This window comes from Martes martes (genome assembly GCF_963455335.1).
Source record: "Martes martes genome assembly, chromosome: 4".
Lineage (NCBI taxonomy): Eukaryota > Metazoa > Chordata > Mammalia > Carnivora > Mustelidae > Martes > Martes martes.
In genome coordinates, this window is record NC_137891.1 from 158,099,147 (window position 1) to 158,386,083 (window position 286,937).

The following is a 286,937-nucleotide window of genomic DNA, read 5'->3' on the forward strand; positions in this document are numbered from 1 at the left end:
TTGTCTTTCTGTGACATTTCTTGGCATAGTACCCCCTGGATCCATCCATGTTGCTGTGAATGGCAAGATTTCATTCTCTTTGATGGCTGAGTAATATTCTATTGTACACACAACTGACCCTGAACAACATGGACTTGCACTGTATGGGTCCACTTACTCCAGATTTTTTTTTCAATAAACGCTGTATAGTGGTGTAAATGTATTTTCTCCTCCTTATGACCTTCCTACTAACATTTTCTTTTCTCTAGCTTATTTTGGTGTAAGAACACAGTATATAGTACATACGCAAAATATGTGTTAGTTGACCGCTTATAAGCAGTCATTTTATTGTTTTTAATATTTTAAAATTGTTTTATTTTGTTTTAATATGTCATTTATTATTAGTGGTACGGCTTCCGGTCAACAGTAGGCTCTTAGTAATTAAGTCTGGGGAGAGTCAAAAGTTATATGCAGGTTTTTGACTACCTAGGGGATTAGTTGCCCTTAACTCATCCATTGTTCAAGGTCAGCCATATATATCACATCTTTATCCATTCATCTTAGTTTTTTTTTTTAATGCATCTGTCAGATGAATTGTTTGTTCATGCATGCATTCATTTATTCATCTATTCATAAAACTATTTTTGATCATTTATCCATTTACATGGTTCGTTGATCATTCATTCATTCTCATTCATTTGTTTAAAGATTTTATTTTTAAGTAATCTCTGCACCCAACGTGGGGCTCGAACTCATCGCCCCGAGATCAAGAGTTGCATGCTCTACCGACTGGGCCAGCCAGGCGCCCCTGATCATTCCTTCATTCTTAAGACAGTTTATTAGTTCCTACAGCTCCTTAGTCATTAATTCATATGAAGGACTCCTTTTGCTCTTGCTCATTTTGATATATTTCTTCCTTTATATTTACCTAATAATTCATTTATTCACATGGTTATTAGGTTCAGTTATTTAATTATGTTTTTATTCATATGCTTATTATATCAACCATCCACTAATTCTATTCATCCATTCACTTACTCTTTCATTCATTCACCCATCCATCCATTCGGTTAGGGGACCATTCATGCATTGTCACTCTCGCTCTGTGCCTGGTGAAGAAGGTGGCCCAGATGAGAGTGGGCTGATGGTCCCAGCAGAGGAAGACAGGTAAGCAGCCTGGGACCTGGGACCTGGGGGAGCGATTTGCCGCCGGGGCCTCAGAAGAGTTAGGAGGGCCTAGTGTCCAACCCCTGGAGAGCTGGAAAGGGGGGTGGCACCCTGAGGCCCAGCTGTCCTGGCAGCTAGTGGTGGGGACAAGGACATGGAGGCTGCTTCTCTCTGGCTTCTATGAGAGGGCACCCCTGGAGTGTGCTAAGCCCTGTCCCTATCAGCCCCAGTCTCCTCACCTTCCTGGCTTCCAGCATCCGGCCTAGCTGCAGTGCAATCTGGGCAAAGGGGGGTCGCTCGTATGGACGGTCCCGCCAGCACTGACGCATCAGCTCATACCTGCAGATGGGGCGTGGCTGAGAGGAGAGGTCGGGGCCAACCGGGCTGAGGGGGTCCCGGGGCTCCAGGCTGAGGACACTCACACTTCATCGTCACAGTTACGAGGCTGTTCCATGCGGTAGCCCTGAGGTAGCTTCTCATAGAGCTCAGCACAGGTCATGCCGCAGTAAGGCGTGCCCCCTGCAGGAGGTGACAGAGCTCTCTCAGCCCCGGGAATGGGAGGTGGGGGGGTCAGGAGAGGGCTGGGGTCTGGGGGTCTGGAACTCACCAAGGCTAACGATCTCCCAGAGGAGGACCCCAAAGGACCAACTGGAATGAGAAGGATGTGCTTAGTTCCTGTCTAGGCCCAGGGGCCAGCTGTTTAATGGTTGCCTGCCCCACGGTGCGCCCCTCTCAGCCCCTGCTTGGGGGCCACTCTGCAGGTGTCCGCCTTGGCCAGCTGCTGTCTCTGCTCCACTGAAATTCCTTCAGAGCTGCTCCCAGACTCAACGTCCGCACAGCTAACATTCTAATCACACACTCCGGGCCACGCATGAAATCAGCTAACATAGACACTCATGCGTTTAACCCTCACACTGGCCTTATGATGTAGGTGCTACCACTATGCCCATTCTACAGATGGAAACACTGAGGTACTGGCAGATTAGCTAGCTTGCCCAAGGTCACATGGCTCGTAAGTGTTGGAACTGGACTTAAGACCTGACAACTTGACTCCAGACCATTGTTCTTAACTACCTCTTATACTGTAGCAACCTCTAGGCAGGTGAGACCAGGATGGGAGTTCTAGTGGGGGGTGGGCATCTAGGCGGGTTTGGGGGCAGAAGCAGGAAGTAGCTGGGTAGTGGTCAGAGAGGTGGTCCCTGTGGTGGACAGTGAACAAGGCAGGCCAGGCCAAAGGGCCAGGGACCAATGGGCAGAGCCAGAGCTGGATGGCTGGGCAGGCCAGATTCCCTGGAAAGAGGAGCAGAAGGGAGGCCAATATGGTCATCTGGGTGTGAGGGGGTCTTGGTGGTCATGCTCTGGACAGGTTCCTGGTGGGGATGACTCTGCCTTTCAGAACAAAGGTGAGAACTTTCCTCGAGTGGTCTCTCCCTCCACCTAGGCATGTCCTCCCATGTTCCCGAACCTCCCCAGTGTATCTCCCCGTGTTAGATGAACCCAGATCTAAAGTCCTCTAACACAATCCTAACACTGAAAAACCTTCCAAGACAATGTCTCCTTCCAGCTAGACCCCACCTTCCCACTAAGATGCTGGGCATCGCCAAAGTATACCCAAGATGCGCTTGTCTCATACCTGTGTCATGTGTGGAACAGACCCAAATTGTGCTTCTACTACCTGAGACGTGTCTAAGACGTGTCTAGGTTTATGTCTGTATGTGTCTTTGGGGGACCAATCCCTCCTGCCCCTTCTGAGCCCCACACTCACACATCGCTCTTGGTGGTATAGACGCTGTAGTTCAGAGACTCGATGGCCATCCAGCGCACAGGGAGACGCCCCTAGGGGAGAGTGGCTTTGAGGGGCTGGGTGAGGAGGAGGGGCCTGTGTCAGGGGTCCTGGAGGCCAGGCACGGAACCTGAGTGCAGAGACTGAGACGTACCATGGTTTTCTTCACATAAACCTCCTCCCCCCGAGAAAGGCCAAAGTCGGCGATCTTGGAGGCCAGGTTCTCTCCCACCAGCACATTGCGGGCTGCGAGGTCCCTGTGGATGAACTGCAGGTGTGGTCAGAGGTCAGGGAAGACTGCGGACGGGCAACCCCAAGACTCCTGGGCCCATGAGGGATCTGACCTCAGAGCTGGTCTTTGTGGGACCCCCCTCCCTGTAACAGCCCCTTACCCTCCTTCCCAGCCAACCAGGTCTTGTCCTGCCTCAGAAGAGTCATGCTGCTGGCTGCCCCTTCCTTCCTGGGATCCAGCCATGGCCAAGCTCGGGCTGGGTGTCTCTTTCTGGGACAAGGATGGGCTTGTCCCTGGTACCCACACTGCGTCTTCGCTTCTTCCATCCTCCCATCCTCCCATCCTCCTTTTCTTCCCCCTCTTCGATGCAAGTGGGGAAGGCCCTCCTCTTGCTTGAAGTGACCTTTCCCTGGAGTCCTGAGTACCCCCCGACAAGACCTTCCACCTTCCCCGGAAACCTCTCTCCACCAGCCCTTCCCTCTGCACAGGTTTTTACTTGTCTGCTTCAAGGACACCCAAAACTTCACCAACTTTAAAATGTCTCTCCTCAGTCTCATGTTTTCCTCCTGCCACTGTCCTCTGCTTCCTTCCATTCAAGCGAGATGTCCTCAGACTTGGGCTCAGGCCTCCACTCCCTGCCTTGCCCTCCACACTGTCCTGGTGGGTCTCTCCCTCAGGGCCTCCTCACAGGGTCCACTCCCTTGCCATGAGACTCTCCACCACTTTGTGAGGTGATGGCTCCCACATCTTTGTCTCTGGCCTAGGCCCTTCTCCCAAGTTCTAGGCTGACATCTCTAATTGCCAGCTCAGCATCTCCACCAAGTTGTCCCTCGGCTGCTTCCAATGCAACGCCTCCCCCAGCCCTGCTTCTCCGCTTGCGCTCTCCTGAATTCACCCAGGCCAGCAGCTCGCGGTCTTGTCCTCCTGTCTTCTCTGCCCCGCCTGCTGCAGGGGGTCTCAGCGGCACGCCTTCCTCCCCACACTCCCGCTCACCTGTTTCTCGCTCAGGTACTGCATGCCGTTGGCGGCGTCACTGGCAAAACGTAGCAGCTGCCGGGAGCTGAGGGTGGAGGCTGTGCCGTGTTCTCTGGCGAAGGCTGGGTCTGTCTCCAGGACCCGGCTCTTCCGCAGAAAGTCTAGCAGGTTTCCATAGGGGGCATATTCGATAGCGATATACAGGTAACCTGGGAGGGAAGGAGCCAGGGACAGGGTGGGGGTTCCCAAGCTGGCAGCTGGCCAGCAGCTGGCCTCCAATGGTAGGAGAAGGGGGCAGGCTGCTGCTGTGTGTGTCGGGGTGGGGGGGATGGCTGTCGATGGGGCTTGGGAAGAAGAGACAGGTGAGGACCTGGGGGCTTACCTCGGTTCTCACAAGCCCCCAAGAGGTTGATGATATTGGGGTGATGTCCCAATTTACACAGAACTTCCAGTTCTCCCGCAAAGTCACGATGGTCATTTTCAGAGGCATACTCTGTGTAAAGAATCCAATATCACTTTAGTCAGAAATAGTTCTGGAGAAGAGTCATGGCTACTGAGGGCTGGGGACAGTTGCTGGAGGGGAGCCAGGTAGGGCCTGGGATCCATGGGACAAAGGTAGGGGGTGGGCCTGGGGTCAGGGGTCACTCCGGGGGGACCTTTTAACATCTTGATGGCCGCGTTCATCTTGAGCCCGTCCTTCTTGATCATGGCCCGGATGACCTGACCAAAGTTCCCCTCCCCGATGAGGTCCTCAAAGGTGATGTCTTCCCACTCCAGCACTGGGTAACTCAAGGGCTCAGGTTGTGGTTTGGGCCGCCGGGTTAGTGTCAAGGTGCCCGAGCTGAACTGCAGGATGGTTTCTTCGCCCTTCATAGGATGAGACAAGTGGGAAGGCAGTTGGCGCTGCAGATGTGGGGCCAGCAAGAAGTACAGACAGGCACTGAGGGATAGTTAGACAAATGGATAGAGACCCCCGCAGAGGACATTGTGGCGGTCAGTCAGGAACAGATATGCAGACAGAGGACACACACTGAGACAGAATCACAAGAGATGAAGCCATCCGCAGGCCACTGGCTGGACAGAGGTCCAAGAAGAGAGATGTGAGGCCACAACTGAGGATCTGGTATAGAGGACTCTGGAAGAACAAGGAGTGGGTAAGGCTGCTAGAAGCCACGAAGACAGGAGTCGATGGAAAGAAGGTATCTCCAACATTTCAAATGGGAAAGAATTGAAATGAGCTGTGATGGGAAGTGGCAAGCCTCCTGTTACTGTGCTGATCTCACGACCAGGCTTTTTGGTCATCAGCGATACTCTGGAGAGGATTCCAGCCTTGGGCCGCGGGGTAGAACATATTTATGGAGCACCTATCACATCACATGTGAAACCCCAAGCTGGTGCGAGTCAGCGGAGGGGTTTTCGCTACAGTAGGGGAAGCAGAGATGACGACTGTCTATGGCTCTAAAACCACCCAGGAGCCGAAGATAGAAAGACCACCGCAAAGAGGAACATCCACTTCCCCTAACCACATAGGGGCTGGGCCACCTGGGCCAGGAGGATGGCAGGAAAGGGAAACAGCTGGACAGGACCCAGGGCGCCACTGATGAGAGACCTGGAAGAGGGTTAACACAGACCTGGGGGTGGGGCTCCCTCAGTGAGGGGCTAAGGACACGGGGCTCATGGATTCACAGGAAACATGGACAGCGAAGGGCACCATACCTCAGGAGCATGCACAGCCGTGTGCTCAGGGAAGGGCACATGCACAGGGACACATGCGGGCACACACAGGGGTGCCCACCAGCAGACGCACATGTGCACTCCTGCGTGGTGCATGCGCACACCTTCATGCAGGCACACGAGGCAGGGGACGTCTGGGCCGGTATTAGGATTATGTCTGTGTTCAAGGCGATTTTCCCACCTCCTTCCCTCAACATCTGTCTCCATTACCCTACCCCCACCTCAGCCCTGGCGGCTTTCTGTGCACACTGACCTCAGAGGGAGCAGCCTGGAACAAAGAAGCCAATTGACTCTCTGAAGGGAGGCATGGCCTAGACAATGGCATTGGACACTAGGCTTTCTATCATAAGGATCAGCCCTTGAGAGAGAAGAGGGGTTTTTGTTTTGTTTGTTGTTGTTTTTGTTTCTTTGAAATGCCAAAGCGTGGCTGTAAACATCAAGAGCCCAGGTGCAGAGGGAGGGCTGGGGAAAGAGTATGGATCACCTGGGACAGCACTGGGGAGGATCTCACCCGAAGAGGGCAGGTGGGAGAGAGATGGGAGGTGGGGACAAAAGGAGGGGATGCTGGGTGCTGGGAGCGGAGCTGCCCCCTGCCCCACTGGCGGTAGGGGCACAGACTACTGACTACAGAGAACTCCAACAGGTTTTACAGCCAGGTATACAGCGAGGCCAAGGAGAGCGGAGGCCCTCCCCCACCCCTCACATAGGGACAGGGGAACCATGGGTCAGCACAGCTCTGGAGTGGCAGAAACAGCCATGACAGGTCTTGCAACAAAGGGTGTAAGGGCCGCAAAACACACTGCCCTCCAGAGGGTACAGGGAGCACCTCAGGGCTCTTAAGTCTCCCAGAGGAGGCCCTGGCCTTTGCAGAGATGAGGCCTGAGGAGGAACCCACAGGAGGAGTGGCCTGTGGCCAGGAAGCCACAGAAGGGTTGAGGACATCAACCACAGATGTGTACTGGCTCCCACGGCCGGGAGGGTATGCCAGGGCAGAGGCCACCATGAAGCTCAGGTGTCCCGCTGCCCGCCCCCACGCCCCACCTCCCGTGTTGTCCCCATGCTACCCAGGCTTCCAGCACCTCCAGTAAGAAGTGAGAGAACCCTGAATTAACCATGGTGAAATATGGACACACGGAGTTAGTTTGAACGGGGAATATTAAATATTTTGCCACTAACATAAACTGACTTATAAACTGAATTCAGTTCTATAAAAACAAGGAAAATTATATCTTGCATCCATGAGCATGGTTGAGTGAAGTCCTGCACCCACGACCTAAACCCGCACATGCGCGCGCGCGCGCACACACACACCGGGGTTGGGGGGGGGATAGGTACTGCGCATGAGCGGACAGACTCAGCTAGACGTGGGGTGCACGCATGCGCCTGGAGTGGGCACAGGGACTGACCGAACCCGACTGGTAGGTGAAGGTGCGTCGGCGGTGCAGGCAGCTTCTGCGGATGCACACGAGCGTCAGGAGGGCCGCCAGGATGGTGAGGCAGGTGGCTGACACAGAGCCCACTACGGCCAGTATCAGCTGCCGGTCCAGACCCTCTTCGGCTGCCTGGACCTCTTGGACCGGACCCTCACTCTGCAGCCCTGTACACAAGAGCGGGGCAGATGGCCGGGAGGGAGAGATCAGAGAGCCTAGTACCAGGAGGGACCAGGGGTGTCAGGCCTAAGGCCGATGGGTCACTGGGGTGACGGGGTTTTCCCAGCACTAGGACAACAGAAGCAGGGAAGGGTCAGGGGGGCCAGGATCAGGATGGGTGTGACTTGTTGGGAGGGACCTCGGATGTCCTGGCCCCAAAGCTGGAGATCCAGTGCCAGGAGAGGGCATGGAGACCTACCCCGGGCTGGGAGCCCCCGTGCTCTCTCACCATTGCCCAGGGTGGACTCCTCTGCCACACTGCTCCAGTCTCCGGGACCCTGGATACTGGCCCGCACACGGAAGAGGTAACGCGTACTAGCATTAAGGCCACGGACAATGGTGCTTGTCTCCTCGGGCCTGTCCACATCCATCCACAGCGGGTCTCCTGAGCCCCCAGCCACCTGCACCTCCACGATGTACTTGGATATAGGCCCAGCCGAAGCCTCTGGGCGCTGCCATGTCAGCTGGATCTCAGAATCTGAGAGGGCCTGGGCACGGAGGTGTCGGGGGGCTGGGGGCCCTGAGGAGATGGGGTTGGGGAGGCAGTGCTCAGACGGGAGCAGGGTATGTGGCTCCGGGGTGAGATCCACTCTAGCTGTGTTCCCTGCTCTGTGGACCCCCAAACGCGAGCCAACCCACCAACCTTTCCCATCCCCTTCTGGGCTCAGTTTCACTCCATATGCCTCCCTTCACCCCAAAACTTCTGCTTTCCTTTGTTCTCCTTATGGGCCAGGTCTTCCTGGCATCCCAGAGCCTCCCAGCATGCTAGGTCTTCCCTGTGCCCCATACCCTATCTTGGCCCAAATCCCATGTCCTCCTGGTACACCACATCCTCCCTAGGACCCTTGATCTCCACACCCTGTCTTTCCCTCATCCTGTATGCTCCTGGGCACCCACCTCTCCCTGGCCACCAATATCAGCTGTCTCTCATCCTCCCTTTGGTCATGTCTGTCTGACATCCTACTTCCCCCTTACGCCCACGTTTTCGACACATCCTGTGTTCTCTCTGTGCCCATACACTCTCCAGTAACCTCCTGTGTCCCATGTCCTCCCCCATCTGGAACCCATAACAACCTTTCTGGGTACAGCATACCGCTGGGGGGCAGGAGCACACGCGCTGGGGGCGAGGCAGGGCCCAGGAGGGTACAGTGGTAGAGTCGTACATCCAGCTGGTAGGGGGTGCCAGGCGTGAGTCCAGTCAGGAGGGCGGTGCGGGCCTGGGGGGACGAGACATTCTCCCGCCGCTCCTGTCCCCGTGTCCCATCCCACAGGCGCAGCAGGAAACCATCGCCCACCAGTGGCCCAGGCACCGAGGGTAAGGACCAGCTCACTCGCAACCGGTCAGGACCCTCCACGTGCCAGCCCTCCAGCCACGGCTGCAACGAGGGCTCTGGGGCCGGAGGTTGGGAGTCAGAACTGTTCAGGTGGTCCTTGGGGCTGTACAAGACAGTGATTTCCCCAGGGGACAGGGTGGGACAACCTCCAGTGGGAAAGGCAGGGGGCCCCTGGCGTGGGGACGAGACAGGACAACCCCTGAGTGCATAGGATGGTAACCCATGGGGGGACATGAAGGGGTGACTCTCGCCTCTCACCAGGACAGTCTGTGGTCATGAGGGTGGGAGGCCCCCAGGCCCCCTCCCCTCCTTCCCCTGGCCGGCTCAGTTGTACGCGGACGCTGTATCCTGTCTTCGGCCTCAGGTTCATTAAAGTCACATTCTCACTGGGGTCCACTGGGGGCAGCACACATCATTCAGCCCCCACCTCTTCCCGAAGCTGCCACCTCCCCCCTTTCATTCTGACCCAATATCCCTGTCCTGCCCCAGACCCCCTCCTGCCCCCAGCAGTGCCTCCCCCCACTCTGAGCCCCTGCTCACCCACAATGGCAGACCAGGCCATGGTGCTATCCTGGGGCCGGTAGTGCAGACGGACAGAGGTGATGGGTCCGTCCCCGGAGAAGGAGACCAGTGGAGAGACCACGAGCTGGCGGCTCTGCTTGGCCAGGAGCCGAGGAGCAGTCAGGGGCACTGGCGGCACTGCCAGGAGACCCCAAGTCAGGCAGGGTCCAGATAGCCTGCCCAGTCTTCCGAAAAATAAGAGGACTCTACTCTGGCCAGCAAAGAGCCCAAGTTCAACTGATGGGCAGAAGGGCCAGCATCCAGTCAGGACAGCGTTCTGCTGCCTGGGCAGTTTGGGGCACAAGGATCCGGCAGTGAGGACGCGAGAAAATCCCCAAAGATGCTAAGTGAGATTGGACGAACCTAGCTGGATTTGGGGGAGGCAGTGTGGAGCACACAGACGGGGCTGAGACCCCAGGCAGGGAGAGAGCCTGGTGTCAGCCTACTCTCTATTCTCCCCCCACCATTTGTCACTCTCTTTGTTGGAGGAAAAAAAAGAAAGCCAGCCAGTGATGAACTACGGGTTTTACAGTGGCTACTTCTCCCTTTCAGACAGCGCTCTGCCCGCCCGGGTGCTGAGGCTTGGAGACGTGTACCCGGCCTATGGTCAGGCCATCAGCAGGGGTTGTACGCGGGAGTTGTACAACCAGGATTTGGAAGACGCGTTTGGCCAGGCCTCCTAGAATCAGCCAATTCTACCCCAAACGGCTTTGGTTCCTGCCTGGCTTCCTCACTCCATGTTCATTGCCCCTGTTCTGGCCTGAGCTTTTCTGCCCAAATTATCACGTCCGCACTATGACTGTTCCTTTGCCTCTCCCAAACATTTATCAGACCGATTGTTCTAAGAATGATGGATGCATGAACCGGTGGCTGGAAACAAGGGAGGGCAGGAGGCCCGGGTGAAGAAGGCAGAGTTGGGAGCTGGGGGTGGGGGGCGGGGAGGAATGGTGGGGTCAGCAGGTCATGAGGAGGGGAGAGCAAGGGTGGGTATGGAGCGCTGGAGCCCCTGTGCCTCATGCTTACAGCAGGGCTTAGCTGTGCAGGGAGTGGCCAGAAATAAAACGGGCCCACACATCCGCTCGGACTTCAGAACCAGACCCCCAATGGAGGAGGTCCCACCAAATGGGTCTGGAGTTCTGGGGAGGGGTCTAGGTTGCAGATCATGTCCTGGAGTTGCCAGAGAAGAGCCAAAACCTTGGGAGAGGACATTTTGATAACAGTAACAATAGGGATGCCTGGGGGGCTCAGTCCGCTGAGCGTCTGACTCCAGGTTTCAGCATAGGTCATGATCTCAGGGTCCTGGGATTGAGCTATGCATTGGGCTCTGCGCTCAGCTCGGAGTCTGCTTCTCCCCCTCCCTCTGCCCCTCCCCCTGCTCACTTGTTTCCTCTCTCTTGAGTAAATACATTAAATATTTAAAAAAATAACAGGAACAATAAATGTCAGCATATACGGAACACACACGCTGCATCAGGCACCGGACTCAGTCCTCATATACATCATCTAAGCTCATTGCATTAAATGACTCATGACATTAAATAACATAACTTCAGTGCATTAAACGCATCATCTGACTTGCTTCACAGCAGCCCTCTCTGGTGAGTGCTGATATCCTCACTGTTTGGGGAGAGAAATAAGCTGGGAGGGGCTAAGCAGCTTGCTTAAGCCAGGAATTGGTGGTGAGGATTTGAACCCAAATCGCCTGGAATCGGAAGCCTGGGGAGAAGAGACAGGCTAGATGCAGAGCCCCGGCCCCCACTGATAGGTCCTGCTGGTGGGGCAACTGCAAGTTGGTGGGAGGGGTGGGGAGCAAGCAGGGAAGGAAGAGAAAGAGGAAGAGGGGAGACGTCTGGGCTTCTGTGGGGGAGGCCGGCCGTCAGGAGCAGAGGGCAAGAGGAGTCAAGGCTTACGGGGCTGGCAAAGGTGAAGGGACAAGGTCGTACCCGGCTCTGGGCCATCCTGGGCACTGGCAGCTCCCTCCCTACTCACCTCCCTACTCACCCTCCCTACTCACCACGGAGCTCCTCTGGGCTGCAGGCCACCCTCTGAGCTGAGGCGCCCCACGTGCTCCCCCGTCCTGGCCCTGGGAGCCCTGATGTGTGACCAGAGCAGGCGGCAGCATCCCAGAGGCAGAATTAAAGGCACGCCGTGTGCAGGGGTTGTGAGCAGGTAGAGAAGGCCAGCATGGCCAGATAGGAGACTGGGCAGGGCCAGAGGGTATGCTGTTTCTAAGGCATGGGATGTCCTTTCCAGATAGGACCGAGCTATGCTTCTGCCCTGACATGGGCCAGCCCAGACCTCTGGTGGATGACAAACCCTCTTCTTTGCTGGGTGCTGGGCTGGGAGTTCAGGTGCCCTTGCCCTTCCTGCTGCTATGTATGCCCAGTCTGAGCAGTACCAGCCCACTGAGCACCACTCTGCCCACTGTCCATCCTCCATAGCCCCAGGACATCACTGACCTTTGACATTGACCCTGAAACGTCGGCTGTCTTGGCCCCCAGATGTGGACACGCGGCACTCCCAGAGCCCACTGTCACCAAGTGCCAAGCGGGGTACCTCGAACTCAGCTGTGGTTCTGTCTGGCTCCACAATGGCCTTGGTGGACTGCGAGAGACAGGGAAAAGAGACAGACCATAGAGAACAAACACTCACGTGGCCGATATGGGGACTAATAAGGGGACAGAGGACCCCTGGTGGTTTCTCAACCATCAGACTGACTCCATATGAGCCATAGTCAGGCCAGTGGGTAGAGCCTATGGAAAACCCTGAGGGGCAGGGGTCTGAGGGACCACCTGTGAGGCCAGTGGGATGAGGGCGGGTGGGGGGCTGCTGACCAGGAGGACCGTGCCGTCGGGCTTCCGGAGCTCCATGCTGCCGCGCACTGGGAACGGGTTCCCCGCGGCTGCACAGTTGATTCGGGGTGTAGTCTCTAAGTTGAACTCCACTTCTGAGGCCACATCCAGGATCTGGGGGATCCGGTCTAGGGAGAGAGAGAGATACATCCTGGAGCCCCATGGGGCAGACACTGACCACCATGCTGCCCCTTGTCCCATATCATGCATCTCAGTGAAGGGGCCACCAATGGCTCAGTCGCTCAAGCCTGGAAGTTGCAGAGTCCCAGACAGCCCTTGTGCCCCATGGCTGATCGGCCACAGAGTCTATCTCCTGTGCCCCCAACCCGATGTCCTGTCTCGGCCAACGCAGTCCCCTCCCCAGCCTTATAGCCCCAACACTGGTTCAGGCCTCACTCATTTCTAGGCTCTGTTACAGACCCTCCAGGGTCTCCCACCTCCACTCTCCACCCAGCTGCGTGGTTCCTCTCTCAGACACAAATCCGACTGCCTTCTGCCTCTTCAACAATTCCCTCCTGCCTCCAGCACACCTGCTGGCCTGCTGTTCAAAGTCCCCAAGGTTTGACTCTTCTGACCACTCCCCCAGCCTCCCTACTCCACTCTCATGGTACCTGACCCTGTGTCCCTCAACCCCCGGGGCCTTTGCCAGTGCTCTTTCCCCAGCCATCTCGCGCTCATCCTTCATATGCCATCTCAGATCTTGCCTCTTCCGCGAAACCCTCCCTGAACCACTCGGACTGGCCAGGGGCCTCCTCTGGGCTCCCACTCACTCTGGGGTACTGCCCAGCCCTGCACAGGTGATGTGAGCTGGGCCGTGAGAACGCCTCCTGAACCCTGAGCTCCCCGGGCGTAGAGCTTGGAGTCAGGGAGATGTGTCTGGTGAAGCCTGACTTGTGTTAAGTGATCTCAGACACCCTTGTACCTGACTTCTCACAGTGCATTCCATGCCAGCCAGAGGGACAGACACAGCCGCTGAAGCGGTCACATGTACCACCGTTCCGACACTGGCACTGGAGGCGGCAATCCGCCCCAAAGTGGCCAGGGGCACAGGCTGTGGACAGAGGGGTTCTGGTTAGAGGGGCACAGGTCAGCGGCAGTGAGGGCAGAGCTGGGGCCTGGGTAATGCCAGGCTGGCTGAGCAGGGGGCTGTGGAGGTCCTGGTGTGGACAGCAGGGCCCAAGTGGAGGGTCCAGGTCCAGCCTGTGGCTGGCTGTCTGGGTCAGGGATTGCGGAGGGCAGGTCAGTCCATACCTTCCTGGCACTGGCTTCCTCTCCAGCCAGATCCACAAGAACAGCCATAGGGGTCCGGGAGGCAGAACGTGAGACCTCGGCAGCCCGATGTGCCCGGGCACTGCTCCTGGCAGCTCTGCCCAAAACGGCCCTCTCTGCAGGCTAGAAATAGGGTAGGTGGGTATAGGGCCCACTGCTGGGCCTCGGGGTTCAGGCCCCACTTGGCATTCTCACCACCCACCAAGCTCCATCCTCTTGGTTCAAGAGTCTTCCCCAGCCAGGCAGCCTCTCCTGCCTAGGTCCTAGCTCCCTGTCCTTACCCTGCTCACAGCGGGTGCCAGTGAATCCAGGGGGGCACACACACTCTCCATCCTGGTCATGGCAGACACCTCCGTGCAGGCAACCCGGGCACTCCTTGGTGCAGTCTGGTCCCCAGCTCCCTGCCCTACAGCCTGGAGGAACGTGCTTTCAGCAACCGACCCTCACCGACCTAAAACTCCTGCCGAGGACTCCGGCAGCCCTGGGGGCCCACAGGAAGTGCCCACAGGGCTCCCAGCCTCCCATCCCACCCCCCAGCTCTGCCCTCTGCTCCTAACCCCTCACGATGAGCCGGAAGAAGGCGCTGCCTAGGGGGCTGGTTTCCAGGTAGGTGGCACTGTAGATGCCACTCGCTGGTGGCTGCACGTTTGGGAGCGGCATCAGGAACCGTCCATCCTGGGCCTCATGCCAGTCCAGGGTGTAGAAGTAGGATCCTGGGGGCAGAAGTGGGTCAGGGTCCTCAGCACCAGGTGAGAGCTGGTGCCCAGGTCGTATCAGTGTGCGCCCCATACAGTGGCCAGAATGGGGGCAAGGCACCAGCCAGGGTCTGTCCCTAAGGCAGAAAGCTGGGATGCATCCTCTGTTCCACACCCCACCAACACTCAGGAAGTCACCAGGTCCTGCTCAGTCTAGCTCCTTCGCATCTCCTAAAGCACTCAGTTTTTTCTGTCCAGCTCACAGCCACCATCACCACGGTCCCCACCTCCCACAGTCTTCCAGGCAGTCTCCGCTGCCTCTGTTTCCCCTCCCTCCCTCCACCCCCCACTCATCAGTCCGCAGGATTTTCCCCAGCAGAAGCCTCCACAGTTCCCCTTCTTGGACTCCTTCAGTTACCCACTCCTTGGCATATCCCTGCTTAGCCCTCTGGCCCCATACCTCTCCACACCCTGCCCGATTCCTAACATTCCTGAGTTCTGGAAATGCTGGTTTCTCTTCTAGAAACACCACGGTATTTCAGCACTTCCTGCCTGTGCTCTCAGCCAATTCTCCTCCTGGAATGTCCTTTCCTCCTCTTTTGTGTGGCTAATTTCCATTCCTCCTCCCGGGCACAGTTCAGGGGCACAGTTCAGGGATTGTCTTCTTGGGAACTTCTTGGGGACTTCTCCCAGAAGCCTCTTCCTCCAGGACTTGCAGTCCCAAATACTAGGGTCCCTATCCGTGTCCCACCTCCTTTTGCCTCTTTGCTCAGGACTGGACGGTAGGGAGTACAGGTCTACGTGACCCTTCACACCTCTCATCAGTTCAGGGGGCCTGGCGCTCAGGAGACAAACCCCTTGGGGTGGGGGAAGGGTTCCTCCTTCCCTCAAGAACGCAGGGATGCAAGGGGCAACCAAAGGGCTGTGGGTCTGAGGGCTGAGGCAGGAATCTCTGGGGCCGCACAGAGTAAGGGTTCCCTCCCATGGAGTGGCCAGAGGGTCTGATAGGGCCAGGGTCGGGGCAGGCCTGGGCTGAGTTACCCGTTCTCTTCTTCCCCACGGAGACTGCTGCTCCCTGCCACGGGGGCTATGTGGCAGCACCTGCTACCTCCCAGGGGAGTGCCAAAGGTGAGGGTTCCGCACAGCGCTGATTTGAGGGTAACAGGGAAGGAGGAGGCCTGCCACAAGGCTGCTGGTCCTCTGGGTACAGTAGGACCACCGCACAGGGCCAGAGAAGACATGGGTGCAAGGGCTTCCTGTGGACCTGACACAGAGGCTGGCGCAGCGGGGAGGCAACAGGTGTATCAGAGTGAAGGCCCTGTGGGTGGCCAAAGCTGGGGGAGGCCGAGGGCAGGGAGGTGTTTGTTGAAGCGGCAGACCGTTGACCTGCCCGACCCGTCCGGAGGCCCCTCTCACCGTTGCTCTTCCAGATCACATCTGTCTGCTTCTCCTTGCGCACACGTGCCACAAGCACGGCCGTGTCGCCTTTGTTCACCGTGTGTGTGACCTTGTCCGGGAGCAGGTGCGCTGCGGGGGGGCGGGAGGGTGGGGGGTGGAGAGAGGGGTCAGAGGTGCACGGTGGCAGCAGCTGCAGCAGCGACAGCGGTTCCCGTTCTCTCCCGCCCCGCGGGCGGGACTCACCTCCGGGGCTGTTGTGCACGTAGAGGACGCGCGTGCGCCCCGCGCCGCCCACGCATGAGAAGACGCCCACGAGGTCGGAGGGCTGCGAGAAGCCGCGCAGCGTGACGCTGTGCGAGCCGTTGCGCAGCAGGTGCGGGGGCTGCCCGGGCCGCGGCGTGCGCACGATGCGGTCGTCCTTCTCCAGCAGCAGCGGGGGTCCCCAGGCTTCGGCGCCCGCGCCCGGCCAGGCCTCCCCGGACACGCAGGTCAGGAAGAAGCGCTGGGGCTCGGTGAGCCGCAGGTCGGCCAGCAGCGTCAGGTCCACCGCGGCGCCTGGAGCCGGGACGCCAGTCCTCCTTCCGACGGGGTCCCCAGCCCGCCCCGCACTCTCAGGCGTTTCCCTCCCCTCCCTTCCTGTCTCTTTCCCGGCCGCACACTGGCCCTTTCCCCCCAAGTCTCTTCGTCCTAAAAACAAAAACAAAGCCCTCTCTCTGGCCTCCTGGTGCCCCCCTTCTCCCGCCAGATGGCTTCCCTTTATAGCCTCGGAAAGAATGATGTATGCTCCCTGTCTCCGTTTCCTCACTGTTTAATACTCTGCCGGTCCCCTTGAGTCCCCACCTGTCTCAGACTGCTCTGCAAAGGGGAGCCGCTCTCCAGGAGAGCAAAATCGTCTTGGAGAAAGCCTTCCCTGCCGCTCCTTGCAACCAGGTGGTTGTGGGGCAGAAAAGGAGGGGAGTCCCTCCTTTTCTGTCCCTGCCCCTTAACTGGCAAGTAATTAGCTAGCTTTAATGCCATTTAGCTCATCAATTAATATTCTTCAAAAGCCTACCACGAGTACATTGAAGTTGGCATTTGCTGACCGCCCACCATATGCCTGAGCACCTGCTTTCCAGTGGATCATCACACCTCCCAGTGAAGTCGCTGTCTCTCCATTTACAGAGGAGGGAGAAAATAATTATTCTACAGGCTTCCTGGAGCAAGCTCATCTACTCCCCGGGCTTTATCATCATCTCTGAGTCAGCCTCTCAGCTTGGGTCTACATTTCTATCAGCTTTCCCCAGCCCTGCTCCTCTCTGGTGCTCCCTAACTCAACATATGGCACTAACCACCTGAGACACAAACTTTGGAGTCCTCTCATGTTCTTACTTTCATGATAATTAATGTTTATTGGAGGTCAATTATATGGCAAACACTTTAATTTTATCGCCCCAACAATCCTGAGTGGTGGGTGTTATTACTCTAGTTTTATAGCTGGTGGATGAAATCTCAGAGAAGTAACTTGCCCAAAGGCATATAATCAGCAAGTGGCAGAGCCAGGTTGTCTGACTCTAAACTCTATACCTCTAAGGGTGTTGCTGGCTGCTGCCATCAGTCACAAAATTCTGCGGTTTCCACATCCTCAAAGCCTCTTTACTGCACCCCCGTCTCCAGGCCCACCCTTGTTTAAACCCCATCTTTACTCACCTGGACCATCTCAACAGCTATACCCCTCCTTTCCCAGCTCATCCTCCAGAGTGGCCTTCTAAGACCTTGTGATTCTCTGTTCTACAACCTCCCATGGCTCCCCGTTGCCCTCGGGATACAGAGCATGCTCTGGAGCACTTCTTTGCTCATACTCTGCCTCTCCTGTTGAGTTTCCTCTAGGAACCTTTTCTCCCATGCCCTTCCTCACCTATGAGACTTGCATCGACTGTTCTAGCTGCCCAGAATGAAGGCTACTGTTCTTACTGAAGTCTTTCTGGACGCCTTTGTCATCTACTACCCCCAAGCAGAGTAGCTGATTCCTTCCTCCTCTGTGCTCCTCTGGAGCTACTTGTGTCTCCCTTTTATCCTTCACCCCATGTCCTGTGTCCCCAGCTACCACTCAGAGCTAGCCTTTGTGTTCTAATCCTCTTGGCCATCACTGAAGGAATCAGCTACCACTTACACAACAACTGGGCACTGGGCGCTCTGCGTAAATTACCTCCTTTAAACCCCATAACAGCCATAAGAGATCAGCATCATAGAATCTATTGCATAGACCTGGAGGCTGTCTGTTTTCAACCTGTGACCCATAGCACAGCTCCTAGAATATTGCTGGTGCCAGATAAATGTTTGTCAAATGAATAATTAAATGAAGCCAGCACACCGACTACATGAGCACCCCCTGAAAACTCCATAGGCTCCCATAGGCCCCGCTGTGCTTTACTGATCTTAAAATCCAACACAGTCAATGACTTTTCTACTCCCACTGCCAGGCTGCAGTGGTGTCTAGGGCCTGCCTGGCTTTTGGAGGCCTTGATCCCACTTTCTAGCTGATCGGGGTGTCCATAAGAGTGATGGCAGTGATCGTAAGGCTTCCTAGGAGGAAAATCAGGGCTTTGGGGACTAGGGGGTGGGAGTGGCTTGGGGGAGACTTACCGACATGAGAAGCCAGGAAGAGGATGGGGAACAGCAAAGGAGGCCCCAGCCAGACCATACTCTGGAGGCTGACCAGGTCAGCCAGGACAAGCTAGGCCTCTGGTCAGTTAGTCTGGCTCTAGATGCTGGGCTTGTACTGTTTAGTGCGTGTTGGTGCTGGGGAGGAAGAGGAAATGAGGTGGCTTGGGTGGGAGGGGTAGCCGTGGAGGGGTGGGGAGGACTATCCTGCTTCTGCTCACCGAACAGCCCCCCCCACCTCAGTCCGGCCCCCACAAAGACAAGGATGGGTGTGGCCTGGAAGGCCCTGGAATGGGGTCACTTGAGGTGGGGGAGAGTTGTAAGGGCAGACCCAGGCACCATGGGACAGGTTTTCCCCTCTCCTCTCCTCCCTTTGGTCCTCTGCCTTGCCAACAGGCAGGAGGCAGGAGGCAGGAAAGGGAGGAAGCCAGTGGCTTCCGCCTATTGAGGAGGGACGGGGCTTTGGGGCAGTGGGAGGGGGTAGGATATTGTTCTGGGGTCTCCCCTCCCCCCAGCACATACACGTAATTCCTTATGTATGTGTCCCAGGACAGTTACACGGGTGTCCTAGAGAGCAGTTCACGTACGTAACAAGTGGACAAAGGAACACAACTCACACTCAGGGCAAAAAAAAAAAAAAAAGAACTTTGATTCTGTCTTGCATATGTAGGGGTGGACAGGTTTTCCCTTCCAGGTTCTTTGGCTGGTCTAGTAATTGAAAGGAGACAGATTAACAGGAAAAAACAAAAGTTCAATAACACGCGTATCTCCTGGAGACATAGGAGTGAAGGGGTTCAGAACAAGTCTTCCTGCAATATGCCTCTTTGGCATGAAGATTATTTTGAGCTAAAAATATTCAAAAACCCAGCAGATTCAGGAAGAGCTTTTTACCTTCCTTTCAACTGCCTAAATTTATATTGGAAAGGGTGCCTGTACCAGGAAGAGAGCTATTAGCAGAGATTCCTTTTTACCTAAGAAACTTAACTGCATAACAGGCCAACCTTTTTTTTTTTAATTGGGTTATAATTAACACACAGTGTTATGTTAGTTTCAGATGCACAGCATAACGATTCAACAATTCTATACATTATTCAGTGCTCACCACGAGATGTGTAGACTATCCACCAAACAACTCTTATTATATCCTTGACTATAGTCCTTATGCTGTGCTTTTCATCTCATCTCTGTGACTTTTTAATTTTGTAGCTGGAGGTTTATACGTCCTAATCCCCACTATCTATCTTACCCATCCCCTCTGGCAAACACTAGTTTGTTCTCTGCATTTGAGTCTGGGTTTTGTTTGTTTTGTTTTTTAGGTTCCATATATTAGTGAAATTATTTGGTATATGTTTTTGTCCGACTTAGTTCAGTTAGCATAATGCCCTCTGGGTCCACCCATGTTGTTGCAAATGGCAAGGTCTCGTTTTTTATGGCTGAGTAACATTCCATTTTATCCACATTTTGCTTATCTATTCATATATTAATGAACACTTAGGTTGCTCCCATGCCTTGGGTGTTGTAAATAATGCTGCAGTAAAAATAGGGGCGTATATATCTTTTCAAATTAGTGTTTTCATTTTTTTGGTGGGATGGTAAGTACCCAATAGTCCAACTGTGCTTCTTTTGTACTGTTTCTCGTGGAGGCTGCACTAGTCTGCCTCTCCACCAACAGTGCACGAAGGTTCATTTTTCTCCACATCTTCACCAACACTTGTTATTTCCTTTTTTTTTTTTTTAAGTCTTTCTGACAAGTGTGAGGTGACGTCTCATTGTGGGTTTGATTTGCTTTTCCCAGATGATGAATGGTGTTGAGCATCTTTTCATGTGTCTGTTAGTCACCTGTATGTCTTCTTTGGAAAAATGTCTGTTCAGGTCCTCTGCCCATTTTAAAATCAGGTGTGTGTGTGTGTGTGTGTGTGTGTGTGTGTTGAGTTGTGTAAGTTCTTTATATCTTTTGGATATTAACCACTTATCAGATATATTATTTGCAAATATCATTTCCCATTCTGTTGGCTACCTTTTCATTTTGTTGTTGGTTTCCTTCACTGTGCACATAAAGGGGCAACCCTTGTTTTTTAAAACATCTCTTCTGCCTTCCTGCCAATGACCCACCTCCCTTTTGTAGCCCGCCCTTGCCTTAGTTCAGGATGTTACAAGCTTCGGCCACCTGACTGTTCTTTGGGTGTCATATTTTAAGGGCTCCCATAATATATGTAATTAAATTTGTCTTTCTCCTATTAATCTGGCTTATGTCAATTTAATGATTAGACTAGCTAAAGAACCTTAATAGGAAGAAAGGAAAATTTTCCCACCCCCATAAGAGAGACCCAGGAAAACTTGAGTAACTCCCTGAAATGGCCAAAGCCATCACTTTAAATACAGCTAGAGACAAAAGAGGGTGGGTGGGGGATGGCTGGGGAGTCCGTTCTGGGAGACTACTAGGAAAAGCACAGTAGATGCGGTTAAGATTGTGCGGATTGGAGTTTTTGCCCTCTGTCATAAGATAAGCATTTCTAGAGATTGAGTCATTCCCTCTTCCTGGTACAAGGGGGAGACACCCTTATAAATGGAGATTTTCCTTATCAGTGTAAAGGGTAACTTCTACGCAGTTTTCAGAACTTCCCCTGTGTCTACTGTTTCTTCAAAATAACCGGCTTAAAATAATCAATTGCCAAGGAGATATATTTCAAAGTGGTCTATTTGGCTTCCCTTCATATGGCTTTCTCGTTTTACAACTGGGAAAAGTGAGGCCTGCAGTGTTTGAGGGCACTTTGGGGTTGCGGCAATGCTGGGACTTGAACTTTTGACTTCGAGGCTCCTCAAGGGCACCTGTTAAGCAGACCCAAGGAATGTGCAGGGAGTGAGCCTCCTGCTTTTACAGTCTTTAGATTAAGCTGCAGCCGGAGACACCTCCTCATTGTCTGCCTGATGTCACAGAGCAAGGAAGAGCATGTGAGCAGGGGGAGGAGCAGAGGGAGAGCGAATCTCAGGCAGACTCCCCACTGAGCAGTGTTGGGGGATGGGGGGCTCCATCTCATGACCCCGAGATCATGACCCGAGCTGAAACCAAGAGTCGGACACTTAACTGACTGTGCCATCCAAGTGCCCTGATGTCATTATTTTTGCGGCAAACCCATGCCTATCCCTGGCACTGGGGGTGCACTCCTGAAGGGGGCTGACAATAACATAGGGGGAGCCCTAGCCCATTGGAAAAGCCTCCAAAACCCCATGGCTCTTGCCCCTTCTGTGTGTCCCCCCCACTTACCCCGTCTCTCACTGTCCTGGCATCCACTGCTCCATCTGGGACCACCACTGGCAGTTCCCAGAACAGAACATGGCCTACAGGTTGGAAACGCCTGCCAGGAGTCTGTCCTTCCAGGGGGCAGAGGGAGAAGTCTTGGCACCATCAGATGGCAGGGGCTCCTGGTGAGATCTGTGGTCCCTCTGGCATGGAATGGAGTGGTTGGGGTGGGGGTGAGACCTGGTGCCAGCTTAGGGAACCTTGTTTGGGAGTCCAAACCTTCCCTCTGGGGCTGGGACATCTTCCCAGAGTCCATTCCCAGACGAAGACTGGACTTTCCACCAGGCTCCAATTCACTGTCCTGGGGGAACTGGACCCCTGCAGCCTGATTTTGCTGAGGCTCTTCTGAAAATCCCTGAAAAATCTCAGGAGAGACTTGGACTGCTGGCGTAGCATGAAAACAGATCAGAGAACATTCCCTACATCCCATAGACCCACAGACACCCCATTCCTAGGAGTGAGGCTAGGAGGAGCTTTCTCTGGATGAGTCTCTGTGGGAATGGGTCATTGATGGCGGTAGTCTTCAGCCCGTCTTGGTGCCAGGGTCTTTGACTCTGGCGCAAGAGAGGTGCTGGGGACTGCCAGGGCGGTCTGTCTGGCAGGGTTGAAGGTCCTGCTCACTTTGGCAGAACACCTCCCTCGGTTCTGGGAAAACCTGGTGGGCCTGATGTCGTTTTGCAAATGTGTGGAGAACACTTGGGCAGCATCTGCTCTTCTGGAAAATGACACAGATACTAGCACAAACGTCTTCTCTGAATGGAGAAGTCTGAGCCTATGACACGGTGGCACGTGCCAAGACTCGAGGCCTATCTGCCCTCCCTGCTTTTTCAGCTGGGAAACACACCCAGCAGTAATGATCTGTAGATAAATACAGAGCAAATCCCGCAGAGCTGGTACACAGAGACTTGTATTATACAACAACCTCCTATAAGTATGAAAGTGTATTTTTATGTGCCTTGAGATTATGGGGCGAGTAATTCAGTGTATGTGCTGCCCAAGGGAGCACTGTCGCAAGTAATCTACGTCGCACGGGTTTACAAACAGCATGTCACAAATGAAACATCACCACACAGACACATTTTGAGTGAGTTGCACGTGGGTCTGCTAACACTTAAAACCACGATGCGAATCTTAGAGTCTCAGTCACTGGGAAAGTCAGAGGCTCAAAAGGATGCTCACGCAAGTAGACAGCTCCCCATGTTGTAAGGTCCATCCCTGAACCCCAAAACAAACTAAGTTCATAATGAAAGCGCTCAACCAAAGATGACTCCCCCCAACCCAAGAACGGGAATAGCAGCATGGCCAACTCCACACAAGGCTGATAATTCACAGCAGAGAAAGCCGCCCTCCTGCAAATAGTGGGCATTCCAGCTGCGGGCCTGTGGGCGTACCCGGGCGCGCGGTGCCAGCCAGTTGCCAGTGGTTTCAGGGCCGCCAGGCTTCCTGGTGGAATGCTGAAGCAGAGATTTTAGTGCCGCTGAGGCTGAGATTTTAATCGACGTGCCACTTTTAGTTTCCAAATGCCAAATTTGGGGACCTCTAATTGGAGTGTTACTGGTAAGAAGCCGTAGCTGGACCAAAAAGGTAGGGGTAGTTAACTATCTTTTGCCTGTAGCGACTGAAAAATCGACGTGTGTTTTTGGAACAATCAGGACCCACTGGGGCAGCCTCATGCTCCATGGTGGGCTATGGAGCTAAACGGGTCTGTGTTCTCTCCATGGTGTCATTCATTTCAAGTGACACTGAAAATCGTTGTGTATTTTTCCACAACTGGTCTAGATTTGGGGCTGTTTCCTTTGGAGAAGTAGTCTGTCTTGGTCTTTTCCGGCTGCCAAAACAAAATACCACTGACTGGGTGACTTACAAACAACACACATTGATTTCTCACCATTCAGGAGGCTAGAAGTTGGGAGAGCAGATGCCAGCATCCTCAAGGGGAGGGCTCTCTTCCAGGTTCCAGGCCCTCACTGGGCAGAAGTGAGAAGGGACCTCTCTTGGACCTTTTTAAAATTTTATTTATTTGAGAGAGAGTGTGAGCGCAAGAGTGAGATTGGGAGGGAGAGCACAAGGAGGGGGTGGGGCAGAGGGAGAAGGAAAAGCAGGCTCCCTGCAAAGCTCAGTCCCAGGAACCCAGGGATCATGACCTGAGCTGAAGGCAGATGCTTAACTGAGCCACCTAGGCGCCTCTCAGACCTTTTATTAATAAAAGTATCAATCCATTCATGAGGGCTCTGCCCCGTGACTCAATCATCTCTAAAACCCTATCTCCTAACATCACACTGAGCATGAGGGTTTCAGCATGCTTTCTGGGGGGACACAAACATTCAGATCATAGACAGCATAGTCCTTCTATAGGAACAGGTTAATGAAACCAAGATGGGGACAGGCCTACAGCTTTCCAGGAACATGTGCCCGCATGCTGATGTTTTCCACGCCCCTCTTGTGGTCCAGACCCTGTGCCATATGCTGAGGCTGCAGCCATAAGAAGGACAGACGTCAGGATTTAGAATGTTTAGCCTAAAAGGCAGCAGAGATCCTTTCGTGGCAGAAACCTGAAGACTTGAAGCTTCAGGGCATCTGTTGAAAGAATGGGAACCAACTTACCCTTTGGGGCAAGGCCCGTGTTCTACTGGGGTTCCTGTTAAGAGGCTCAGTGTGTGATTTAGTGACACATGGAGTGATGTCTGACCCACACTGAGGTTCCTTTGGAATGATGTTTCTTCTGTGGGGAGGGAGGGAGGTCTAGGTACCAGAATGGCAGCTGCAGAACCAGAGGATCTGATTTGGCCATAACAATGCACAAGCCTGAGTGTGGTACTTTCTTTCCTGCGTGTGCTGATAATGACTCAGTCTGAGAAAAATGTTAACAGCGACCGCAGCTTGACTGAAACGTTTCTGAATGCTTACTCTCACTTTTTGCCCTAATCTCTTTGTAAGAATGCTCTGACAAGTGCTGGGTCACCAGCCACCTTTTGAGTCACACTAGTCTAGTAGGGTAATGGAGCTGGGGGGATAGGTGACTGGGGTTAAAGGTGAAGTCTGAGTTTGTTTTATCATACCCCTTTCTGGGGTGTGATAGAGTCTATGGTGTGGCTGTGAGAGTGCCAAGGAAGTGAGGGCCACAGGAACAAGAATCTAACAGAGTCATTCATCAGGGTGTGTTCCTTTTCCCTTACTGTTCAGAACATGCCACATCTCTCCATAGAGTAGACATATGGAGACTCTGCACTGGACATTTCCAACATGGGCCTTTCTGATTTGTTACCATCACCATCTTGACTGTAACACAAGACTCTTAAATTATCTCAAGATGGAATTCTGTCTTTTCTCTACAGTGGTTCTAGGTTCTCTTGGGGTGTGATGGGAAGGACATATCTCCTCCAAAATGATGGGGGTTTAGTTGGCTGCGTTGGCTTGTTTGGCCAAATATGACCAACGAGTGTCCTGTTTGACCTCAAGGTGCTCAGAGGACTCCAGACCATGAGAGACCTGCTATTGGGCTTATTTGGGGCCAAGGACTACTCTTCTCCAAGATGGACCATCCTCCATCTTCCACGCTCTTCTGTGAATGGGAGGCTAGGGAGCAAGGAAAGAAAGGGAGCGGGGTTTGGCATAGGGACGCCCAGACCATGTTGGGTCATGGGCAGGAGGTTGGGTGGGAGCTTGCCAGGGTTCCACTTAGATTGTACTTCAGATAGTGGTGGTCCTGGGGAAAATATCCCTTTCCGTCATCCTAGGTTTGCATCAAGGGACTATCTGGCCTTTCCCCTTGACCCTGTGAAGAAGTCAGGGATGGGTTGGCAGTGCCTGACCGGGTTTCCTCCGTATCAGAATGATGGGCAATGCTGGCACAGTCTATGGCCATAGCCCATGGGCTCCTATGACTCTTGTTCTGCTGAGTTGGAGGAGCAGTGGTTTTTTTTTTTTTTTAATGGATTTTATTTTTTAGAACGATTTTAGAAATCATAGAAAAGTGGAGAAGATAGTATTGAGTTCCCATATATGCCACACCTGCTTTCCCCTATTAACATCTTACATTAGTATGATATATTTACCGTAAGTAGTAAGCCAGTGTCAATACATTAGTATTAATACATTAGTATTAGTACTAAGTCCATAGTCTATTTGGGTCTCCTCAGTTTCTTCCTATGTCTTTTTTCTGTTCCAGCATCCATTCACATCATCACATTCCATTTAGTTTCCATGTCTCCTTAGCCCCTTCCTTGGCCTGTCAGTTTCTCTAGCATGACAGTTTCTCCAACTTCCTGTTTTTGGTGAACTTGACAACTTTGAGCTGTACTGATCAAGTATTCTGTAGGATGTTCTGTTATAGGAATTTGTCGATAGATGTTTTTCTCATGATTAGGTGGGGTTACAGGTTTTGAGGAACAAGACCACAGAGGTTGAGTGCTATTCTCATCCCATCATATCACAGCTACAGACTATCAACATGTTTATCACTGTTGATATTGACCCTAGCTGAGGTGGTAACGGTTAGGTTTTTCCACTAAAACATCTAAAACGTCCACTAAAACTATTCTTTTCCTGCCTTTCTGCACTGTCCCTTCTGAGGTCCCTATGCATAGCCCTCACTTAGGAGGGCAGACTTGCACTCCCCCTCCTTGAAACTTACCATAAGTTATTCAGAATTCTTCTGAAATGGAGATATGTCCCTCTTGTCCTCCACTTATTTATCTAGTTAAGTATTTATTTATATCATGATGGACTCATGGGTTTTTCTTTCATGCTTTGGCTTATAATCCAATGCTACTTTATTTTATTGCTTGTTCTATCTTCGGTCATTGGGAGAGCTTTCAGTTGGCTCCTCCATTCCTTTGACATATCCCCACCAATGTAGGGTTTTGTCGTTGTTGCTGTCTATGTGTTTGTGCTTCAGTACTTCCTAACTTCCTGGCACAAATGAGATGCTCCAGGTTCATCTTGTATATTCCCTAGTCTAGTCCTAGAATCAGCCATTTCTGAGGCACTGTGCCTTCTTTTATTTGAGACTGTCATTAGAAAGCAGAAGCTGGGTGCCAGGTATGTTCACTGCAGCTGGGGTATCACTCCTAGGCCCTCTCAGCAGGCAGTGTAAGGAAATATATATGTTTATGCCAACTGGTGCCTAAGCATTTCTATATTTAACAATTTGTATTTATATTAAGCTAAACATGAATTCATAGGATGTCTCCAACTTTATTTTTTTTTAAAGATTTTATTTATTTATTTGACAGACAGAGATCACAAGTAGGCAGAGAGGCAGGCAGAGAGAGAGGAGGAAGCAGGCTCCCTGCTGAGCAGAGAGCCCGATGTGGGGCTCAATCCCAGGACCCTGAGATCATGAGCTGAAGGCAAAGGCTTTAACCCACTGAGCCACCCAGGCGCCCCGGATGTCTCCAACTTTAATCCATTACTACATGGGTCAAGGACAGTGCTTTTTACTTTAGAACCACCCTCTCCCTTGCCAAACCCAACATTCATCCCAATTGTTTGATTTTTTAAAAGCAAATTTTTCAGAAACAGATCACATCTGGTGGGGAGAGCTTGACCATAATTAGAACTAAATGTACTTTATGAAAATGATAAAAGGTTGACACATGATTTTCAGTGAATTCACCCCAAGTACCAGATTTCTAAAAAGGTTACTCAGAAGACCCCTGCTGGTAAGAGTAGTCAGGAAAACTCTGAAATAGAGGAGGGATGAAGGGTGTTCCCGTCCTATCAGATTGTCTTTCCCAAATTGGCCACAACAGCATCTCCAGTTCCACATGTTTTTCTTACAATGTGACCTTGACATTTGCCCCACTGGGAGGTGGGGTCATGTTTCCTCTTCTTGGCTTTGGAGGGGATTGAATCACTTGCAGTCAAACAAACGCAGAGGATGTGATGCTACGTGGGTGAGAAAGGTTAGGCAGCTTCTAGGTCCTGGAAGCACCTACACCATCACTCCGAGCCGCCATGTCAAGAGTCCCACCTCTCTGAAGCTGCCATGCTGTGCGGAAGCCCAAGGTAGTGCATGTCAAGAGAGCACATAAAGAAATCTTGAAGCTACATGATGACAAAGAGATGGCAGGCTAGCCCCTAGCTGCTCCAACTCTTCCCCTACAACATTTTCCCAATTGTACTTACTGTCTGATAACCCAATGAGCCAAAACCACCCAGCCAAGACTTTCTTGAATTCCTGACTAACAGAGACTGGGAGATGGAATACAAGGATTTTATTTGAAATGACTAAGTTTGGAGTTGGTTTACTTCACAGCAATATTTGCCAGACCATAAAACATATTACATGTAAAGTCTCAGTAATTAAAACAACATGGAACTGGCCTACACATAGACCAATGGAAGGGAAAATCCGGAAGTGGACCCAAATACATGCAGGAAATTAGCATAGATAAAAAGTAGTATTTCAAATCAGTAGGAAAATTTGGTCCTTTTAATAAATGGTGTTTCAACAAATGGTAGCTGTCTGTAAAAAAATGAAGTTGGATCTATACATCATATATCCAGATAAATGTCAGGGGTGCCTGGGTGGCTCAGTTGGTTAACTGTCTGGCTTCGGCTCAGGTCAGGATCCCAGGGTCCTGGGATGGAGCCCTGCATCTAGCTCCCTGCTCAGTGGAGAGCCTGCTTCTCCCTCTCCCTTTCTCTCTGCCCCTCCCCACCACTGGTGCTCTCTCTCTGTCAAATAAATAAATAAAATCTTAAACAAAACAAAACAAAACTCCAAATGAGTCCAAGATTTAAACATTAAAAATCAAGCTCACAAAAGAACTAGAAGAAAATGTGGGGGAATTCCCTTCTAACTTTGGATTGGGTAACCTTTCTAACAAGTCCTCAAAATCCACAAACTTGAAAAGAAAAGGTTAATCAAATTTATGTAAGAAAAACCTGAAAGGCAAAAATAAGAGACAAATGTCAAAAATATTTGTAACTCAGGGTGCCTGGTGGGTCAGTTGGTTAAGTGCCCGACTCTTGGTTTCAGCTCAGGTCATGATCTCAGGGTCCTGGGACTGAGCACCTGGTTGGGCTCCCTGTTCAGTGGGGAGTCTGCTTGTCTCCCTCTGTCTCTGCACCTCCCCACCTTCCCCTACTTTGCTCATTCTCTCTCTGAAACAAATCTTAAAAAAAAATTTGTAACTTATATTACAGATTAGAAATCAATAAAAACACATAAAATCCAATAGATACATGAGTAAAGACTATAAAAAAAGATACTATGTTAACACACAATTCCATGATTAAAAACAGTTTATAGGAAAGTAAATACAAATGGTCCTTTAAAATATGAAAATGTGCTTGGTCTTATTTACAGTAAGAATAATTCAATGTAAAACTCTTCCTGAGTACCATTTTCATCCATCAACTTGGCAGAAACACAATCTTGATGAGGCTGTGGGGAAAGAGGTATATTCACATATAATACATGTTGGTATAGCTCCCACGGAGTGCGATTTGGGAATATCTGTCAAAACCACAAACATGTTGACTCTCCCACTCACATTCTTGGGAAATCATCCTTGCAGCACTCTATGTAATGGCGAAAGACTGGGAAAGACCCAAGTGTCAGTCAACACGGACTGGTCAAATAAATTTTGAGGTAGCCACATGACGGAATATTCTGCGGCTGTAAAAATGGTTGAAGAAACTCTTTAAGCCTATATAAGTTTCTCCAAGACACACTAATTAGTGAAAAAAAAAATAAGATGCAGAACAGCGTGTGGAGTATGTTGGCTTTTGAGGAAGAAAGAAGAAAATATATATGTATATTCATAGTGCTCGTATTTGCATAGAGGAACTGGAAAGATGCACCAGAAGTTCATAAAAGTCAGTCCTTGTGGTGAGAGGAATAAGACAGTTGGGAGCAGGGGGCTGGGAGTGAGAACTGTGACTGTCTACCTTTTCTATTTTTCTGAACTCTGACCCATATTTGAGAATAAAATACAATGCATGTGACATAAAGGGAGTCCCAGTTCTTTAATTTATTTCCTTGATTTGAGAAAAGGCAAAAAGCATTCTGCGACGCACGAGACAATTCGCGAGTGTGAAGGTCTGGCTGTGGTTTCAAGTACCACTTAGAAGGGAGTGCTCAGCTGCTCACCAGTAAAATAAATAAAGCCTTATTTGCTTGACTGTTATTTTAGGAGAGTAAGGGCCCATTTCTTATGGTCATCCCCAATGGGTTGGGCCCACTGTTGTCCAAGTGACCCTCATGTTCAAGGGGGAAAGAAAGGCCCACCAGCCTCCCGTCCCCCACCAGGTCACTGAGACCACATACTGATTTATGCCCCTTCAGTGGTCATCCAGGGTGTTCCATGTGGCTTCTTAAACTGCTCTGAGGGTTTTAGAGTGCATGTAAATATGTGTGGAAAGATGCTACAGGTTCCTTTGAAAATGCCCATGAATTCAACTTAAATTTTTTTTTAAGATTTTATTTATTTATTTGACAGACAGAGATCACAAGTAGGCAGAGAGGTAGGCGGGGGCGGCGGGGGCGGCGGGGGGGTGGCAGGGGTGGGGAGGGAAGCAGGCTCCCTGCTGAGCAGAGAGCCCAATGCGGGGCTCGATCCCAGGACCCTGAGATCATGACCTGAGCCAAAGGCAGAGGCTTAACCCACTGAGCCACCCAGGTGCCCCTCGTCTTAACGTTTTATGTATACAAGTTCCCAGTCTTCTTGCAGAAATGGTGGTGGAATTGAGACCACTCTGCGTGAAACTCTTATGTGAATTATGCACAAAAGGTTACTGGTAAAATTTAGGGCTGGGTCCGTGGATGGTGAAGAACACGAATCTCTCCAAGTTGCCCCTCACAATTGACATGAAGGCCATAGGAATGGGTCAGATCAAGTCCCCTGCTAAGTCACAGAGACTCCTTCCAAGGAAACCTGCCAGGCGCGGGTGGGTTACCTGGTGTCCATGCAATTATTTTTCAAAATAAACAGAGTGAGAATTCCATCTTTGCTTCTTGGATTTCAGTAAGCTGTTATATATAAGCTGTGTAAAGTCAGTATGTGAAGCTGAATGCTGGACTTTGTTTTCCTCACTGATGCTAAGGAGATGGGTGGTCCCAATATTCCCCTCCCCATCACATTCCTGTCTTCTCCTGAAGCGTGCCCTTGTGCATTGGCTCCTAGAATATTTTGAAAAGTATTTAAGATATTTCTTTGTTTTGGGCAACCCCCAATGCTGGTGTCTTTATATATTCCACAAGTATTTCATCTCCCTCTCCTCTTGGTCACAATTGCTTTTTGAAAAACCAAGTAAAATGTTGCCTACGGAATGGACGAAGTTTTCTTTTGGCTGAAATAAGCGACACGTTCACCCAATTCCTAAGCCCCTCCCCCACCCCGTCTTTATCTGAAATTGACCTTAATTTTTTTTTAAAAGATTTTATTTATTTGACAGACAGAGATCACAAGTAGGCAGAGAAGCAGGCAGAGAAAGAGGAGGAAGCAGGCTCCCCGCGGAGCAGAGAGCCCGACGTGGGGCTCGATCCCAGGACCCTGAGACCACGACCCGAGCCGAAGGCAGAGGCCCAACCCACTGAGCCACCCAGGCGCCCCTGAAATTGACCTTAATTTTACCAGTAAATCACTCTTCGTGTTGATACACCAAGAAGGTTAAAAAAAAAAAGTAATTCTTCTAAGAATTTTTTAGGTCAGCTGTTTGTTAACAAGAGTCCCTTCACTTAACTTCCACAGCAACTAAAGTCATACTGTTGAGTCAAAACCCGTTTTTGCTCTTCTTCCAGGAAATAACTATATTTGACAGGAAGTCTGTCAGCAGATGCTTCTGGAACATCAGGCTGGGGCTGTGCCCCCGGAGGAGTTACGGGTGAGTGTGTGTGTTTTCACCCTGGGCTGAAAAGATGTGCCAGGTGTTTGTGACAAGCTGTGATGAGGACTGCAGATTACTTGGAATCCATTGTATTCTTTCTCCTTGTTGGAGAAAGAAAGCTCTGAAAACAAGCCCTTATTTAAAGGAAGCCCCAGTTCATCCGACAAGGCTTTGAATGAAGTCCCTTTCATGCAAACTGCTCGACAAAGGCCATTTGGCCCTGAGAAACCCTATGAGGCCAGAGGCTGGAATGAACACCCCATGGGGGGTTCAGACAGTTCCAAGCTCAGGACTTTCTTCAAACATAACAGGTGTTTATTAACCCTGGTCGGAATGAAAACGACCCAGTAACACAAGCAGGAGAGCCTGGCGTTGAATGAACGTCCATCACCATGACTAACAGTTGGCGAACCGTTATGGGTACTGGGAAAGGGTGCTGATGCCTTCTCCGGGCTCTCTGCCTTTGAAGTACGTATCATTATTATTTTCTGTATTTTACAGGTGAGGACATGCAAGCTTCTTACAGGCAGCTGGGTTACAGTCGCGTGGGGGCCCAATAAAGATGGGCAGGCATGACTTTTCAGGGTGTCTGGCCTTGGAGGCCCATGGGGACCTTGCTTCACCCCTGCCACCCTGAAATCCTAGAACCAACAGCACGCAACACAAATGATTCATTGTCCTTCTGCCTCAAACAATAGCAGGCCTCCTCAGAATACAAAGCACATTTGATGAGAGAAAGCGGCCACCAGAGGCCACAGCCACACATCGGGGCAGAATCCACAACCCCGCAGGGGCGGGGGGGGGGCGGGGTGGCAAAGGGGGTGCTTCCTATTTGTTTAATCTCACTTCAAAGATTGTTTGAGGAGAAGCGGTAATGACAGCACAAGTCCCTGAGCTCCCGTGACCCATTGCTGGTGACACAGCGATGACACGGAAATGTCTGAAGGCAGGGCCCCAACTCCCACTCTTCTTGAGACACTTTTCTCCTAGAGGCACCCTGGTGCTTTGCCAGCGCCATCCGCGCCGCCGCCCTGAGGAACGGATGCTAGTACAACGACACCAGGTTCCCTGCCCCCATGGGGGACATGCCTCCTTTCAGCCGTAAGTGGCACCTGCCACCAGAGGATTTCCACACGGGAATGGCCCCAACACACTCAGGGACTCACAGGTGGGCACCAGCTTTCCCCCTTTCCCCTTTCTTACCAGAGCCCCGTGAGAAAGCAAGAATGTGGGAGAGACGACTGCTCCCCTTGCATGGGACCTGGGGAGGCAGGGCTGGGTGGGGCAGCATGATGGGGTCACTCTGTCTAGCTGGTCTGCCCCTTGGCCACTTGCCTGGGCATGTCACCCCTCAGGAGAGGGTGGGGTCATCCCCTGCCAGGTCTGCTGAGCTCTGTCCTCCTGGTCCAGTTACTCCAGAGATAACTGATCATGGGGGGCTACAGACCGCTCTCTCGTATCCAATGTGGCAAGATGGAGCTGGCAGCTTGGGAAGAAGTTGTCCCAGGAACCCGGATGTTGGACTGATGTGGCAACCATCTGAGGTAATTATACTGGAATTTCAGGGTGGTGTGGTTGGGGCTGGAAGAAGCTTGGTAAGTACTTCCTTCAGGGCTTCGTGGAATTCTGTGTCCCTGGACAGGTTTGTCCTCCTTGAGGAAGGACTGGAAGCTTCCTTCTCCAATGTTCCCCTAGTCTCAGGTCTGGGTCTGAGAAGCTCCACTGGGATATATCCTTAGAGCTTACCTCAGTGAAGTGTAACTTTTAGGTGATGACGAGGTCAGAACTTCGAGCCCATTGCCCACTGGGGCCACTTTAGGGACGCTCCGAATGCTGGGGCATGTCCAGGAGGTCAGTGCTGGCAGACCAGGAGTGGGGACAGGCCACCCTCCAGTGGCTTGCAAGAAGAAGAGGTCCTCTACCTATTTCAAGGGCCCACCTGTTTACAACAGAACAGAGCTTCCTGCATACAGAGTGCGAAGGGTTAACACCAGTTCTTCACTTGGGAAGAGCAGGCGAGCCCCGAACTTCCAAGGATTCATCCTCATGATGAGGGTTTAGTGACACTTACTCCATGCAGACCCGTGAGCGTGTTTGTGACTGTGGTCACTCGCATCTTCCTGTTCACATCAGCTTCTCCAAAGGGGACCGCAACCAGCCCGAGGCTAAGACCCCCGGAATGGCCCCAGGGAAGGGCTGGGTCTGATGGGGAAGGGAGTGGGTGTAAGATGGGGAGCAGGACACCTTGTTCTTTGCTTCCTCAGCATCCATTCCCTGTTCTTCTATTAGCAGCACTCCCCATTTCCTTTGGGAGATACAATCCAATCTTTGAAGGGACTGTTGTCTGTCACTGCAAATGATTGTGAGGAACGGAACCCCCTTTGATGATAAATTTTACTCACAGAAGAGGGATCTAGCTGAGGTATAACTGGACAGGTGCTGGACTTAGAGTCAGAAGACCTGGGTTCGAATCCTATCTCTTCCATTTACTCATAGAGTAATTAGCAGGTTTTCTTCAGTCCTCTGATTAGCAGGCAGAATTAATGTACTTCAGGGCATAGTAAGACCATCACCAGTCCGTAGACCCCCATCTCAGGACCACCCCATGGTTCATATCGGAGGGCATGTCTGTATGAAGAACCGCATCCCCTGGATAACCTCTATTTCCGTTTGCCGCCATCTGCTGACCACCTCCTATTTTTTCAACCTACTCTCTCTGGCACAACCAGCAATGGCTCCTAAAATCTGTCCATCCTACCACTTTTTTGGGGGGCCCCTCACACCTCCTGCACCTGGCCCTCACTTCCTTCTGGCCCAGATGGCACAGGCCAGCATGGCAACGACTCTTGCCCACAGCTCAGTTCCCTTGCCCCTCTCTAGCTTTATCAGATTTGCTGGGCAAATTCGCAATCCTGACCCGACGATTCTCTCTCCCAAACCCCAGGATGAGGAATTCACATCTTCTAGAATCCCAGTACCAACATCCCCCTCCCCAACTCTTCACCATGAGCTGATGACATTGTTTCCTGTTTCTCTGGAAAAACAGAAGCCACCAGAAGAAATCTCCCTAAGGCTCCCTATCATTTCACCTGTACACTGCACTTTCGTCAGAGGGAGTCTCCCTGTTCCCGTCCAATGCCAACCCTCCACCTGCGGCACTTGACCCACGCCCCTTGATGCCTAAGGACTCACACGCCCATTGTCTCTCCTCTCTTTGTGTCATCAGTTTCCTCTCTCTCCTGGATTATTCCTAACAGCAGACACAGACAGTCTAAAAGCTCCTAACCTTAAAAAAAAAAAAAAAATCCTGCCTGGGTCCCACACCTTTCTCTAGAGTCTGCCTCACTTCTCTGTTCCTTTTACAGCAAAATTCCTTGGAGAGTTGCCTTCACTTCCTCTGTTCCCAGCTCGTGCATGGCTCATGTATCATACGCCATGTCCCATTGGGCATTTGTCCCCACCACACTGTGGAACTGCTCTTGTCAAGGCTGCCAGTGACCTCCACATGGCCAATTTCAAAGTCAATTCTCAGTCCGTAGCTGGGTTGACCTACTGTCAGCATCAGCCATAGCTCACTGAGCCCTCGCCCTTGAAACGCTTGCTTCTCTGGCCTCCCCGACACCTCTCTGGTGTGTCGGCCTCCTACCACGCTGGCCAGTCCTCGCCTCCTTTGCTGCTTCTCCTCCCCTCCCCAGCCTCTGCTCCTGGCAAGCTCAAAGGCTCGGCCCTCTTCTCTTTCCACGTTTCCTTTGGGGCATCTCATCTAGATAGCTGGCTTTAAAAATCGTCCACATTGTGCTGGTTCTCAAACTTACATGTCTAACTCTTCCCTTCCCGCTGCATTCAGGCTAGTTCCTGGTACTGCGTACTTAGGATGTTACCTGGATGTCTCATGGGCATCTCACGGCCAGCGTGTGCACAACTGAGGTCCTGACCGCCCTGCCAGGTCTTCCCCTTTCAGAGTCTTCGCATTTCAGTAAATGACGACTCCATCCCACCAGCTGCTCACTCAAAAGTCTGGAGTGATTCTTGGTTCCTTTTTTTGTTTCTTCAAACCCCACACCCCGTCAGAAAACCACATTGGCTTTACCTTCAGAATATATCTAGAGTCTGAGCATTTCTCCCCATTTCCACCTGACTACTCTGATGCCACATTCCTTCTCTCGTGGATGATAGCCACGGCCTCCCAACCGGTTTCCAGGCTTCTGCCCTGGCCTCCTCTAGTCCATCCTTCACACAGAGGGAAAGAAGGTCAGCCCCTCTCACTGACGGATGGAAGGATAAGGCCCCACATGAGTTGGCCCCACACAGCCCCTTCCACCCTCCCCACTGTGCTCCCTCCAGCTAGGCTCTTTTCTGTTGCTTGGATGAGCCAACATGTTCCCACCTGTTGGTCTTTGTTCTGGCTGTTCCCTCTTTCTGGAATGTTCTTCCCCTAGATACTGGCATGATTGCTATCCTACTCTTAGTCAGATCTCAACTCAAACATTCCTTCTTCTGTGAGTCCCATCTTTTTTTTTTTCACTATCTGATGTAGAGTAACAGCCACCTCTACAAGTCTCTATCACATGAAGCTATTTTCCTTTTCATAGCACTCAGTATCTGAACTAATCTTATCTATTTCTTGACTTGTGTATTGTCTGTCTTCCTAACCAAAAGGAAAGCTGTATGGTGGTGGGAACTCTGTCCCCAGTGCTAGCACTGAGCTTATCACATGGTTGCCAGGGCATGCCATGGTTGCCATGGAAGGTTGTAAGGGTTGTTCACTGCATCAGAGTTCCTGGCTGAGGAGCAGGTGCTGACATCCAGCCTGTTCTCTGCTTTCCATGCATTGGGGCCATCCAGCAGGTTGCCTTCTGCTGTTCTGCAATTTGTGTTGTATGGGCTGGTAGTGGCTCTGTGATGGGTATTCAATAAATATTCATTGAAGGTGCCTGGGTGGCTCAGTTGGTTAAGTGAGTCTTCAGCTCAGGTCATGATTCCAGAATCCTGGGATCGAGTCCCATATCGGGCTTCCCCTGCTCTGCAGGGAGCCTGCTTCTCCCTCTCCCTCCGCCTGCCACTCCCCCTGCTTGTGTTTTCTCTGTCAAGTAAATAAATAAAATCTTAAAAAATAATAATAATAAATAAATATTCATTGAATAAATTACTGATGGATGTGCAGACCTTTACTTGTTTTCTTCTATGGAACTTCATGCAAATTACCTTCTCACGGCCTTATTTTCGTCATCTGTTAAAGGGATAACTAACATCTATTTCACAGTATAGTTATGAAGTTTAAATGAAATTGTTCATAAAAAATCTGGCACAAATATGATTAGATTTGTATGAAATACCCAGAATAGGCAAATCCACAGAGACAAAAAGCAGATTAGTGGTTGCTGGAGGCTGGAGGGATGAGGAAATGGGGAGTGACTACTTAATGGGTTGGGGTACTCTTCTGGTGTGATGTAAGTGTTTTAGACTAGATAGAGGAATGCTTGTACAACGTTCCGAATGTACTAAATGCCACTGAACTGTGCCCTGAAAAATGGCTAAAATGGTGAATTTCTTACGTGAATCATGAGTTATGCTATATGAATACCTCAATTAAAAAAAGAACCAGCACAGCGCCTGGGAAAGGTAGGTTCCACGTGGGGACTGGTAGGTGTTCAGTGAATAGCTTTTGAATGCTATGATTCAATCCCTTTTGAATCCTATGATGATGCCCTTGATTCAAGGGCAAGATCCCAGACCTTCCTTGGTTCCTTACTGCCCATCTGGGATACTATTCACTTTCCTCTCATTCATTTATTTCAGAAGCATCTATTACTGCCATTTTAGATATTGGGGATGTGGAGAGGAATAAGACAGACATAGACCCTTCTCCCAGAGTTTACTGGCTCATAGAGGACTGTGCCAGATGAAGAGAGAATCACAATGCTGTGCAGTCAGGGCTAGCTGGGAGAAGGGCCAGTGTCTGTGGGGCACAGAGGAGTGGGGGAGGGACCCAGACAAGGGCATGTCAGGGAAGGCTCCTTTAGATAAAGAGGCACTGGAGCTGGGGCCTGAGCGATGAGTTGGTCTGGCAAGAATAATCAGCCAGGGGGCGCCTGGGTGGCTCAGGTCATGATCTCAGGGTCCTGGGATTGAGGCCGCATTGGGCTCTCTGCTCAGCATGGAGCCTGCTTCCCCCTTTCTCTCTCTGCCTGCCTCTCTGCCTACTTGTGATCTCTCTCTGTCAAATAAATAAATAAAATCTTTAAAAAAAAAAAAAGAGAATAATCAGCCAGGTGGGGGATGACGCGTCGGGGAGGGGCTGGAGGGCGGGGTTGGGGTCCCAGAAAGAGCCCAAGCAAAGCCTGGGAGGGAAGACCATTCGGGTCGGAGGAATAGAGAACAGTCTGGTGTGGCTGGCGCAGTGTGCCTAGGTAGGTGACAGACCAGGCAGGAGAGTTCTAGAAGGGGCCACTGGCAGCAGGAGTTCAACTCCAAACTAAGATATTCAAGGTCCTGCAGGAACTGACCGCCACTTGGTTGTCCCAGGGTCCCACGGACACGCCCTAGGGGCAGCCCTTGCTCTGGCTGTGCCCTGTGACTTCTTAGTTCTTACTCTTCCTCCTTTCAATATTTATCGAGAATCTGCCCAGTGTCAGGGGCCAGGAACCCTGCTGTCGGGATCAGGAAGGGCGGGGGATGGGGTGGGGGTGTGTGTGTGTGTGAAGGGGAGCACCAGGAAAGCTCCGGGGAGGGCGGCCTGGGCAAGAAAGTGGGGCTTGCAGGGAGAAGGCGGGACTAGTCTGCCAGGACCTAATGCTCGGGAAGGTGACTCCGAGCTTGGTCTTAAAGGACAAGAAGGCACTAGGTCTGGGATGAGGAGGAAGGCAAGAGGGAAAGGGTCCGAGCTGGCTCTGTGGGCTCCCAGGATCCTCAAGATCCAAATCCAGATGGTAAGGCTAGAAGCCTCTATCCTGGTCGACACCTAGGCACACAAGTAAACCCCAAGGGCACAGGTACATTTTCCATTGACCTCAACATTCCCCACCCCCTACCCCCCAGCCCCCCAGCTTCGGCTCACAACACATTTTTGCAGGCCATTCTGAGTGTCCTTGGTGCCTGTGGTTTGCCGGGGAAGAACTCCCTCCCTCTCCCCTCCAGTTCCGGGCCACCACCTTCCCGGGCCTGTAGAACTCCCCCTTCAATCTGGACTTTTTACGGGTCATGGGAAACACACTAGCTTATGGGGCCGTCGACCTGAGCAGTCGCTCTGCTGAGATGCCTGCCTGCTCCTTCTAGAGCCCGTAGGACGCCCTCTCTGGATCCCAGGCACACGCTGCCCCCTCCCCCGACTTCTCACCCGGCGCTGGGAGTGGGGGTGGGGCCTGCGCCAGAAGGTTCCCTGCAAAAGCTGAGCCAGAAGAGTAATTAAACCTCCGGATTGGAGGCTTCGCCTGCAGCCGGGCCCTCCGCCCTCACTTGAGGATTAGGCCCCGCCTGCCGGCCGCGTCCCCAGGTGAGTCAGGTGCAGCTCGGGCCCACCCACCTGTCCGCGTTCTGCCCGCCCCAGCCGGAAGCTTCCTCCTTGGACTCTGCACAGTTCCTACAGGTGGGGAGCAGAGGGGAAGACTTTGGGGGGCCTGGGAGGGGGATCCCACAGATCTCTGAGGGCTCCTGGGAGTTTTAAAAGGAGCCCCAAATCAGGGTGGAGTGTGTATGTCTGTGAGATCAGAGACTGTGTGTTTGTGGAAGGAAGAGATGTGACATGTGGGGGCAGGGTGACAGCCTGTGGGGGTGTGTGTGTCCTTGAGAAGGAGTCACAGGGTCAGGGCAGGCAGGAAAAGAGTAGGAGTGAAATTTTAGAGACATCCATTTGAATACAATTCATTTCCATTTAAAATCTGATTTCCTGAGGATCCAGTGGGGCCCAGAGTAGGCACCCAGTGAGTGAATGAGTGGTTGAGCCCTCCTTTCTGACGCCCCGCTTCACTCTCCAGCTCCCCCTTCCTCCTCTCCTACACGCCCTGAGCAGCTGAGCACCAGCTCTCCGCTAGCTGAGCACCAACTCTCCGCTAGCACCAGGCCACCCATGAACCAGACTGGTCCCTGGCCCCAGGCAGCTGCCCATCTAGTAACTGGCCACTTCTGCTGAGTAGTTGACTTCGTAGGCCAGGGAAGGGGTCCTCCAAGGGGGTCCTGGGACAGCCTCACAGGAGGGTGTGGTCTGATTTGGCTTGGAGGGATGGGATGGCTGGGCAACAAGAGGGAGGTGAGCTGTGTGTGTGTGTGTGTGTGTGTGTGTGTGTGTGTAGCATGGGGGAGGGAACTGTGGACAAGAGGGCTAGTTTGGCCCGAGGGCCATGTGCTGGATTCTGGGGCCTGGAAGAACAGGCTGAGAATCTACATGCAGCCCTGAGGGCCTGGGGGACGCTAGAAGGATGTTTAAGAGTTGGGGAGTGATGGGGTCAGATTTGGGCTTTAAGGCCCATGACTCCGGGGACTGGAGGTGGGGCAAGATGGATTAGGAGGCACCTGGGTGGCTCAGTGGGTTAAAAAGTCTCTGCCTTCGGCTCAGATCATGATCCCAGCGTCCTGGGATCGAGCCCCGCATCGGGCTCTCTGCTCAGCGGGGAGCCTGCTTCCCCCTCTGTCTCTCTGCCTGCCTCTCTGCCTACTTGTGATCTCTGCCTGTTGAATAAATAAATAAAATCTTAAAAAAAAAAAGATGGATGAGGAGGTCCTGTAGATGAAGGTGGCTTGGACTGGGGCAGTGGCGGTGGGGTGCAGGGGAGGGGCAGAGCCATTCCAGAGATACTGAGTTCCAGGAAGAACTGATGAGGCTTGGTGACAGGTTGGAGGAGAGGAGGGAGGGTTTCAGGAAGATATCAATATTAAATAACAAGGGAGGTACTCCCCTAAACTAGACACTTCTCTCCTAGGTGCTTTCCTAGCCTGGATATTCCTCCCCAGGTACTCCTCTGATAATCTGCAGCCCTAGCTGTTCCTCTGACAGGTACTTCCCTAAGCTAGGTGAAGTGAGTGAATGGGTGAGTGGTTGGCAGCCGTGCTCTTCCTCTAGATACTCCTCAGATTCAGGTGTTGCTCCCCCAGACATTCCTCTGACTCAGGTGCTCCTCCTGCTGGTGTTCCCAAGCCTAGGTGATCTTCCTCCAGATCCTCCCTTAATTCAGGTGCTCCTCCTCTTGTTCCTCCCTAGCCCTAGTGGTTCTTATCCTGATCATTTCGTGATCCAGGTGATCTGCATTTGGCTACTCCCTGAATACTGCCTCCCTTGGGGGCAAATGGAGGTCAATGGACGAGGGATGTGTCTGAAGAGCTGAGGGTTGAGGTTGGGTAGCAGGAGCTCCTAACTGAGGAGGAGTGGGGTCCCCTGCCTGGGCAGGGACTGGCACTCTCCTCCACATGTGGTCTCTACTTTGGTTCATCAGCTCTAAGCAATTGCCGTTGTCCAACCCCTGGGAGCCGAGCTGTCTCTGCACCCACTTCCCATCCTCAGCCTACCAAGCGGTATGGCAGACTGGACTCTGAGTCCTGGTTTCAGAGACCTGGGTTCAAGTCCTAGGACGTTGGCTGAGTTAGTTCACCCTTCTGGGCCTCAGACTCCTCATCTACAGAGAGGGGATCCTGTTTATACCCACATTACAGGGGTCTGTGAGCACGTTGTCCAGAGCTTGAATCAGACATAACATTGAGTAAGTTCCCGCATTGATTTTTTCTGAGGCTTGCAGAGCCGGACCCCGCAGCATTCCCTTACAGATAGCCAATTTCCAGGTGTGCGGCTCATTTCTCTTTTGTGCACAGCCGGTTGTGGCCAACTGTCCAGTGTCCAGAGATTGTGCAGTGCCCTCACGTGGCCGTGCGTCTGCCTGAGAACGTGCACCTGTGCTCCCCGGACACCCACTTATGTGTGTATGTTCTAGGACTCTGGCATCTGGGGCTGCCTGGCATCTGGGGGTTTCCTTGGAGCTCAAGCTTTTCTGGCAGAAGCCGAGGCTCACCGGTGTCTTCAGGCCCCTCCATGCATGAGACAAACCAAAGTGAGTGAGTGGGAAGGAGGCCAGGGAAGTGGGGAGAGGTTGGGGGAAGGACCCCGTCCCCACACCTTTCGGTTTCCCCAGGGAACCCATCTGGGGTCCCCATCCATAATGCTGTCCCTTCCTCTGCAGCCACTGTGGAGCCCTCAGAGCTCCCAACAGCATCGTCCATGTCCCCTGGAGTGGGCACTGGGGCCCGGGCATGGCCCGTGCTGGTAGGGGTTGTGCTGGGGGCTGTGGTCCTCTCTCTCCTCATCGCACTTGCTGCCAAATGCCACGTCTGCCGCAAATACCGTGCCAGCTACCAGCACCGCCCGCTGCCCAGGACAGGGAAGGGGGTCTGCCCGGAGGTGGCTGAAGAGGATGATGATGGCTTCATCGAGGACAATTACATTCAGCCCGGGGCTGGCGGGCTGGGAACCGAGGGTAGCAGGGACAACTTTTCCTTCTGAGTCCCAATCTCTGGACACCCCACCCCAACCCCGTGCCCATACCTGACAATGTAAGGATAATGGAGACTACACGGGGACCGTGAGGCTCAGGGACAGAGGTATCTAGGGCTTCAGGGCGAACCAGGGGTAGAGCAACCCTTCTTTCCCTTACACTGGCTACTAAAGTGACAAACCTTCTCTTGCTCTGTAACCCTCAATGGCTCCCTGCTGTTCTCAGGACAACCACAAGGGCCTGGCCTGGGAAATAAGGCCTCTTTCAACCTCTTGATTCCCTTTCTTGCCTTTCCCAACTTCACTCCCTACTAAACGAATTATTTGTTATTTCTGTTCTCCCACATGGTGTTTTTCCATGCGCTTTTTCCTCACATGCTCTCCCGGGCCTACACTGCCCTTCTGTTCTCTCAAATCCTCTGTGACAGAGGGCACCCGGAGGGGGACTCACTTGGTTGAGCGGCTGCCTCTTGATTTCGGCTCAGGTCATGATCTCAGGGTCCTGGGATTGAGCCCTGCATTGGGCTCCCTGCTGAGGATTCTCTTTCTCCGTCTGTCCCTCCCCCCTGCTTTCACAGTGCGTCTGTGCTCTCCCTCCCTCTCCCTCTCTCTCAAATAAATAAATAAATAAATATTATAAAGAAATCCTCTATGACAGTGATGAAAATCCCTGGCCAACAGAGACCCTCTGGCCCGTCTACCTGCCAGCATTTCTGGTGTGCTGGAATGATAACCGTTGAGTGGGTGAAAACCAGTGTGCCAAGTTTCCTACTGAATTTTTATCAATGAAGTGAGTAATCTACGTGGTTACATGTCATTTTTCACAGGTAGTAATAAATTGATTTTCATTTTAAATGAAAGTAAGAAAGAGTCACTGATTTTTATTTTCCTGAATTGGGGCTTGTGGGTAAAGGGTTCCTTGTCGGGGTACCTGGGTGGCTCAGTCGGTTAAGCGTCAGCTTTCAGTTCAGATCATGATCTCAGGGTCCTGGGATCGAGCCCCACACTGGGCTCTCTGCTCAGTCAGCAGTGAGTCTGCTTCTCCCTCTTCCTCTGTCTCTCTTGCTTTCTCTCAAACAGATAAAATCTTAAAAAAAAAAGAAAAAAGTGTTCCTTGTCACTCGTAGCTGGAAGACACTGCCCGCATATCCCCTCCTCCAGGAGGCCTCTCGTGAGCCCTCCCTCTCACGGCATCCTGTGAGTCCCTCTGCCCTTCTGTGGCCACAGTAGATTGTAATCTGTATGAGAGTTTGTACGTCCCTCTTACTGTGCCTGTCCCCCTGGCTAGACTGTGAACTCTCTGAAGCCACAGGCCGTGCCTCATTCTGTGTCCTCATTCTTGCGCACGGCAGAAGCTAAACAAATATTTTTCAAGTTTGTGTCATGATTGCAGGCTGAGGAGTGAGGAGATGAAAGGTGAGGGAGGGAGTCAGATGTGGGAGACTTTACCAAGAGTTGATCAAGAGGAGGAAGGCAGGTTCATCCTTGCTGGTGGGGAAACTGGGGCAAGGGAGGCAGTTGTGTGTGTGTGTGTGTGTGTGTGTGTGTGTGTGAGATTCAACAATTCAATATGTTACTTGGTGCTCATCATGACAAGTGTATTCTTAATCCCTATCCCCTAGATCCCCCACCCCCTTGCGCACCCCCCCCCCCGTAACCATCAGTTTGCTCTCTGTAGTAAAGAGTTGTTTCTTGGTTTCTCTTTTTTCCCCGTTTGTTCATTTGTTTCTTAAATTCCATGTATGAGTGAAATCCTATGCTGTTTGTCTTTCTCTGACTTATTTTGCTTAGCATTATACTCTCTAGATCTATCCTTGTCATTGCAAATGGCAAGATTTCATTCTTTTTTAGAGCTGAATAATATTCCGTGTGTGTGTGTGTGTGTGTGTGTGCGCGCGCGCGCGCGCGTGTGTGTGTACCACTTCTTCCTTATCCATTCATCTGTTGATGGACACTGGGGCTGCTTCCATAATTTGGCTATTGTAAATAACGCTGCAATAAACATAGGGGTGCATGTATCCTTTTGAATTCTTTGGGTAAATAAATACCTAGTAGTGTGAATCCTGGGTCGTAGGCTAGTTCTTTTTTAAGATTTTTCAGGAACCTCCATACTGTTTTCCAGAATGGCTGTACCAGTTTGCACTCCCACCAACGGTTCATGAGGGTTTCCCTTTCTCCCATCCTCCATATCCTCTTATTTTAGCCGTTCTGACCAGTGTGAGGGGACAGCTCATTGTGGCTTTGATTTGCATTTCCCTGTTTCCGAGTGATGTGGAGCATCTTTTCATGTGTCTGTTGGCCATCTGGATGTCTTCTTTGGAGAAACGTCCGTTCATGTCTTCTGTAAAACTAAAGGACAACTTGCTGAGTGGGAGACTTGCAAATGACATATCCGATAGAGGGTCTGTATCCAAAATGTATAAGGCACTTACGCAACTCAACACCAGAAAACCAAATAATCCCAGCAAGGATCGAATAAGGGAGCGAGTTAAGCTTCTTTTGGTTGCAAGCAATGGGAAGAGAATGAAAGGGACAGCTGACTCAGGAGGGCAGGGAGCAAGTGGCTCCAGGAGCCTGAGGACAGGAACGTACTCTTATTTGTGGACATTAATGAGACTCCATGCCTGGGACCCCCAAGTTCTTGATTCCAGGTTTCAAGTACTCAGGTGAGTACTTCAAGTCTCATCAGCCCAGCGTGGGTCAGGTATCCACACTGGTCCAACCAGCTCTGAACGGTGGCAGGCTCCGTTAGTGCAGGTGTGATTTTGGGAGCCTTCCTATTTGTTCCAGGTCATTCCCAGACAAGGGGAAGTCATCATGAATCCGATGGTCACCCCGCATACACCCATTGGAGGCAGCGCTGGCCTTTGAGGAAGGAGCCAGCACAGAAGGAAGGTGAGGGCAGGACTGATACAGGGAGGGGCTTGAGAAAAAGGTTGGTGAAGGAGGGCTGCAGGGCAGAGTCGAGGGGGGCCCTGGCCAGTGATGAAGCCGAAGGGTAGGCCAAATCATCTAGGGCTTTGGCACCAAGAGAGCTTGCATTTCTTTTTTTTTTTTTTTTAATATTTTATTTATTTATTCGACAGACAGAGATCACAAGTAGGCAGAGAGGCAGGCAGAGAGAGAGAGAATGGAGGAAGCAGGCTCCCTGCAGAGCAGAGAGCCCGATGCGGGACTCGATCCCAGGACCCTGAGATCATGACCTGAGCCAAAGGCAGAGGCTTAACCCACTGAGCCACCCAGGCGCCCCGAGCTTGCATTTCAATATGAGAGCAGCTGAGGCTCCTCTGTGGACAGTCAGGGAGTGATGTAATCGTGATAGAAAAGTCATTCTGGATGCCGGGCCAATGGGTCGGGAGGGAGAGACCCCGAGGGAGGTAAGACCTGCCTAAGGTGTGGTGGGGAACAGAGATTCCAGACACACAGGGAGGCAGGGTTGGCGGGCTTGCTGCTCCTGATGTGGGGAGTAGGAAGGAGGCAACGAAGTTGCCCTGATTTCTGGTCGGGTGGCTGGGTGCCTTGGGGAGGGGCCGGCTTTGAGGGAACAAGGATTCAATGCTTAATGGGCGATTTCCAAGGGGAGATGCCCGGGGACAGCTGGATTCACCTGGGAGAAGTCCGGCCTGCCGGTGTGGGTTTGGGACTACTCTGTGATGGGGTCACTGAGACCCAGGAGTGAATGAGATCAGGGACTGGGTGGAGGACCAACTAGGGAAACTGACATTCAAGGGCTTGTCAGCGGAGAAGGACGTGGCAGGGGAGCCCAGTGCATGTGTCCCCAGCCCTAGCTGTTGTTCCTGAGTCCAGAGACAGTCTGACCCTTGCAGGCCTGGAAAGTCCCCGTGTCTGGGACAGCAGCATAGGCTGCCCCAGCCTGAGACCTTGAGAAGGACCTTGAGTAGCCGAACTAGGGGGCTGAGGGCACACCCTGAACGAGGGAAGAGCTGCTGGAAATGCAGCTGGGCCTGTTCCCTACGCTTATGCCCCCTCAGTGCCTACCTGGAGGGGTTGTCCTGAGTTCTGGGCTAGAGAGTAGTAGCTCAGCTGTCCCCATGGTCACATACCCTTCAGAACCTGGGTCAGAACGTCCGAGGGATCCAAGGAAGGTAAGGGCTTGTTTTTCCTGAGCCCAGGACCCAGCAAGGGTTGGCAGGGAGAGCTTCCTCCCAGAACCTGCTGTAGGTATCATGCCTGGCTGAGCAGGTCCCTGGGGTTGTAGGAACCTTGGACCCTGTCCTGAGAGGCTTTCCTGGATTCCTCTGAGGAGTGGTTTCCACTGTGCTCTGCATGCTGGGCCCTGTGTACACAAAGAGGGAGCTTGATTTGGGTCCACGGGTTCAAAGGCCCAGGGATGCTAGTATCGTGGGAGGCCTGGGACTCAGCCAGACCTCTCTGTCCTCCCTCCTCTGGCTTCAGGCCCTCGCCCCAGCCTGCCTCTGCCCCCAGCCCTCTACACCCTGTCCTGTAGAATACAGCAAGTGTTAGCTGTACCTTTCTGGGTACCCTCAGAGCTGGCTCCCTACAGCGGGGGGCCAGTCTTCATCCTGAAGGGGAAGCTTGCCAAACCTCCTTCCTCCTCATTCACTCTGGGCTGGAGATTTGAATGTGTCTGTTTCCCAGGACTCAGGTCAGAAGATCTGGGGCACCTGGGTGACTCAGTTGGTTGGGCGTCTGACTCTTGACTTTGGCTCAGGTCATGATCTCCGGTTGTGAGACTGAGTCCCACATCAGGCTCTGTGCTCAGTGTGAAGCCTGCTTAGCATTCTTACCCCCACCCTGTACTCCTCCCCCTTACCTCCCCAAGTACGTGGGCATGCACACACACACACTCTCTCTCAAATAAATAAATAAAATTAAAAAATATTTATATATATAAGATTTTATTTATTCATTTGAGAGGAAGAGAGAGAGTGAGCACAAGCAGAGGGGGCTGCAGGCAGAGGGAGAGGGAGAAACAGACTTATCGCTGAGCAGGGAGCCTGACGAGGGCTCGATCCCAGGACCCTGGGATCATGACCTGAGCCGAAGGCAGATGCTTAACTGGCTGAGCCACCCAGATGCCCCATAAATAAAATATTAAGAAAAAAAAAAAAAGAAGAAAACCCAGTGAGGATAGGACAGTAAAGGACTTGAGTTAGAATCTTTGATACTGTAGAACATAGTAACGGTAGGAACAACCGCCCTGCTGGGCAGGACCCCCATTTTACAGACTGAGAAGCTGAGGCACAAACAAGTTAACTGCAGCTTGCCTGCTTCACTCAGCAGCAATGCTGTGATCTTACCCGAGAGTACCGATGAACAGATCTAGAGAGGGAGCCTCTGGGTTCTTGGACTTGCTCCCACTGTGCCGGGGCTGGCAACCCCCGTCCCGAGGGAATGGGAGCTGAGAAGTTTTAGGGCACAAGTGCCTGGTTTGGGAGGGCAGGCCGTGAGGGTAGAAGTGCTATGCCTCAAGCCAATCCCTGGGGTTGACTTCCATGCCTATGCCCCGAGGAGCCTCACGGGTCCTGGGGAACAGTCGAGAAGGTAGCCCCCATCTGAGTGCAGAAAGCTGAGCGTGAGGGGGCATGTGTTGGTCCCCTGAGGCCTGGAGGAAGCTGCTCTAGACACCTGAGTGTCCCCAGAAGCCTGCGGTCGCATGTGGGATGTAACTGGATATGATGTAAGAACCACCCGGATTGGAACAGATCAAAAGTTTCTGGAACATGTTCTTCCAGTATCAGGGCGTCCAGGTGACACAGCGGAGAACCTGGAATGTGACTCCTGAGCCCAGGAGGAAACTGTGGCAAGTGCCTCTCTCTCCCTCCCCTGTTGCCCAATGGGGACCTCTGTCTAAGCCCAGACCACTCCACTGTCTCCCCATCAGCCCCCTCTTAGCTTTGCTCTTTACCCGGTACCAGCTTGGATTTCAGGGTCCACTAGGTCAACCTTCCACTAACATCCTCACCTCACCTGCCCCGTTGTCTCCCCATTGCCCATTCCAGGTGGGGCTCTGCCCGAGGCCTGCATCTCAGGCCCCGTGCGCTGTTAAAAAAAAAAAAAAAAGCCCAGGGTCGACCCTGCCTGTGCCTCTGTTCGTGCCTGGTATCCGGCCTCCCGCGGGCTCCAGGCTTCCGGCCATCTTGCTGTTTCCTTGGCTAGATTCCCCTCTCCTCCTGAGCAGCTCCTTGACATGGCCTCAGCATCACAGAGAGAACAGTTGTTGGCCAGCGCCTCCCTCCTCTTCCTGCTCCAAACTTACCTGGTCTGCATTCTTTCTTCTCCCCTATCAAAGTGGCGTCGGAAGCCCAAGGCCTCCATCGAGGGCCCCGGAGCCACCCTCCCTGCCTCTCCACTCAGGGACATTAAGAACAGCCTCTTTGCTGCCTTCTGTCTTAAACTTCTGGTTCTGTCCACATTCTATCAACCCATCGCATCTCTCCCATCTTAAAAAGCTGCTCAGTCACAAAGACAGGTTGGTCCCACCCTCCGAATGTCCATCAGATGTGTTGTGTTTCACTCCGTCCCGACAGCCACCCTTTTGTCTGGGCCCCCATCATCTCCCATCTGGGGATGCCATTCACCCCGCAAAGGAGTCCCCTGTCCCTGTTTTTGCCCCTCCCAGTTAATTCCCTATGATGCGGGCAGAATGATTGTCCTAAACCACAATTCCGACCAGGCCATTCCTAGGCTTAAAATCCTTCACTGTTGTCCTCCTCACCATAAGCAATGGTGTCACCCACTATGGAGCTGCTGAAGCCTGGGACTGGCCAAGGGCTCCTCCCTGGGTGCCCCCTTGCCTCTTGGCCATGAATGCATGGGTTCGGGCCACACAAACTCTCCGTTTCCTTGAGGAAGCCAAGTTCTCTCATCTCTGGACCCTCCTCCTGCCCTTGCTTCTTTGTGGGATACCCTTTCTTCTCCACCTCTCTAGCTCGTCCCTCGGGGGCCAGCAGAAACGGCCCTTCTGGAACTGACTGGACATTTCTTCTGATTCGTTCTCTCCTAAAGCCAATTCCCGGCTCTACATCGCAGCCAGCCGGTCCCAGATCCCATTCTGGGCAGAGTACTTCCCCTCATTAAAAGCTTTCCATGCTTCTCATTGTCCCGAGGACAAAGTCCAAATTCCTCAGCTAGGCTGACACAGCCATTCCACAGACCAGAGGAAAGGTGGTGGAACTATTTGGTAGGAGCAAGGTGACGGCTTCCCGCCACGTGACTCATTTTCTCGTGACAGGGAGGCCAAGCCTGGGGGTGGGGGGGTGTTTGCTGGGGTGTGAAGGTCGTGGAGAGAACTTGGGGGCCACTGTGGAAGGAGGAGCTGACCAGGGAAGCTTGTGCAACTGATGAGTACAACCGGGGACCGCTTGAGATGGGTGGTGGTGACACCAGGTTGCCTGGCCCTGTGGATTTCTCTAATAACAGTTCACCATGAGGCAGACGGGAGCATTTATCCAAGGGCGGGGATTTGCTGGAAAGTGGGACCAAAGGTTGGGGGACTAAGGAGTTGAGGACTCTGTCAAGGAGTGGGTGAAATGATGGGTCATGGAATCTTAACCAGAAGGGAGACAAAGACAGGAGGGGCCAGTGGATGGCTGCTGGCAGTGTGGACTGAGATGGGAACCAGTGAGATGCTCTGAGCAAACAAGCTGGAGGTGGGAGGTTGTGGGAAGTCAGCCCTAGTGATTGCGGAAGTAGTAGCATTTCTGCCCTGCCTGTGCCTCCACCTAGCTCCCGCCCAGACCCGCGTTATAAGCTACTTATAGCTGCGTTTGGTGGTGTTACTTCCCCAGCCCGTTGGAACCGCCCTCGGGGGCAAAGGCCAGATTCTTCATCTGGCATCCCTCCCAGAGAGCTCAACAAAGGCCTTGCCCGTGGTGGCATGTTGCTGTATAACCCCTCCCCTCCCCTTTCTCTAGGACTGTGTTTCTGTTTTCCTTTAGTTTTTTGTTTTTGTTGTAGCATGTTATTTGTTTGTTTTTCTCAAAGAAACCGTCTGCCTCTTGTTTGGGTTTTTAAAAGAAATCTCTAGGCTCAACATGGGGCTCAAACTCATGACCCTAAGATCAAGAGTTGCCAGGGTCCACCAACTGAGCCAGCCATGTACCCTTCCTTTAGTTTTTTAAAAGAAACATCATCAAAGAGTCTAACCTTTACTCAGCTGAAAAAAAACAGGACTTCTGCCCATATTACAGGATGGAGAGGCAGTCTGTGGTCCTTCGATGGCCCTGGAGTTGATGAGAATGGGAGCCCCAGAAGAGGGAACATTTGGGGGCAGAAAGATTCCAGGCCAATAGTGGACAGTGGCCTAAGTTCCCAACCCGTCCCTGTTCTGGGTAGGTCTCTTCCTGATCCTCGCATACACATTGCCATCCAACCAAGCTGAGTCCTTCATCCATGCAGCAAAACTACTATGTGTCAGGCCCACCTTGGGAGCGAGGGACATACGGCTGAGTAACACCGCAATCCTGATTCAGGAGACAGGCACACAAGGAAAGAATTCTAGACTGGTGCCTACAGTTGTGGGTCCAGGCATAGAAAATGGGCAACTCATTAGTTTTGGGGGACAGGGCTGGGGAAGATGCCTAGAGAACTGGGTCTGAAGTGTATGAAGGCAAGGAGAAGAGAGACACGAAGTCTGGGAGAAGTGAGAGGACATGGGACGGTCATGACAGTTCCGTGCGGCTGGCTCCTGGGCTGCTTTGAGGTGCGAGAGCGGCCAGATCATGTTGGGGAGCCCGCACGTTAGTGTGCGTGCCATGGGGGATCAGGCAAGGACTTGAACGTTTTAGGACAGCCCTGGGTTGCCACCTGGAGCTTCCCAGGTATAGTCTGAAATTGGCCCTCACACGTAGAGGGCAGGAAGAGATGAGACACAGAGACAGGCCACTCTAGATCGGCGGCTGGCAGGTGTAATGGGTAAGGGAACTGACTTAGGAGGTTTTCTTGGGTGGCTGCAAGACAAGGAGATCTCTGGAGCTGCCCATCAGGTCTTGAAAGTTTATACAGAGGCCTTCAGTGGGTTCAGTCTCGTGTGCCATTCCGGTAGTCTCCAGCACACCACTGTCTCAAGGCTGTATTCCTGGGGCAGCTTCCAGGAGCTGGAAAGTCAAGTGGGACGCACATCTGAAGGACAGGAGAAGGGGTGGGGAACTTCCCACCGCCTGCGTCCACCTCATGGGTCAGCTGGCGGTCACATTCCCCTGACCCCATCACCTCCCCTAAAGTCACTGGCTCACGGGTGTGTGTTGGGGTTGGGAGGGAGATGAACTGAAGAAGAAAAGAACAAAAGCAGGGAGCCCCAAGGGGAGGCTGCAGAAATCAGGCATGGGTGGGGAGGGCGCTAGGAGTGAGCCCAGAGAGCCGGGCACCCCACGCACATGTGTTTGGGGAGTCCACAGGTGGTGATGTGGTCACTAGACGCCGGATAAGGAAGAAGCGAGGGTGCCGTCGGGGACCATGCTGCGCTTTCTAGCCTGGGTTCTGGGTGAAGGCCACAGCTCCCAGATGAGACGAGGAGCTGGTTCAGGATGAGGACGAAGGGGATTGGATGTTGAATATGTGGGGTCGGAGATGCCATAGTCCCTGGGCAGAGGTTCTGCTGCTCTGCTGGTCCCAGACGTGGCTTCTTGTTTCCGCTCACCTGGCTCCCTCCTCGGCAACACCCTTCCCTCATCCATCAGCTCAGCGTTTTCTCCAGGAGAGCCAGAGATCTTGGCCCCTGAAAGCAATTTTCTCCCTGTCAGAGCCCAGGTAGCTCTACACTTAGCGCCCCTTGGAGGCCTGTCCGGTGTCCCTGCCTCTCTTGACTCCCTGGCAGGGCTGCGGGGCACCTGACCTTGGACGTTAGAGGTGATCGTTGCCACCCAGGAAGTTCTGTGCCGTAGAAGGGCGATCCCTTCCAGGGCTGACCCCAAGCAGACAGTGACTCTTACAGCCCAGGGAGGTTTCCAACAACCCTTCTGTGCCTGGGGGGGGGGGGGGGCAGGTGGGGGGGTGGTGCAGAGGGAGGCCAGCCAGTGCAGCAAGTACACAGGCCAAGATATCCCAGTCCCAGAGGTGAGATAGGGAACTGTGGCCTCCAGGGGAGCCAGCTGATGAAACCCCAGTGCTTCAGGCTTTACCTCGAAACAGAACAGGAGCAAATATGAAGGACTCGGGGCACACTCCCCCCACCCCAGACCAGAAACCCACCACCTTCCCAAAGGGAAGCGCCTCCTCCCCCCAGCTCGCCCGCATGGTACCGATGAGGAGAAACCACACGCCTGACTGGGGACATGGCACCTTTGTCAGCTAGAAAGAGATACACAGGATTACCTGTAGAAGGGCAGTTGTTGGGGGGGGGGGTTGTTGGGGAGGAGGAAGGAAGCTCTCTAGGTGAGATGGCCAGGGACAGACAATCACCATGACAGTGGCCACCACTTTTATTGCACCTGCCACGTGCCTGGTCCTTCCACACACGATGGCATGTGGTCCTCACGATCCAGTTCACAGCACATGACTGTGACTCTCCAGAACCCGAGGCTCAGAGAGGTTCAGTCACTTGGCCCAGGCCCCCAGCTGGTGACTGGTAAATGGGGGGATTCCAGTCCAGTCCCGGCACTTCCTGGAGTCTGTGTCCTTTCACTTTGTCACCCGTTACTCTCCTCAGTGAACAGTTGCCGGGATGGTCTCTGGGCTAGGCAGGTAACAGTCACTCCCGGGAGCTCCCTGACAGGTGTTACAAGGCAGGGTTGCATCTGAGGGGTGTCGGGAATAAGGGCCAAGAGTCTTCAGGGATCCCAGAGAGAGGCAGGGTCACACACCCCCACTTCTCAGGAGACACCCCCATGACTTCCTGTGGTAGGGGGACACGTGGGCTCTTCAGTACAGGTCACGCAGCCCCACAGAGGGTCGGACAGTCCTGGGGAGACGGACAGACTCGCACACTCCCCGGCATGTGTCGGTGCAAGCACACACCCACCCACGCACACCGACAGCCTGGCGCAGCCCTGTGGCTGCTGGGGCAGGGGGCGGAAAAGGGAATTGGGGCTTGGTCAGATGAGGCTGGCGATGCTGGACGTGGTCTCATGACGCTGGCCAGCAGACAGCCGGCCTGAGATGCTGAAGGTGCTGCCGTGGCCGCCGTGGTCACCAGGGGTGGCGGGGGCGGCTGCGTGGAGGGGAGGACAGTGTCCGCTCAGGCCCACCTGGTACAGCAGCAAGCCCAGCAGCAGAAGTGAGCCCGCGGCAGCCAGGCCGATGCCCACTGACAGCATGGCAGCCAGCGGCCGGGCCGGGGCGGGGGCGGCAGCCAGCCCGGCCAGCGTCAGGCCGGTGACCAGCACCACCAGGCCGCTGAGCAGCACCACGAGCGCATCGGCCCCTCCGCCGCTCCGCAGCAGGGCCACGTGGTGGGGCTGGCGCAGACAGTTCATGTCCTGCACGGCCGAGCTCATCAGCTGCTTGACCAGCACCAGCAGGGCCAGCAGGCAGAGCACTGTGCCTGTCGCCAGCCGCCACTCGCCGGAGCGGCTGCTGGTGGAGGACAGCAGCGCCACGCCACCCGCCCCACAGCCCGCCACCAGAACCACAGCCACGGCGAAGCAGAGTGCCGAGCGCCGTGGCTGCTGGGACCACCACAGCTCTACCTGCTCTCCCAGCATGTCTGGGGGCAGCCCCCCCGGGCCCGGCGGGGCTGGAGCCTCTCCTTCAGACATGGCCGGGGGCGGGGGAGAGGGCAGAGGGCAGTGTTGGGGGTTAGAGGGTGTGGGTCATGGCCTAGAGCCCCCACCACCTGCTTGGCAGCTAGAGGCCCAGAGTCCTGTTCCTCTCCCCGTCCGGGGTGTGGTCACCATCACCTGCAGGGGGGATCACACCTGTTACCTCCCCAAACGACTCACCCTTTATGGTCTCTCCTGGGAGCCTTGGGGATGACCCCTGGGAATCCTCCCCAGTGTCCCCCGACAGCCCCCTCCCCAGCACTGCCACTCTGGAATGCTTCTCCAATGATCCCAGGAGAGTTCCCCCACATAACACATCCCCCACCCCCTCCAGGGAAGCCCCTGGCCCAGCCCCTGACCTCTCTGGCTCTCTCAGTTGCCTGTCCCATCCCGGCTGGCCGAAGGAGCTGGTGTCACAGTGGATGATAGGACCAAGAGCAGAGATAAAGCCTCATTCAGGATCTGCCTCACATGGCCTCAGCTGTCACCGCTGGCTCCTGGGGGCAGGGTTGTGGGGAGGGAGGGGGCTTATGACTTAACCCTTCTGGAACCAGCAGCCTGACCCTGAACCTTCTTTCTTGGGACTATAGCTACTTCTCTGTGGGTCAGGATCTAATCCCTAACTCTCCCCTTCCCCCACATCTCATCTGATTTCCTACCCACAGCTGCTGGTGCCCCGATCCCTCTCTCCCCCAAACCCGGATCTCCCTCCTAAGCTCCAGACCCACAAGCCAATCGTCACCTTCATGTTCCCTAGTTATCTCTGATGCAACACTTCCCGGCCCAAGCTCTGTCATCTTAGCCTAGACCTCCTCCTCCTCCTCTCATGTGCCTTACTTCCTTGTGAAGTGCACGTCCCAGGGAGGCCACCTGTAAACCTCTCTCCACAGGGTCCCTGCTTCCATCCCCATGCCTCCTGCCACATCATCCCCACCCAAGCCCCTCTTCCTGCCTCCTTTCTCCATTCTCCCTCTCACAACCCCCCCATGCCATCCTCCTCCTCCACCATTATTCTAAAGTGGAGCAAACGGTGGAGGGCTCTGTCCTTGAACCCCAGCTGCTGTCCTTACCAGCCATGGGACTCTGATGAGGGACCTGACAGTGGTTACTCGTTTAACATTTAACCTTCCTCTAGAGGCCAGCCAATATGATTCAAACTGGGCAAAATAAAGCAGCATGGTCCCTGCCTTCAAGGAAAGCCGGCTTACAGCAGGTGCGTATATGTGATTAAAGCCCCGAGTGGGGGAGTCAGAAGAGGAGCTCAGGGGAGGGTCAGAGAAGCCCCTCTTGGAGCCTCAGTCTCCCTATTGGAAAAGTGAGGACGATATATTTATCTTGAAGGATGGGGGCGAGTCATTTGACATCTCCGCTTCAAATGCATAGATGTCCAAAGAACTCTTTTTAAAATAAAAGAATACATGTTCTCCCCGCCAATTCAGGAGAGGACTCCTGCTTTATACATAGGATGCGGGTCGAGGGTCGTTCCAGGAAAATGATGAAGGTGGCCCGGGAGGGGTTAACACCCTCGATGATTGGTCCTTCCCCACCCCTCTGCAAGGGCAGCCGCACACACAGGGTAGGAGGAGCAGGTGCAGATGCCCTCAAGGGAGGTGGGGGAGGGGCCTTAGGAGGGGGCCAGACTGAATCCCAGCATTCCTCAGGGCTGTGACTTCACTGGTCTGAAGGTGCTAGCACAGGTGTGCTAGGACAGTGGGGCCGGGCTGGGGGTGGGGTGGAGGTTCTCAGGCAGAGCCAGGGGGGAGAAGGTGGGGGCGGTGGGGGTAGGGGATCATGGGGGACTCACAAGAAGCCTGGAAGTGCTGGATCCGATCAGAGCAGGCTGGGCCAGGCAGGTGAGGCATTCCAGCTCCGTTTCCGGGGAGGCGCTTCACCTGCCTAACCTGCGTCCAGGTAAGGCCTGGGGGTGTGTGTTGGGGGGGGGAGGGGGATCAACAGGTGTTTTCTAGGCAGGGCTTGAGCCGATTGGCTGACGTGGCACAGCTCCATCCGCCGGGCTGAGGCATTCCTGGGAAGGGAGGGGCTTCTGTCGCTGCTGTTAGGGCTCGAACACAATTCTCAGATCTGGGCAGTAGGAGGAATGTTGTCTATCTGCCCCAGAGTCCGGACCCTAACCCATTGCCCCGGCTTCAAGCCCAGCTCAGCTTTAGTTCTAGCCTAAGTCTAATTCCAACTCCAGGTGCACTTTCAAACCCTGATTAGATTTCCTAGCTCCGACTGCAACCCCTAATCCACATCTCAGCCCCAACCCCCAGCCCCATTTCCAAATCCAATTCCAGCCCCAGCTTCAGATCCCAACCCCAAATCTGGCTTGAAACCTCAGCTCCAACTCCTCACCCCAGCCGCAGGCTCCATATTCTGGAATTAGATCCTAGACTACAACCTTGACTCTTGTTCCTGAATTCAGCCCCCAAATCCCAGCCCCAGACTCGAATCCTGCCTCAGCCCCAAATCCCAACACCAGTTGATCCCCAAACCCAGGCCCAGTACCCTCATCCCTGGATTGGAGCCCGTACAAGCCCCTTGCTCTGTTTCCTTTAAAGCCCGAAGTGCCTAGGTTGGCCTCCTGGACGTGGCTCCTGCTGGGGGAGGTGGGACTTGAACCCAACCGAAGGGGAAAGGCTTTTCGGGTGTGAAAAAGGACCCCCCTTGCTTAAAACTCTTGCAGAATAAACCCTTCAGGGTATCCACCACACTCCTTTTCTGGGCTTGAGCAGCCCCTGCCGTCTACCCTAGGCCAGTCATTTGCCACTGGCCCCTGCCCTCCAGCCAGATGGCATGCCCCGCCATCTGGCTGGAGTTCTGTGTGCTCTGTCCACTGCTTTGCACTTCCAGTGGGTTTTTGAACTCAGAGTTCCCCTGCATAGGGTATTTGCCACCATCCAGCTTCAGTCTGGCCAACTCAAATTCTTCAACTGGGATGTCACCTCCTCCAGGAAGCCCTCTGGGACTTCCAGGTGGGTTTAGGTGCCTCTGGTGCACCCACAGTCCCTGTGCTTGCTCTGCAGCTGCTCTTACCTGAGCCTGTGCTGTAATTGCCTCTATTTACCTGCTTGTCATCCCCCATGACACGGGGGTCTTAGTGTCTGTTTCTGCTAACCACCTGACCATAGTAGGCAGCATTTTGCCTGGCATGTGGGAAGTAATGATAAATATTTGTCGAATGAATGAATGTGTGAAGTGATAGGGGCAGGCAGTGTACGAGATAAGGCTGGAAGGACAAGTTTGACAGGTTGCACCGGGACGGGACTCCTAGGCCATGGTGAGGCATTTGGACTCCTCTGAGGTGCCCTGGGGGATTCTGAAGTGTCCCAGAGATGTGGCCGGGGCCCTGCTTTTTCTTCTTTTTCAAATATTTATTTGACAGAGAGACACAACGAGAGAGGGAACACAAGCAGGGGGAGTGGGAGAGGGAGAAGCAGGCTTCTTGCTGAGCTGGGAGCCCGATGTGGGGCTTGATCCCAGGACCCTGGGATGAGCCCAAGGCAGATGCTTAACGGTTGAGCCACCCAGGAGCCTCCCTGCTTCTAATAATAGGGGAATCTGGCAGCACCCACCACACGTACTTTGGGTAGGTGAAGGGGGCCCGCTTGGAGGTGGTTGCAGACTGTCACCCATTTCCTGGGTTGGGCCTCTTGCAATGTCTCTTGCTCTCTCTCCTTCTGATATGTGTGAAATAGACAAGGAAAACAAAGTCCGGGTTTTCTTCCCATTATCAGCTCACAAAATAACCACGCTTGAGCTGTCTGTGCCTCTCTTAGCTTTGTTCTGTGCAGATGAGGGGGGAGCCAGTCGTAACTTGAGAGCAGTGCTAGCAAATAGAATTATAATGCGAGACACAGATGTGATTTAAAATCTTCTAGTAGGGGCTCCTGGGTGGTCAGTCGGTTAAGCGTCTGCCTTCCGCTCAGGTCATGATCCCAGGGTCTAGGGATCCCTGGGATCGAGACTCACATCGTCTGGAGGAGCCTGCTTCTCCCTCTCCCTCTGCAGCAACCCCTGCTTGTGTGCTCTCTCTCTCTCTCTCTCGGTCAAATAAATAAATAACAACTTAAAAAAAAAAATCTTCTAGTAGCCACATTAAAAAGGTTAAAAAAAAGGTGAAAATAACATATGATAATTTTTATTTAACTCCCCAATATTTTCATGTTCGTGAATGATTATGATTTCCATGTAGTGTATGATTACAAATGAGTAATAAGATACTTCAGTCCTTTATTCTGGAAATCTCCGTTCAGACTAGCTATGTTGCAAAGGCTCAGTTGCCACACGTGGCCCATGGTTCCCTGACTGGTTGCAGATCTAGATGATTCTTCCCCTCGAGGAAAAGTGCAGGCAAGCTGACTTGCTGTGGGGCGGTACCCCCTGCCCTGGGGCGAGTGGGGTGAGAGGGGTGAGGGGGCGGGGAGGGTCAGGGTTCCAGGATGTGTGTTCCTCGGGCTGAGAGGCTGATTTCTAACAATTATTTACCTTCCTGGTTTTAAGAAGTCAGCCCAGCCAGGCCCATGGTCCAGCTGTCCTGAACGGAGCTGGGGCAGGGCGACTCATGAGATTTTTTTTTTCCTTTCCACCACCGCCCCCCCCAACCTGAGCGGTTTGAAAAGAACTTGTTGGGCGGTGGCAATGCAGCCTAAAAGGTTCCTCAGCTTACACTGATCGCACGAGTCCTTGGTCTCTGTCTGGGTATTATCAAATAAGTCTGGAGTCCAAGTGGACAGGCAGGGTCCTTGCAGGGCTTTTGAACTGTGTTCCCAAAATAGAAGCTGCGGGGGTAGCTCAGATGGGTGTCAGTGAAAGCCAGGAGTAGGAGGTGGCAGTGGGCACAGAACACAAAATATGGATTCTTTTTTTTTTTTTTAAGATTTTATTTATTTAACTGATGGAGAGAGAGAGATGGCGAGAGAGGGATCACAAGCGGGGGGAGTGGGAGAGGGAGAAGCAGGCTTCCCGCTGAGCAGGGAGCCCGATGCGGGGCTCGATTCATGGACCCTAGAATCATGACCTGAGCCAAAGGCAGATGCTTAATGACCGAGCCATCTAGGCGCCCCCAAAATGTGGATTCTAACTGGTCGATTAGATGGCCATTGGACGGTGGGAGTTCTGAGAGGTCCACCTCTCAAAAGAGAGGCCCCGTGGCCCAGTCTCCCTGCTTCTGCTGCACTCCCTCCTCAACCTACTGTCACCCAGGAAGCTGGGCTGACCCTGTCCTCATGCAGAGCTGGTCTTGTCCTTACTATGCACGTGCCTCCAGTGGCCCACTTTCCTCAAACAGCTGAAGTCCTCTCCAATCTCCAAGGCCCTCTCTGATTTCATCATAGCTATCCCTCCCTCACTTGCTCTTGCTGGGAGGCTTTGCATGGGCTGTTCCCTCTGCCTGGAATGCTTTTCTCCCACGTGACTCCCTCCTGCACCTTTTGTCAGGTACATGTTCAAATATCACCTTCTCAGCAAGAAGCCCTTCCCGACACCCTATAATAACAACCTTCCCCACTTCCTACCCCCGCCCTATTTTATTTCCTTTATTCTCTTATGTTTCTCTGTAGCAATTATCACTGCCCAGCCGGCTATATATTTTTCTTATCTGTCTGGAATATTGTCTCTTTACTCCCCTAAAACGGAAGCTTCATGACGGAAGGGATTTGAGTCTGATTCATGATGTCTCCCCAGTTCCTAAAATAGGCTTGGCGTATAACAGGTGCACGGTGAATGCACTTTGAATGAATGGTGGAAAGCCTGTGGGTTTGGGAGCTAGATTGACCTTGAAGTGTCAAGCCCCAGCTCCAGCTGTGTAACCAGAGAAAAACTGCTTAAACTGTATGTGTTTCAGGCTCTCCATTTGTAAAATGGGGACAATAAGTACTTAATCTAAATTGTGTGTGTGTGTGTGTGTGTGTGTGTGATTAAATAATGTAATTATATTCTTAATTAATTCCAGCAAACATTTACCATTTCCTTTCTCTGTGTTCCCACCAGGTGCTGTGCCAGGTGCTGCAGACACTGTGCTGAGCAAAAGAGGTGCTGTTCCCGCCCGCCTAAAGGGCAGCCTGGAGGGCAAGGGGCATAAAGTGATTTGTAGCTGGGGTGACAATCCCCTCAGAGAGACATCTCTGGGAGTGTCTGCCCTGTGCATGATGACCGCCTTCCCCCCAGGGATGAACCCCAGCAATGAGGATCACATTTTGTGACCCATCCCCCTGGCTATAGCCTGGGGGCGAGCCCCAGACTCAAGCAAGGCCCCAAATAGTTCTCTTTTGGCATTTTGAAGTCAGACTAGAGATTCCGTTTCAGCTTTGGAGCGGGTACTAATGAGACGCCGAGGCACCATTTGCCAGCTGAGCTAGGGGTGGAAACTGGTCTGCAGAGACGGGTGAGGACAAGAGAGGGAGGGGTGGTTTCAGCCAGGCTCTGGTTCAAGTTTGTCTTGAGGCCTGGTTGTATCTCTGCCTGGAGATTCCTGAGACCATCCCCACTCTCACCCCCTTGCCCAGCCCGGTGATAAACTTCCCCTTTTGCCTTAAACTGGCTGGAGCTGGGTTTTGTTCCTTGGACCTAAAGAAGGGCTTCTATGTTCTAGGTTCTTCTGCTCCGAGCTAGACTCTCATGGTCCCAACTTGAATATACTTACTCCACCAGTACACAGAGGCGGCGCTAGGTGAGTCCCAGTCGTGAGTCCCAGTCTACGCGTGACACCCCTGACAAATCCCAGTACGTGACACACCCTAGATGAGAAGTAAATGCCAATTCTTGTACAGGATTGGTCATCGTTAGTGGTGGCGAGTGTTAGTTCTTCCTGCTGCCTGGCGCCCCGCGGGGTTATGTCCTTGTAAATTTGCTCTCTCATCCAGTTCAGCTCAAAGCCTAAGTAAGCCCTTGAACCTCCAGTGGTCTAGGGGAGCTTACCCTAGCAGAGCTCAGGAAGAATGAACCCCACGGCGGGGCCTGACATCCTTCTCTGTGACCTCTCACTCCACATCCAGAGCGATGATTGCAAGGGAGTCCTACCTGGACACGCACATATTCCCAGGGCACCAGCTGTCACACCATAAATGAATGAGTCCCTAGAGCTTAATAATGGACCGCGACCAGAGGAACGAGAGTGGTGTCTGTATGCCAAATGCCTGGCCACTTGGGTGACCAGTGGGGTCCTGCAGGAGGAGGGGACTGCCAGGCCCGCCCACTCTGTTAATCGGGGGGGTTCAACTGGCTGTAGGCCACTAGGAGGGAGGTTGTGAAGGGGGAGGTTGGCCAGTGGGTTGAGAAGCTCCCCATGGAGTCAGGATAGGCAAAATGGAGGGAGGTCTCCTCTGTGGGAAGCCCAGTCAGTGGCACCCAGCAGCTGGAAGTAGGAACAACAGAGGAAAACAGAGAGGTGAACTGCGTCACTAAGCCCTGACAGTGACTTTTTTTTTTTTTTTTTTGTCACACAAGTACCTTACCTCTGCTTCAAAGAGGACTATCTCAGAAAACACATTGCCAGCCACCAAGACTTCTCTGTTTCCGAGATCTTGGTGGATTTCAGCAACTGACTAGCTGATACCCTCTCCCCCCGCTTCCTACCCTTTAAATTCCCATTCTTATATTTTAAATAATGATCCCAGAAACCATAGGCCCCCACGCTTGACCTCAATAGGGCAGAACCCCAGGCCTGTGGAATGGCTGTCTCTCCTCCCTCCCTCTCCCTCCCCCTGACCCTGACCTTGCTGTGTGGCCCAGGTGTTATTTCCATGTCCCCTAAACGATAAGCCTTTCTTTCCTGATGGTGGTTGCTGCGGGGAGTCTGGAATCATAATCAGAACCACAAGAGCCAGTCTGGCCATGACATTGGTTATGGAGAGGTGGAGGTCGGCACGGAACAACAAAACTGTACCTCGGGCTCCAGATTTGCCTGCAAGAAGAGGTCCCCCCGCCCCCCTGGGCAGCTGAGCAAACACCCTGTCCCTTGCTGGCCCAAGTGCTAGGCACGGCTGGGACAGGGCTCTCCCTCTGCCTGAGCATCTGCCTCCACTTCCCTCCCAGCTGCTGGACTGCAGCCAGCCAGCAGCTTAGGTGAGCTGAGCTAGGGAGTCATCAGCTCCCTCTACTTCTGGTCTAGACTTCCCTGGCATCACACGCCTGTCACCTCTGCCACCTGGCCCAGTTTGTATGTGGGACTCCTCCAGGGCAGGCTTAAATGGCTGGAACTTGGAGGCTGCTGCAGCCCGGGCCCACAATCCTGGCCTTACCAGGACGAGCCTGGGCCAACGATTTCACCCTTCTCAGTCTGGTTTTCCTCACCTGGAAACTGTGGCCCATCTTGTAGGTGAAATGTGAGGTCTTGATTCTCAGGCATTTTTAGGTCGAAAGCCCTGTTGCTTGAATGTCACTGCGTCCTAGTTCCAGTGAGTTTCCTTCTGGCCGGCAGAAGAGCCACAGGTTTGCTCTGTGTGTCCCTTCTTCTCAAATCCTTCTCCCTCTCCCTGTGTTGGGCTAACTCCCTCGGTGCCGAAGTCAGAGGAATTCACATCTCTGCATCTCCACTGCCACCATCTGGGTCGCGGAAGCTGTCTTCATAGTCATGGTTGGCCACAGCATCCTCCCCACAGTCCCTAGCCTCCCCTGTTGGGTCCCTCCATCAATGCTCCACCCGGACACGCAAGGGAACTTTAAAAACAGACCCAGCCCTTGCACCCTTGGCACTGAGAGCCCAGTGGGAGAGGCAGCATCACACCATCAGATGGATGTGTTCTAGTGAAGGTTATAAAGGAAAACAATATGGCGCATGTAATCCAGATGGGGGAGGAAGGGATCGGGGACTGTCTTTCTGAGAAAGCAGCATTTCAACTACCATCTGAAGGAGGACGTTGACTGAGTGAGGCGTGAGGACAGAGCATTTCAGGCAGAGACAACAGTATGTGGAATGACCCGGAGGCAGGAAGAACTTGACCTTTTATAGCAACTGAAAGGAAACCAGTGTGGCAAGAGCCTGGGAATGGAGGGCAGGGACGGCTCAGGGGCTTTCTGCTGGCCCCTGGACAGTGTCATCTCTGGCCTTCAAGACCCCGCAGCATGGGGCTCTGCTGACCTCCCTGACCCCCATTTCAAGCCTGTTTCTTCTGCAAAGGTAAAGCCAAGAGACTAGTTCGGAGTGACGTCTGCTCTAGCCCACCTGCCGGGCACGATGATATCACGGTTTGTTGTCCCTGTGGTTAAGTCAGTCAGAGGGTGCCTGAATTTTCTCTTCCTTCCTGGGCACCTAGAGGGCAGAGGACATACTGGGTACACACTAGTCCGAGGGGGATGAGCTGGCGCCTGTGACAGGGTATAGGCAGCCACACCCTGGAGGCCCAGAGAGAGTAGAGGGGCAGCAGGAAGCTGGGCTCAAGTCCACTGTGTTGGTCTCCACAGTGACAGGCAGCCCTGTGCCTGGATAGGGATAAGCAGCGACGGCTTTGGACAAGCTGGAGCAGCCCCTGCAAGTCCTCAGGATCCCCTCTTTCCGTCGCCCCTCCCTGGCTCCCTGGGTAAACAGAGAGTTGGACATGGTTGCTGGCAATTATCTTTATTCTGCCCATGTTCCAAGTTCCCCGGGGCAGGACAAAGAGGTTGGTGTGGCCAGTGCCACAGGGACTGGAGGGACAGCACAAGGTTGACCTGAGGGCAGGGGCACAGGGGCATCTGCAGATGGCTCACCAGAGGGCATCAGTTGGTTTGGACCTCAGTGTCCACTTCTGACTGGACAAGGGAAGGAAGCCGAATTCCAGCAAGGGGGTGGAAGCCCGGCACCTGCTCTTGCTCTTGGATCTGGTCTCTGAGGCGCTGGATTTCTAGGCGTTGCATTTCAATGATTCTCCCGGTTTCTTCTTGCTCATTCAGTCTCATGGTGGGTGCGATTCCAGGCATGTCCTCGCTGGACACTGGAAGGCACAGAGCAGGACTGCTGTGGGCCTGTTACTGGACTGCTGTGAAGTCTTTGAAACCAGCTTATCCCTCTTCTTCCCTTCTGTCCCCTGATTTATTGAGCACCTAGTAATCCCAGATGCTAGGGGTAGAGACAGGCCCTCTCACTGTCTGGCAGAGATGGAGGAATGAAGAGACGGTTTCTCCAGAGTGAGAAAGCCTGTGTCCTGAGCCCCCCCCAGTCTGCCTGCCCCAGGCCCCTCCAGCGGGCTCTGCTCATCCCCCCACGCCCTACTCCCCAAGCAGGGTGGTGCTCTCCTGCTGACCTAGGTCGGCTTCCAAAGCCCCCAGTCCTCCTCCTCACATAAGGCCCCTGCTCCAGGAGGCAGACCCCTCTCTAACCCTCCTGGACTGGCAACTCACTCACGCCCCTTGAGGACTTTCTCCAGACTCCATCCTCCTGTCTCAGGAGCTGCCATCATCCCACGCAATGCCAGATCCACGACGATCCGTGGCTCCTCCCATTCCCTGGACCCCACAGGCTGAACTCTCACCACTCGTGTTCTTGGCCTCCATGCCATGTTGGCACCCGTTCTGTGGGTTCCCCTCCCTCAGCAGGCCTAAGACCCCACACCTTTAAATCTCTACCGTAGTAACCCATCCTCCCATTCCCACCTCACTCACTGCCTTCAAGATTTCTGTTCTTTGACTGAGCATAGATCTCTTCTTTCTGGACAGTTCCATTTTTTACCCACCAAATGGGTTCCTTTTAGATTCACTACTTTTTCTGTCCAGTTAGGCCCACTGTGGGTCTCTTCTGCCATCTTCTTGACAGCACCCTCGAGATTCTAGACGCCTTGTCCTCCTGCCCTGTGTGCTCCGCACAGCCTGAACCTGAGATCATCCAACCGCCCATTCACACCTGGCCTGTTGTGTGCTACCTATGAGATTCAAATTCTCAGTTTCCAGCCCCAGACGAACTTCCTGCCCGTAGTCAGCAAATTCTCATTGCCCTCTCCGGCTGTGCTTCTGAACTTTGACCTGTTCTCTAACTCCTCACCCTAACTCTTTAAAGAAAATTGTCATCAAATATAACATAAAATTTACCATCTCACCACTTTAAGTATAGAGTTTAGTAGCATTGAGTTCATTTACATTGTTGTATAGTCATTCTCCAGAACTCTCGCAAGAACTCTCGTGCCACTGTTCTGCTTTCTGTCTCTAAGAACACAAAGCTCTAGGAACTTCGACAAGTAGAATCACACGGTGTTTGTCTTTTTGTGCGTCTGGCTTATTTCACGTAGCCTGATGTCCTCAGGGTTCATCTGTGTTGCATCGTGTGTCAAAATCATTTCTCTTTCAGGCTGAAGAATATTTTATTGCATGTATATGTACTACGTTTTGTTTATCCCCTCATTCAATGATAGACGTTGGGTTGCTTCTGCCTTTCGGCCACTGTGAATAATGTTGCTATCAACATGGGGTTACAAATAACCTGATGTCAGTTCTTTTGGGTATATACCCAGAAGTGGTTTCTAGGTCATATGGTAATTCTATTTTCAATGTTTTGAGAAACTGCCATGTTGTGTGGCTGCGCCATTTTACGTGCCCACCAACAGTGCGCTAAGGTTCGCGTTTCTCCAGATCCTCACCAATACTTCTCCAGCAGCTATTCTAAAGCATGTGAGGTGACATCTCATCATGGTTTTTGTTTTGTTTTTTTTTTTGAAAGTTCAGGTTTTCTCTTCTTTTCTTTTTTTTTCAAAGATTTTACCATTTATTTAACAGAGAGAGGGAGAGAACACAAGCAGGGGGAGCAGTAGAAGGAGAAGGAGAAGCAGGCTCCCCACTGAGCAAGGAGCCCGACGTGGGACTCCATCCCAGGACTCTGGGTTCATGACCTGAGCCGAAGGCAGCCGCTTAACCACCTGAGCCACCCAGGCGTTCCTCATCGTGGTTTTGATTTCATTTCCCTGATGATGAGTGATGTTGAGCATCTTTTCATGTGCTTGTTGGCCATTTGTGCATCTTCTTTGGAGAAATGTCTATTGAGTCCTTTGCCCATTTTTCAACCTGGTTGTTTTGTTATTGCTGTTGAGTTGCAGGAGTTCGTTACATATTCTGGCCATAACTCCTTATCACATATGTGATTTGCAAATATTTTCTCCCATCCCAAGTGTGCCCTTTGACTCTGCTGATTGTGTGCATTGATACATGTGAGTTTAAATTTTTATGTAGTTATTTTTTCTTTTGGGGCTTGTGTTTTTGGTGTCACATCCAAGAAGTTATTGCCAAATCCGTCTTCTCCCCAACTCTTCACAGATGACATTGACATCTACTTCGCTGACAATCTGTGTCTCCAGCTCCCAGTCAAGCTCCTCTCAGCAGAAGAGTGGTCTCTTTCCTACCCACTGCCAACTCTTCCCTGTACCTCAGAAGTTCACTCTAGAAAAGAATCCATGTTGGAAGATAGTATTGCAAGGAGCAAGTTGTCAGCAATGCCCAGAGGCCAGCCTTGCCTTAGGCTTCTAACTGGTCTGAAGATGGAGCCAGCATTAAGAGTGCTTGACTCGTCCCATTCTTCCTTAGAGAAATCTAGACCATTCTTTTCTTACCTTTGCTCCTCAACTCTTTTTCTTTTTTGGCAATATCTAGGCTCTTGATCTTTTAGTATTTCTTCTTTTTCTAGCTCTTGACCCTTCCTCCTCCTGCTGCTATAGGTTGCCCCTGATAACCATCCTTTTGGTCAAGCTGTAGCCTGGCCCTGGGGAGAGCAGCACCCTTGGGGAGGTACAGCATACCCAAACCGACAAGCCCAAGCACCTGTGTCACTTGCCTCTGCCTAGTTTCAGTTTGCCTCTCCACCTGCTCCCTTAGCTACTTCCTCTTTCCTGGTTACCAGCGTAGTCTTTGGACTAAACTTTGTGCCCTCCCTGCTGGCTTTCATACTTAGTTATTGTCTCGTTGCCCAGAGAGATCCATCCTGTGTTTGTGAAGCCACAGTCGTGGAGATATGTACCAAACTGAGCCTGGAAATATTCCAGCACTTGGAATTTTCCTGACTCTGCCCTGCCACTGGCCATACCATCCTCTCTTTGTCCCAGTGCTTCACCAGGTGCTATAAGGATCTTGATGCAGATTGTAGCTTTAAGCTCCTCTAGGTTCTGCAATCATTGGGTGATGTCAGTGAACCTCAGAGGTTTGGCAGTGAGAGGTAATGGATAGGGAGTATCCTAATTGGCATGGGGGGAAATCAGACACTGCAGTGCTATAAGACAGCTCAGGGTTGACACAGCTGCTGGCTGGTGGCTGGCCTCCAGAAGCAGTTGTCTCCTGAAATATCCCTGGCCTGGGTGACATTGTCCATTAATGTTCCCAGGGGTGCAGCTCTGCCTCCTGAGAGCAGTTCATGTGGGCCCAATGTTTCCCCCTCTGTCTCCTTCCTTGGCCTGTGAGCTTCTTGAGGGCATGGGCTGGGCTTATCCTGTTTCTTCTCTTCACTCCCCAATTCTCTCTCATTCTTTGAGAATGACCTGCCTGCTCATCAGAGTTTGGTTCAGTCTTACAGAGTCCCCCTTTGATGGTCCTTCTTCATGTGCCATGGTGTGTAAACCCTCCTGTCCTTTTCCTCCATGGCTGGGCCAAGTCAGTGCTCTCCTCCTGGCCCCGTCCCCACCTTGCTCCTCATATCCCCCATGTCCTCTTAGTCCATGCTCTGCTCTGATCCTGCCATCTACCTAGAGCTGGGCAGTCTCCTCTCTGCACCCTGCCTGCAAGCTTCTTTTGGGAGATTAAGTTCTGATTTTAAATGATGGGAAATAAGAATGTGACTACTAATACATTTGCATTTATTTCTACTGTTTTATTTGCATTTATGTTGGTGTCACTTTTTTCCTTTTGTTTTTTGGCCTTTTCAAAATTTAGGGGGTTTTCCCCTTTACTGGTTTATAAGGTATATATACTCTTTCTTTTTTAATAGTTATCCTCAAAAGTTTAAGCAGCATATTTAACTTAGAGTCCAAAGCAAATCAATACCTTTAACCTTCTTGCAAAACAATACAAGACTTAGAATGCTTTAGCTTTGATCCCCCTGGTTAAATGCTCAGTATTTTAGTTGTGTCTTGGTATTGTGATCCACAATTTAGACATTGTTAGTATTGTTTTATACAGTTATCAGACTTCCCTCTGGAGTAATTTTTCTTCCTGACACATATTCTGTGACAGTTCCTTTCATGAGGTTTTGTTGGTGACAAATTCTGGTTTTGTTTGTAAAAAAATTTTTTTTCTTGTGTTTCACCAGTTACATAACTCCAGGGGACAGTTATTACCTCTTAGCACTTTGAAGACTCTATTTCAGAATTCCTACATGGTTTATACTGCTGCTCTTGGGAAGTCAGGTATCTGTTGAATTGTTACTCCTTTAAACGCAGTCTCTCTGTTCTCTGGCTGCTTTTAACATCTCTGTCTTTGGTTTTCTGCAGACTAGGTATAGATTTCTTTTTATTTATCCAGTTTGAGCGCCCCCGGGCTTCCTGGACCTCATGATGGCGTCTTCCAGCAATTCCGAAACACTTTCAGCTATTCTTTATCATAATGTCTCCTCTCCTCATTCTCTCTTTCTCAGACTTCAGTTAGACATGAGCTGGGTTATGCCATCCCATCTTCTTTGTTTCTTATTACACCTTTGTCCCTTTGGGCTACAGTCTGGGTAATTTCTTCATCCCTTCAGTTCACAAAGTCTCCTTTCAGATACCTCTAACCCATTGTTCAGTCTGTTCATTGAGTCTAACTTGCAACCTGTAGTTTTCATTTCTAGGAGTGTTTCTGGCTCTTTTCCCAAATCTACCTAGTCAATTTTGGGAAACTCTTATTTTGTCTTATTTCCAAGTTTCTATTTCTTTAAATATATTAAATATTCTTGTTTTAATAAACTATCCATGGTCTTTGTGGATTTTATTCTGTAGATTGATGTTTTTGTCATTTTTCACTCGTGGTGATTTATTTCCTCCTGTATTTAGTGATTTTTTGATTGTGAGTTCATGTTCCTTAGAACGTTATCTATAGGAATTCTTTGACAACCGGGTTTAAAATGTATTCTTCCTTAGCAAATTTGCCTTTGCTTCTGCTTGGGACCTGGACACACTGCCAGTGAAACTAAATCTTCAGCCAAGGTTGCTGAGCCACAAATTAAGTGTAAATTCTGGACTTAAACCTGCCAGAGTATGGACTTTTGGTTAGACGTTCTCAGGGAGAGATCTTTTCTCTTGTTTTTTCTTTCCTTTATCCAGAGCCAAGAATAACAGATACTTATCTCACCTATCTCCCTCTGTAAGGTAGGTTTCCTCCTCTAGTTAGCATATAGTTTTCCAATTTATTCTGTATTGATCTGACTCATTTCTTCCTTCTTCATTCCTTCCCTTCCTTCCTTTTCCTATCTACATATTCACCAACACTTATAGGGTTTTTTTTTTTTTTTTTTTTTGTTATTTGGTAATAGTGATCACAATGGGCATGAAGTAGTACCTCACTGTGGTTTCAATCTGCATATTTCTGTGGTGCCTGGGTGGCTCAGTTGGTTAAGCATCTGACTTGATTTCGGCTCCAGGTCATGATCACAGGGTCATGAGATCGAGCCCTGTTCTGGACTCCATGCTGGGCATAGAGCCTGCTTAAGATTCTCTCTCTCCCTCTGCTCCTCCCCTTCTGCTTGTGCACCTGTGTGCACATGCATGTGCATTCTCTCTCAAAACAAACAAAAACTGCATATTTCTAATGATTTCTGTTGAGTATCTTCTCATATGCTTATTGGACATTTGTGTATTTTCTTTGGATAAGTGTCTGTGAAAGTCTTCTGTTCATCAAAAAAATTATTTTGGTTGTTGGTGAGTTGTAGGAGTTTTTTATTTATTCCGGATCTCAGTCGCTTATCAGATATATGACTTGCAAATATTTTTCTCCCATTGTATGGATTGTTTTTTCACTCTTGCTGAAAGTGTTCTTTGATGCATGAAAGTTTTAAATTTTGATGTAGTCCAGTTTATTTTCCTTTTGTTGCCTGTGCTTTTGACGTCATATCTAAGAAATCATTGCCATATCCAAAGTCATAAAGCTTTTTTCCTATATTTCTTCTATGAGTTTTATAGTTTTAGCTCTGACATTTAGGTCCTTGGTCTATTTTGAGTTAATTTTTGTATATGATGTAAGGTGAGGGTCCAACTTCATTCTTTTATATGTGGGTATAGTTTACCCAGCACCATTTGCTGAAAATATTGTCCTTTCCCCATTGAGTGATATTGGCACCTATGTTGAAAATCATTTGACAGTATATGTGAAGGTTTATTTCGGGGCTCTCTACCCAGTTCCATCGGTCTGTATGTCGGTCTTTATGCCAGTACCACACTGTTTTGATTATTATAGCTCTGCAATAAGTTTTGAAATCAGGAAGTGTGTGAAATTAGAATGTGACACCTCTAATTTTGTTCTTTTTTTCCAAGATTGTTTTGGCTATTTGGGATATCTTGAGATTCCATGTGAATTTTGGAATAGATTTTCTATTTCTGTAAAAAAAAATAATTGAATTGAGATTTTTGACAGGGATTGTACTGTTAGTACAAACATAAGATGTTTTTCCATTTATTGATGTCTTAATTTTTTTCAACAATGTTTTATTGTTTTCAATGTATACTTTTTTTGCTGGCATAGTTAAGTTTTTTTGTTCTTTTTGATTTATTATAAATGCAATTATTTTCTTAATTCCATTTTTGCTCATTGTTAGTGTATAAAAATGCAACTGATTTTCTGTTGATTTTGTATCCTGCAATTAGGATTTTTGATTTTTGCATGAAACCTCCCCCATGCTCTTTAGAAGTTTGTAGGATTTTTCCTTTGTTCTCTGGTCTTTGGGAATTTCATTCATGATCCATCTATTTTTAGCCATTGTATTGGCTACAACGTAGATTGAACAGCTTCTTAAAGACTTTCCCTTGTTTTTAGCCCCACCTTCACCCCTACCTCCTGATATATGTGCTTCAGCTAATTCCTGAACCTTGAGGAGGTTCTGTAATGTACATTAGGTTTCTTCTAGATTCTCCACTTCTGGCCTAGGAGTCTCTGAAGTCAGTTACCACTTATCTTTCCGTTTTCCAGCTTTCAATATTTTGTATCTCTTTCTTTGTTTTCTTTGATCTGATGGTTTATTTATGTCATTTTAGTAGGTTTCTAATTAGCCATCTTTATTTGGAAGTTCTAATTATATGGTTTTAATAATTGAAAAACATGCAGGTGTGTCTATTAGACCTGTTAGTTCATTGTTTTGTGAATGAAAACTTAATATAAATGCTGCTAAAATTAAAATAGTGGTTTGGGGATGGCAACCTGTCCTGTTCAGATAAAGAATTCTTTTTTTTTTTTTTTTGAGATTTATTTGTTTATTTTACAGGGCAGTGGGGGGCAGAGGGAGAAAATCTCAGGCTGAGCCTGGAGACCAACACAGGGCTCTATCTCATGACTCTGAGATCATGATCTGAGCTGAATCAAGAGTTGGTTGCTTCACTGACTGAGCTACCCAGGCACCCCCAGATAAAAACTTTTTAAAAAACCAACTGAATTGGTCAATCTTACACCACTTGAGGATATATATTTTGAGCTAACTTGTCTTGGTGGCCCCATGTTCAAAATTAGAAGTCAGACTTAGGTTCTTCATGATCAAAGCAGATAGTTGGAATATCTGTCAACTGCTACAAATGAAATCTTCCTTGAGTAAAACTATAGCACACAAATGATCCGATGTCAGGTTTGTTTTAAAATAATCCATATTGATGGGAGAGGAAATAACTGGGGCTATGGATACTGATGAGGCAAGAGTGACAGGAACTGATACTCGTTGAAGTCAGGGAATAGATTCATGGGAACTCATTAGACTTTTCTTCCCTTTTTTAAATATGCCTGAGTGTTTCAACAATAGCAATAAGAAGAACTTGGCTATATCATACAGTATCCTGAGGAGGTCTCAGCTGATTATTTGCTAGGACACTTGGGCATATTTGAAACATTTTTTAAAGGGAGGTTTTGTGGTTGTTCACAGGCACATCTACACTTCCCCTGCATCTCCAAGAAGTCAGGTATCTCAATCTTTCTAACACTCACTGTGCTCTTTTAAAAATTTTTTTATTTTGTTTTTTTTTAAGATTTTATTTATTTATTTGACAGACACGTCACAAGCAGGCAGAGAGAGTGGGGGAAGCAGGCTCCCTGCTGAGCAGAGAGCCTGATGTGGGGCTCAATCCCAGGACCCTGAGACCATGACCTGAGCCAAAGGCAGGGGCTTAACCCACTGAGCCACCCAGGCATCCCACATACTGTGCTTTTGTGTCAGTTCTTTAGACCTAATGTTGTCACTACTTAGAGTTCCCTCTTGCATCAACTCCTTGACTCTAATGAAAAGGGTACAATTATACATATAATTGTATTGTGTTGTCACAATTATATGTATAATTTTGTAATAGTTTAAGAGTCCCAACAAATTACAGAGACTTCCTGTGTATACTTCAGTCACCTTCTCCCAATGATAACCTCTTAAGTGACCATAGCACATGAGACAACTGATACTGGAAAGACTCAATCCACAGCCAATGGCAGGTTTCCATTCATCGAGGCTTCTAAGCTCTATTCCTGAAAGTAAACCACCAGAAAACAATATACTCAAACCACACTGACTCAATTTTCCATGGAAATGCCTTATACTCCCTATCTTTATTGACTGTCCAGATAAGAAATGGATACCTGAAGAGTGTTTTTTAATAGTCTGAAGACATACAATTAAAGGCTGTCCACTGTGTTATTTAACAGCCCTTTCATAAGGATCCATGTGTTAAGTTTCTGACAAAATTTAGAGCCAGGGAAAGGTTTGTTTCCCTAGGAAAAAAACCTCCAAACTTTCCTTTTGCCATAAATGAGGACTACGTAAACTATCGTGTTTCTCTGTTTCTCTTTTTGCCTTGGCTGTCAAAAATTCAGAGGAACTGTAGGATATAATTGCAGTAACTAACTCATTTACTATTTCAATGTCATTCTTTCCCCTTTCCATTTGAATATTTCTAATCTTTCTTTTTGTCTTTATTTTAATTGCACGGGTCTACAATCCCTTATCCTCAATCCTAAAGTGCCAAAAGCTCTAAAAATGTAAAGTATTTTAAAATTTATGAAGTTCAGTGTGAATATTCATGTCTCACTACAGAAATACAAATGTGTTTGATTTCAGGACCCTGCCTCAGACTCCTCTAGGGATGTTATGTAATATGCAGTATATAGTACGCTCTTTCTAAAATCGGAAAGATTCTGAATTCTAAAACTATAGCTAACGCCAAGGATTTTGGTCCCGCGCATGTTTGCATGTGGCAAGTGCCTCATAGGTCTTTTGGATAGCAGGTGTACAGCATGGAGAGGTTCCCAGAAGACCACGGGGTAGATGTGACCTGATGCAGGAAGAATCAGGAAAGGCAGCCTTGGAAGCCAAAGGGAGACCTCCTTATGGCTGCCATTGGTTCCTTGATCCCAGTGCTCATCCCCTTTGGCCACTGGTGATATTACCTGTCTCTGGAACATCTTGTGGTCGAAGTTTCTTGGTCAGTTTCAGAGCTGCTTCAAGGTCATAGACTTGGGAGCGGGTGAACTTGAGCTCCCTGCGGAGCTCATTAATTTCCTTGATCAGGGAGACATTTTCCTGTAGAAAAGAAGAGAGAATGAGTATGGACGGATGAGTGATCAGTGGGCACAGGGCCTGCCTAGGGCTGAGGGCGTGTGAAACAGACAGGATTGGGCCTGGACACAGATTCCTCTACTGGGTACGAGTCCTTATCCTAGCTCATGGATCAGCCTCTTGAGGCACCAGCTGATTTGCCTTCCGGTGGACTCTGGCAACATAAGGTACAGATAGAGTGTACCAGTCCCAAGCATCCAGACCCTTTCCAGCATCAACAACAATGCTTTTCTAAGCACTCCTTATGAACTGAATGTGTTATGTACTACAATAATCCTATGAGGAAATTCTATTTTAATCACAATTTTATAGTAGAGGAAACTGAGGCACAGAGAGGTTATGTCACTTGTCCAGATTACATAATCAGCAAGTGGCAGAATGACTCTGACAGTCTGGCTCCAGAGCTCTGAGCTCTTAAGTACTGTGCTATATTTTATTCACTTTGCCCCATTTATTTGTTGAACCTACCTTTATATGGTATCTGGTATGGCCCTGGGATACAGACAGAAATGAGAAATGGTTTCTGCCCTCAGCAGCATATTGTTTAGTGAGGAGCACAGAAAATAAATGAATAATGAACATTTGCTATACCCATTGACAGTTCACTTCTCTTGTTTGTGTTTGACAAATACCCATCCTTCCATCCATCCATCCATCCATCCATCCATCCGATACTTACTTGAGTACTTACTATGGACCAGGCACTGTGCTAATCCTGAGGAATATAGAAAGTAAGACCTGGCCTCTGTCCTTGAATAGGTGAAGTTTTAGTGGGGGATCTGGGTGTATCTGAGCGTGGTGGTCACCTTGCTGTCATGGAGGGGTGGGGCACAAAGGAAAGGCACTTAGCCCTGCCTGAATGACCAGGGTGGATTCCTAGGAACTGATCCCTGGGCTGAGGCTGCAAGGAGTTACAAAGGAAAGGGAAAAAGGGGTGGGGGGTCACACACAACTGGAACAGCGAGAGAAAGACACAGAATTAAGACATGGCTGGTGTGAGCAGAACTTGCAGCTGTTCTATATTGCCGGACACAAAGTGCAGGGGAGGCCCATGGTGGGGGCTCTGCACCTGGAACCAAGCAGTCACTTCTGTCTTCCCTTCCCACACCTCAAATCTCTGCTTTCCTTCTCACACTCAGCCTGAGGGCACTGAGGGTGGCTCCGTGGAGGTGTCCCTGTCACCATGGGTCCAGAGAGGGACTGGTTAGCATATTCTGTGCTTGGCTTGTCCCCAGCACTGCTTCTCATGTGACAGTACAAAGGAATCACCTAAGGATCCTGTTCAATGTGGCTTCTGACTCCGTCAGCCTGGGGCTGGTCCTGGGATTCTGCATTTTGAACTGGCTCCTAAGAGATGCTGCCGCCAGCCTGAGGGCCAGACCTTCCATGGGGAGCAAAGTCCTCGAGGGTCAGAGTACCAAAAAAAGGGCAAATGCAGGCTGAATCCCCATAAAACAGACCTGTGCCAGGGACTACCACCACTCGGGACACTTCCCATAGTGGGAAGCATGGAGTCGGCCCAGAGAACAGGGTGACCCCAAGCACTATAGTCCATGAGACATGACAACCACTTCTCTGTTGGGAGGATATGCCCACAGAGCCCAAGCACCTGGAGACATCCTGACATGTTCTTTCCCTCCAGAGCCTCTTTATCTGAGCCTGTCAGATATACTTTCAGGTTTTTAGTATATCACTTAATATCAGCATTCATTAAAAAAATTCTCTTGGACGCCATGCCCAATTGCTGATCCCTTGTTTTCAGGCTGGGCTTTGTGCTTTTTTCCCTCCAAAGTCAGCAGATTTCTCTGGCTGATCTTTTACTCTTTTAAGCAACCCAGGCCTTAGTGATGAATCTCCCACATTTCCTTTCCAGATGCTCTCCAACTAAACTCGCTGCCAGTTTCCTCCCCTGGAACCTCTCCACTGCTGACTTTCTATTGTGATGTGCTCAATTAAATATGTATGTATTTGGTTCTAAGACCTTGGACTCTGCCTTGTGTGTAAGAGGCGCTCAATAAATATTTGTGGGATGGGTAGCAAATGAATAACGAATGCAGTAGATATCAAGCTGAAGTCGAGATTCTTCCTAACAAGGAAATTAAAAACTAGGGGGTAAAGGTTGGACCGGGGAGACCAGACAGAAGAGAGGTTTAGGGGAGATTCAGGGAACTGGGGCAAACCTGCTCTGGCTCAGGGGCTCGTTCCACTCCCCTCTTCATGGGCGTCACTTAGCATCCTTTCGCTTGCCTCCTTCAATAAAGTAACAATAACCAGAATGAAGATTAGAGACAGCTGAAGGTACCATCTGGCCTGCCTTCTCCAGCTGTATCTTAAGGTACTCCTTGCTCATCTCCGTCCTTTCTGTCACTAAGTCCTATCAATTTTGTGCCTCCCCTGGATCTTGTGTTCACCTTCCTCCTGTGATTCGTAGCCAGCTCTCAGCCTCTCTCCGCTCTACTACCGTGATGACTCCAGGCGGAGTACTTGCCCTAGTGTCTCCCCATCCCCCCACCCTCAAAAACCATGCTACCATGGTTGGGACTTCTGGCTCCCGGTACTTTCTGATGCGATTGCCTGTTTCTAACCCCACTGCCTGCTTCGGACACCTCCATGACACCTGCCACCTAAATGGGCCTCCAGATGTGACCCAGTCCCTATTAGAGTGTGATCAAGACCCATGACTTGGGACGCCTGGGTGGCTCAGTTGGTTGAGTGGCTGCCTTCGGCTCGGGTCGTGATCCCAGCGTCCTGGGATCGGGTCCCACATCGGGCTCCTTGCTCAGCGGGGAGCCTGCTTCTCCCTCTGCCTCTGCCTGCCTCTCTGTCTGCCTGTGCTCACTCTCTCTGGCAAATAAATAAATAAAATCTTTGAAAAGAAAAGAAAATATTTCCATAAAGACCCATGACTTGATGCGACCCAGTTCCTGGTTCTGTTTATTCATTTGTTCATTCATTCATTCATTCACTTACTCATGCATAAAAATCACCTAAGAACAAGTTCCTGGAAGCCTGCTGTGCACTGGTCATTGTGGCGACCACGGGAGGTCCAGCTTGGGTCCAGTGCTTAGAGATGCCATGGGAGTCTGAAGAGGGGCACTCACCCAGTGTGAGAAAGGCTCTCTGGGGAGGTGGGGGGCAGGGAAGAGTGTTTCAGGCTTGGAACCAAGGGGGTGAAGCAGGATTTGAGGCACTAAATGATGATGACGACAATAAGAGTAATCATAAATTCAGGCGCTGATTAGATCCCTGCAGCACATCAAACATTTTGTATAGAGTAACTCATTTAATCCCCACAACCACCTTATGACATAAGAAGTTATTATTAGACTCATTTCCATTTAAGCAAACTGAGGCCATGGGAGCACAGAGTGGTAGAGCTGGGATTTGAATCTAGCTGCATCGGCCTCTAGGACCATTGCCTCCCAGAGTCTACTTTCCACCCCTCACTGACGCCACCCCATTCTAACACCTCACATAGTATGTGGTTGGCCACGGAAGTCCCCTAAAAGTACAAGTTTGGCTCCTTAAACAGTTCGTTCTGGCGTGGTCTGTGTTCTCAGGAGTTCAGAGTCACACTGAGGTCAGCTGTATACGCTTTTGGGTAGCTGTGTGAGCTTAACATGTGGACGCGACAGGTTTGCTGAGTCTTCTGTTCTGGTCCCTCCTCAGTCAGCACCACCTTCAAAAGCCCCTCCAATCCTCCAGCTCCCCTCAACCCTCCCAGCTCCTCTGCTGCAGGAAAAAATGTGGCCTGGGGTCCATCAAGTGTCAGGTCTTTGGGTATGTATGACCTGCTGGGAGAATGCTAAAGTCCATTTCTATAGAAAACCTTCTAAACAAAAGGGCTATACTCAGCGGTCCAGGACTGCCTTTGGTGGAGGGGCGGGGACTGACCCAGACAGGGCCTTCAGCCCTGAAGGGAGAAGGAAGGGAATGCCTATAGCACCCCCTACCGGTCTTCCCTACGTTGACACCTTAAAGAATATGGCCGCGCAGGGCAGTGTGGGAAGTGCAGGCAGCAGGCCGGGAGCCCTCCGACCGTGGCGTCTCTCCAGAACCCACCACCGCTGGTGGGATCGCCGTCTGCCTAACTGCATGGACGAGGCATCTCTCTGCTCCTCTCTTAACCCTTCTCTCACATCCGACCTGACGTTTCATCATTTCTAAGCTGAATTGTATTTTGATGTCACAACTTAGCCCCTTCCAAGGACTTCTCCTCTCCCCTTAACAGGCAGCCATCTTCTCATGGGGGTTCCCGCCACCCGCCTTTCCCCCCCTGCCAACTGAGGTGATCGTTTCAACAGAAAACACCCCTCCCTGCTTCAACCTTGGGTGGCACCTGCTTCTAAGAGGAACATTATGCTTCTCGGTGTGGCCAGGAAAGCTCTGGCAAGGGACCCTAAGCTACTTGCTTTCCAGCGGGCTTTGTTCTCCTTGTCCCCGGAGTTCTGTGATGAAGGTCTCCTGGGCCCTCAAATACCCCAGACACCTCGCTCTTCTCTGCGGGCCCATTCCCAAGTGTTCTCTCTGCCCGGAAGGCTCTTCCTCCACTTGCTCCCTGACCACCTCTACTCCCCTTCAAGGCCCAGATCAAGGGCCTCTTCCGGGCCCTGAAGGCCGCCCCTCCGACAGGCCCATGGCACTGGATACACTGTCCTGAGCAGGGATTGTCAGTACCTGGTTTAAGTTTCCTACCAGGAACTGTGGAGTGTAGGCATGCTATCACATTCATCTCGGAATCTTCCACGGCCAGGCAAGGAGCTTGGCTTGCAAGAAGCCCTCAGAATTGTGTCCTGAATGAATAAATGTGTGTCCTAGTTGTTTGTATTCAAAGCGGCTCTTACCTTCCTCTCTGCAAGCATGCCAGAGAGCCAGTGCAGAGGCCCTGAGCTCCTGTCTCAACATGTAAATGAGACAGTGACCTCATTTTCTGGGGTTCTGCCCTGGCCTTCCTTGCTTTTTTGGACTTAAGTGCCAGGGCCTTGGCACCCAAGGACGCAGAGCAAGGCGGGGTGCCGGGGAGGGGGGGAGGGGGGAAGGGCTGGCCACCTGCTGGGGAGTCTGGGACATGTCTGGCCACACACACCCCCCATCACGTCCACAGTCCACAGGCAGCCCTGGTCCTTGCTGGGATGGCCTTCCAAGCTCTCCCATTGACTTCTGCCTTGGTTGCTGAGTAGGTCTTTCGGTGGGAGGACCAGAAGGGAGAGGGCATTTGGGAGCACCTGTCCTGTCCCAGCCAGGGTCTCGTGCTTTATGGTGGTTAATCGCATTCAGTTCCCACGGTAACTCGCTGTGGTGGCTACTTTCTTCCCCATCTTACATATAGAGAAAAAGTCCCCTGGAGAAGAGAAGGAATTTCCCCCAGTTCCCCCAGGAAGAGTGGCTGGGGCAGGATAACCCAGGTTTAGACAGACTCTCATTTCTGCTGCCCTGACACCTTGCCAGGTCCTAGCCTGTTCCCTCTCCTTCAGCTGAATAGCAAAGAAGGAAACCACTTTTATAACTGAAAACAGTGGCTTTAAAAGTTTTTCTTCCTTTTTCTCTCGCTTCCTTTCTTTTCTTCTTTTTCTTTCCCTCTCCCTCCCTCCTTTCCTTTCTTCCAAACCAAATCTGATACCTGAGCCTACTGTAAGCAAGGCGTCTCCCAGGTTAAGGGGTAGGGCCCCAGAACCCTGCCTCTCGGCCCAGCTCTGGCTCCCTGCTATTGTCTGAGGAAACATCTACGGATCCACTGAGTTCCACAGCACATAGATTTACAAAGCTGCTCAAGAAAGCACTGTTCCAGGGATTTCCCCTGGTTGACAGCTCCCTCTGCCAGCCATCAGGCAGGGGCAGGGCTGGGCAGGAGCCCTGCTTGTGTCTCCTTGCTCCCTCCACCCTCTCACCCTGCCCAGCAGACGTGGGCAGGAGCCCTCTGGGGTCCCAGGGAGCAAAAGAAGACCTGTGCCTGTCCTGAGTGGCCTCATGCTGATGCTTGTGCCGTCGGGCTAGCCTGTGGGCTTTCCGTTCCCTTTCCTTCGTCTCCTAGGACTGACATTTGCTTTAGCCAAATCTGCTTGGCATGGAGAGAGGCACCCCACCCCTGGAGGGCTCTTCAGGCCTGTGCACAGGTGAAGGCTCAGCAACGTCCCCAGCTGCCAACTGCTCCTATAATGGTCCGGGTCCCACTGCCCAGCCCACTGCATTCCAGAACCCAGTGGGGGCTCCGTGCCTGGGGGCCTTGAGATCTTAGCAGGGGCTCTGTGTCTCTGCTGCTGGTGCCTAAACAGTCCCACCCATGGAATGCACTCCTCTCTCTGGGCTTCGACCGCTTTGGTGGCCCAGGAGGAAGGCAGTGGTTTGATAGGGTGGGGTGCTTTGAGGCAGGGGCCCAGCTATTAGGATGGTGCGAGAGACCCGCCGCGCCTGGGTCTGGCCTGAATCGGGATGCGCTCTGCTCACCCAGGCAGGGACTGGCTGAGCTGGGAACTGGTTTGTTTCAACCCAACTGCAGTCCCTCCCCATCCTAGTATTTCAATTATGGCATTAAAGAAATATAAATATAAAAAGGTATGCGCCTTATAAATGTGATGTTCTCTTTTGATATTAAATCATGTTAATTGCCTCAGACGATACTGATACTCAGGCAGAAATCTGGCAGCAGAATCCTGCCTAGCAGTCCTGATAATGTGTGTAAGTGGAGGCGCGGCGGGAATGGGGTCAGCGCTTTCTGCACAGCCGGGTGAGGGATCCTGGGAGGTGGGTGTGGACAGCTCATTAAATCAGAGTAGGGCCAGCACTATCGTGGGTGTGGTTGGCTCTGGACCCGAGAGATAAGGGAAGGGACCTGAGGCACCAGAAAAGGCAGATGAAGCGGGTGGAGAAGGGGTGTGTGCTCAGAGGGAACCAGCTACCGGGGATCACGTGATTCAGGTAGCAGAATGAAAAGCAGCAAAACAAATTAAGGTGAAATAGGAGTGGGAAACCAGAGAAAAGAGCAGAGCGTGACTTGGGAGAGCTAAAATCCTATGGCTGGAGGACCAGAGTGGGGCTAGGAGACAGGGAGGCGGGACCCTGGAGGGCCTTGGATAAAGAAGGGCAGAAACAGGGAAGGATGCCTGTGGAGTAGGGCTGGGGGTGGAAAGGAATGGGCGCTGATGGGGCCAGGGTGGGCAAGGGAGCACCTAGAAAAACCTGGAGGGGGCTCTGGGCCTCGGCCTCAGCCAGGTCAAGCTTGGGGAAGGCAGAGGAGAGGAGTCAAAGAGAAAGCCGTGGAGAGAGCTAGTGGCCCCTGGCCATTTGATGAGCGGCCATACCTGCATGATGCGGACGTAATCTGTGCGGTGCAGCTCACTCTCCTTGACCACCTTCTTCTTGAGAGTGGCCAGGTTTCTCTCCAGGTGCTCCCGCTGACGGGCATACTCCTGCTGCAGGTCCGTGTTCAGCCCCGAGATCTCCACCTGGGGGGGGGGAGGGGCAGAAGGGCTTCTCAGGGAGGCAGGGTGGGGCCGGAGAGCAGGTGAGTGCGGGAAAGGGGAGCAGGGCTCACCATGTCCGCCCGCTGCACGTACTTCTCAAAGAGAGCTCGGACCTTCTCCTTCAGGAGCCGGGGTTCCTGGATGTACGCCACGCAGTTGTGAAGGTCTGTCTTAAACCTTCTGACCAGCGCCTCCAAGTCCCGCTCCTGCAACCATAGGCATGTACTTCCGGCACCCCCAGGGGCTCTCCAGGGGAAAGGCAGATGGCAGCAGGACAACGAGACACACCGCCTCTGGGGCTCATGGTTGGCTGCCAGGACACAGAGACCTAGCGGGGCCCACAGCCCAGAGGTGGAGAGAGGTACTAACACCCATGGGCACCTGCCCGAAGAGCTTCAGCTTTAAAAGTCCCCCCAGAAGATTCCTTCATTGGCTCTAGACTCCCTTCAGGACCACATGCCTTAAAAGATGAAAGGAAGCCCGAGTGGTCCCGCTACTCCTTTCTGAGCCAAGATGGATAGTATCGCTTCTCCCTTGCAGGTCTCTGGACCAGCGCTTCCCTGTCCCCTCTCTGAGTTCACCCAGGGAGCATCCTTCTGACGGGAGCGCTGTTGTGAGAGGGTAGCAAAAACATGACCAAACTGGGCAGATTGGTTGCATCTGCACCCTTGGGCCAGAGGCTCGCTCTTCCATCCTGCCTTCTCTGATACCCAGCCTCCCACTCCCCTGACCTGGAGGGTCTCTCCTGCCTCCTGTTCCTGTAGCCCTTTGTTCATCTATCATAACCTTTCACCTTGCATCAGGATTGCTATGCACACATCACAGATCACCTAGCCACCTGGTGGGATCTGCGTCCTTTCACGGTGGTGGCTCGCAGCTTCTATTCTGACCCAGTATAGAGTCAGTGCTTAATGTGGGGAATGGAAAAAGTCAGTGATGAACCAAACATGGGGGGCCCTGGGCTGGGGGATGGGGGTGCAGCCAAGTCCTGGCTCAGGAGCAGAAGACCTGGTTCCCAGTGCTGGCTCTGGGTACACTGCTTGGTTATGGGTGCCTTAACCTTCTAATCCCTCTGGCCTTATGTAATTACCTAAAGAGACCGGAATAAACAATTTCTGAAGCTCTCTTTGCTTCAGTATGTTTTTGTTTTGTTTGTGATAGTCAAAACCTTTTCCCACTGCCTACCGATGACCTCTCTGAGCATATTCCTTCCCAGGCCAAACAAGCCAATGCCGCAAGCGCCCTTATGATGCTTGGCTTCCCATCCCCTTGAGCACTTTACCCAAAGTCCTCCTAGTCTCAGATGGATGCAGTCACGTGCATTTGCATGGGCATGAAACCAGGCAGGGCTGTGAGCAAGGGGAGAGCGAGTTAAAATGGGAATGTATCTTAGCAATGGGCTGGCACTGTCTCTTGGAAGCCAGCTGCCCGCTGCAGACAGGTGCCAGATTCTAAAGCCCAGATCTGCCAGACTCCGAAATCCTCACACCTTCTGTCTCTCTCTGTGCATCTCCTGATCGGTGGCTCTTAGTTTCTGCCACAGTTCCGCGATGTTCAGCTCCAGCTGCGTGTTCTGCTTATGGAAACGCTCCAGTTCTGCTTCCATCTACAGAGAACAAGGGGGAAAAGTCAAGAATAAGAAAGGCTACCAGGGCATCTCTTTTCTAGCTCCCACCTATGTCCTCTGCAATGAAACCTTTCTTCTCCACTGCCCGCACCCCGACATTTTTGTTTTTTTTTTTTAGATAGAGAGAGAGACAGAGCAGGCACACACAGGACAGTGTTGGGGGGAGGGGAAGAGGGGGAGAGAGAGAGAGAGAGAGAGAGAGAATGAATCTCAAGTGGGCTCCATGCCTGGTGCAGAGCCTGATGAGGGACTGGATCCCAAGACCTTGAGATCAAGACCTTAGTTGAAATCTAGAGTCAGATGCTTAACTACCTGAACCACCCAGGCCCCCCAAAACCTTTCTTCTTAACTCCTTGCCATCCCCAAAGCCCCCGCCCCTTGGCGGATATATTGAGGCAGACCATGTATTTTTATAACCAGGCTCTGAATTTTTCTGTCTTCGTTTCCCCGTTCCTTCAGCCATGCTGATTACCTTCTTTTCTTGAATTCTCTATTGCTTGGTGGCTTTCAAATGCTGGAACCTGGAACCTGAGGCAGGGTTCTGCAGAGAAGCACTCTCCTTGCCTACTTTGTGAAATTGTGTGAGTGGATCCTGACCCTTTGGGGCCCCAAGCTATCAGAGTCGATCCCAAAGCAGAGAGTTGTAAGGGACCAGCAGGTAGGTATTCCCCAGTTGAAGGACCCTCCGCCTGTCATTCTGTTGAAAAGTACAACTGAGGAGAATGTCTCATCTTCGAATGAAAAGGAAGAAACCACTAATGAGCTTCTGCAAGATATTTTTTACTCATCACTGTGTTTGTATTAACCAGGGACATGAGAATAACAACTGGACCTTGTTTAGGATGAGACCAGGTGTATGCAAGCTCTCAGTTGATCTAATTTCTGCCAAAAGCAAAGGGGTGATGTTTGATTGATGTCCCAAATCTGGTGGACACCAGTATTCCTGTTAATAGAGAGGTTCGCTATTTTGGGGAGATGGGCTAGTTCACTGGGTCTTTTTTTTTTTTTTAATGGCTGGATGGAGTAGCTTGTCTAGTCTATCCCAGGCCCTTTGGTCAGATTTGAAAGCTCCTGACCATATTCTGGGGTACCAGGAAGCCTGAGTGAGCCACGTCCGTGTTCTGGACATGAAGGGGAAGCTTGTAGAACGTTCTCGTCGTGACTGGAAGCAGTCTGTATAGACAGAAGAGCCCTCTGACCCGGTGTCCGGAAGGAAGGCAGCACTCAGTAGACACGCGTCTGAATGAATGAGTGCATGGCAAACGTCCAAGGCAAAGGGGAGCTCCCGTGAGGGAGGAGAGGGGCACTTGAAGCAACCTGCCTTCTGGGAGAGGAGTGGAAAGATAAACGTGCAGGGTTGGCGGGGCTCTGCCAGTCCACCTGTGGAGGACACAGCTGGTGTGGGGTTGTGTGCAGCTCAAGAAAGGACGTGTCCACTGGAGAGCGCTGGCCAGTCATGCCAGGCCTGGGGAGACAGAACTGATGAAGAGGGAGTTTTCAAGAGGCTGCAGGTCTAGAGGGCTAGGAGGGCAGGTCCAGGGAGAAAGCACCCTCTGCATGAACAGGGAGGCTCAAACAGGTTTTGTGAGACAAATAGGTATGGGAGGTCAGAGTGGAGAAGGAGAACTCCAGGTAGAGAGGGAGGACCTGGGGCGTGCATCTCTGCAGGCTACAGGTGTTGGGGTGGGGGGTGGGGGTGAGGGGGCTGCAGGAGGGGTGCAGGTGAGGAGGGGGGATGGGGGCCGGAGAGGTCAGCTGAGCTGGGTCACATGGGCCCGATGCAGAAGTCCTACTGGAGAGAGCAAGACTGGAGCCAGGTGGACCAGTCTGGAGGCAACACGAGGGTGCCCAGACCAAGGGAACGGTGGCTGGAAAAGAGAACTGGGCTTCCCCAAGGTCATGTCGGTGTGCCTACAGCTGGCTGTGCCTCTTTCTCTATAGCCTTGAAGCCAACAACGACAGATTAGGTTAGAAAGGAAGTAATACAGGCAAAGCATCAAAACCTGCTGAGAACAGAAATAACCTATTTCATAGAGAAATTGTGAAATATGCTGAATTTGAATCGCTGGCTGGACAGCTAGGATACTAGCCAGTATGTGGGAACAAGCACCCTCTTCCTGGGGAGGAAATCCCATCTACTTTTCCATGTGTTACTCCTCACACTCAGTGATTCTCAGTTGGGGGGAGGGGGCAGGAAAGAGGCGTTTTACCACTTGGGGGACATCTGGCAACATTTGGAGACATTTTTGGTTGTCACATCTGGGGGTAGGGGAGGGTGGCCACTGGCATCTAGTAGATAGGCCCCAGGGATATTGCTAAGTGCCTTACAATGTGTGGGGCAGCTCCCCATAACAAAAGATTATCCCCATAACAAAAGATTATCCACCCTAAAACATGAAAATGCTGAGGTTTAGAAACCCCTACAGTAGCACTTGATGAGTGAACAAGAGTGTGAAGTACAACCACAAGGGTCTGGACACTCTCTCCCTAGGATCATCAAAGAGAAGCTGGAGAAGTCTCTGTGCCAGGAGAGACCCCCATCAAGGAAGTATTAGATTTTCATTCACAGAGGTCTCAGCTCCACAAACAAGCCTGAGTTGCTTACAGCTTCCTTCTTGTAGGAAGAGGAACTTCACGGGAGACACGCAGTGGATGGGCCCAAGAGGTCTGTGACCCCCCCAGAGGGAGGCCCCAAAATCAGAGTCCGCCCCCCCCCCCCAGGTGGAGGAATCGGGCCCAGACATCAGTCCTGGTGGCAGCTGGCACCAGGGGTCGGGGTAGGAGGGGCCCTGATGGTATCACAGGGTGTAGAGATACTCTGCTGGGAATCAATGCGTGGGTAGCCCAGTTACCAAAGGCAAAGTGAATAATCCTTCCAGTGAGCCGGGGTGGCAAGTAAGTGACCCCACTGTAAGTCTCCCCGAGAATGAGAAGGGGAAACGGGACAGTGATTTCGGGGGGCTGCAGTACGGTCACTTTCCAGGCAAGTGGGGCGTTCGCTCTTTTCCGGACTGCCAGGAGGCCCAGGTGAGGCAGCTCTGTGGTCAGCTAGGGACATCCTCCCCTTTCCCAGAGGCCAGGGAGAAAGTCACTGCCACGAGGACATACCCTCTCCGAACACTCTAGCCCTGGACTGATCCCACCACCCGACGTCTTCCCTGCAGACCCACCATAGCTCTTGGATCCAGTTCCACTGAGGCTATGGACAATCTGACACACTTGCATGCTTGCTCAGCACAATGCTCGAAAATGGGTGGGGAGCAGAACTGTCAGAGAGACTTTGGGCTGGCGCTGGAGAGGGGTAGCACCTGGATCACGCAGGGCCCCACTGGCGAGTATGGGTTCTATTCTAGGTGGAAGGGGACACCACTGGGGGTTTGCTGTGGCCTCTGTGTGGAGACCAGACTGGAGGCTGGAGTCAAGTCCAGATGAGAGACGACAGAGGCTTGGGCCCACGTGAGGCAGCAGAGAAGAAGGAGGCCTGGGTTGGAGCTGTCTTTGGTGACTGTTTGGAGACAGCAGTTAGGGGAAGGGAAGAATGGAGAAGAGTCTAGGCTTATACCTTAAGCACCTGGGGGGATTGTGGTACCATTTACTAAGAGGAAACAGGAGGAAGGCGAAGTCAGGAATTCAGGCTTTTTTTTTTTTTTTTAAAGATTTTATTTATTTAGTTGAGAGAGAGAGACACAGGGAGAGAGGGAACACAAGCATGGGGAGTGGGAAAGGGAGAAGCAGGCTTCCCACTGAGAAGGGAGCCTGATGTGGGGCTCCATCCCAGGACCCTGAGATCACCCGAGCCAAAGGCAGACACCTAACGACTGAACCACCCAGGCACCCCTCAGGGTCTTTTTTTTTTTTTTAAAGATTTATTTATTTAGGGGTGCCTGGGTGGCTCAGTGAGTTAAGTCTCTCTGCCTTCAGCTCAGGTCATGATCTCGGGGTCCTGGGACCAAGCCCTGCAGGCTCCCTGTTCAGCAGGGAGCCTGCTTCCTCCTTTCTCTCTCTGCCTGCCTACTTGTGATCTCTCTCTGTCTCTGTCAAATAAACAAAATCTTTAAGAAAAAAAAAGATTTATTTATTTATTTGGGGGGGGAGAGAAAGCGCGCGCGCACACACGAGTGGGGGAGGGGTAAGGGGGAGGGAGAGAGAGAGAAAGAGAGAGAGAAAAGAAAAGAATCCCCAGTAGATTCCCTGCTGAGCACAGAGCCTGCCCCTGAGATCATGACCCTGAGATCATGACCTCAGCCAAAATCAGGAATCAAGAGGTGGATGCTTAACCGACTGGGCCACCCAGGAGCCGCAGGAATTCGATTTGAGATCAACCGTGGACCCTACTGTCAGCTGCAATGTGTTTAAGAAGATGCTATGTCTGGGGCGGAGGGGCAGAAAGGGGACACTTGTCCCTCACTGGACTCTTGGGAGCCCTTGTCCTGTTGATCTTGCTTTTAATCTCTCCTCTCTACCTTCATCCTGTCTGCTTCCCAGAACACACACTCGCGGCTGCCACTCTCCTCTCAAGAGCCTTCATGACTTCCCGTTGCTCCTCAGACGAAGTCCAAACACAGCAGCGCACCCGCCCCCACCAACATTTCCTGATAGAAAAGATGTCGAAGGGGAGGGGTGCGCTTTCCCTGGCGACAGGCCGGTGGCTGAGTACGCACCGCCCCCTGGTGGCCGAAGGCCCCACAGAGCGAGCGCACTGCGGCTCCGGCAGGGCCCAGGCCCACCCCAGCCTCCGGCCACAAGCCAAATCCGAAAGCCTTTCACTTCTGCACCACTGACCTTCCAGCCGGGCCTTTTCTGGGGCTTCCCCTACAGTGTGGGGCCCACACCCTTGGGGAGGGGGCAGGGCTTGTGACGAGAGCTTTGTCCCCTTGCCCCCCGGCCAGTGTCAGGAAGAGTCGGGGAGGAGACAGTGGCCCACCGCCCAAGCGGCCAGAGTGTCCCAGATGGCTCTCACCTCCTGAATCTGTTCCTTCATCACCTTGATCTCATTCTCTCGCGGTTCTATTTGCTTCTTTAGCTCCTTGATTTTGTAGTCAAGTACAAACTTGAATTTCTCTAGTTCTTGGTTTTTCTTTTTCAGATCATAGATGCGCTTCTCCTGTGGGTGGGATGAGAGAGAAGCGAGAGAGAGAGCAGGAGAGAGAGAGAATATGGCACTTCCTTTAGGCAAAGGCCATCAGTCCTGTGCCCTGACTGAGGAGGCCACAGACCGCTCTCCCAGCCGGGGATACGAAGGCTGGCTTCTCTGCTAGGCTGCAGCCCTGACTCTGTGGCTTCTGTGCTAGGACTGCATTCATTCGTTCATTCATTCACTCATTCAAATACAGCTTGGAGAGGACTGTATTTTTCAGAATCTCTCGTCCCACATGCTCTTCTGTCTCCAATGGGACTGTACGCTTTTCTGTCAGGGGCTAAGATCTAATTCCGTTGTCTTGCATTTGGCTCAACCTATGGTTTGCTTGCAACCCAAAGAACACAGCTCGAGTGATGCTGTGTGGCTTCCCACCCTGGCTCAGAAAAGGCCAAGCAGCTCCCACCTGGTTCTCTGGGGACTTGTGCTCTGAGGGAGGTCATCTGCTCTGGAAAAAGTCCCACTACACCAAGCCCATCAGACTGAGGAGCACGATGGTACTCTGGTGGCCAGTCCCAGCTGAGCCCAGCCTCCAAGCGCCCCCCGGGCCAAGGTGCTGGACAGGTGCATGAAGAAGCCATGTTGGATACTGGTCTTCCAGCCCCCAGCTATTTGAGTCACCCCTGGTTGAGGCTCAGGAAGGTCCCTGCCACTGGGGACAAAGACAAGTCATTGTGTTGTAGCCTGTTCAAATGCCAGACCCACAGAACCGGAGAGTGTAATCAAACAGTGGCTGTTTGGCACCACCAGGTGTCGGGATAATTTGTTCCACAGCAATAGTAACTGCAAAGCAGATCTGTCTATCCATTGAACAGTTACTGAATGAGGACCTTGTGCTGAGATGTCAGAAATAGGACACCGTCCCTGTCCTTACGGGAGAAGGCACTGGCTGGGAAAGCAGATGTGTCAACAAGAGCAGCCCGGCCCTGTCATGGGTGTAAAAGAGGACGGCTCAGAAGGCGCAGTATATACAGAGGCCATCAAGAATAACCATGGTGCCGGAGGGGAGGCGGCGAGGGGACTGGGGGCGGGCCTGCTGGGTTAAAGGGGGTTCAGAAGGTGTCCAGGAGGCTAGAGTTGGTAAACTATGGTCCTTGGGTCAAGTCTGACCTGTTTCCAATAAAGTTTTATTGGAACGCGGCCAAGCCCACTCATTTATGTGTGGTCTGTGGCTGATTTTACAATACAGCGGCAGAATTGAGTAGTGTGACAGAGGCGACACAGTATGCAAAGATGAAATATTTACTACCTAGCCCTTTACAGAAAAATCCTGCTGCCCAAGCTGCAGGCAGTGGGGAGCTACGGCAGAATTTTAGGTGGCAGAGTGACACAGTTACAGAGGACGGTGGCAGGAGCCGGGGTAGGAGGTGGGAAGGAAGGCTGTTGAGCTGGATAGGAGACTGTTGCAATTCTAGGTCAGGAGGCCTTACCCTCTTTACTCCCCTTTGAGAATCTGAAGAGAGTTTTGGACCTTCCCTACCCCAAGGCCCAGACACATACACAAACACTCATGTGTAGAAATTTCATGCCGGCACCATCCCATTCCCCTTAACACACCCCCTGAGGGACTCCACTTCACAGGTGAGAAAACGAGGCTCAGAGACATTGCACAAGATCCTGTGGCCAGTAAATGACAAAACCTGTGCCGGAACCCAATTAACCAGGGCCGAAGCCCAGGGTCTCAACCACCAGAGAATTCTGCCTGCCTGAGGCAGGAATGGTGAGGGGGTGGGCAAGAGGGCCCACAGCCTGGATTTGCTGGGGAGGAGGAGCCAAAAGTTTGATAAGCCTCACAAAATGTGATGTGTCTGTCTTCTAAGTGTTTTGTAAGAAAGGCATCCTAAAAAGGGATATCAGCTTTTTGGGGCACCCAGTGGTTGTAGGCCAACCACAGGGAATGGGCAGCGGGGTGGGTGAGCTGCCCCCCATCCATGGGCACGATCACCCGAGGATGCCTGGAGCAGTAGAGAACAGGGGCCCTGCTGTCGGCTGACTTAAGTTCTTAGCCCAAGTCTGTTGCCTATAGACTATATGACCTTGGGCAAGATACCAACCGCCTGGAACTCAGTTTCCTGAGCTCTACAGTTGGGTCCCTCGTGGCCCCTGGGGTCGCTGGGAGAATAGTGTGTGCTGTGTTTACAGCAATCAGCCCAGTGCCAAGTGCACTACTGGTACTTTGCAGACCACTCATCCCCCATCAGGTTCCACAAACGTGTTTAAAGCATCCAGGGGCCCTCTCTCCTGAGCTCTGTCCTCATCCCCTGGGTCCATCCAGCTGGTGGTTAAGGGAGGACAGAGAGGAGCCTTCACCTTGTCTTGAATTGTCTCGTCTCTTTCCTGGATTTCCCGCTTGAGGCCCAGGATGTCCTTCTCCAGGGACTTGATGACCCCTTGTAGCTTCACTTGCTCCCCCTTCAGGACCTCAATGTCATTGGTTCTCTCCTCGATCTCCTTCTGTAGGCTGCTGAACTGCGGGTACAAGTGGCAACAACAGAGACCACCAAAGTCTTTGCACTCCCCTCTCTGCCTCCCAAATGCCTGTCTGCACACAGAGCTCCCCCTCACCAACGTGTGACCCGAACTCCCCACCCCCATGAGCTGAAAAACACGTCTAATGCTCAACATCCCTGGGCTTTTAGGAGTGAATTTTTGGAGATTTTGGACAGGTCAGGGATGTCTCGGGCCATACCATGCTACCGTACCGTAGCATTCTGTCTGGGAATATCCAGTCCTAGTCCCCTCTGCGAGGATGGACTGTTGGGGCAAGAAGCTCGGAGACCAGCTCCCCAGGTGGACCCAGAGTTTTCCATGACCACACCAACCTTGAAAGGTTGGGATCTGTGCCCCATCGAGGTCATAGATATTGTAATGGATGAGCCACCTTGGCCATGTCTAGGAAGGGAAGGCGACATTGTCCCTGGATTGATATGCCGTCGGATTTCTAACGGGAAAGAAAGTGAATTTGCTTTGAAGTTGGTTTCTCTAAGGCTAAACATTCTACAAGGATCTCTGAACTCTTTGCCCCGCCTTATAGACTAAGCATCAGTCCTTCTCCCACCCAGAGCTCCCCACACCGAGAACCTAAGGACACCTCTAGGACTTGAGGTCACCTCTAGAAGGTCTCATCCCCATTTCTACCAGAGGTTTAACTCTGAAAACTGACTCAATTCTACTTGACCATAAATGAAAGCTGGGGATGTTCATCAGTGTCAGGGCAAACGTCACTAACCCTGTGAAAAGGACAGAGAAGGGACAGCCCCGAGGAGGGGTGGGAAGGGTGTGCCTGCCTGGTGGGTTGGAGGTATTCTGGTCAATGCAGCCCAGGGGCCTGCCCAGAACAGTGTCATACCTTTTTCCTCATGATGCCCGTTTCTCCTTTGAGCCGCAGGTTTGATTCCTTCTCATCCCGAAGCTTTTTCTCATACTTGGTTTTGATATCTTGGATTTCTCGGTCTTCATCTTCTTCAATCTGTTTTTTGGTCTCTTCGAACTCCCGCAGCTGTTGCCTGACATCCTCCTGTGCCTGGGTCAGAGGAGGGAAAGTGTACGCTTGGGGAGAAGGGACACACGACCTTTTTGGGCTAACAGGGCCTGGGATGAGAGGAACACATGGGGCCTCTCACGGGGAATGGGAGGGCGCGTGTTATTATAGACACAGGAACAAAGGCCTTGGGTCCCCGGACCTTCCACTGTCTTCCCGTCTGTCCCGTCTTCTCTTCTCGACCTACCAGATGAGGCCGCCGCTTCCATCACTTCAACAACCACCTTCCCGACATCCTCACGCCCGCCCCACCGCTGGTCTTCACCCTGACACCCACGCTTCCTCCATTATTTCCTCAATGAATTTGTGACGGAACTTTATATTTGCGAAACAACTTGACTGCCTTTCCCATTAGATGGGAGCTCCTCAAGGGCAGAAACCCGCTCCGTCGTGCCCACCACTGCATTCCCAGAGTACAGCCCCCACGGGCACACAGTAGGTCCTTAATCACCACCTGAAGGAGTGCATCCTGAACTCTGCCCTCCAGCTCCTTAACCCAGTCCCGACCGTCCCCCAGCACTTTATGTTACATTGTCATTGCCTGTTTGTCAGGATCCTCCCCTGGCAAGGAAGCTCCTCGCTGGCTGGTGGGGTCACATCCCTCTGCTCCCCACCGGGGACCCCCTGCCCTGCTGCTGGTACACAGAGAGTGAAAACCTGGAGCCCAGATGCTGGAAAAGCTAACTCTGCCCACCTGGTGGAGTCTGCGAGGTGAGGTGACTGGAGTGAGGTGACGGGGGCGTCCTCCTCTTTGCTTACTGCCCCCAGGAGCTGCGAGTTCTAGAAGTCAGAGGCCACCGGTTTCCCCTCCCATGGCCCCTGGCATGCTCTGAGCTGTACCATCCCTGCAGTGAGTTCTTCGGGGACTCAGAGAGACAAGATGGTTTTAAGACTGGGCTCCAGAGGAAGGCTGCTCTCTTTCCCCATCACATGTCATCAGACTCTTGCTAGACAGAAGCCTGGCCCCGAGCTCTCCATCTGCAGCCCAGAGTTGCCCGCCAGCCACGGCTCTGGCTCTGGTGGGTATCGTTAAAAAGGAAAGTAAGCCAGCCAGGTTGTCGAGACCTGCCAGGTGGGAGCTCCCTAGGGAAGTTCTGAGTTGAAATCTTGGACTCAAAAGAAGAAACGGGTTGTCATCCCTGTGGGGGTCCTGGCAGGAAGGCCAGCCTCTCTCCCCTCAGGGCAGATTCATCCCCAGCCCAACCCCGCAGCCCCCAAAGGCAAAACTCAGATCAGTTTACTGGAGGTGGACTAACGTTTCTGGGGCTTCTAGGACGCCCCCCTCCCCCCATTCCTTGCAGGTTTTGAAAATCACTGATGGGTGAGACACAGTCCCTGCCCTTGAGAAGCCCCCCGGGGGGCGGGGGGAAGAGAAGTCAAGGCAGGATGCTACTGGATGGCCAGTAAGAACAAGGGGTTGGGGGGGCCCTGAGGATGCAGAGGAAGACTGCCTGGCCCCGTGGGAGGGGAGATGGGGGTAGTGAAGAACCCTGTAGGAGCTGGTTCTCCTCCCTCCGGAGTCTCTGCAGGGAGGGACCAGTGGCCGGGGCAAGAGGGATCATCCAGAGCAGAGGCTCAGAGGCTGTGTGGGGATCTTGGCTACTCCACGTGGTTGGGTGGGAGGGAGCTGGACGGCGGCAGTGAGGACCCGGCAGGAAACATTCCCAGCGCAATGTCAGAGCTCAGCCTGCTCTGTGAGGAGCCCTCCACCCCCCACCTCTCACCTCCTTTATCCCCCACAGCCTGCTCCCTTCCCCGCTCACTGAAGACTTTTGGGTGCCCACTCAGTTCTTGTGCTGGAACTGGGGGTGGTGACAGAGGGCCCTGTCATGTCCCAGGGTGCTTTGACCTTCGTCTCACCTCGGCCTCAGCCACCTACGCTCAGGTCCACCGCTGGAATGGGGTCATGTCTGCAGCCTGAAAACGCAGGCCCTGCTCTCGGCACTGGTGATCTCCCTGGGGGACCCCAGGTACCCGGCACAACTCTCCAGTTCACCATACCCCCCCCCCCACACACACAACCTTTCCGGATTCCTCCACTGTCTTCTAGGCTCTCTGGCCCGGACCTGCTGGCTGCTCACCAGAGGGCCTGTGTTGTCTTAAACCCCCAGCCGGGCAGCAGCGTGGCTCCCCGTCTTCCTCACTTCCATTCCTGCTCTCTGAGTCCTGCTGTGGATGAATGCCACCCGAATTCAGCCAGAATTCAGGTAAAAACCTCAGCTGCATGCTCAGCTACACACCTGCTAGTCCTCTTCTCCGTCACTCCCTCCCTCCTTCCCTTCAAAACTCCTTTCACACCTTCCTGACTCCCCTGCCCCCTCACTTACAGGGTGCCATCTGCTGCAATTTCACACGGAAAAGGCGGCCATCTGGCTCTTCTCCGTTTTCTCTCCATCTTGGGAAACTAGATATTTTGGCAAGCCAAGCTGCTTGAACATTCTCTGACTTGGCTCTGCCTGCGTGCCTTTCCCTCCCGCATTTCTCTGTCTCCTGTTCATTCTAGCTTACATGCCCCCCCCCGCCCCCCCGGGCCACCTTAGCTCCTGCAAGTCTCCTCTGACCCCTCCGGGAGGTCTTCATCCCCCTGCTCTCTCCTGGGTACACCTCTCCAAGGATCCTTCTGTGGGACTGACTCCTTCGCATGCCTGAAAAACAGGCCGGGGTCTTTATTTCTCTTGGTCACCCAGCACTCAAGCTGGTAAACCAGTAAGATACCATCTGGGTTTGTTAAATCAGTGAAGGAATGATTTCATCTTGAAAGACACAAGAAGTGGCTAAAGGGATTCAGGCAACCGCCTGTCCCATTGTTCAGAGCCCTTGTTCCTCTCTTTCTCCTATCGGCATATCCTAAAAATGTCTTGCTGGTCCTTAAGGCTTGAAGGTACAATTAGGATAGAACAGCAGATATGAACTTAGTCTGTCCACAGAATTTCAGTCCCTAAAGCTGAGCACCTCCCAGATCCTTAGGTCCCCTGGTCTAGAGGGCAAGAAATGGTAAAAGAGCAGAACCCAAGGTCAAATGCACGTGTGCTGAAAGGGGGGGACAGAAGGGAAAGGAGGCGAGGCCAGCCCTCCCACGGCTATCTGGGCTGGTCACAGGCCAGGCCTGCAGGATGCACCGTGAAAGGGAGGTGCAGGTCAGCTTCCGGTGAGTACCTCTTCTAGAAGGGTGGTCTTTTCCTGCAGTTTGGCCTCATAAAACTCAGTCAGCTCCTCTAGGGCCTGGCTCTTGGTCTCATCGTTATCCCGAAGCTGTTTTTCATACTCTTCCTGCATCCTCTGGGACTTGAGCTGCAATTCCTGGTACTTCTCATATTCTAGAAGCAACTTTTGGTTGTTGCAACATTCTGGAGGGAAGCAAGGATGGTTATTTCACGTGGGACAGGAGCACGACCTCAGGGTCCCCTGGGAGCCTCTGAGATCTCCCACCTGCTGCCATCAGCAGCTAAGGGCAGGCACCACCAAAGCCGTGATGCCAATGCCTGCCCAGCTGCCTCACCTGCCCACACCCCATCAGCTCGTTGGGCAACCAAACTCCGCTGCGGTGTTGGCTCGGCAGAAGGTTTCCAGGAAGGGGCAGAGGGCTGTTTGGGGACTCAGGGCCAAGAAGAATGTCTTGAATATGCAAAAGAGTTATCAGCACCACTGTTATACAGAAGAGTAAACTGAGGCTCAGTGAGGTTAGGTGACTCCCCAGAACACCCAATGTGTTTGGTGAGTCTGCGACCCATGGCAGCCTATCAGGCTCCAGACCTGCACTCTTCTGTATCTCCTGCAGGCATGCAGTAAGTGCTTAATACATGTTTAACGAATGAGCAAATACATGGGAGTAAAAACTACAGTGAGGTCCAGAGCATAAATGCAGCCTGTGGACAGATAAAGCCAGATTACCTGGGACTTCTCTGGGGTTCCGGGGGACTCTCAGACTTTTGTCCCCACCCGACCCATGGCCTCTACCTGGGGACTCACCCAGGTCCTGCAGCTCTCGGCTCTGTTTGTCTAGCAGGTCCTCAATGCGTTCCCGATGGGACACATCCTGTTTTTCTTTTTCTGTTCTTAAAACCTAAAACACAGAGTCCACTGTTCTCATTCCCACAGATCTGCTGAAAGCAGCCCTAAGGCAAGAACACATTTTATAAGCGTTCGCTCACAAACATTCCTCAAGCCCTTATTTTGCACCAAGCATTGTTCCATGAGCAACAAGCAAGCTATCACTTTTTATTTATATTATATTCTGCTCTGAAAGTTCTAGACTTTCTCTATTTATATCCTGTCTACTAAATGGGTCTTGTCAATGATGAGTTCAGTTTTGGACATGTAGCAGATGGATTTTGGGGTGGAAGAAAGTAAAGATTCATTTGAATTCTCTGTTGTCTGCACGTTGCTGTCAACTAAATTCTTGGATGTGCTAATGTGTCAGCTTCTAAGGGGTGTTTTCTTTAATAGGGCAGGAAAGCTCCTTGCAGGCAGAGGGGCCGCCCCCAGGAATACCTTTGTGCTTAGCTTATGGAGGGCCCCACAGCACTGTCTGTTGACTAAAGAAACAAAATGATAAAACTAACAGCCAGGGGCTTTTTTTTTTTTTTTTTTGGTCAAACTCTCTGACTCGTGGAGATAACATAAAAGAACAAATACCGTCTGAGCCAAAATTTGGGGGTTTTGGATGAAGGTCAAGACCAGTTTGTGGAGAATAAGGGAATTATTCTGGAGAGTTCTGGATCAAATCTTACTACAGGAGGACCATTTAGACTAATTTCGTTCAATCTACTGATGATCCTGAAATCAATATTCTGGTAGCTCTTCTCTTCCTATCCTCTGTTTTTCTTGTGACCTTATCATTCTGTTTTTAAGTAAGTTTCTCTTGATCATAAAGATAATATAGTCTCATTGTAGGGAATTTGCAAAAATACAGAAAAGCATAGAGAACAAAATTTAAATGATCCATAATCCCAACTTCCAGAGGAAATCCCGTTGCTAGCTGTTTTCTTACTAACTGATCTATGTGTATTTATTTTACTTGATTAATACCATTCACTATAGAGAGTTCTAAATTCTGCTTTGTTCCACCTGACACTTTGCTGGAAGCATTTCTGATGTTAGCAGCTCTGCTGAAAAACCACACATTATCATATGGTTCACCTTCCGAGCATAGCTTGGATAGCCTACACCAGTTCCATCTTGAGTAAATTGAAAACATCTTGTTATTTGTGGTTGTTGGCTGAGTCTCTCAAACACACCTGGTTTTTTGTTTTCAAGGACTCCATTTCCTGGAGGAACTTATCCGTTAGCTCCTTAATCTTCTCAGAGTAGTTCATGTCTTTCAGTCGAAGCTGATACTCGTTCTCCATTTTTAATTCTTCCACACGAGTCTTCAGCTCCAACATAATCTGAGCCTTTGGGGGAAGGACATCAGAATCAAGAACATTCACAGTGGGGGGGTGAATCAGAAGAGTTAACCTGGTGGCTTTGAGCTCTCTTGAGATCTGCAGCTCCGCCCAACCTCAAACTCATGAGTGAGTCTCCACTGCACCTTGTCATCTTTTCCCCGCAAGACACCTGGCTGAAAACTAGAAGACATAGGAGTTTCTTCCTCTGCCCTCACAACATCCATACGGTGAGCCCCACTGGCGCCAGGCACGACGCTAACAACTCTCTCATCTTTAGATACGCGTAAATGCCACCTGCTCGGTGAGGTCTACTGGGACCACACTAGTTAGTCTTGTGGCCCTTCCCTTCCCATCCCTGGCACTCATGACCCTGCTCCCTCTGCTCTACGTTTTACTATTTTCTTAGATCTAGGCACTTTCCAATGCAATTTAGGTATGATTTTGTTTATTGTCTTTTGTCTTCTTCCCCCATTAGAATTTAAGCTTGAGGAAGGCTCAGCTCTTTGCTGGCTTGGTATACTGATATACACAAGTGTGCCTAACACACAGTAGGTACCTAAAGAACATGTGTTGAACTAGGACTCCCGCCCCATGGAACGTACTACTGAGGAAGCCAAATAACATTACAAATTCCTATAGGTGCCCAGAGCTGGGTGGTTCCCCAGGCCTGTCAGTGTGCCCCTCTCAACGTCCATCATGACTCTTCTGGCCTCACTATCCTTACTTTAACTGAGGTCCTAACTCTTCCTGCCTTGCTGGTTCCTATGTCTAGTGACTTCTTCTTTCAATCTGTTGTATTCACTGATGCCAAAGTTTTCTAAAAATACTGTGAGACAGACACCTTTCATTTCTTGAAAAAGGTAACGCTAATGATAGAGAGGGTGAGAACACAGGTGTTTTCCTCTCGCTCATCCACGATCACGCCCACTCCCAGCCATGCATCTCTATCTCATCTTTTCTGGTCTACCCCACTCCCCCCACCCCCCACCACAGACAACTAAAGAAGAAGGAATGTGTTACGCACATTTCCACAATCCCTGCCAGTGGACAAGTGTGGACCTGGCACACAGGAGACTGATTGAGATGAGGGATGGAAACAAATTGCTTGGGCAAAGTTGGAGATGAGAGTGTGGATGTCTGGTCAGGGCACTGCAGGTGATGTGGGATGGGTGGGAGGCAGAGGGACAGGAGGCCTAGACTGGGTCAGACCATCAAGGTCCTTGCCAGCCATTATAAGCATTTAGGATTTTCTCCTACAGGGCCTCTGAATGTCCTGTCCAACCTGATTAAGCTGATTTGGTCTCAAAAAGGCCTCTCTGGTGGCAGTGTGTAGCTCGGGCTAGATTCAAACATGAAGGCAGAGGGATTAGGGGTGTGTGGCGGGGGGGGCGGGTACTGCACAGTCTAGTGGAATGAAGAGATTCAAGAGCAAGATTTTAGTGGCACCTGGGTGGCTCAGTCAGCTAAGTGGCTGCCTTTGGCTCAGGTCATGATCCCAGGGTCCTGGGATTGAGTCCCACATTGGGCTCCCTGCTCTTTGGGGAGCGTGCTTCTCCCTCTCCAACACCCCCTCCCCCCTGCCGCCACTTGTTCTCTCTCTCTCTCTCTCATTATCTCTCTCAGATAAATAAATAAAATCTTTAAAAAGAAGAGCAAGATTTTAGGGAATGTGGTGTCTGACTGGGTGTGGGGTGGAGGGGACAGGGCCGTGGATGAAGACCAGCTCCTTGGAAGAGCGCCCCCTGCAGGTTGCACTTGGACTCTCTTGCTTCACCGCTTTATCCTGGGTGCCTAGCCCAGGACCAGCAACATACCGCTAAAAGAATGTTTATCAGATGAGGCGGTCTCCCTGGGGTCTGCCTTGGACTGGTGGGATACATTTATTGATGGGAGTGCTGGCTTTGGGCTCACGCTCATCGCCCTTCCTCAGTCTGTTCTCCCCCTGGCTGCAGAGGCGGCTTTCTATGATGCAAATCTCATCAAGTCATTCCCTAACTTAGATCTCTCAGTGGGTCCTTAGGAACAATATCCAAAGTCTAAACCGTGGTGTAAAAGGCCCCCACAATCCCCTTCCAGCTCCAGCTCCACACACCCTCTCTTCTCTGGCCCCACCTAGCCAGGAGCGTCTTCCCCAGAGCACCTCTCTCATCCTTCTGCACACTCATTCCTTGGTGTGGAGGACCCTTTTCCATCTGTTCCTGAAGGCTCCATCCAAGGCTCACTTCCTCTGGCACCACCTGGCCTGGGTCAGGGTCCCTTCCGTTGTAAACCCAGAGCATCGTTCCTTCACAACACCTGTAACACACTTAATTTTCCTTTTTCATTTTACCCGTACCTCTTCCCAAGCTACAAGCTAAAGGCCCCTGCGTATCTTTCACTTCTGGCACCCCAGACCTTAGTACAGTGTCTGCTATGTAACAGACCCCTCTGTTGAGTACTGGGTGGATGGTTGGATGAATGAATGAATGAATGACAGAATGAGTAGGTAAATCATGTCCTGAGAGACAGTTACATAGAAAATCATAGAATATAAAGAGAAAAAGAGAGCTGGGAATTCTGGAAAATGTGACTTTTATTTTTAATTTTAATTTTTTAAACTTTAATTTAATTTAATTTAATTTTTTAAAAAGATTTTATTTATTTATTTGACAGAGAGAGACACAGCGAGAGAGGGAACACAAGCAGGGGGAGTGGGAGAGGGAGAAGCAGGCTTCCCATGGAACGGGGAGCCCGATGCGGGGCTCAATCCCAGGACCGTGGGGTCATGACCTGAGCTGAAGGCAGACGCTTAACGACTGAGCCACCCAGGTGCCCCTTAATTTTTATTTCTTAAAGAAGAGTTATTTATTTGAGAGAGAGAAAGAGTAAGCATACACGAGTGTGGGGGAGGGGCAGGGGGAGAGAACATCCAAGCAGACTCCCACTGAGTGTGCCCGACATGGGGCTCGATCTCACAACACGGAGATCATGACCTGAGCCCAAATCAAGAGTTGGATGCTTAACTGACCAAGCCACGCAGGCACCCCCAGAAATGTGAGAGAGAGTTGGGAGGGAGCTGGGAAGGACAGAGAGGCTCACAGGGAATAAGAGTGCAGTCTCGCAGATACAGAGAGAAAAGGGGCTCCAGGACTGAGCAGAACATACACTAGTCACTTCCGGCTTGGCAGCAGTTCGGCCAGGCCAAGCTGGGGGTTGGGTCGGGAGTCAGCCCAGACACCTCAGGCCTTTGGCACAGCCTAGAGTCTCCCAGTTGCTTTTTTCCTCTACTCTCTGGCAGGAATGGGGGAGAAAACAGAGAAGAAGGAAGAGGAGGAGACACACTTGCCTGCCTGCCGTAGGTCAGACCCTGACTCTCATAGGCTCTCTCTTATCCTTTCCTCCCACTTTGCCTTTCCTGCAGAAAGTTCCAGGGAGCTCTAGCAGTGATCTCTGGAAATGTCTGGGTCTTACCATCCTGTTTTGGGGCCATTTCTGCATGGTTGTTCTGATGGTTTTACTCATCTCTACTTGACTGAGTTTCCTGATCACAGGGCCCAGGCCTTTGTACACACGCATCCCCAGTACCTAGCAAACAGTAGGTATTCAATAAATGCCCTTGAGATTCTGGATGAACAGCAATGAATGCATAGCTCTGCCATTCTCTGCAAGCCTTGTGAGTTTCCCATCCCTTTGGTGTCTCCCTTAGGGAGCACGGTGCAGAGCCAGCTGTCCACTCAAAACTCTCAAAACACGTCTTCCCAGAGTGTTTAATGCATTCCCAGGAGGGAAGGGACTTTGGGGTAGTGATTAAGAGAGTAGGCTTGAGATTAAATATGGAGCAGAACGCTAATCCTACGACATGTCACTTAATTTCTCCAAAGTCACCTCTTGAAACATGGGGAGAATAGGATCTTTCTCACAGAGATGATGTAACATTTAAACAAGAAAACACTTGTAATTAGTACAGTGCCTGGTTCGTGGAAAATCTAAAAAAAAAATGCTGGTTATCATTACTTTTATTGTTTTATTATTAAGAAGCCTGGGTTTCAGGGCTGTTTTATAAATACTTCATTTTTTTTTTTAAATAAAGAAGGCTCCCCTAAGCAGTTATTAAGTTTCACAGATACAACTGGCACATTTAGCTTTTCAGTTCAATTCTGCAAATATTTACGACCCTCTTCCGCTTGTCTAGCAAGGGCTAGAAACTAATGGTCACACAAGAGAATGGCTTGTCATGGTTCCTGCTCTCCAAGAGTAGTAGGAGGAAAGTTAGTTCACAGGCTTACAGTAGAGGAGAGTAGGAGTCAGGATGGGCAGGATGGCATGCAGGGGTGAGGGTGGAAAGAGATCCAGCCACAGGGAGAAAAGAGGCATGGTGGTGCGGGCTGGAAATGCGCAGGGAGCAGGGAGCGTGGGACTCAGCGCAGAGCACTGGGTGCAGCCAAGTGTGCGGGGCCTTGAATGCTGATCCCAGAGGTTTGGACACAGACTGCTAAGGAACTTCCACATCCCTCTTCATTCAATCTGGTTCCTACCTTCTCTTCCATGTCTGTTTTCGTAACAAGCACCTCTTCGGCAAAGCCCACTTCCCTCTCGCGCTTGATTCCCCGACCATCCTTATCAAAGACCTTCCAGGTAAACAGGCAGCCATCCTCGGCAACGGTCAGCAGGAATTGGTCATCAAATGTGAGTGACATCTGAGGAGAAAAAGAGCTTAGAGAGGCAGCTTTCAGAGGCCACGGATGACCAGAACTGACCTGGTTATTTGCATGGTAACTGTTCAGGCAACCCTGAGTGGGCACAGCCTCACGGGCAGGAAGACTGGATCCTGGGTAAGAAGATGACACGGAGCTCTCACAAGCTTCTGCTAACAAGAGAGGAAGCAAGACTGTGTTTAGGTCCTCTGTGGATTTGGAATCTTAAGAGTTAACTGTTACCTGGATTATAAAAAGAACTCTCAAAACTCAACAGTAAAAAACCCAAACAATCCAACTAGAAGGTGGGCCAAAAATATGGGGACATTTTACCAAAGAGGGTATACAGATGGCAAAGAAGCACATGAAAAGATGTTCAACATTATTAGCCACTAGAGAAATGCATATTAAAACTAGGGGGAGTTAGGACTACACGCCTGTTAGAACAGCTGAAATAAAAAATAGTGACAACGCTAAATGCTGGCAATGATGTGGAGAAACTGGATCTTGCATGCATTGCTGGTGGGAGTGGAAGAAACTTGGCAGTTTCTTAAAAAATGAAACATAAACACATCCTATGATCCAGCAATCGTTCCTCCAGGCGTTTATCTCCGAGAAATGACGGTCCACCCAAAAGCTTGTATATGATGGGTCATAGTGGCTTTATTTGTAATAGCCCAAAACCAGGAAAAAATGAACTATCCTACAACAGGTTAAACGAATTATGGTGCATCTGGGCCATGGAATGCTACTCAGGAGTAAGAAGAAATGAAGTACTGATACATGAAATAACTCAATGGAGCTCGGGGGTATTGCACTGGGCGAGAAAAGCCACTGTCAAAAGGTCACATACTGTATGATCCCATTTATATAAAATCCTCAAAATGACAAACGATGGAAATGGAGAACCAATGAGTGTTTGCGCAGGACTGGGGAGGGGGGGCGGCTGAGGGGGGCAGGGGTCACTGGCAAGGACAGCACGAGGGGGCTCTCTGTGGCCACGGAGTACTTGTGTATCCTGACTGCAGTGCTGGAGACAGGAATCTAGGCACGTGATAAAATGACATGGAAACACGCACACATATTGTACCGATGTCACTTGTATGATACCATTCTTCTTCTGTCGTGTGATACTCTTCCACAATATCGCACCAATAGGTATGACAGATGCACTTACTTGGGGGAAACTGGGAGGGGGTGCCCAGGACCTCTATGGTCTCTTTAAATTTCCTGTGACTCCATAATTATCCCCAAATGAAAAGTGAAGGCCAAAGAATCAATGACGAAAAAGGCCTTCTCAACAATCAGCGAATGTGTTGAGAACCTTACAAATGGCAATGCTCTTCTACTCATCACCTCTGTCTAGCAGCTCAGCCTTTGGGATGATCAGAGATACCCACAGAACCCTGTGGAGCAGCATAGTGGTAGAGTTCATAAGATCATCAAATGCCCAGTTGTAAGAAAAGAATTAAGTAAGTTATGCCCATCATTTGACAGGATATTTGTGTAGTTACTAACATCATGTCTTTCGGGAACATTTAATTATATGAAAAAATGCTTATAATAGCATTAAGTAAAAAAAAAGGCTACAAAAGAGTATATACAGTATAGTCTCAATGTATTTAAAATGCACACAAAATGTAACAAAAGAGTAAGAGAAAATGTATCAAAATATTAATGATGATATTATTAAGAGGATTTTTCTTTTTTTAGAGAGAAAAAGAGCATGAACATGTGAGAGAGGGTGAGGGACGGGCAGAGGGAGAGAAAGAATCTCAAGCAGGCTCCACACCCAGCATGGAGCCCCTCGGGGGCCTGACATCATGACCTGAGCTGACATCCAGAGTCAGATGTCCAACCACCCGAGCCATGCAGGCGCCTTAGGAGGAATTTTATTTCTAAAATAAACATGCATTATTTTTATAATAGAAAAATAAATCCCTTATCCACAAAACTTCATATTTATGAAGAGAAGAGGGGGATTTTAAAATTTACTTTGAGTGCAAGACTCAAGCTCAGTACAAGAATGTTCCTGTTGATAATGAAAAATCCTTTCTTTAAGTCAATCAGAGAAAGATGATTATCATATGATCATATGATCATATGATTCCTGATATGAGGAATTTGAGAAACAGGACAGAGGATCATAGGGGAAGGGAGGGAAAAATGAAACAAGACGAAACTGGAGTAGACAAACCAAGAGACTCTTAATCTCAGGAAACAAACTGAGGGCTGCTGGAGTGGAGGGGGATGGGAAGGATGAGGTGGCTGGGTGATGGACATTGGGGAGGGTATGTGCTATGGTGAGCGCTGTGAATTGTGTAAGACTGATGATTCACAGACCTGTACCCCTGAAGCAAATAATACATTATGTGTTAATTTGAAAGAAATCTTTTCTTAATAAGGATATGGTCTCCAGGCAAGCCAGTATAGAGTTTGGGACAAATTTCAAAGCCTTAGGTGTTAGAGTTGTTGGAGGGACAATTTACAAATATGTGCTCATGGTATTGCCCCAGGGAAGGTCTTTTGTACCTTCAGGGAGTGGCAGGGGCTCATCTCCCAGGCTTTGGCTCTTTTTAAGTCCAAGGCACTTCCTTGGAGGAGGAAACCTGTGTGCCATGACCAACACTCAGCAGATGGGAGATCTGGGTGGCATGCCTACAGCATCTTTTAAATGTCTCATTATCAGGCATAACATTAAAGGGAGCAACCTTGTACATGAATCTTGAGGTATCTCTCTGATTATCTCTTAGAATATATTCCTGGGAGTAGTTTAAATAAAGAATATTAGTAGCCAATCAATGGTCACAGTGGTTAGATGAATAAAGAGGAGGAGAGGAATAAGGGGAGAAAAGCCACCAGGGAGGTGGAAGGGATGAAGAAGGTATGTGGAGGGCAGGATTGGATGGATCCAGCAAGGGCTAGTTCTGGGCATGGGCCCCTGAGCAGAGGGCCCCTTCTTACCTTGGTGATGGGACCTGCATGGGCCTGGTACTCGTTGAATTCTTTCTGCAGAGGCAGTGGGTACTTCATCGCGCGAATGGTCCCCACCGAGGTGCCCACAAACATCATCCGCCCGGAGTGCGAGATGACAATGGCCGTGTAGATGACGTCAATTGCTGAAATCTCTCGAAGGACCTGTGACACAGAGGGCTCTGCTCAGGGTGAGGGGCTGAGCCATACCCTCAGGGTGTCCCTCCCTCCTCACCTCCTCACTAGCACCATTTGATGACTTTCACATCATTCAATCCTCCCCAAAACTCTTTGAGGTAGTTACTGTAGCCCGAGCCCCAGGGCCAGCGAGTAATTTGCCTCGACTCACCCACCAATCGAGCCCATGGCAGTCAGGCCCTGGGACAATCTGGCCCCAGTGTCTCTGCTCTTGACTGCTGGGCCACCTTGCATCTCAAATTCAGAATGGGTTGTGGGTCCTACAGTTATTCAGCAATTATCAGTGTCCCTTACATAAAGGAAACCCTGCCAGCAGGGAACTCATTCAATTCTTCACTTGCTCATTCACTCACCTCCCCATCTAGCCAGCCAGCTGCCCATCCCCCCTCCCACCAAACACTTTTTGAATGTTTGCATGGATCACACAGCTAGTGGGGATCCCAAGAGGCGGGAACAGTGGGCCTGCCCTGCAGGGGCTTTGCTCTGGTTCAGCATTGGAAAAGCCACCACACAATTGGGACTAAGCTACTCAGGGGCACAATGGAGAGAACCCCTCCTCTCAGCTGTGTTCTAGTCATGGGGAAACCCATCTCAGGTCAGTTTGCTGCCGTGGTATCTGTGCACTTGCCCAGGCACCAGCACCGGGATGGGGACAAGCACTGGAGAGAAGCTGGAGAAACCAACAAAGGTCAGCTGTCGCTGGATGCCCAGAGAAGTACACAGCCACATTTGTACGAAGAAGTGTCCTTGCTGAGCTCCTCTCTCCTCCCTCAACTCTTTGGAGCCAAATGAGGTAGTTCCTAAAATTCAGAGTTTGAGGGTTTCAAACAAATAGGGTGGCAAGCTGAGGCGACAGCAGGAACTATAGTTCTGTTTCTACCCCAGGGTAAGCATGTAGTTTAGAGATGCTGCTGACCTGTGGGCTTGGATGGTGGAAGAGACCTTAATGGCCAGCCAGCAAAACAGAAGCAGAAAGGGGCCCCACAGTTTCACCCAGTCAGGTAGGGCGCTGGGCAGGAAATGCCAGGAGTAACAGTGACTGAGCTGACCCAAAAGGCATGAGGGGCTGGAAATTATAAGGAGAAGGGGCCCTGTTCTCATGAGCCCTCTTCCCATCACTCTTCCTGCAGCCCACACAGAGGCTATCTTCTGCAGACCAAGGCAGCAGCCAGGAGGGAGGGCCAGGCCGACTCACCGAAGAGTCTGCAATCTCCTTGAGGGTCTGGTCTGATCCAACCGCAAAGATAATTTTGGAATCAGGGGAGACAGTAACACAGTTGTAGCTGCAGGACTTCAGCACACATTCTGTCTCTCTCTTTCCAGAGGACAGATTCCATTCATATACAGCACCATCTGTGCCACAGGAAATCAGTTTGCTGTCATCCGCATTCCAAACAATTGAACGAACCTACAGGGATGAAGACAAACCCAGTTAAAAATCTGCATGCACGTGCACACGCACGCGAGCACACACACAGACACACACACACCTCCTTTGGGAAAGGAGGATGCATGCCTCACGTGTTCCACTAGACTGAGGTAGCATGTCCTTTCCTGGTGCATGCCCTTCAGCAAGCACAAAACTGACTTTATTTGGAACACAGCAGAAAGAAGTCCACCCTCTGGGCATTGTCTAAAATCATGGAGATATTGGTGGAGAGCAATTAAGAGAAGGCTGGTCAGTCCATGATATAAGCAAAATAGCAGAGCATAAGAATTATTTTATAGAACACGGGAAAGAGATGGACAGGAAGAGCCCTTCTGCAATCAGAGACAACTCTGGGGGTCAGGAGGGCTGTGTGCATGGGCTAAGCCACACCAGCTCAAAAGCTGTCAGAGCAGGATGTGGGGAAACCCGGAAAGCATCTTCTAAGCTGCATGGGGACACGTTAACACAGGGCAGAAGCCTCACTGGCACAAGGGGTTTAAACATAACATCTGACCTAACGCTAACTGAATAATAATCTCCTCTGGTCCACGGGCATCTCCCAGGAAACCAGGCTTAGAGATAAAAATCACACTTATTCCTGGAAGCCTGGAAGACTGTATGCATGTCTAAGGCTGCACTCTCTTGGGTACAATCACAAAGAGAACCTCCAGAATACCAGTCAGTCTCTGGCTGAACAAGGAACCAAAAATGTGAACTCCGTGTACTGTGACAGCAGCCTCCTGGCCACACAAATCCAACAGTAAAGGGTAAAAGGCTAACTGGCTCAGGAGGCTAAGCCCAGTCTGCGACTCATAAGAGGCTCAGGCCAACCCAGGGGCAGTCCCTAGGTAGCCAGAAGGAATGATAAAAGAAGAAAAAAATCTGAGCAGAGACATCAAGACCGCACACTGCAGGGGAAAGAAAGACTTCTCAGGGTTAGTTCAGCCAGGTCACTAAAAAAAGACACATCTTTCTAGGCTTTCCCTGTTGTCATATTTGTAACTCCCTTCTCCAGTAGTGAGAGACCTGCCCCCCATTATCTTCAGTATGTTTGCTTATTTTCTCAATCTCCTCCTAAGTAACCTACATCCTGACCCACTGGCCACTTCCTTTGGTATTTCCAGGACTCCTACCCTGTCAGGTACATCCTTGACCACTTCTTCAGCTCCCTCTCCACCTTTGAAATTGCATTCTGTTTGTTACTATTATGTAAAAATACACTTGAAAAAATATAGTGACATGATTTCCAACAGTATTCCTAGATTCACTAATTTTAATAGTTTATCTGAAAGTTCTTTGAGGTTCCTACATACTCAATCATGTCATCTGTGATGATTTATTTATTTCTTTCCAACCTTTACGCCTTTTATTTTGCTATGGCCTGAATATTTGTGTCTCTTACCTCCCATCCCACCTCCCCCATGGTTCATATCTTGAAATCCTAACCCCTGAAGGCAAAGGTATTAAGAGGTGTGGGACCTTTGTGAGGTGATTAGATCATTGAGGGTAGAGCTCTCATGAATGGGATTAGTGCACTTATGAAAGAGGCCCCAAAGGGCTAGGTCACCCCTTCCACCCTGTGAGGACATGAGAAATCTACAGCCAGGAAGAGAGCCCTCACCTACCCATGCTGGCACCTGGATTTTGGACTTCCCACCCTCCAAACTGTGAGAGAAAATTTCTGTTGTTTATGAGCTACCCAGTCTGTGCTATTTTGTTATAGCAGCCTCATGGACTAACACATATTTCCTTTTCTTGCCTTATTGCATTGGTTAGGACTCAGTACAAGGCTAACAGAAGGCATCGTGTTTTGTTCTCTATCTCAGAAGGAATGCTTTCATAATTTCATGATCAATTGGGCTGTTTGTTGTAGGTTTTCTTAAATATCTTGCATAAGACTTTTAAGGATTTTAAAAAAGATTTTATTTATTTATTTGACAGAGAGAGAAAGAGAGAGAGAGTGCACACAAGCAGGGGGAGCAGCCGAGGGAGAGGAAAAAGCAGGGTTCCTGCTGAGCAGGGAGTCCAATGCAGGGCTTGATCTCAGGACCCTGGAATCATGACCTGAACCAAAGGCAGACGTTTAACTGACTGAGCCACCCAGGTGCCCCTTGTATAAGATTTTTAATAAGTAAAATGAGACGTTCTATTATTTTTTAGTTTTTAAGTGCTGTTTTTTAAAATCATAAATGGATATTAAATGTTATCAATTTTATTGTATCTGGATTTATGGAGATAATAAGGATGAAAAATCATGTTTATGTTAATGTGGTATAGTATATTAATTGATTTCAAATTGTAAAACAACCTTGTATTGCTGGAATAAATCCAACTTGGTCATTCTGTATTATCCTTTTTATATGTTGATGGATTGGCTTGATAATATTTTGTTTAGGATGTTTTTATGTTCATGAAAAAGACTGGCTGATCATTTCCCTTTCTTGTGATGTCTTTGGCAGGTTTTGGTATTGTGATTATGTGGGCCTCATAAAACAATATTGGGAAGTATTTGCTCTTTTTTCTGTTCTTGATAAGAGTTTCTTCAAGATTAGTGTCATTTTTCATGAACAGATACTTCTCTAAAGAAGACATACAAATGGCTAACAGACACATGGAAAAAATGTTCATATATCATTAGCCATCAGGGAGATTCAAATCAAAACCATACCGAGATACCATCTTACACCAGTTAGAATGGCCAAAATTAACAAGACAGTAAACAACAAGTGTTGTTCCCACTGTTGGTGGGAATGCAATTTGGTGCAGCCACTTTGGAAAACAGTGTGGAGATTCCTTGAGAAATTAAGAACAGGGGCACCTGGGTGGCTCAGCGGGTTAAGCCTCTGCCTTCAGCTCAGGTCATGATCTCAGGGTCCTGGAATCAAGCCCCGCATTGGGCTCTCGGCTTGGCAGGGAGCCTGCTTCCCCTCTCTCTCTGCCTGCCTCTCTGCCTACTTGTGATCTCTCTGTGTCAAATAAATAAACAAAATCTTAAAAAAAAAAAAAAAAGAAATTAAGAACAGAGCCACCCTATGACCCTGCAATTGCACTACTGGGTATTTACCCCAAAGATACAAATGTAGTGAAAAGAAGGGCCCAATGTTCATAGCAGCAATGGCCACAGTTGCCAACTATGGAAAGAGCCAAGATGCCCTTTAACAGACAAATGGATAAAAAAGATATGGTCCATATATACAGTGGAATATTACTCTGCCATCAGAAAGGATGAATACCCAACTTTTGTACCAACATGGACGGGACCGGAGGAGATTATGCTGAGTGAAATAAGTCAAAAAGAGAGAGTCAATTATCATATGGTTTCACTTATTTGTGGAGTATAAGGAATAACATGGAGGACATTGGGAGAAGGAGAGGAAAGGGAGTTGGGGGAAATCAGAGCGGGAGACAAACCATGAGACACTGTGGACTCTGAGAAACAAACTGAGGGTTTTGGAGGGGAGGGAGATGGGGCGTTAGGTGAAGCTGGTGGGTATTAAGGAGGGAACTTATTGCATGGAGCACTGGGTGTGATGCATAAACAATGAATCTTAGAACACTGAAAAAATGAAATAAAGTTAAGAAAAAAAGATTAGTGGGGCGCCTGAGTGGCTCAGTGGGTTAAAGCCTCTGCCTTTGGCTCAGGTCATGATCCCAGAGTCCTGGGATCAAGCCCTGCATCGGGCTCTCTGCTCCGCAGGGAGCCTGCTTCCTCCCCTCTCTCTCTGCCTGTCTCTCTGCCTACTTGTGATCTCTGTCTGTCAAATAAATAAATAAAATCTTTAAAATAAAAAAAGGTTAGTGTCATTCTTTTCCTTACAAGTTGATATAATTCTCTAATGATATGCTCTGGGCCTAGTTTTCCTTATAAATTCTCTACAGACTCAGCTTTTTTTAGAACTTGTTGGTTTCATCTATATATTCAATTTACATAAAGTTGTTCATAATATCCTCTTTTGATCTTTTTTATTATACATAGGATTTGTAGTGATATCCCCTTTTCATTTCTCATATTGGTTATTTACCTTTCCTCTTTTTTTCGTCCCTTGATCAGTCATGTCAAGGGCTTGTCCATTTTGCATTTTCCAAATACTAAGTTTTGGTTGCACCTGGCTGGCTCAGTTGGTAGAGCATGCAACTCTTGATCTCAGGGTTGTGAGTTCAAGCCCCATATTGAGGGTAGAGATTACTTAAAAAAAAAAAAAAATCCAAAGCAGGTTTTGGGTTTGATGATCTTCTATTGTGTTTGTTTTTTATTTCATTAACTTTGGCTCTTAGCCTTATTATTTCTTTCCTTTTATATTCTTTGAATTTACTTGCTGTTCCTTTCCTAATTTCTTGAAGTGGATGATTATATCACTGATTTTTAATCTTTTTTTTATATTTCTAATATATACATTCAAGGTTATAAATTTTCCCTTAAGTATGGCTTTATTGCATCTTCCATCTGTATTTTTTTTTATATTGCAGATATAAGTCCAACATATATCCCTGGTTAGACACCAGTGTTATAAATATTTGCAAAGTTGTGAAACAAATGGCTGCTTTCTTGGACTGGTGAGGGAGGGCCTCCCATGGAGGAGCACATAGTTCTAGAAAGAGCATCAGAATTACCTGGTGTGATTTCATCTGCATCTCCATAGCCGCTTGAAGACCAATCACCCTGTTGAAACTGAGGAAGCTCAGTAACTCAATAATACTTGTGTTTTCATAGCACCTGCACCGATGCACCTGTGACTTGCTAAATTCAATGGTCAGTTTACAGGATTTCTCTCTAACCTTTATTTTTAAAAATTTTTAAAGATTTCTTTCTTTTTTTTTTGAGAAAGAAAGAGCACACGTGTGCATGTGCGCAAGCGGAGAAAGTGGCAGAGGGAGAGAATCTCAAGCAAACTCCCCTCTGAGCATGGAGCCCAACATGGGGCTTGATCTCACGACCCATGAGATCATGACCTAAGCCAAAACCAAGAGTCAGATGTTTAACCAACTGAGCCCCCCAGAGCCCCTCTCTGACCTTAAATGCCCCCGACTTCTATATCCTTTTGGGAATGAGTTCCTTAGCTTCTGTGATACAATTCCTTGATTCCCAGTTCTTCCGTGCCTTCCTTCACAGGCTTTCTTTACTTAACCAGTTCCTTAAATGTTGGTCAACTGTCTCCTATCCAAGATTCTTCTCAGATTCCACACAGGCCCTCGGTGATGTAATTCATGCCTCTGACTTCCACTACCCCCTAATCCCCTGAATCTTCATTTCCAGCCTTCTTTCCCGATCTCCACTCTCATGTGTCATACTTCTTGGACACATCAACATAACACGTACAAAATAGAACTGAATATCATGTTTCTCTCTGTCTCTACTACAAAAGCCACGGTTACTTCCTGACTCATCTTCTACCCTCACTTCTTAGCTGGTCTCCATCCCTCCAACTTCCCTCCCCTCTAATCCATCCTCAATACTGTTTGGAGAAGTTCATTTCTTTCTTTGTTCCTTTGCTTCTTTCTTTCTTTCTAAGATTTTACTTACTTATTTGAGATAGTGAGAGAGAAAGTGGCAGAGGGAGAAGGAGAAGCAGGCTCCCCGCTGAGCAGGGAGCCTGATGCGGGGCTGCATTCCAGGACCCAGGCATCACGACCTGAGCTGAAGGCAACTGAGCCGCCCAGGTGCCCCTGGAGAAGTACCTTTCTTATCCCACTACACTCTTTCTTAAACCCTTTCAGTAGCTTCTCATCGCCTACAGTCCAATTTCTTGGCATAGTACACAGACTATGATGCAGCCAACCTTTCCAGCTCCTTCTACCACTTCTGGAATGTGCTCAGTGTTCCAGCCGTGTATATCCCAAACCACTATCCTATTTTATACTCCCATTCCATCATCTTTAACAGGTCCTTCTGCATACAATGCCTTTCTTAAGTGCTTTTCCTTTCCAAATTCTTTCACTGACTTCTTCTTAGCCTTTCAACTTTTGGTCCCTCCCTTCTCTTCATACCCCACCTCCACTCTGTCTAAAAACTATTGGTTTTGTTTCCTAAATATCTTTTGAATCCACCTACTTCTCCCTATCTGTGCCACCTCCATCGTGGTCCAAAACAGTGTAGATATCTACAACATTCTCTTTACCATTTCCACCCTGTCCTTTTCAATATATTCTTCTCTCTGCAGCCAAAGTAATCTAAAATGCAAATCTGGTCATATTATTCCCTGCCCTGAATGTCTACAATGGTTTAAAGGAACAAGGAGGACAAACCCTTTTTATCATTTTTATCCTTAAAAGGCCTGGAAAGTTCCATGTACTTGGGGCCCTGCTAACCTCACCAATCTTGGCTCATTCCTGAGTTTCATCCTGATGTGTACATACCAGCCCCACAGACTTTTCAGTTCCTCTGACAGCCATGCAATCTCTCATCCCAGGGTCTTTGGATTCCTATCTGCAATGATGATCACCAGCTGTGCCTGGTTAATTCCTTCCTACTCACTTAGGACCCAGCCTTTGTAAACACCCCCAACTAAATTATGCCAACTCTTTCATTATTTACTCTCATAACATCCCATGTTTTTCTTTCACTGCATTTATTGTAATTAGTAATTAGCCTGTGCTTTTGTTTTATTGTCTCCTTCCCCCACGTAAACAGTGAAGTCCAGGAAGAAAGTGCTCATTTCTCTTTTGTTCACTCAGTGAGTACAATGCTTGACTCTGTGCCCCTCATTTCCCTGAACACTGCTCACTCACTCACCTTCCCTGTGTGTCCTTTCAGGTTTGAGACGTTCTCCAGGCTTGTGGTGGTAAAAATGTGAATCACATTTCCATTGACTGCAGCGAACAGGTGACCCCCATTGCTAAAGGAACACTACGAAGAGATAAAGCAAGACATCAAGAATGAAAGAAAGAAATGAGCAGTCCGGAGGTTACAGCTAAGAGCTCCTTTTCCTGAAGAGTTCTGGCTAAAACATTTGTGGAAGGCACAGCTAGGACTGAGGACGGGCTGACATCTTCGCTATTGCCGTAGCTCATACTGGCCAAGATTGCTGCCGCTGCCATGTGCACTGTCCGTGAAGCTGCTTGGATCGTAGCACACAGCACCCAATCCGTCTCTAGAAGTTTCAGAGTGGGGAAGCAATTCCCTCAGTCACTATCTGGTTTCTGCAGTCATCTCAGGGGCAAGTGTGATGGGCTGCTTCCTGCCTCTCCAGGTTAACGTGCATATTCCCTGGCCCCTCTCAGTCTCCAACCTCACCTTTCCAGCTGGGACTCTGAGTCTGAGATAACTTTGCTTTTTGATGTTTTTGTGTTCTTCTGCAATCACAGAGAGGATTAATCACACCTGGGATCTCACAAGGTTTGGGGTTCCATGAAATATCTTGATAAGCATGAGAAAAATGAGATGGAGCCCATCCACTCAAGAAGTGGGGTGAGAGAAGAACTAGATTTCTTCCTTTTTCTTCTTTTAAAGCCACCGAAGTTCGCTAAGATAGGCTTTGGTCTCACCTCACAAGAGCGTGTTTCTCCAGGGGGAGTCCGCTCACTTCGAGTATCTGATGATACTCGAAGAACAAGAGTTCTTGATATTTCAACACCGCTTTTCTACAAAACTGGACCTTTATCTCCAGCATCTTACCTCTCTGCATCCTCTGACAGAATATTCTTTGAAGGGACGTATATCATCAATGAGTAGATTCATAAGGCGTAGTTTGTCAGCAAACCCTACTACAATGAAGTGTCCAGACGGGTGAAGGCTGATTGTATATGCCTCTTCTTGGTATTCCTTAAATAGCTCCAGTGTGCTGTGAGAAAGATCAACTACCAAATTAGAAGTCCAGCCCGCTAATGCCCTTGAGCCCTCCACTGTATCTAGCAAATACTTTTATCATAGCATTTGAGATACTTTATTGCTTAAAATGATTGGCTCCTCTTTTTTCTAGATTTTGGTTCTTTGAAGAGTATCCCCAGCAATGAGTATGGAAATTAGGGGACATGACCAACGAGCTGTTTAGTGATGCTGAGGGCACAGCTCCATTTAGAATCCCCAGATGAGAGGGATCACACAGTTTCTTTCCAGCAGCCCAGCAGCTATACGCAAAGACCAAATATATTCCAGTGTGGGGCCAAACTAGGTTGGAGAGTCTCAGGGAAGCTATGCCAGGAGGGTAAAGTCACTAGGAAGTTAAGGGTGATTGGGGGCAGGAATAAGGAGAAAGAGATGGGATGAGTGGTCCTGAGAGCTCTATGTGGCGAAAAATACATCGAATGGGAGTGAGGGATGGGAAAACTGGAAGAACACAGGAGGTTATACAAGAAGGTGAGATACTGGCGCATTATCTTTATGTCCCTAGTGTCCAGCATGGTATCTGGCATGTGGTAAGTACTTAATGAACACAAAGCAATCTTCTAGGTCAAGCACAAACAAAAAGAGAAGAGAAGCAGGTATGTTGCCTGACTTGCTAAAAAAAACATCTTTTCCAGGGTGCCCATGTGGTTCAGTCAGGTAAGCAGCTGCTTTCGGCTCAGATCATGATTCCAGGGCCCTGGGATCAGGTCCTGCATCGGCCTCCCTGCTCGGTGTGGAGCCTGCTTCTCCCTCCTCCTCTGTCCCTCCTCCCTGCATGTGCTCTCTCACTCAAATAAATGAATAAAATCTTTTTTTTTTTTTAGATTTTATTTATTTGTTTGATAGAGAGAGATCACAAGTAGGCAGAGAGGCAGGCAGAGAGAGAGGAAGGGAAGCAGGTTCCCCGCGGAGCAGAGAGCCCCATGTGGGGCTCGATCCCAGGACTCTGGGATCATGACCTGAGCTGAAGGCAGAGGCTTTAACCCACTGAGCCACCCAGGCGCCCCTAAATGAACAAAATCTTAAAAAAAAAATTCTTTTCCAACTGAAAGCTTCTAAGTAATTACATTTTAAAACTTTCTAATTAAAATAATTCACATGAACAAATTTAACAACTGAAATCTTGCACACTACAATAGCAAAGCCTTTCATCCTTACTTTGATTCGTAATTCCAGATGCGAACGGATCGATCCAGAGAACAGGTGGCAATGAGGGGTTTGCGGATGCATGTGGCTAGACCAGTGATGGATGCCGAGTGCAAGGGGTACATCAGATACTCGAAGTGAGCGGGCTCCCCCTGGAGAAATCACAGAGTGAGATCTGGCAGAGTGAGCAAGAGGCTGGCTGTGCACGTCAGCTCTCAGTACTACCAGGAACATCAGTTAGCCTGGCTGCCCAGGAATCAGGCTGTAGGAAGACCGCTTTGGCATCATGCATCTTATTTTAAAACATTATCTTAATGGCGATACAATATTTTATTCTATATATATGCCAGAATTTAATATGGGTATACCATTCCTCTACTGTGGGAACACTTCAGTGGATTCCATTATTTTGTTATTTAGGAGTAACACTAGACTAAACATGCTTGCACGTATGTCTGTGTACCTCTGTGATTACTTCCTTAGATCCTGCGGTGTGAGTGTCCAACACTAAGCTTTTGAATATGTAGGCATCCATTTCCAAACACCTCCACCTTGAATAGACTTATTACCAGTTGCTGGCAAAACCACCAGGTAAGGAAGTAGAGCACCCCTACCCATGGAGGTCCCTTTTTCAGAATGCCCTGGATAACTTAGACACTGACTGCTTGATTGATCCCACTTCTCCCTTACTGTGCCCTCAATCCTGCCCTTAAGCCTTAAATTAGCCCATAAAGAGCGAACACGTATAATCCTAGACATCCCACCCTTACTGCCTCATATAGGCAAAGTCCCGTGCCCTCTCTCTTTTTCTCTCTCTCCATGACCTCACCGTGTGGCCCTCGTGTGTGCTCTGTACCCTCCAGAGCCTGTGAGTAATAAATCACGTTCCCCAAAGTTCCCTGAGGTCTTTTTGCTAAAGTGCCTCCTGCGATCTTAGTGAGAAACAAAGGGTCTGGTCCAGCCACATCACTGCCCCTAGTGGAAGAAACGACTGGGGGTTTGCTAGGAGTACTATGGGCCTGGGCAAGTGCCTCAGGCATTCCTAGCCAATAGCATCACTATCAGCAGGCTGGGACTGACACAACGGATACTTTTCTAGAAATAGAACTTGGGGGGGGGGGGAGGATGTCATTTGAAATTCTAAAGACCTTGATAGGTACGGCCAAATTCTTCTCCAGAGAAATGGTGCTGTTCTGCCACCGGCAGCAGTGGGAGCTGGGTGAATATTTGACAGGAAAATGTATTCTATTACACTGGCTGTGTAGGCCCCACATGTTCTGTAACCAGGGGCTTTATCGCTGGGACACCTGAAGGAGGAGTGATGGCTGGGGAGTTCAATCAGGCGCCCCTATTTTAGGCCATTCGCAAGCAAGACAAAGCCTGGGATGGGGGTTCCGCCAAATCCTGGCCCTTTCCCACTTATCAGCTTACCTCTCTCCACTCGGCCTTCCCTACCACCTCGGAGGAAAAGGTGCTGTGCTGGGGTCGATGAGCGGGCACAATTATTCCCATCTTTTCCATGTCTTACCCCTGTTTTCTCCAATATCTTCAACCTCCCTGTCTTTACTGGTACATTCCTACCAGCTTTTAAACACACTCAAGTCTCTTTTATCTTAAGAACAGCAGTAGTTCTTTCTTTCTTTCTTTCTTTTTTTTTTTTCCTGCACCTTTGCCTGAGAAGCCTTACAATGATAGAGAATCAGGCAAGCAGGCTTACTGGTTTCACTTAGAATTCAAGACTGCAACCCTCCAACAGACCCAGCAGCTCTAACAGGTTTCTCAGTAAGTTCACTTTCTGAATCTACAAGAGATACCAATTTCATGCCCTTTATTCTCTTTCTAGGCCCTTCAAACGCTCTTCCTCTTCCCTCATTCCCAAAGCTCATCTGATGACCTTGCTTCCTATTTCTTTGATTGGTATCTTGATTCTCTTTACTTTATATCCCAGGGGCAGAGCTGTAGACTGTCATAGTCAATTCAGGTATGGCCATTTTTTATTTTATGTTTATTTCATTTCTCTGTTCCTTAATTTTTGCTCTTATTCCTCCCTCTCAAAGGCACCAATCAATGTGTTTCATTTCTGTCCTTGGATATTTCTATAAACGGCATGCACTTCAGATTGCATTCTGTAGTTTTACCTTTTTCTCTCAACCATCTGTGTTGTCATATGCATAATCATCGCTTCTAACTTAGGTTTGGTATTCTGTAGAATGCATCCAGCTACTTCACTTTTCTATCACTCCTAGGAATGGACATCTGGGTTGTCTTCAAGTCTCCATTCCTCTGAACATCAAGGTGAAGGCCTTTGGGCATGTTGTTTAGCAGACCGGCATGATGTAGCTCCTGGTATGCATCTAGGGCCAGACCACTGGGTAACAAGATGTATGCATTCTCTATTTGACCGAGAACTACCAGACTGCTCTCTGGAATACCTGTGCCCGTTTACATCCCCATCACCATCACATTAGGATCCCCATTCTCCCTTGTTCTCAGAAGTCTCTGGTGACATCTGACTTTCTAATTTTTGGTAATGTATTAAAAATAATTCTTACAAAGAAGCCTCTCAGTTGTGACGTGCAGGAAACCATTACCCCACCACTCAGGCCATGCTCTCTGGCTGCTGTGGCCACCCCTGCCCTTGCCTCTGGCTCACATTAAAACCTAAACCAGGCTAGGTGAAATAAGTCAATCAGAGAAAGACAATTACCACAGGATCTCACTCATATGCAGAATTTAAGAAACAAAACAGAGGATCATAGGGGAAGGGGAGGAAAAATAAAACAAGATGAAATCAGAGAGGGAGACAAACCACAAGAGACTTAATCATAGGAAACAAACTGAGCGTTGCTGGAGGGGAGGGAGTTGAGGTGATGGGCATTAAGGAGGGCATGTGATGTAATGAGCACTGGGTATTATCTAAGACTGAAGAATCACTGAAAAATCACCTCTGAAACTAATAATACACTCTATGTTAACTGAACTTAAATTTAAATTAAAAAAAAATCCCAAACCATAACTGAGTCCAAGCATTTTACAATCAGTAAAAAAGGAGAAATCTTTGAATTGCAGGCTGAACTCAATAAGGAAAAAAAAAGAAAAGAGAGGGAGGCTGTGAAGAAAGTGATTGTTGCCATGACTGTGGGGGAGGATGTCAGCTCTCTCTTTCCATATGTAGTGAACTGTATGCAAACCAGTCTGGAATTAAAGAAGCTCGAGTATCTCTATTTGATGAACTACTCCAAGAGTCAGCCAGACATGGCCATCATGGCTGTCAACAGCTTTGTGTAGGACTGTGAAAATCCCTATCCTCTAATTCTGGCCTTGGCAGTCAGGACCATGGGGTGCATCTGGGTAGACAAGATTACACAAGATCTTTGTGAGCCCCTTTGCACGTGCTTGAAGGATGATCCCTATGCTGGAAAACAGCATCAGCAATTTTGTGTGGCAAAAGTCTATGATATCAATGCTCAGATGGTGGTAGATCAGGGATTTCTGGATTCTCTGTGGGATCTCATAGCAGATTCAAATCCAGTGGTTGGTAGCATTATCTGAAATCAGTGAATCTCACCTAAATAGCAACCTGCTCGATCTGAACCCACAGAACGTCAATAAGCTGCTGACATCCCCAAATGAGTGCACTGAATAGGGCCAGATTTTCATCTTGGACTATCTAATAACAACCCTAACGATGACAGGAGTTTAGAGCATCTGTGAGCACATAACTCCCTGGCTATCTCCTGCCAACTCAGTATTGGTGCTTTCAGCTAATGAAGTTTCTAGAGTTATTACCCAAGGACTCTGATGACTAGAATATGCTACTGAAAAAGTTGGCCCTTCCACTTGTCACTTTGCTGTCTGGGGGATCAGGGGGGTAGTATATCACCATGATGCTACTTCAGCTGCCTCATCCCACTCAATGTGCTTTCTGTAGAAGATGGCAAATGAAGTGCCAGGTCTTCCTTGCAACATGGAAGGATGTTCCCAATGAAAACAAAGCTCAGTTTTAGATTAAGGAATGTTATTTAAAAGTCGACACTTTCCAGCAAACTCAAAACAACAACGTATATACTACTGCCAAGAAGAATGTGGAAGGGCAGAACATGCTGTACTAATCCCTGAAGCTCACTGATGGCATTTGGATTTTGCTTGAGCTACGTATCTAGCCAGGAAACCCAAGTTACATGCTGTCACTGAAGCGTAGAGCTCCTGAAGTCTCTTGGTACATCTATAACAACATTCTGAAAAGTTAATAGACTAGATTGGTCTGGTGCCATCTGGCCACCCTGTGACTGGTGCAAGCCAAGAACTCTTAACTGGAAGGAACTGTATTGCCATGTAGAATCTGAACCCAAACACACTGAGGCCACCCACCAAGGCAGTGGAGACTCTAACTTGTGCTGACTTTAGGGCACAGGATAGTTTTGGCTTCCTGTGAACATTTCTAACCACTGCTTCAATCACTTCCCACCTCCTGCCACCTGCCACTGCTATCTGTCCTTAGCTGTGAGCCTCTCCATACTAAGCCAATAGCTGGCATTTTTGAGTGTAGTTTGGTATTTTGTAATTGAAAGTTCATTTCAAAAGCAGAAAAAGAAAAAAAAATATTAAAGCAAGGAAAAGTGTCACTAAAAAAAAAAAAAAGGAAGATCTCAGACTTGTTTTAATTTGCATTTTTGTACACATAGGCACCAGAAATTGCTTGTGAGAGTGACCAGGTATTGGATTCGAAGTACGAAGATTTCACAGTGGCCATTAGAGATCCGAGAACTAAAGAAAACCATAATTAAAGAAGTAAAGAAACTTCTGATAACAATGTCACATCAAATAGGGAATATAAGAAAGGGATAAAAATTATTTTAAAAATAGAAATTCATTGTTTATAGCAGCAATGTCCACAATAGCTAAACTATGGAAAGAACCTAGATGTCCATCAACAGATGAATGGATAAAGAAGATGTGGTATATATATACAATGGAATACTATGCAGCCGTCAAAAGAAATGAAATCTTGCCATTTGCAACAATGTGGATGGAACTAGAGGGTATTATGCTGAGTGAAATAAGTCAATCAGAGAAAGACAATTGTCATATGATCTCCCTGATATGAGGAATTTAAGAAGCAAAGTGGGGGGTTTGGGGGTAGGAAGGAAAAAATGAAATAAGATGGGATCAGGAGGAAGACAAACCATAAGAGACTCTTAATCTCACAAAACAAACTGAGGGTTGCTGGGGGGAGGAGGGGTATGGAGAGGGTGGTTGGGTTATGGACATTGGGGAGGGTATGTGCTATGGTGAGTGCTGTGAAGTGTGTAAGCCTGACAATTCACAGACCTGTACCCCTGGGGCAAATAATACGTTATATGCTAATTAAAAAAATAAAATAAAACTAATAAAAAAATAGAAATTCATGGGTGCGCCTTGGTGGCTCAAGTCAGTCAAGCTTTTGACTCTTGATTTCAGTTTAGGTTATGATCTCAGGGTTGTGAGATTGAGCCCTACATCAGGCTCCACATGGGGCATGGAGTCTCCTTAAGATTCTCTCCCTCTCCCTTTGCCCACACCACCCCCTCCCCCGCTTGTGTATATGCTCTCTTTCTCTCTCTCAAAAAAAAAAAAAAAAAAAGAAAGAAAGAAAGAAAAGAAAGAAAAAAATTCTGGAGGTGAAAAATACAATTAACAGGAGTGAAAAATCTACTACAGGGACTCAAAAGAGATCTGAACTGGCAGAAGAAAGAACTAGCGAAGTTAAAGACAGATCAATAAAGATTACACAATCTGAAAAACAGAAAAAAGAATGAAGAAAAATGAACTGAACTGCAGGTCAATGTGGAACACCATTAAACATACCAACATATGTACAATGGGAATACCAGAGGGGAGGAGAAAGAGAAAGGAGCAGAAAAATATTTGAATAAATAATGGCTGAAAACTTCCCAAACTTACTGAAAAATATTAATGTACACATCCAGGAAGCTGAATGAACTCCAAGAAAGTTAAACACAAAGAGATCCACAGACATATGATAGTAAAAATATCAAAAACTGAAGAAAAAAAAAAACCAAAACCTTGAAAGCACCAAGATCAAAATGATTGATCAGTTACAAGGGAACTCCAACAAGATAACGGCAGATTTCCTAGCAAAAATAATAGAAGCCAAAAAGGGAGTAGAATAACACATTCAAAGTACTCAAAGGAAAAACTGTCTATCAAGAATTCTATATCGGGCAAAGCTATGTCTTAAAAATGAAAGGGAAATAAAAACATCCCCAACAAGCACTAAAAGAGTTTACTGCTTGCAGACTTGCCTTATATGAAATACTAAAGGAGATTCTTCACGATGAAAACAAGTGACTCCAGAGAGTAGTTTGAATCCATCGAAAAATACACCACCAGTAAAGGTAGCATGTCATTATAAAAGATAATATAAACACATATTTCATCCCCACTCTTCTTTAACTTTAGTGGAAAAGCCACTATATAAAAAAAATACATATATTATGCTTTGTTGGGTGCATGGAAATATATTTGCCAATAACAACAAAAAGAAGGTAGGAGGGAGCAAGTCTGCACTGGGCTAAGGAAGTGACTTCAGATGGTACTTCAAATCCACAGGGACAAGCAAAAAAGAACCAGAAGCAATGACAATGCTCTAAAATTGACTCTGGTAATGGCTGCATGACTGTAAATACACTCAAGACCACTGAATTGTACACTTTAAATACGTGAATTGTATAGCATGTGAATAAATAACAATAAATACTCAATAAAACTATTATTTAAGAAAAAAACACCACTGCTGAGAAAGATAGGTTAAAATCTCCTATTCTGATTGTAGATGGTCTATTTTCCTTGTTGTTCTGTCAAATTTTGCTTTATATATTTTGAGTGCATGCTATCAGGTGCATACAGTTTTAAAATTATCTTCTCAGTGAAGTGAACCTTTTGGTAGTTCAGAGTGATTCTCTTGATCTTGAACAGTACTTTTTTGTTGCAATGTCTGCAGTGTCTTTATGCTAGCTTTCTTTGTTATTTAAAGCCAAAAAAGGAAAAATAAACTTTATATATGTACATCTTTGTGTCCATGAGCAGCTATAGGAGTACACTGAATTCTCTTAAGTGCATCCGCAGGGTTAAAAGAGATGTACAATTTAAACCTGACAGACAACTCCAATGTGTCCTCCAAGAAGGCTGCAAGCAATCACAATCCCACCAAGAGTGGAGCGAGTCTACAGCGAAATCTTAAGATTAGAGTTTCTTTTGCTCTTATGAAGAGGCTGAATGAGCCAGGCTCAGCAAATCTGGATTAAAAGCTGCCCACATGGTAACGAGTCTTTGGGCTGGAGGAAAGCGTTGCTGGGGAGGACTCACCTTGCTGATCTCTGTCAGGGACATGGTGATGCTGTAGAGTTGGTTCTTGCTGGTGCTGGCAACCAGGGTTTCCTCCGAGGGACTGAAGCACAGGCAGAGGATGTCCTGCTTGTCAGACTGACTGGGCTCATTGCTCTGTGGGTCCAGAGGAATCTGCCCAAGATGCAAGACAACTGTTAGTAATGTTCCCACATCGTCAATCGGCGCGCCCTTGGACTTCCAGTGTTCTCTCGGGTACTTTTAGCTCCCAGACTCCCAGACCAGCATGCTTCCCAGGACCCTCCTCAGATGTGGAGAAGGGCGGGCTTCGGTCACTTCGGTTTCTGTGGGGTTTGTATTCACCCTTACGTGATGACTGGCTGACTAAGGGACAGCAGCACATATGAAAATGATCTCTCTACATCTCAGTTTGAGATCGCCTCTGAAAACAAGTGTTTGTTTAAATCCCACTCTTGCCCACCTGTTGGAAGCCCAGTGCAGGTGTCACCTAATCAAGCACACTTTGTGCATCTCAGGGCAGCAGAGGGGAAGGTGACGGCCCCTCTTCCATGTGGGGCAGGTGACAGGGCAGAGAAAGGACAAGGGGTCACACAGCAGCCCAGCCAGCAGTCCCTGAGAGGGCCGGGAGTTGCCAAGTAGACACTGTAACATTAGATCTCCTTTTCCCCTGCCACTGCTTTTTGTCTGCTAACAAACTTCTTGAAAGGCTGGCTTGCACATACTGTCTCCACGTCCTCACCTCCCACTCAGTTCTCACTTCCTTCTACTATATCATTGATTGGATGTCCTCATCAACCGTAGAAATTTCCTTCTCACCAGAGCCAGAGGCTCCTGCTCAGTCCTTGTCTTCTTGACTTTTCTAGATCCTGCTGCAGTGATAGCAGCACCTGCCTCCCCAGGGGCCAGGACACCAGGCTCTCCTGTTTCCCTCCCTCTGTCTGGAGTTCTTGTGTACCCCCTATTCCTTCTTCCCATAGTCAATGCCCCCTGTTCTGCCAGGACAGGGAGGGCTCTGGGAGGGAGAAACAGCCTGTCCTGTCCTGTCCTGGGCTGGGTAGGCCCTAACATCACCTCAGTGTGCTCACCAGGGAGCCGTCCTCTGCTGTCACATTTATGACACTGTGTAAAGCAGAATGGGAACCCACAGACCGAGGACCTTGTCTGTGTCCCAGTGCCTGGCATAGTACCTAGTGCACAGCAGTGCTCAGGGAAAGAGTGTGTGCTGCCTCGCTGTTCTCCTCCGGAGACAGTGAGGTCCTTGGGGGAAGCAGCCATGACTGACACATCCAGCTCGGGCATCAAGCCTGGAGCCTGGGCCATGGCAGGTACGCAGTAGCCATCTGTTAGATGAGTGAGTGAATGACCACTACTTCCCAGGGTCCTCTGCCGGGTTTTCCTTCTGTCTCAGACTCCAAATTAGGAAATGCTAAGTTTTGTCCTCAGTCCTCTTTTTCTCCATCTCTATATTTTATCTGTCAGTGATTTCACCCAATATGAGGGTTTTAATGAAATCAACAGTAGTGAAATTAATCACGATGATAAATTCTTAAAATAGTGCACTTAAAGCATCAGCTCTGTGCCAGACACAACCTAAGCACTCCGTGTGGTGTGTGTGTGTGTGTGTGTGTGTGTGTGCGCATGTGCATCTGTGTGTACATATTTATCTCGTTCCCAAAGTCCTACCCACATTGCCAACCGATGAGTTACTTTATTCTGGGGTACGGTAAAATGTTAACTTCCTCAGCAAGGCCTCCCCAAGCTACTCTGTCTAGAACAGAACCCTTTCCTGGCTTTATTTGCTTCACAGTGTTGATCCCCATGTGACAATCAGTTCATATCTGTTTGCCTGTTGACTGTGCTCTCTGGACAGGCTCTTAGAGTGCTTGCTTCCTTCTCGCCCCCAGCCCTGAGCTCAGAGCCTGGCTCGTGGTAAACCCTCAATATACATTCGTGAATAGAACAAGCAAACAAAAGCATGGATTGCTTTGAAAGTAGGTAACACAGACTCCTAGGAATTCCCCTTGGTTCCCACTCACCTTGCTCATATCCCCCATTTTCCTACTACTGGTAACTTTTCCTAGGCATCTAGTCTCCAAGCCGAGGCTTCATCTGTGGGAGCTCCTTATCTCTCTTCCACTCAGGGAAAGTTCTACAGGCTTACCCTGCACAAAGGCTCTTCTCCCTCCCACTTTCTCTGCTATTCACTGCTGTGACTAGACCACACTACTGCTTGGCTGGACTAACGCAGCCTCTTCACCGATTCTGAGGCATGGCAGTGGTAATGGGTATCACCTGAGGAGCACCAAGCACTGGTCACATCATTTACACAGGTGTTGCTTCCTCCTTTTGGTAACCACCAGGGATGGGCTACTTTCTCAGGGAAGAAACAGAGGTTTTGCTGGAGTCAGCAGCTCGTCTCAAGTCACTCCGCCAATAAGGTCAGAGTCAAGGCTGGCTCCTTCGGTGTGTCTGTAGCCACAGCACATCCAGTGCCTCCAAGTGCCCCCGCCCCCTACTACACACCACGGGCGGATGGGTTTTCTTAAGTGTAATGCTTCTGCTGAATCACACACACTCCTTTAGCTGGCATTCGAGATCTTTCACCAGCCTCAGCTCCCATCTTTTCCTTTTGAGTGATTTCAGTTCCTCTCTACCGGGAAGCGGAGCATCTCCCAGACACGCCACCTGCTCGCTGTCCATGGTGCCTCTGACTCACCTGTTCCTCCCACCTGCAATTCCCAACCTGTTCCCTCCCGTCACTTGTTATCCTTCCTCGAGGACCCCCTTCCCAGAGATTCCCACCAGACACCCAGAGCCTTCCTGGATCTTCCCCAAGCACAGACGATCTCTCTCGATAGCGGTTTGTATCACTTATATCACAAACATTTACTGAACGCTTCCTGTGTGCCAGACGTTAAATATCAGTATCTATCATAATACGATTTTTATTGGAACACTAAGCTTCAAAGAGAAAATATAACTTGCCGAAGTTCTCTTCCAGAATTCAAATCCAGATCCTCCCAATTTTAAACCCCACTCTGTGCCCCCCATCCTAAAGCTACCAACGGGGACTAAGGGCTCAAGTCCCTATTTCCACTCGGCACTATAGCCCTTTCCTCCCAGCCAACTCCCTGTCAGTGCTCTGCTCAAGGAGAACAGGTGCCAAAGAGAACCCCAGTTCTGCTCTTCCCCCCCTCCTTACCCGGATTTCCCTGCTCTCCCGGTAAAAATCCTTCTCCTCCATCTTCTCAAACAGCAAAACTCTGCCTGGACCAGCAGAACAGGCAAATCCCTTTGAATAGGCTGCAATGGCAAACACCTGGGGCATGGTCAGCTGGCTGAGGCTCCTGGCCAACATGACCTGTTCATAGGAAGGGACCGGGGAGCTGATGGTTGGAAATTCAATCAGGCTAGAAAAAGAAAATAGCATATAAGCAGAGACAATTCCAACGAGGCGAATTCAGCTAGGGATGAGAAGGAAGGGCTGTCTTTGGGTGTGGGAGAAATCGCCCATTGTGAGTCCCATAGCCTAAATGTTACCCTTTGGCCTCAGACGGCTACACAAACTCCAAAGATTGGAAGGTTACCCATTTATTTGGTAGTCTCACCCAGCCTGTGTGGTCACTATTATTACTACAGTCGTTCCATCCATTATTATCCTCCTTTTTAGGAAAAAGTGGCTCAGAGAGTTTTCTCGGATACACAACTATTAAGTGGGAGGGCTGAGATTTGAATCCAGGGTTCCATTTCTCCCTCCCTTCCTATTTCCTTCCTCCTTCCCTCCTTCCCATTCTTCTCTCCTCCTTCCTTCCACATAACAAATATTTATTGGAATTATACTGTGTTAACAACTCTGTGAAACAATGGCCAGTAAGATGGCATAGTTCCTGCCCTCAGAAGCGTAGAGTCTAGGGGACAACTGCTAAGGACCATTAGGGAACAGCTGGGTGGGATGGGAGCAGCCAGTCGGCAAGAAGCAAGGATTTTCTGAGGTCATTTACAGAAGAGATACACGCAACCTGAGATGAGCAGAGACTGAGAACTCCCAGCTGATCTGAGGAACAGACAGGAGTATGTCAGTGTGTGAATGTGTCTGGAGGATGGGGGTAGGGGTAACTACACATGACCAAGCCCAGAAGTAAGAGTGCATGAGACATATGTGGTAGATAGAGGCAGGCATGCATGCTCCAGGTGTAAAGATGGGTCAGAGCAGCAGGGAGACATGTGGGCCGGGTTCAGGAGTCTGGGCTTTATTCTTAGAGCACCAGACCACAGCAGGATTAGGAACATGGCAAAATGGAGGGCAGGGGGACTTATTAGGAAGCTCTTAATAAAATCACAACAGAAAAAGGAGAGGTCCTGTGTGAGAGGGGTGGTGGACTGAAAGTTACACGGGGAGAAGACTTTATCATATGTCATGTGCTGGAGGGCTCAGTCTCCGAGCCCGGCAGACAGTATTACGATCTTGGGTGATCTCTGAGGCTCTATTTGAGCCTCATTGTCCTTTATAAAATGGGCATGATAATAGTATGCACTACGTAGGGTAAGACTCAAATGAGAATACACAAAGTCACAAAGTGCTTAACACAGTGTCTAATACATGCAAAGGTACATCCTAATATGTTTGAGATATGACTATTATTGGCTGTAGTAAAGGTAAACTTGACCTGAGCCCCCGCTTTACCCCATATGCTTTTGTCAGATTTACCAACAACTTCCCTGTACTTCTTTGTGGGTCTTCTGGCTCCTTTCAAATTGTGAGGTCCTTGAGCACCCGTGTCCCTAGCACAGACCAAAGTGCCTTGCATACTTGCGAGGGCTTAGTGGCCAGTTACTGAATTGAATCAGAAAATTAGATAGCCACTAGAAAATGTCTGTTTGAAAATCTGTGGTTTTGAAGACTAACCATGCTGAAATTGTTATAAAATGAGAGTAGGTATAAAAGTAAAAAGAATTGTACCTAGGCTGTGGTCGTAACAGCCTAATACAGACGAACATGAGAAAGGCAGAGGGAAGATGCAAAGAGTTGATTTTAAGGTGGGAGGGGGTTCTGAGTAACTTTAAAAGAAAGCTATCTTTGGTGTAAGGCTATTAGGATGATGAGCATATTTTCACAAGAGCACCAGCCCAGAGGGGCACCATTACCTCTCGGATTCCTGGATCTTCCCCAGGTTCTTGGTTTCACTGGAGGGCTCCTTGACCATTATACTTGTCTCCCAGCGTTGATCTCCAGATTCAAAGAGGAAGAGCCTGCCTGTATCGGTGCCAACGATGATCTTGTCCTCAGACACCCAGGCGTGGGCTAGATAGTTTTGGGACTCTCCCCTCTGAAAATTGGTTTGCTTCAGGGTTCCCTCAGCAAAACGGAGGAGCTTAAACATCCCATTTCCGGTGACACAGACCTGAGTATTATCCTGGGGATTGAAGCTCACCTGTAAAATGGGAAAGGATCAAACTTACTTTGATGGAATTACTTCTCATTTCACGAATATTTATTTCCGGTAGCCCAGAGTAGCCTTTAAACATCACGAAATCATGATAAGTTTTGATACCGTATTAGACAAGAACACAGTTTCATCATATTTGTAGGGCCCAGAATCTTAAACTAGGAGACCTACAGAGATCATTTACCAAGGCCAAAAAGGAGATAAGCAGGTCTTGACAAAATGGAACAAAGCCTCAGCTGGAAAAGGGGGGCTCTGGTGGGTTTACGTGCCCTGTCCTGGGGGAAAGGGACCATGTCAGCGACAGCTACACAGTCTCCCACCGAAGGGGATGTATTGTAATAGCAGTCAACTTGCACCCCTACTACAACTGATGGGCTGTAATTTCTTCAACCCTGTATTCCCAACGCTGGGTTCATAGTGGGCGTCCCATAAATGTTCACTGAATCTAGCGGAAAGGATGTACTCTACTCTGTTTAGAGAGGCTGGACCCGACCTCGCCAAGGCCTAGACAAAATAATCTTCCAGCTCTCTCACCTTTGGTCTGATTCTGTGCTCACCAAGTAACCGCTGATGACTCATTTCACCTCCCGAGTTCTCTGTCGCTAGGAAGGAACTGCACCGGGTAAATGATGGAAGCTTTCTAGTTGTCACATGCTGGGGTTGCCATCATCCTCTCATGAGAATAATGCAGTCCATTCCTGAGACACTGACTGGCTCATATCTTTGAACATGAGCAGATTTGAGTTCTTGAATTGTAAAGCTGAGTACCAGATCCTAGCCTGGGGTGACTGCACCAAGATAAAACCTCCTTGGGACCCCTTGCCTAAGCAATCAATCAGCCTTCGCAAGGGCCCTCTTTGTTTTACCCTCAAACCATGATGACAAGTTCCACTCCCCACATAACTGCAATTTCATGGACATGTTCCTCAAGGTCTACCACTTCGCATTACATTCTTAAAATCTTCCTACTGCCGGAAAAGGCCAGGACAAACAAGACAAAGTGAGTTCTCAGTCCATCTCGGGGACCGACCTGGGAAAGCAGTTCTGGGCCACAGGAAAGAAGGCAGGCACTGTGGACAGGGACTCCAGCCCCCACCACCCCATTACCTGTGTGATCTTAGGTGAGAGGCTTAACCTCTAGGAGCCTCAGTCCTCTCATGTATGAAAGGACGATAATAATCATACAGACCACATGTGGTTTTTGAGAGACTAAATTTAGAAATGCAAATGAAATCAGCACTGTTGCTGGCACACAGAAAGCATTCCATCAAGCTTATACTATTTTTCATAACTTGCACGATACTTGTTATGCGGGAAGGTACCTGGTAGGCAGCATTGTTCTGAGAATCAGTTCTAATCATAGCCATTACTTTCTGTTTTTCCCACAGCCAATAGACAAGGTTTGACTCTGGAGGTGATGTCTGAGTCAACAGGTATTTGGAGTCTGGAGAAAAAGCCATGCTAATAAACCTCTGAACGGGGAAGTCAAAATTGTTAAGGATTTTGCGCTTCCGACAAGGGATGGATGACAGTTCATAAATGGTGATGATGGGTTTTTCTTGCACAGTCTCGGAGATAGCAAGATACCGCCGATTGGGACTGATGGACAAGGCCAGCATGCCCTGACTCTTGTCTGAGCCTGTGAACAGAGGTAAAGGTGGATGATGAGGGCACATGGTGCTTTCGCCATGACTCGACGTGAACCAAGCACAGTGGGAGATATGCAACATGGGAGAAAGGCACAGAAAGAGTACCTGTCAATCCCTGTAGCTCCTTGGTACCACTATGGGGTATTAGGAAAATGACGAGGATGGGTACCTGACTAAGGCTGAGGTAGAAGGAGAAGTTATGGAAGGATGCCAGGAGGACCAGGTGGGGCAGGTGGCAGGAAAAGCAAAGGTGTGGATGTGAGAGAGGGTACAGATGGTGGAGAACTACAAACAGTGGGGTGTGGTTGGAGTCACATGCGAGCCAGGGGAAGCCAAAGATGGGTCTAGAGGGGTGGAATAGGGTGGGCCTTGATGCTCAGAGCCGCCAGCACTCAATATTCCTCTACTTTTGAGGCAGAGAGGCCAAATACTGGCGTCCCCAGGCTCTCTCGCAGTTAGGTCATCTGTGTGATGTTCCGACCATGAAACAGCCACAGAAATCTGCTGGACTGGCTTTATGGCAAAGCTTGTGCTTTTTCAAAAACCAGAGATGGATGCATTCTACCCCTAATTTTCCTGGAACATGTCGGTGACATCTGGAGATAGAGCAGTCATCTTGCAACCATGAGGTACCAGACACAAGAATAGAAGTTGTGGTCTAGAAAGCAGAGGCTGAGGCAAAGGTGAAGTGCCAAATACTTTATTTGGGAGATGAAATGGCCCGTGTTATGATGTTCATGGATCCCTTCTTCCATTAATGGTAACAATTAATAAAATGGTTTAAAAAATAAAATGGTAAAAATTGCATTTTATGATCACATTGGTATAAAGAAGAATGCAATGCAGACCGGATTTATTATTATTATATTCATTTTCTTGAGTGTCTAAAAGTATTAGCAGCCCAGTCCTCTGTGCATCCCGAGCTGTGTGGAGAAGCTGGCTGGGATTCAAGCCCAGGGCGGGGAGGGTGAGGGAGGCAGGGGACAAGCGCTAACCCTGATGCCCTGGGCCCCCTCTGCTGTGCTTTACAACGAGATGCAGCAAGTCTGGCCAGCAGTAGGACCTCTCCGGAAGGGCTGCAGAGGGTCACTGTGCCTCAGCAAAGAAGCCAGGTTTTAGGTCACTGGCAGCCTTGTGTGAGAGTTTGAACTTCACCACGGAGGCAAATGAAATGCCACGGAGAAATTTTTGGAAGGGTCAGACGTGTGTCATAGAAAGATCCCTCTGGCAACTGTGTGAGAGACAGTCTTGGAGGGAGGGAAGCCGGGGAAGGGGGCAGATTATTTAAAAAAGGGAATGGTAGTGACAAGCAATAAGAAGGTTGGGATGGGTGATGAGAGAAATGCTAAGTCAGACCCAGTGGTTGCCTGGGTGAGGCCCGGGAAGGGGAGAAACGAGCAATGACTGACATCTGGTGACGGGAAGTAGGGGAGACAGCTGGGAAGGAACACAGGTAGGGGGGACTTAGGGGTCATGGTAAAGATGACATCTACTGTTTTTTGCTGAAAACAGCCCATCCAAGGATGTGTGTGTGCGTGTGTGTGTTTAAGATTTTATTTATTTATTTATTTGACAGAGAGAGAGAGCACAAGTAGGCAGAGTGGCAAGCAGAGGGAGAGGGAGAAGCAGGCTTCCCGCTGAGCAGGAAGCCCAATGTGGGACTCGATCCCAGGACCCTGGGATCATGACCTGAGCCAAAGGCAGACGCTTAACCAACTGAGCCACCCAGGCGCCCCAAGAATTTTGTTTTTATTCATGTTCATTTGGTTCTAGTTTTTTTCTGATTTCTTTTTTTTAACCCTAAAGTCTTTACTTCATCTTGGGTTCAGGATGGTTAAAGGCATGAAATGAGGGATTTAAATTGATTCCCATTTTCCAAATACCTCACTAGTTGTCCCAGCAAAGATTCCTTTTTTAAAAATAGTCTTTTAAAAGATGTTATAAATTTGACAGAGAGGGGGAGAGGGAGAGAGAGAGAGAGAGAAAGAGAAAGAGAGAGCATAAGTGGGCAGAGTGGCTGGCAGAGGGAGAGGGAGAAGCAGGCTCCCCACTGAGCAGGGAGCCCAACGCGGGGCTCCATCCCAGGACCCCGGGATCATGACCCGAGTCAAAGGCAGATGCTTAACTGACTGAGCCACCCAGGCGCCCGCAGCATAGATTCCTAATGCCACCTTAATGATAAATCAAATTCATTTACATATATAAATATATACACTGGGTTTCTGGGATATTTATACCAGCACTACATTATTTTTGTAATCATAGCTTTATCATGTATTTGACAATCTGGCAAAGGAGGGTCTTAAGGGAAGAGAGGGAGCAAAAAAGAAAGGATAAATTCAGTTCTGGATATACTGCGTGGGAGCTACACACGGCAGGACATTTAGGTAAGGAGGTCTAGCCAAGAGCTGTGTATGATTCTAAAGCTCAGGGACGGGCTGGGGCTGAAAATGCAGATTTGGGGTAAGAGTCACGTGAGAAGCTGAAACTGTAAAAGCATAGATGAGACTGCCTGGAGGAGGCAAAGGAAAATTTCTCCCTCCTTCCTTTTGGGCTCTCACGCCAGGGCCATCCCTGGCATAGCATTTGTCCTGCTCATTTCCAAGTCCTGCTCCTTGGAACACATACCTGTCTGCACAACAACAGTGAGAGCCCCTAGAGGGTAGGGGCCATGGCTTTCTTGCTCATCCATCCACCCACCCATCCATCCACCCACCCCTTACCCACCCATCCAATCACCAGTGCCTGACACCAAACGGGTGCTTGATACATATTGGCTGATTGCAGAGCTTGTAAAATGCTTTTGCGCTGTTTTAACCCAGTCGATGACAGACTCCTCCTTGAAATATTTTCACCTCTTGCATGGATCTCCTCCAATCTTTTTGGTTACTCCTTCAAAGGCTCTTCAGCTGGCTCTTCCTCAGTTCCCCAGCACTAAATGTAGGAGTGTCCCAGAGGGTACTCTACTGTTTTATAAATACCTTCACCCTTAAGAGGATCTCTGACATTTGAATGATTTTATATTTCATCTCTGTGTGGATGACCTTCAAATTTCTATCACCAGCCTGAACCTCTCTTCCTTGTATCCAGACCCCAAATCAAACTGCTCACTTAATATCTGCATTGCCTCACTAGTGGGCATCCCAATCTTACCATGTCAAAAACTAACCTCCCCCTACTCTCCACAAAACCTGATCTTTCTTCAGTCTTTTCTATCACTGTCCCAACTGCCTGCCACCACCCCACTCTAAGCCAGTGTCTCCTCTTACCTGGTCTCCTGCTTCCTCCCCTGCCCCTCCTTAAATCTGTTCTCTATACTGTAGCCACAGAGTCTATTGAGACATAAGTTAGATCCTGTTACCCTGCTCAGAAGGCCCCCATGGCTTCCTACTTTATCAGAGTAAGAGCCTTTAACCTACAAAGCCCTAGTACTTCTCCAACTGGCCTCCCCCTCCCTACTCCTCCATTGACTCCGTTCCAGCCACACTGGCCTCCTTGCTATTCCCCTAACGCACTAAGCACCCTCCTAACTCAGGCCTAAAAGGTGAAAGGGAAAAGTATAAAGTATAAGAGAGACAATATAGGAGGATATATTAATAAGCTTGAGGTAGGGAAGAATTCTTGAACAAGACACAAGAAAAAGGCTGATAAATTTTACTTTATTAAAACTAAGGATTTTTTTTAAGATTTTTGTTTATTTATTTGACAGACAGAGATCACAAGTAGGCAGAGAGGTTGGCAGAGAGAGAAGGAAGCAGGCTCCCCGCAGAGCAGAGAGCCTGATGCGGGCCTCGATCCTAGGACCCCAGGATCATGACCCGAGCCGAAGGCAGAGGCTTTAACCCACTGAGCCACCCAGGCACCCCAAAACTAAGGATTTCTTAAGTCAATCAGAGAAAGACAATTATCATATGATCTCCCTGATATGAGGAAGTGGAGAGGCAATGTGGGGGGTTTGGGGGGTAGGAAAGGGATAAATGAAACAAGATGGGATTGGGAGGGAGACAAACCATAAGAGACTCTTAATCTCACAAAACAAACTGAGGGTTGGGGGGGGGTTAGGGAGAGGGTGGCTGGGTGATGGACATTGGGGAAGGTATGTGCTATGGTGAGTGCTGTGAAGTGTAAACCTGGTGATTCACAGACCTGTAACCCTGGGGCAAATAATACATTATATGTTAATTAAAAAATTTAAAAAATTAGAAAAAAACAACTAAGGATCTCTGTTCATCAAGATATCATACAAAAGGAGAAAACACAAGCCCCAAAGTGGGAGAAATTCTATAGAGTATATATAATGTGCCCATAAATTAATAAGAAAATTACCAAAAAGAGAGAGAGAAAGAGAGAGAGAGAGAGAAAGAGAGAGAGAGAGAGATGGGTAAAAGAGTCGAACAGGACATTCACACAAGACTAAATAGGAATAGCCCATAAGCATGTGACAAGCGATTCATCCTCATTAGTAGCAGAGAAATGCACACTAAAACTACAACAAGATACTTTCTCAACCACTAGCTTAGCAAAGAATTAGGAAGTTGTACAATGCCAAAGGTTGGAGGCCAGGAAGGAATGGCAATTCTCATGCCCCCTGGTGGAAGTGTAAATTGGTACTAGCGCATTACCCAGTAATTTTAGTCCTGGCTGCGTGCCCTGCAGAATCTGCACAAGTGGAGGAGCATGCACAAAAGAAGAAACTTTACAGTGGCACGCTATGTAATAGCAAAAAAATATTGCTTCCCAAGTGTCCGTCCACACTAGAATGGATAAACATATTTGAGACATTCGATTCATATGATGAAACACGTATATTTAAGTTGGCCGAAAACCTTTCCTTTCCGTACTCTCATTGGGTTTATGGGGTCATATCTGGCACCTACGGTTAATGTATGTGTCAGGATGGAAAGGGTTTTTACCTGGAATGAATTTTTGCCACTTCTGGTCCACATTGTATTTCACACAGTGATTTCCTGAAGGAAATATAATGATCTGCTCATCGAAGAAGAAGATATTGTTGGCCACGTGGGATCGAAGACCAAAAACATGCAGCGACTGAGCCACCACGGTCGACATGGTACCCCACAAAGTTCTGCTGAACATCCCGCGCTCTGGTAAGGGCGGAGACCCGCCCCGCCCCTCCGTCCCGCCCCTCCGTCCGGCCCCTCCGTCCCGCCCCTCCGTCCGGCCCCTCCGTCCGGCCCCTGGCCCCGCCCCGCCAAGGCCCCGCCCCAACCCCGCCCCGGAGCCCTCCTCCGCTCCCCCCCGCCCCTCCAGCGCCTTCCTCACGCCCTTTTGCCCGGGGCTCCTGCTTCTCCCTCTCCTTCGCTCCTTCTGGCCGCCTGCTTCTCCAGACGACCCCCAGCTACGCGCTCCCACCTTTCGCTCTTTCGCTCCGGATCACCAGACTACTCGTGTATCCAGCGGTAGAACTCCTACGGGTCCCAAGCAATCCTGTCTCTCTCAGACGCCGGGGTGGTTCCTATAGCAACGGCAAACCGGAAGTGTGTTTCTGCAGCCGGAAGCGGAAGTCCCGGTCGAAAAGATCTGCAGCTGCGGAGAGCAGTGGTTGCCGGTGCCGGTCTGGTCCACGTGGGCCGCGGTGTGAGAGCAGGGGGTGGGGGCAGGCAGTCGCGGCCAGAGGCACCACTTTCCGGCCGAGCGGGCCTCGGGCCACCCGGCGAGTAGAGTAGTGTGGACGCGCGCACTCGCTGGGACATGGACACTCCCCCGCTGTCAGGTTCGGACTCGGATTCTGATGATTCTCTGGTCACAGACCGAGAGGTAGGTGTCAGCCGGGCTCGCGGGGCTGGGCGCGGGAGAAGGTCCTCACTTCCCCGGTGCTGACTGCCCACTGTGCTCTGCAGTTGCAGGATGCGTTTTCCCGGGGACTCCTGAAGCCAGGCCTCAATGTCGTGCTAGAGGGGCCGAAGAAGGCTGTGAACGACGTGGTGAGTTCGGGCGTCTGGCGGGGGTCCTGGGACACGGGATGCTCACGAGACACTGTTGTGCTTCTCAAACGAGTTCTTGTCCCAGAGAAGACTCAGCCTGCGCAGTGCCAGGAGGGTCAATTCCTGACCCGGTTGTTGGGGCTTAGGGCTTTGTCCGTTGGCCTGTATCCTTGATGCTGACTCTGTGTCTGGATTTCCTAGAGTGGCCTAAAGCAGTGTTTGGCTGAATTCAAGCGGGATCTGGAGTGGGTTGAAAGGCTTGATGTGACCCTGGGTCCCGTGCCGGAAGTCAGTGGACCTCAGTCAACACTTCAGAATAAGGATCAGAAAGCTGTTGATCCAGAAGATGACTTCCAGCGGGAGATGAGCTTGTATGTTTGTTTTCAGGTGTGGGAGTTATGGGTCCCTGTGCTAGAGGGAGGGGGGGGTGGGGTGGGAAGTAGTGTACCTGTACTCCTCGGAAGTTGTCATAAGCCTGAGAGTAAGAAAGAGGGCTTCTTTATATTCAAAAGAGCTAAGGAGATTATGCGTGGTTGAGGCAAGAGCCTGCTTGGTCCACCAGTTATAATCCAAAGTCCAGTTTATTTTTAAATTTTATTTCGATGTATTTAGTTTTAAAGTTACTTTGTACTTTCAGTTATTTTAACAAAAACTTGCTTCTGGAAGGTTCTTATGTGAACTTTTTCCAGTGACTACATAAGAATTCGTAATGGATATTAGTTTGTAAGTTGATGGGTACTTTTATTTTTTTTTTAAACCACATTGTTTCTTTTTTTTTTTTAATTTTATTTATTTATTTGACAGAGAGAGAGAGATCACAAGTAGGCAGAGAGGCAGGCAGAGAGAGAGCGGGAAGCAGGCTCCCTGTGGAGCAGAGAGCGGGATGCGGGGCTCCATCCCAGGACCCTGAGACCATGACCTGATCTGAAGGCAAAGGCTTAACCCACTGAGCCACCCAGGCACCCCAAGTGCGGTCACTCTTTTAAATGAATTTTTATTTTTTAGCAGAATTCCCCTTCCTCTTTAAAGAGTGCATGGCTAAATTTCTCCTAGATACCAAGTTAAAGAGGTTTTATTGCATTTTGTGTGTGTGTTCTTGCTGGTGGAAGTCAGATGTTGAGAATTTTTCTGATCATGGATAACTCTGAGGTTATCCTTGTCAGATAGGCAAGTGAGAAGGAATAGAAGGTCTCTCTCTCTTAGCTTATTGCCCAGTTTGTCCCATATCACACTGTCCTCCATCCTCAGCTACCGGCAGGCCCAGGCTGCGGTGTTGGCGGTATTACCCCGCCTCCATCAGCTCAAAGTCCCTACGAAGAGGCCCACTGACTATTTTGCAGAGATGGCCAAGTCTGATCAGCAGATGCAGAAGGTAAGAAACAAAGGTTTCCTCTGGAAAGCGGAGACTTTATGCTTAAGTGTGGTTAGCTGACTTATCTCTTGTAACATTTTTTTTTCAAGATTTTATTTATTTATTTGACAGGGAGGGAGAGAGAGCAAGCACAAGCAGAGGGAGCGGCAGGCAGAAGGAGAGGGAGAAGCAGGCTCCCCACTGAGCAGGGGGCCTGATGTGGGGCTCAATCCCAGGACCCTGGGATCATGACTTGAGCCGAAGGCTGACGGTTAATTGACTGAGCCACCCAGGCACCTCATCTCCTACAACATTTATTTATTTATTTTTTAATTTTTAAAGATTTTATTTATTTATTTATTTGGAAGACAGAGAGAGTGAGCGAGGGAGAGAGAGCACAAGCCAGGCGGAAAGGCAGAGGGAGAAGCAGACTCCCTGTGGAGCAGGGAGCCGGGTGCAGGGCTCAATCCCAGAACCCTGGTGTCATGACCTGAGCTGAAGGCAGACGTTTAACCAACTGAGCTACCCAGGTGCCCCTCCTACAACATTTAAAAAGACTAAGCCCAATAATAGGGAAGTGATTGTCAGAGGACAATTACTGTCTTAACTGTCTACTTCAGACTCATGCCAGTCACCACCAATTAGAAAAATATAAGGATGATTTTTTCCCCTAATTTAAACATTTAAGGGGAGGAGAAGTACTATAAGAACTATGGTTTCAGAGATAAAGATGGCCTTTTGCATTTCCTAGCTGCTGTGGTCATGGCATGGTGTGTAGAATAAACAGACTTCTTGTTCTGCCATTGTCAAGGGCTGGGACTATAACTTGTAAACAGTTCCTTTTTTTCTGGGCCTCAGTGTTCTCTTCTCTAAGATGAGGGACTAATTAATATCAGATGTAATGTAATTTCGAGTTAGATAGAACTTGGTCCTCATTTAACTTTGGGAGGAGGAGAATTGCCAGAATTTAATCCAAGATCTCTTCCAATAGTTGGGTCTCTGGATTTTAGGGAACTCTTGTTTCAGTGGTACTTGGGGAAGCTAATCTAGAGATGAGCTCAGACCATCTCTGTACACTTATCCTGACAAGTGCTTACCCTTTGACTGAAATGGCTAATCTGATGGAAGAGGCTGGGTACCGGATAATTTTTGAGTTTTTAACGTGCATCTCATATATTGGAGAAGGGAACTGAGGCTGCATGCTGGTTTCACGAGTCTGCAGACAGTAGGGTTGGGGAGAAGTTCGTTTCTCCTGGCAAAATGCAAGCCGGCAGCTTTGCCTAACGGAACAAACATCACACTGAGATTGGGAAGATCCCTTTCAGGTTCTACCGCTGATGCTTTCAGTATCTTGGACAAAGTGCTCAGCCTTTGGGCCTCTTGTCCAAGTTTCCTTTGAGCTCCACTTTGCAGAACTGGGAAGATCTGGTCCCGCTCCAGTGCACCCTAAATAGTGGTCGGGCCAGACTCAAATAACATAAGCTGACAACATTTTGTGTTTTAGATTCGACAGAAGCTGCAGGCTAAACAGGTGGCCATGGAGAAGTCTGAAAAGGCAAAGCAACTGCGAGCACTTAGGAAATACGGGAAGAAGGTGAGAAGGAAAGTGTGTGGGCTTAGGATGAGGCCAAGTGTCCATCAGGCTGGGGTGCCGGGGTCAGATCTGGTTCTGTGCCCTGTGTGTGTTCGTCTTGTGTTGAGTATCTCTCCTCAGAGAGGCCATCTATGCTTGGATCCATAAACACCATCTTTCCTTGACACCAGGGTCTCAAGGGAGGGCAGTTGGTGGGGGGGTGGCAGGGCGTGGTCACTGCTGGGAAGTCATTCATTTTGCTGGGCTTCATTTGCAGGTCTGTACAGTGAAGGGGTGGGTCCAGACCAGTGGGGTCCAAACCTGCCTCACAGCACAATCAGCTGGGGAAATCTTTCAAAACAGATTTCTAGGCTTCAGAATGTCTGGGAATCTGTGTGTATTGTCTTTCTTTTCCCCCAAAACTTTTCACATGATTCTGAAATGCATCCAGCTTTGGAGAATCACTGGTCTGGATGACTGAAAAGCCTTTCAAAGAACCATATTATTGATTGTCGTCCAACTGAGGGGGAAAATGGCACCTGTGTGCTTGACCTATGGATGTCTGAGTTCTACTGTAAAATCTAGGGAAACCCTTCTTGGTTTTTCTCCTTTATGTCATGGTCATTTAGGAAAGAAGATGACAGGAGTTAAAGTCAGAGTTGTGGGAAGAAGTGAGTGTGGGGAGGATCAGCACGAGTGTTCAGACTTTGTCAACATTTTGGGCATAAATGTTCATGATCTGGGGTGCTGAGCTGCTGTTCATATTGGAGTCACTTCACTGACGGGTCCTCCGCGGAGTAAGAGTAGATCAGCATCCTGTTCTCTGCAGAAGGGCAGCTGTGCATTTATTGGATCAATCTGGTGGTTGACGGCTGAGGTCAACTCAAAGACCTGGGTAGTTGGCAGTAACAGAACCCAACCAATCAAAGGCAAAGACAACTTCACTTGGGCCTATTAGCTCATCATCTGTAATTCGAAGAAATGTCATGGCAGTGGTTCTCCACTGGGGATAATTTTGCCTTACCAGGGAACATTCAGCAATGCCTGGAGACATCTTTGGTGTCACGTCTCTATGGGGAGGGTGCTACTCACATCTAGTGGGTAGACGGCAGGGAAGCTGCTAGGTGTCCTACAATGCCCAGGAGAGGCCATCCACCCCCCAGTAGAGACTGATCTTGTTCAAACGATCAGTAGAATTGATATTGAGAAACCCTGCCTTCGAATGGAATCATCTGCTTTTGTCCTTACGGCTACTTTTCTTTTTGTTTTTTTGCGAGATTATTTCTGTTGATACTTTCTTGCTTACTAACGGTAGGGGCTAGATACTTAATCTGAGAATTGCATGTAGGCCTAGATCTAGATGTAAAACTAGACCTAGTTTTGTAGGCAGGATTGTGGAATGGGGTAAGAGTACAGACTCCGGGATGTGAATTCAGCTGTGCTCTTTCTCACTGTGTGACTCACGCAGGTTACTCTTTGTGCTTCATTTTCGGGGGGTGATAGGAATTTCTACTTCACAGGGTAGTTGAGAAGATAAACTAAGAATATACTTAGAGCCTTAACATAGTTCTGGCACACAGTAAAAGTTCAGTGGTGATGGTAGCACAGCATTGTTACCAAGACGATGGAGACACTCATGGGGATGATGGTCTGGAGTGGGTGTGACAGCCCTGTGTTCATGTCCCAGGTGCAAACAGAGGTTCTTCAGAAGAGGCAGCGAGAGAAAACACATATGATGAATGCCATTAAGAAATACCAGAAAGGTCAGTATACTTCCTCTCTAAGGATATAGGAGAGTGGGGGCAGCTGCTGATTTTAACACCTGTTGCTGTACAGCCTTGATGATTTCAAACCGTTGGACCTAAAGTTTGGGACAATGTGGGGAGCAGAATGTGCCTCTTAAAATTGATTTAGCAAGTAACAACCTTCTTTGGAAGCTTCAGCTTTTCTTAAAATGTTTTGCTGCTGGGGTGCCTGAGTGGCTCAGTCGGCTGAGTGTCTGCTGCTTAGGTCATGATCCCAGGGTCCTTGGATCGAGCCCCGCATTGGGCTCCCTGCTCAGCGGGGAGTCTGCTTCTCTCTCTCTCCCTTTGCCACTCCCCCTGCTATGCTTGTTCTCTCTCTCTGTGTCAAATAAATAAATAAAATCTTCAAAAAAATAAAATGTGTTGGTGCTGATCAAAGTACCTGTTCACCCCTAGGCTTTTCTGATAAACTGGATTTCCTTGAGGGGGATCAGAAGCCTGTTGCACGGAGAACGAAGGAAGGAGCAAAAGGCCAGCAGATGAAGAAGGGGTATGAGGGGTTTTGCTTTGGCTTTGTAGTGGGTACTGGGCAAGCAGTCTGTGAGCACAGTGGGGAACTCCCCAGGAGTGGCCTCAGAACTGAGAGAGCACAGTGCTGCCTGCGGCCAAGGTTTATAGGACTTTGGGATGGGTCCTTTTAGCCCTATCAGTCTTGGAAGGTTAAAGTAGGGTGACTTAGGGGGCGCTTGGCTGGCTCAGTCAGTAGAGCATTTGACTCTTGATCTTGGGGTCATGAGTTTAAGTCCCATGTTGGACGTAGAGCTTACTTTAAAAAAATAATTAACTAAACAACAACAACAAAACCCTGAAGTAGGGTGATCTAAGGACTTGGCACATTTTAAGTGAATACTCAGTAAAAGTTGATTCCACATCTCACGGTACAATGGTTTGGAGTGTAGACCTAGGGTTCGGGTCTAGAGTTTGCCATTTTGGATAGCTTTGAGCAATTTACTTGACCTTCCCAAATATTGCCTCATCTGTGAAAATGAGAAAATAGTATGCCCTCATAGCATTATGCAGATTTAAAAGGGCTAATGGCAGTTATTATTATTTTCTTCTTAGTTTACCTTAATGCATCCCTGGACACCAGGCCTAGGGGAAATGATAATTTCTGTAGAATATATTAATGCCATGATAAAGGCATTTAAGACATAGTGCAGAAGCACATTTTAGAAATAGCTGACCTGGTCTGGAGATCAGGGTGTGAGGATGGCTCTCTGGAGGAGGGTCCCACCTGAGCCTAGTCTGAAGGATAAGCAAGAAGAATTAACCAGAAGAATAGGAGAGACACAGGTTTCAGCTTCAAGAATGGAGAGCACAAATGAGCAAAAGCATAGAGATGAGACCAGCAGGTTTGTGTATGAGGAATAGCAAGCATTTGGTACTGCGGGGAGTGCAGTATGGGGCAGTCTCGGAGAGGTGAGATGTAGCTGGAGGGGTGCCTGGGCTGAGTCACAGACTCAGTGTTTGCCTTGTTCAGAAGCTTGGGTTTTATCCAGTAGGCAGTGAGGGAGACCTTGATGGCTTTACTCAAAATAATGAGCGGGTCATAGTCATGTGTTTGAAAAACTATAGTGGTACTTATGTAAAGGATGGACTTGAGGGAGGCAGGGAAACTGACTAGGAGGCTACTACAGAGTCCAGAAAGCAATGATAATGAGCTGAAGGTGGTAACAGGCAGAGAAGAGAAAATGGTTTGAAAGATTCGAGAATTTAAATTAGTAGCACTCCGTAATTGTGTTGGGTGTAGAGAGTGAAAGAGGGAAGAATCAAGGCTGGCACCCAGGTTTCTAGCCTGGGAGGCTGGAATAGGTGGGAGGACCACCAACCTTGAGTCAGTGTTCATATACAGGAGATGAAACCAGTCTAGGAAGGGAGATGGCATGTGATCTTGGATATGCTGAATTTGAGCTTCCTACGGGATGACCAGTTTTAAAATATATTACATTTGAATGTTAACTGTATGTGCTATCCTTGAAAGGAGTAGAAACATCAGAGAATGATCTAGCAAGAGTTAGTTAAAATAGAGGAAGCTTTCCAGAGATAAATGTTGAGCCACAAGATACATATGGATCCTTTCTTGGTTCTTGCTTTGTTTTCATGCTCTAGTAGTTAAAACCATAAGTAGATGGGCTTGCCTTGGGAGTTTTTAGAGTTATGAATGTAGGGCCAAGGATGAGATTCTGGGTAACAGTAACATCTAAGAGCTTTTGCTTATAGATAGGAAACTAAGGGCCATGGGATTCATCAGGATTTGCAGTGGGTGACCGGTAAGCCTGCTTTTTTTCCAGGCCCAACGCTAAGCGGCGGTATAAAAACCAAAAGTTTGGTTTTGGTGGAAAGAAGAAAGGCTCCAAGTGGAACACGCGTGAGAGCTATGATGATGTATCCAGCTTCCGGGCCAAGACAGCTCATGGCAAGGGCCTCAAGAGGCCTGGGAAGAAAGGATCAAATGTAAGTGAGCCATGGGTCCCATCCACACCTACCTGCGCCCTTCCCTTTCTTAGGGCAGAAGGCCAAGTTGCTGTGTGATCACCTGTGGTATTTGTTTTTCTGTAGAAGAGGCCTGGAAAACGGACAAGAGAGAAAATGAAGAGCAGAGCACACTAAACAGCATCTTCGTACGCAAAGAACCAAGAAAAAGGGTTGCAGACTTGGGATTTCACCAGACAGTTGGATTTCTTCTGTTGGGATCTTTTTGTAAAAAGTTCTTTCAATAAACTAAAAAATTTTCAAAGAAACATAGAATCTTGGTTAAAAACTCAGGAATAAAAGGTGAAAAAGTTACTTTTACGTATTAAGTAAGATTGCTATTTATTTATTTATTTAATTATTTAAAGATTTTATTTATTTATTTGACAGACCGAGATCACAAGCAGGCAGAGAGGCAGGCAGAGAGAGAGGGAGGAAGCAGGCTCCCTGCCGAGCAGAGAGCCCGATGCGGGGCTTGATCCCAGAACCCTGAGACCATGTCCTGAGCCAAAGGCAGAGGCTTTAACCCACTGAGCCACCCAGGTGCCCCAAGATTGCTATTTATTGATGATAATTTAGGCTTTGAGTCCAAATTGCCTTTCCTTTATGATAGACGAAGATTTAACTTACACCTTCCTCATCCTTCTAATTAATTGTGTCGTGATTTTGGATAAATCAGGGGTCAGTGCTTATATCATTGTGACTGTTTAAATACCTTCATTGTCAGCCAGATGTACTAGGATAAAATTTCCTTTGTGATACAGCTTTTGGGTTTTCCTTGAGTTAATTATTACTTTGTATTTTTTTCTGTGTGCCTAATTTTCCTTGTAGATCCTTATTTTTCCCTAGAGACATGTCATTTTATCCACTTTATAATTTCCTGCTCCAGCCTAGGTCTGTCATACAGCTCTCACCCTGTCTCTTCTAGACCATTTAGATTGGTCTGTTTCCTGGATCCCATTCCCGTCTTAGCTTATGCCTTCTTTTTCTATGTACTGTCTAATAGTATCTTCCTAGGAAAGAGAAGTTGGGGACTCCTACCTTTCTGCAGTTGCCTTAAGTTTGGTTGGTGGGAGTTGCCCTGAGACTGTTGCCTCCTCTCCCCACTGAGAAGTTGCTGCCATTCCTTCTCTTCTCTCTGGAAGTTTTTCTTCTCCTGTGATCTGAAATTCCATGAGGACATGTCTTGGCATGGACCTGTTTTTATTCTTTGGTGAGGATATTTGGAAGGATGCTAGATCTTCAGTTCTGGCAAATTTTATTTGATAGCCTCTCCCTATTTTCTTTGTTCTAATGCTGGAGTTTCTGTTGGTCAAATTTTGAACCCCTTCTGATGATCTTCTAAGTTTGTATTTTAGTTCCACTTTAGAGAAAAGATTTCTTTGATTTTTTTTTTTCTAATCATTTAGTGAATATTTATTTTAGCTTTCATTTTCCATTTTATCCCCCAGGAGTTCTTTATTCTCTTATCTCAGAATGCAAATTTTGATTTTGTTTTTTAAGAGTTTTCCTTGTTCCTTTCATTCTGTTTCCTTGGATTTCCCCCAGCCGCTCCCTGTTCATTATGATCCCCCTTTTTCATGTTGAGCTGTACGGAAGTCAAGAGCACAGACTGCTGGCTTTAACACCTGTTTCTACTGCTTAGCTGCTGTTTAATCCTGGGCATGTTAATTTCTCTGGGCTATGTCATCTCTGTATAGACATGAGAATAATATCTACCAAATACAGTTGTCAGCTTTAAGTGAGTTAATATATGTAAAATGCTTAGAACATTGCCTGCCATATGGTAAGAGTTTATACCTGCTTGGAATTATTTTGCTGGGGGGCTTTCCATAATGTCTGGGCCTTGGTGGTACATACTTGAGAGGTACTCAAATGCTGGCTGGAGGTGAGACATAGGTCGGACATGGAACATTGCATGTTGGGTTTTACTCTGTGTTGAGAGGGTGGGAAGTTTGTTTACCTGTCTTCCCTTTCTCCATTCTAGTTTAGAAAGCATACATTAAGGCAGCTGGAAATACCTGAGAGCTGTATATTTTTAAGCAGAAAAAATAATGTATTTTCACATTGTTTCCTTTTTTGTAGCATCACTGATATATAAAAAAAGGACATTTCTGGTTCCATATGATTCTTTCTGGTACAAAAAGAATGAACTTAGTGTTCGTAAACGCATTTCAGTTAACAAAATTCTGAGCAAACAGGTCATGTGTTCAGAAGACCAAAATGTTTTACCCTGACCTGTTTTTGAAAATCTACACTATTAGTGGCCAGGGTAATGCATAGTAATTCAAATAAGGAGCCTCAGAATTGGTTCAAGATTTTGGATTATGTGTGGAACATATTGAGAGTTTTAAGAAAGGAGAACACATGTTAACAGTTCATACTGGTAAGGCCAAAAGTAAATCATTACTGCTAGTACTTTTAAAGAATTTGAAAACTGTGTTCCTACATTTCTTCCTTTTTTTTTTCTTGGATAACAAATAGGATCACTGTCCTTAACTTCAGAGATATACTTTATAGAAGTTATCATGTCACCTCTACCATGTCAGCCTGCGAAGTATCACCGGGGTGCAGGCCCTATCCACCTCCCGTTGTGTTCCATTACAATCCCGGGCATTGAGGCTGATGACATGGTGAAACCAACTCCAAACTTAGGAGGAAGACAGTTTACCAAGGCGCAGAGAGGATGCTTGCTCCGTGTCCTGTACACGTTAAAAAAGGCAAACACCTGTTTGTTTTTTTAATTTAATTTCCTTTCAGTGTAACAGAATTTATTGTTTATGCACCACACCCAGTGCTCCATACAATACGTGCCCTCCATAATACCCACCACCAGGCTCTGCCAACCTCCCACCCCCCACCCCTCCCAAACCCTCAGATTGTTTTTCAGAGTCCACAGTCTCTCATGGTTCATCTCCCCCTCCAGTTTCCCTCAACTCCCTTCTCTCCATCTCCCCATGTCCGTGTGATTTCTTATGCTCCACAAATAAGTGAAACCATATAATAATCGACTCTCTCTGCTTGACTTGTTTAACTCAACATAATCTTTTCCAGTCCTGTCCATGTTGATACAAAAGTTGGGTATTCATCCTTTCTGATGGAGGCACAATACTCCATAGTATATATGGACCACATCTTCCTCATCCATTCATCCATTGAAGGGCATCTTGGTTCTTTCCACAGTTTGGTGATTGTGGCCATTGCTGCTATGAACACTGGGGTACAGGTGGCCCTTCTTTTCACTACATCTGTATTTTTGGGGTAAATACCCAGTAGTGCAATTGCAGGGTCATAGCGTAGCTCTATTTTTAATTTCTTAAGGAATCTCCACACTGTTTTCCAAAGTGGCTGTACCAACTTGCATTCCCACCAAAAGTGTAAGAGGGTTCCCCTTTCTCCACATCCTCTCCAACACACGTTGTTTACTGTCTTGTTAATTTTGGCCATTCTAACAGGTGTAAGGTGGTATCTCAATGTGGTTTTGATTTGAATCTCCTTGATGGCTAGTGATGATGAACATTTTTTCATGTGTCTGTTAGCCATTTGTATGTGTTCATTGGAGAAGTGTCTGTTCATGTCTTCTGCCCATTTTTTGACATGATTATCTGTTTTGTGGAGTTTTTAGTACTTTGATGAACTTTAAAAAAATCTCTTCATCTCGGAGATTGTATTTCGAGAAGAGTATAAAAGGCAGACAGTTGATAGAGATGCGAGTCTAACTCTGATCCTAGTGTAAATTATAAAATAGATCAGATCCCTGGTTCTTTCTTATCACCGAGTTGTTGGCTCTGAAAGCCGTCCCTGCTCCTGCAGGTCTGTTCCTTGAAATATAGCACATTCACTTCCCCAACATGAGAGAGAGAGAGAGGAAGCTGTTACTGTATACACAGGCTGTCCTCGCTTTGCACAGTAGTGCGGGAGCAGAAAAATGAGCTGCTTGCCAAAATCAGACAAGGTGATCTTAGTAAATTTTGACAAAATGCTTTAAAGGTATGGAGGTAGTGAGGGTGCTCGGCATTACCTTGCCCTTTTTGGGCACGACACCTTCCCACCCAGCCCTTGATGTGTTCACCAGCCTTGAAGCTCTCCAACCCCATGTTTAGGGGTTTTCGTGGAGCTTTCACTATGTAGGCATGATTGATTAAGTCACTGGCCATTGGTGATGGTCCATCTTCTGTCCCTCTTCCCTCCCTAGAGATGGGGCGTGGGGCTAAAATTCCAAGTTTCTAACCAAGGTTTGGTCTTTCTCGTGAGTGGGCCCCCATTCTGAAGGTACCTAGAGGGTGCTAAGGGTTGCCTCATTAGAATAAAAGGTGTCCCTATCACCTCTCAGGAAATGACATGGGATTTAGAGCTTTGTGTCAGGAACCAGGGACAGGTCTATCATAGATCTATGACAGCACAGGTCCCCTCCTGGTCTTTGACCACAGATCCCTTATAGCAAAAGGGCACATTTCTAGATGCCTGAGTAGTCATTAATGATTAGTCTTCACCATATTTTATGAAAAGGTCTCCCAGGGCAAGGCCACTCAGATTTGCAGACTTCCATTCGATCTTGTCAGGTTCCAAAAGCAGGAGTGATCTCAGTGACCTATGGCTCCACCCTTTCAAGCATAACTCAGAACAGCCAAAGACGAGAGCTACATGGAGCAAAGTGGGGGCGGGCATGGGGCTTCCGTGTGCTCTGGGGTGCCCCCCCCCACACCTCTGTGCACTCACCAGCCTGGAGTTCCCTGCCTCTTTCTCCACAGGACCTTTAAATGGTACCACACGGGGGGGTTTCTTTAGAGCCATTTCATTTCTCCAGAGAACCTTTTGGCTTCAATCCCAAGGTGAAAATGCAATATATGTGTGGCCTACGGGTTCAAGCTTCCTTTCACAGATTTGCATTGTTTGTAGCCTCACACCTCACTCCTACCCTGTGTTTCATTTGCTGTCCCTGAGCCCTGGGCTTTCCCCATTTCTCCAAGAGTAGGCCTCCAGTGTGGGAGATGCTCCATGCCTGGCTTGTGTTTGGGGAGACGCTCTTCATGCCAATGTTCCACTTTTGGTTCTGTGCTTCACACCCCCTTCTCTCCAAGTCCTGCACCTCTCTCCAGGGCTCTGTGCTCCAAGGTGTCCCACTCAGCGTGTCCTATGTGTGGTTTCCTCACCTTCTTCCATCAGTTTTCCATCTCTGAAATACGTCTTCAGTCTTCTTCGATGCTGATGTTCCTCTCCCAGTCTCGCATTCATACATTTTTGTCTCTTCATTGTCCTTTACTGGGGTCTGAGGAGGCAGAGGGGATATTGTGTGCATCTTTTTTTTTTTTTTTAATTTATTTAACAGAGAGAGAGAGATCACAAGTAGGTAGAGAGAAGGGCGGGGGGCGGGGGGGGGGAAGCAGGCTCCCTGCTGAGCAGAGAGCCCGATGCGGGGCTTGATCCCAGGATCCTGAGATCATGACCTGAGCCGAAGGCAGAGGCTCAACCCACTGAGCCACCCAGGTGCCCCTATTGTGTGCATCTTAACCTGGAATTCTGCCACTGGTTTACAAGATCAAGGATTTGAAGCAGTGGACGTGGGCAGAAAGGAGAAACGTGAGACTCAGGAAAAGCCAGACCGAGGCTTGAAAGTAATCTTTATTCATCCGAGCCGCACACACGTTGGGTATGGAAGACAGGGCCGCCATCACCCCCTGGAAGACTACTTGTGGCAATCATCTTCTCCCAAGCTCCACATTTTAGCTTTGTACAGCGTGATATCATTGTAGACCCTGAAGTGGTTCAGCCTGCGGTCATCACGTTCCGGGTTGACCTAGACAAGAGAACGCAGGCATCAAAAGGAAGCCTCTGTGGGGAAGGGACCACCGGGGTTTGTCATCGCAAGGACCTGGGCTGCAGTGTGCAACCTTGTTGGGGAATGGAAATGACAGCATTTACATCAAAATAGTTGTAACCTAGGCCGAGTTGCTGCACTACCCTTCCCACACCTGCGGTGGAGGCCACACTTCTGGACTCTTGGTCTTCTGGAACACGAGCCCCAGGAGGGCGGCTGCTGTACCTGTTTCAGTGGCTGCTTATCCCCAACACCTAGAACGGTGTCCAGCACACATTAGAGGTTCAGGACACATTTGTCACTGAAAGAATGGATGTTTTTGATGTGGTTACACAGGACTAAGAGCGAGCACTCAGACACATGAATCGTATAGAAGCTCTAAGACGAACTCAGGCAATTAAAGGATACATTTTCATCTAATGTTACTAGGAGAGCAGAAGCTGAGAGGTGTTTGAGCATGGCTTCCCCAGTGTCCCAGTATTGGGACTGGGGTTGTCTGTTTGTCCAGGGTGAGGTTCTGCTAGGGGGCAGGGAGCCCTAAGTTAAATTCGGGCTGATCAAGCCTCTTCGGCCTCCAGTCATATCACTCTGAACGTCTGGCTTAATTCCTTTTTATGGTTGCACGGCACCTGGATCTAACTTTTGGGGCCTGTACTTTCTTACTCTGCCACAAGCACCATCTGACAGCACAGTCCCTGTGTTTGTGATGAATAGGCGTGGCGTTGTTTGTAGACCCAACACAACTCACAGCGATGGCTGATGGCTGGCACACATAGTCACTTATCGGCCAGGCCTGGGAGGGCTAGAGCGGGGCAGGGCTGGTCGGGGCACCCCCACTGGCCCTGCCTTGAGACATGCGGGTCAAATATGCATTTCCACATGCCCACTCTGTACCCATGGGGGCCAGCCTTTCCTCTTTAAGAAAATGAAGAATAGCGAATTAAATTATTTGTGTTTTGTAGTAATTTTTAAAGTTGGTTGAATATCTAACTCAGATAATTTGTCTTTCCCTTCACAATCCTCCAGCCCCTCCCCCCTGATTCACTCTAAGTCAGTCCCCCACCCATCCTCCTCCTCTGTCTGTTTGAGCACTGCTCTTTTGGGACTCAGTCCCCCTGGGAAGGTGGGGTGCTCCTGCTGGACCCACTTCCTGTCTCCCAGTGTCCTCTCTTCAGGGTGAGCCCCACATCTGAAGAGGAGCTGTTGTAAAGGAGAAGCTTTTTACTGAATTGATCCTTCCCTCCTCCCTCTCTCACCCTCCTTCCCTCCTTCCTTCCCTCTTTCCTTCCATCCTTCCTCCCTCCCTTTCCTCCTTCTTCCTGAGCTATTTATTCCAATTCCCCTGCAGCAGCCCTGCAGCAGACCCACACACCCCAGACTGGAGCTGTGTAAATGGGAGAGAAGGCCAGGCCCCAGAGTCGAAAGGTAAGAACCACAGTATATGGCGGTCCTGGGAAGGGTGCACGCTCAGTAGAGAGGACAACTGGGATCAGGCCCAAGGGGCCAGGAGAAGCATGTGCCCCATCCCTGCTTGGGCTACAAGTTGTCTTTTCTCCTCCCCCTCCCCTGCATCACAGCAGCCCGAATTTTTGAGTGCTTACTACTGCTGGGCATTGCCCTAAGCAGTTTAGACACAGTGTCTCTGTTAATCCCCACAATACACCTTCAAGGGCCAGTATTATTATTCCCATTTTAAGGTGGGTAACTGGGAGTTGAGAGGCTCAGGTCCCACAGCTAGAAAGTGGTGGAGCTGGGATTTGAACTCTGGCTGTCTGGCTCTAGAGCCGCCATGTTACACTGATACACAGAATTGGGCTGACTGGTGTGGAAGCAGGAGGCACGCGGTGCCCCAGGAGCAGGATGGGAAGGTGCCCAAATCTGCCTGGTGGGGAGCGTGGAGTGCACATCCCTTACTGGGGCTTTATAAAGAGGTGACTCCTTAGCAGTCCTGAAGGACGAGGAGGACCTCCCGGAGGAGTATAGGTTTGGGGTCAGGAGGCACGCTGCGGGAGGCATCCGCTAAGGAGATGGGGTGTACGAGATCCTGGTGCCTTTGAGGGACCGTAGGACGTTCTGCCGAAGCTGAGGAAGAGCGTCTCCAGCTTCACATCAGGCACCAAATACACCGATGGACTAAAAGCCAAGTGTTAAAAAGAACACAACAACTTGGGGAAAAATCTAAAAGGAAAGCTAGTCACCTGGCTACTCTGAATATTGAAGGCTTTCCTAAACAAGGCACAAATCCCAGAAACTGTGATGAAAAAGGCTGGCGCATTTAACTTAAAAACTAAGACGGTCTATGTGATCAAAGACGTGGGCAAGTTAAAAGACAAATGTGGCAGGAAGTTCAAACTGTCCTTGTACCAGAAGCCCTATCTCATTGCAGGTTGACAACACGCTACTGATCACATTTCCCAGGCTCCTGGCAGCTCCCGGGCCTTTCTGATCCAATAAGGGGAGTGTCACCAGCATTCCCATTTTACAGATAAAGGAATGGAACTCTGTGAGGTCACGTGATGTGCCCAACCACCCTGCTAGTAACTGGCAGAGCAGACCCAGGCAGTCACCAGCAAGCTGTGTCTGGTCCACACCTAGATGATGTCTGCTATGTGTTCGGCACTGCCCTAAGCACCTTACAAATTAACTACTGCATCCTGTAATATCTCTGCTATCTCCATGTTACACTGCGGACATGGAGTCACGGAAGAGCTTTGTGACTTACCCAAGGTCACACAGCTAGTAAGTGGCAGCCAGAGTTCAAACCCACGCAGTCTGGCCTCATCTACTGTTCTCTTAACCAATGGCCTCTATTGCCTCTTGCTTCCTAGGTAAAGGAGCCACACTTACCAAGGGCTCTGAGTCCCATCCGATTTCTTGGCTTTCGGTCTGTGTCTCTGTGTATTTCTTCCTTGGCCCGAGGGCAGCGTGGTGGATAAGATTTAGAAACCTGACTGGGAAAATAAGCATGAGTTATGGAGGAGGTAGGCTTTGGGGCCAAGAGTTCCTGTGCCTTTTACTCAAGCCTCAGGCTTCCTTAGAGACACAGTGCCCAGACTTGGGGGCCCTGCTAAGGCCTTGCAAGGCTCATCTTTCCACAAATATTTGTTGAGCACAAACCTGTACCAGGCACTCTTCTGGACCCCAGAGGCAGGGCAGAGTGTGATGAACATCGTCCCTGCTCTCCTGAAGTATGTGGTCTTGGTGGGGCGACAGGGTACACAATGCCCAAGAGGACAAACAAATCTGAGGGTGATGCCAGCTGTGAAGGAGGAGGAGGCAAAGGGGCGTGCAGAGGAGGAGACCAGGGTCTGGATGCCAAGCAGGAGCCAGCCCTGAGACAGAGGCAGAGGAAAAGCACAGTACAGATAGCAAGAACAAAGGCCCTGAGGCACGAGCAAGCTGGGCCAATGTGGCTATGGCAGAGTGAGGAGGAGGGTTGTAAGCAGGCCAAATCCTCCATACGGCTATAGGAATGGCTGCCAACCCCACGCCGATCTCTAACTCCACAGCTTGCGGGCTTACAAAGATTTCATTGTCAATTTCCACCCTATCAAGTCTCAATTTGAGAGGCAGTTTGACAACAGGAAGAACCTGGGCTTCGTAGTCAGTCCTGGCCCTTCCGCTATCAGCCTGATGGGTGGTTTAACTTCTCCGGGCCTCACTCTGCTCATCTGGAAAATGGGGAGGCCAATATCTGCCTCAGCAATACGACTGAGCATGAAGACCCGGCCCCGGGCTGAGCTTATCTGTGATATAAACAGTTCGCAGTACACTCCTGGCTCACTTTCAGGTCCCTCGCTGCCTGTTACTCTCTCACTGCCCGGCCCCAGCTCCTCTCCTTTCCTCTAGCTGGGCTGGTCTCTTCACCACAGATAACGTCCTCACTTCCTCTGACGAGCTCTATGAGTCTACCGCTTGGCTGTCTCTGCTATGCTCTGAGATCCTCCCTCCTCCTGCCCACCCCACCTTCTTACCCTGTCCTCCTATAGAAACTTTACCTCTTTGCTCCATCAAATTCTACTCTAAAGGGGGAGGGAGGTGAGCTTGCCAGGAAGGATTGGGCTTTCCATCAAATACCTCTCTTCCATCATTCCTGAGCGTGGTCCCGCCCACTTGGAGACCACAGCCACGCCCAGCTACCCGCCTTCTTGGGCTGTGCTGCTGTCTCTCATTTCTGCGCCTTTCCATATAACTCAGAACATCCTTCTGGTCTTCTCTACCTGACCTACTACACCTCAGCCTGTTATCACCTCCTCCAAGAAGACTTCCCAGAACTCCACGGCCTGTCTAGGGCACCTGTTTTCTCTGTTGTTATCATCCCAATTTTATTCTCTATTTACTCTATTTACTCGTCTGTCTCCTTCACTGTGGTGTGAGGTCTCCACCTCCCCACCCCCTGCCCATCAGAGTGACTGTCACATGGTAATAATGAAAGTTTCCTGATCACCATGTACTATACTGTTCTATGCTCTCAGTACTTGGGTTATTTTGTTGAATCCTCACAACAACATGAGAGATAGGTTCAGGGAGGGCAAAAAAATTTGCCCAAAGCCACACGGTTAATGAGTGGCTGAACCAGGATTTGAACTCCATTAAAATGACTTCAGAACCTCTGCTTGTCACAGCAAAATGTTTGATGAATGAATATATAAATGCATTGCTAAGACCATTGGGAGCATTTTTCTTGGCCTGACAGTCAATGAACTGGCCATATGGTTGAATGTATCGGTCTCCTGTGAGCTTCACAAGTGTGAGTCCAGTTTTCAGATGATCAAAATGTTGCCCCAAGTTAACACTGCCCTGAAAGTTCTCTCCAGCCAGCTGTCTATCTGGGCTCTATCAGTGGTGTTCACAAAGCCCAGGACTTACCATCTGCAGGTTCCTCCAGATTATCATGCCAAGACATGGGCTTTCTGGTGATTGTGTGAACTAGAGAAAAACAGCATCACAGGTTCACGTTATAACATTAACATCCTGCCCTCTTGACGCCTCACCCGAGCCAGATACCTGCTGAGCATTTTTCTGAGTGTCTGCCACATGTCAGGTGTTGTGCTGGGTGCTAGGGAATGAGGCTCTCAGGGACTTCACAGTCCAGAGTGACACTGTCCAGGACAGTGGCCACCAGCCACATGTGGCTACTTGCATTTGAATGCTTAAAATTAAATACACTTAGAAATCCATTCTGCAGGCACACTAGCCACATTTCAAGGGCTCCTTTGCCACATGGGGCTAATGGCTCCCATTCAGGGCAGCACAGCTAGCAAACATTTCATCGTTGCCAAATGTTCTCTCAAACAGTGCTGGTCTACAGGGATGCAGACACACCAGGTAGCCAAACAAGGTTAGACCCATGGTGATATATCTCCTGGAGGCTGTGTGATAGCAGAGGTGCAGAATCCACAGACATCCATTCAACTCATAATTACCGATGCCCAGGAGACAGGGCTGTGAACAGAGGTGGTTCCTGTACTCCCTGAGCTTCTTATTTGCGGTGACAGACAATAAACAAATAAATACCTGGGCAAAATAAGTGAGCTGTAGAACAGTAAAGCCTGTTACATGGGTAGAGAGTTGATTGTCAGGTGGGGGTGACAGGTGTCTAAGGAAATGTGCCATGTGAGTAGAGCTCTGAATAAAGTGAGGGAATCCAAGAGTGAACTTGGTGAGTTTGAGAAGCATCGAGAAGGCCAGGGTAATTCTGTGGAGTGAGCTAAGTGGAGGGTAGTAGGAAATGAGCAGAAACCAGAAGGAATCAGTGGTCTCCAAAATAATTTTTTACCTCAGACTCCTACCAGTAAAAAACTTCTGAGCGCACACCTAACACATGTGTATTTATATGTCTCTATGTACTATGAGCAGTATAATTTCTTTCTTTATATCTAAAAGTAAACATAAATACAAATTCTAGCAGACCTATGAGTATTAATTCTAATATTTCCTCACTTTATCCCAATGGGTCACACTAATCGTGTACCCAAGGGACATGAGCTCGGAGACCTAGAAAGACTGAACGTTACCTGAAGAGGTAATTTAAATTGTGGGAATGCACCAAGTTTAAACAGAATTGGACTGCTGATTTGTTTTCCTGAAATTGGCTGGGAGCTCCAGGGGAAAACCAGGTGGGTTCTGAGCAAAATGAAGACATTACATATTCTGTGCTCTCCCCCTCCCCCAACACACAGGGTAACTCTGTGAGACAGGTATGCTACCTAGCTTGACTGTTGTAATCATTTCACTGCATATATATATCAAAACACCACATCCTAGAACTTAAATATATACAAGTTTTATCTAGAAAATGACCTTACATTTTCTCTGCATAGCTGAGCTGCACTGGACTACAGTTAATTGGGCCCAGAAGTTGGGAGAGAAGTTCTGGAAGAAGAAACAATGATTACGAAGGTAGCAAGATGGAGAAAGGTGTGACGTATTTAGGAAATCCTTTTATTGGGACATGGTGGGAGAGAAGGGAGCATGTGCCTGGTGCAGAATACGCACTAAAATATTTATTAAAGGAGCAGCATGTGGCTGGGGAGGGGAGTCCGGATGAGGCTGGGTGGGCAGCAGAGCCGCATTCCACGGGGGTCTTACACACTGACCGGTTTAAACCTCAGTTCAGAAGCTGGGGGCCCCTGAGGGTCTTACAGAGGGACCGATGGGATCGAACTCATTTTTTAGCATAGCTCCAGCCGGAAGTGGTGTGGGGGACAGTGAGTTTGGAGGAAGAGGGTAGTTAGGAGCCCATCCGATCACTGCGGACAGAAGTGAGAAGGGCCCCGCTGAAGCTTGGCGGGGAGGCTGGAGAGAGGGGTGGACTCAGGCCCTAATTAGAGGAATCAAGTGAGGGGAGGTGGAGAGGTCTCCAGGAACACCACAGTCTTTCACCGAGGTCAGAACACTGGAAGGGTCAGTCAGGTGAGAGAAATGTTAAGGAAGAGCCAGGACTGTGACCACGTGGATGTGTGCAGTGAGGGAGAGACTGAGGATGACTTCCAGGCTTCAGCCTGGGACAGAAAACGATTGCAGTACCTTCTCCTCAAACAAGATACTCTGGAGTAGCGGCAGGTGGGGTACATGGGCAGGATGCCCCTAGTTTTCCAGCTGGTGAGTTTAAGGGACCCATGGCTTGTCCAGGGGAAGAGAGCTGGGCGGTGGTTGGGGGCGTGGGTCTGGGGCTCCATCTGAGATCCAGGGGCATTCAGGGTCACAGCTCAAGGAATGTGCCAGGTGAGGAGTGGGGGCAGGGCCGGTTTATCAGAGGGGCACTGTGGGCCCTGAGCACAGCACCCCCCGAACTTTCCCAACATTTAAGACAATATGAAAAGCCTGGAAAAACAAACTAGCTTATTTACAACACAAACACAACTAGCTTATTAACGACAAACCAAAACACAACAACAAAACAGAACGTAAAACCCTACAAGATGTAATTATTTAGAAGGCAAAATTTCAAAAAGTCTTTCAACCTTTTGACCACGAAAATACTATTTAATCGTGATGTGTGTGCATTTTAATACATTAAAGTATTGGGTGGGATGTGGAGCGAAACCCTCCCCCCCCCCTTCAGAGTCCTGAAATCTAGGGAGGGGGGCGAGGTCAGAGAAGGCGTCCCCTACTGTGCTCAGCCCCGCATCCCCACCCCGCACCGCCACGGCCCCTCCTTCCTGGGGAAGCCCACCCCAGTCCTCTACCTCCGTCCTGGGGCTCCCCTCACCTTTGCGGAGGGGATTCACGTGGTACTGTGTGTAGAGTTTCTGGGTTCGAAGCTCTTTGAGGTATAATTCCCGCAGGATCTGGTTCTGATGGACCTCATCCGGGATCACTTTCTCTTTTTGGCGTCCGGCCATGGCTTTGGCGGTGCTGGGTGCGCTCCTACCCCTTCTCCCTGCCCTCCGGACGCTGGCCGGAGAGCAGGGCGCAGCGCCGTCTCCAGGCAACCGCGTCCTACACTGTCTCCGGGCAACAGCGTCCCGGATTACAGCCTCGGTTCGACAACCAGCCCCCAACACACCCTCCCGGGGGCCGGGGCCGCCCATCCCCCCCCACCTCGCCCTCACCTTCCAGAACCTTATTTCTGAGCCCGCTTGCTTCCTAAGCCCAAAGCCTGACTGACGACTCACCTTGCCCAGCCTCTCAAGATCCAGCCTGGTTCCTAGGACCAACCCCACATACCGCCAGGAGAGGACACACGTCTAGCAGCAGACCCAGGAGGTAATGGACTTGATCGGACCTCACTTTGGACAGTCATTTCCTAAAAAAGATTTGGGAAGGAGTCGGAAACCTCTCCCTTTTTAAAGCAGATGACTAGAAAGGAAACTCTCAATGTCTGTCTCACAAAACAGAGGAGGTTTCAAATTTGACAAGTTATTCTGGCCCTTATCATCCGTGGGATAATATAGACAGAAGAACCCTTTACTTTTGGGGGGGTGTTTTAAAGATTTTATTTATTTATTAGTCAGGGAGAGAGAAAGAGAGTGAGTGTGAGTACATGCAAGGGAACGACAGGCAGAGGGAGAAGCAGGCTTCTCTGGAGCTAGGACCCCCAGGTGGAACTCGATTCCAGGACCCTGGGATCATGACCTGAGCTGAAGGCTGCTGCTTAACCTACAGAGCTACTCAGGTGTCCCAAGAAGAGCAATTTCCTGATGTAAGGGACTTGGGGACTTTATAGTTTATTTATTTAAAAAATTCAATTGTGGTAAAATACATAACATAAAATTTACCATTAGAATCATTTTTAAGGATGTAATTCAGTGGTGTTAAGTATATTCACATTGTGTGAAACCAATTTCCAGAATTTTTTGATACTCATTAAACAACTTCCCATGGGCCGCTCCCCCATAGCCTCTGGAAACTGCCATATAAGAAACTCACGTACAGTGAGCGTCTTTCAAAAAGCTATTGAACTCCATAGCCCCTAGTCCAGCTTTTTCTCTGTGACATGTTCTACTCCAAATCTGCAGTTACTGGACTACTTTACTAAAATTCTTTGTTTACATGTAAGTCACTTGAGAATGAGAAATATATCGGGTCCATCTCTGCATGACCAGTACCTGGCCTACTCTGGGCAAATATGGGTGTTTGGTAAAGGTTTGCTGGCTGTTTGGATGTCTGCACAGTTAGTACTGGGATTTTCTTCTGCTTACATCATTACATAAACCCTCGCATGATTCAGAAACGCAAACGGATTCTATTACACCAGGACTGAACTAGAGAAGCCCCTTTGTTACTTATTGTGAGCCATACCTGGGTCCCTTTTTCTAGCAAGGCTCAAACAGCCTCTGAAGTCTTCACTGTCTTCCTAAGCCTAAGTAGGAATCAATCATCATTCTGCTCAGGAGTTGCCTTACTAGCTCTGGGACAACTAGCAAAGGCTGTATCGGTCCCCAGATAAAATGACCTTTCTTCAGCCCTGGCCCTGTGGTCCAGCAACCCTCCCTCCATACAGGAAGGACTATGACTAGGTGGAGGCTCAGAAGGAAGGGAGTCACTGCAGCTTTATCTTCTCTCCACTCCAGCCCCACGTTATTATGTTTCCCAGGCGCCCTCACGTGGGTTTTGAACACCTCACAGCCCAGCCCAGTGGAGGCCAGTCCAGTGACTCTCTGGGGCTAGCTTCTGCTTACCTGGGAACATTCCAGGCCATCAGTGTGCTTCTAAACTCTGAGACTATTTATTGAAAAACACAGGGGAATTGAAAAACATGATGGTCTGGTCCTCTAGCTTCTCAGCTGTTGTCTGAGGTTGCAGATTTTTCTTGAAATCTGTGTTACCTCTCGATTAGAAGCAGATGCAGAGACTCACCTAACACGGAAATCAACTGGAAAAATTTAATAGAAAATGTCATTCAGATTAACAAAAAACAGCTATCTAGGAATTAACCTAATAAAGAATGCATGAACATTTTTATGAAGAAAAAAAATTAAAACTTATCCATATCATACAAAAGGTCTTAACTAATAAGAAGATCAGCATCATATGCTGGTGAGCCGCCGTGCAACACTTAGAGCCACAAACGAGATGCGCTAGAGCCATGAGGGCAGATCTTAAAACAGCAGCGACTGAAAAAAGTTATAAAAGGCTAAGGTTTATAATATAATACTATGCCCTAAAACTACAAACAGACCAACTCTGTATGGTACAAGATTGATTCTGCATGGTACAGAGTGAGTGTGTATTGGGGTAAAGAGATCGGAGAGCCACCCAGGCTTGTAAATAAAACAAGTTTTTTCCTTCTGGGCTTCCCCAACTGCTACAAACATTTAAATGCAGGGCCTGGGTATGGAGCAGTGCTGGACTGTGATTCTTTGAGAGAAGGGAGACAAAGGAGATGAGCCCTATAGTTGTTCCAAATTTCTGCCTGGAGACATTTTCTCAAATATGCAGGGAAGGCGAACCCAAGCTGAGCAGGTGAAATGGCCTAGTTGAGGAGACACAGACTAATGTTCAGGAGTGTGAGGCAGCTGAAAATTTGTGGAGCCGATAACTGGAGGGAGGGGTGAGAGAGAGAGCGAGAGAGAGCCAGAAATGTGCATGGAAACCCTTTGAGTCTTGCCTGATACTAAAAAGGGAGAAACTTGGTGAAGGAATGACTGGGAAGCTGTGAGCCAAGCAACACCCAGAATTCATACAGGACTGAGAAAAAAGTGAGTTCTGACCAGACAAGGTAGAGTGTCCTCGGTGAGGGTGTTGGGTGGAGACCCCCCCAAAGTTAACACCTTAGTAAAAAGACTAAGCTAGCCTTAGAGAAAAGGTTGCCCTAGGCTTTCCCTAACAAAACTTCAAAACAAGGCTCTGAAAGTATCAGATGGATCCACAGAAGGGGCCAGTCTGTCTCCAGGAAAAACTTCCAACACATTTTAAAGAAAGACAACAAAACCCAGCACTCAGCAATATAACATTCACAAAGGACAGCATCAATTGAAAATTATTAGCAAAGCAGACAGTTGAAGAAGGGAAATGTGACCCATAGCCAGGAAAAAAAGCAACATAGAAATTTGAAAACTTAAACGAAATGGATAACTTCTGTGAAGGCAGATTTCCAGAACTGACAAAAAAAAAAAAGAAAAAAAAAAAAAGGAAATGGAAAATCTACATAGCTTTATATCTATTTTTTAAAATTCAATTTTTGATTGAAAACTTCCCCTAATATACCCTCCAGGCCCAGATGGATTCTCTGGTCAATCTGTCGAGCATATAATGATGAAAATTCTACTCCTACCCAAATGCTTTCAGAAAACAGGAGTAGAAGAAGTATTTCCCAACTCATTTTTTTGTCATTTTTAATTTTTAATTAAAAAAATTTTCTTTTAAAGTAAGCTGTACACCCATCAATGTGGGACCTTGAACTCACGACCCTGAGACCAAGAGTCACGTGCTTTACTAACTGAGCTAGCCAGATGCCCCATTTCCTAACTCATTTTGAGGTCAGCATTACATCAACACTAAAACCAGACAAATTATTACAAAAAAAGAAAACTAAAATAAGCCTTGTGGACACAGGTAAAATATTGTAAAAGATGTAAAAATCCTTAACTAAGTATTAGAAAATTATATCCAGCAATATATAAAAAGATTAGTATACCATAGTCAGATGGATTTGTTCAAGGGATGTAAGGCTGGTTTAGTATTTGGAAATATCAATTCCCCGTATTAACAAATAAAAGAGAAAGACCATATGGTAGTCTCTACGTTTGGTAGATGGGGAGGAAAGGTACAAGGGGAGAGCTGCTGGGTCCTTTGTGGGAGCCCTGGCACCCTCTGCCTGACACCACAACCTATGAAAACTCATAGTTACAAGTTGGGGATTCCTGATAAGCACTCATGTTTAAAAATCATAAGAGAAACTGTTTAATTGTGAAGCATCACATGTACACAGAAAAGTGCTTTCCTGCAGAACGGGTAGCTCATACTTATTTACCACAAGTACATACATGTAACCATCACAAAAGCAGACAATAGAATGTTAAGAGCACCCCAAGAAGCCTCCTCACACCCCCACCCAAACCCTGTCTTCTGCTTTCTCCTCAAAGGTACCCCCTATCCTGACTCTTAACACCATAGATCACTTTGCCCATGTTTTCGCTTTGTGTAAATGGAATCATACAATGTGCATGCTTTTGTGTTTGACTTCTTTTCTCAAATTATGTTTGTGAAATTCATTTGTGCTGTTGTGTGGGGTTGTTGTTTCATTCCTGTGTACTGTTCACTTTTGTGACTATAATACAGTTTATTTATTCATTTTGCTACTAATGGACACGGGGCTATTTCAATTTGGACCATTACAAGTCACACACATTTTTGGTAGATGTCTCTTGATGCCCATGTGCAAACATTTTGTTGGCTGTATACTTGGGAGTGCATCTCATTATGGTTTTAATTTGTGTTCTTCTATTGACTAATGAGGTTGGCCAACTTTTTTTGTATGCTTATTGGTCATTTGGATATTCTCTTTTGTGAAGTTCCTATTAAAAATCTTTTTCTATTTTTCTTTTGTATTGTTTATTGGAGTTCTTTATATAGTATTGATATACTAAGCCCTTTGGGAGCTGTATGTTCTGTAAATTTATTTTCTCACTGTATGGTTTTCCTTTTTAGACTCTTAATGATATTGTTTAGATAACTTAAAAGACACTTTATAGTATCTTCTTAAAATTTAAATGTGGTCAAATATATCAGTTTTTCCCTTTATGCTTTCTAAATGACACTAAAGACATTTTTTTCTAGTTGATGTTGTGACAATATTTTCTTATATTACCTTCAAATCAGTACCATTGAATAAAAATATGAAGCAAGACACACAAGCAATTAAAAATTTTCTAGTATCTAATCAAAAGAGCAAAAAGAAGCAGATTCAACTAATTTAAAAGATGTTTTATTTAATACAATATATCCAAATTATCATTTCAACATTTCAATATAAACACTGTTGAGATATTTTATTGTTTTTTTCATACTGTGTTTAAAATCCAGCACAAATTTTATACTGGATAGTGCGTGTCAAATGCTCAATAGCCAGAGGTGACCAGAGCAATTCTACATGATTTGTTTTTACTCTTTCACATTTATTTGTGTTTTACCTGAAGTTGATTTCTTAGTGTAGTTACATGGTAAGAATCGAGCTTAATTTTTTTCCATAGGAGTACTCAATGGACCAAGAACCAATTTATTGAAAAGACCACTCATCCCCATGGTTCTGCTATGATACTTTTGTCTTAAATCAAGTGTCCACATGTGTAGGAACCTGTGTCTGGACACTTCTATGCCACTTATCTATTTGTCTATGCTGGCAGTACTACTATACTATCTTAATTAATATAATTTTTGTGACAAGTCCTGGTATCTGGTAGGAAAATTGTCCCTACCAGTTCTTAAGAGAGTCTTGGCTAATCTTGGCCCTTTTGCCTGTCCACCCAAGTTACAATCAGCTTGTCAAGTTTCCTAAAAATATGTTGGGGTTTTGATTGAGATTCCACTGAACCTATGTATCGATTTGAGGAAAGCACTTTAAAAAAAGGTGTATCATCTGTTCAACTGATGCTATCATCTGAGTAGGATCTGAATGTCTTTGCCTTCTAGGCCCTACTACCTGCCATTTTCTGGGGTACAGAGGTTCAACTTTCAGAGCTTTGATGACAACATAATGGAGGGCCCCCCATCTTTTTGCAGGAGACAGTTCTCCAAGTCAAAGTTCCCGGTAAGTTTCTACAATCCTAGGATGCAGAAAAATAGAGTCTTGGAGGGGCCACCATAAAACCTTGAATCCCCATATGTCTATAATAGAGGACTTATGCTCTGTGTGTAAGTTTTTAGGGGTCACCCATTCTTGCACTCAATTTAATCTAGGGCATATCAATAGGACTTACCTGCATAGAGATCAGAAGTTTTCCACTCACTCTTCTCTACTTTGTGTCACTGGTCTTGTTTGTTCTGTGGTCACAGACCAAGTTCCACAGAGAAGCCAGTTAAAAATGTAGAAGCTCATTCAGGCTGGCTAATGGGGAAAGAGAGGAAAGAAACATATTCTCTACAAAAAGGATCTTGTTAAAGGTGTCTCTGGCATCTGAAGGGTGCCAGAGACACCTTTGACAAGATGGATGTTGTTAAGAATGTTAAGGATGGAGACAAAATTCAGATAATAGTAAGATAACCAGGTTATGGCTGAAAACGCCATCATGGAAAAGGGGTTCTGTAAGTAACAGAGCTTACCTTCCAACCTGAATGCTGGTCGGCATTCTTTTGAATTCTCAGTGCTCACCAGATCAGGCTCCTGGAGATCCACAGTCTTGGTAATTCTGGATGGCATCAGAACTGTCCCATTCCCAGGGAAATCAACTCTCCAAGATAAGATTTATGGATCACAGAAGTCTGGATGGGTTTGGCTGGAATGTTGGTGAGGACCAGACTTCAAAGATCTAGAAAGAAGGGCTGGAAGGGGGAGTAGGGGCAAAGATAAAGGAGTAAAAGGAAAGAGGAGCAAGATTTCTAGAGTGGCGAGTGGATGGTTTGGAAGGAACAGTGGAAGATTTGGACAGGGAAACCTGTGAGGTAGGGTGGCTAGGGATGGTTCTAGTCAGAGGAGGTAAAGTGGTAGGGCAGTAAGCTGAGAGAGGTAGAGGGCGCTGGGGAGCAGTCTGAAAGTCACAAGAGTTAGATAGGAGAGGAAGGTGGGTTGGAAAACGAGAGCATGAGGGGGCAGAGTGGGCAGGAGTCTGGGGCCGAGATGAGGAAATCCGGGGCAGCTTTCTCATTTTTCCAAATGACATTTCTCTAGTTACTCATCTTGGCAAAAAGGAGTAACTGGACATAAGCTCAGACACACCCCAGTATTTATCTCCCACACAAGCCCTCACATCATCCCGTGGCTGAATGTCCATTATGAGATGTATGTGCCCCGCCCTTCTGGGCACGTTAGCTGGCCCGGCAGCCAGGGAAATGGCACCAGGTGCTAGGTTGGAGAGTGATCATAGGAAATAGCAGAGAGAAGAAATGGGGCTGTAATATTAGTCCTTATTCCTTGGGATAACATGTAGTTTTGCCCCTCATTAGGCAAAGATCGATCAGAGGGCTGCGGTACAGTTAGAGGCTTGGGACCAAGAGAATGGATCTGAAGCAGGCGTGGGCAAAGTGGGGAGAAGTCTGTGCCTCCAGCTATTTAACTTACTACATTTTTCAAAGCCCTTGTACATTGCTTGCGTCACTCCATGAATATGAGGTGATCAGAGATACTATGTCCATTTTACCAAAAAGGAACTAGATAAGCAGGCAGAAGGTGACAAAGCAGGTGTGACTGAAAATTGAGCCCAAACTTGGTGCCTAGGGGGCATGCAGGAGAGTGCACCAAATGGCAGAGAGCACTGTCAGCATGACCTTCTCCCGTGTTTCTGGACACGATCTGGTAGGGGTGCTTCAGAACAGGGCTTTACAGTGTAGCTGTCTTCATGTATTCAGACATTCCATATTCTGACCACTACTTCCTGAACTTACTGTGTAATTATTCAGTAGTTCCCATGTCCCTGGGGCTTACAACCATGGACTCTTACTTTCTTCTTTTTAATTCTGATTCCCCTATTATCTTTATTTCTCTCTTTACCCACTTCAGAATCTATGATTCAGAATTTCAGTGATTTTCTTATCATGGTTCTAAACTCTCTTGCTATATCCTTTTATTGTGCTTTCCTTGGGGAAAAACCCCAATTTGGGTGATTCCAAAAATTTGGCTTGCTTGTATTGTTGAATGCTGCTGGAAAAAATTTTTTCATACAACATGGAAGATTAATACTAAATAATACACATAATATTCAATACCTATGAGAACGTTCATGGTGATATTGTTTTATTAGAGTAAAAGAAAAATGGAAAACAACCTCAATGCTTATAAATAAGGACTTAGGTAAATTATGGTGCAGTCACGCCATAGAATATGAAAAGGAAATGTCCAGATGTAAAAAATAAAGAGAGGTAAGTACTTGAGGTGACATTGATGGGAGTTTAGGATGGGGTGGGGTAAGGATTATCGAAATTGTTAACTGCTAGGGGCTTGGGTTTTGCTGCTTATCTAGATGGAACTAAAACAATTATCCATTATCACAAAGAAATGGCAAGGTCTCTGACTAGGATCCGAGTTAAAAAAAAAAAAAAAAGAAGTTTCTCTTGAGATATTGAAATCCTGTGCCTACCACTTGCCCTGGTTTTGAGTCTAAAATGTGAACTATGTGATGTAGAAACAATTAAACTGGTTTTAGGGCAATGTTACCTCTGAGGTGTTAGATACAAAATTTATCACTCTGTAGGAATACTGCCATAGCCCAGGCCACAAGGAAAGCTCCACTGAAGATGAGTTCACAATCCAAAATTACAAAACTCATGAGCAAACTGTTCACATGATGAATGATCAGCGGGTATAACAAAGGGCATATTTACACAAACGCTTCACCAATAATTTCATGTAATTAAAGGCATAAAATAAGGACTTGAAATTCTAAAAAAAAGTACAAGATATGAAAGAACTGATGGCAAAAAAAGCAAACAACAAAACCAACCCCAGAATGAAAAAATATAGTCATTGAGCGAAACTGTAAACATTAAAGATAAAGAGATCTTAAAAGCAGTAAGAGAGGGATGCCTGGGTGGCTCAGTTGTTCAAGCAACTGCCTTCAGCTCAGGTCATGATCCTGGAGTCCCAGGATTGAGTCCCGCATCGGGCTTCCAGCTCCGTGGGGAGTCTGCTTCTCCCTCTGACCTTCTCCCCTCTCATGCTCTCTCTCTCTCACACTCTCTCTCTCTCTCAAATAAATAAAATATTTTTTCAAAAAAAGCAGTAAGAGAGCATAGATAAGTTATCCATAAAGGAACTAAACTCAAAGAGAAATCTTAATGAAAATGGAAGACAATGCAATGTTATTTTCTAAATGCCAAGAGGAAGTAACTATTAATCTAGAATTTCATACACAGTCAAATTATCGTTCAAGACTGAGTGCTAAATAAAGACATGTCCATCATTTAAGACCAACTGCTGAACAAAGAGAATTTACCACTAATAAACTCTTATTTAAGAAAAAAACCAAAAGATAAGAAATTTTATCCCAAGAAGTAGGAAACGCAAGAAGTAAGGCCAAAGCAGGGGACCATGAATTAGGATTGGTAAGTAGGAAGCCTTCCACTAGTGACTACAAAACTTGTTGCAAATTGCTTGCGCATTGCTGGCAGTCCCCCTGGCTGTAGGTGTTAGAAGAATAGGAGCACACTGAAAACAAAGAAAAGCCCCTTCCTCCTGAGGGACCCTCTGGTGCTGTCTACTGACACTGTTTAACATTATAGTGTGTCAGCAGATAAAGAAGAAATGTTCCTGGGTCCCGCTGCAGGAGCACACAATGCCCCGTGAGTTTGAGTCCGGTCCAACAGGCAATATATTGGTAACTGGCACGGCAATGAACGAACAAAGAAACTGGTAACCATAGACAAATCTAAACAAGCACGATGTGACTAAAATAATAACAGCAATAACGAATTTGGGAGATGCAGAGGAAGTCTGGCAGGCTGGTCTAGGAGTGCTCCTAACTGCACAGAAGAGGGTCTGCAGCACCCTGGCTCTCCCTCAAAGCTATTGATTTTGGGGTGGGGGTAGGCGTGGTTGATGGTGAGGTTTCTCTGGGAGGGGCCTAGGAAAATGATCCTGGTAAAAAGACCTTCACCATAAGTGAAGCAAAATCAGAGGTCTGCAAGGGGAATGGAGAAATCTACAGTTATTTTTGGAAATCTCAATACTCCTTTCTCAATCATCAGTAAGACAAATAGATACAAAATCAAGAGATACAGCAGACTTCAACAACACTAGCAAACAGCTCGAGCTAATTGACATTTATAAGACACTCCATCCAACAACAGCAGAATAAACATTTCTTTCAAGCACATTGGGGATTATTTGGCCAATACAGTGCATATTCCGGGCTATTAAGCAAGTCTCAGTAAACTGAAAAGTATTCAAGTCATAGAGAGTGTGTTCTCTGGCCACAGTGAAATTAAATGAGGAATCCAGTAACAAAGATTTCTAGAGGATCTACAAATACCTGGAAACTAAATAACAGACTTCTAAATAACCCATGGACTGAAGAAGAAATCAACAAGGAAAATTAGAATTATTTTGAACTGGATAAAAACGAAAACACAACATACCAATATTTTCTCTTTTATGGAGGAAAGCTTCGGGGCATTATCAGTAGAAGCAATGAGAACAGATACTGGCCAGGAAAATCAGATGACCAGCATACTCTATGACACCTGTTTTAGCAATCACTCCTAAGGAATCAGTCCAAGAATAAAGAATTCTACATGTGTAAAGATGTTCATTTCAGTATTGTTTATAAAAGGAAGTTTTGTTATTGTGTATGCTATGTTATTATGCATTCACCTAAGATATGTTAGATGTGGCAGAACTCGGAGCAATGCATGTGGTATACCATGAGGTGGAAAAAAAAAGTCTACAAAAGAACCAGCATAAAATAAATATAGATTTAGACAAAAACTTGTACTTGATAAGATAATGGAAGAAAAAACACGAAAAAGAAGATGCCATTGATTTTAGAGAAGTGGGATTATGACTGATTCCTATTCTCTATCTTCCCAACTTTCAGCAGGTGTAGTCATAACAGGATGTTGACTGGGGCTTTTCCTGTCATATCAAAAGTTTGGCTAAAGCTCCACTTTCTCAAAAAGCCTCAATGAGCTGCTAGACACAAAGCAGTCCTGTGATTGTCACCCATCACCCACCCATGCTCCAGTAGACTGCATGGAAAGACTTGAAACACGAAAGGGAGATTCATTGCATAGGAGAGTATGTGTAGGCTTTGTGCTAGGGGAGAGTAATGTGCTCTTTTACTCCCCTTTCAGCGAGGGAGGGGAGTGGGTACTCCCTGGCTCCTCACCAGTCATGTGGGGAAAACTCTAAGAGAGTAGTCAGAGAGGCCACAGAGAGAGATCTGTGATAAGCTGCATCTCTAGGCCTCCTCCCTACCCTGGACCCAGGATGCAGTAGGATAGGTGCACCATGAGGGACTGGGAGACTGACATGTGTCCCTGAAGTTTTAGGGATGAGTGAGACTGGTGCCTCCTTCCCACCTGGGGAGAACTTAAGGCAAAAAGCAGACCAGAGAGGCCCCTGAAGGCAGGGAGGGGAGCCAGCAGCTGTAATGCCTGCACTCCCATTTGGTGTTGCAAGGATGTGTGTGTTTACCACGGGCCAGTTGGATGCTGCGCATACATCCTGCCGTTTTAGATAATGCTATGAAACTTGACTTTGCTCCTTGGTCTCTACCTTTGTGGATGTTATATTCTGAGGGACAGGCAGATAGTAATCAAAGAATCATACACATAAATATAAATCTAGTTGTTAGAAGTACTAACATGGAAGGTACATGGCATTACAAGAACATTTAATGGGTACATTAGTCTAGTTAGAAAGGTCTGGGAAGGTTTCCTCAAGGAAGTGATGTATGAGATGCCAAAGAAGGAGTTAACTAGAGGAACTTTATGGGGAGGGTTGAGAACATTTCCAGGGGGAGAGAACAACATACACCAATTTCCTAATGCCAGCAGGAGCATGGCGTGTGCGAGCAAAGAAAGAAGACCAGTTAGGCAGAAAGAAAGGGAGAAGTATATGGAGAGATGCAGAGCCAAACCTTGGGCCTTGGAATTTGTTCTTTATCTTAAGAGCCCTGGAAAGTTATTAAGCTATTTAAACTGGGAGCGATCTTCTAAGACTCGTATTTTGAATGTGATCCTTCTGGCTACAGTGTGGAAAACCAATTGCCAGGGGTATATGCGCAGGTGTAGACCTCTTTCATTAATTTTCCCTGGAATATAGTGGGGCATTTTTAATCTTCAGAGTATTTCTTTTGAGATTCAGCAAGGTTTCTGATATTATACTTTTAGATATTGCCTCTGATCCATTTAGTGTTTCTTTAGAAATTCTTCAATCTGTAATCATCATAATTTTGTTTCTTTCTCCCTGTATTCCGTGAATATTTTTATTTTTATGCAAGGTCCCTTGCTCCATTTACTGTCTCCAATTCAGGCTATTTTTGACTACTGTGTTCAATTCATTTTATTGGACTTAAGGCCTTCTCATCTCAGTCTGTTTTCTTCACATGGCCTGCTTTGTCCTCTTGTACTTGACTAAAATCACAGAACAAGTATTTTATTTTTTTAAATTTAATTTTATTTTTTCAGTATTCCAAGATTCACTGTTTATGCACCACACCCAGTGCTCCATGCAGTACGTGTCCTCCTTAATACCCACCACCAGGCTCACCCAACTCCCCATCCCCGCTCCCCTCCAAAACCCCCAGTTTGTTTCCCAGAGACTGTGGACTCTGAGAAACAGAACAGGTATTTTTAAATATTTCTCTTTTTTCTTTTTTCAAATAAAGACTTTTTTTTCCGAAGCTCCAGGACGCTGCTCTCTTTTCACAAGCTGCGGGTGCCTATCACAACACTGGCCCCGGGAGTGACAGCATTGACGTTGATGGACTGACGGACCGGTGGAGCTGGTGAGGGTGTTTGTGTGATAACAGGACAATGATGATACTGATGCTGGTTGTGGAGCGATGCTGAGTTGGGTGATAATACTGAGGGCAGTAATGTACTAGGGGAAGTGTGATAATTTGGGACCAATGGCAAACACAGGGTGGACACTAATGGGGTGATGTGGTTGTGGTGATGTAATGTCTGATGGAAATGACAGATGATGGTAGTGGTGAAGGTGAAGGTAGAGGTGCAAACACATGCTGGTGTATGCACTTGGGATGAAGTCAGGTAAAAGAAAGCAAGTTTCTTCAGGGCTTCCTGAGGGACACTGGGTCACTTGTGATCTTTCTGCATAGCTGCTGCTGTTTGCCCAGCTGTCTAACAAGCTGAAGTTCTTAATGATGCTCCTTCCATATTCGTAGACTCGGAATTTAACAACCCCCTCTAGGACTTCTCACTTCAGAGCAACTCCATTGTGGCTTAGTTGGGCCACAGCCAGCCAGGACCTCCTGGGGCAGAGGGACTCAGGGGTGTTCCCCGTAACTGGGGAACAAACTTGGAGACTCAACGGCAGGAGAGGGGAGGAGGAAGAGTGAGGAAGACATTTATCTCTGCCTTAATTGATCTGAGAAAAGTGTAGTTCTGTGTAACTGACAGTTCTTGGATCCTCCTGGGAAGTGTCCAGCGACTGCAGAGCTGGCGGGGAATTCTCAGCAGCTCAAAGCCTGGGGCCGGGAATAACACTTGAGAAGCCCCGTGCGCAGTCCCAGGGCGAGCCCCAGATTCAGCTGGCAGATGCTGCCGAGAAGTTTCTCTCCTCCCTGAACTAGCCTTGACACACAAGTCAGTCGCCAAAGATCAGTGCTATTAAGAGCCTTGAAGCTGACAGGGATGGCCCAATTATACCAGAAATCCCGAAAGTGCTTTTACTGCCATTTGTAACATCCCTTTATTTTTCTCTAATTATACAAATGACCATTATTAAAATCATAAACATTGAAACAATACAGATAAGTAGAAGTCCCCTTTGATTTTATCTTCGATGCTAGTCCCCTTAAATCTGCAAAAATCAAAACACACAGTAAAGATATATCCTTAACAGTTTTATTACAATAATTTTGACAAATTTGGTGAACTGGATAAGTAAACTAAAGAAGAAAAAAGAAATAAAGGAAAAAAGAAGAAAAAAAAATATGACCACCTGCATAGCTACAGAAAAAAACATTCACTAAAAGCTAATACTTCTTTTCTCCCAGCTTTATGGAAGTGTGATTGACAAATAAACATTGTATAGATTTTTTTTAGGATTTGATTTATTTATTTGACAGAGCGTGCGAGAGAGAGAACACAAGCAGTGGGAGCAGCAGAGGGAGAGGGAGAAGCAGGCTCCCCTCGAAGCAAGAAGCCCAATGCGGGGCTCAATCCCAGGACTCTGGGATCATGACCTGAGCCGAAGGCAGATGCCCAATGACTGAGCCACCGAGGTGCCCCAAACATTGTATAGATTTAAAGGGTACCATGTGATGTTCTGATAATATGCAAACATTATAAAATGATCACCATAGTTAGCTAGTTCTCTTCCAGTTCAATCAAGCGCTTCTAGTTTCTTATGGTGAACGATGAGGTGAATTACCTCTTATTTTTAAATAAGCACTGTTCTTTTGGTCTTTTTTTTTTTTTTTTGCACTCTATGAATTTTGGTATGTTGTGCTTTTGTGTTCATTCACGTCAGATATCTTCTTCTTTCCCCTGTGATTTCCCCTGTGATTCCTCCTCCATCCTATTGGTTATGTAAGAATGTGTTATTGAATCTCCACATATGGAAACTGAATCCCAGTAATATACAAAAACTTCACACCTTCGTGCCCCCGTTCCCTCCTCAGAGCCCTCACCGGCATGCATCAGGTAGTCGTGGCTGCCTTCCTGAGGGAGGTGTACCTGAAATTTGAAGACATAAGGGGAGAGGATCTTCATAAGTTGCAAATGAGGGAGAATAGTAAACGTACAGATGACTTCCTATACACCAGGCACCGTCTTCAAAGTTTTATATTTGTTGACTCATTTTATCTTCCCTACAATCTTCCCTATGGAGCAGGTTCTCATTTACTGATAAAAGGCCTGGAGGCCTGGAAAGGTTTTTGAAACTTGTCCAAAGTCACAGCTGGTAACTATGAAACCAGAGATCCAACCCATGTATTCTGGCGCTAACCCAGAGAAAATTTGCGGCCTGGGAGGGCGTGGACCTCTGGGGAGCCGTCAGGGCTCAGGTCAGGGGAGGGTCTTACTGTTCACTGTCCCCAGCCTTGAGTCCCAGGTGTTAGAGTTCAGACTTGATGCTCGGTTCCTGGGGGATTCAAAGGCACAGGGACTTCACAGGCACTTCATTGGAAGTCATCGGATTTGTCCCCCTGGGAACCAGGGCCCCTAGGAGCCCAGTTTCAAAGGAGAGCTCCTTAGACCCCTATCCCGTCCCTCACACAGAAACCGACAACAGGTAACGAGTGTGGGAGTGGGGACCGTGGCCCATGGCTTGTGTGTCTTCTCCTCTGAGTCATCCCGTCTTTGCCTGCCCTGGTTCTGTCTACTGTCTACAAATCTCCACATCTGCAAGTTCCTTCATGCCTGTGCTCTTTGCTCTGTCCTTTCCTTTGTCCGCGTCTTCTTCCCCAACTCTCTGACTTGCTCTCCACCCAGCTACCTTTCTTTTCCTTCTGTCTCTATCTGACTTAGTGTGCATAATTCCCTTAAGACATCTGGCCTTCAGCTGCCAATGAAGACAAAGAGAAGAGGAGGGACTGCTGCTGGGGAGGCCGAGGCAGCTGGGCTCTCCCATGTCCCTGTCCTAATCAGGGGGACCTTTAAAAGTGGGCAAGACAAGGGATGCAGATGGGAGGTGAGGAAGCACTAGGATATGGGAGAAAAGGAGGCGATGCTGCAAAGAGATCTCAGGGGGGCAGGGATTTGGAAGTCCACACTGGAAGCTGCTCTAAAAATCTCTTATTGAAGGGGCAGCAAAGCACGTGCCTCCCACCAAGATACCTATATTTCAGCAATGCTCCCTGGCATAGTCGCCAGGAAGTGTGGGGGCTGAGTGTGCTTCTGGAGCCTATCCCCCATTCGCATTCCCTCTTTTTGTCTTCTGTGCACCCAGTGCTCTTTCCCACATGCATTCTGCACCAGTAGAATGAGCAGACAAAGGCCATGGTGAAAATGCTCTTTTATTTAGATTGTTCCTAAAAAAATGCTGTAGAATTGATTGAGTGGGTGGGACTGGGGGATGGGAGTCACAGTGAGAGGCTGCTACAGTGCTCTGTAGGAAAAAGATGAAGCTAGATAATAAAGAGGACAGAGAAGATGTGAAAGTCCTTAACTTCTCCAGGGAGAATGGACCTCAGCAGCCGTTCTGCTCCACGTCTTTCTTAGTCTAGGCTGATCCCACTGTGTGTCTGACATATGGTCAGCTAGATTGAGCCTGAAGCTCTCAACAAAAACAGCGAGCTCATTTCTTCTCAGGACAGTCCTTTCTGTCTATGAACATCTCTGACATCCTCTAGTCAATCTGTGCTTGGCATTCTGGTAAAATTTATACTAATTTTATTTTATTTTTATTTTCAGTTAGCCACTATATAGTACATAATTAGACCTTGATGCAATGTTCAGTGATTTATTAGATAAGTATAACACCCAATGTTCATCACAGTACATGCCCTTCTAAATACCCATCACCCTGTTACTGCCTTCCCCGACTCTCCTCTCTTCTGTAATCCCCAGATTGTTTCTCAGAGTCCATAGTTTCTCACAGTTCATCTCCCTCTCTGATTTCTCCCCCTTTGGATTTCCTTACCTTCCCCTGTGGTCCTCCATGCTATTACTTATGTTCCATATGTGAGTGAAGCCATTATAATAATTGTCTTTCTCTGTTTGACTTACTTCACTTAATATAATCCCTTCCAGTTCCATCCACGTCGATGCAAATGGTGAGTATTCATCGTTTCTGATGGCTGAGTAATATTCCATTGTGTATATGTACCACATCTTCTTCTTCCATTCATCTGTTGAAGGGCATCTTGGCTCCTTCCACAGTTTGGCTATTGTGGACATCACTGCTATGAACACTGGGGTGCATGTGACCCTTCTTTTCACTACATCTGTATCATTGGGGTAAATACCCAGTAGTGCGATTGCTGGGTCATAGGGTAGCTCTGTTCTTAACATCTTGAGGATGTTTTCCAGAATGGCTGCACCAGCTTGCATTCCCACCAACAGTGCAAGAAAGTTCCCCTTTTTCCACATCTTCACCAACATTTGTTGTTTCCTGTTTTAATTTTTGCCATTCTAACTGGTGTAAGGTGGTATCTCATTGTGGTTTTGATTTGTGTTTCCCTGATGGCTAGTGATGTTGAACATTTTTTCATGTGTCTCTTGGCCATTTGTATGTCTTTTTTAGAGAAGTGTTTGTTCTTGACTTCTGACCATTTTTTGGCCATTCTCTTATATGATACACAAAGATAAACTCAAAATGGATGAAAGATCTCAATGTGAGATAGGAAGCCACCAAAATCCTAGAGGAAAACATAGGCAGTTATCTCTTCGACGTCAGCCACAGTAACTTCTTTCAAGACATGTCTCCAAAGGCAAGTGAAACAAAAGTGAAAATGAACTTCAATTTTGGGACTTCATCAAGAAAAAAATAATAAAATATTTTTATTTTAAATATATTTTATTTTAAAATATATAATAATAAATATAAAATAGATATAAAATAAAATGATATAAAATAATATAATAAAAATAAAAGGTATTTTATTTTAAATATATTTTTAATATAAAAGTCTTCTGCACAGCAAAGGAAACAGTCAACAAAACTAAGAGGCAGCCCATGGAATGGGAGAAGATATTTGCTGATGACATTACAGATAAAGGGCTGATATTCAAGATCTATAAAGAACTTCTCAAAGTCAACACTCAAAAAACTAATAACCCAGTCAAAATTTATACTAATTTTAAATCTGGGACTATGCAGAGCAATTCTTATCTTCTTTCTTAATACAGCCCTTTATATACTTCTGTAGCCAGTCCTCAGCATCCTCCCTAACTTCAATTTCTGCAGGGAAAACATTACCAGTTGCTCAGATTTATTTCTGTACTTTCACAATAGATCTTCCCACAAGCCACAACTTGTTCACACACCTCCTTAAGGCATGGGTCACAGGTATAAATTCTACATTCCAAAGAAAATCTGAAATTTGCCCCACTGGTGAGGATAGGCATCAATCACCTCTATTTATCCTGCCAACATAGCTTCTAGGATGGAGTCTAAAACCAGCATCCCTGCTTTAAGAATTTAATGAATATTAATTGAGTTCCTACCAAATGCTTGGCATGGTGATTGATGCTGGATCTATACTAGTGAATAAAATAAAGTCTCTGCTCTTACAGACTACTTGGGGGTAACAGACAATCATCAGGTAAGTAGATAAGTGTTTTTGAGAAGTGAGAAGCACAATAAAGAAAAGTAGAGCCGACTAAGGAGTCCCTGAAGAATGGCTGCATTTCAGACAGGATGGTGAAGGAGTTTTCTGATGAGTGACAGTTGGGCAGAGATGTGAAGGAAGTAAAAGAACTCACCCTAAGAGATCTGGCAATGGAGAGCATAAGTTCTGGATGTTGTGGCAAAGGCCTTTAGGTGGAAGTCTGGTTGGTGGTTGTTGGACTAGAAAGGATGATAATGTGGTTTTTGTGGAGTGAGCCAAGGAGACAGTAATGGGAGATGAGATTCAAGAGTTAGAGCATGTAATGAAAAATTCGGAGTTCAGTATTGCACATGAGAAGTTTGAGGAACCTATTAAACATTCACAGGCAGCGTTTGAGTAGGCATTTGGACACATGGAATGCAAGGGGACCATCTGGGCAGGAGATATAAATATGGAGATGTACTTAAGCCAGAAGACGGGCTGGTTTTAGACACTTCTGGTTCTTGTCTCACTTGATATCTATGCATATTTGGCCACAAAGACTACCCTCTCCTTGCAGACCTTGTCTCTCCCTGGGTTTCTGTGTCACATGTCATCCATCTTTGGCCTCTTGATACCTTCTTCTCTGGATTCTGTCCTTGAAGCCAGCTCCTAAATGTTGTGACTTTTCAGAATTCTGCTGTCAGCTGTCTTCTTGTTCTCTACACCCTCTTCCTGGGTGGTCTCTTCTGATGGCTTCAGTTCCTTCAGTTCCTCAGAATCTGAGGACACTCAGATTCCTGTCCTCAAAACTTTCTCTTCAGCTCTCAACCATCAGCCCCACAATACTGGGAGTCTCCCAAGTTCCCTGAGTCCAAAACTAGACTCATCATGTGTCCTCTTCACCTCCTTCCCAAACTTCCCACTCCTATGCTCCCGAACTCAGTGAATGGCACCATCACTCACCCATTTACCCAAACCTGGAACTCAATCTTGACCCATCTTCCTTTCTTACCACTCCCTAATCACTTACCTACTTCTATAGATCCCACCTCCTAAAGACTCTTGTTTAATACTGACCTTTCATGTCAATAGTCACTCCCATGCTCATCCTTTCCTCCCTGAATAACTGCAGTCTTCACACTGCAGCCAGAGTGATTGTCTGATGTCAGACATAAGCCTGATGTCATGTCTATTTGGTGTATCCTTATCTTAACCAACCGAGCCACCCAGGCATCCCTTTCTTATCTTATTCTCTATAAAATCCAGCCTCGCTAGCCTGTTTTGCAGGGTTTGATAGGTCCTCTGTGGTATGCCCTTGCCTACCTCTCTACCCCGTCTCTCATCACTCTCTGGCTAGCTTATGCTGCATGACTTCACACAGATGACTCTCCCTGCCTGGCATATCCTTTTCTGCACTTCCCCTGTGTTTAGTTAGGATCTACCCACTCTTCAAAGACCAGCTTGACTCTTACCTCCTGTAGGATGCCTTCCATAATTCTCCAGATTGAGTTAGGCTTGTTGTAGCAAGCTGCCTGCTGTCAAAAGAAGGAAGTATGGTATGTTTCTCCATGCTTTAGTTTGTCAGTTCCTCATCCAAAATCCCAGTGGCTTCAGCCACTGCCAGGCTTGCAGTAAGAGAAAGATGAAGCGAGGGGCAAGATAGTCCTGAGTTGACTGGTACTGTCTTGATAATCTAAAAATTGTGCTTCCAGTTCTTCTCTGGTATTTTTTTCTCTAGAGAGGAAGGAGGGTTGGGGAAGGGGAGAGGGAGAGAGAGAATCCCAAGTAGACTCTACACGCTGCGCAGATCTTGGGCTTGATCTCACAATCCGAGATCACGAACTGAGTGGAAATCAAGAGTCAGACGCTTAACCAACTGAGCCACCCATGCGCCCTCTTCACTGGTATTTAAAGATAATTCCTTTCCTTATGGAATTCTTTCATTGCTGCTGGTTTTGAAAATCCTGCCTGATAATCTTTGATTTTCAGTGGGCTTGCTTAGTAAAATACATATAATGTAGTTACTATTACAGGTCTATCATCTTACTACGTTTCCTATTTGTTCCGAGTGTTCTTCATTTCTTCATTCCACTTTTCCTGTTTTTTTTAAATTAATCAAAAACTTTTAATTATTCCCCTTATATTCTGTACTGTATTTTGAGTTTTACTATTTCTAAAAGAATTATTGTTTTGTTATTCTAGAACAGGGATTGGTAAACCTTACATTTTTAAAAGGTATTAAAAATACAAAAAAATATGCTGCAGTGTATTTTGCACAGACTGTATTCTGTACAAAGCCCAAAATATTTATTCTCTGGCTCCTTACAGAAAAAGGGTCCTGACATCTGATCTAGAGACTAAAATATGCATATTTGATTAGTATAATCTCACCTAAATTGCCATTTCCCAAACAATGCAAAATCTAACAAGGGTTTTCCACCCATTTTCTCTTCCTACTCTTTGGACAATTTTTGTCATATATTCAACTTCTATGTGTATATGTAAGCTCCAGTAATGTGTTGCCATTTTTGTTGCTTTAAGCAATATTCTATAATATTTACCCACACATTTATGATTCCTGGTGTTCATTTTTTTCTCTCAATTGCACACTCCCATCAGGGATCATTTTCCTTTAGCCTAAAGAAGCTCTTTAATATTTCTTTTACTGTGAGTCTTTTAGTAATTAATTATCTGGGGTTTTTTTTGTTTGTTTGTTTTGTTTTTTGTTTTGGTGTGGGGAGAACAGACAGCTTTCATTTCTTAAGGATATATTTATTGAATATAGTATCCTAGCATGGTAGTTTCTTTCCCTCCCTCCCTCACTTCCTCATTCTCTCCTTCCTTTCCCTTCCTTTTCTCTGTCTCTGGCTCTGTCTCTGTCTCATGTATTATCCACTGCTGGTCCACGGAAACACATGACTTTCACTTTTCATGGAGTATAATTTATTTCCAAATAATAGTTATTTTCTGGATTGAGTCAGATATCTAATAACTATGTTTCTAAATTTCTAGAGTACCTATCAAGCTATTCAGGTAGTCCCACTGAAGCCCATTTGATAAGAGCTTCAAACAAGGGGCAGAAATCTTCATTTGGTATGAAACTCACAACAGGTGCTAGATCCTCAAATGTCCAATTAGTTTTTTGACCACTTAGAAATCCTTTATGAGCCATATGAATTGTGCAAGTTCATGAAGTGCAGAACACAGTTTTGAACCCTCCTTTTATAAGTTCTACATTTTGAAGTGTGAAATTTATTATCTGTGATCTCAGAATAAACTGGGATTAAGTAATAAAATATTAACATGCCCTTTTATATAAAATGGAAATTCTTTAAAAAATTTTGGTCTTCAGTTTTGTGAGTGTTCTAATATGCACTTATTTTGATACTGATATTTGCCACTTATTTTTTTAAGATATTTTAAAACTTATTTTAGAGAGAAGAGTGTGTGTGTGTGAGCAGGGGTTGGTGGGGGCAGAGTGAGAAAGAGAGAGAATCTTAAGTGGATTCCCTGCTGAGCGTGGAGCCCAATGCAGGGCTTGATATCAAGACCCTTAGATCATGACCTGAGCTGAAACCAAGAGTCAGACATCTGACCAACTGAGACACCCAGGCACCCTGGTACTTGACATTTCTAATAAAAGAGTAGCATCAGGGTTTGAATCTGGAAACTTTATTTTATGAATGATTATGGCTCTATTCTTTCTCTATACCAGGAGAAGGATGCAAGACTTGCTCGGGGGAAACCATAGCTCTCTTACTGAGTTTATTCTTTTAGGATTTTCTCATAACAAAGAGATAAATGTTATTCTATTCAGTGTCTTCCTCTTCCTCTACCTCATCACTCTTCTGGGCAATGGGCTCATTATCACCTTGATACGCATGGACTCCCGCCTCCACACACCTATGTACTTTTTCCTCAGTGTCCTATCCATTATGGATATGGGCTATGTCACCACCACGGTGCCCCAGATGCTGGTACACCTGGTTTGCAAGAAGAAGACCATCTCTTACGTTGGATGTGTGGCCCAAATGTACATCTTCTTGATGCTAGGAATCACTGAGTCTTGGCTCTTCGCAATCATGGCTTACGACAGATATGTGGCCATTTGCCATCCCCTGAGGTATAAAGTCATCATGAGCCCTTTGCTGTGTGGGTCAATGGTGGCCTTCTGTGGATTCTGGGGTATCAGCTGCGCCCTGATATACACTGTCTCTGCTATGATTCTTCCCTATTGTGGTCCCAATGAGATCAATCACTTCTTCTGTGAAGTACCTGCAGTCTTAAAGTTAGCCTGTGCAGACACATCTCTCAATGATCAGGTGGACTTCATCTTGGGCTTCATCCTTCTCTTGGTTCCACTCTCCCTCATCATCATTGTCTATATCAATATTTTTGCTGCCATCTTGAGGATTCGCTCAGCCCAAGGGCGGCTCAAGGCCTTTTCCACCTGTGCTTCCCACATCACTGTGGTCACCATGTTCTCCATACCATGTATGGTTATGTACATGAGACCTGGTTCTGAGTCTTCCCCAGAAGAGGACAAGAAGTTGGCTCTATTCTACAACATCATCTCTGCTTTCCTCAACCCCATCATCTATAGTCTTAGGAACAAAGATGTGAAGAGGGCTTTCCTCAAAGTGAGTGGCTGGGGCAAAGCACCAGAATGAAGTCACAGAAGGATGGACACCAGCACCAAACCTGGGACACAACCTACTGACTTCTCCATCCAAATTCTTTCCAACAACCAGTAGGCACATATGATATATTAATGGATTAGACCCAGTAAGATCATAACATGAGAAAACCCAAAAGGTTATGGCAGAAGGTTTCCCTCAGGCATCAAGACTGCAGACAGGGGATTCTATGAAGGCACTCCTATATTTGATTCATTTCTGTATCACCAGTTTACAAGACCTGGCATAAAATTGGCATCAGTATTCATGTTTTCTGTCACTGAATGAACATGAACATGAGTGCTTGAGCTCTGGACTCATGAAATAAATTCAAATTGATGGGTATAATATGACTTCCAGCCTCCTAAGTCAGTGACACCATTGTAGTTCAGAAGGGATTTGACAAGTTCTGGAGACAATAGTTTAAGAAAGTCAATGGTGATCATATAAAATAGAGTTCAGGAAAGTAATACAGGTCACTTTTCACTCACTACTATTAGAAGAGTATGAATTTAGGGCACATAAGCCCTCATGTCACTAAAAGAAGGAACTCTGTCTCAGTGAAGTGATATTTGAAGGGGAAAGTAGGATCTCCTAACAATTGGGAAAATCTCCCACTCAGAGACTTTCATAATGTATTCTCAACTTTACTGAAGTACATTGACATATAGTGAACTGTAGATATTGAAAGTATACAATTTGATGAGTTGTGAAATACATATATACTTGTGAAAACATCACCATGATCAATATCATTATCATCAACATCCCCCAAAATTTTCTTGTGACTCTTTGCAGTTCCTTTGTATTAGTTAACTATCAGTGTGTAACAAATTACCCCCATTTTTTGTGGTTTAAAACAACAAACATTTATTTTTTGTAGTAATCTGAGTGAAGTTAGTTGGATCCTCTGGATTAGGGGGTTCTCACAAGGCTGCAATCAAGTCACCAGCTACAGAAATCCTAACACTTAACTGGGGAAGGATCTTCTTCCAAACTCCCCTGATTGTAACCAGGATTTAGTTCCTGGATCTTGGACTGAGAGTCTCATTTTCTTCCTGACAGTTGTACAGAGCATTCATTAGTTTCTTCCATGTGGGCCTCTCCTTGGAGCAGCTCTCCACCTGGCAGTTGGCTTCATCAGGGAGGTCATGAACAGGAGCGAGCAAGGATATTTTGTAACCTAAATTTGAACATGATTTCCCATCACTTTCAGGGTATTTATGAGAAGCTCACTACTAGGTCCAGCCCAAACTCAAGGGCATGGGATTACCCAAAGGCATGATGACCTGAGTGCTGGGGTTATTGATTCAATCACAGCTTCTCTCTTGAGATTTATTTTTTTTTATTTTTTAATTTTTTAATTTTTTATTTATTTTCAGCGTAACAGTATTCATTGTTTTTTCACCACACCCAGTGCTCCATGCAATCTGTGCCCTCCCTAATACCCACCACCTGGTTCCCCCACCCTCCCACCCCGCCCCTTCAAAACCCTCAGGTTGTTTTTCAGAGTCCATAGTCTCTCATGGTTCACCTCCCCTTCCAATTTCCCTCAACTCCCTTCTCCTCTCCATCTACCCTTGTCCTCTATATTATTTGTTATGCTCCACCTGAGATTTAGACTCTTGCTAATCAGGGAATGGTCTGGGGATTAGCATCACCAGCATCATTCAGGAGTTAAGAAATGCAGAAGCCATTCCTCCTCCCACTTGGTTTAGCAAAAGTGGCCAGGAGGCAATCTCAGCTTCTAATTAATCAGAACCATAGATCTCCTCCCTAATGAATGAATTCCTCCTTTGAGCACAACTTCAAAGTTGTAGGGACAGGAAGCAAAAATATCTGTGGGAAGCTTTTTATATTGGTGAGAGGGACAACTGTTACATCTCCTCGCTCCTGGATCTGTGCCTTCTCTTTCTCACCATAGAGTGACTACTGGTATAAGTCATAAAGTGCATTCTATAAGATAGCACTACAACTTTACAAAGTGTTGTCCCCCAAATGTCATGATAATCGAAACTTAAATCAGTAATTCCACAATCCTCTTAGGCCCAGGAGTTTCTGAGTGTTTGGGCACAATGGGAGACCACTGAATTCTGTGAGTGAGTTGACTGTCACACTTTTTACACTTGATCTTAGCCAAAAGGTCAAGAAGCAATTGACTGTCACACTTTTTGAGATAAAGTGCATATCTTGTTCAGAGATGATGCTGCATAGGTACTATGGCAATGGATAACACATGCCGTCAGACCGTTAATGGTTAATTGTCAGAGATGCATCAGGTAGGAAACCTGAATATGCGTCTATCTCTGGGAGGACAGACTGCAGCCCCTTCATGATGGAAAGTATCTAATGTAATTTATGTGTCACCAGGTAACTGGAAGCTCTCTCAGCCACATCAAAGGCTCAGCATCTGTCTCCGCTGCTGGAGTGTGGCACACAGCAGTGGCAGCGGCCATCTCAGCCTTGGTGAGGCTGATTCCATGCAGCTGAGTCCACACATAGTCTCTGTTATGCTGCAATGGCTGGAGCAAGCACTTGTGTGGTTCAGGAAAGAGGCTGACCAATCTACAGGTGGATCATCTAGTCTACCTGATTATTGAGAGACACTCCCCACAGTAGATGTTCAGTTTGCATATGTATGTATCACACAATTATGTTCATATTCCGGGTCGTGGAGAGGCACATCCACATGACTTCCTCTAGAGCTCACATCATTAATCCTCCAATATTCTTCTTTCCAAGTTTCTGGCCACCCTTCCATCCCATTAGCAACTGCCCATGAAATAGTGTATAGCCACACCAAGGGGCCTCTCTTATTCCCTGTAAAGTAGACAGCCAGATATACCATCTAAAATTGTACTCATGGAAACAATTTTCTTTTACCATACTCAGTGCTGCCTTAAACTAGGCCTCTCCATCCTCTGTTAAGTAGCTATAGGGCATTTCCAATGGGAAAGGCAGTAAAGTAGGAGCAAGAACCATGGGAGCCTTGGTGAATACTTATGAAGCTCACCACCTAGATCTCAGATTGTATATAAAATTTCCATTTTAGAATAGAACTTTTCTGTGTGTGTCCAGTTGGATATCCATGGATATGATAACACAGTTTATGATGGGCCATTTTGTTTGTCTTGTCATGTGATAACCCATAGTTAGGTTTTCAGTTTCTACCAGAACAAAGGAACTATTAAAAAAAAAAAAACATTTTATTTTGAAATAATTTACAATTCACAAGAAGTTGCAAAAAATAGTAAATTGAGCTCTTGGTTACCCTTTATCCAGCTGTCCCATTTATCCAGATGTCCCATAATGACATCTATGACTGTAGTACATTATCACATCCAGTAAACGGACATCAGCACAATGTTAATAACTAAACCATAGACATTATTAGAATTTCACCATTTATTACCTGTACTCATTTTGGGGGATATATGGTCTTATGAATTTTATTAAATTCATAGCTTCATATAACCACAATAAGGATACAAAACTGTTCCATTACCACAGAGAAATCTGGCACTGATGGTCACTGATCTGTTTTTCTGTCACTTAAATTTTGAAAATGTTACACAAATGGAATCATGAAGTCCGTAACTTTTTAAGGCTAATTATTATTAAAACCCAGCCTGATGCCTTTGAGATCCATCTAGATTGTTGCACATATCAGTAGTTTGATCTTTATATTGCTGAGTAGTATTCTCTTGTACGGAGGTACCAGAGTTTATCCATTTACCTGTTGAAGCACATTTGCATTGTTTTTAGTTCTGGGCTATTATGATTAAATTTGCTATGAATATTTGTGTAAAGTTAAAAATAGTAAGTTATTTTTCCCTAGAATAAATTCCCAGGAATGTGATTGCTGGAGTCAATGTGTATGTGTATGCTTATAACAATATTCTAACCCAAACCACAATGACATACTATTACATACCTACTGGGATGACTACAATTTAAAAAACTACATTAACAAGTACTGATGAGGTTGTAGAGAAATTGAAACTCTTACACATTGCTGGTAAGAATGCAAAGTGGTACTGCTGCTTTGGGAAATAGTATGATAGTTCTTTAAAATGTTAAAATAGAGTTATCATATGATCTGTCAATTCCACTCCTAGATGTATATCTAAGAGAAATGAAACATATATGTTTGACAAAAACTGGTATATGAATATTCCTAGCAGCATTATTCATACTAGCCAAAAAGTGGGATCAACTCAAATGTCTATCAACTGAATGGGTAGATAAAATGTGGTTTATCCATACAATGAAATACTACTTTGCAATAAAAAGGGATAAACAGTTGATACATGCTAAATGATTCTTGAAATCAGTGAGAAAAGCCAGTTAGAAAATTCTGTGTATTATACAGTTCCACTTACATAAATGTCTAGGACAAGCAAATCTATAGACAGAAAGTAAATTAGTGGTCATTGGGCAGACCTAGGGATAAGAGCAGGGTGACAAGGAGTGATTGCTAATGGGTATGGAGTTTCTTTTGGGGGTGATGAAGATGTTCCTAAATTGCATTGTGGTGATAGTTACACAATCCTGTGAATATAATAAAAACCACTGAATTAACATAGTTCAAGTACATGAGTCTTATGGTATGTAAATTATATCTCAATACAGCTGGGGTTTTTTTTGTTTTCTTATTTTTTTATTGCGTTATGTTAGTCACCATACAGTACCTCAATACAGCTATTTTTTTTAAAAAGCATATATCAAACTGTTTTACAGAGATGCTGTACAGTTTTACATTCCCACTAGCTTTGTAGGAGAGATCCCTTTACTCTGCATCCTTTCCAGCACTGAGTGTCGTCAGTATTTTTTATGTAAGTCAATATACCAGACTAAATAGTGTAATAGTGGAGTGACACCTCTCAGTGGCTGTAACCTGCATATGATTAATAGCTCGTAATGTTGGGGAGTGTTTGGGTGGCTCAGTCCGTTAAGTGTCTGCCCTCGGCTCAGTTCATGATCTCAGGGTCCTGGGATGGGCCCTGCACTCAGTAGGGAGTATGCTTCTCCCTTGCCTTCTGCCCCTCCCCCTGCTTGTGCTCTCTCTGTCTCTCTCAAATAAATAAAGAAAATCTTAAAAAAAAAAAAAAAAAGCAAACCCTGGAATATGGTTGGTTGAAGAGATTTTTTTTTTTTTTTTCCTGCAATGTTCTAGCCATAGCATGGACTTAGGGAAAATTCTGGCTGACATACAATCAGGATCTGGACTAATGACTAGTACTTGGTTGCGTAAAATGTGAATGTGTTTGGGTAAGTGGGTATGAACCAATGAAATTCACTTAAAATGACATTATTCTTGTATTTATTGGTTGAATTGAGCTAATTCTAGTGATGATAATGAGCACTGTAGCAGAACAGACCAAGATCAGGACTGAGTGGCAACCACCATGTTTAAACTTTATAGGAAGTGATGAAGAGGTCTTTGGGTGGACATTTACAGCTCTACAGGTATTTATTACAAAATGAGAGGGCACCTGGGTGGCTCAGTGGGTTAAGCCTCTGCCTTCGGCTCAGGTCATGATCTCAGGGTCCTGGGATCAAGCCCTGCATCAGGTTCTCTGCTCAGCGGAGAGCCTGCTTCCCCCTCTCTCTCTGCCTCTCTGCCTACTTGTGGTCTCTGTCTGTCAAATAAATAAATAAAATCTTAAAAAAAAAATGAGATGTCTGTGACAATGCCAGAAACCCTATCCAGGCACACTGTGTGTCTTTGTTCACTGGGACTTACTGGGAGTCCATGATTCCATCCCTGCTGTGTGAATGTGAGGGAAGGGGTCCATATAGTGGATGGGGTTGTTGAAAGCCACGACTTGCCAGATGCCAGATACATCCAGATGACTGGATGTATCGTGATTGGGAGTGAGATTAAATTGGGGCAAGAGGGGAGCAAGAGAATGAGTTGAAAACACAGACAAGGTAAGCTGCCCTGGTTAGTTTATTAATTTGTTAATTTGAAAAGGTGGGGAGTATGTGTGTGTGTGTGTGCACGGGCGTGTGCATGTGTGTGTGTGTGTGTGTGTGTGTGTACAGATGTATGACTCAGTGGCCCTCTCTCCTATTCTAAGCATTAATGTCTGACTTCAAGGGTGAAAAGGTATTTATGACTATTAATGGTGTGATCACAACATGCTGTTCCCCAGCTGTTTCTTGCTTTTATGCACTCAGTACCATGCTATGAGCATTCACATCGTTAAATATTCTTATAAAATACATTTTCAGTGGCTACATAGTACACCATTATGTGGCCATACCATAATATATTTTATTTTATTTTATTTTATTTTATTTTATTTTATTTTATTTTAAAGATTTTATTTATTTGCCAGAGAGAGAGAGAGAGAGTACACACAAGCAGGCCGAGAGGCAGGCAGAGGCAGCGAGAGAAGCAGGTTCCCTGACGAGCAAGGAGCCCGATGCGGGACTCGATCCCAGGACCCTGGGATCATGACCTGAGCCGAAGGCAGCGGCTTAACCAACTGAGCCACCCAGACGTCCCACCATAATATATTTTAATCACTCATGCACAATAACAGAATGTTTTCAGTTGGTTCCAACTTTTTCCTATTTAACTAACAGAATGAAAATGATTGTGCTACTTTTCCTGCCCTTTTGATGTCTATTTCCTAAAATGTCCTGAGAGTAGAAGTAGAAAGTAGGAAGTTATGAACATATTTAAGTTTCTTGCTACATAAAGCCAAACCACCTTGCAAAAAGATGGATTCCTACCCCAACAAGCAACGTATGGAAGTGTGTGTTGCACGGTGTTCTAGCCACCTCTGACTCTCTTTAAAAACTCTGCACGTGGGGCACCTGGGTGGCTTAGTCGTTAAAAGTCTGCCTTCAGCTCAGGTCTTGATCATGGGGTCCTGTGATCAAGCCCTGCATCAGGCTCCCTGCTCTGAAGGGAGCCACTACTCCCTCTCCCACTCCCCCTGCTTCTGTTCCCTCTCTTGCTGTGTCTCTCTCTGTCAAATAAATAAATAAAATTAAAAACTCGGCACCTTTCAAAGGCAAAAAAGTAATCTCATTACTTTCACTTGCATTTCTTTAGTGCCCACTGTGGTGGGATTTTCCCATATGTTTATTGATGATTTGAACGTCTTTTTTTACGAACTGTTCAGATCTGTTGCCAGTTTTCTGGGGTGTTTGTATTTTTCTTACCAATTTGTAAGAGCTCTTTCTATGTTATTATCCACATGTCTGTAAGTATATTGCAACGAAACACCCTGTTTTGTTATCTGCCTTTTAATTTTGTTTCATTATTGACGCAGCACTCTGGTTCTTGTGTGGGGGCAGAGGGCAGTATCTTTGAGGACATCCCTTGGCACAGACCCTGGTCTCCTGTGGGGGACTTAGGCATCCATGTTGAATTTTTCTGGCCAACCCAGCTGACTTTTTTTTTTTTTTTTTTTGCAAGGAGTTTCATAGCCAATGTATATCAGCAAGTGACTGGGTAAGGACAACCCAAAGAGGTTGGCTGTTAGCTTGTGGAATGGGTCCCTAGAACCTCATGGAGATTGCTTTGTTGGGTGCTGGAATTCCTACAGCAGCAAACAGTCAAAGCCTGTAAGTGTGCGGGATCCCAGGAACATGACCCTGAAGAAAGGTAAAACTTGGGAAAAAGCAATCTACATTTGTAAAAATTCTATGAGGAGTAAGCAGAGTTTCAGGGAAGGTCTCTCCAAGCAAGAGGGAGCAGAGCAGAAGCCACCCAGGGAGATTTTAACCTCTCTCTGGACTGCCTACATTTTGCATCTGGGGGAACATTTTGCCTACATGCCCCTGTCTAATTTTGCTCATCCTCAGGTGGACAGAATCGCTCTTCCTTGACATCACCCAAGACAGGTTATAGTTTTCCAAAATGGACTTTATTAGGAACAAGGGGAAAAGGAAATTCAAGAGGTATAAAGATACAAAAGCACAAATCCAAATGGCCACAAACTGGTACCGTAAGATAATTGCAGTGTGCCCAATCTGTGGATGGGGAGAGAGGGGTTCACTTTCTCATTCTTGAGTTTCTCTCCCTAAGATTCTCCACTTCTTGGTTTTTGAGTTTTTACTACTTCCACTCCCTCCCTCCTTCCCCCCCCTTTACTGTCTAGGGTTCTAGTCACTTCCACAGCCTGGAAGAAGATCATGGCTAATTCAAGGCTGACAGTTCCTCCTGAGAAATAAATTTTTTAAATTAAAACTAGTATCTGTTGAAAACTATTGCCAGTCTCATACTAAACATGTTTTATATAGTATCTCATTTGATCATCACAACTTCCCTGTGAGGAAGAGATATAAACCTTAGAGTAAGTTAAATGACTTGCAAAATGTCACATATCTATTAATGTTCAAATCAAGTCTCTCATCCTACTCCGACTGGCACTGAGGTCCCGGCTTTTGACCAGCATACTCTACCTTCACAATTTCCTGTTGCCAACCACATCACTAGAGATACTGCCATTGTCTGAGCACCCAGTTCCCTCCCAGCTGGGCCAGGGTGATGGTGTGATTTGATGGAGTTCAGTCTCCCAGATCTCATGGAAGAAGAGTCTTTGGCGGGGCTGTGGGTGTGAATCCTGCTTTGTTTGGCTCCCAGGGTCTTCCACTTTAAAGCCTCACTCTGAGACCCCACTCCGTCCCATCAGTTTGAGGAAAGCCCTTTTCACGTCCTTGTTCCTCAGACTGTAGATGACAGGGTTGAGGAAGGCTGTGGCAATGTTATAAAAAAGGGCCATTTTCTTGCCACTGTTTGACAAGGAGTCAGAGCCAGGACTCATGTACATGATGATACATGGAACCGCGAACATGGTGACCACAGTGATGTGGGAGGCACAGGTGGAGAAGGCCTTGATCCGTCCCTGGGCTGAGCGTATCTTCATGATGGTGGCAAAGATGTTGGCATAGACAATGACAACCAGGGTGAGGGGGACCACGATGACATTGAAGCCCGTGATGAAGTCCACCAAGTCATTGAGGGATGTGTCTGCACAGGCCAGCTTCAGGACGGCAGGGACCTCGCAGAAGTAGTGGTCAATTTCATTAGGGCCACAGTAGGGCAGGCGCACAGCAAAGAAGGTGTAGCACAGGCCACCCACCACACCATAGGCTACACAGATGCCCACCATGAGGAGGCACATCCAGGGACTCATGACCACCTTGTACCGGAGAGGATGGCAGATGGCCACGTACCTGTCCACAGACATGATGGAGAAGAGCCAGGACTCGGTGACCCCAAAGAGGAGGAAGATGTACATCTGGGCCACACACCTAGCAAAAGAGATGGCCCTCTTCTTGCTGAGGATATGCACAAGCATCTGGGGCACAGTGGTAGTTGTGTAGCACATGTCCAGCATGGAGAGGACACTGATGAAAAAGTACATGGGTGTGTGGAGGCGGGAATCCCGGTGGATAAGGGTGATGAGGAGGCTGTTGCTTACGAGGATGAGAAGGTAAAAGATGAGAAAGAAGGTGAAGAGCAGAGGGTTTGTCCTGGGATTGGGGGTGAAGCCCAATAGAATGAATTCTGTCACAGTGGACTGGTTGAGTTCCTGCATTGTGATCTGCCTGTTTAAAGAGTTTTGAGGGTATGTAATTGATTGGGTGTCTATGCACAAGGGCATGTAAGGAATTTTCACACCTGTTTTATGTATGCTGCTTAATAGGAAGTTTGGATTGGCAGATGGAGGCACCATGAGATATGTCCCCATAGTTGCTTGGGCGATATTGGGGTTGGGTTCAGGATTAGTTGAGGGTCATAGTGATGAAAGGGGTGAACGCCAAATCAGGGAGGTGCTGTATGCTGTGCTTTGCTCTGGCCTCTAGGTATATTTTTCCTTTTTCTGACACAGCCTTTCTTTTCTATTATTCACCCCATTTTCTATTTTCTCTTGGAAGTATAAAGATTGCAAATTCTGGGTTTCAGATTAGGATCAGGGAAGAACTATTATACTCATTATTTGGGTTAAGGTTTATCTTTTTTTTAAATCACAGTTAGGATTAGGACTAAGGTTAGAATGTGGGGTTAAAGTCAATGCTATGCAGAATAAAAATTAGAGTTAATATTTAAGATTTAGCTTTTTCCGGTGAATGAGCTTTTTCATTGGTGTTTGTTAATTAGGTCATTCATTCAACAGATTTTTACCAAATGCTTACTCGTTGTCTTCCAAAATGTGAGGGACATTTTATAGTCAAAGAAAGATCATGAGTATAGTCCCATAAACAAAATTTTAGAGTTAGCAAAATAAAAAGAATAACCCCAGCTCGTCAACTCCAGTACATCATGCAAAGAGGATATAATTTTAATGATGTGTATATTGTACAATTAATCTTCATTTATCATATCTTCTTAATGAGAAACTCTTCAAAGACTCCCTCCTTTGCACTGTCCATATGATGTCAGTAAGTTGGTTTTGCTTTGTTGGAGGCCATGAACATACTGAGGTTTAAAAATTTTCCCTGTGGCTAGTCCACCTTTCATACTCACTGCCTTTCTGGTCTTATGATTCAGAAACATTTATATTTTGTTCCGAGCATATTAAAAATTCTAGTGACTAGAGGAAACTATGCAGAAGTAAATTCACAAAACCCAGAGTTTTGTGAAAGGGAGATTCATGGAGAGCAGTTACAATTTGTCAGGAAGGGTTTCCTAAGCTCATGCACTCTGTCCAGGTGGTTACCCCAGCCTACCACCTCCTTAACCTTTGCTGACTTGTACACCCTTTGTTCCCGTGGCTTTATAGATTGCTCTCAACTTTCTGGTTTGTGAACTCTCACAGAGACATTTAATATCGCATCTCCAAAAACTTTTGATATTGTAAAGACTATCTATTCCAAACGAAGAGCCAGTATCATGCTTAAAACTATAGCATAGAAGTCACTTAATGGCTGTCCACAGGCCAAATATAACCCATAGATATATTTTGTATAGTTTTTAAAAATTAAATTTATTGCCAGTGTTTCAAAAAGTGAAGCTTACACATAAAAAACTAGATTTTCAGCATCACAAACTATAGTGGTCAAAAATGGGCCATATTCCTCCAGCCTGCAGGAGGTGAATGGATGATTCTTCTTTGGATGGAGTGTGAACTCCCCAATTCATGATATTCCTTGTGGTCCCTTATTTTTCATACACTACTTTTACTCAGTTAAACTGCCTATGCTTGCACCCCACCCCATGCATTTAAATTTATGATCCCTGGTCTAATGGTGTGCACTCAAAGTGAGAACTACTCTTACTGCTGGCATATCATATTATTCAGAAAGCTGTAGCCAAAGAAATAGTTGAAGGCAAGGAAAAAAAATTATAAAGATCAGAAAATTATAATGATTTGCAAATGTCATATTTATTGTAACTGGAAATCCAAGAGAATCAACTGATATAGTTCTAGAACTAATGTGAAAGTTTGTTTAAATTGGCCTAATATAAAAATACTGGGGGCCGGGAGTGCGTGTGACACCCACATCTGGGCTCTGACGCCTGCCTGCTGCCCAGCGCATCTCCCCGAGCCCGGCTCCTTGAGATGTCCCTGATTCCACTTAGCCCCATGCAACCAAATTAAATTTGTGAAAAAAAAGGAAGGGGGGAGATTCAAAGAAAAATACACATAGTAAGATCCCATGTGTACAGAAATGTACATGCATACAAATTTTCAAAAATGTATTTTACATCACATTTTAGATGCATGGAAAATGCCTGTGAGTATTCACAGACTTGTCAGCATTTATTATCATTAAGGACTGAGGTTTGTGAAGTGGTGAGGGAGCCTCTAGGGATGGAAAGAGGCACGTTTTCTTTTTCTTTTTACATTTCCGACCTCTTTGCTTTTTATCTACAATGAGTATGTATATTTATGAATCATTAAAAAACTAAGAAGGACCCAAAAGGTAGAAATGTTCTGTCCTAGACAAAAAGTTAGAAATTAGAGGCAGTACTGAAGGCTGGGGACTTAATCAATACAGACATTGGTAATATGACAGATCTAGAGTTCAGAATGACAACTCTCAAGGTTCTAGCCAGGCTCGAAAAAGGCATAGAAGATATTAGAGAAACACTCTCTGGAGAGATAAAAGCCCTTTCTGGAGAAATAAAAGAACTAAAATCTAACCAAGTTGAAATCAAAAAAGCTATTAATGAGGTGCAATCAAAAATGGAAGCTCTCACTGCTAGGATAAATGAGGCAGAAGAAAGAATTAGTGACATAGAAGACAAAATGACAGAATAAAGAAGCTGAGCAAAAGAGAGACAAACAAATACTGGACCATGAGGAGAGAATTCGAGAGATAAGCGACACCATAAGATGACACAACATTAGAATAATTGGGATTCCAGAAGAAGAAGAAAGAGCGAGGGGAGCAGAAGGTATATTGGAGACAATTATTGGAGAGAATTTCCCTAATATGGCAAAGGGAACAAACATCAATATCCAGGAGATGCTAAGAACACCCCTCAAAATCAATAAAAATAGGTCCACACCTCGTCACCTGATAGTAAAATTTACAAGTCTTAGCGACAAAGAGAAGATCCTAAAAGGAGCCCGGGAAAAGAAGTCTGTGACATACAAGGGTAAAAACATTAGATTGGCAGCGGACCTATCCACAGAGACCTGGCAGGCCAGAAAGAACTGGCATGATATATTCAGAGCACTGAACGAGAAAAACATGTAGCCAAGAATACTATATCCGGCTAGGCTATCATTGAAAATAGACAGAGAGATAAAGAGCTTCCAGGACAAACAAAAGCTGAAAGAATTTGCAAACACCAAACCAGCTCTACAGGAAATATTGAAATGGGTCCTCTAAGCAAAGAGAGACCCTAAAAGTAGTAGATCAGAAAGAAACAGAGACAATGTACAGTAACAGTCACCTTACAGGCAATACAATGGCACTAAATTCATATCTCTCAATAGTTACCCTGAATGTTAATGGGCTAAATACCCCAATCAAAAGACACAGGGTATCAGAATGGATAAAAAAACAAAACCCATCAATATGCTGCCTACAAGAAACTCATTTTAGACCCGAAGACACCTCGAGATTTAAAGTGAGGGGGTGGAAAACAATGTACCATGCTAATGGACATCAGAAGAAAGCTGGGGTGGCAATCCTTATATCAGATCAATTAGATTTTAAGCCACAGGCTATAATAAGAGATGAGGAAGGACACTATATCGTACTCCAAGGGTCTGTCCAACAAGAAGACCTAACAATCTTAAATATCTATGCCCCTAACATGGGAGCAGCCAACTATATAAACCAATTAATAACAAAATCAAAGAAATACAGCGACAGTAATACAAGAATATCAGGGGACTTTAACACTCCCCTCACTGAAATGGACAGATCATCCAAGCAAAAGATCAACAAGGAAATAAAGGCCTTAAATGACACATTGGACCAGATGGACATCACAGATATATTCAGAACATTCCATCCCAAAGCAACAGAATATACATTCTTCTCTGGTGCACATGGAACATTCTCCAGAATAGACCACATCCTGGGTCATAAATCAGGTCTCAACCGGTATCAAAACATTGGGATCATTCCCTGCATATTTACAGACCACAATGCTCTGAAGCTAGAACTCAATCACAAGAGGAAATTTGGAAAGAACGCAAATACATGGAGACTAAACAGCATCCTTCTAAAAAATGAACAGGTCAACCAGGAAATTAAAGAAGAATTGAAAAAATTCATGGAAACAAATGATAATGAAAACACAACGGTTCAAAATCTGTGGGACACAACAAAGGCAGTCCTGAGAGGAAAATATATAGCGGTACAAGCCTTTCTCAAGAAACAAGAAAGGTCTCAAATACACAACCTAACCCTACACCTAAAGGAGCTGGAGAAAGAACAACAAAGAAAGCCTAAACCCAGCAGGAGAAGAGAAATCATAAAGATCAGAGCAGAAATCAATGAAATAGAAACTAAAAAAACAATAGAACAAATCAACAAAACTAGGAGCTGGTTCTTTGAAAGAATTAATAAGATTGACAAACCCCTGGCCAGACTTATCAAAAAGAAAAGAGAAAGGACACAAATAAATAAAATCATGAATGAAAGAGGAGAGATCACAACCAACACCAAAGAAATACAAACAATTATAAGAACATACTATGAGCAACTCTATGCCAACAAATTCAACAATCTGGAAGAAATGGATACATTTCTAGAGACATATAAACTACCACAACTGAACCAGAAAGAAATAGATAACCTGAACAGACCCATAACCAGTAAGGAGATTGAAACAGTCATCAAAAATCTCCAAACAAACAAAAGTCCAGGACCAGATGGCTTCCCAGGGGAATTCTACCAAACATTTAAAGAAGAATTAATTCCTACTCTCCTGAAACTGTTCCAAAAAAATAGAAATGGAAGGAAGACTTCCAAACTCATTTTATGAGGCCAGCATCACCTTGATCCCAAAACCAGACAAGGATCCCATCAAAAAAGAGAATTACAGACCAATATCCTTGATGAACACGGATGCGAAAATTCTCACCAAAATACTGGCCAATAGGATCCAACAGTACATTAAAAGGATTATTCACCACAACCAAGTGGGATTTATTCCAGGGCTGCAAGGTTGGTTCAACATCCGCAAATCCATCAATGCGATACAATACATTAATAAAAGAAAGAGTAAGAACCATATGATACTCTCAATAGATGCTGAAAAAGCATTTGACAAAGTGCAGCTTCCCTTCCTGATTAAAACCCTTCAAAGTATAGGGCTAGATGGCACATACCTCAATATTATCAAAGCCATCCATGAAAAACCCACTGCAAATATCATTCTCAATGGAGAAAAACGGAAAGCTTTTCCACTAAGGTCAGGAACACGGCAAGGATGTCCGTTATCACCACTGCTGTTCAACATAGTACTAGAAGACCTAGCCTCAGCAATCAGACAACAAAAAGAAATTAAAGGCATCCAAATTGGCAAAGAAGAAGTCCAACTATCACTCTTTGCAGATGATATGATACTATATGTGGAAAACCCAAAAGGCTCCACTCCAAAACTGCTAGAACTTGTACAGGAATTCAGTAAAGTGTCAGGATATGAAGTCAATGCACAGAAATCAGTCGCATTTCTTTACACTAACAACAAGACAGAAGAAAGAGAAATTGAGGAGTCAGTCCCATTTACAATTGCACCCAAAACCATAAGATACCTAGGAATAAACCTAACCAAAGAGGCAAAGAATCTATACTCAGAAAACTATAAATACTCATGAAAGAAATTGAGGAAGACACAAAGAAATGGAAAAATATTCCATGCTCATGGATTGGAAGAACAAATATTGTGAAAATGTCTATTCTACCTAAAGCAATCTACGCATTTAATGCAATCCCTATCAAACTCCCATCCATTTTTTTCAAAGAAATAGAACAAATAATCCTAAAATTTATATGGAACCAGAAAAGACCTCGAATAGCGAAAGGAATATTGAAAAAGAAAGCCAAAGTTGGTGGCATCACAATTCCAGACTTCAAGCTCTATTACAAAGCTGTCATCATCAAGACAGTATGGTACTGGCACAAAAACAGACACATAGATCAATGGAACAGAATAGAGAGCCCAGAAATAGACCCTCAACTCTATGGTCAACTAATCTTCGACACAGCAGGAAGGAATGTCCAATAGAAAAAAGACAGCCTCTTCAACAAATGGTGCTGGAAAAATTGGACAGCCACATGCAGAAAAATGAAATTGGACTATTTCCTTACACCACACACGAAAATAGACTCAAAATGGATGAAGGACCTCAATGTGAGAAAGGAATCCATCAAAATCCTTGAGGAGAACGCAGGCAGCAACCTCTTTGACCTCAACCGCAGCAGCTTCTTCCTAGGAACATCACCAAAGGCAACAGAAGCAAGGGCAAAAATGAACTATTGGGATTTCATCAAGATCAAAAGCTTTTGCACAGCAAAGGAAACAGTTAACAAAACCAAAAGACAACTGACAGAATGGGAGAAGATATTTGCAAACGACATATCAGATAAAGGGCTAGTATCCAAAATCTATAAAGAGCTTATCAAACTCAACACCCAAGGAACAAATAATCCAATCAAGAAATGGGCAGAGGACGTGAACAGACATTTCTGCAAAGAAGACATCCAGATGGCCAACAGACACATGAAAAAATGCTCCACATCACTCGGCATCAGGGAAATACAAATCAAAACCACAATGAGATACCACCTCACACCAGTCAGAATGGCTAAAATTAACAAGTCAAGAAATGACAGGTGCTGGTGAGGATGTGGAGAGAGGGGAACCCTCCTACACTGCTGGTGGGAATGCAAGCTGGTGCAACCACTCTGGAAAACAGTGTGGAGGTTCCTCAAAAAACTGAAAATAGAGCTACCCTATGACCCAGGAATTGCACCACTGGGTATATATCCTAAAGATACAAACGTGGTGCTCCAAAGGGGCACATGCACCCGAATGTTTATAGCAGCAATGTCCACAATGTCCACAATAGCCAAACTATGGAAAGAACCTAGATGTCCATCAACAGATGAATGGATAAAGAAGAAGTGGTATATATACACAATGGAATACTATGCAGCCATCAAAAGACATGAAATCTTGCCATTTGTGACGATGTGGATGGAACTAGAGGGTATTATGCTTAGCGAAATAAGTCAATCGGAGAAAGACAACTATCATATGATCTCTTTGATATGAGGAAGTGGAGATGCAATGTGGGGGAGTGGGGGGAGGTAGGAAAAGAAAAAATTAAAGAAGATGGGATCGGGAGGGAGACAAACCATAAAAGACTCAATCTCAAAAAACAGACTGAGGTTTGCTGGGGGGAGGAGGGATGGGAGAGGGTGGTGGGGATATGGACATTGGGGAGGGTATGTGCTATGATGAGTGCTGTGAAATGTGTAAACCTGGCGATTCACAGACCTGTACCCCTGGGGATAAAAATACATTATATGTTTATTAAAATAAATTAATTAATTTAAAAAAAAGTTAGAAATGTATTGGGAAAAAAAGATTTACAAAAGCAGCAAATAAACAAAAATACACAACTACCTAGGGATGAACCTCATAAGAAATGTTCACGACCTATGAGAGCCATACAAATGAAAACAAAACAAACAGAAGATTCTGCAGAACTTTCTTGAAAGACATAAAGGAAAATTCAGTTAAGTTCAGGGATACACCTTGTCCATGTTTCTGGAAAGAGACACTAAAATTGACAAAACAAAAACAACAAACAAACCACACCAAAAACCCCACGAAAATCAAAACAAACCCCAAACATCTCTAAACTTATATTTTTAATGCAATCTAATTAAAACTCAATAAAATGATTTTGTAAGAACATGATAATGTGATTCAAACACTCATGAAAAAAAAATAAGTGCATAGGAATAGTCAAGGAAATACTTATAGGGAAGAAAAGAACAATGAAATGGAAGTGGAGTTGTCAGATTTAGCAAATAAAAATGAAACTGAAATTCAAATTTAACTGGGCATCCTGTATTTTATATGTGTCTCTAAGTGGAAGACACTCTTCCAAAGGAGCAAACCTAATACTGTAATATTATAATGTACTGTAATACCATAAAAATGTAGTGTGAGCTCACTGATAGACACACAGATTGATGGGACAGAACAGAGAGCTTGGAAAGGGACCCTAGCCCATGATGAAGAGCCTATTATAAGTCAGAGGGCAGGCAGCTATTTAACAAATGTTGCCAATTAGTTAATGATCTGGATGGAAAAAGTTCTTTTATGCCACCTACCGAGATACATTCTAACTATGCTAAACAGGTAAATGCAAAAAGTAAAAACTATAAAGCAACCTAGGGGAAAATATATGGGTGAATGTTTATTTTATGATGAGACAAGAAAGACCTTTGAGGCATAACCTGAATGTTGGGAGTCTTTCAACCTCATGGTGATGACCCTTAATATGGACACTAGGCAACATACCTCCTCATCCCATCTGCTGGGAGAAGTCTGATTTTTTTTCCTCTTCTTAGATTTGTAGTAGTTTTGGGGGTTCCTTGTGTATACCTGGTTACTTCTCAAGTTTTCTGCTCTCACTGAACTCTTGGGTGCGTACTGACCTCCTTCATGGCTCATCCCCATTCTCTTTCTCCTTTATGCCCCAAACTCCCCCATACACAGCTGTCGTAAGCCTTGTCCTGAAGGTGTGTTAAGAGAAAGATGTCTCTTTGGGGTAAATACCCAGTAGTGCTATTCCTGGGTCATAGGGTAGCTCTATTTTTAACTTTTTGAGGAACTGCCGTATTGTTTTCCAAAATGGCTGCACCGCCTTGCTTTCTCACCAACAGCGTAAGAGGGTTTCCCTTTATGCACATCCTCATCAACATTCGTTGTTTCTTGACTTGTTAATTTTGGCCATTCTAACTGGTGTAAGGTGGTATCTCAATGTGGTTTTGATTGGATATCCCTGTTGGCTAATGATGTCGAATATTTTTTCATGTATGGTGATTAACATAATAATATAACATAATATAATATAATATAAATAAGGGAGAGAAAGATGTCTCTAAGGACACCTGGGTGGCTCCGTCAGTTTAGCGTCTGCCTTCATTCAGCTTGGGTGATGATTCAGGAGTCCTGGGATCAAGCACCGCATCGGGCTCTCTGCTCGGTGGGGAGCCTGCTCCTCCCTCTCCCTTTGTCCCTCCCCCTGCTTGTGCTCTCTCACTCCCTCTAAAATAAATAAATAAATAATAATCTTTAAAAAAAAAAAAAGAGGCAAAGATTCTTACAATGAAGCACAATTTGAAATTGAATATTTAATTCCAAAAAGTACCTAAGCCATCCCTGTGGCAGTTTTTTTCTCTCTAGTCCCAAGATGACTATTATGTTGTTCTGGGGTCTGGTCTCCCTCCTGGAGCCTCATCCAGTCTCCCCTTGTCTCCCTGTTCTAGTACTCCTTCCTCCTGCAGCCTGAGCAACCAGCCACAGACCCCACCCTCCTATCTCCTCGCCTCATGCATCAGAACCACCTGGAAGTCTTGTCACACGCTGCTGTGCTTCACACCCAGGAATTCCGGATTCGGGATGTCTGGAGTGGAGGCTGAGAATCTGCATTTGTAACAAGTTCTCAGGTAATGCACATGCTGCCTGCTGGTGGGACCACACTTTGAGAACCACTGATCTACTTTCTCGTGCCAAGAAAGTTGGCTCGCTTTCTTTCAATTTCTCTGTGTCCATATTTTCCCCCGCCTAAATGCCAATTTTTTCCCTTCCATATAAGCATAAAAAGGAAACAATAAAGGGAAAGTTGAAAATTTGGGCAAAATAATTTTCTCTAAGTTAAAAAAAAAACTAATGTTTGTGATATATGTTACCGTGTAACCCGTGCAGATTAACCCACGTCTCTGAACCTTAGCAACCTCGTCTGTACCGTGGGAACTCTGTGGGGTGGCTGAAGGTTGGATGAAGATAGTCCTGGGTTCATGACAGTGAACAAAGTAAGTGGCAGATGAACATCAAAAACACATGAGGGGCTGGTGTCTTGAGACTTGGTGTCTCTGCCTGAGTCAGCACTGGCAGAGGGACATAAAACACAGACACACCTCTGCCTCCTATACCACAAGAGAAGGCTCCAGCCGCTGAGAGGAGGAAGCCCACTGGCCCTGGGGAGGCTGCTGAGCTCTGGCCACTCACTCCCCGCAAGTACCTAAGGGCTCCCTCCTAAGAGGCCAGCCCCCAGCCGCAGCTCTTCAGCAGATGGGCCAAGACCAGAATGAGTCTGCCCACTCCTCGCAGCCTACATCCTGCCCTGTTCCCCCATCCCCTGCCTGCCATCCAGCTAGGGCCCGGAGGCCATTGTTCATCATTAATAATATAAGAGGCCAGAATTCTTAACATGCACACAGGCCTTCACATTAGGGCCCAGTCAACTTCCCTGGTCATTGCCCCCCCTGTGTCCTATAAGAGTCTAATTCTCCTGCTCCCTGGAGTGCTAGTTGGCCACATGGCTCTGGGGAGTCACCCACCTGCTTGGCCCTTGTGATCTCCATCTGTAAAAGAGGGTGGCAGGCAATTTGTAACAACTCCTCCAGGACAGATACTCAATGCTTTTCTACTTATTCCTAGATTTGGAGGTGACTGGAGGCAACTTGGAGACAACATGGGGTGGGGCTGGCGAGCTAGAGGGGGTACCAGTGTCCTACAGGTAGGAGCCTAGGCTGCACTGTGCTTAATGTCTCCAGGGAGGACACTCAAAGCTGAGCCAAGAGGGGAGGCATGTGGGACTGCAGGGACACCGTCCTTTAGTTGGGCCGCTCTCGAGAACAGAATTGAAAATGAATGTTGGATTGCTGGGCTCTTGGGAAGCAGGACATGGGGTTATGCATTTTCAGCTTTTGTCAAAGATGGACTTCTGCAGGTGCTCAGAACCCACTCCATTCACACCCTCCTTACCAAGACACACAAGGCTCCTGGCGGCTCCCCTTACTAGTTACAGACTTGAAGCTCAATTTGAAAACAACTAGTACAATCCACTCATTTTACCAAAGCTCAGAGAGGGAAAGCAACTGGCCTAAGGTAACCCAGCAAGTCTCAAGAATGAAGAACACCCACGTGGCTTGATCCTTAGTTGGGGCTCTTGCCCTGCCCAGTGCTGCTCTCAGAAATGAGCCATGAGCCAGGAATGGGACTTGGGACAGAGGGAAACTGTTGTTGCAAACTACATTCTCTCTCAGCTCCTGGGACATGGAGGTAGGTTCTTAGACAAGGGCCACAGTGATGAGAGGCTGCCTGGGTCTTACCTCCAGCTTGTGCCTGCCGACCGAGGACAGAGGAAACAGAGATGTGAGTGACAGGCTTCTGCCCCCCAGGACTCCTTGGCCTTTGAAGAATTTGTATCTCTGTCCAGAATGCAACCTGGGGACTGGTTTCTTCTCTCACTTTCCTCGGCTGGTTTGCTGTGTGTCTCGGGGTCAGTTGCTTGGCCTATCTGAGCCTCTGGTTCTGACCCTCCCACAGCCGGGTTTGATGATGACCTGTTGCCGGTGAGAAGACAGAAATGGGTGGTGTGATTGCAAGGCCCTGGTAGGGGTTGAGCCACTAGTCGCCAGGTTGTCTGCGGCTTGAGTCTGGGAGTGCCGGCTTTGTTCCCTTGTTAGGATGTAAGAGAAATCAGAGGAAACTTGTTCCTTTTTTCACGTGGGCCCTTATATTGATCTCCTCTCCTATCTGCTTTCCTGCAGCACAGTTAGGAGATGAAAGACTCAAGAGTTTTGCATTTTCGCTGTTAGGATTTACTGCCATAAATCAGAGCTGGCAATTGTTTCTTATCAGCAGAAATGGTGGTTGGTTACAGTAATATTTAATTCTGAAATATAAGTTCTGAAGATATGTATGATTTCTCCTCCCTTTTTCTTTCTCCAGTCCTTTCCCCATCTCCCTCTCTCTCTCTCTCTCTCTCTCATACACACACACACACACACACACACACCCTCCCCCAGGATCAACAATGACCTGCCAAGGCTAAGAATAACCCAGAGAAACTTGACCCAGAGAGCAACAAAATCCAAGAAAATGATGGAAAAAAGAGAGAGGCCCTGGAAGGGAAAAAACATCCAAAACAAGTGACAAGGAGGCCAAGAGGCACAGAGACCCAGAATGCGAGGGGCACGGGCCAGAGAGGGAAAAGGGGAGGAAGAAGGTAAAAGAAGGGTCATTCTTCCCATCGTGCTGGAAGAGGAGAAAGAACTAAAGGAAAGAGCCATGGAGCCATGGAGCCCAGTGGGAGAGGGTCAGGGCGACGGAACAAGGCTAGACACTGAAGGGGAAGGAGGCAGGAGCTGGAGGAGGAGACAGGCCCAGGTCTATCTCTGGTGCTGGGGAGGTTGGGGGGGAGCCACAGGACGGCTGCCCAGGGCCACTGCACCCCCGAGAGCCGGCCGAGGCCAGGCAGGGAAGGCGAGGGACAGAGGCCATAGGACAGGGGTGTGGAAAGAGGAGAGAGAAGGAGCTGGAAGAGGAGAGCCAGCAGGCGGGGGACTGCAGACCAGACAGAGTAGACAGAGGGATGGAGGCTGAGGGGGCGGGAAGGTGGAGGAGGGATGGGCCGAGGCCCAGGTTCTACGGGGAGACACAGGGTAACGCAGCAAAGCGGGAATCCGTGTGAATCACAGAGACAGCGGAGGCAGAGAAGAGGAGAACCAGGGACGGTAGAGAGGGGCCTCGCCACAGGCTCATGCAGAGGCCCAGCGAGCAATCCACGGCGGAGTCAAGAAGGCACGAGAGGCAGAGCGAGCGGCAGACCCAGTCTGAACAGCAGAACCAGAGCTGCACAGGCGGGCGGAGGAGAGAGACGGAAACTTGGAGGCAGAGGCAGGCCAGCAAGCAGGAACAGAGCCACAGAGAGCTGGAGGACAGGGAGGGAAAGCCAGAAAGAGAAAGGCAGGGACAGGCGGTCGGGCGCACACTCACATAGACATGAGGAGAGAGACAGGCGGCCGGTGAGCAGGACTGTGGCCCACGCTGGGCTCCTCCTCGACCTCCCTGCGTGCTCGGGGACATTGCTGTCCTGAGCTTATAACCCTGCAGGGAAGGAGGTTGTGGGCAGGGCTCCCTCGGACTCAGGGGGCCACTCCTGAGTGGCATGTGGGCCCAGGACCCTATCAGGACAGTCCCTGCAGCCTCTGGCCCAGGCTCCCATGAGGAGCCTCACTCCCCAAGGACCTTAGGCAGTGCTGGCCTGGAGGCCAACATCCGGTGGGGGTCTGTGGGGGAGGGGAGATGAAACTCAGCTGGGGGAGGTATTGTGGTTGCTGGGGAGAAGTTGTGTGGGGCTCAGACAGGGCGCCGAGGACAGGTCTTTCCTCAGCTGTTCCTCCTTCCCCAGGAAAAAAAAATGAGGTACCATGGGAGGTCTAGGTTGACGAAGGCCAAGAAATTGTCCTCTCCTCTGCCAAGTGGTGTCCCCGGGGCTGTTTCACCCATTAGATACATCAGGCAAAGTGACACGTTGGAGACCCTAAAGAAAAGGATACTGGCCGAAAAATAAGAATCTCACAGAATAACAGTTAGTAAATATTTAAGTGACCTCTAACATCACATTTTATCAGTTAGGGGAAACTCATTCAGCTTTTTCATGGGTATACAGTGACACATTAATTACGCTTAACGTGAGACATGGGTATACTTTCCTGTGTCTTATAAAGGGCCATGCCCTCGGAGGTCTTAAACTGCCCAGTGGCTCTCAGGTCTCCATCCTTTGAGGGTATGTTCTGGCATTTCAGATCACTTGTGAGAAGCCTTCCTCTTGGTGTAGAGAAAAGCAAGAGAGAAAGAGTCTGAACTGTAGCAACAAGGACTAAAGACAGGTAACAGGAAGAACTTACACCTTGCAACTTCGAGGTAGCCCCAAAGACCTCGGAGCCCTCTCTTTTGGTGTTTCTGGCCAAAGGGTGGGGAGGAGATCAGTTCTGCCTGGAGAGCAAAAGAAACGTCAGGCTCCATTCTTTCTGGGCATGAGAAGACCGGTTGCTCACAGATGGCCCCAGGGGCTGCCATAGCATTTGGAACTTGGCCCAATACGTCCCCCAGGAGCCAGACTGCGGTCTGACTTCATTACCTAGGTATGATTTAGTTGGGAGCTCCATGAAGGAGAAGCCACTGCGAGCTGAGCCCTGGAACCGGTCTTCTGGGACAGGAGGCCTCCTCAGGCTGGGCCACTTGGCTCATACTGGCCTGCGTCATGGTTGTGGTTGTGGTAGGGTGTGGGAAGCCAGGGATGGGATCCCTGGAGCCTCACTGTACCCTGTACTTCTCAGGAAGTCCCCTCCCTCTCTTACTGATGCCACACGAGGGCTGGGTGCTTCCTCCTCTGTGACAGGACTGTAGGTGTGTGATCCACCTCCTTCCTCATGTGGCCGGGTGGTGATGTGGACACCAAATCCCGGTGTAGGTTTTTTCCCATATCACCCAGCAGATCTCCCATACCAGTTGGTGTCCTACAATTCACATGAATTCTGACATAATCTGCCTGGATCCCACAAATAAAGGGCTCAGTCCTGTAAGACTCTCCCCCACTCTCCTACTTCAGATGCCAACTGGAAGTCCAAGCTGTCATCAGTGCATGTGACCACTCCTTGGGTTCAATTAATTAACTAAGTGGCTTTTAGAACTCAGAGAAATATTTACTTACTAGATGACTAGTTCATTGTAAAAGGATATACCTCAGGAGTAGCCAGATGGCAGAGACCCACAAGATGAAGTATGTGGGAGGGAGGATGGGGTGTCCCAGCATATCTGGTGGTCACCAACTCAGGGGCTCTCTGAACTCATCCTTTTGGGGTTTAAAGGAGGCCTCATTACATAGGTATGATTGATTAAATCACTGGCCATTAGTGACTCAATTCCATCTCCAGTGCCTCTCATCTTCCCAGAAGTTAAGAGTGGGACTGAAACTTCTTTAATCCCATGGTTGGCTCCACTGGCTGCCCAAAAGTCACCTCACTGACACAACAAAAGACAACAAAAGAGCCTTTATGGTTCTCATCACTTAGGAAATTCTAAGGTTCTTAGGACCTCTGTGCCAGGAACCAGAAGACTAAATACATATCCTTTCTTATAAATCACAATATCACCCAGGCTCTGTAGGCAACAGGCATTCACACAGCTGCTAAAGTCATCTTTCTGCCCTTCATCTCTGACTTGGTTCCTCCCCTGTGCAAGAACTGTAAGGACCTATTTTATATTTTTATATTTTAGCAAGAGGCTTTCATTGAGGTTAAACAAAAACCTTGTTGTTTAACCCTTAAACTGTCCCTGCTCCCCTTCCCCCAGGGGATTTACTTAAAAATAAGTCCTGGAAACCAGCTCCAGGTAACAAAGCCCAGATACAAAGGTGGGTCAGGCCAGGTGGAGACATCCGATCAGTAGGGGGTTGCATACTGTCTCCCTAGCTACCAAGGAGTATGGGCCCCCGCCCTTTGGGAACCCTTTTGGCGCCAATCCTAATCAAGGTGTAATAGGCTGATTCAAATGTCTACTAGGGTAAATTGTAATTCAATTGTTCACCTGTGCGTGGCCAGGCCCAACCGCATGGCCTTTGCCCTTAAAAGCTAGACTGTGAAACAGAGAAGGGTCGCCCTCTCTTGCAAGAGGTGCGGCCCCGAACGTTCGGTTAGATTCTTGATGCTTGGTGAGAAATAAAGCTTTGCTTGACCTTCGCTTTGTATCAGTCTCGCTCCTTTAATCACGGACCCGTTATTGGGGCATAATAGAACCTTCATTGGTTCTCATCTGTGGGAAAAGTCATGCAAGATGACCAACTGCTCTTTCCTGTCTGATCTCCATTCATGTGCCTCCAGGTAGGCAGCTCTCTAAAAGAGCCCCTAGTGATCCCTACCTCCTCCTGGTAATCACACCTCCGTGTAATCCCCAGCACTGGAAGGTGGGTGGGACTTGGCATTTTCCTTTGAATGAGTAAAACAGGGCAAAAGCAATGAGATATTACTTCTGAGATTTGGTAATAAAAGACTTGACTTCCATGTTGTTTTAACTCTCTCTGTCTCTCGAACTCTTCTCAATTTCTTGCTCTGATGAAGTAAGTTGGCTTGTCGTGAGCTGCCCTATGGAGAAGTCCCTGCGGCAAGGAACAGAGGGTGGTCAAGCTGACCAACAGACAACAGGGAACCGAGGCCATCAGAGCAACAGCCAGGGAGGAACTGATGCCTGCCAACAATCGTGGGATTCTGTGATGGTAGCTGCTGGCCCCAGATTCAGCAGAGCAAGAGTACTCCCACAGAGCTGAATAAACCAATGAGGTTATTTGGATCATTGTTGCTATTGTTTTTAATGTTCTGGGGGTTTTGGACATATGAGAAAACTCTCATTCCCCTCAAGGTGTCTCTAACACTTGATTTAGTAGATCAAAATTTTTTGAACTGCAGTGAAACTTTTTTTTTTAAAAAGATTTTATTTATTTGACAGAGATCACAGTAGGCAGAGAAGCAGGCAGAGAGAGAGGGGGAAGCAGGCTCCCCGTTGAGTAGAGAGCCCGATGCAGGGCTCGATCCCAGGACTCTGGGATCATGACCTGAGCCGGAAGCAGAGGCTTCAACCCACTGAGGCACCCAGGTGCCCCTGCAGTGAAACATTTTTAACTGATACCTGATTTTTACTGGCTTACCAGAATTCAGACACTTCAATTAGTCTCTTTACTTATTAGCCTACATTCAATAATCGTGTTTTGTATTTAACCAGGATAGACTTGGTCAAATGGATTGTTTAACAAAGATTATATTTAAGAGGTATTTCCTTTTAATCAGGCATGCTGAGATACTATTAAGTAGCAAGGGTTGAGTTGACTTTACTTGTGAATCCAATCTCCACGAAGCTCTCCCTGAAAAACTGACCTGGCTTACAATGTCCCAACCTTAGAGATGGTAAGGAATATCACCTACTGGCCAGAAGGAAACGTAAGTAAATTTTGGAACCTTGATTGGAGAGGAATTCACCCAACTTTATAGGTTCTGTGGGTGAAATATGAAGGACAGATTTTCTTGGGATTGGTTTTCCAACTTCAGCATAACAAATAATAGAGCATTTAAAAAGTCCAAGTTCAGATTCCATATGGAAACTTCCAGGTAAAAGTTAATTCTGTGGCTTTAGAAGTGGCTCAATACTGTGTGTCTCTAGATTTGCAAGACAAACTAGAGACGGTCCAGATGGCTAACTTTCCTACGGACCTAACGTTCCTTACTGATACAGTGAGGCCAGAAATAATGAAACCAGTTTTTTTTTTTTTTAAATCAAGAATAATTTTAGAAGATTATTTAAGATCACAAGGGTGAGTGGTTGTAAGAAAAAACATCATCTAAGACTCGCAGAAGGCAACAGGGATTTCATGGTGCTCTCTTGGTATAGTGCTTGAGGTTGTCTAACAGACCCTCTGAGGATTATCTGGCTTTATAAGGGTGTACTATTTTAATTGAGTTTCTAAGGCCTTGGATATTTTATAACTCTGCAGGTTTAACTGTTAAGGCCTAGAAAACTGGAAGCAAGACAAAAGATTTCTGTCTATAATAATGCAAATAATTCCTATTCATAGGAACGCAAACGAAATTTGTCCAGTAGAGAATATAAATTTCTGTACGCCAATTCTCCTTTGAACCAATCTTAATATCTTACTGGTTCCTTCATGAATTAATGAGCTTAGTGAAATCTTTGACACATGTTCATTTAAGAAAAACCATAAAGGAAGAGAATCATAAGTTTGTTTAAAATTCTATTTATTAAAAATCATTGTTCTATTCATCAAAAGAAAAGAAGACTCTTCAGCAGTGAAAACAAAACAACATGATAAATGTCAAAACCTATTATTGAGTGAATGACTCAAGTTACAGAAGAATGTATATTGTATAATTTAATTTAAAAATAATCACACAACCATAAAAAAGGATGAGATCTTTCCATTTGCGACAACATGGAAGGAACACCTAGAGGCATTATGCTAAGTGAGATAAGTCAGACTGAGAAAGACAAATACCATCTGATTTCACTCATATGCAGAATCTAAAAAACAAAAGAACAAACAAATAGACCAAAAGTAGAATCAGACTTATAAATAAAGAGAACAAACTGATGGTTGCCAGAGGGTAGGGAGGTGGGAGGATGGGCAAAATGGGTGAGGTTGAGTGGGAGATACTGGCTTCCAGTTATGGAATGAATAAGTCATGGGAATAAATGTCACAGCACAGGGGATATAGTCAATGATATTGGAATAACATTGTATGGTGACAGATGGCAGCTACCCTTGTGGTGGGCATAACATAATGTATAGCGATATGGAGTCACTCTGTTTTGCACCTGAAACTACATTGTGTTTCAACTATACTAAAAAAAAAAAAAGAACAATAATAAATAAAATAAAGTGAGAATCTGACCAAAAAATTGGGTGCTTAAAACATTTAAGAAATCATGAAAACACATAGTAGTTTAATAATTGTATTCTGTTTCTTTTAAAGTATTAATAAAAACAATTAAAAATCTTTTCAACCCTAAAATACAGATGCTGAAATGTTAACAGTAATTATCACCAAGTCTAAAGTAATGGGTAATTTTCATTTTCTTCTTTTTGTTTGCATCTGTGCTCTAAAACTTAAGAATAAACAGGTACTACTTCTGCAATAAAGAAAACAAGCAATGAGCTGAGAGAAGATATTCTCAATGCATGCAATAAACAAAGAGGCTCCAAAATATATAATAAACTGCAAATTAAGAAAAGGCAAATGATATCTCATATTCATTGAATATTTACAGTTTGGTTTTCACTATGACAAATTCTTTTTGTGTATTATTTCATTTAATCCTTCCAGCTACCTCCTCAGGTCTATACTATTTTCTTCCTGTTAACAGATGAAGAAACTGAGACTCAGAGAAAGTTATGTACCTTGTCCATCACCACTTAGTTAGTAAAGGGTAGGACTGGGATTAGAACACAGGAGTCTGGCTTTTGAGCTTAGTTCACTACACAACACTACCAAGAAGCTTATGGGAAAAAAAAATGTTAAATTCACTAGCAACCAGGGAAGTACAAATGAAACAAAAAAAGTTGCGCTCTCTCTCTTTCTCTCTCAAAAAAAAAAAATAGGTAGATGTCAGAAATATGACGCTGAGTTATGATTTCTTCAGAATAATGTGGAATCATGCCACCATTATAGATTTTCAAACTCATACAAGAACAATTCTATGGGTTCGATAGTCTGTAAGCAAAAGTTTAAAGACCTATGGAATGACTTCAGTTTAATGGTAGTGGTTGATTCCTGGAGCTGGAAATATTCAAAGGACACTTCAATGGCATCTGTAACTATTTAATCCTTTTTTTAAAAAGATAAAAAGGCTCAGACTAAATATGGCAAAACACTAAGTGTTTATTTGGGGTATGGAGAAATGGGGTCTTTGTATTTTTATTTCTGTCTGCAGGTATCTCTCTCTCTTTGTCTCCCTTTCTATATGGGGATAGATAAATGCATACAGATATATAGATATACATAAACACGTATCTTTTTATTTTATGAAATATATGGAGCATTTATTTCTCAAAATAAAAGTGAGATTTAAGTAGTAAAATCAGGGAGGGAAGAGTTAGTATCACAAGCGGAGTCCAAACCAAATCAATTATTAGACACATTGTTACAGAGATGTGTCTAAAATAGTTCTGGCTTGGAATTTATAGCTCCTAGTGCAAAAAACAATGCTGATTATTATTTGTAAGTACATGGAAAGACTGCTTCCTCATGACCTCTCTACTCTTGATATCATTTTCACCTCCACATCCCTTACACAGTAGAAAATCATGTGTACACATTTGGCTGTAATCAGAGTGAACTGACATGAACTTCTAGAGGTGAGGAGAGAACCCAGGGAAAGCAATAAAGCAATGACTGGAACCATGACATAGTCACTGTAGAAGAAAGCCTTTGCCCTCAACTCTCAACTGAAGCATTAGGGTGGTAGCAGCCAATGGAGGGGCCTTCAGTTTAGGGGTACCCATACAGCCACTCCCAACTTGGTTATTCACAACCCTAGAAAGGCTCAGGTTGGTTAGAACCTACTTGTATGATACCAAATGAGCCCCATCAAGTCTGCCCATGACTCTGGACAATTCTGAAACATCCTGGATCAGTGAGCAGTTCTTCTGTTACCAAGTACATTCAGAAAGGCCCTTTTAACATCTTTGTTCCGGAGGCTGTAGATGATGGGGTTGAGGAAGGCAGAGACAACATTGTAGAACAGGGCTAGCTTCTTGTCCCGCTCTGGGTCATACCAGGAGCCGGGTCTCATGTACATGACCATGGCTGGTCCATAGAACATGATGACCACAGTGATGTGGGAAGCACATGTGGAGAAAGACTTGATCCTCCCCTGGGATGAGCGGATTCTTAAGATGGAGGCAAAGATTCGGATATAGGAGGCCAGGATGAGGGAGAATGGAACCAAGAGCAGGATGAAACCCAAGATGAAGTCCAAATGGTCATTGAAGGACGTGTCTGCACAGGCCAATTTCAGGATGGCGGGGACCTCACAGAAGAAGTGGTTTATCTTCTGGGGGCCACAGTAAGGCAGATGCATGGTGAAGATGGTGTAGATCAGGGCCCCAGCTATGCTAATGGAGCAACAGCCTGTGACCATCTTGATACAAATGGGACGGCTCATGAGTAGGGGATAGTGAAGGGGGAAGCAAATGGCTACATACCTATCATAGGCCATAATGGCATAGAGGACACACTCAGCAATGCCGAGGACCAAGAAGATAAACATCTGGGCTACACAAGCTCCCCAGGAGATGGTTTTCTTTGGACACACCATATTAACCAACATCTGGGGCATAGTGGTAGTGACATAACTCATGTCCACCAAGGAGAGGACACTCAGAAAGAAGTACATGGGTGTGTGGAGGTGTGATTCCAGGTAGATCAGGCTGATGATAAGTCCATTACCCAGAAGAGTGACAAGGTAGAGGAGAAGGAAGAAGGAGAACAGGGCTATTCTGACCTGTGACTCACTGGAGAATCCCAGAAGGATGAACTCAGACACAGAGCTGTGGTTCTTCCTGCCAAAGATGTGCATGGTGGTCTGCCTATTAAGGAGACAAGGACTTCCCTGTTCTGCCTTTGGCCTTGGGGGAGGGAGGACAGAGTTGACAGAAGCTGAGTCACACACACATAGCGCCTTGCAGAGTAGCTCAAACTAATTTCATCAAACCTGTTGAGTGAGATGCAGAGGGAAAGGAAGAGAGGGCAGCTGTGGCACTGGGAAATAAGTCAGGAGATCTGGATTCATACCTGTAATAGAACAGAGGATGCCTGATGGCCCACAGGTCCTTCTCTGGAAATCACCCTCACCCACAAAGGGCAAGGGATTCGGTAGCCATGTTCGGAGCAGCGGGCCTAGCCAACCTCTGGCCACTGCTGAATTGGACCATAGGTGTACACCTGTCCCAGTCTGGAGGACAATTCTCTGGTGGGATTTCAAACTTACAACATTGTCAATGTCTATGCCAGTGGGCTGTGTGTGCCTGAGGTACCAACAACCTAGAACCAGTGGTGATTACATAGCCATAGGACAGCTGGCGCAATAGAGAGGAAAAGTGGCAGCCTTGCAGAAATGATAAAAAGCAGACATGCAGGGCAGCAAAGAAGAGACCTCACAGCCCCAAGCCACTGAGAGCGTGACTCTGGCTCCTGACTTGTACCCTCAGCTCCCCCTTTGTATCCTGTGCTTGGATACCTGGGAGATTTTCTGTTGAATCCTTATAGTTACTATGCCATGACCACATTTTAAATTCTGCTCCTTCTGAATGTCCCATGGTTGTCACTTACCCAGCTGTGTGACCTTGGGCAAGTCCCTTCACTTCCGTTGGCCTCAGTCATCCCACCTGTTAGAGATGAAGAATCCAGGTACAGAGTAATGGGAAGAGCATATGAGATTCTGTATGTCAAGACATTTGGCAAAATATAAAACGCTAGACAAATAAAGGGATTAGTACAAGTGGAATGAATCTGGAAATCAGAAGAGCAAAGGGCTGATCCTTACTATGTCCCTGATTTGCTGTGTGATCTTGGGTAACTCCATACCCTTCTGTGAACTTCACAGCCCCATTTTTAAGTAAGGTTGTTGGACTTGCCCACTCCAAAGAAAACTGCGAGCTCTGTTATTCTTTGATCCCAGGAATAGCAGACTGAAGACCTGTGATCACCTGTGAAGACCTGTGCCATGAGCATCAGGGGGAAGGCTGAGCTGGGCAGTCCGCTGACCAGGACTGCGTCAGCAAGAGATCCCTTCTGGGAGTTGGAGACGTGAGACCAGAGCAGAGGAGAATACATAGACTGTAGACTTGGTGTCAACACACCTGAATCTTGTAGCCTCTTTACCTGCTCCTAAGCCACTTAGTCTCTCAGAGTCCCATATCCTTCATGTGTCATATCTCCTCCGTAGCGGAGATCATGCAAAATATATCTAATGACAGGGCTCCCTTTTGGGCATTTAGATAAAGGGCAGCTGAGTGGAAGGAGGGGTAGAGGGAAGAGAGAGGAGCTATCCTGGCATTTTCAAGCATCTGAGGCTCCAGAGGACAGGGTTGAAAACATGATTGTAGGGACTCATTGCCGTGGGGTGCTGGTGGGGAATCTTAAAGATGGAAACGTTGTTTGAGGCTGTCTGGGCAAAAGAAAATGGTGTCATATTTTTGTGTAGCGCTCTAGGGAACACCAGTAATTGGATGAAAAAGAAAGAGGTCCTAGATCAGAAGTGTTTGTGAAGCAAAGAGGAGAACTAGGGAAGCTCAGAGTCTTACACATTGAGGGGAAATTTTCAAGAGATTAAGACTGGTCAGCAGTGCCATTGGCTAATGCCAAAGCCCGGAGGATGAGGACTGCAAGGAAGGAGGAGATCAAATCTTTCTTTCACAATGTCCACACCCCGGATTGGGCTTTTTCAGGGGCTTCTTGGTGATCTTCTTCCCGGTCCACCCACCAGACACTGGTACTGTCATCTGTCCTGCCCGTTCTCATGCCTCATTAGACTGGAATGTAAGGACTCTCCCATCTGTCTCCAACCATTTCCAGGTCTGTGATTCACCAGTACCTCACAGAGACTTCAGAACCATGATGTTAACAGCACGGGCCCCAAAGGATCCTAGTCTGGGCAGTTGGGATGTCCTCTTGTCTGAGCCACAGATCTTTCGAGCTACCCAGCTTTCTCAATATCAGCCACACGTGCCATGATGATCTACACTGTCTTTCCATTGAGCTGTTTATCTGCTGGTAATGCCTTCTGTAACTCTTTCTGCTTCTCCACATTCCACTGACTTCCAAGGATCAGCTTGGGATTTCCTCCTCCTTATTCAACCAGTCTAGCTCTATCCATTTTGTGTACTGTCCTCCCAGCCAGGCTGTAGGCAGAGGCTATGTCTCTTTAAGGTCTCTCCACACTATCTAGCAGGGACTGGCAGGCTGCTTTGGGCACCTGCTCCAGGTGATTGCATAGTCTGCCAGGCTTTAACCACTGTGTGACTGTCTGTCTCAAAGCACCAATGGAAGAAACAATTAGATCAAGCACTTGGGCTAGGAAAATGCCATATTCATAACCGCTCTCCTTTCTCCACTTGCCAACAATTCACTGTTCCCTCCCAACCTTTGCTCTTTGGGTGCACAAAAGGAAAGAGGATGCCTTATCAAGGACCCCAGCAGCCATTCTGGGCATGGAGCTTGGAGGTGCTCAGGTAAGGAACCCCCCAGCCCCTCCCTCAGTCCCACGTACAAATGATCAGTACCTTGTTCTGCTTGAGTAGCCTCCTTCCCTCCTGTGGTACCAACAACCTGCTTTCTCTTAGTCTCATACAGTGTAGAAGGATTCAGCCCTTCACCTTAGCATGGTGGCTTACAGGGGAGAGAGTACCCCTATTAAGTGCAGGGAAGGGCTTCCAGCCAGCAGACATGGAGGTCCTCTTCATACTACAGTGGGTTTAGAGAGTAGACTTCTGATCCCTGAAAAGCCCTGAGGATTCTCTGTCCATGCTCGTAAATGCAACACAGAGCCACTGGGCTGGATGAAAGCCTAGGCCAGGGAGTTTAATGCCACAAGACACTTCAGGCTTGGCCCCTAGAGCTAGTGAGCTGGGCATCCTTCTTAAATTTCCACTAGGGACTGAAACTTCTTCCCACTGAGATTCAAGAGGAGGGAGGAGTCCTACAGCTGAGGTGCCACATTTCTGTGTGACATAGTGATTGTACTAGTAAGATGTGCTTTGTTTCCTTCAGAACATGTGTATGTGTCTCTACGTTCCGGGCATCTTACCCATGATTGTGTGCCTAAGGCTTGGATACAGACAGCATAAATGTTTCTAATACTAGTGTCCTTATAACTGCCATTATCCAAGGCCACAGACCTCATTACGGTGTAAATGCTACAAAACCTATTGCATTATCAATAACTGCCTAGTACTGTGCACTTACTTTGATCAGATGGTACACTGGGCACAACATGTAATACAATTCACCCTTGCAACAAGGTCAGCAAGCCATTTGGTAGTCAGGAGTTTAAGAAAATTACGTGGCTTGTTCATACCTACTAGCAGATAAATCTATTGTCTGAATTTGAACCTAGATCTGCCAGATTGGAGATCATTCTCCCGCAGCCTCTCTATGGCCAAGGTGCAATGCTGGTTTATAGGGTTTATAGGGTTTATAGGGTGTGTACAGGCTGTAAATGTAGGTGCCAGATGGTCAAAGGCCAGAACAGATGTACAGTCTTTCTTGGACTGACTTGGAAGACACCCTCCCCAACTACATGCTCTCTTGGGTCCTTCTGGAATTCCAGGAGAGAAAGGCAGAAGACTGGCTTGGCCTCATTAACTACTGCAGGATAAGGCTCACTGGAAAGGAGACTGCCCCATGGATGGGAGGCACTAAACAACTATGAGTGATGGTGTAGTCCAGCGAGGTGGAATTAAAATTCTGAAGAGTGTGGCAATGAAGTTCAGGGCAAGATGAAGTCCAGTTTGGCTACTGGGGGATTTGAGACCAATGGGGAATACTTTTTTACCTTGATAGAAGTCAGTGATCAGGAATCCAGGTCAAGTGATACTTAGAGTTCAAAGGGTGTTTGTCTACAGAACCCTGGATGGGACCTGAGGGGGCAGAATTGGATGAGACCTGGGAACTGGAAGGGCCCTGAAAAGAGCAAGTTATCCTCAAGGACAGGTTCTCAAGGTCAAGACCAAAGAACTCTTGGTAATATATTTAGAGGGCGAAGTTGGACAAGCCAGCAGTGAGCAAAACTGGGTGTTATCTTAGATCTACTGCTTAAGTTCCTAGAGACATAGCACATCCAGACAACATAGATTTTGAGGGCTGACAAGTCTCAGTTACAGTGCTTGTCTCCAACTGTGGGGAAACAGGGTAGGCAAGGATGGGATTGGGTAGGGTGATCTCACATACTGGTTTTCGTGGAACAGTTCTGGTTTATTCCTGCTGTAGATCAATTAACTTCTGTCACTGTTTTAAACACTCCTTTTTGCTCTCAAAATGTATCTGAATTTGGACTTGATATGGTCTCTCATGTTAGCAGTCATGAGCCTTCTGGCTGCCTGACATGGTACAGCCCTACCCAGGGCACAGGAAACAGGTGATGCACAGTACAGTCCTAGATTTTGATATATTTTCTCTCATAACTGTTTATCTCTACATCATTCTCCACCCCAGGCTTAGGTTCTAAAGTTCCAGAAGACACAAAGCCAGTGTTTGTTGGGCAAGACAGGGAAGAAAACGCCAGACAGATTGGTGGTCAAATGTTGTCCCCACCCCTTCTTTGCCATGTGACCTTGGGAAAATCACTTCCCCTCTCTGGGTCTCATTTTCATCATATTTAGAACAGAAAGCAATGCTGTGAGGACTAAGGAGGTACATGTAAGGTGCTGAGCACAAGTGCCGGTCCACAGAAGGGACTTAGTTGTGGCAGATCCCATACTGACAGTAATAAGTGAGCAGTATTAAGGGTCAGGCTAGTTCTTCCCCAGATGGAGGCTGGACACCCTGTAGCCAGGGCAGGAGCCTGGATGCCTGCCTGCAGAGTGGAGCCCCCGCCCAGGTCACACTTCTCAAGCAAGAGGGGACTGTGCTTGTGGAGTGGTCATTTCCTTCCTCCTGAAAAGAGGATGAAACTTTTGAATCTGGCATCTCTGGGACAGGAAGCAGAGATTTAACATCCCAGAGGGGATGGCCCATCCATAAATGACTGAGCAGGTAAGGGAGCTTGTCTACTGAGCCGGGCTGTGTGGTGCCAACTGTCTAGTCCTTGTCATTCAGTCCTGAACGTGGTTCAAATCCCAGTCCGTCCCTACTTGTTACTCAGGCAAGTTATTTCATCTTCCCAAGCCTCAGTTCCTTAAACTATAAAATTTGGAGAAAAATGTGAATTTCGCATGTTTGTTCTAGGACTAAGCAAAATGGAATATTTAAGCATCTGATGCTAGAATTATGGTATGTGTTTGAGGGATGGAAGAAGTTGTGGTCATTGTAATGGTTATGGTCATGATCATCACCATTCCTCTGAGGCCAACAGCTGGTAAGCTGCACCCAGACTTGTGCCCTTCTGGTGCCCCCTCCCTCCAGAACACTTTCCTGCCTCTTTATTAGTCTCTCTCTCTCTCTCCTTTTTAAATTAAGTTCAACTAGCAACATGTAATACATTAGTTTTTGATGTATTTTTTTTTGACAATTTGGAAGTGTTTATTGTCACTCATCACGAAAAACACTGAATAAACAGCTCTGTTTATTTCTTGCCGTTTTTCAAGGAAGTTGGCCAACCATCTTTCTGACCATAGCATTATTTATGTTTTTTTTTAATTTTTTATTTATTTTCAGCGTAACAGTATTCATTGTTTTTTCACCACACCCAGTGCTCCATGCAATCTGTGCCCTCCCTAATACCCACCACCTGGTTCCCCCACCCTCCCACCCCGCCCCTTCAAAACCCTCAGGTTGTTTTTCAGAGTCCATAGTCTCTCATGGTTCACCTCCCCTTCCAATTTCCCTCAACTCCCTTCTCCTCTCCATCTACCCTTGTCCTCTATATTATTTGTTATGCTCCACCAATAAGTGAAACCATATGATACTTGACTTTCTCTGTTTGACTTATTTCACTCAGCATAATCTCTTCCAGTCCTGTCCATGTTGCTACAAAAGTTGGGTATTCGTCCTTTCTGATGGAGGCATAATACTCCATAGTGTATATGGACCACATCTTCCTTATCCATTCATCCGTTGAAGGGCATCTTGGTTCTTTCCACAGTTTGGCGACCGTGGCCATTGCTGCTATAAACATTGGGGTACGGATGGCCCTTCTTTTCACTACATCTGTATCTTTGGGGTAAATACCCAGCAGTGCAATTGCAGGGTCATAGGGAAGATCTATTTTTCAATGATTCTTTAGTTGCATATAACACCCAGTGCTCATCAGATCACACGTCCTTCTTTTTTTTAAGTTATTATTTTTATTAACATATAATGTATTATTTGTCCCATCACATGCCCTTCTTAATGCCCATGACCCAGTTACCCCGTTGCCCCATCCCTCCCCTCCCTTCTGCAACCTTTGTTTCCCGGAATCCAGAATCCCATTGTTTTTCTCCCTCTCTGGTTTCTTCCCATTCAGGTTTCCCTCCCTTCTCCTATGATCCTCTGCCCTATTCCCTATATTCCACATATTAGTGGAACCATATGATAATTGTCTTTCCCTGCTTGACTTATTTCACTTAGGATAATACCCTTCAATGTCGATGCAAATGGTAGGTATACATCCCTTCTGATGGCTGAGTAATATTACACTGTACATCCATCTTCTTTATCCATTTATCTGTTGGAGGATATCTTGGCTCCTTCCACAGTTTGGCTATTGTGGACATTGCTGCTATGAACACTGGAGTGCATGTGCCCCTTCTTTGCCCTACATTTATATCTTTGGGACAAATACCCAGTAGTACAATTGCTGGGTCGTAGGGTAGCTCTATTTTTAACATCTTGAGGAGCCTCCATTCTGTTTTCCAGAGTGGCTGCACCAGCTTGCATTCCAACCAACAGTGTAGGAGGGTTCTCCCCTTTCTCCACATCCTTGCCAACATTTATTATTACCTGTCTTGTTAATTTTTGCCATTCTAACTGGTGTAAGGTGGTATCTCATTGTGGTTTTGATTTGTATTTCCCTGATGGCTAGTGATGTTGAGCATTTTTTCATGTGTCTATTGCCCTGATCCCAAAACCAAGCAAAGACCCAACCAAAAAGGAGAATTACAGACCAATATCTCTGAACATGGATGCCAAAATACTCAACAAGATCCTAGCTAATAGGATCCAATAGTACATTAAAAGGGTTATTCACCAGACCAAGTGGGTTTTATGCCTGGGATGCAAGGATAGTTCAACATTTGCAAATCAATCAATGTGATAGAGCGCATCAATAAAAGAAAAGACAAGAACCACATGATCCTCTCAATGGATGCAGAAAAAGCAACTGACAAAATACAATACCCATTCCTGATTAAAACTCCTTAAAGTATAGGAATAGAGGGAACATCCCTCAATATCATAAAAACCATCTATGAAAAGCCCACAGAGAATATCATTGTCAATGGAGGAGAGCTGAGAGCTTTCCCTTAAGGTCAGGAACACAACAGGGATGCCCACTCTCACCACTACTGTTCAACACAGTGCTAGAAGTCCTAGTCTCAGCAATCAGACAACAAAAAGAAATAAAATGTATCCAAATTGGCAAAGAAGAAGTCAAACCCTCCCTGTTCACAGATAACATGATACTTTATGTGGAAAACCCAAAAGTGGGGGAGGAGTCAAGATGGCGGAGAAGTAGCAGGCTGAGACGACATTGGGTAGCAGGAGATCAGCTAGATAGCTTATCTAACCATTGTGAACACCTACAAATCCAATGGGAAATCAAAGAGAAGAAGAGCAACAATTCTAGAAACAGAAAATTGATCACTTTCTGAAAGGTAGGACCTGCGGAGAAGTGAATCCAAAGCGACGGGAAGACAGACCGCGGGGGGAGGGGCCAGCTCCCGGCAAGCGGCGGAGCAATGGAGCACAAAATCAGGACTTTTAAAAGTCTGCTCCACAGAGGGACATTGCTCCAGAGGCTAAACCAGGGGGAATCCCAGAGAGGGTCAGCATAATCCCAGGTCCCGCGGGGTCACAGAAGGACTGGGGGTGTCTGAGTGCCGCAGAGCTCGCAGGTATTAGAGCAGGGAAGCCGGCTACAGCGACAAAGCCGAGGAGTGAGCTCTCAGCTCGGGGTTACCTTGAGCCACTTGCAGGCTGGGTGGGCTCGGAGCTCAGCCAGAGGCCACGGAGACGGAAGCGACCGGGCGCTTTTCTCCAAGTACCAGCAATTGACTGCTTTCCTCCAGGTGCAACTGGAGGCCTGGGAGGCAGGGGCAAATGGGCGCTTTTCTCTGAGGGTGCACTGAGGAGTGGGACCCCAACCTTTCAGCTCCTCCGGGCCAGAGATTGGAGGCCGCCATCTTCATTCCCATCCTGCGGAACTCTACGGAAAGCACTCAGGGAACAAAAGCTCCCAAAAGCAAACCCGAGCGGATTACTTAGCCCGGCCCCTGGCAAGGGCGGTGCAATTCCACCTGCAGCAAAGACACTTGAGAATCATTACAACGGGCCCCTCCCCCAGAAGATCAACAAGAAACGCAGCCAAGACCAACTTCACTCACCAAGAACATCAGAATTCCAGAGGAGGAGAAAGCAAATCTTATCTGAACAAAATGATAAGGCGGAAAAACTCAGCACAAAAAAAAAAGAACAAGAGGCAGTACAAAGCCTGGGGACCTAATCAATATGGACATTGGTAATATGACAGATCTAGAGTTCAGAATGACGACTCTCAAGGTTCTAGCCGGGCTCAAAAAAGGCATAGAAGATATTAGAGAAACACTCTCTGGAGAGATAAAAGCCCTTTCTGGAGAAATAAAGGAACTAAAATCTAACCAAGTTGAAATCAAAAAAGCTATTAATGAGGTGCAATCAAAAATGGAAGCTCTCACTGCTAGGATAAATGAGGCGGAAGAAAGAATTAGTGACATAGAAGACAAAATGACAGAATAAAGAAGCTGAGCAAAAGAGAGACAAACAAATACTGGACCATGAGGAGAGAATTCGAGAGATAAGCGACACCATAAGACGACACAACATTAGAATAATTGGGATTCCAGAAGAAGAAGAAAGAGAGAGGGGAGCAGAAGGTATATTGGAGACAATTATTGGAGAGAATTTCCCTAATATGGCAAAGGGAACAAACATCAAAATCCAGGAGATGCTAAGAACACCCCTCAAAATCAATAAAAATAGGTCCACACCTCGTCACCTGATAGTAAAATTTACAAGTCTTAGCGACAAAGAGAAGATCCTGAAAGGAGCCCGGGAAAAGAAGTCTATGACATACAAGGGTAAAAACATTAGATTGGCAGCGGACCTATCCACAGAGACCTGACAGGCCAGAAAGAACTGGCATGATATATTCAGAGCACTAAATGAGAAAAACATGCAGCCAAGAATACTATATCCGGCTAGGCTATCATTGAAAATAGAAGGAGAGATAAAGAGCTTCCAGGACAAACAAAAGCTGAAAGAATTTGCAAACACCAAACCAGCTCTACAGGAAATATTGAAAGGAGTCCTCTAAGCAAAGAGAGACCCTAAAAGTAGTAGATCAGAAAGAAACAGAGACAATGTACAGTAACAGTCACCTTACAGGCAATACAATGGCACTAAATTCATATCTTTCAATAGTTACCCTGAATGTTTATGGGCTAAATGCCCCAATCAAAAGACACAGGGTATCAGAATGGATAAAAAAACAAAACCCATCAATATGCTCCCTACAAGAAACTCATTTTAGACCCGAAGACACCTCGAGATTTAAAGTGAGGGGGTGGAAAACAATGTACCATGCTAATGGACATCAGAAGAAAGCTGGGGTGGCAATCCTTATATCAGATCAATTAGATTTTAAGCCACAGGCTATAATAAGAGATGAGGAAGGACATATATCATACTCCAAGGGTCTGTCCAACAAGAAGACCTAACAATCTTAAATATCTATGCCCCTAACATGGGAGCAGCCAACTATATAAACCAATTAATAACAAAATCAAAGAAATACATCGACAGAAATACAAGAATATCAGGGGACTTTAACACTCCCCTCACTGAAATGGACAGATCATCCAAGCAAAAGATCAACAAGGAAATAAAGGCCTTAAATGACACATTGGACCAGATGGACATCACAGATATATTCAGAACATTCCATCCCAAAGCAACAGAATATACATTCTTCTCTGGTGCACATGGAACATTCTCCAGAATAGACCACATCCTGGGTCATAAATCAGGTCTCAACCGGTATCAAAACATTGGGATCATTCCCTGCATATTTACAGACCACAATGCTCTGAAGCTAGAACTCAATCACAAGAGGAAATTTGGAAAGAACGCAAATACATGGAGACTAAACAGCATCCTTCTAAAAAATGAACGGGTCAACCAGGAAATTAAAGAAGAATTGAAAAAATTCATGGAAACAAATGATAATGAAAACACAATGGTTCAAAATCTGTGGGACACAACAAAGGCAGTCCTGAGAGGAAAAATAGCGGTACAAGCCTTTCTCAAGAAACAAGAAAGGTCTCAAATACACAACCTAACCCTACACCTAAAGGAGCTGGAGAAAGAACAACAAAGAAAGCCTAAACCCAGCAGGAGAAGAGAAATCATAAAGATCTGAGCAGAAATCAATGAAATAGAAACTAAAAAAACAATAGAACAAATCAACAAAACTAGGAGCTGGTTCTTTGAAAGAATTAATAAGATTGACAAACCCCTGGCCAGACTTATCAAAAAGAAAAGAGAAAGGACACAAATAAATAAAATCATGAATGAAAGAGGAGAGATCACAACCAACACTAAAGAAATACAAACAATTATAAGAACATACTATGAGCAACTCTATGCCAACAAATTCGACAATCTGGAAGAAATGGATACATTTCTAGAGACATATAAACTACCACAACTGAACCAGGAAGAAATAGAAAACATGAACAGACCCATAACCAGTAAGGAGATTGAAACAGTCATCAAAAATCTCCAAACAAACAAAAGTCCAGGACCAGACGGCTTCCCAGGGGAATTCTACCAAACATTCAAAGAAGAATTAATTCCTATTCTCCTGAAACTGTTCCAAAAAATAGAAATGGAAGGAAAACTTCCAAACTCATTCTATGAGGCCAGCATCACCTTGATCCCAAAACCAGACAAGGATCCCATCAAAAAAGAGAATTACAGACCAATATCCTTGATGAACACGGATGCGAAAATTCTCACCAAAATACTGGCCAATAGGATCCAACAGTACATTAAAAGGATTATTCACCACAACCAAGTGGGATTTATTCCAGGGCTGCAAGGTTGGCTCAACATCCGCAAATCCATCAATGTGATACAATACATTAATAAAAGAAAGAGTAAGAACCATATGATACTCTCAATAGATGCTGAAAAAGCAGCTTCCCTTCCTGATTAAAACTCTTCAAAGTGTAAGGATAGAGGGCACATACCTCAATATTATCAAAGCCATCTATGAAAAACCCACTGCAAATATTCTCAACGGAGAAAAACGGAAAGCTTTTCCACTAAGGTCAGGAACACGGCAAGGATGTCCGTTATCACCACTGCTGTTCAACATAGTACTAGAAGACCTAGCCTCAGCAATCAGACAACAAAAAGAAATTAAAGGCATCCAAATTGGCAAAGAAGAAGTCCAACTATCACTCTTTGCAGATTATATGATACTATATGTGGAAAACCCAAAAGGCTCCACTCCAAAACTGCTAGAACTTGTACAGGAATTCAGTAAAGTGTCAGGATATGAAGTCAATGCACAGAATTCAGTCGCTTTTCTTTACACTAACAACAAGACAGAAGAAAGAGAAATTGAGGAGTCAGTCCCATTTACAATTGCACCCAAACCATAAGGAATAAACCTAACCAAAGAGGCAAAGAATCTATACTCAGAAAACTATAAAGTACTCATGAAAGAAATTGAGGAAGACACAAAGAAATGGAAAAATATTCCATGCTCATGGATTGGAAGAATAAATATTGTGAAAATGTTGATTCTACCTAAAGCAATCTATGCATTTAATGCAATCCCTATCAAAATCCCATCCATTTTTTTCAAAGAAATAGAACAAATAATCCTAAAATTTATATGGAACCAGAAAAGACCTCGAATAGCGAAAGGAATATTGAAAAAGAAAGCCAAAGTTGGTGGCATCACAATTCCAGACTTCAAGCTCTATTACAAAGCTGTCATCATCAAGACAGTATGGTACTGGCACAAAAACAGACACATAGATCAATGGAACAGAATAGAGAGCCCAGAAATAGACCCTCAACTCTATGGTCAACTAATCTTCGACAAAGCAGGAAGGAATGTCCAATGGTGGGTATTAGGGAGGGCACAGATTGCATGGAGCACTGGGTGTGGTGAAAAAACAATGAATACTGTTACGCTGGAAAGAAATAAAAAATAAAAAAAAAAAAGACAGCCTCTTCAACGAATGGTGCTGGAAAAATTGGACAGCCACATGCAGAAAAATGAAATTGGACTATTTCCTTACACCACACACGAAAATAGACTCAAAATGGATGAAGGACCTCAATGTGAGAAAGGAATCCATCAAAATCCTTGAGGAGAACACAGGCAGCAACCTCTTTGACCTCAGCCACAGCAACTTCTTCCTAGGAACATCGCCAAAGGCAACAGAAGCAAGGGCAAAAATGAACTATTGGGATTTCATCAAGATCAAAAGCTTTTGCACAGCAAAGGAAACAGTTAACAAAACCAAAAGACAACTGACAGAATGGGAGAAGATATTTGCAAACGACATATCAGATAAAGAGCTAGTATCCAAAATCTATAAAGAGCTTATCAAACTCAACACCCAAAGAACAAATAATCCAATCAAGAAATGGGCAGAGGACGTGAACAGACATTTCTGCAAAGAAGACATCCAGATGGCCAACAGACACATGAAAAAATGCTCCACATCACTCGGCATCAGGGAAATACAAATCAAAACCACAATGAGATACCACCTCACACCAGTCAGAATGGCTAAAATTAACAAGTCAAGAAATGACAGGTGCTGGTGAGGATGCGGAGAGAGGGGAACCCTCCTACACTGCTGGTGGGAATGCAAGCTGGTGCAACCACTCTGGAAAACAGTGTGGAGGTTCCTCAAAAAACTGAAAATAGAGCTACCCTATGACTCAGCAATTGCACCACTGGGTATATATCCTAAAGATACAAACGTGGTGCTCCGAAGGGGGACGTGCACCCGAATGTTTATAGCAGCAATGTCCACAATGTCCACAATAGCCAAACTATGGAAAGAACCTAGATGTCCAACAACAGATGAATGGATAAAGAAGAAGTGGTGTATATCTACAATGGAATACTATGCAGCCATCAAAAGACATGAAATCTTGCCATTTGCGATGATGTGGATGGAACTAGAGGGCATTATGCTTAGCGAAATAAGTCAATCGGAGAAAGACAGCTATCATATGATCTCTTCGATATGAGGAAGTGGAGATGCAATGTGGGAGGGTTGGGAGGAGGTAGGAAAAGAAAAAATGAAAGAATATGTGATTGGGAGGGAGACAAACCATAAAAGACTCAATCTCAAAAAACAGACTGAGGGTTGCTGGGAGCGGGGGACGGGAGAGGGTGGTGGGGATATGGACATTGGGGAGGGTATGTGCTATGATGAGTGCTGTGAAATGTGTAAACCTGGTGATTCACAGACCTGTACCCCTGGGGATAAAAATACATTATATGTTTATTAAAATAAATTAATTAATTAAAAAAAAGGAAAAAAAAAGAAAAAAAAAAGACCCCACCCCCAAAGCACTAGAACTCATATAGCAATCCATCAATGTGACAGGATACAAAATTAGTGCACAGAAATCAGCTGCTTTTCTATATGCTAACAATGTAACTATAGAAAGAGAGACTAAGAAATCCATTCCATTCACAGTAGCAACAATACCTGTAAGACACCTAGGAATAAACCTAACCAAAGAGGTAAAGTGTTTATACTTTAGAAACTACAGAAGAGGGGTGCCTGGGTGGCTCAGTGGGTTAAGCCTCTGCCTTCGGCTCAGGTCATGATCCCCGGGTCCTGGGATCAAGCCCCGCGTTGGGCTCTCTGCTCAGCAGGGAGCCTGCTTCCTCCTCTCTCTGCCTGTTTCTCTGCCTACTTGTGATCTCTGTCTGTCAAATAAATAAAGAAAATCTTAAAAAAAAAAAAGAAACTATAGAAAAGTTATGAAATAAATTGAGGAAGACACAAAAAGATGGAAAAACGTTCCAAGTTCATGGATTGGAAGAATAAACATTGTTAAAATGTCTATCCTGCCCAGAGCAATTTACACTTTCAATGCCATCCCTATTAAAATACCATTGATATTTTTAAAGAGCTGGAACAAATGATCCTAAAACTTGTATGGAACTAAGTCTGGAGTTTTCTTTGTGAAAAGGTTTTAATGCCACATTCAAAATTTAAAATAGATATGTGGTTATCAGCTCTCCTATTTTTGTCAAATGAGCTCTGGTTCATTAATGTCTTTCAACAAATTTGTCTATTTCATATAAGTTATCTGATTTATTGGAATAAAGTTTTTCATAATATCTAATATCTAATAATATCATAAATAAGTTTTTCATAATATCTAATATCTAATAATATCATAATATCTATGGAATCCCTTTAGTATCTGTGGAATCCATTCCATGTTACTTTTCTTATTACTGGCATTGGAAATCTGTGTTTTATCTTGTTTTTTCCTGATCAGTCTGGCTAGACTATTATCAATATTATTCATCTTCTCAAAAAAAAAAAAACCCAATCACTATGAGATTTCTTAGCTTTTATCATCATGCTGTCAAATGTACTAATCTTTGTAATCCCACCCAGCGCTTTTTCATCTAACACAGTTTTCATCTCTAGACGTTAGATTTCTATCTTTCAGTTTCTCCCTTAATATGCTCAGTCTTTCCTGTTGCTTCTTAAACATATGAAAATAGATATAATTTTTTGATGTCTGTGCCTACTTATTCCATCATCTGTGTTGTTTCAGTTGGTTTTAACTGGGTAATGTTTCTCATGATGGGTCGTATCTTCTCAGTTCATTGCATTCCTGGTAACTTTTCACTGGATACCAGGCATTTTGAATCTTACTTTACTGAGTGTCACAAATTTTTTGAATTCTTGGTAAATACTCTTAAGCTGTTTTTCTAGAATGTAGTTAAATTACTTGTAAATAGTTTGACTCTCTTATATTTGGCTTTTAAGTTTTGTTGGGCAAGATGAGAGCAGAATTTAGCTAGTGAGAACAGGAAACATCCCTGGACCTGGACAAGCTCCAAGAATGGTTCCATCTAACCCTTCCGCTTGTCTTCCCCCTTCCCCAACTTTTGGTGCTCTCTTCACATAGTCCACTCCTCAGCGATCATCTGAGACTTGCATGGGACCCTCTGCAGGCCTCCAGAGCTCTCTTTTCTCCAGTACTCCACTCTACGAACTCCAGTAAACTTGGCCCGTGTCTTACTCAGTTTGGGCAGCTATAACTGAATACCATTGACTGGGTGGCTTAAACAACAAATATTTAGTTTTCATAGTTCTGGAGGCTGAGAGTCCAAGATCAGGGTGCCAGCATGGTCAGGTTCTTGGTAAAAGCTCTCTTGCTGGGGTATAGTTGGCTGTCTTCTCTTTGTGTCCTCATGTGGTGGAGGACACTCTTCCTCTTTTATGACGGCATTAATCTCATCATGAGAGCTCCAACCTCATCACCTAATTAATTCCCAAAGACCCCCACCTCCAAATACCATCCCATTAGGGATTAGGATTTCAACACACGAGCCTTGAGGGGACCCAAACATTCAGTCCATGGCAGCCACCCACACTCTCAACTCTGTCTCTTCCGCCCAGGGAAACCACTAGCCTCCTCTGTGTCCTCACATCCTGTGGCAGCCTGGGCGCTTTGTGAACAGTAAGCTGGGACAATTGCAGGGCTCAACTCATTGGTTTCTCATCTCTCACAAATCCCTGTACTTTGTTGCTTGATGTCCAGTGTCTTGGAAAACATTATTCCATGCAATCTGTCTAGGTTTTTAGTTATTACAAGTGGGGCAGTAATTCTGGTCTCTTTTACTTCATCCTGATTGGGAACAAAAGTATGAAACCGGTGTCTTTCTATTTTATAACTCTAATTCAACCCAATAGATTTCTTGTGCCAGGAAATCAATACATTGTGGTGATATCCAATGTGGTATCATGTGTAATAGAAAAAAATGGGACTAAAACTACATATCCAACAATAGGTGAATAAATGCTTGACAATAATGGTTATAAAGAATATGTGAGTAGATGGTGACAGGTTTATCAAATAATGGTAATTGTTTTAAAAGGCAGGTACTTAATCCATTAGTATTTGCATACAAAACTCAGAAAACCCACCGAACAGTGGTTTAGATATACAAGAATCAATTTTATTTTCTTCACCTAAAAAGAAGTTTCAAGGTAGGAAGCTACTTAATATTTTGCAGCTGGATAACGTTAGTGAGAGAACCCCTGTGACTCTCTCAGCCCTTCCTTATGGTCTCAAGGTGACTTGCCCAATTGTGGACATGACATTTGTATTCATGGGGTTTTGGGGGAAGGGGATGTATCGCTGTCATTCTATCCTTTTTGTTAGGAAAAGAAGTTTTTTTTTCACAAAAGCTCCTCAGGTGAGTTTCCCTCATGCCTCACTGGACAGGACTACATCTTGTGACTGTCCTCACTCGAAAAGGATTCTGGGAAAGGAAGAAACAACACTGTCATTTGGGCTTTGACTCCCTCAAACAAATGTTGTCAGCAAGAACACAGTTGTATCAGCAAAGAAGGGAAAAATGGACAGTTAGCCAAGCAGTATCTGTCACAATAAAGTTGTATGTAAAGTGTGCTATTAAAGAGATGAGGGGAAAAAAGCTACTATCATTCAGGCATAGAAAATATTAGAGAGAAACATCTGGAAGCCATCAGTGAAATGTTCTCTAGTACGGAAGGAACTGAAGAGTAATTCTTTCTTTTTCCTACCTTTCTCTGTTTATGACTTTTCTCTGATGAACATGGGTTACTTTCGTAACTCAGAGAACAGGGATGACTCCATCAGGGACTGTTCTGGATATAAAGGAATTCGCAGTGGAACAGCCTCTTGACTGAGAACAGGATTCTCTGTCTCTCACTCAGCTTCTAGCACCTTGTAGCGCACATGGAGGACTCAGAAACAACTTTGGACTTGAAGAAAGGCTGGTGTGCAAATTAAGAGAATCAGAAAAGCTGGGGGCAGACCCCATCCCCAGACTAGAGACTTGGGTGCTCGTGGCTTGTCATCCTCCCCCACCCCCAAGCAGAGTGTGTTGCTAGAGGCACTTTACAATCTGGGAGACTTACATTGGGATCTTGGGATCTTGGCTGCTTCCAACAGCTGCTTGACCTTGAATAAGTCATTTCGCCTCTCTGAACTTCAGTATCTTCATCGATAGAGTGGAAATAAATTGCTTCTTGGAGAATTACACAAAATGATACCTGTGAAGTGCTGGGCACATAGAGGTACTTAATAAATGCTGGCCCTTTCCCCATTTCCTTCCCTATCCGCAGGATACTGTGTATCTGGAAGAAGACCCCGAAGCCTCCCACCCTCAAAAATGCTGCTCTTAGGTGTAGAGTGCATTAGCCAACCACCTTCCACTCCACCTATGACTCTGTCCTTCCTCCCACCCCAAGCTGCCTCACGGTTCCCTGCCTCTGGTCTGCCTTGTGTCTGATCATGACACTGGGTTCAGCATTGGTTAGGAGCATAGCCTCTGTGGTCAGACAAAACTACATGCAGAATCCCAGCTCTGTGTAGGCTCCTTAATACTCTGAGTTTCCATTTCTGTATTTCTAAAGTGGTGATGATAATGCTGCGCAGATATCAAGTGTTTGGTCCATAATGGCTACACACACACACACACACACACACACACACACACACACACACACTCCTATAGCTACCCTGTGACCCTGCAATTGCACTACTGGGTATTTACCCCAAAGATACAGATGTAGTGAAAAGAAGGGCCATCCATACCCCAATGTTCATAGCGGCAATGGCCACAGTCGCCAAACTATGGAAAGAGCCAAGATGCCCTTCAACAGACGAGTGGATAAAGAAGATACGGTCCATATAGACAATAGAATATTATGTCTCCATCAGAAAGGATGAATACCCAACTTTTGTATTAACATGGATGGGACTGGAGGAGATTATGCTGAGTGAAATAAGTCAAGCAGAGACAGTCAATTATCACATGTTTCACTTACTTGTGGAGCATAAGGAATAACATGGAGGACATTAGGAGAAGGAAAGGAAAAGTGAATTGGGGGAAATCGGAGGGGGAGACGAACCATGAGAGACTGTGGACCCTGAGAAACAAACTGAGGGTTTTAGAGGGGTGGGGTTGGGGAGATGGGTGAGCCTGGTGGTGGGTATTAAGGAGGGCATGTACTGTATGGAGCACTGGGTGTGGTGCATAAACAATGAATCTTGGAACACTGAAAAACTAAAATAAAAAAAAATTTTAAAAACCCAATAGCCAGTATTATTTTGATCTAGGGAACACAGGTGCATTTTACAGAGAGGAAGCTGAGGCTCTGGGAAGCTCTGTGGCTTGGCTAGGTCACAGGAACCACATCTGCCTGACTACGAATCCCTGGGTCTTCATCAGAGTACTGGTTGCTTCCCCAGAGGCTGTTCACTGGAGCCCTTAGGTGCTGAGCTGAAGGGTGGGGCCCTCCCTGGGCTGCCAGTGTGAGGGCTCTGTTGGGGTGCTGCCTGGCATCAGAGATGCTGGGCAAGGCAGGATTCCAGCTTGGGGAAAGTGGGCTGATCAGAGCAGGAGGGCTTATCAAGGGCAAGGAAGGCAGCCCACACAGCCTCACAGACCCTCATAAGGAAAGGTAGGGCAGGTAAGGGCTGCTAGTGCATTGTAATGCAGACTGGGGATTCTGGAGGGGGGACTGTGATTAGAAGCAGCAGGGTGGAGGGGAAAAGAGGTATTTTAGAGAACACAATGTTGATGTCAGAAGTACTTGCTTTCCGTTCAGTACAAGAAAGGATTTTGTGAAGGGCAGTCAAGGCTACCTAAGCTACCCTGAGAGGCAGTGAGCCTCCTGTCCTTGGGAATATGTGAACGAGAGTTGGAGCATCCTTTGCCAGGGAGGCTGCAGAGAAAATGCATGTCTTGACCCGGGTTAGATTCTCCAAGATCGCCTCCAGTCCCAAGGTTTGGTGAATCACCTGCCACCTAGACACAAGATCTTGGTTGGACTGGGACTGCCCTCCTTGGCTGGGAGGGGAGGACCAGGGTTGGGAGTGCTTATGGGCAGGTTCTTACTCTGAAGGCAGCATCTGCCTGCAGTGCTTAGAGAAGCTGTATGTTTCTGGCATCCACGCTCTGTGTGCTCTGGCAAGGGGGTGAGTGAAGGTGGAAGCCCCCCCTCTCCAGCCCAGCAGCCAGGTTCTGACTTCACTTTCCATCCCTTTCCAGTTTAGTCATACTCTTACTTGCCTTCACAGCCCTCTGTCCTCTTATCTGTCCATCTGTGTACACTGATCCTTCCTGGTCTGCTTCTGGGTCTCTGGTCTATGCCCTAGTCCATCCTTGCTGCCCTTAGTTGGGGAGCTGCCACTTCAGACCCCTCCTTACACCTGCTCTGTCTTTGGTCTCCCAGCATTCTCTGGATCCCACCAGGCTCCCGTGGCTCATTCCACCAATCCCCTTGTGCAGACGACCTCGGGCCCATCAGAGAACACCCTGGTTGCCCTTGTGCACAAGTAGTTCTCTCTTGGAGGCTTCCAGGGGCTGCCGGAGGCAGCAGCAGGAGGACGTGTGGGAAGGGCCAGCCCAGCATCGCCTGCCTGGCCTCTGACCTCCCATCAGGGTGCCCGTTCGCCTCGTGGACCTTGTTGGGAGGACAGAGTCCATGGAAAGGAGAGTGGAGGGGACCCATGGGCTCACGCAGGGCCAGCATATGGCTGTGTCACTTGTGTGCAGAGCCAGCAGCATGCCAGGAGCATGGCTGGCATCGTTGCCTCCCGCATCTGCCTGGCCGGAAGGGCTGCCTGCCCTCAGTTTCACTCCCCCTGCTTTTTGGCCATGATTCCTGCTCTTCCTCTTCCCTTTCATTTCAGTGTCTACCCTGGTGGAGGCAGAAAACAAGAGAGCAAGTGAGAGAGTAGGGGATGAGGAGAAAACAGGAGGACCTGTTTCCAGGTGGGTCAGTCCAACTCCATTCCTACCAGAGATGCTCCAAGAGGCAGAATCACCTGGTGGTTATGAGCCCAGGCTCTGGAGTCAGCTACAGCTGTCACCCCGGGGCGAGTTGTGTCTCTGCTCTCCTCACCTATAGCGTGGACTCAGCAATAACGCCTGCTCGTAGGGTGGCCATGCGCAGGGCTATTGCTCAGCTTGCGCACCTGCTGGTACAACTTTTCCTGTTTCCTATGGCAGGTGTGTATTCTGATCAGAGGGTGCCCATATTTACTATCAAATCCTTCAGCTACCACTCCAATTACAGTGCATGTAAAGCATGTGTTACAGCATCTGGTCCATAGAGAGTTGCTAAAAGAACAAGAATAATATTTTATTAAAGTATTAAATAGTAATAATCACTACTTTAATTATTAAATTATTATAGTCTTTAAAATAGTGTTGTTGTTTTATTATTTTATTTAGTGGCTAGGACAGGAGTTGAGAGAAGTGACAAGAGGTTGGTAACCTTAGTGCCAACTCTCTCATTCTTTTTCCCTCAACCGACTTGTGCCCTGACTATTCCCCAAGGCCCTCATGATTTCCAGACACAGATACTTTTCTCCAGATCTCTGATAAACTCAAAGGGAAAGTGTAGGGACAGAGACAATGTCTGGAATCTCTTCCTTCTCTCTCTCTTTTTTTTTTTCTGGTTCCCAGGGTCTCTCAGTCTGTTTATCATTCAGCCAAGCAGTTACTAGGTCTTACTATGCGCTGGGCTCAGTATGAAGTAACGAGGGTACAATGGGAAACCATTAAATTGCATACAGTGAAAGACAGGCTGTGTCTGACCTCAGGATCCCAGTTTGCTTGGGCTTATCTTGAGCTGGCACAGAGGCCGAGGAGCTGAGCAGCTGGTAGCCAGGAGTTCTGGGTCCTAATATGAACTCTGGGACAAGATCCCACTGTGACCTGGGATCTGTCTCTTTCCTGTGTGTCCTCTCTGCACACGGCATCTTGGGTCACAGGGAGGCTTTCTGTTTCAGTCCTTGCAGTGGCCAAAGATCCCACCAACCTGCCTTGGAACCTGGCAACCAAAACTGAATCTGACTTTAAGGAGTGAAGCCAGGGTATGGGTCTAACTCTCTTGGACTTTTCCCTGTAGACAAGGGAGCTGCTGAAGGATGGAAGAAAGGAGTGGCCCAGTCAGAGTTCTGTTTTAGAAAAAGCACTCTGGAGGCTAGTGCAAAGAATGGTCTGGGTAAAGACCCAGCTGCAGGATGGAAATGAAACCAGAGAGAAAGGGGGCCAAGTGTCTAGTTTAGACACTGTCTAGTGGCAGTAGGATTGGAGAGAGACAGGTGGGTGTGAAAGGCATTTTGAAGGCGGCAGCAATAGGAAGTTGGAGTTGGATAGGATGTGGGGAGATGGGAAAGGAGCTGAGGAGATTTTCTCATTTCTGATTGATATGACTTTGTTCACCTCAGAGATACCATCAATTAATCTGTGTGTGTGTGTGTGTGTGTGTGCGTGCGCACACACACACACACACATCTACACCCATATATCATATAGTTAGGTTAAAAGCCCCACACAAAATTCTTTGCCCTCACATTTGCCTTTCCTCCAAGAATCAAAAACAGAAAACATTTCAGTAAACTGAGGACTCATTAGTTGAGTTCTTGTTAGCTATGGTTTTGCTACACACAGAAAACCTTATTGTTACTACAGAATGAATGAGCCTCCATTTCTCCTATATACCCCATCTCTGAGCCTCACTTTCTCATCTATGAGGTAGGAACAATGATCCCTATCCTATACATCTCACAGAGTCATCATGAGGCTCAAAGAGAGCATGAATGTCAAAGTATATTGTGAGCTACACTTCAAAAGCCAAATTCTATATTTTTGGCCCAAATAGAGTCACAGAAGCCAGTTCATCATGGTAGGTAATAATGCCTCCCTTTGTTCTCCCTCACATGGGGCTTCTGGTTATAATCCTGAGAGTCAGGCAATTTTTTTCCCAGGAAAAAAGTGTTTTCCCTTCAGGAGAGTCAGGGGAAAGATGACAGGGAGCCAGCGGTTCAGGGAGCCTGAGTTTCTGACCCAGGATCCTGATGATGGAACAGCACCCTTGGGCACACTTTGCTGGTTTATAGACAGCTTGTTCCAGTTACCCTCTGCCTCCCTGCACGGATCAACCATGTTAAGCACTCTTTCACATAAGACTATGAAAGAGTCAGTCCATCCATCCGCTGTGTGTGAAAAATTAAAAGCAGAAATGTCAGCACATTTTCGACTCTTGGCCCCAAGGTGGAATATTCTCACCTTGGGACCTTGGGAAACTTCCTCTCAGGAAGAGGGTCGCTTGCAAGGTAGGTATTTTTATTCCTATCTTACAGATGAAGAAACTGAGGCTTGGGAAGTAAGCTAGCAGCCCAAGGTCACATAGCAAGTAAAGCCAGAGCTAGGGTCGAAGTAGAACCCACTATCTCTAAACCCCATGCTCTTTCCCCCTGGGGAGAGAATGTGACTTAAAAAGACCCTTCAGTGAAAGGTAGGGATTTAATAAAAAAAAAAAAAGTTATTTTCCAGCTATCTGACTATTGGAAAGCTATTGAATAATGTCTCTGAAGGTTCTGGAAAAGTGCCTAGCATATAGGAGGTCCAGAGTGTGTGCAGTCCTTTGGTCAAAGTCAAGAAACCATCTGATGGGTTCAATGTAGACACAGGTTCTTGTGCAGATTCATTCATGATGCTCCAAATGAGAACAAGCAGACTGGAGAACAAGTAGGTTGCATCAGATAAATTGGTGCTAGGAGAAGGAAAATATTGACAGCATCAAGATTGCTCCCACTCCCTAAGTACCAATGATGCAGATGACACCTCTTCAGTGAGGCTGTCCTTTCCCTGTTCTCCATGAAGAAGCTGAAGCTCAGGAAGGTTAAGTTGAGAAACAGCTGAGAGTCCATAAGAAGCTAAAAGAAAGAAAGAAATACTGTCTGTTATGGGAAGGAGAAACAGAGGGTGGGCATCTGGGAGAGTGAAAATTGATTATGGGCTTCAAGTATGATGGGGTACTTCTCAGGAAGTTTGCTTGCATAGCTCGGACCTGAATCTCAGTTTTGTGTATGGAAAACCATCCAGAAATACAGTTAACATTCACTATGCACCTACCCGTGGTTGGCCTTCTGTGTGATGCTTTTCATGCCCAAACGTCATTCCTTGATATCATATGTCATAGATATCATATTCTTACAGCAAACTTGTAGCTAGGAGACAATCATCTTCATTTTGTACTCAAGGAAGCAGTCTCAAAGGGGTACATGAGTGGCGTAAAGGGCTTGCTCAAGGTCATTCACTTAGTAAATTATAGAGCCAGGACTTAGAACTCAGTGCCTTCTAACACACCGTGGCCCGAGAGGGGGCCTGTGGGTAGCAGAGATGGCCCAGCCTGGGGTAGACTGAAGACAAAATTAAACTGGAAAATAAACTGATGTCTTCAACAGGACAAACTAAGTTCTCTCACTGTAATTTGCCAAATTACATAGAGGCTGTATGCCAATATTTATCTCTAAATGTCTGGCTGCCTTACTAAGGAGAAGGGATGCTAAGGGGAAGTAGAGATCAGCTAGCCCAATGCTTTCATTTTACAGCTAAGGGATTGGAGGCTGAAATGGGTAATTACTGGTGGGTCAGAGACGGAGCCTCGACCAGAGGTGGAAGCCCTTTCCTCTTCACAGATTTCTTGAGAGTAGTGGCAGTGGCCAAGAGCAGGTAAAATGGGCTGTCATGGCACCTGGGTGGCTCAGTTGGTTAAGCGTTTGCCTTTGGCTCAGGTTATGATCCCAGGGTCCTGGGATTGAGCCCCACATCAGGCCTCTGTTCAGTGGGAAGCCTGTTTCTCCCTTTCCCTCTGCAGCTCCCCCTACTTGTGCGCTCCCTCTCTCTCTCTCTCTCTCTCAAATAAATAAATAAGTAAAATGGGCTGTCACGTTGAGGGGGATCATGGTGTCTCATCATAATTGGACACTGACGACTGCTACTCCAATCCCATCAGTAACCCTCACCCTGGTGCATAGCTTAGCTAGTTCTCTGTCTGAATAGATTCTTTTCTTTTTCATTTAGAAGTAGGACATGATGCAAGACCCTAACCAGTCCTACGTGACTGAATTCATCCTTTTGGGCTTTTCATTCAACCCCAGGACAACTCCTCTGCTCTTCTCAGCCTTCTTGATGACCTACCTGTTGATTATTCTGGGCAACAGCTTTATCACCATCCTCATCTGCCTGGACTCACACCTCCACACACCCATGTACTTCTTTATTGGCATCCTTTCCATGTTGGATCTGGGCTATACCACTACAACTGTGCCTCAGATGTTGGCACATCTAGCCAGCCAGAAGAAGACCATCTCTTTTGCCAGCTGTGTGGCCCAAATGTACATTTTCTTGGTGCTAGGCATCACTGAGTCTTGGCTCTTTGCCATGATGTCTATAGACAGGTATGTGGCCATCTGCCACCCACTCAGGTACAAGGTCATCATGAGCCCATGGCTATGTGGGCTAATGGTCATTTTCTGTGGACTCTGGGGTGTCATCTCTGCTCTTATCTACACTGTCTTTGCCATGCGTCTGCCATATTGTGGCCCCAACAAGATCAACCACTTCTTCTGTGAGGTCCCTGCAGTCTTAAAGTTGGCTTGTGCAGACACCTCAGTCAATGACTGGGTAGACTTCATTCTCGGTTTTAGTGTCATCCTGGTCCCACTCTCCCTTATCCTTATCATTTACGTCAACATCTTCATTGCCATCTTGAGGATCCGTTCAGCCCAGGGGCGACTGAAGGCCTTCTCCACCTGTGCCTCCCATATCATTGTGGTCACCATGTTTTGTGTGCCAGCCATGGTCATGTATATGAAGCCTGGCTCTGAGGCCTCCCTGGAAGAGGACAAGAAGTTGGCCCTGTTCTACAATGTCATCTCTGCTTTCCTCAACCCTATCATCTACAGCCTCAGGAACAAGGACGTGAAGAGGGCTTTCTTCAAGGTGGTGGGCTGCGGCAGGGCCCCAGAATGAGATCCTGGAAGGATACCTGAGGGACAGAGAAACAAGATTCATGATGCACAGTCAATGCCTTAAACATTTAAGTGACAGACTAGTCACCATTAAATATCTCATAGACATGTCAATCTTATTTTTTTAAAGATTTTATTTATTCATTTGACAGAGAGAGAGATCACAAGTAGACAGAGAGGCAGGCAGAGAGAGAAGGGAAGCAGGCTCCCCACTTCGGCCCTGATGCAGGCCTCGATCCTAGGACTCTGAGACCATGACGTGAGCCAAAGGCAGAGGCCCAACCCACTGAGCCACCCAGGTGCCTGACATGTCAATCTTACAGCTTTCTTTTGTTTTAGAGTCTCAGGAGGTAACAAAAGAAGGGGTGTCTGAGCCATGAAAGTCTTTTATTGAGACAAAAGGAATGGGCTTTGGGGTATGCCTTGTGGCTGAATCTTGAGAAAGGTTCATTCTCCTCTGGAAACCACACACATTATGTTAGGTTAGCTGGAGGGAAGGGTAAGGGCACTGACATTGGAGGATTCCTGGCCTCAGGAGAAGTGAGTGAGTGAACATCATTGAAGTGACTTAGGGGTGTGGTGTGCTTGCTTTGGACATGGAAATTGGAGACATGCTGGGATGGTTGGGGACCAGCTGTGATCAGCTGCATTGATCTCCCTGAGACCACCCCCTGAGACCCATCTCAGGTCACTCTGTTCCTCCTTCTCTCTTTCCAAGTAAACTGGCCTCTCTTTGCCTTGACTATGCCATACTCTTTCCCATTTCAGGGCTTCCACATATGGTCTTTGTTCTCTCCTCACCCTTAACCCCACCCCACCTCCATCCAACTCCATTATGACATTGACTCCTGTTCATCTGTCAGGTCTTGGCTTAAACTGCATCTCCTCAAATAAGCTTTTTCTTGAGCCCCCAGAGTGAGCCTTCCAAAGCACCCTGTACCTTTCTTTCATTAAAAAGGCATGTGGTTCAACATCTGAGTTCTCTGCTGGATAGCAACGTCCATGAGGCAGGACCCTGATTGTTCAGTTGACCCCTAGGATCCAGCCCCATGCTGCCCACATTCCAGACTTCAACAGATATTTTATGAGTGAAGGGATAGACACTTCACAGGAAAGGCCAGAGAGGGCAGATGAAGCCAGTAAGTGGGAAAGCTGATGAATTGGGAGGAGCAAAATGTAGGAAATCGTGACAGGTACAAAAAGGGGAGGAGATAAAAAAGATGAAGTGTTGTTGGGTTATGATCATAGGGAAAATTTCCCAAAAATTTGCTTTTGTTATTAATAAACATGAATTGAATCAGTGGGATAACATTTTTCACCTATTAAACTAGCAAAATTTACAAAAATGGTGATACTCAATGCTGGGAAGAATGCGGTGAGATTGACACCCACACGTATTGCTGAAAAGAATATCCTTTGTTTGACCTTCCTAGAGTAGTGCCCTCCACATAGTAGGCACTCAATAAATCTGTTATATGAAGAGTATAATACTAATAATTATGGCTTTATTTATTCAAAACTTCTGTACCAACACAGTTGTTAAAATTTTACATATATTAATTCATTTAATAAAAACACCAATAATTAGAAAGCATGTAACAATATGTATCATGAAACTTAACAATATTTATAAGCTTGGATCCAGAAATTCCACTTCTAGAACTTTGTCTTAAGAACAAAATCAGAGGGGTGCCTGGGTGGCTCAGTGGGTTAAGCCTCTGCCTGCCTTCAGCTCAGGTTGTGATCTCAGGGTCCTGGGATCCAGCCCCATGTCGGGTTCTCTGCTCAGTAGGGAGCCTACTTCCCCCTCTCTCTCTCTGCCTGCCTCTCTGCCTACTTGTGATCTCTGTCTGTCACATAAATAAATAATATTTTTTAAAAAAAGAACAAAATCAGAAATGTAGACCGAGTTTTATGTACAAATATGTTATTCAGAGTGTTATTAGAAGCAGCTATATATATGACATATCAACTTTATTAAATGCTATACAATAAATACTGTGTTTCATGTTTTAAAGCAATATTTAGTGACATTGAAAAGTGTGATATAATGTTAGAAAAATCAAGATATAAAGTTATATATATAAAGTTAATCTAAGTTTTATAAAATATTCATACATTCATTTTTTAAATTTTTTATTTTTTATCCTGTTATGTTAGTCACCATAAAATACATCATTTGTTTCTGATGCAGTGTTCCAAGATTCATTGTTTATGTACAACACCCAGTGCTCCATGCAATATGTTCATTTTTAAAAGCCTGAATGGATACATGTTAACATGTTAACATGGGTATCCAGATAGTAAGATAATGAGTGATTTTTATTTTATTTCTTATTTTCTCTACTCTTTAAAATTTCTACAATCAGTATATATTGTCTTTATAGGAGAAAGAAATTAAGATTACTTGAGAAATACTTGTCCTGTCCGAGAAAAGAAAGTTAGCCATAATGATGGCATCAAACATTCATTGACCAAATGCTAGGTCCTGTGGGTGCAGGCATGATAAGCTAAGGCCCTGTCTAGTGGTAAGAGACAAGTACAAGACAAGGATGCTGTAAGGTACTAACTGTGCTGCTGGAAACATGTTCAAAGCTCTGAGGAAGTGATGAGGCCATATTTGTGCTGGGTGTTGGCAGTATGAGTAGAAGCTGGATACATTGAAGAAGAGAGCAAGGAGCAGGGGTGGGGGGAATCCCAGACAGAGGAGATAGGACGTTGAAAGCCTAGAGACATGGAGCTTATGGAGAATGGGCAGGATGGCTGGGACACAGGCTCAGTGAGGGGAGAGCAGATATGACAGATAGGGTAAAGAACTTCAGCAGTGGTAGAGAACTTCAGGTTTTCCCCCCCTCTAAATGACTGTATTTACCAAGTACTGTTACCTGTAACTCTGGCCCTGTGAAACAGTCTACAATGAAAAGATTTCTTGCCCATATAGCCTCAGAAACCCTGATGTCCTCTTCATGCTTCACAGGGCACAAGATAAGATGTTAAAGAATCTGAGAGAACTGATAGTAATCAACCAATAGATAAATGAACAATTAATAACAAGGAAAACACTGAGGCACCATAACACAGAGTTATGTGTCCAACTCTGGATTTTGTCTGGGATCATGATCTCAGGGTCAGGAGATGGAGCCCTGCTTCAGGCTCCACACTTAGCACAGAGTCTGCTTGTCCCTCTCCCTCTGGTCCTCTCCTTCTCCTCTCCACCCCACTCATGTTGTCTCTCCTTAAAAATGAATTGATGAATGAATGAATGAATGAATGAATGAATAGATAAATAAGTGTTAAGGGGGAAAAAAGCAAGGAAAACACCTATGCTAATTCTTTTAACACAACACTTACCAAACTTGTTGGATCACAGAGCTCTTTCTTCCTAAAGAAACTAGAATTTTCTAAAAATGCACTTTGAGGGGCGCCTGGGTGGCTCAGTGGGTTAAAGCCTCTGCCTTCGGCTCAGGTCATGATCCCAGGGTCCTGGGATCAAGCCCCGCATCAGGCTCTCTGCTCCGTGGAGAGCCTGCTTTCTCCTCTCTGCCTGCCTCTCTGCCTACTTGTGATCTCTGTCTGTCAAATAAATAAATAAATAATCTTTAAAAATAATAATAATAATAATAATAATAAAAATGCACTTTGAGAAGTGCTAGTGTATGAATGGGTGGATTTGAGGGGGGAAATACAGAAAAATGTAGAGTAATTAAAATATGCCTCAAATGTCACCCCTCACTGCTAACTGTTCTTAATATTTTTGTGTATTGTTTTACGTCTCTATGTAACATTTGTCACAATTGAGATCATATATAAAGATTGTTCTATACCTTTTCATCATGACTCATATGTCTCTTACACATATACTTTCCATATTTATTTTATTGTGCTTCAGTTTCCATATTTTCTCTTGACCTGATTTCCTTTACTAATTTTTCTATTCAGCTGGGTTTAGTCTGCCATGAAACCCAGGAATAAAGTTTTAATTACGACTATATTTTTAATTCTAAAATTGTAATTTTATTCCTTTTTAGTTTCCAAATCTCTGCTGAAATTCCCCATCTTATTATTTAATCACAGTTATTTTTAAGTCTGTGTCTGATATATGTCAAGACCTAAATGTCCTATAGGTCCATTTCTCATTGCCTCTGTTTTTCCTCTTAATTTTGAGTAAGTTCTTATCTTCTTGTTTGTCTGGTAATTTTTTATTGAATTCCAGACACTAAGTATATAAAACCTTCTAGAGATGATTTGAGGCTCTGGATTATGCTGTATCCCTTCAGAGTGGATTTACTTTTTGCCCTGGGAGGCACCCTGGGCAGAGGAAAATCACCTTAAGTTATTCAGGGGTTGAGCTGACTCAAAGCTGAGCTTTAGTCTTTGTATTTATGGGTATATTTCTGGCTGACTTTTACTCACAGTCCCCTGGGGGTCCCAAACTGAAAGTCTGTAATGTTTGCCAGGGCACTCCTCCTTAGACCACCCTAAGTCCGATTTTTGTCCTTCCATTCCCTGAGCTCAGCTTCTCGATCTTAGTGTGGTCTATTTTTTTTTTTTTTTTACAGAATATCATAAGCATTCCCCTATGACATGAATAGCACTGAAAATGGTTGTATTAGAGTGGATGACTAACTGTCCTATTTTTGCTATATTTTTCTAAGCTGGAGTATAATGATCATCTCTGTACGTACATCCTTAGCTCATTTTTTTTTTTTTTCCAGTGGGCATCTTAGCTTGGGCTGAAGTAAGTTTCCACTTGTCTTTTCTTCTAGGAATTTTACAGTTTGGGGTCTTATGTTCAAAACTTTGATCCATTTGAGCCTTTTCATTTTTTAATGGTGCTTTTTAAGTTTTTATCTAAATTCTAGTTAGTTAACATATAGTGTAATATTAGTTTCAGTGTACAATATAGTGATTCAACATCCAATGCTCATCACAGCAAATGCGCTCCTTAAACACCATCACCTGTTTCACCCATCCCTGACCCACCTCCCCTCCAGTAATGATCAGTTTGCTCTCTGTAGTTAACAACATAGTAAAATCTGTGGGAGTCCAATGAGGGACTCAATCCCAGGACTCCGGACTCATGACCTGAGCCAAAGACAGTCACTGAACTAACTGAGCCACCCAGGCGCCCACTTCCGCCGACTTTAAATGGTATTTTTGATAAGTGAAAGTTTTTCATTTTGCTGAAATCCAGTTTATTAATTTTTATTTTGTGCAACAGGTTTTTTTGTTATGAATTTAATTTATTTAAGGTACATGAAAATATTCAGACTTTCTGTTTCTTCTTATGCCCATTTTGATAAGCTGTAATTTCCAAGAACTTTGTCCATTTTATCTAGTTGTTGAATATACTGGAATAAAGTTGGTCAGAACATACCCTTATTACTCTTTTCATATCTGTGAGACCTGTGTGATATCTCCTCTTTCCTCCTGGTACTGATAATTTGTGTTTTCTTTTTTTTTTCTTCATCAGCTAGCTAGAGATTTGTCAATTTTATTGAGCATTTCAAAGAATTATCTTTTGATTTCACTGATTTTCTTTATAGTTTGTCCGTTTCTATCTCATTGATTTTTTTTCAGTTTATTTAGGTGGAAACTGAGATATTTTTTTGAAGGAACTTTCATTTTTTTCTAACATAAGTACTTAAAGCTATAAATTTTCTATAAATTTCTATAAAGCTATAAATTGCTTTAGCTACAGCCACAGATTTTACTATGTTGTTTTTTCATTATCAGTCAGTTCAAAATATTTTATTTCCTTTGTGATTTCCTCCTTGAGACATGAGTTACTTAGAAATGTGCTGTTTAACTTCAAATATTTGGACCTTTTCCAGGTATATATATATTTTTTATTTCTAATTTAATTCCATTGTGTTCAAATAACATACTCTGTAAGAGTATGTTTTGAAATTTTATAGCCTGATGTATGGTCTATACTGATAAACATTCCATATGGCCTTTAAATGAATGCTGTTTGGGGCTATAATGATTAATAAATGACAATTAGATTAAGAGGGTTGACATTGTTCAGATCTACATCTTTATGACTTTTTTGTCTAATTGTTCCATCAAGTACTATGACAAGAGTATTACAATTGCCACTACAATTATGAAATTGCTCAATTTTCACTTTAATTCTGTCAGTTTTTGCTAATACTGTACATGTATTAGGTACATGTACATTTATCATTGTGCATTTAAGATGCACATGTATTATGCTGTGTGGAAGTTTTATTTCACTAATGTTTAAAATAATCTTAATAGGACTCAGGGAGGAAAAGAGTGACACAATTTTTCTATGAAGAAAAATTATTTGGAAAAAGACAAATAAAAATGAAATTATCCATAGTTTGCTTCAATTTGGTTTTTCAAGATTTTTCCCCAGCCCATTATGAGAACTAATATCAAGATCTAAGAATGATTGCATTGATGTGAGTTTGGTTATATGCAGGGTTATAACATCAAAACCTTCAACTGGTGTGAAGCATTCTTTTCTGGCATGGCAAGTATGCTTCAGCTTAAAAGACTTGACTCTAGATGATCTTCTCTGTGGTATTCAGCTCTATTTGATGCTTCCTGCTTAAAATTTTATCTTCTCCTTGGCTCCCAGGCAAATGTTATGGAACTGAATGAATAGTTCCTAAGAGGCCAATCTAACCTTTGGCAGGCAAGCTGAGGTTCCCTCATGGAGAGGACAGAAGGTCTAAATGGCTCTGAAAATGAATTATTTGGAAGGACAAAGCTTCTCACCCTTATGTCTGGGTGTAAATAAAAATTGCTCAATACAGAGCAACTGAAGCTCTTGGGGCCATAATGGAAGTTTCTAAATTCATGTCCAACATCAGAGAAAGAAGGAATATGTGCAATGGTGAGGAGGAGAGCTACAATGGGGGGGAATTCTTTTTTAAAAGATTTTTATTTATTTATTTGAGAGAGAGAGAGAACAAGCATGAGCTGGGGTTGTGGGGGGTGGGTAGGAATAGAGGGAGACAGAGTAGACTCTCCACTGAGCAGAGAGCCTGATGTGGGCTGGATCCCAGGACCCTGAGATCATGACCTGAGCTGAAGGTAGACGCTCAACTGACTGAGCCACCCAGTCACCCATGATGGTGGGAAATTCTAAAATCCTATGCTACGGAGTGAAGCTAATTCCAATTCCATTTGAATATTGGGATTCAGTATAGTAAATCTTAGCCCTCTATAATGTTAAAGGTAATGAATATACATCTGTGTCTTTCTGCCTGACTGGCATCCAAGTTAATATCTCAGGAGGCAGATCTTAACATGTTCAGAAGGAAACTCATTACCATCCACTTGATCATGTTACCCTCATGGGTTTTCCATTTCTTTCTTTCTTTCTCTCTTTCTTTCTTTCTCCCTCTCTCTCTCTTTTTCTTTCTTTCTTTCTTTCTTTTAGTTTCAGAGGCAGAATTTAGTGATTCATCAGCTGCATATAACACTCAGTGCTCATTATATCAAGTGCCTTCCTTAATGGTCATTACCCACTTATCTCTTCCTCCACACACGTCCCCTCCAGCATCCCTCAATTTGTTTCCTAGAGTTTAGCATCTCTTATGGTTTGCCTCCCTCTCAATTTTCATTTTATTTTATTTTTTCCTTCCCTTCACCTGTGTTCATCTGTTTTGTTTCTTAAATTCCACATATGAGTTAAATCATATGGTATTTGTCTTTCTCTGACTGACTTATTTCGCTTAGCATAATACCCTCTAGTTCCATCCACATAGTTGCAAAAGGCAAGATTTCATTCTTTTTGATGGCTAAATAATATTCCATTGTGTGCATATACATAAAATATCCCATTGTGTGTGTGTGTGTGTGTGTGTGTGTATCACATCTTCTTTATCTATTCATCTGTCAGTGGATATCTGGGCTCTTTCCATATTTTGGCTATTGTGGACATTGCTGCTATAATCATTGGGGTGCATGTGCCTCTTCAAAACACTAGATTTGTATCTTTTGGATAAATACCTAGTAATGCAGTTGCTGGGTCATAGAATAGCTCTATTTTTAACCCTTTGAGGAACCTCCATTCTGTTTTCCAGAGTGGTTTCTCCAGTTTGCATTCCCACCAACAGTGTAAAAGAGTTCCCCTTTTTTGGCATCCTCATCAACATCTGTTGTTTCCTGAGTTGTTTATTTTAGCCATTCTGACCAGTGTGAGGTGGTATCACATTGTGGTTTTGATTTGTATTTCCCTGATAATGAATGATATGGAGCATTTTTTCACGTGTCTGCTGGCCATTTGGTTGTCCTCTTTGGAGAAATGTCTGTTCATATCTTCCTCCCATTTCTTCACTGGATTTTTTTGGGGGGGGGGGTTTGGGTGTTGAGTTTGAGAAGTTCTTTATAGATTTTGGATACTAGCTCTTTATCTGTTAAGACATTTGCAAACATCTTCTCCTTCTGTAGGTTGCCTTTTAGTTTTGTTGACTGATTCCTTTGCTGGGCAAAAGCTTTTTATCTTGATGAAGTCCCAGTAGTTCATTTTTGCTTATTTCTCTTGTGTTTGGAGAAGTGACTAGCAAGAAGTTGTTGTGGCTAAAGTCAAAGAGGTTGCTGTCTTTGTTCTCCTCTAAGATTTTCATGATTTCTTGTCTCACTTTTAGGTATTTCATCCATTTTGTGTTTATTTTTGTGTATGGTATAAGAAAGTGGTCCAGTTTCATTCTTCTGCATGTGGTTGTCCAATTTTCCCAGCACCACTGGTTGAAGAGTCTCTCTTTTTTCCATTGGATATTCTTTCCTGCTTTGTCAAAGATTAGTTGACCATAGAATTGAGGGCCCATTTCTGGGTTCTCTATTCTGTTCCATTGAACTCTGCGTCTCTTTTTGTGCCAGTACCATACTGTCTTGATTCTAACAGCTTTGTAATAGAACTTGAAGTCCGGAATTGTGATGCCACCAGCTTTGGTTTTCTTTTTCAACATTCCTTTGGCAATTCAGAATCTTTTCTGGTTCCATACAAATTTTAGGATTATGTGTTCCAGCTCTATGAAAAATGCTGATGGTACTCTGATAAGGATTGCACTGAATGTGGAGATTGTTTTGGGTAGCATAGACATTTTAACAACATTTATTCATCCAATCCATGAGCATGAAATACTTTTCCATCTCTTTGTGTCTTCCTCAATTTTTTTCATAAGTGTTCTATAGTTTTCAGAGTATAGATCCTTTACCTTTTTGGTTAGGTTTATTCTTGGTATCTTATGGTTTTTGGTGCAACTGTAAATGGGATAGATTCCTTAATTTTTCTTTCTTCTGCCTGCATTGTTAGTGTATAGAAATGCAACTGACTTCTGTGCATTGATTTTATATCCTGTCACTTCACTGAATTCCTGTATCAGTTCTAACAATTTTTGTTAGAGTCTTTTGGGTTTTCTACATAGAGTATCATATTTTCTGCGAAGAGTGAACGTTTGATTTCTTCTTTGCCAATTTGAATGCCTTTTATTTGTTTTTGTTTTCTGATTGCCGAGACTATGATTTCTAGTACTATGTTGAACAACAGTGGTGAGAGCGGACATCCCTATCATGTTCCTGACCTTAGGGGAAAAGCTCTCAGTTTTTCCCTGTTGAGGATGATATTCACTGTGGGTTTTTTATATACAGCTTTTATGATATTGCAGTATATTCCTTCTATTCCTACACTTGGAGAGTTTTTATCAAGAAAGGATGATGTATTTTGTCAAATGCTTTTTCAATAAATGGTATCATCATCCACCCAACAGTCCAAAGCAACTGATGTTCCACATCCAATTAGTCACTGCTAAATCCCTTTGATTCTCTCCAATCTGTCTCATTTTCATCCTTACAATTCCTGGCCAATAAAGTCTAATAATCTCTCAGTTAGACTCTTTTAAGGGACTCCCACTGGTCTTCCTCCTTCCAGTGTTATTAGCCAAATTAGCTATTAATCTTTCAAAAACACTAATCTGACTACTCAATGGTATGCTGGTAAATATTTAACAATCAGTTCCCTGGGGAAAACAAAAAGTTCTGATTTGTTGTGTTTGCCGATTTCTTTGGTGTAAATATTACCACCATTACCAATTTCATGCTATCAATGTGATATTGCTGAACACAGAGTTGGAAAGAATTGAGCACAAGTGGCTTTCATGAACCACTGAGTCAGCTCCAAAATGCCACTAAACCATGTCACTTTCTTTATTAATAAATTTCAATGGATCTTTGATGCCTTCAGGTATACTATAAATTCTTCAGTCTGGTCTACAAGACTCTCCATGACTGGCCCTGCTCATTTCTCCAGACTCATCTCCCTCATCTCTCCATTCCTACCCAATCCACCATACTCAAATATTCACTTTATGCTTTAAGCAGTGGGGACAAACATGGGAAGAGATCTTCCTGAACTCTGGAATGGAGAGCTAAAAGTGGGTGGGGTAGGCATAGAAATAGAAAGAGGCCAAAATCAGGTGTGCAATCAGCTCAGCCTTCAGTTGGACACACCAATCACTGGACAGGTGAGACATTACCCAGTGAGATCGAGATACCTGACTCCTAGTCCTACTTCTGTCTGTGTGATTTTCCAGAGTTAGTTCTGGACACTATGTGTTGGCTTCCCCACATCTAAAATGTTGGTTTGAGAAGACAATACTTAACAGCTTTCCGGTTTAGACATTCTTTTTCTATGGAAGACCTAAATAAAGTTCAAATAAGACCAGCAGAGTAGCTAGAACTTGAGTCTTGATGTTGGCTTCCTAGCTGCACTCACTTAGGGGCCCCAATTATGGAGGCCTTAGTTAAAGTACCAATTTCCACACCCTTCCTGTAGTTCTAATTCCCCCAAATCTTGGGTGTCCTTTGGAGCACATACAGCCCTTCTCTGTATTCACTCCTCGCTGAACCTTCCTGTGAGTAATGAGATCCCTCAGGATTGGAAGACTCCTGAGGTGACACTGGGATCTATTTGGCTACATCCTTGGGACTTCTTGTTCCCTGATACTATGGGTCTCATTAAAATACCAACCAGGTATCTCCTAGGGAGCTCCTGAGATGCAGCAGCTTCTGGAGAGTGGCTAAAATAGTACCCTCTTATAGACCAGTATATGATACTGGAGCTGTCCAAGGCAGTTGTGAGACATGAGTGTGAAGGAAGGGTGTGTACTAAATTTGGGATCAGAGTGGGAGGATAGTTAAAGGGTGTGAAGGACAAAACCAGGAGCCTGGGAAGGCTACTCACACCAGATTCCTGTTAGCCAGAGCTCTGGCACAGGGCAGTTATCTGCAGCTAGTACAGTTCATGCATTATTGATTTCATTTCTCTTATTTTCCATTTAACTTTGTGCATTTCAGCTAACAAATTGCCAAGAAGAGGATTTTATTTGTGCTGGGCGTGGGTATCTTGGGTGGAAGCTCTCAGAGAAGAAAACCTGGATACTAGTTTTGAAAAAGAAAGTGATGGAGAAACCATTGGGCTGAGAGTCCCATCCTTACAACAAACACTTAAACCATCGGCATAACTTCACAAATTCATTAATCCAATCCAGTACCCATTCCTGTGCTAAGAACTGGAGATAGAAAGGTAAGACATGATTCTCCAATTAAGGAATTTCACAAACCAGTGTGTGTATCAGCATATGTATGGGGAGTAAAAGAAACATATTAAAGGTGTTATCATAGCCTAGAAATATGGCGAGAATCACAAGAGCTTTTACAAAAAGGAGAAAACAATAGAAGGGCATTTCAACTGGGGAGTCATTTGATGATAATAGTAGCAATAATAACAGATGTTTACTGCTATAGTGTTACATATACCTAAGATAACACTCAATCATCATAAAAATCTTCAAAGTAGATGTTATTCTCCCAATTTTACAAATGATGAAATGCAAGCATTTTTTAAAAGATTTTATTTTGGGGGCGCCTGGGTGGCTCAGTGGGTTAAAGCCTCTGCCTTCGGCTCGGGTCATGATCCCAGGGTCCTGGGATCGAGCCCCACATCGGGCTCTCTGCTCAGCAGGGAGACTGCTTCCCTTCCTCTCTCTGCCTGCCTCTCTGCCTACTTGTGATCTCTGTCTCTGTCAAATAAATAAATAAAATCTTAAAAAAAAAACACTTAAAAAAAAGATTTTATTTCTAAATAATATGTACACCAACATGGGACTTGAACTTACAATCCTGAGATTAAGAGTCTCATGTTCTACTGACTGAGCCAGACAGGTGCTCCCTACAAATGACAAAATGAAGGTTTAGTGAGGTAAATGACTCTCTTGGTTGTGCTGTTGGTAAGTGGCAGAGCTGGATTCAAACCTAATTTTCTTTGATCCCAGAGCCTCTCTGCCTCCTTGGTACATACTGCCTCATGGAAAACAACTTTATGAAAGGACCTGGAATATTTAGAGGATGGTAGTGAATGAGTTGGTTTGTCTTCAGCTGGAGTCAGCAAACCCTGCCTGTAAAGGGCCAGTAAATATTTCAGGCTTTGTGGGACACACGTGGTTTTTATCATTGCTTCTCCACTCTTGTCATAGGCAAAAGTAGCCACAGACATCAATGAAAAATTATTTTGAACCATGCAAAACCCATGCCTAGCTGGAGGACCATATAAAAGCTGAGGATTGAGCAGAAGCACAGGAAATAAAGGTAGGATGTCAAGATGTAAGGATCAGATTCCAAAGGGCACTGAGCACCTTCCTAAGAATTTTGGGCATCAGTTCATGGATAACAGGAGCCCCTGAAGGACTTTCAAGCAGGGCAATAGCATGGTCAATTTGCCTCTTCGAACAGTCTCTATGGCAGTGTGTGGGAGGGGATGGGTGGAAGAAAGACTAGAACAGGAAAGACTGGGGAAGACGTGTTTGTTCTTCAGTGGAAATACTCTTCTGGGATGTTTCTTGTCCACACTCCACCTTGGATCGTGTGTTGGCCTCCTGTGATTTACATACAACGGCTACTTAACAATTTTTTAAGTAGTCCATATTTCTTAGAACATTCTCTCAAAGGAGACAAAAATAAAGTCTTTTCAACAAGAAAACATAAAGATTGAAAGCAGGCTTTATAATAATGTCCTTCCTTTAGCTTCTAGCCTGCTCTTTTTCCTAGGCTCTCTCTTTTCCTTCCTCAATAGAGCCTATATAGGGCTTGCTCAGAAGGCGGGAGAATAACCTCTCCTGGGTACCGAGGATAGCATACCGTGCATATTTCTGCAAAAATAAGCCAGTAAAACCTTTAAATTATCCTTTAAGTGTTCACATTCCAGTTGACTAATACAGCATTCCCACATTCTTTCAGGCTTCCTTGGTTCTCATCAGTACCATATTACTTTGTTTTGACTCTAGATTGTGTTATGAGGTTGGTGCAGAGTGAAAAGTTACCCCTAAAATCATAGATTCTCTGAATCTTGGTATCATTGAGTTTTAGAAACTTAGGATATTTGTGGTAAAAGGGGCTTTTAAGGTTGTACATCCTGACTTCATTTCCAAAGAAGTGATAGTGCCCCTAAATAATATGGACTTACAACTTATGCTTAAACACTTCTCAAAATGAAGAACTTGTCATTTCACTCTCCCATTACCAGCAGAATGTTTCATTATCTGGCAAATTAATCACCAGAAGTTTTGTTTTGAGGGTTGGTTTTTTTTTTTTGTTTTTTTTTTGGTAAATTGAGCTTAAAGTTTGTGCCCCCCCCACACACACACATACCCCACCCTGCCCTACAACTTTCACTAGTCATTTCTAATTTTTTCTCTGAGAACACACAGCATACATTTCCACCTTTCTCTGTAGGACAACTTATGAAGTCTTTGGTGAGGTTTCTCTGGTTCCTCATAAATCCCATAGCTAAGCATTCTAGTATCTTCCACTCTTCCCTCAATAGCATGATTTCATGGGTCCTTTACTGAAAAGCCCTTTTCTCTGTGTAGACAAGCTCTAGTTTGTCATTTTCCCTTTTAAATTGCAGGTCCAAAAATTAAAAACTTCCCTGGGCAGGCTTTGGACTCTACCTAGTTAATAGCAAGTACTGACCTTGTGGCCTTGTGGGATGACTATAGATGATGTCTGTCTGTAAATGGTCTGGTCCAGTTCTTATTTAGAAACATGCGGAGAGCTACATGAGTCCAAGGGAAAGCCCTAAACGAGCGTAGCACAATAGCTAGCTTCACAGGAAGCCAAGTTCAGCACTAAATATAGTTCCATCCTAAGTATCACCAGTGGCTTGCCCCCTCAGAGGCCCAGCTCAGATTCAGTCCATCCATTCATCCAACATTTATAATGCCTACTCCACTCCAGGCACTGTTCTAGAATCTGATGGTACACAATCAATCAGGAAGATAAAAATCCCTGCATTCTTGTGAGGGAAACTGTTAAAATTATATTGTATATTAGAAGAAACTAACTACTATGAAGAAAGATAAAACAGGAGATGGGGATAGGGAGTGTGGGATATCTTAGTTTTAAGCAGGATGGTCAGAAAGACTCAAGTCTTTCCTGAGAAGATTGAACAAGTACTTGAAGGAGATGAAGGGGAAAGAGAATTTCTAACAGGGAGAACAGCAAGTGCAAAAGCTCTGAGGTAGGAACATGCCTTGAATGAGGAGCAACAAAAGGCTGGCTGGCTGGACAGACAGAGTGAGAAGTGGGAGGTAAGAAATGGAGCCAGGGAAGTGATGGGGGGGCTTTGGTTTTCCTTCTGGGCATTACCTGAAGCCGCTGGAAAGTTTGAAAGGATGATTTACATAATATTTAAATGATCTGACCTATACTTTAATAGGATCACTGTAGTTACTGTGCTAAGAATAGACTGTAGGGGAAGGGAGTGGATTCCCAGGAACTGGTTAGAGGATATTGCAATATTCCTGGCAAGAGAAGATGATGATCTGGACCAGTAATGGTGTAGATGATGAGAAGTGATCTTTTTTGGGGACACATATTTTAAAGAGAACTGGCAATATTGCTGATGAGAAAGAGAAAAGTTAGAAAGTCTTTAAGTTGCTTTTTTAAAAACTCTAAGCCACATTAAAGGATGGAATTGCCATTAGTTGAGCTGAGAGAAGAGCAGGGGATGGGGATTATATATTATATATATATATATATATATATATATATATATATATATTATAGGGGATTAGAAGTTTAGAATTTAGATTAGAAGTTTGAACTTAGTTTGACCTTAGAAAATATTTATTTTAACATGCCTGTTTGATATCCAAATGAAGATGGATGGCAAGGAGGCAACTGGATAGATGAATTAAGAGAAGAAATCTGGGATAGAAATATAGTTCAGATTTACCAGCATACATTTGCAACGATGTGGATGGAACTAGAGGGTATCATGTTAAGCAGAATGAGTCAACCAGAAAAAGACAATTATCATATCATCTCTCTGATATGAGGAATTTGAGAGGCAGGGCAGGGGGTCATGGTGGGTAGGGAGGCAAAAAATGAAACAAGATGGGACCAGGGAGACAAACCACAAAACCATAAAAGACTCTTAATCTCAGGAAACAAACTGAGGGTTGCTGGAGGGGAGGGGGCCGAGAGGGATGGGGTGGCTGGGTGATGGACATTGGAGAGGGTATGTGCTATGGTGAGTGCTGTGAATTGTGTAAGACTGATGATTCACAGACCTGTACCCCTGAAACAAATAATACATTGTATGTCAATTTAAAAAAAGATATATCAGCATACACCAGTATTTAAAGCCTTAGGTTGTATATGCAATCAGAGTGAGGGTTTGTATTCAAATCCCACTAGCCACCATTCCATTGCATCTCTAACATGAGTATCAGTGTTATTATTCTCATCCCTCTGAGCCTGAGTCCTGTCCATGACTTCATATGGCATTATTTTAACCCAAATTGACAGCTCTCAGCCTTTTCACTACCAGTCAATGTTCCAGTTACTGAAATACCGGTCCAAGGTTTTAGGGTTCTCTTGTGAAAAGACCTGACCATCTGCAAAGCTATGCAATATGCACATTCTGCCCTCTTCAAGTGTGATTACACAGGTCAGTTTTCTCTCACAATGTCACCTAAAGTGGGCCTATTTTGTGCTTGATAACTGCTAAACCCTGCATGAAATCTAATGGTGTGAGAGACATATTTTAGCTTAATGTGGTGTGAAGAGCATGGAACTTGGAAGTTTGAGTCTTACTCTGTCTCACCTTGGATGGCTGATTTTATGAAAGGAGAATAGTAATTCTGACCTCCATGGGTTGTGGTGATAATCTAGTGAATCACATTTATTAGAACATTTTTATAGAGTGCCATTTTATAAAGGACCATTTCTTTCTTTTGGGTCTGGAAAAGAGGTACACACAGCTATCCATGTTCTGTTGCAGTCATTTAGGGACTAAAGCAAGGAAAAAGGGAAAAAGACTAGTCAGTGACATGTTCTGTCATCCAGGTCTGCCCACGTGGGATCAAGGATTGAGTCCCGATCTAACTGGAATTTCACCCACCACCCAAATCTCTCCTGAGAGCAATGTGACTGTGAAAGAGCCCTTATTGGTTTTTAAGAAAAGCTTCCAGACACACAGGCACCTAATTCTCAAGTAAATATGCTTCATTTTCTTGAGAAATGCCAGGGGCACAGACGTTTTCTCTAGGTTTCAATTCTTGAGACTCTGGCCATCTTTACCTGCCAACTTGTTCTTTATAATTGTAATCACTGCAGGTAGGCCTGAAAGGTGGGAGTATAAAAGGGGATAAACGTTCTAGGGGAAAGATTCCTCTTTCCCAAAAAGATTATCTGAAACTTTCCTTTTTCCTGAAAACTTATGGTACGTGGGTTTTCAAAGGTACAGCACCAGAGAGGAAGAAGGCAAAGAGAAGAAGCTAGGGGTTTTCTTTGTTTCACACATACACTGTCCTTTACAACACCTAACAGCCTTGATACTTGAAAGAATGACTTTAAGAATTACAGAGACCACTACAACTTTTGGTTTACTATAAAACATTTTTTATTTTTCTAGCCTCTGTACTTTGTTTTATGGTGTGTGTGTGTGTGTGTGTGTGTGTGTGTGTGTGTGTGTGTGTGTTCTTCAAAAGACTTCTGCAGGTATAATTCCTTCCAGAGCACCCTTGGAATATTATGACAGCTAGTTTGTTAGACAAACCAATACATATTTCTAGAATCCCTACTAAGTGCCTGGAGCAACAGTTGGCCCCTTGGAACAGAATGTTCCCTGGGCATGGAAGTGCATACTTGGTTTGATTGTTTAGCTATGAGATGCCTTTGGTCCCTGCATTTGTGGATCTCATGTGGTGTCCTCTCATTGAGACTGCAAGGGATTCAGGAATATGTTCTCTTCTTTCCTCAGAATGAAGGCCATGAGTAGCCGAGGCTGGAGAAATGACACTTCTGTAACTGAGTTTATCCTCCTGGGCTTCTCCAGAAATCCCAGGACCAACTGGATCCTTTTCTTCCTCTTCCTCTTTCTTTACTTATTTACAGTCCTGGGCAATGGGCTCATTGTTACCCTGATCAGAGTAGATGCACGCCTACACACCCCCATGTACTTCTTCCTGAGCATCCTTTCTGTGCTGGATCTCAGTTATGCCACCACCACAGTGCCCCAGCTGTTGGTCCATCTAATAAGCAAGAGAAAGACCATATCTTATACTGGGTGTGTGGTCCAGATGTACATTTTCCTGACCTTAGGCATCACTGAGACCTGGATTTTTGCAGCCATGGCCTATGACAGATACGTTGCCATCTGCTATCCACTCCATTATGGGGTCAAGATGGGCCAAACCCTGTGTGTAGTCCTGGCAGTCAGCTCTGCCCTTTGTGGTCTCACCTGTGCCCTTGTCTACACAGTCTTTGCAATGAATCTGCCCTACTGTGGCCCCAATGAAATCAACCACTTCTTTTGTGAAATTCCTGCTGTCTTGAAGTTGGCCTGTGCAGATACATCCCTCAATGACCAAGTGGACTTTATTTTAGGTTTCATCTTGCTCCTGATTCCATTATCTCTCATCCTGACCTCATATATTCGCATCTTTATGGCCATTCTAAAGATTCACTCCACACAGGGAAGAATAAAAGCCTTCTCCACGTGTGCCTCACACATTACTGTGGTCACTATGTTCTGTATTCCATGCATGGTCATGTATATGAGGCCTGGCTCTGAAGCCTCCCCAGAGGATGACAAGAAGTTGGCCCTGTTCTACAATGTCATTTCTGCTTTTCTCAATCCCATCATCTATAGCCTCCGGAATAAAGATGTGAAGAGGGCTTTCCTCAAGTTAATTGGAATGAGTGAGGATGGTCAATAGGTCATGAACTGAGACTACCTACAGTGCCCTCATCTCTGATCTCTGTTCGTCCCATCCAAACTTCCACGGAAGTCACTGGACTGGTTGAGGAACCCAGGGTAAGGAAAATATCTGGAAAGAAAATACACTTTGCATTAATTTGACCACTAAAAATATTAGGAAAGGACTCAGGGAGAACTGTGTTCAAAGCTTAAATACAGCAACTTCTTTGAAGACATGTCTCCAAAGGCAAGGACAACGAAAGTGAAAACGAACTTTTGGGACTTCATCAAGATCAAAAGCTTCTGCACAGCAAAGGAAATAGTCAACAAAACAAAGAGGCAACCCACAGAATGGGAGAAGATATTTGCAAATGGCCACTCCAGACAAAGGGCTGATACCCAAGATCTATAAAGAATTTCTCAAACTCAACACCCCGAAAACAGTTAATCAAGTCAAAAAATGGGCAGAAGACATGAGCAGACACTCCTCCAAAGAATACAAATGGCTAACAGACACATGAAAAAGAGTTCATCATCATTAGCCATCAGGGAAATACAAATCAAAACCACATTGAGATATTACCTTATACCAGTTAGAATGGCAAAAATTGGCAAGGCAAGAAGTTGTGGAGAAAGGGGAACCTTCTTACACTGTTGGTGGGAATGCAAATTGGTGCAGCCACTTTGGAAAACAGTGTGAAGGTTCCTCAAAAAATTAAAAATAGAGCTACCCTACAATACAATACAATATAATAACCCAGCAATAGCACTACTGGGTATTTACCCCCAAAGATACAGATGTAGCAAAAAGAAGGGCCATATGCACCCCAGTATTCACAGCAGCAATGTCCAGAATAGCCAAAATTTGGAAACTGGAAAATCTGGAAAGAGCCAAAATGCCCTTCAGCAGATGAATGGATAAAGAAGATGTGGCCCATATACATAATGGAATATTATTCAGCCATCAGAAAGGATGAATATCCAACTTTTGCATCAACTTGGAAGGGACTGAAGGAGATTATACTAAGTGAAATAAGTCAAACAGATAAAGTCAATTATTTTATGGTTTCACTTATTTGTGAAACGTAAGGACTAGCATGGAGGACATTAGGAGAAGGGAAAAATGAAGGGGAAGAAATCAGAGTGGGAGATGAACCATGAGAGACTATGGACTCCAGGAAACAAACGGAGAGTTTTAGAAGGGAGGGAGTAGGGGAATGATTAAGCCTAGTGATGGGTATTAAGGAGGGCACAGATTGCTTGGAGCACTGGGTGTTATATGCAAACAATGAATCATGGAACACTACATCAAAAATTAATGATGCACTCACCGTATGGTGACTAACATAACACAATAAAAAAAAAATAAAAAATAAAATGAGATTCTGGATCAACTCCGTTGTTCCCACAAATGAACATTTACATAACTGAGCAAAAAAAAAAAAAAAGAGCCAAGAAATAATTGCCTTTGGCTTGTGGCTTTCTTTTTTTTTTTTAATTTTTTTATTTTAATAAACATATAATGTATTTTTATCCCCAGGGGTACAGGTCTGTGAATCGCCAGGTTTACACATTTCACAGCACTCATCATAGCACATACCCTCCCCAATGTCCATTTCCCCACCACCCTCTCCCGTCCCCCCTCCCCCCAGCAACCCTCAGTCTGTTTTTTGAGATTGAGTCTTTTATAGTTTGTCTCCCTCCCAATCCCATCTTCTTTCATTTTTTCTTTTCCTACTTCCCCCCAACTCCCCCCTACCTTGCATCTCCACTTCCTCATGTCAAGGAGATCATATGATACTTGTCTTTCTCCGATTGACTTATTTCGCTAAGCATGATACCCTCTAGTTCCATCCACATCGTCACAAATGGCAAGATTTCATGTCTTCTGATGGCTGCATAGTATTCCATTGTGTATATATACCACTTCTTCTTTATCCATTCATCTGTTGATGGACATCTAGGCTCTTTCCACAGTTTGGCTATTGTGGACATTGCTGCTATAAACATTCGGGTGCATGTGCCCCTTCGGAGCACCACGTTTGTATCTTTAGGATATATACCCAGTGGTGCAATTGCTGGGTCATAGGGTAGCTCTATTTTCAGTTTTTTGAGGAACCTCCACACTGTTTTCCAGAGTGGTTGCACCAGCTTGCATTCCCACCAGCAGTGTAGGAGGGTTCCCCTCTCTCCGCATCCTCGCCAGCACCTGTCATTTCTTGACTTGTTAATTTTAGCCATTCTGACTGGTGTGAGGTGGTATCTCATTGTGGTTTTGATTTGTATTTCCCTGATGCCGAGTGATGTGGAGCATTTTTTCATGTGTCTGTTGGCCATCTGGATGTCTTCTTTGCAGAAATGTCTGTTCATGTCCTCTGCCCATTTCTTGATTGGATTATTTGTTCTTTGGGTGTTGAGTTTGATAAGCTCTTTATAGATTTTGGATACTAGCCCTTTATCTGATATGTCATTTGCAAATATCTTCTCCCATTCTGTCAGTTGTCTTTTGGTTTTGTTAACTGTTTCCTTTGCTGTGCAAAAGCTTTTGATCTTGATGAAATCCCAATAGTTCATTTTTGCCCTTGCTTCTATTGCCTTTGGTGATGTTCCTAGGAAGAAGTTGCTGCGGTTGAGGTCAAAGAGGTTGCTGCCTGCATTCTCCTCAAGGATTTTGATAGATTCCTTTCTCACATTGAGGTCCTTCATCCACTTTGAGTCTATTTTCGTGTGTGGTGTAAGGAAATAGTCCAATTTCATTTTTCTGCATGTGGCTGTCCAATTTTTCCAGCACCATTTGTTGAAGAGGCTGTCTTTTTTCCATTGGATATTCTTTCCTGCTTTGTCAAAGATTAGTTGACCATAGAGTTGAGGGTCTATTTCTGGGCTCTCTATTCTGTTCCATTGGTCTATATGTCTGTTTTTGTGCCAGTACCATACTGTCTTGATGATGACAGCTTTGTAATAGAGCTTGAAGTCTGGAATTGTGATGCCACCGACTTTGGCTTTCTTTTTCAATATTCCTTTGGCTATTCAAGGTCTTTTCTGGTTCCATATAAATTTTAGGATTATTTGTTCTATTTCTTTAAAAAAAATGGGTGGGATTTTGATAGGGATTGCATTAAATGTGTAGATTGCTTTAGGTAGAATTGACATTTTCACAATGTTTATTCTTCCAATCCATGAGCATGGAATATTTTTCCATTTCTTTGTGTCTTCCTCAATTTCTTTCATGAGTACTTTATAGTTTTCTGAGTATAGATTCTTTGCCTCTTTGGTTAGATTTATTCCTAGGTATCTTATGGTTTTGGGTGTGATTGTAAATGGGACTGACTCCTCAATTTCTCTTTCTTCTGTCTTGTTGTTAGTGTAAAGAAATGCGACTGATTTCTGTGCATTGACTTTATATCCTGACACTTTACTGAAATCCTGTACAAGTTCTAGCAGTTTTGGAGTGGAACCTTTTGGGTTTTCCACATATAGTATCATATCATCTGCAATCAAATGCTCTACCCCTGAGCTATACCCCCAAATCTGCAAAGAGTGATAGTTTGACTTCTTCTTTGCCAATTTGGATGCCTTTAATTTCTTTTTGTTGTCTGATTGCTGAGGCTAGGACTTCTAGTACTATGTTGAACAGCAGTGGTGATAACGGACATCCCTGCCGTGTTCCTGACCTTAGCGGAAAAGCTTTCAGTTTTTCTCCATTGCGAATGATATTTGCGGTGGGTTTTTCATAGATGGCTTTGATAATATTGAGGTATGTGCCTTCTATCCCTACACTTTGAAGAGTTTTAATCAGGAAGGGATGCTGCACTTTGTCAAACGCTTTTTCAGCATCTATTGAGAGTATCATATGGTTCTTACTCTTTCTTTTATTAATGTATTGTATCACATTGATGGATTTGCGGATGTTGAACCAATCTTGCAGCCCTGGAATAAATCCCACTTGGTCGCGGTGAATAATCCTTTTAATGTACTGTTGGATCCTATTGGCCAGTATTTTGGTGAGAATTTTCGCATCTGTGTTCATCAAGGATACGGGTCTGTAATTCTCTTTTTTGATGGGATCCTTGTCTGGTTTTGGGATCAAGGTGATGCTGGCCTCATAGAATGAGTTTGGAAGTTTTCTTTCCATTTCTATTTTTTGGAACAGTTTCAGGAGAATAGGAATTAATTCTTCTTTGAATGTTTGGTAGAATTCCCCTGGGAAGCCATCTGGTCCTGGACTTTTGTTTGTTTGGAGATTTTTGATGACTGTTTCAATCTCCTTACTGGTTATGGGTCTGTTCAGGTTATCTATTTCTTCCTGGTTCAGTTGTGGGAGTTTATAGGTCTCTAGAAATGTATCCATTTCTTCCAGATTGTCAAATTTGTTGGTGTAGAGTTGCTCGTAGTATGTTCTTATAATTGTTTGTATTTCTTTGGTGTTGGTTGTGATCTCTCCTCTATCATTCATGATTTTATTTATTTGCGTCCTTTCTCTTTTCTTTTTGATAAGTCTGGCCAGGGGCTTATCAATCTTATTAATTCTTTCAAAGAACCAGCTCCTAGTTTTGTTGATTTGTTCTATTGTTTTTTTAGTTTCTATTTCATTGATTTCTGCTCTGATGTTTATGATTTCTCTTCTCCTGCTGGGTTTAGGCTTTCTTTGTTGTTCTTTCTCCAGCTCCTTTAGGTGTAGGGTTAGGTTGTGTATTTGAGACCTTTCTTGTTTCTCGAGAAAGGCTTGTACCGCTATATATTTTCCTCTCAGGACTGCCTTTGTTGTGTCCCACAGATTTTGAACCGTTGTGTTTTCATTATCATTTGTTTCCACGAATTTTTTCAATTCTTCTTTAATTTCCTGGTTGACCCATTCATTTTTTAGAAGGATGCTCTTTAGTCTCCATGTATTTGCGTTCTTTCCAAATTTCCTCTTGTGATTGAGTTCTAGCTTCAGAGCATTGTGGTCTGTAAATATGCAGGGAATGATCCCAATGTTTTGATACCGGTTGAGACCTGATTTATGACCCAGGATGTGGTCTATTCTGGAGAATGTTCCATGTGCGTCAGAGAAGAATGTATATTCTGTTGCTTTGGGATGGAATGTTCTGAATATATCTGTGATGTCCATCTGGTCCAGTGTGTCATTTAAGGCCTTTATTTCCTTGTTGATCTTTTGCTCAGATGATCTGTCCATTTCAGTGAGGGGAGTGTTAAAGTCCCCTGCTATTCTTGTATTACTGTCGCTGTATTTCTTTGATTTTGTTATTAATTGGTTTATATAGTTGGCTGCTCCCATGTTAGGGGCATAGATATTTAAGATTGTTAGGTCTTCTTGTTGGACAGACCCTTGGAGTACGATATAGTGTCCTTCCTCATCTCTTATTATAGTCTGTGGCTTAAAATCTAATTGATCTGATATAAGGATTGCCACCCCAGCTTTCTTCTGATGTCCATTAGCATGGTACATTGTTTTCCACCCCCTCACTTTAAATCTCGAGGAGTCTATGGGTCTAAAATGAGTTTCTTGTAGGGAGCATATTGATGGGTTTTGTTTTTTTATCCATTCTGATACCCTTTGTCTTTTGATTGGAGCAGTTAGCCCATTAACATTCAGGGTAACTATTGAGAGATATGAATTTAGTGCCATTGTATTGCCTGTAAGGTGACTGTTACTGTATATTGTCTCTGTTTCTTTCTGGTCTACTACTTTTAGGATCTCTCTTTGCTTAGAGGACCCCTTTCAGTATTTCTTGTAGAGCTGGTTTGGTGTTTGCAAATTCTTTCAGCTTTTGTTTGTCCTGGAAGCTCTTTATCTCTCCTTCTATTTTCAATGATAGCCTAGCCGGATATAGTATTCTTGGCTGCATGTTTTTCTCGTTCAGTGCTCTGAATATATCATGCCAGTTCTTTCTGGCCTGCCAGGTCTCTGTGGATAGGTCCACGGCCAATCTAATGTTTTTACCCTTGTATGTTACAGACTTCTTTTCCCGGGCTCCTTTCAGGATCTTCTCTTTGTCGCTAAGACTTGTAAATTTTACTATCAGGTGACGAGGTGTGGACCTATTTTTATTGATTTTGAGGGGCGTTCTTAGCATCTCCTGGATTTTGATGTTTGTTCCCTTTGCCGTATTAGGGAAATTCTCTCCAATAATTGTCTCCAATATACCTTCTGCTCCCCTCTCTCTTTCTTCTTCTTCTGGAATCCCAATTATTCTAATGTTGTGTCATCTTATGGTGTCGCTTAACTCTCGAATTCTCTCCTTGTGGTCCAGTATTTGTTTGTATCTCTTTTGCTCAGCTTCTTTATTCTGTCATTTGGTCTTCTATGTCACTAATTCTTTCTTCCGCCTCATTTATCCTAGCAGTGAGAGCTTCCATTTTTGATTGCACCTCATTAATAGCTTTTTTGATTTCAACTTGGTTAGATTTTAGTTCTTTTATTTCTCCAGAAAGGGCTTTTATCTCTCCAGAGAGGGTTTCTCTAATATCTTCTATGCCTTTTTCGAGCCCGGCTAGAACCTTCAGAATTGTCATTCTGAACTCTAGATCTGTCATGTTACCAATGTCCGTATTGATTAGGTCTCCAGCCTTCGGTACGGCCTCTTGTTCTTTTTTTTGAGGTGAGTTTTTCCGCCTTGTCATTTTGTCCAGATAAGATTTGCTTTCTCCTGCTGTGGAATTCTGCTGTTCTTGGTGACTGAAGTTGGTTTTGGATGGGTTTCTTGTTGATCTTCTGGGGGAGGGGCCTGTTGTAGTGATTCTCAAGTGTCTTTGCAGCAGGCGGAATTGCACCGCCCTTGCCAGGGGCCAGGCTAAGTAATCCGCTGGGGTTTGCTTTCGGGAGCTTTTGTTCCCTGAGCGCTTTCCGTAGAGTTCCGGAGGACGGGAATGAAGATGGCGGCCTCCCAATCTCCGGCCCAGAGGAGCCGAGAGCTTGGGGTTCCACTCCTCAGTGCACCCTTAGAGAAAAGCGCCCAACCGGCCCGCCTCCCTGGCTTGCGGTCGCGCCTTGAGGAAAGCAGTCAATTGCTGGAGCCTGGAGAAAAGCGCCTGGTCTCTTCCTTCTCTGTGGCCTCCGGCCGCACTCCGAGCCCACCCAGCCTGCAACCGGCACAAGGTAACCCCGGGCTGAGAGCTCAGTCCTCGGCTCTGTCGCTGTAGCCGGCTTCCCCGCTCCAATATCTGCGAGCTCCGCGGCCCTCAGACACCCCCGGTCCTTCCGTGACCCCGCAGGACCTGGGGTTATGCTTACCCCGCCTGGGTTTCCCCCTGATTTAGCTCCTGGAGCGATGTCTCCCAGTGGAGCAGACTTTTAAAAGTCCCGATTTTGTGCTCCGTTGCTCCACCGCTTGCCGGGAGCCGGCCCCTCCCCCCGGGGTCTATCTTCCCGTCGCTTTGGATTCACTTCTCCGCAGGTCCTACCTTTCAGAAAGTGATCGATTTTCTGTTTCTAGAATTGTTGCTCTTTTTCTCTTCGATTTCCCGTTGGATTTGTAGGTGTTCACAATGGTTAGATAAGCTATCTAGCTGATCTCTTGCTACCCGATGTCGTCTCAGCCTGCTACTTCTCCGCCATCTTTCTCCCCTCGGCTTGTGGCTTTCTAGGAGAAGTGTTCAACTTTTTTTTTTTTTTAACATCATACTGAGAATATTTTAAAGGTTTTATAATCACCTTCACTTTTAATGTAATAAAAAATCACTGACAAAAAAAATCACTGACTTTCTATTTTTATAAGAAAAAAATAAACAAAGTAAATAGGAAAAAAATTAAATACGTCATTGATCTTCTGCAGCTTTGGAAGGATCACCTTACTTCTCCGGGACATAATTTCCACATCTGTAAAATGCTTTTTATGATACTCATTGTGCTTAAGTAATAATAACTGACTTTGTTGATTGCTTTGCATATGGTGTCACTAAGTGGTGTCACTTTATATATACTTAGTATTTTACTAATATACTATATATACTTAGTATTTTAATTCTTATAACAACTCCAGAGATAGGCATTATTATCTTCATCATACAAAGAAACTGAGGCACAAGAAGATTAAGTAAGTTGCTAAATGCCATCTGTTATATTATGCTATTTCTTGAATTGTTAATAGAGATTTTTGAGGCTCAACTGAGATAATGGATGCGATGGTATTGAGGAAAATGTATACTTAGGATTATCATTCTAAGTCACGACTATAGGGTCAAATCCATGAAGTCTAGAGCTCTATTGGACTCTTTAGATCTTCCTCACCAGCATTCCACAGGCTAAATAAATAACATTGTGCTGTAGACCATTAACTTCTCAGCAAGTGTTTGTTGAGTGCTTTTTCCTAGCCCCACCTCTGTCCTTGGTCTGCAATCTCCCCAATTTTTCTTTCAGCTCCTCTTCACTTTCCTGGGTGTCTCTCTCATTTCATTATACATACCTGCAACTGTAGCTTCCAGCAACCTAGTCTTTTATTCACAAATAGAGTGTTTTGATTTCCACAACTAACTTACTCTTAAATTTCTTTTGCCACCAGAGAGACCAGGACGACAATGGGAAGAGCCCTGAGGTTTAATTCTTCCTTAATTTGTTGAGAACTTAGAAAAAACACCTAATCCCTCTGGAACTCAGTTCCCCAATCTTTATTTTATTTTTTTAAAGACTTATTTATTCATTTTTGAGAGGGAAAAAGAGAGAGAGTAGAGGGAGGGGCAGAGAGGGAGAATCTCAAGCAAACTCCCTGCTGAGCTCAGGGCCTGACTTAGGGCTCAATTAAGAGTCAGACGTTTAAGTGACTGAGCCACTTCAGTGCCCTGGTTCCCCAATCTTTAAAATGGAGATAGTGATCATACCTGACTCAGGCTATAATATAAGATTATTTTTAAGTTCAAATGGGAAGAGACCTCAAAACTTAAATGATTATATGAATTATCATTAGAGGGTCATTGTCTTCAAAGCTAGATACCTTAGAAAATGTTCATTAAGTTATTAATGGTAGCTTGTATTTGTCAAATGTAAATGTTAAGATCAGGTCTACTGTGAGGTCAGGATGTGTGGGTTAGATACTCATGATGATAACTAACCTCCCTGGTGGTCTAGTGGTTAGGATTCGGCGCTCTCATGATGATAACTGATTGCATATATGGAATCATACATTCAGCACACACACACACACACACACACACACACACACACCAAAATTAATGAGACACAATCACATCAGCTGCCATATTAACCAGGAACTAAAATATTTCTAATGCTCTCAAAGCAAATCAAATTTCTGTCACTCTGAATTCAGACCAATCTTAAATTGCTTTCCAGAAGGCAATATAAAATGAACCTTTTTTAAATCAACTGCTCTCTACACATCTTTCTAATAGGATTCAATCAACAAAATATTCCAATTTTTCTTAGGTACTTAGAAAAAAGTTTTATTTCAAACCAAGGATTATCTGAACATTAAGAACGCCTAAAAGATTACTAAATGCTACAAGTGAGTTTTGCTCATTAGCAACTTTCTCCAGAAGATAAATTTAGGAGGATTGTCAGCCCAGAGCACTTTTAGCATTCCCCAAGCATTAAAGGAATGAGAACTCTAAGAGTGATGTGGAATCTTGAGGAGGGAAGTGTTTGTAGTCCTAAGGTTTCCCCTCCCTGAAGGCCACAGCCTCTAAGGAGAGAAACCATGGGGAAAGAGGAGCCTTGATTATCTCGAGGAAAAAAAAAAAAAAGAATTGTCAGCAAAACATGCTGATTGTGTTTCTTGGGGACTTGTTAGGAAAACTGTTCTGGGTCATTAGAGGTGGCAACTGAGGATCATCTTCTGGAGATAATAGGGCTTCCTTCTTCAAATTCTCAAAGCAGTAGAAATACATAGCAGGCCCATTCAATGTTCCCACCTCCTGGCATGATCCCTCTCCTCTGGCCAGTCCTGACTTCTCAGGTCTTTGCGTAGGCTGTTCTACCCAAAGAGCTCTGTCCCGCATTTGCTTACTATCTCCTTGTTTATCCATAAGGGACTCATGCAGGTCTCTTCTTCAGGAAGCTTCCTAACTACTTTCAGCCCAGATAAAAACTTCTTCATCCTCCTTGCCCCACATAGAATACTTGGCTGGGAAAGATCTTCAGGAGTCCAACCCTTATCTTAGCCTCCAGTCCCTTTGACAACAAGAATTGCAAACATATCATTCAAATATATTTTCATAAGGCTCAAATGCATGTGGCTTGGAATGTCTTTGCTCTCATTCATAATTTGAAAAAAAAAAACACAAAACAAAACAAAAAAGAGAAATCTCAGCAAATTGGGAGTAAAAGGAAATTTACTCTCTGTGACCATTTTTGGTAAAAACCTCCAGTTAGCTTCATAAATAATGGTGAAAGACCAAGTGCTTTCCCCCTAAAACCAGTACAAAACAAGGAAGTTTGTTTTCACCACTCCTATTCAAAGTGGTACTGGAAGTCCTAGCCAGTGCAATAAGGCGAGAAAAGAGAAGATAAGAAAGGAAGAAGTAAAACTGTCTCTATTTGCAGATAACCTAGCTGTCCATGTGAAAAAAGGAAAGGATTCTACATAAAAACTCTTAGAACTAGTTAATGGGTTTAGCAATGTCACAGTATACAAGATTAACAGGCAAGAATAAATTACATTTCTATATACTAGCAATGAACAATTGGAAACTAAAATTATATGATGTTATTTACAATAGCATCATAAAAATTAAATACTTAGGTATAAATTACCAAAACATGTACAGTATCTGTGTTGAACTGTAAAACACTGATGAAAAAAAATCAAAGAAGTAAATATATGGAGAGACATTTCGTGATCCTGGATTGAAAATTTAACATAACAAAGATGCCAATTTTCCCTCAAATTAGTCTACAGTTTAATGCACTTCTTATCAACATCCAAGCAGAAATTTTTGTTGATATGAACAAGTCGATCTGAAAATTTATATAAAAAGGGATCGCTTCTCGGCCTTTTGGCTAAGATCAAGTGTGAAAATTTATATAAAAAGGTAAAGGAACATAGGGGAAAGGAAGGAAAAATAAAATAAAACAAAATCAGAGAGATAGAAAAACCATAAGAGACTCTTTTATTCTTTTTCAATAAGCTGATTTAAAAAAATTTTTTTATTGTGTTATGTAAGAGACTCTTAACTATAGAAAACAGTGCCTGGGTGCCTTAGGTGGTTAGGCATCTGCCTTCAGCTCAGGTTATGACCTCAGGGTCCTGGGATTGAGTCCTGCCTCAGGATCCCTGCTCACTGGGGGGTTTGTTTCTCCCTCTCCCTCTGCCCATCCTCCCCCCCCACTTGTGCTTGCAAACTCCCTCCCTCTGAAATAAATAAATAAAATCTTTTTTTTTTTTTTTAAAGAAACAAACTGAGGGATGCTGGATGGAAAGTAAGTTGGGGGGTGGGGTAACTGGGTGATGGTCATTAAGGAGGGCACTTGATGTAATGAGTGCTGGGTGTTGTATGCAACTGATGAATCATTAAACCCTACCTCTGAAAACCTCTGAAACTAATAATACTAATAACTAATAACACTATATGTTAATTAATTGATTATAAATTTTTAAAAAGGTAAAGGTATTAGATTCATCAAGATAAAAAGCTTCTGCCCAGCATAGGAAACAGTAAACAAAACAAAGAGTCAACCCACAGAATAGGTGAAGATATTTGCAAATGGCACTACAGACAAAGGGCTGACATCCAAGATCTATAAAGAACTTCTCAAACTCAACACCCAAAAAATAGATAATCATGTCAAAAAATGGGCAGAAGACATGAGCAGACACTTCAAAGAAGACATATAAATGGCTAACAGACACATGAAAATGTTCATCATCATTAGCCATCATGGAGATTCAAATCAAAACCACAATGAGGTACCACCTTACACCACTTCGAAAGGCCAAAATTAACAAGACAAGAAACAACAAATATTGGACAGGATGTGGAGAAAGGGGAACCCTCTTATACTGTTGGTGGGAATGAAAGTTGGTACAGCTGCTTTGGAAAACAGTGTGGAGATTCCTTAAGAAATTAAAAATAGAGCTTCCCTGTGACCCTGCAATTGCACTACTGGGTATTTACCCCAAAGATACTGATGTAATGAAAAGAAGGGCCATCTGTACCCCAGTGTTCATAGCAGCCATGGCCACAGTCACCAAACTATGGAAAGAGCCAAGATGCCTTTCAACAGATGAATGGATAAAGAAGATATGGTCCATATATACAATGGAATAGTATGTCTCCATCAGAAAAGATAAACACCCAACTTTTGTATCAACATGGATGGGACCGGAGGAGATTATGCTGAGTGAAATAAGTCAAGCAGAGAAAGTCAATTATCATATGGTTTCACTTACTTGTGGAGCATAAGGAATAACATGGAGGACATTAGAAGAAGGAAAGGAAAAGTGAACTGGGGGAAATCAGAAGGGAAGGTGAACCATGAGAGACTCTGGACTCTGAGAAACAGTCTGAGGGTTTTGGAAGGAAGGGGAGTGGGGGAATGGGTGAGCCTGGTGGTGGGTATTAAGGAGGACATGTACTGCATGGAGCACTGGGTGTGGTGCATAAACAATCTTGGAACACTGAAAAAATAAAATTAAATTTAAAAAAATTAAATAACTTATCAGAAATCATTTAAGATGCACAAGGAGTTGCAAGAACCATAGAGTTCATAGAGTTCTGGTGTGCCTTTTACCCAGTTTCCCTCGATGATGACATCTTACATATCATAGTGCATTTCAAAACTAGGAAAGGAACATTGGTTACAATGCTAAACCAAAGACATTATTCAGATTCCACCAGTTTTTTTAATATACATTTAGCTTTTTTGAAAGTTTTGTTCCAAACTGAATTGTGTCTCCCTGTCCCTCATCAAATTCACATGTCAAAGCCCTAATCTGCAATATAACTACAGTTGGAGATAGAGCCTTTAAGAGGTAGTTAAAGTTGAATGATGTCATATGGTGGGCCCTAATCCAATCTGACTGGGGTCCTTATAAAAAGAGGAAATTAGGACACACGGAGAGACACCAGGGATGTTTGCACACAGAGAAAAAACCCTGTGGGGATGGGGCAAGAAGGCAGCTGTCTGCAAGTGAAGGAGAGAGGCCTTAGAAGAGACCAACCCTGCCAACAACTTGGCCTTGAACTTTCAGCCTCCAACTGTGAGAAAACGAATTTCCTTTGTCTAATTCTTTTAGTCTGCGGGATTTTGTTATGGCTGTCCTAGCAAACCAGTATGAGCTCTATGATATTTTATCACAGACTGTTCCATTTCCATAGACACTCATATTACCCCTTTTGTAGTCATCCCTCCCCAAAACTGTCACCCTGTTACCTATTGACTTGTTTTCTATCACTTTAATTTGTCGTCTCAAGAATCTTACAGAAATGGGGGTGCCTGGGTGGCTCAGTTGATTAAGTATCTGCCTTAGGCTCAGGTCCTGATCCCAGGGTCTGGTGATGAGGAAACAGAAGGCTGGCTGAGGACGAAGAAAAAGCTGACACCATGCAACCTTCCCCCACCCCCACTCCTGGGTGGGACAGATGTGACATTCTTTAGGAATCTTCCAACTATCTTAAAGTTAATATGTTGCTAGAGGGAAAAACCTTGACAATGGCAAGGCCTCAAGGCTTCCTGTATCATGTAGGTCACCTTTAGCATATGAAAGTTCTTTTGAAACCTCTCTTTTTCCTCACCTCCCCAACCCCATAGTATATAACCTGCCACCCCTCACAATCCTGGGGCAGCAGCTCTCTCTGCCCATGAATCCTGTCCCTGTGCTTTAATAAACCACCACCCTGCACCAAAGATGTCTCAAGAATTCTTTCTTGGTCATCGGCTCCGGATTCCACCCCACTGAACCTCACTTATATTCTAAAACTTCATCACTGGAATCTGTAAGGGCCTACTTAGCCGGAGCAGCCCCACCTCGGTAGAACAGCCATTTTGTTGTTTATGTAGTGAACTTAGATTGACCCTGCCCCCCAGAGGAACTGACTTAGAAACGGGTCTGGCTAGTTCAAATACCTACTATAGGGTGAATTGTAATTCAGTTGGCCACCTGTGTGTGGCCAGGCTCAACCACATGGCCTTTGCTCTATAAAAGTTAGTCTGTAAGGCAGGGAGGGGTCGCCTCTTTGCAAGAGACGGCCCCGACCGGTCAGTTTGATTCTCGATGCTTGGCGCAAAATAAAGCTTTGCTTGACCTTCGCTTTGTATCAGTCTCGTTCCTTTGACCATGGACCCAACAGGATCGAGCCCCGCATTGGGCTCCTTGATCATTGGCAGTGTGTTTCTTCCTCTCCCTTTGCCTGCCATTCCCCCTGCTTGAGCTCTCCCTCTATGCCAAATAAATACATAAACTCTTAAAAGAAAAAGAATCTTATAGAAATGGAATCACATATTAGGTGTATATCTGGCTATCTGCTTTACAGGGAATGAGAGAGTCCCCTCAGTGTGGCTATACACTATTTCATGGGCAGTTGCTAATGGGATGGGAGAAACTTGGAAAGAAGAAGATTGGAGGATTAATGATGTGGGATCTAGAGAAGGTCATGTGGATGTGCCTCTCCACAACCCAGAACACGAACATAATCATGCACTACGTACATATGCACAGTGAGAATTTGTTACCAGTTATCACAGCATATGTTATCACAGTGAGCACAGTGTTATCCATCACCATAGTATCCCTTGCAACATCATCTCTGAACAAGAGATGCACTTTATCTCAAAAAATATTTTTTTATATGTGTGTATGTATATATATGTATATGACAATGACCTTACACTCACAACCTCAATGGTCTCTCATTGTGCCCAAACACCCAGAAACATCTGGGTCTAATGGGATGAAAGAGTTACTACTGAAGGTTCAGTTATCATGTCACATGGGAGAAAACATCCTGTAAGGTTCTAGTGCGGTTGTGAAGAATGCAGTTTGTGATTTAAACCAGCAATCACTATATGGTACCATCTTCCTCTGAAGGGACACACGGATCCAGGTGTGATGGGAGTGGTCCCTCTCTCTAATACATGAATTAATACTCTGGAGAAATTTCTGCTTCCTCTCTGCAACTTCGGGTTTCGTGTGTTTGGAGGGTCTAGTGCTCAAAGGGGGAATCCTTTCACTAGGGAAGAAAACCTTCATTCTGTTTAATTAGAAGCTGAGACCGCCTCTTGGCCACCACTGCCAAACCAACAGGCATGGTGACCTGATGATGGTGAAACCTGACTGCAGTGTTTTTGGGCGAGAATGTAGGGCATGAACTGGGGAGAGGAACTGCATACCACTTCCTCCAGAGGGGAGCAAAGAAATGGGTGGCAACTGGCAGGAAATGGGCCACAAGGTGTTACCCCCTTTCCCCGCTCTGCTTAACATAACTAATGCCTTCTTTTTTTCTTTCTCTTCAACAAAAATATAGGGGAAGTCTGCAGATAGGAGGATGAAAGTCAGCTGAGGTTTTCCCCTGGATGAGCACAGGCAGTGTTGAACAGGATACTCACTTTGCTGAATTGAATTGCACATACTAATAAAAGGAATGATAAAAACTTGAACAGGGCTTTGGAAACACCATACTAATACCTACAACATGTTCCACTAACCTCCCTCCAATGCTCATGGCAGCTGTTACTGATCAATCACGGCAGTCTTTCTCAGTGAGCCTGGAGTGGCTCAGCATCTGTCCTGATCAGTGTTCTAGGCAGTTGCCACCAACCAGAGTTTGAACATAAGACAACTCCATTTGCCATCTCCGAGTAGCACTAGTGTTGGATTCCAGTGACAGTGATTTCAAATCAAAGAAGGCTACTTCAGACTTCTCACCTTAAGTCATCCAAGGGGCTGTCTCCCCCATCTATGCTTGGGACAGATTCTGTCCACAATTATGAGGTACCTTCTATGTGTCCTGCTCCAAGCAAGAAGCGGATTGAGAAGGAGATGTTGTGGTGCCTGATCACTCAGAGTCTCATGGAAATACATGTTTGTAGGACAAGCAGATCAACCATCTGACATACACTAGGGAGTCATGTCAAGCATAAATAATATGCATATTTTACCACTGTCCATCCTGCTACCTAATCATACTTAATCCCCACAGCTACCCTATACTGTTATTGCCTCATTTTACTGGTCCAAAAACTGAGGTACAGGGAGGTTGGTATCTTGTCCAATGCTACACTATCAGTAAGTGGCAGAACCAGGACTTGAGTTCAGACCTTCCAACTTGTCAGGACTTTGCTCCCATGTGCAATATTTATCAATTGTTCATCCTGAGCCAGGTTCTGTGTAAGAGCTCACAATTGTTGGGGGTATATTCTCTTCCCTGCAGGGAGCCACAGTCTTTGGGGGGCACAGGATGTCAGAGCACAACACAGGCCAGTACCCAGCAGGGCACGATGGAGAGAGTGCATCAGGGCCCCAGGGACTGAGAGCAGAACAGAGCCCTTCCTTGCCATCCTCCTTTTCCCAAAACCTCTGTGAATTCTTTATGGCCCATGGAAGACTTCCCTAGCCTGCCTGGCTGACCCTTACCACTTACACTTCTCAATCCATGCACTTAGGGTAACTGACACCCACCCATCTGTCCCCTTGAACTCCAAGGCAGAGTAGGAGGAAGCCTGTGGAGAGCAGAGGGGTACTGAGCTAGGAGGCTTGGAGACCTGGGCATTGTAGGCATTGAGTGCCAGTCTGGGGAGGTAAAGTGTGGTCAGGGGTTGGGAGGGCTGTGATGGGCCCTGGAGAATCCCACAACACAGAGGCTCATTAGGAAGCTACTTGATTTGTCTTCCCTGAGGATCAGGAGCAGAATACAAGAGAGGGACCCAGCAGGCTCCCAGCTCATCCTACACTGAGCCCAGTGCCAGGTAAGGAGAGAAGGGGCAGAGGCAGGGGCCCGAGCCATGCAGTCCCATCCCTGGACACCCATGCCTGTCCCCGCCTGTCTCACTGGATGCCTGACGGCTTCCTTTCTATCCACTTCAGGTCCTCCTGGGCATCTGCTCAGCTTCCTGACCTTTGTCTTCCTGTGGCATTGATTTCTCTCTGTACAGTGACCCGTCTGTCTCTTTGCCTTTCTCTCTCTCCTTGTCTTTTGGGTGTGCTCCTCAGTTGAGGGACAGAGAGGTGGAAGGAAGTAAAGGCTTGCTGCTTTGGAGCTAACACAGTTCGCTCTCCAGGCCATGGTAGGAGAGAAGAAAGTGGGGATGACAAGTCATAGAAGACAGGAGCCGGAGGGGGATGTTAGAACTGGGAAGATTTGCAACGCTCTTAACTAGGAAGGGGAGGGAGATGATTGCTTCCAAACAGGATACTAATATCCTGTCATTCCTCTCTGGTCTAGCTCCAGGCCTGGCCCTGGGGTAGCTGCAGAGGAGCCTCGCGGTGGACTTGGAGGCCATTCAGCTATTCCTGGCCCTTCTACCCCCTCCCCCGCTACACTCCTCTTTTCCTCAATTCTGTACCATATTCTGGTCACTGTGCATGTAGCAAGGACTGGGGATGGGATGCCTACTGAGAGCCTACTGCAATTGTCCAGGCATTAGACATCACGTCCAGATGGAGCTGGAAGGAGAGCACAGAGGGATGGCAAAGTCTTTAACTCTTCCAGATAGAGCAGACCAGAGAAACTCCTGCCCCATCAGCAGATCGGTCACAATGCATTTTGACATTTTTCTTTGGTAATATAACTGTGTACTTTTTTAAAATTCAATTGGCCAACATATAGTACCTCATTAGTGTTTGATACAATGTTCAATGATTCATTAGCATTTTGACATTTTGTTTGATCCTCTCATGGGGTCAGCAAGTTCACAGCCTTCCAGGCCAACTGATTCTATCAGTGGACTGCCCTCATTAATGTAAGTTGGTTACATTACTGAGTCTTGCCTCCCTAGTGTAACTCCCAACTGTAATCTTGAGACCACCCAGAACAAGTCTGAGATAAGTCTTCCATGTGAAAGCCTTTCAGAGAGTTGGCCCTCAGCTTCCAGAATGCCTTTCACCATTCATTCCACGTGGCAAACATCCCCAATTGCTTCAACTCTCCCTCATATGATGTGGCTTCCAGACCTTTCTTTATAACCTGTTCCAACATATCCACACTCCCTTTAAAATGTGGCCCCAGAAATGAGAAACCTGCCCCCACAGGAAGTCTGGCTACTGCAGATAGGGTTCCAAAACACCTTTCGTTATCTCTCAGCATCCTCTCTCAATAATGTCACTAACATCGACTTTTTATTTTTATTTTTTAAAGATTTTATTTATTTATTTGACAGAGATCACAAGTAGGCAGAGAGAGAGGAGGAAGCAGGTTCTTGCCGAGCAGAGATCCCGATGCGGGGCTCGATCTCAGGACCCTGGGATCATAACCTGAGCCAAATGCAGAGGCTTAACCCACTGAGCCACCCAGGTGCCCATAACATTGACTTTTTAGAAAGTTTCCTTACACTGATCCACTTTTAGTCCTCAGTTATTGCCCAAGGAGCTGCTACCCCACCTATGCTGTTATGGTTGATTTTTTCAACCTAAGGAAGGAACAGAGAATTTTAACTTTGTGCTACAACATTTCTTTTCTTTTTAAAAAGATTTTATTTATTTATTTGACAGACAGAGATCACAAGTAGGCAGAGAGGCAGGCAGAGAGACAGAGGGGAAAGCAGGCTCCCCACTGAGCAGAGAGCCCAATACGGGGCTCTATCCCAGGACCCTGGGATCATGACCTGAGCCGAAGGCAGAGGCTTAACCCACTGAGCCACACAGGCGCCCCCAACATTTCTTTTCTTGACATCAGCTTCTTGTTCTATCCATTTGAGATTCAACCACTGGATTAGGTTGTCTTCCTCACCATCTATGTAAGAGGCTGTGAAGGAAGAAGTCATGAGACTGATTGGTCCATGGGAAGATGATCTTGAGTTTCCTGATCTGTATGCAACTCATTCTTACCTCCTTCCCTTCCATCTGTACTCTTCCTAAAGCTGTCTCTCATGACTTGTGCCCTTTGTCCTGTAGCTGCCCACTGCCTCAGAGGCCTTGCAATGTCACTTCTCCCTCTCTCTCTTTTGGCTTCCCCCGCAGTGTACATACATTCTGAACTCCCCTCTCTCTTAAAAAACAGCAACATAAGCAAAACACTCCTTCCATCTTATGCCCCAACCTTAGATATCTCCTTACTCCACTTCACCGCCTAGTTCACTTCTCAAACCTACTGGTGTCTGATTTCCACCTACATCGCTCCACCAACATTTCCCACTTCCAAGCCAAGAATAATTTCCACATTATTATATTTTTAAAGTTTTATTCCTCCTGCCCTCTCTGTAGTGTCTGGCACCGTGTGCCCTTTGGGAGATGCCAGCTCCCTCAGTTTGCAGCTTGCTCTTGCTCAAGTCCTGGCTCTTCCACTGCTGATCTCTCCAGTATTCGTGCCCCAGTGCCACCTCCTAACGGTGCTCAGGAGAAGAATGAGGCACAAACAAGTCAGCTGTAAGACAAAGGGAGCAGGGGATGACACTGAAAGGACCGTCGCCCTGAACAACTCCTCAGTCCCGTATTTATTAGATACAAGATAACAACCAACAAAGGAGAAGAAGAAGGTTATACATTAGTCATAGGTCTTACAGGTAAACAAGAAGAGTAGGGTGTGCCTGGTCAAGCAGCATGGAATTTGCAGTAGCCCAAGCGCACTTAAAGGAATTATCTTAACAGCAGGCTTTCTCTGAGGCAGGGGAGACAACAAAAAAGGGAAGCAGGCGGTGTTCCACATTGAGCCAGCAAGGCAACCCCAGTTGCTGGGCTTTAAGGACAGATATCATCCTCTCCACCAGAGGCCCACTGCTAGTACGTGTTTTTCTCACGGTCATCTTTAAGCATGCTTGCATGACCAGCACAGCTCCTCATTATTATATTTTAAGCAGTGTATTATTCTGAGGGACGCTTACACCCCAGGTTGCAGCTTTTGATCCCTTGCGATTTATCTGAAGTGTCCAGGAGAGTTCTCATCCATTTTGTGCCTTATTTACCTCCCAAATTTTGATCTTCCACTTAAATCTCCATCCTGAGTTTCAAGGTTATCTGTCCTATTCTCTGATGGTCAGATCCTCAAGTCTACCCCATGTTTCAAGCTCTATGTCTGTAACAGAGTTAATCATTACCTGCCAGTCACTTTCTGCCCCATGCCATCTCTCCCTCCTCCACCTCTACCCAAGTTTTGTCTTGAAATGGTTCCCAAGCCTGAAACGTCAAGCTCATCTTTGTCTCCTCCCTCTTACTCACCTTGCGTACCTCTCAGATACCAAGTTCTCTTGCTTCAATTTCTTATACCTCTCTCTAATCTCTCTTCTCTTCTTTGTTGTCTAGAATGTTCCATTGCTTCTGCCTTTTCCCCATACCCCTCAAGTGGTCTTCCTCCAACGTCTTCTCCTAACTTCCACCCAAGAAGTGATGTCTCTAAAACCTAAGCCTCAATGAATTACTTCTCTGCTTAAAACTCATCTGCAACTTGCCATGACCTAAATGATCAACTCCATGCTCCTTATCAAGGTATATAATACCCTTTATTTTTTTATTATGTTATGTTAGTCACCATACAGTACATCATTAGTTTTTGAAGTAGTGGTCCATTCATTGTTTGCATATAACACCCAGTACTCCATGCAATCCTCCTTAATATCCATCAATCTTTTCCCTCTTACCCTGTGCAGGGTTTGTGCTCTGTGGATGCCTGACTGCATCCGTGTTTATGGTTTGTGCTCCGTGTTTTCACAGAGCTCTCCCTTAGTTATGGTCCTTTGCACCTATTACTCCATCTTTTTAAAAACTCTTCCTTAAGTTCTTTACTTAGCTAATTCCTGCTCATCTTTCAAGATTCACATCATGTGTCCTCTTCTTGGAGAGGTCTAACTCCCAAAGACTACCTAGCTGCTTCTGTAATGGGCTCCTGTGACGCCCTCTACTTATTTCTATTAGCAATTATCATTTGACTGCCATTCATTGCTTACCAGTCTCCTTCCTATGCATGGTCTTTGAGGGCAGAGAGTTTTATTATTGTATTCCTAGTGCTTAGCAAAGAGGTTTGACTGCTAGCACATATTTCCATCATAGTGCTTAACACATTGGAATATGGTTTATGTCTCTATTCCTCTATTTCTCCAACCAGATTGTAAGCTCCTTGAGAATTAAGAATATAACTTGTTTGTCCTTGTCTCTTTGCCTCCTAGAACAGAACCTGGTATGTAAAAGTTGCTCAATTAGTGTTTGTTGACCATTTGATGAATGACACCATGAGGAAGGGAATTTGATAGGAACTTACATAACTAAGCTCCTGCTCTGTCCTAGTCACAGTGCTAGAGGCTTCACACCTATTATGTACTCCTTCTCACAAGATCTCTTCCTGGTAGGTATTATACAGAACTTATAAAGAAGGAAATGGGTTCAAGGAGATTAAATTACTTGAATAGAGTCATAGTTGAAGTACCAAGGCTTGAAGTCAAGTCTTCTGACTCCAAATCCCATGCTCCACTAGAACACACCACCTTCTATGCACCACAATCAAGGAAACAGCCCTAACTTTTAAGATATAAACTAAATCCATGCACAGACTTTAAATGTGTCTCTCTTCCAGTCATAAACCTCAACTGCAAGAAAGAAAGAACTCCAAGGGATAGATTGGGAGGGGTATTCCCACCAGGCTGCAAGGATTCAGAGATACTGAAGCTGCCTTTAAGCAAACAAACAAACAAACAAACAAATAAACAACAACAACAACAACAACAAAAAACCTGGTTATTATTCTGCCTCTGTTATAGTTTTAGAGTCAATCAGGCAGATTCCTCCCTTAATTTGTGGGTAAAGCCAGGAGAAGGCAGAGTGGTGAACAACTTCATCTCAAATAAAATCACATGTGAAGAAGCTTCCAGAGACTCAAAGATTCAAGAAACACAGACATGGGTAAAATTTTCTAAAAACTTTTAACATTTCTGATTCATATATCCTCCCATATTTCTGACTCACCCCCTTTATATATCTGTAATGATCGGAAGGTTAAAGGACCAAAGAAAAGTGTTCTGAGTGTTTGGTTTTTGAGAAGACAGATGGGAGAGCTCCAGATCATCATCCCCCTCTATAGCCAGGACTAGGGGAGAAGAACCCCAATGTACTATGTGATGGTAGCTCCTGAAGGACAAGAAAGCAGGTGGCCTTGCTGGAGCTGATATAATAAAATGAGTCTCTGGCAGTCTTAAAAAGAAGATTTGGGCCTGAGAAATAGAGAATTCCAAGAAGGTTTCCTTCCCTTTACCCTCCCCAAAGTTAGCCTCACTCTGGCTAGACCTTAGTTTCTGACTTCATATTAGTTCCAAGTAGTATGCAAGTAATCACAGACTTTGTCAGCAAATGATCGTCATGGTACCTGAATGTGCAGCCTACGCTGGGTTACTAGTAGTTCTCTTTCTCTTCCTGCAGGTGAAGGAGAATGCAGAACTTCCCCTGGGACAACCACAGTTTCGTGTCTGAATTCATCCTTCTGGGCTTCTCCAGGGATCCCCACATTAATGTAATCCTCTTCAACATCTTCTTCTTTCTCTATCTCTCTACACTTGTGGGCAATGGGCTCATTGTCACCTTGATCCACATGGACTCCCACCTCCACACACCCATGTACTTCTTCCTCAGTGTCCTCTCCATGTTGGACATGAGCTATGTCACCACTACTGTGCCCCAGATGTTGGTACATCTGATCTGCCAGAAGAAAACTATCTCCTATGTTGGGTGTGTGGCCCAGATGTACATCTTTCTGGTGTTGGGCATCACTGAGGGCTGGCTGTTCTCTGTCATGGCCTATGACAGATATGTAGCCATCTGTTATCCACTCAGGTACAAGATTATCATGACCCCATGGCTGTGTGGGGCAATGGTGGTCTTTTGTGGATTGTGGGGAATCAGCTGTTCCCTAGTCTACACTGTCTTCACGATGCATCTGCCCTACTGTGGCCCCAATGAGATCAATCACTTTTTCTGCGAGGTCCCTGCTGTTCTGAAGCTGGCCTGTGCAGACACATCCCTCAATGACCAAGTGGATTTCATCCTGGGCTTCATCCTTCTCCTGGTACCCCTTTCCTTCATTCTGGCCTCTTATGTCTGCATCTTTGCCACCATCTTGAAGATCCGCTCAACCCAGGGTCGACTCAAGGCCTTCTCCACCTGTGCCTCCCACATCACTGTGGTTACCATGTTCTGTGGACCTGCCATGTTTATGTACATGAACCCCGGGGCCAATGCCTCCCCAGAGAGGGACAAGAAACTGGCTCTGTTCTACAATGTTATCTCTGCTTTTCTCAACCCCATCATCTATAGCCTTAGAAACAAAGACGTGAAGAGGGCTTTCCTCAAGTTAACAGGCTGGGGCAGGGCCTCTGAGTGAGGCCACTGGAGCACAGGAGGCCACAACCAGAACTGAAACCACAAGTGCCACTCCATTCCATCCCATTACCCACTGGATAGGCAAGAATCACTGACTGAAGGGAGATAATATGTAAGGAAGGTGCCTGGCTGTGACTTGTTGATGGATGCAGCAACGGAGCTACCTTCAAATATTAAGAAACCCAACTGTAGACAAAGTGCCAGTCAGGACTTATGTCTGATTCATTTCTGTTTCCCAGGGCTTAGCCCAGGATCTGGAACAAACAAAGCATCATTAACATTTGCTAATCAAATGGCAGAGTTCCTAAGGATTGAGCCTATTAAATCAACTCAAGATGGCCAGGACAAGAAGACTGACAGGACCCATATCAGTGACTTTATTTTATCTCAATCAGGAGCATGAACAGATCAAAGAAACACAGTCTCAGGAGAAAGGAAAAGTGGTCTTAGAAATAGGGTTCAGAAATCGGTCATTGTTCATACAGCACTTCCATGGGAGTATGGGTCCAAGGCACATGGAGAGTTCCTGCTGTGGTGAAGAGATATTTTGAGGGGCCCCCTTGTATACAGATAAAACATCACCCAAACCATATCACGCTAGGTCAGAGCACATACTTTGCAGCAAACCCTCACCTTGTAAGATTGCTGTGAGAAGTTAATGCAAGTGAAGTTCTCAAAATAGTGCTTGATGCATTGCACGCTTTACATAAACATTGCCATTCTTGTTATGCTCTACTTCTCTTTCCTAATACCACAATTACCAAGCAACTGATCAAGACCATTTCAGCTTCAAAAGAGGGGCCATTTGGCTCTCTGGAAAGGATAGCTAACATTATAAATGAAGAGGTTGGCATTTGTTTATACTTCATTCTGGTGTGGATTTGGTAAGTCTGGGTCTGTCACCAAGAAGTTCATGAACTCTGAATTGGCAAAACTACAGAAAAATTATGATACCCTTTCAAGATACCAAATGAAGAGAACTTGATTACAAACAGCCAGCACTCCTCAAAAGATACCTTTACTGATATCCTCACATGGTAGAGCTTTTTATTTTTTTAAAAGATTTTATTTATTTATTTGACAGAGAGAGAGATCACAGGTAGGCAGAGAGGCAGGCAGAGAGAGAGAGAGTGGGGAGCAGGCTCCCCACTGAGCAGAGAGCCCAATGCAGGGCTCAGTCCCAGGACTCCAGGATCATGACCAGAGCCAAAGGCAGAGGCTTTAACCCACTGAGCCACCCAGGCGCCCTGGTAGAGCTTTTTACTTTTTTTTTTAAGATTTATTTATTTATTTATTTGACAGACAGAGATCACAAGTAGGCAGAGAGGCAGGTAGAGAGAGAGGGTGGGGAAGCAGGCTCCCCGCTTAGCAGAGAGCCCCATGCAGGGCTCGATCACAGGACCCTGGGATCGTGACCTGAGCTGAAGGCAGAGCCTTTAACCCACTGAGCCACCCAGGTGCCCCTGGGTAGAGCTTTTTAAATAAACATTTCTTCAAATCTAAACTGAGTAATAATGGTGTTACGAGAGTACTCAATTCAAGAGGATACTGACAAGAATGGCAGGATATAATGATCATAATGGTGCTGGCTTGTTTTACCAGTGCCAGAACTCTTCGCCTATAGTTGTGGCCCCATAGACTGCCCAGCACCTTGGAGGAGGGACAGAAAAGTTGCTCCACAGAATCTCAGCAATTGAACTGACCACCCAGTGCCTATCAAAAGAGCAGGCAATACTCCAGAAGCAAGAAAGTAAAGCAACACTTCAGTGAAGCTTGCATTAGAAAGGTAAGCTCTCATGAGGAGCCCCTACTGACCTTCACAAAATCCCCAAGTTTTGCCTTCACTTGTTCTACCACCGGGGGCGGGCGGGGGGGGGGAGGATAGAGGCAGGACTTCCCGGCATTCATTTTATCCTTGTCATGATTCTGAATTCCCACAGTCCACAAAACTATCCCAGGTTTTCCTGTTCCAAATTTGGCTTTGAATTTGAAATCTAAATCACCTAATGGATAAAAGTGACAGGTTATTCAGTGTAATGATGCCATGGAAAAGTACTGTTAGATTCTCGCTTTGAACACAAAGGAAATTCAAAACTATTAAGCCACCTTGTGATTAATATCAGGCCTCTTTAACCTCAGAATTATGGAACCACCATTAACTGATAGTCCTCAATAAACCCATAATGGTTCCAACAAAAGTTATACAGAGGGGCGCCTGGGTGGCTCAGTGGGTTAAAGCCTCTGCCATCGGCTCAGGTCATGATCCCAGGGTCCTGGGATGGAGCCCCGCATTGGGCTCTCTGCTCCGCAGGGAGCCTGCTTCCCCCTCTCTCTCTACCTGCCTCTCTGCCTACTTGTGATCCCTGTCTGTCAAATAAATAAATAAATAAATAAATAAATAAATAAATAAAATCTTTACCAAAAAAAAAAAGTTATACAGATTCAACCCAACCAGATATCACTGAAGGTGTTTTGAACTCAGCAAATCAAGTAGTAATAATTGTGGTATTAATGGGAGTTATTACTATAACTTGAATTTGGAAGGATAATATTTGGCCTCACATTTCACAGCTGGTTATAGGACATTTACTGAACATATTTCAGAAAACAGTAAGGAAGGGGCTTGAGGAGAGATGCTGGGCATTGGGAGAGAGCAAGCAGGTACCATACAGAAGGATTAAAAGGACACACCAAGCCCCCAGATTACATGGGCAAAGAATGGATAGTAGAGATATTGCGAAAGTTAGTTATGCTTTCCAGGCTACATCAAGATAATAGTGGTACAAAATGGGAGGAAATGGAAGGACGAAGGGATTCAATTAGGCCAGAGAACAGTGTTGTGGTATTAAGGGTTAGAGAGAACTGGGGGAGTTCTGGAGGAGAGGGAGAATACAGGAAATTTAGACCTCAAGGTGCACAATATTCCAGGTGATTAGGGAAAAAATTAATGCAAGAGTGTTGCCTCTAGGGAAAATTCAAGGAAACTTGACTGGGAAGGGAGTAAAAACCAAAAAACCAAAAAACAAAACAAAAAAAGCCTAGTTCACTGAGACCCAAATTAGCAGAGAATTTATTTAACAATAATTTCTTTTCCTAAAGGTTTTATTTATTTATTTGACAGAGAGAGTGAGTGAAAGAGGAACACAAGCATGGGGAGCAGCAGGCAGAGGGAGAAGCAGACTTCCCACTGAGCAGGGATCCCAATGCAGGGTTCCATCCCAGGACCCCAGGACCACGACCCTATCCGAAGGCAGATGCTTAACCAACTGATCCACCCAGGCATCCCTAACAATAATAATTTCTAACTCCATCCCTGAATGTATATCTGCCTCCTATGAACTGTGCTGGTTTGTAGACCAAATTCCAAGAGGACAGGGCCTGTGACTTCTTTCTGCAGTGCCAGAGATCTGGGAATGACAACAGGCAATTAACTGGCTCCCATCAGCGAACTATAGGGAAGCAGAGATGGAGGTAAAACTGGCTTAAATAAAACCTTGCTAGCTTTCTTGATTTCTCCATTTCACCAACACACCAAGGCATCACATATCCTTCCTTCTTCCTTTGTCACATCTTCCAGCATCTCCCTATTCACTGCCACCATCCACGACAAGCACCTTCACAAACCATGACGAGATCTCCCTCAGTAAGTGCTCTTCAATCCAAACCTTCATCAGGTATCCCAAGCCATTCTTCTGAAAATACTGCATCACCACCTCTTCTCCACCCCATCCCTCACCCCTGATGCTTAAAAATACAGGTTGTTCCTCATTGTTAAGATAAAATCCGTTATCACCCTGAATTACAAACTGTAGCAACCTGTCCTTGTAGAAAAACTAATAAAACCTCATCACACTTTAGCCACAAGACTCACTTCTCCACTACCCTGATCCCTGACTGTCTAGTTGTAAAAGAGCCACCAGGTGGACATCCCGCCTTCTGGAAGGAACTCCAACAGCTAGGAAGACTTCTCCCCCATTATCGAGGTAGCCCACTTCCCCACAAGGCCAGAAGCAGGAAGCTCTCATCAGCTACCAAGTTCCCTCCACCAACCCCATAGCTTCCTACCCCGTCCCCAGATGGGGGAAGAAAACACTTCATAAACCCATGAGACCCTTCACTTTCTGCCTGAAGCCCTCTGGAACTGCTGCCTGGCTCTTTGTCATGCCAGATACTGGAGCCCATTAGTGCAGCTGTACCCACCCACCCAAATGCCCTGCCTAGCCCAGCGCTGTTTCATCACTGAGTAAATGCTTTTGGACAATACTAGCACCCAAATCTGCACCTAAGTACCGGAGACAAAATAATCTCTATCACCCCAAAACCCTGAACTCTCTAGTCATTCATTATTCCCAGACTCTGCACATCCCCCCTCCATTTACCCAAGTCCCCACTTCTCCCTTTCCCCAGTTCTGCCTCTCTTTGCCATCTTGGCCTCATATTCAGCCACTGCGCCCTCAGTATCCTCAACCTGGAATTCTCCCTGGGGACACCACACCCCCTGACGCTCTCTAAGAGAGAAGTTCTTTGTTCTCATTCCTAACCTGTGAGTTCCCAGACATTCTCAACCCAATGACCTCTTCTCCCACTTCCTTTCTGGTCATCTCAAGCCACACCCACAATTGAGTTCATCACCCCTAAAATTGCACTGCTCCTCAGTAAGAATCCAAACATTCCCACTGCACTGAGCATAAAGTAAACACTTTCTATAGGGCTCATTAGGACTATCTCTTTCCTACTTCTCAATGTCACCTCTACCTCTCCTGCTCACTTTATGGTGACCATAGGAGCCTTCTTCCAGCCCTTCGGAAAATGCAAAGTCCTTTCCTGACCTGAGGCCTTTGTACCTAGTATCCGCTTGCCTGAAATGCCATTTTCCTGGCTCTTTGCAAGGGTGACTCCTCTCATCCACAGGTATCAGCTAAACCTTAAACCTTAAACCTTACCAGGGCCTTAACCTGTCAGCTTTCAGTAAGTATGTTTCCCTCCATTTTTTGCTCTTACAGAACCTACTTATTTTCTGAGACAACTGTAACTTCATTTCTCAATAACTGAGCTTAGTTTCCATTTTGAGCTATCACTCCAGTGGTGAGAAAAATAATACTCATTTTCTTGGGATTTCTACCTCCCTCTCCCTGACTCCAAGTTCTGGAGAGCTTACAAAGTGCTGGGGTATGCAGTGGTGAATAGGAGTGGGGCGAGAGGTAGTCTGGTCCTCTGTGCCTGGCACCCATTGAGAGAACCTCATTCCTATGAGGTCATCAACCCTTCAGAGTCACTATGGCATTGGGTTTGGCATTGTAATCTCATGACTGTAAATCTCTCCACATATCTGTTTTGGTTTCCCCAAGGCTTGATACTGGGCCAAAATGGATGCTCAAGAAATACTGGAACTAAATTGACTCATCCCCGAGGCCTTTGGGCCACCACTGAGGCCTGAAAGGAAGCTGCATGTTCATGCTAACTCTGAGTCCCCATGTCAGGATTCTTAGCTTCATATGTCATTTAAATCCCTTGAAAGGATGAGAGTCACTGCTATGTGTGCTACCCACTGTAGTTTACAAAAGACAACGTACATACAGCAACCTTTATTCTTCTAGATTCTCCTTAACCCATTTTGAGGTTCAGAGAGGATTCACAAATTTACCACATTTGAGTTTCATTTACTCCACCTCCTGTGCAATAGAATTTTAGAGATACAGAGATCTTGGATACCATTACATTTAAGATGATCATTTTATAGATGAGTGAAGTGAGATTCAGAGAAAGAAAGTGAATTGCCCAAAGTCATAAAACAAGTTACAAGGTTGGAACTAGAACCCAGGTCTCTTAATGTCAGATTCTGTGTCCTTCTGCAACACAACACAGAATATACCATTGGCTCCATAAACCACATTGGTTCTGTGCACCAAATCAGGTATCAGGCTACCTTGGTTCCATATACTAGTGGCTTAATTTTCAATGTTGGCTACAGATATTCACTGCATGTACCTCTTTGATCGCCTACATCATCTTGGCCCTCTACTGTGTCCATGTACCATGTCATTCACAATTATCATGTTTCATGTTGGTTACATGTATCCTATTCCTATGCCATTATGGTAGATTATATTACCACCCCCATTATTGCTGCTTTCACTATAGAAGAATTCTATATCCACACTGCTGCCATGTGACATGTATTACATTTCTGTGGGAAGAAAATACTTCCTGCCCTTTTGCTATTGGGTTTGACCATATGATTTGCTTTGACCAGTAGGATATCAGCAAAGAGATGTGTTTCACTTCTGAGCAGAAGCTTTAAGAGCCATCATGTGTCTTTCTCTTTGTTACAAGAATGGGATATTCCAGATAGAGTCTCTCCTTTCAGATTGGATCCAAGAATCCAATGGCAGAAGGCCAAAGTCCACCTACAACTGACATGGAAAATGATCAATAAATGAGCTTCTGCTGTTGTGATCCAGGAAGATTAGGGAGTTCTTTGTCACTGTACCACAATGTAGCAAGTTCAGCAAGACAGCCCTGTTGGTTTCATGCACCAGATTCGTTCCACTGACTAGGTGCTCTATCTGTTCCAATGCACAGTACTGTTTACATACATTATCAATGCTGTCCTTTTCCTTAGCACTGGACACTTTACTTAGGGCCTCTCCTGTCTCCTAATTTACGAGGCCACCCTACCCCACCCCATCACTTTGAGAAAAGCCCCTTTAATGTCCTTGTTCCTCAGACTGTAGACCACGGGGTTGAGGAAGGCAGTGAAGACATTGTAAAAGAGTGAGATCTGCTTGTCTCGCTCAGAATAGCTGGAGTTGGGCTTCATGTAGATGTATATGGCTGGAGCATAAAAGAGTGTGACCACGGTCAGGTGGGAAGCACAGGTGGAGAAAGCCTTGCAGCGGCCCTGAGTAGACTTGATCTTGAGAATGGTCTGGCCAATACGAATGTAGGAGGCCAAAATGAGGGACAGTGGGACAACAACCATGAAGATACTGATGACTAGGTCCACCATCTCAATGAAGTGTGTATCCATGCAAGCCAAGCTTCGTACTGAGGGGCCTTCACAGAAGTAGTGGTTGACCATGTTGGGCCCACAGTACGGCAGCCTCATGGTGAGGAAAGTATGGATCAAGGAGAAGAAGAAACCACAAGCCCAGGTCCCAGCTGTCAGCTGTGTACAGAGGTCCCAGCTGAGGATGACAGTATAACGCAGTGGGTGGCAGATGGCCACATATCGGTCATAAGCCATGACTACAAAGAAAATACACTCGGTTAGGGCCAGGGCACCAAACACATACATCTGCAGCCAACAGCCAGCGAAGGAGATGGTCTGAGAGTGAGAGAGGAGATGCACCAACATCTGGGGGATGGTGGTGCTGACATAGCTCATATCTAGCAGGGAGAGGTTGCAGAGGAAGAAGTACATGGGTGTGTGGAGCTGCATGTCCAGGCAGATCAGGGTGAAGATGAGTGCATTGCCCAGGACTGAGCTCAGGTAAAGGAGAAGGAAGGCAAGGAAGAGGACTCTGTTGGATGTAGGGTCACTGGAGAAGCCAAGCAGAATAAACTCAGAAACCCAGCTTTGGTTCTGCCCTGGAGGCGTCCACATGGTGGGGCCTATAAGAGAATCACACTCGTTTAAACATCATCTGAATCCAGCAAGAATGTCAGCCCTGGAGGCAGGGATTTTAATTCTGACCCCCATAACTCTACTGTTTTGAACAAATTACTTAACATCTCTGAGCTTCAGTCTCCTCATCTGTAAAATGTAGCTCGTAATATTCATCTCTCAGGGGCTTTATGAGGAGTAGAGGATATATATATATACACACATTTACATATATATATATGTGAAGCATCTGATATAATGCCTTAAAAGAATACAGAATGCCAAGTGCTCATATGCAATCACCCCAGTCTTACTCCCCACCCCCAACAAATTGGTTGCCCCACGTCTAGCGACAATCAATGTACATCACATCAGCTCCAGCCCTCAAACCTTTAGAGGTGGTGTTCCCCTCTGCCTTAGAGATCCTTTGTCTGGAAGTGCTGCTACGAGCGTCTCCTCAATCTGCAAACCTTTCTCCTCGGCTGGCTGTCAATGTGAGGCTTCGTCAATAGAGGGCGCTAGAGGGGCACTGTGATGTGCTAACCCCGGGAAGGCACCGAGGTTGGGACTTCAGTCCTTCACTCAGCTTGAGAGCCAGAGGGCCGGTGGAGGGGCCAGTAGCACTCACCTCAACTGACCTCAATGGACCAACTATAGTCACACACTCAGGCCACACTCTCCCCATCCAGTGGCCACTCCTATGCAAACCCTGGCCACCAGCAGCTGACAGGTATCCCTGTGGTAGCCACACCCTCTTTGAAAAAGTATGAAATCCGTCTTTTTTTTTTTTTCTTGGTGGGGGGCGGGGGGCAGGGGGCAGGAGGAGGGGTGGAAAGAGAAAGAAGTTCTAAATCCTCAGTTCCCCTTCCGTGTGTCTTTTTGCTCAGCCACGAGGTAGTAGCTGCTTTCCTCCCCCCCCCACCCCCACTTGCTATTTCTGGATCTCTTTCATCCTTTTTAGTAGTTACCCACGTTTTACCAGTTGATGATTCTTTATATTGAATTTTCCCTGTTCACACGACTGATGTGTTCTGTCTCCTGACAGCATCCTAACTGGTATGGACGCTAACTCTATGTCAAGTGAATTTGATAAGGAATGGAATGGGACATACTTACAGGCTATCTATCCATAAAGTATTATTAACTACACAAGTAAGAAGTAGTAGCTCTCAGTGGAGAAACTGGGCAATATCTTAACTGAGCGATTACAGTTAACATCACCAATAAGGAGCAGATGGACACGCTGTGTCTCCATATCTGAAATCCTAACAATACGGCATCTATATGTTAGTTCAGCCCCAAATGCAAAATCTGAATCTAATCATGAGGAAACATCAAAGAAACCTAAATTGAGGGATACTCTATAAAAATAACTAGCTTTTAATCTTCAAAAATATCTTCACCATGAAAGACAAAAAGAGACTGAGAATTGGGGTGCCTCAATGCCTCAGGCGGTTAAGGCCCAACTCTTAGGCTCAGGTCATGATTGCAGGGTCATGGGATCAAGCCCCAAGGCCCCCTCAGCGCTGAACGGGGAGCCTGCTTAAGACTCTCTCTCTCTCTCTCTCCCTCTGCCTCTCTCCTCACTCATGTTCCCGCCCCACATGTGCTCTCCCGTGCTCTTTAAAAAAAAAAAGAAAAGAAGAAAGGGGGCGCCTGGGTGGCTCAGTGGGTTAAGCCTCTGCCTTCGGCTCAGGTCATGATCTCAGCGTCCTGGGATCGAGCCCCGCATCGGTCTCTCTGCTCAGTGGGGAGCCTGCTTCCTCCTCTCTTTCTCTGCCTGCCTCTCTGCCTACTTGTGATCTCTGTCTGTCAAATAAATAAATAAAATCTTAAAAAAAAAAAAAAGAAGAAAGGAAAGGAAAGGAGAAAGGAAGAAAGAAAGGCAAGCCGAGAATCAATATAGATGGAAGGATACTGAAAAACAAAGCATAACAATTAATGCAATATGTAATTTGGGAAGGGATGAATGGCATAAAAACATTACTGTGACAACTGATAAAGTTGAAATATGAATTAGATTAGATAAATGTGTCACTGTTAATTTTCCTGAATTAGACAACTACTATATAAGAGAATATTCCCTTATTCTCAGGAACTATTTAAGGAAGTATTAAAGGGTAAAAGAATGTGATATCTGCAAATAACTCTCAAATCATCTGGAAATTATAACATTAACATGACAAATTATTAAAAATTAATAAATCTAGGTGTGGGGCATATGGGATTTTTTTGCAGTATTCTTTCAGCCTTTCTATAAATTTGAAATTATTTCCAAAAAGTCCTTTAAAAATTAAAAAAATATTTAAATGTGAAATAACTTTTTCAGACAAACAAAAAGTAAGATTATGTGAAGGGAGTTCTTCAGGCAAAAAGAAAGTGGTAGATGGGGAGCCTGGGTGGCTCAGTGGGTTAAAGCCTCTGCCTTCGGCTCAGGTCCTGATCCCGGGGTCCTGGGATCGAGCCCCACATCGGGTTTTCTGCTCATCGGGGAGCCTGCTTCCTCCTCTCTCTCTCTCTGCCTGCCTCTCTGCCTACTTGTGATCTCTGTCTGTCAAATAAATAAATAAATAAATCTTTAAAAAAAAAAAAAAGAAAGTGGTAGAAACATGAAAATGCAAAAAAGAAGAACAAGTCCTTCAAGGAAAGGATAAATATGTGGGTAAATATAAATTTAAAATGAACATAAAACAATAATAAACTCTTGTGGAATTTTAAAAAATGAAAGGCAAAGATCATGATAACAATAACATAAGAAATGGAGGGGGTAAATAAAGTCAGAGTTTTCTAAATATGCACTGTAACTGGAAAAATGGTAAAATTAATTATTTGCATTAGACTTAAATATGTCAAGATTTAGGTTGTATCTCTAAGGAGATCATTAAAAGAATAAATAATGCATTACTAACAACCTAAAGTAATAGAAAATGGACAAAAAATGTTTACCAATCCAAAAT

General features: G+C 46.2%; 13 protein-coding genes across 13 annotated transcripts in view; 6 read left to right on the top strand and 7 right to left on the bottom strand.

Annotated features, from left to right (window-relative positions):
- TIE1 (tyrosine kinase with immunoglobulin like and EGF like domains 1) overlaps positions 1-18,370 on the bottom strand; it is a 19,611-nt gene extending 1,241 nt beyond the window's left edge. Inside the window, exons 1-22 of the mRNA XM_080800497.1 lie at positions 18,251-18,370; positions 15,872-16,183; positions 15,647-15,757; positions 14,093-14,248; positions 13,817-13,948; positions 13,518-13,658; positions 13,189-13,317; positions 12,249-12,394; positions 11,874-12,018; positions 9,394-9,552; positions 9,112-9,249; positions 8,613-8,909; positions 7,749-8,039; positions 7,277-7,467; positions 4,793-5,003; positions 4,519-4,629; positions 4,155-4,345; positions 3,084-3,197; positions 2,912-2,982; positions 1,754-1,794; positions 1,569-1,665; positions 1,386-1,485 (exon numbers count right to left, since the gene is read on the bottom strand). Of these exons, the coding sequence (XP_080656623.1) occupies positions 1,386-1,485; positions 1,569-1,665; positions 1,754-1,794; positions 2,912-2,982; positions 3,084-3,197; positions 4,155-4,345; positions 4,519-4,629; positions 4,793-5,003; positions 7,277-7,467; positions 7,749-8,039; positions 8,613-8,909; positions 9,112-9,249; positions 9,394-9,552; positions 11,874-12,018; positions 12,249-12,394; positions 13,189-13,317; positions 13,518-13,658; positions 13,817-13,948; positions 14,093-14,248; positions 15,647-15,757; positions 15,872-16,183; positions 18,251-18,308 (3,342 nt within the window). The 5' untranslated portion in view covers positions 18,309-18,370. The remainder of the gene's footprint in view (positions 1-1,385; positions 1,486-1,568; positions 1,666-1,753; positions 1,795-2,911; positions 2,983-3,083; positions 3,198-4,154; positions 4,346-4,518; positions 4,630-4,792; positions 5,004-7,276; positions 7,468-7,748; positions 8,040-8,612; positions 8,910-9,111; positions 9,250-9,393; positions 9,553-11,873; positions 12,019-12,248; positions 12,395-13,188; positions 13,318-13,517; positions 13,659-13,816; positions 13,949-14,092; positions 14,249-15,646; positions 15,758-15,871; positions 16,184-18,250) is intronic.
- Positions 18,371-38,953: 20,583 nt separating this feature from the next.
- On the top strand, positions 38,954-42,737 carry LOC308340992 (type III endosome membrane protein TEMP). Its single transcript, XM_080800536.1, has 3 exons — positions 38,954-38,991; positions 41,324-41,440; positions 41,570-42,737. Exons 2-3 carry the CDS (start codon positions 41,422-41,424, stop codon positions 41,887-41,889), a joined length of 339 nt encoding a protein of 112 aa, XP_080656662.1. The 5' UTR covers positions 38,954-38,991; positions 41,324-41,421; the 3' UTR covers positions 41,890-42,737.
- Positions 42,738-52,266: 9,529 nt separating this feature from the next.
- TMEM125 (transmembrane protein 125) lies at positions 52,267-55,474 on the bottom strand. Its single transcript, XM_080800525.1, has 3 exons — positions 55,366-55,474; positions 53,921-54,058; positions 52,267-53,699 (listed from the first exon to the last, which is right to left on the bottom strand). Exon 3 carries the CDS (start codon positions 53,556-53,558, stop codon positions 52,896-52,898), a length of 663 nt encoding a protein of 220 aa, XP_080656651.1. The 5' UTR covers positions 53,559-53,699; positions 53,921-54,058; positions 55,366-55,474; the 3' UTR covers positions 52,267-52,895.
- Positions 55,475-63,257: 7,783 nt separating this feature from the next.
- CFAP57 (cilia and flagella associated protein 57) lies at positions 63,258-134,139 on the bottom strand (the record flags this gene model as incomplete). Its single annotated transcript, XM_080800498.1, has 22 exons — positions 63,258-63,472; positions 73,044-73,176; positions 80,511-80,654; positions 80,744-80,878; positions 82,162-82,278; positions 87,260-87,403; positions 89,747-89,905; positions 90,786-90,959; positions 94,134-94,324; positions 94,947-95,040; positions 96,215-96,370; positions 100,879-101,040; positions 104,002-104,175; positions 105,404-105,616; positions 112,368-112,481; positions 113,250-113,415; positions 114,618-114,757; positions 121,974-122,126; positions 125,176-125,383; positions 127,119-127,405; positions 128,743-129,059; positions 133,983-134,139. The coding sequence occupies 22 exons, from the start codon at positions 134,137-134,139 to the stop codon at positions 63,258-63,260; spliced, it is 3,753 nt and encodes a 1,250-aa protein (XP_080656624.1).
- A 438-nt stretch (positions 134,140-134,577) lies between these two features.
- EBNA1BP2 (EBNA1 binding protein 2) lies at positions 134,578-142,543 on the top strand. The gene is made up of 9 exons (XM_080800517.1): positions 134,578-134,847; positions 134,931-135,014; positions 135,216-135,385; positions 136,263-136,386; positions 137,870-137,959; positions 139,626-139,701; positions 140,140-140,233; positions 142,035-142,197; positions 142,303-142,543. Exons 1-9 carry the CDS (start codon positions 134,782-134,784, stop codon positions 142,351-142,353), a joined length of 918 nt encoding a protein of 305 aa, XP_080656643.1. The 5' UTR covers positions 134,578-134,781; the 3' UTR covers positions 142,354-142,543.
- Positions 142,544-147,901: 5,358 nt separating this feature from the next.
- Positions 147,902-155,880, bottom strand: CFAP144 (cilia and flagella associated protein 144; the record flags this gene model as incomplete). The annotated part of the gene is made up of 4 exons (XM_080800535.1): positions 147,902-148,012; positions 150,881-150,984; positions 152,903-152,962; positions 155,748-155,880. The coding sequence occupies 4 exons, from the start codon at positions 155,878-155,880 to the stop codon at positions 147,902-147,904; spliced, it is 408 nt and encodes a 135-aa protein (XP_080656661.1).
- A 21,854-nt stretch (positions 155,881-177,734) lies between these two features.
- On the top strand, positions 177,735-178,682 carry LOC308340973 (olfactory receptor 2A12-like; the record flags this gene model as incomplete). Its single annotated transcript, XM_080800511.1, has 1 exon — positions 177,735-178,682. One exon carries the CDS (start codon positions 177,735-177,737, stop codon positions 178,680-178,682), a length of 948 nt encoding a protein of 315 aa, XP_080656637.1.
- Positions 178,683-187,312: 8,630 nt separating this feature from the next.
- Positions 187,313-188,251, bottom strand: LOC308340978 (olfactory receptor 2D2-like; the record flags this gene model as incomplete). The annotated part of the gene is made up of 1 exon (XM_080800516.1): positions 187,313-188,251. One exon carries the CDS (start codon positions 188,249-188,251, stop codon positions 187,313-187,315), a length of 939 nt encoding a protein of 312 aa, XP_080656642.1.
- Positions 188,252-208,350: 20,099 nt separating this feature from the next.
- On the bottom strand, positions 208,351-209,298 carry LOC308341711 (olfactory receptor 2A12-like; the record flags this gene model as incomplete). Its single annotated transcript, XM_080801709.1, has 1 exon — positions 208,351-209,298. The coding sequence occupies one exon, from the start codon at positions 209,296-209,298 to the stop codon at positions 208,351-208,353; it is 948 nt and encodes a 315-aa protein (XP_080657835.1).
- Positions 209,299-233,787: 24,489 nt separating this feature from the next.
- Positions 233,788-234,729, top strand: LOC308340977 (olfactory receptor 2A12-like; the record flags this gene model as incomplete). The annotated part of the gene is made up of 1 exon (XM_080800515.1): positions 233,788-234,729. The coding sequence occupies one exon, from the start codon at positions 233,788-233,790 to the stop codon at positions 234,727-234,729; it is 942 nt and encodes a 313-aa protein (XP_080656641.1).
- Positions 234,730-252,040: 17,311 nt separating this feature from the next.
- On the top strand, positions 252,041-252,988 carry LOC308340975 (olfactory receptor 2A5-like; the record flags this gene model as incomplete). Its single annotated transcript, XM_080800513.1, has 1 exon — positions 252,041-252,988. The coding sequence occupies one exon, from the start codon at positions 252,041-252,043 to the stop codon at positions 252,986-252,988; it is 948 nt and encodes a 315-aa protein (XP_080656639.1).
- A 22,439-nt stretch (positions 252,989-275,427) lies between these two features.
- On the top strand, positions 275,428-276,375 carry LOC308340974 (olfactory receptor 2G3-like; the record flags this gene model as incomplete). The annotated part of the gene is made up of 1 exon (XM_080800512.1): positions 275,428-276,375. The coding sequence occupies one exon, from the start codon at positions 275,428-275,430 to the stop codon at positions 276,373-276,375; it is 948 nt and encodes a 315-aa protein (XP_080656638.1).
- A 6,660-nt stretch (positions 276,376-283,035) lies between these two features.
- LOC308340976 (olfactory receptor 2A12-like) lies at positions 283,036-283,980 on the bottom strand (the record flags this gene model as incomplete). The annotated part of the gene is made up of 1 exon (XM_080800514.1): positions 283,036-283,980. One exon carries the CDS (start codon positions 283,978-283,980, stop codon positions 283,036-283,038), a length of 945 nt encoding a protein of 314 aa, XP_080656640.1.
- Between the last annotated feature and the right edge of the window lie 2,957 nt (positions 283,981-286,937).

Coding starts and splice junctions, on each gene's coding strand:
- TMEM125 (XM_080800525.1), bottom strand. CDS start 53,558: ATGTCTGAAGGAGAGGCTCCAGCCCCGCCGGGCCCGGGGGGGCTGCCC.
- EBNA1BP2 (XM_080800517.1), top strand. CDS start 134,782: ATGGACACTCCCCCGCTGTCAGGTTCGGACTCGGATTCTGATGATTCT. Junction 134,848..134,930: donor CTCTGGTCACAGACCGAGAG/GTAGGTGTCAGC, acceptor TGTGCTCTGCAG/TTGCAGGATGCGTTTTCCCG. Junction 135,386..136,262: donor TTCCAGCGGGAGATGAGCTT/GTATGTTTGTTT, acceptor CTCCATCCTCAG/CTACCGGCAGGCCCAGGCTG.